This window comes from Notamacropus eugenii, chromosome 6 (genome assembly GCF_028372415.1).
Source record: "Notamacropus eugenii isolate mMacEug1 chromosome 6, mMacEug1.pri_v2, whole genome shotgun sequence".
NCBI lineage: Eukaryota > Metazoa > Chordata > Mammalia > Diprotodontia > Macropodidae > Notamacropus > Notamacropus eugenii.
In genome coordinates, this window is record NC_092877.1 from 37,491,877 (window position 1) to 37,721,666 (window position 229,790).

The 229,790-nt window shown below is 43.6% G+C and overlaps 2 protein-coding genes across 13 annotated transcripts; one reads left to right on the forward strand and one right to left on the reverse strand.

The window, feature by feature from the left end:
• Window positions 1–33,038: 33,038 nt before the first annotated feature.
• RIC3 (RIC3 acetylcholine receptor chaperone) lies at window positions 33,039–125,668 on the forward strand. 9 transcript variants are annotated; one of them, XM_072619528.1, is made up of 6 exons: window positions 33,040–33,267; window positions 47,812–48,032; window positions 50,390–50,468; window positions 52,827–52,920; window positions 66,269–66,414; window positions 67,478–72,448. In XM_072619528.1, the coding sequence occupies exons 1-6, from the start codon at window positions 33,144–33,146 to the stop codon at window positions 67,942–67,944; spliced, it is 1,131 nt and encodes a 376-aa protein (XP_072475629.1). In that variant the 5' UTR covers window positions 33,040–33,143; the 3' UTR covers window positions 67,945–72,448. The 9 variants fall into 9 exon arrangements, with proteins under 9 accessions (XP_072475630.1, XP_072475629.1, XP_072475633.1 ...); XM_072619532.1 differs by lacking the exon at window positions 67,478–72,448 and adding an exon at window positions 87,333–87,415 and having other exon boundaries at window positions 33,041–33,267; XM_072619530.1 differs by lacking the exon at window positions 67,478–72,448 and adding an exon at window positions 66,827–67,022 and having other exon boundaries at window positions 33,041–33,267.
• TUB (TUB bipartite transcription factor) lies at window positions 77,719–215,306 on the reverse strand. Of its 4 annotated transcripts, none has more exons than XM_072619524.1 (13): window positions 146,056–146,504; window positions 128,893–128,944; window positions 128,234–128,396; window positions 117,691–117,837; window positions 101,652–101,807; window positions 98,582–98,712; window positions 95,539–95,730; window positions 94,691–94,803; window positions 92,951–93,068; window positions 87,409–87,507; window positions 85,723–85,894; window positions 82,175–82,300; window positions 77,719–78,766 (listed from the first exon to the last, which is right to left on the reverse strand). In XM_072619524.1, the coding sequence occupies exons 1-13, from the start codon at window positions 146,091–146,093 to the stop codon at window positions 78,756–78,758; spliced, it is 1,518 nt and encodes a 505-aa protein (XP_072475625.1). In that variant the 5' UTR covers window positions 146,094–146,504; the 3' UTR covers window positions 77,719–78,755. The 4 variants fall into 4 exon arrangements, with proteins under 4 accessions (XP_072475625.1, XP_072475627.1, XP_072475628.1 ...); XM_072619526.1 differs by lacking the exon at window positions 146,056–146,504 and adding an exon at window positions 145,278–145,438; XM_072619523.1 differs by lacking the exons at window positions 77,719–78,766; window positions 146,056–146,504 and adding an exon at window positions 215,185–215,306 and having other exon boundaries at window positions 82,167–82,300; window positions 117,691–117,834.
• Window positions 215,307–229,790: the final 14,484 nt, after the last annotated feature.

Below are 229,790 nucleotides of genomic sequence, written 5' to 3' on the forward strand. Positions count from 1 at the left end.
GAGGGGAGAAAGGGATTAATACAAGAGATGTTTGCTGTTGTTCAGTTGTTTTTCAGTCATGTCAGACTCTTTGGACCCTATTTGGGATTTTCTTGGCAAAGATACTGGAGTAGTTTGTCATTTCTTTCTCCAGCTCATTTTACAGATGAGGAAACTAAGGCAAATAGGATTAAGTGCCCAGGGTGACAGCTACTAAGTGTCTGAGACCAGATTTGAACTCAGAAAGATGAGTCTCCCTGACTCCAGGTCCAGCACTCTATCCACTGCACCACTTGTTACAAAGGTAGAAATGACAGAAAATTGACCACTGGTCACGTGTTGGGGAATGAGGAATGAAGGATGGAACCCTAAGCCGGGGTGACTGAAAGGATGGTGGTATCTTCAACAGTAATAGGCAAATTAGGAGGAGGAGAAGATTTAGGGGGAAAGAAAATGAGTCCCACTGTGGGCACTTTGAGTTTAAGACAACTACCTTCAAACATCCAATTCAAGTTGTGTAGTAGAGAGTTGAAGATGGAAGATCAAAGGTAAAGAGAAAGAGGGGGGGGGGGTTAGGACTGAAGAAGTATATTTGAGAGTCACCTGCCTAGAGATAATAATTTAAACCATGGGAGCTGATAAAATCACCAAATAAAATAGTATAGAAGGAAAAGTGGATCCGTCACAGGGATGATGTGGATGAAGATCCAACAAAAGGAATAGGAACAGGGAGATATGCTGAAGGAGAACCAAGATAGAACATGGCCGTGAAAACCTAAGAAAAGAGAGTATCAAGAAGAAGGTGATCAACTGTCAAGGACTATGGAGAGCTGGAGAAGAATGAAGATTGAGAAAAGACCATTTGATATGGCAATTAAGAGATTGCAATTAACTTTGGAGAGAATAATATGGTTAAATGATAAAAGTTGGAAGCCAGACTGCATAAAGTTAAGAAGAGAGCAAAAGGAAAGGAAGCTGCCTATGGTGAATGACTGAGGAATTTAGCACCAAAAGGAAAGGGAGATGTGGGATGAAAGCAAGCAGCAATGGAGAGATCACATGAGAGTTTTTGAAGGATGAGGAAGACATGGGAGTGTTTATAGGCAGTAGGGAAGCAGCCAGTAGGCAAGGAGAGATGGAAGATAAGAGAAAGTAAGTGATGATAGAAGAGGCAATATGTTACAGAATATGGGTTGGAATGTACATGAAGAGTGGTTAGCCTTGGCAAGGAAAAGGAAGAGCCAATTCTTCTTGTGAAACAGAAGTAAAGTAGGAGATAGTGGCAGAAGGCATCTGGGTAATACGAAAGGAGGGGAGAAGGAGCTCTCTGCAAATGACCTCAATTTTTTCAGTGAAATAAGAAGCAAGGTTCTCAACTGAGAAAGTGTAGAGGAGAAGGAGTGGTGGGAGGTTTAAAGATGGATGAAAAGGTTTGGAAAGACTTTTCTGCTGAGTGAGAGAGTGAATCAATTTGGGGTTGTGTAAAGGATTGCCTTGCTGCAGTGAGGGCCCAGTTGAAATTGTGTAATATAAACTTGTAGTGGACCTAGTCGAACTGTTTTGTCATTTTCTTCAGCTTCATTCAGAATCACGCGAGTAGGAATAAAGGCTGTGGCTGGTAAGAGACTAGAGTTTGAAAGGACAAGATCTTCATTAGGATAAAGGGATTTGAGAGAAGAGGACAGGATGGAGTTGAACTGGTTCACCAAGGAGTCAAGATGAGGAAGGGAAGAGAGTAGCCAGTACAAGATTGGGGAGAGGATGATTGTCTGGGAAAGAATTAAGGGGGATCAGAGGTTGCAATGAGGATGAAAAATAGGTTTTGGAGTTGAAAGTGAGAGAGGTGGAATGATAACAAATTATGGTCACATGAAGGCATTTCAGAATTCACAAATGTGGAACATTTCTATGTGACAGCAAGATCAAGACTATTGCCATCTCTGTGTGGGCTGCAGATGGATGGAGGAGCATGTCATGGGAAATATGGAAGTTGAGGAATATGGAGGTTAAGTTTTTTGAAGGAATATCATTATGAATGTCAAAATCCTCTGGCAAGAGGTGGGGAGTTGGGAAGGAGAGAAAGACTGTGAGAACCACTTTGCGTGGCAGGAGGAGTAAAACAAAATTGAAGATATTCTATTCCCTCAAGGAGTTTATAATCTTTGAAGGAGGTGGATATAACATTCAAATAGCTAAATAAATTCAGTTTTATTGAGGAGGGGGAGAGTTATCCAACTAGGGACAAGAAGGATTCCCATCAAACAGTACAGTCCCATACATTTGGTTGAGCCTATGTGAAGGAAAATAGAACATCCAAGTCAGAAGAGAGCAAGGAAACCAGTTTAATTGGACCAGAGAATGAGTGAAGGGGAGAAACAGGAAATCAGTTTAGGAAAGTAGACAAGAGCCAGATTCTAAGGGACTTTCAATGCCAAACTGAGGTGTTTGCATTTTAACCGAGTCAAGAGGGAGCTATTGACTTTTCTTGAATAAAGAAATGACATTATGCATTTGGTAGATTACTTTCGCCACTGTCTAAAGGCTATATTGGAGGGGAAGTGAACCTCGAATGGGGTAGTTCAATTAAGAGGCTGATGCAATGTTTTTGTTTTTTGTTTTTCATTTTCTTAATTTTTCTTGATGCTTCCTCTCACTCTCTTTTGGTCTTTGTTTTCTTTCATGACATGATTATTATGGAAATGTTTTGCATGACCATGTATGTATAGCCTATATAGAACTGTTTGCCTTCTAAATGTGGGTCAGTGGGGAGGGAGAGAATTTGGAATTCAAAATATCAAAAATGAATATTAAAACTGTTTTTACATGTAACTGGGGAAAATAAAATACTAAATGAAGAAAAAAATAATCCAAAAAAAAGAGGTTGATGCAGCAGACTAGGCAAGAGGAAGTGAGAGGCTAAACCAAGAAGGTCATCGTGCACGATGAGAAAGGACTGACTGCAAAGGTCAAAAATTTGAGTTTGAAAATTTAGGTGACTGGAAGTCATCCTAAAAGAAACAAGGAAATTGGGCTGTGGAATAGGTTGAATGAGAAAGATACTGAGTTCCATCTTGGGTATCTTGAATTTGAGACACCTGCAAGATAGTCAAATGAAGATATCCAACCACTAATTGGTGATGTGGGACTAAAGTCCAGAAGATTAGGACTGAATAGATATAGATATAGACATATATACATATACATACGTATATATATGTAATATATATATATGGATGTCATCTGAATTGAGATGATAAATTAACCAACTGACACCAAAGATAACAGATATCAAGAGAAGAGAAGATTCAGAACAGAGTCTTAGGGAAAATCAGAGTTAGGATATTGATGATCACCCAGGAAAAGACTGAGAAAAATAGGAATGAAGGAAGAAAGCCAGGATAGAGCAATATCACATGAGCCAAGGGAGGAGAGAGCATGAAAGAGAAATGGGGTGGGTCAACAGTATCCAAAGCTCTATAGGGGTCAAGAAGGATGACCACTAGGAAAAAGCTGTCAGATTTATCCATTAAGACATCAGTGGTGACTTTGTGGAGAATAATTTGAACTGAATAGTGGAATCAGAAGCCAGATTGATAGGGGTGGAGAAGTGAGTAAGAAGTGAAAGCCACGATCGTAGATAGCTTTGTCTAGTACTTCGTCCATGAAAATGAGCAGTATAGGATGATAGCTTAAGGGGGCAGAGAGGTCAAGTGAGATCTATTTTTTAAGAATGGGGAAAATCTGAGGATGCTTATAGATAGGAAAGAAGGAGTCTGTAGAAAAAGGAGACTGTCAAATGCCATTAAGATAGGAAAACTAAATGGAAGAACAGGTTTAAGGGAGAAGATGATGGGTTCAGTTAAAAAGGAAACCCAGGAGTAAAATCAGGCTACAAATGAACCTACACGTTGTAGGGACACCTAGAACCATGATGACATAGCTAGTACACTCACAGTGGTTTTGGTTGATGTTTTCATGATGGTCGTCATGATGGATGCTAGACCATTGGCTTCAGGTAATTTAGAAAAGTTCAGAGTTCAAACGTGTGAAAATTGCAAAGAGGTAAATTTCAGCTTAACTTAAAGAAAAACTTCCTTATAATCAGAGTTGTCCAGAATTGGGGGGAGGGGAATATATGTGTGTATGTATGTATGTATGTGTGTGTGTATATATATATATATGTATATATATATATATATACACAGAGACACACATATATATGTATATGTATGTATGTACATAGCTGTGCTTCAGTTGTATGGTAACTAGCTGAAATGATGTTATAAAAATATGGAATTTTAGAGGTGGCTCTTTAGCTCCAAAATATGTAACAACTCCCAAGAATCTATAGGACCAAGGTTAAACTCTTTTACTTGGCATTTCATGCCCTCCACTTTGGGGCTGATTCCAGTTTTTCCAGTCATTTCTACACACACACACACACACACACACACACACACACACACACACACACACACTTAATGCCTTTAATCATACTTCTCCCTAAGCCTAGAATTACATGCCTTCTCATTTCTAACAGCAAACCTCCTACCCAGCCTTTGAGGTCTCCTAACCCCAAATGTGATCACAAACAGTCAGACAAGACTGAAATGACTGAACTCTAATCTGCCTGAGGGTAGGGGAGTGGCCCCATATATGAAGGGAGAAACCCTGTCTCTTCGCCCTTTGAATCCTCCTTTATAGTACCAAACACAACACTACATGGAGAAGGTGCCTAGTCCAGTAGATCAAACACCATCTCTTCTAGAATCCCTGCTTGATCCCCTCCCTACCTCACTCTCAGTCAAAAATAATACCAGCCGATCTCATGGCTCTTTGTACCTCTTCCATGGCATTTCTCCACATTCATATTCACAGATTAGTCATGTTTCTCTATCCTGTCTCTCTCATATGACCATGAACTGCTGAGGGTGGGAGCCGTGTTTGCTTTACTTTTGTATATCTCATTACACTAAGACCAAAGCAGGTACTCAGTGTGGTGTGGAGCCCTGGAACCGGGAGTCAGAGTACCTAAAGAGCTCCAGCCTCTGACTCTTATTTGTTTTGCCACCTTGTAGAGGTCACAACCTTTCTAAGCCTTAGTTTCTTTTTCTGTAAGAAGGCAATCATAATGCTTGCATAGGTTACCTCACAGGGTTACAATGGGGGGAAAAACTCTAAAAATCTTAAAGAAATACAAACGTAATCTGTTATTAATAATGAATGAATGGTTATTCATCCATTTCTCCATTCACTCAACAGATGGAAAATGTCTATTGTCCAGTTTATGACATACAGGGAGGTGGCCAGTCCATCGAGAACCAGTATTTGTATCTGGGATGGGCTATGCTGATGGTCTGTGAAGTGGACCCAGAAATGAATAGGAAGAAGAACTTGGGATGCATTGTACTGGGGAAATTTCCTTGAACAAATCATTCCACATTTCTGGACCTCAGTTTCCTGTCCTGCAAAATTAATATGGATATGTTAATATACATATGACCTATTCCAGGGTTGAGATTGCTATTGTCTCTGGAATCATTAGAGGCACTGGGAGCCCCTGCTAAGCAAATTCTCTGAGGCTGGGAATGGGATATGCCCTGCTGGCAGCTCCTGAGTCTCCCTTTTCTACCAATAAGCTATTTCAGAGCTACAAGAGTAGACTGTAATTTATATATTTACCAAATTTTTGTCAAACCTAAGATATTTAGGACCATAAAATTATAGACTGGTGGAAAATAATTACATCAGCCACTTTTAATCACTTCCAGTGACAAAAAATTAATGTCATTACAATAACTGTTGCTCTCAATTTTGCAGTAAGTGGTTTTCCCCCCAAAAGAACCATTAATTAGCCAGTGCTGATGTGGCATATTCTCCAATCTTTTATTAGCCACCCACATATTGCACCCTGGGAATGATTTAAAGGACACTAAGGGCCATGGCCACATTCCTTGGAAAAGTCAGGGCTCCCAAACAACACCTCTTCACAGCACCCTCTTTTCTCTGGGATCCATGAGACTTTTTTCAGAGCAGTAAATCCAGAGGCAGAAGCAGAAAGACTGCGGTGGCCATGGTCAGGGTCAAATCAAATCAACACACATTTATTAAGTGCTATTGTGTGCCAAGCAAGCTCTGGGGATACCAAGAAAGGGGAGGAAGCCAGGGTTAGGGTTACATAGGTGGATTGTGCAGCTACCATCTGTGACAGGATTAAACACTTCAACCTCTTTGCCACATACCTCTCTGCACTCATCATGGCTGAGATGCCCCCCTCCCTTTATTGTGTCTTGTACAAGAAATATGTGCATTTCAACTAAATTGTTTGAGGGATAAGTGTAAAATCCTGTTCTCAGGTTCAACAAATGAGCTTCTTACGTAGAACATTAGTGGGACTGAGGGAGGCAGAAAAGGAAAGTACATGGAGAGACAGTAGTGCATTTTTTTAAAAGAACCAGTATGGTCCAGTTGACCACAAACTCAAGATGAATCATGGATGTAACATAGCAATCAAAAAAGGTATTGTGATACTATCCTTTAAACTTTAAAAGACTTAGGAATTCTGATCATTCAATGACCCACCACAATTTCAGAGGATTCATGATGAAAGATGCTACCCACATCCTCATGGAGAGGTAAAGGACTCAGTGCAGATTGAGACAGCTCTTCATTTTCTTTTTTCTTTTTTTGGACATGGCTAACATGGGAATTTGTTCTGCTTAACTACACATGTTTGTAACGAGTTCTGTTTTTCTTGCCTTCTCAATGAGGGTGGGGGAAGTAGGAGTTAGAGCTGAAAATAAAATAAAGTTCAGAAAACAACAACAGAAGGTATTATGATCTTAGGCTGCATTAAGAGAGAATACCATGTCCATAATGAGAGAGGTGTGAGAGTTTCACTGTTCTTTGACCTCAACAGAGGACATCTGGAATAATATGTTCAGTGCCAGGCCTTAGGAGGGACCCTGAACTGTAGTGTATACAGAGGATGGCAACTAGGTCATTTGAGAGGACTGGAGACCTTGTTATATGACAACAGTTCAAGGATTTGGGGATAGTTGGCCTGGAACCTGAGAAAGAGCAAGGCCTTTAAACACCTGAACAGTTGTCTTCTGGAAAAGAGATTAGACTTTCTCAGCATGGCCCCAGAGAGTCAAACTAGGAGGCACTAGGGTACAGCACTGGTGTGTAGAGACAGTATGCTTTGGGGGAAAGCCAAGTCCAAGACCCATCTCTTGAGACTTTGGACAAGTCATTTCCTCTCTCTTGTCCTAGGTCAGATTTCTTCTCTAAAGTAAAAAGACTGGACTAGAAGGTTTCTTCCAGCTGTAAATGTTATGGTCCTATAAGGTGCAGCAAGGTAGCTGAGAGACAGGGGAAAGCATTAGACTTCCTCTTTGAGCCTCAGTTTTCTCATCTGTAGGATGAGAACAATAATATGGAAACACAAAATACCTTGCAGTGTTGTAGGAGGGAACGTGTTTTATGAACCTTACAGTGTCATGGTTATGTAATGCCAGTTAGAAAGGAGTGAACTCTCTGTCATCTGCATGTACCCAAGAAAGTCCTGGGGTGGATGCAGTGGTTATGTTATGTAATACAGGTTAGAGAGCAGCGAGCTGTCACTGCAGGTATCAAAGCCAGTCCTGGAGTGGGTGCAGCGGGTTCCTGTTTTGGGATGCTGTGAACCTGTGTGGCTAGCAGGGCCAATGCCTCTTTGGCCAGAAGCCCTGAGCTGAGATCTGGGGCTCAGGCTAAATGGCTGAAGGGAGCAAGATACTGCGTCCTCTTTCCATTCCGGTGAATTACTGCGAGGCTGCCAGTAGTTAGGGATGGCTCACTCCCCCTAAGTTGTAATGAGGGCGATGGATATTAATCTCCACAGATATCGAACCATAATTATCTGATCATCGAGCCTCTTTAAAAAAAATTAGAACTGCCCATCCATCCTTTCCTGGGCTGCCACGTTGTAAAACAATGAGCACTAATGGTTGGTGGACCCTGGGGGCTGGCCAAGCATCCCTATCCGAGCACTGCCACCTCATGGAAAGCGGGTAGAATCATCTCTGAGGCCAGGGGCCAGGCTGAGAGTGGGGGTCAAGCTCACGTTCTGTGTAGCTAGGGCTGATGGATATTGTCAAGGGAATTCTCCCTGTGCTGGGGGTTCCGCAGGAACAGTCGGTTAGTCAACCCTTTTAAATAGGTTGAGTTTCTCCTTCCCAATCTCCCTTCTGGTGTCCATATTTCCCTGCTCCCTGGCAACACTAACTCCTCCCCATCATGCCTTTCTCTTGTTTGTCTGCTAACTAATCACTCAGTTAATTCAATGGGTATTTTTAAATACCCATTTATTTTTGAGCAAGGCACAAATCTAGGTCTTAAGGATACAGAAATAAAAAAAAAAAAAGAACACTCCCTACCCTAAAGGTCCGTGCATTTTACTGCAGGATACAACAGATATAGATATAGAGAAAAAATGCAAAATATGTATATAGTAATGTAGGGGAATAATCAGATAAGAGCCCCATTCTTGACGCAGTTACATTTTAATAAGAAACTCTTGGAGACAAAAGCAAAATCCTAAATTAAAAAAAAAAACAGACAAAAGAACTATCCCTAGTAGCCAAGGGCCTGCCTGTCACAAGTCTGTCACTAATTTGCTATGAGACCACGAGAAAGACACATCTACTCTCTAGATCTCAATTTCTCCTCAATAAAATGGAGATGTTGGATTAGATGATCTCTAAAGTCCCTTTCAACTTAAATATTCTTGTCCTGTGTTCTATGAGCTCTTCCACCACTGATATTCCATGTGCCTGAGCAGAAATCATAAGATCTGGAGTTGAAAGAAACATCAGAGACCATGCAGTTTTTACCTAACCAAGGATTTCTTCTATACAGAAGAAACGTACATTTCATTCACAACCGAACTCTACAGCATTCCATATCCTATTGAAATGAGTCAACATTTTATCCAACATCTTCTTGAAAACCTCCAGGGAGGAGGAAACCTTCTTATACCCTGAGGCAACCTAATCTACTTTGGGATATCTATAATTATTAGTTATGAGTTATTAGGGGCAGCTAGGTGGTGGTACAGTGGGTAGAGCACTGGGCCTGGAGTTAGGATAGATCTGAGTTCAAATCTGGCTTCAGACACTTACTAGCTGTGTGACCCTAAGCAAGTCACTTGACCCTGTTTGCCTCAGTTTCCTCATCTGTAACATGAGCAGGAGAAGGAAATGGCAAACCCCTTCAGAATCTTTGCCAAGAAAACCCCAAATGGGGTCATGAAGAATCAGACAGGACTGAAACGACCCATGAAAACAACAAAAGTTATTAGGAAGAGGTTTTTTTCCCATTAAGCCAAAATCTGCCTCTTTGCAACCTTCACCCATTATTCCTAATTCTACCTCCTAAATACAAGCTTGACCAAGCCTGGCCCCTGTTCTACCCAACAGTTCTAATAGTGAGAGTCCACATGGTGGGGAAAGAAATACATTGGATTGGTGATTCAGAAACCCTGGGTTCAAATCTTGGTATGTAACTCTGGAAAAGTCATTTAAACCTCTCTAAGACTCAGTTTCCTGACTGGCAAAATTATGATGATAGTAGCAGATACCTCACAGAATTATTATGAGGTTCAAATGAGATGGTAAATGTACCACACTTGCACATTTTCAAGTGCTACGTAAATGGAAGCTAGTAGTCAACATTACTTCAAGACAGCCATCGTAATCCCTTTATTTTCTTTTTTTCAGGCAAAAATCTCCAGCTACTTTAGCTGATTCTTATAGGACATGGACTTCAGTCCCCTCACCATACTGGTTTCCCTTTTACAAATGTACTATAGCTTGTCAATGTCCCTTTTAAAATACAGTCCCAATAACACAATATTCTAGATTCTAGATCCAAAATCCTGCACACTATGCCTTTCTGAATAGGGAATAAGCATTTGTATGGTGCCTACTTATGTGCAGGTACTAAGCGAAGAGCTTTTTTTGTTTTTATTTTGTTGTGTTGTTTACCAGTGTTATCTCATTTGATCCTTACAACTCTGGAGAGGTAGATGCTATTTTCCCCCCATTTTACAGCTGAGGAAACTGGAACCACCAGAAGTTAAGTGACTTGCCCAGGGTCACACAGCTAGAGAGTATTTGAAGCTAGACTTCCTGACTTCTAAACCAGCATTTTCTCCACTGTGCTACCACATGTCTCTGATAGAGTCTAAGATCCCATTAACATTCTTGGTTGCCATACCACATTGTTGACTCTTATTGATCTTACAGCTCACCTGGGAAATTGATATTTTGAATACAAAGTTTAGGAATTTATATCTATACTTATTAAATTTCATCTTACTGGTTTCAATTTAATAGTCTAGCTTGTCAAAGCCTTTTGGGATCTCAACCGTCATCCATTGTCCTCCTTAGTTTCACATCAACTGCAGATTTGACAAACATGTCATGTAGGCTTTGATTCAAATCACTGATTTTTAAAAAATGTTAAGCAGCCAAAGACCAACCAAGCACAGATCCCTAGGGTAGTCCACTAGAGACCTCCTCCCCAGGGGATAGCTAATCATTAATGACTACTCATTCATTCAACCAGTTCTGAATCTATTTCATTATATTATCATCTGATAGATCTTATCCACAAGGATTCTGTAACTTTGTGAAATGCTTTACTAAAATCTAACTATTTTATGTGATCCTACAGCATTCCCCTGATGGAGCAGTACAGTTACCCCACCAAAAAAGGAAGTAAGCTAAGTCTGGCATGACCTGTTTCCCTTTAAAAATGCTTATACACCATCCCTTTAGTAATGTATTCTAGGATTTTATTGGAACCAAAGTCAGTCTCACTGACATAGAGTTTACAGACTATACCTTTTATTCCTTTTTTTCTAATTGAAATTGTCTTTTTTACAAAGCCTTTCCCATTGTCCATGATCTTTGAAAGATCACTGATGTGACTCAATATTTACCATTCCTTTTAGTACCTTAGCTCATCTAAGTCTGGTGACTTGATCTCATAGTGAGCAGCTGAGTGGTCTCTGGATGTCTCTTTACTTGTCTTGAGCATCAGCTTTAAGTCTGGTCAACGATCAGAAGTTGGAAGGGATCTTAGAGATTATCTAGACTAAACTTTTAATTTTATAGATGAAGAAACTGAGGCAAGCTGGGTTAAGTGACTTGCCCAGGGATGAACAGGGAGGATTAGCACCTCTGGTACAAGGGCTTGCCAAGCCCTTTTCAAGGCTGTTCATCCAACTTTAATGTCTGCCTGCCATCCAACTCTCACCTGTGGCTCCAAGAAGCTGTAGCATGCCCAGTGACCATACCCCAATAATTTAATTTAGCAGATGGGCTAACCCAGTTTGAGGGTAACTGACAAACCTCAAAATCATTGATGAGTTAGAGGGTGTCTACCCCAAGCATATGAAGACTTCCTCTGGTGGAATAGGTGGATGAGAACAATTTGTTCGAACGACTATGAAGGCAGCTGAAGCAGGCACTGTAGAGCCACTAGAAGAGCTTGGTCAGACATCGAGGATGCCAAGGTCATCCGCTGTATCCCGAGCCACACCAATTGTCCTGACTTTTGTACTGACACTGGATTTCAATGACTCTGGAAAAGAAAGTGAGACTGATGACTTTGTGCATCTTTGCCTTACTTAAATCCAATTGACTGGCAAGTCAAGACGTCACTCCGTGAGGTCACCGGTCTTCTTAAATAATGAAGGACAAACAAGGACAGATGAGGAAACTGAGGCCCAGGGACATGAATTGACTTGTCCAAGGCCATACATCTTGAGATGGGATTTGAACACTCATCTTCTTAACTCCTTAATTATTCTTGCTTTATCCTCAGATGATTTATAACTGAAGGTAGAGAAGATGACTAAGCAGTTCAGTCTTTTCAGTGCCAGTCATTATCATCATCCCATTTTAGCTCTGTTTGGGTTTTTCTGGTGCCCCAACATGGCTCAGCTCCTGACTCTGGACCATTTCTCTGCTTGCAGAAGATGCCTCTACAACTTCATTTTCTTTTTCTGATTGGTGAGTCTCATTTGGAACCTCCATTTGAGGAAGTATCCATGCCAGCCCCAGTCACGTCTTAGTCAGCTCTGTTCCTGACTCTCAAGAATACTTTGTCTACAATGCCCCATCCCCTAAGAATGTAAGCTTCCTGAGGGCAGTTAAGAAGCATGGTGGACAGAGTGTTAGACCTGCTAGACCTGAGTGCAAATCTAGTCTCATTCACTTCACCTCTTTCTGCCTCAGTTCCTTCAACTGTAAAATGGATTTCATAAGAGCCCCTACCTCCTAGAATTCTTGTGAGGATCAAACGAGGTAACATTTACAAAGTGCTTGACACATAGTAGGTGTTTAATAAATGACTCCTTATCACACTTCCCTCACTTTTGCTCGAATTTGTATTTCCAGGTTTAACACAGCAACTGGCATATAGTAAACCTTAATGAATACTTTAATATGATTTTAAAATGTTCTTTTGTTAGCCTTAGTACTCATCAATAGCCCAAGCTCATTCCCATAGAAAGGGAAAGTAATCTTACCAAGGTCGCACATCTAATAAGTAGATCAGGGAAGTGAAGTTCAGAGGGGGTGACTGACCTATTCACCATCACAGAGACAGCAAGTAGCCAAGCTGGGATTAAGACTCAGTTCCTTGGACTCCAAATCTGACTTTACCATCCCAGGATGCCTGCCTAGGACAGCTGTCCAGGGCAACGTACTAGGAAAAGGAGATGTCCAGGACTCTGGGATCTTCCCTCTCGCTGTTTCTTGTGCTGATCTTCTTTATTCTTAGACCGTTACAGGATCATATTTTATTCATTTACATCCTGCTGTTATATACTGTCTAGATTATAAATCATACATATTTCCACACTCTGTCCTATTAAAAAATGCCAAAGAAGAGCAATTATGTTAAGAGGCATAGAAGCAGTCGTAGCAGTACTCCATGTATCTCCATCCTGAGCTCTGTAATTACGTTCACTGTATGATTTGGAGGCAAATCATTTCTCTTGGCCTCAGTTTCCCCATCTATAAAATGAGGAGATTGGACTAGATTTCATTCATCTATTCATTAAACTAGATTCAAATCCCACTGTTGAAGATTTCTTGGGGAAAGTCGCTTAACTTTTCTGTGTGACTTTGGACAAGTCACTTAACCCTTTTGGGTCTCAGTTTCCTCATCTGTAAAATGAAGGGGTTGGACCAGATGGTCTCTGAGGTCTCTGCTAGCTCTTGACCTATGATCCTATGACTCTAATATTCAATTAGTATTTAACCAGCTTCTACTATGTGTGAAGCCCTGTGATGGACACTGGCAGGTGACAGAGATAAATAAACAAAGGAGATACAGCTCCTGACCCTTGTAGAGCTTGGGCACATGAAATTCCTATACTTGAAAAAAACAAAAGATAAAGAAATAACAATACAAAGTCATTTGCATAAGTGTCTTATGAATGCTGTTGATAAGAAGGGTCCTGTGACCTCTGACTGCCATACTCTTCCAACTTCTGATTACCAAGATTGCCCAAGAGAATAACCAAGGTCTCAAAAGTTGTCATCAAGAGTGCAGCATCTACTGACCTTACGTCAGCCATAATCTCCTAGTCTATTGGTTTTCTCTGGTCCCAAGACCTCAGGGAGCATTCAGCACAGTTTGAAACTTTACAAGCCTTCTCCAGACACACACAGTGCAGGGGTATGCAAACATTGGCATATGGGGAAAGGCACCCAACAACAGACAGTTGCACTGCTCAAAGACCAAGAGGTCTCATTCTCTTCTTTTCAATACACTCAGTTTTATAACAATAATATAATAAGCCAGCTTGGTCCAGAGGCTGTGGTTCTCCCCTCTTTTCCCTGTTTATAATAGCACACATGAAAAAGCTACAGGAGTTCAGAGAAAGAGGCCATCACTATAGGCTGTGGTAACAAAGGAAAGCTTCATGCTTTGAAGGATGGAGAGAAGAACTGTCCATGGTATATCAGGGCCAGAGGGGTCCTCCTCATGTGTAAGGTACAGGTAAGGCACTTGAGTGGTACGAAGTAGAGTTGGAAAGGTGGGTTGAGGCTATATTGTGGAGGACCTCTACTGAGACTAGAAATGTTATCTGATTCTTCCTTATGTGACATGCACCCTGCCCCCACTGTTACCTGGTCTACATCCAGGCCATCACTAGGTTCTGTTGATTCCTCCTTTCCAACATCTCCTCTCCATGCATACTTCTTGACTTCCATGATCTCCACCCAAATTTAAGCCCATATCCCTCCTTTCCTGAGCTATTGTACCTGGTCTCCCTGCCTCCATTCTCTCCTATCTCCAATCCACCCTGCACAGGCTGCCAAATTAATCTTCCTAATGCACAGGTCTGACCACATCTCATCTCTGCTCTAAGACCTTCTATTTTGGTGCAATTCAATTCGATATAATGAAATTAATTTATTGAATCTTTATTGAGTGCCTACCCTTAGACTAGCCATTTCAAAATATAGTAATAAATTATCCCTGACCATAGGACACTAGAGCTAGAAGTCTTACAGATCATCTAGCCTGCCCTGCCTCTTACAGAGGAGGTCAATGAGTCCCAGAGAGTTCGGTGACTTGCCCAAGGTCACACAGCAAGTTCAATGAAAGAATGGGGGCTCTTGATTCTCCTGATTCCCAGGCCAGGACTCTTCCTGCTACATTACATCCTCTCATTCATATACTGCTTTCTACCTGTAAAAATGCTTTCCCATCTATGATATAAATAGTGTAGAATATCAGCTGGGGGTATAGGAGTGGGGGAATGCTGCCTGAAAATATAAGGCATTTGTAATTCCTTTGCCTCATTTTATATTATCTCTCCCTAACAGGTAGGAGGAACTATAATAGACCAAAGAGGTTCCATTTAAACAAACAGATATTTTTAATTGACAACAGAAGGGCAAATATGACTCTTAGTGATGAATTCTCTAGGAACAGTTACAACTCTAGAGACATTAACTCACCCCTGTTTAGTTGAGCCTTCAGCATCCTTGGGCCTCCAGTGGATCTGGCTCCTCCTCTTCAAGCAGCCATCCAGTTCAGGCCCTCACTGACACTCACCTGTACTAGATAAGCATTTCCTAATGAGTCTCCCTGCCTTCACTCTATCCCTGTGCCATTCCTCCTCTCACAGACGCTTGAGGAAGCTGCCTAACACACAGCTCTGACCTCTGCTTTGGTGACTCAAGAACGTTTGACCCCACCACCCACCTCACATGGAAGTATTGTCTTTCTCCTCAAGCATCTCAGAGTTGACTCCTTTGCACTTAGCTCATTCACCCTTCCTCCTACTCATTCAAGAATGTATTAAGCACCTACTGTGTGCCAGGTATTGGGCTAGGAGAAGGTTGTACAAAGACAAAGAACAGAGGAAACATCATAGCTGTCAATGCCTTATTAGACTAGAGACCCCTTAAGGGCAGGTTCTGTGAGTTATTTCTCTCTACATACCCTTCACCATCAATCACAGGGTAGTGCATAAGATCAATAGGGATCAATGTTTACTGAACTGAATTTAATTCATATGGAGAGAAGAGAACATGTGAGGGGAGAGTTAAAGAAAAGATTTCCAGGAAGAAAAAGACAGGCTGGGAACATTTCCAGATTCAGGGAGGGATAACTTCTCTGGAGAAGAAGGACAATTCCCTAAGATCAGGGACCCTGATCAGAGCATCTCAAGGTTTGAACTACTATGGCTGTTCCCCTTCATCCTAAAAATGTGCATGAAGTGCCGGTGTGCTGCTCAGCCAAGATCCTCATTGTCACCCTGCACCCCTCCTGTGGCAGGCACAAGCCCTTTGAGATGGAGGAGAGGGACTGGGAGGGGCTAAGGATATTCAGATCATAAAAGCAGGTAGGACTCCATAAAGTCAAGACGCCATCTTTGAGGAGTGACTTTTGGTGAGTGCATTATCTAAGCAGCGTGTACCTTCCCTCCACCTACACAAACCAAAACCTCTCCTCCTAAGAATCCTTGTCTTTCCATACATCCTTCAGAATTACTATCTCACGGAGCACACACCTTTCCTCCTTCACACTCACTACATGACTGGCCACATCCTTCTCTGGTCATAAGTAGGAGTCATACGATTTCAGACACAAAGGAGCCCTTAAAGGTCAGCTATGATAGGCCCCTTCATTTTGTACAGGAGGTAACCGAGGCTCAGAAAAGTTGTGACTTCCCCAAGGTCATCCAAGTAAGCAAAGCTCAGACTTGCACCCAGGTCTCCTGACTCCAAATCAACTATGTCTGCTGGCTGAAAGAAAACAGTTATTATCAAAAAGTCAATTGTCATCCTGCCTCTTTAGAAAAATTCCCATTAAAGATAAAGCCCATTTTAATTAGATTAAGTATCCAATTACTGTAATTACATTTTTTTAACATTCACATCATGAAGATGACCCTTTTTAAAAGGGTTACAAGAATAATTAGTGTATTCATATTAACCAAAATGTATTGGATAATATTTATACCCAGAAGACAAAGTACATTACCCATATTTCACCTTTGGGGGAAGCTCAGGATGTTTTGGCAGTGGAATGAATATTTATAGGAGAGAGTGTGCTGTAGCAAGATTATGTGAGAAAGCATTTCTATGCTCAGAAATTTTTCCCCCAGGGGAAAGTATACATAAAATGTAGTGCAGAGATTATGGATATGCAAAGTATGATTTAAGTGAGGAATTTATATCAGTTTGTTTAATTAATTGAACCTGAAGATGGTTTCTCCTATTTTCATGGCAGGAGGGCCTAAGGTATTCAAGTGTGACTCTTTCCTCTCCCTGTCAACCCAACTACAGGAAGGGAGGGAGAAGTAAGTCACTGGACACTGAGGGAGCCCTGAGGAGACCTGACTCCTCTAGGTGCCAACAGGGACATTCCTTTCTCCTTGATCTTAGCCCAGGGGCAGCAAGTGAGGAATTAGAAGAGCTGCAAGTAGGAGGGGGCCAGTGGGGCTTCATCTCAGAGTGTCAAATTTTGATGGTTGACAGCATTTACAGACTTTCAGCGTCATATAAAGGACAGAGTTTAACCACTCTTTATTAGGAATACTTAGTTAAAATAAGGAAATACCAAATGGTATGCTAGAGTGAGATGCTCCCCCGCCCCACTGTGTTCCTTGCTATTTCCCTCAACTAAAGGCCCACTTTGAATCTCTAGCCTTGAGTGCAAAAATTCCTAGTTGTGCCTCTGGAGGTTTCCAGTGAATTGACAGTTCTGTTCAAACACAGTGACAGCACCTCCTTCTCCTTGGCTCTTTGTGCTTCATATAATACTAATTGTTTCTTCCCAGTTCTCCCATGCTCTCAGGCTTACAATAATGCTTCAAGATGGGTAGTGCCAGGATTGCAATTACTCTGTCTTTATTGATAAGGAAACAGACACTCAGAGAGGGGAAGAGATTTATCCGAAGGTCACCCAGGGAGTAAAGGCAGTGCACGGGCTCAGAGTTCTCTTCTGGAACAATGGTATTGCCACTGAGTTCACGGCCACAAATGCCATCTGACTCCTGCTGGGATTGGACCCTTCTGCACCCAGATCTCTTTCTGCCAGGGGGTTGGGATGGGGAAGACGCAGAAAAATAAGGCAAGAGGCCTACCCTCAGGGAGATTACTGCCTTTGTTCAGTTAATATAGCTCAGGGAGCTCTTGGGTCCAGAGGAAGATGGGGAGAAAGGGTCCCTTCTATCAGCATCCTTCCCTTATTGACTTCTGCCTATGGTCAATTCGGACACTAAGGGAAAAGTGATGGAATGAAACCAAGTCCTAAGAATTACAGCAGCTACCAAAGAATTACAGAGAAACAGAGATGGCACGAGCCTTAAAGATGATCCAATTGCAGATCATAGCATCTCAGAGCTTGTGAAGATGAGGGGTTCCTACTTCCACCCAAGCCCAGAGAAGCGTTTGTTCAGTCCCTGCTTGAAGGCCTCCAGTGCCTACATTCTGGAGTGGTCTACGCTACTCTGGCAAATTTTTCCTTATAGGGATAGGGGTTAGACCTGCAATGTCATTAGTAGATAGAACTCTCAGATGAGGAAATTCTACCAGTGCAGGCCAGCACCTTCTACAAAACTTAGAGTCTTAGTTTCCTTGATCACTGAGAAGTTAAATGACCTGCCCAGGGTCACTTAGTCAATATATGTCAGAAGTGGGACTTGAGTTCAGGTCTTCTCAATTCCAAGGCCAAATCTTTGTCCACTCCACCATTCATTGTTCCTCACTTCTCATTATTTATATATTTCATCTTTCTCATTATTTCTCATTATTGTTGACCTTTCCCCACATGACAAGCTTTCAGAAAGAAAGTTATATCTATCAATCAATCAATGATTATTTAAGAACCTGTACTAGAGATAGACAAAAACAGATAGAAGAATCTTACCTTCTCTCAGGGGAGACAGTATATCCATATAAAAATATATGCAAAATACATATAAAATAAATTAATATGGCAGCTATGTAAAGCAGTAGATAGAGCACTGGACCTGGAGTCTGGAAGACTCATCTTCCTGAGTTCAAATCTGGCTTCGGACACTTACTAGCTGTGTAACCCCGGGTAAGTCGCTCAACCCTGTTTGCCTCAGTTTCCTCATCTGTAAAATGAGCTGGAGAAGGAAATGGCCAACTTCTCCAGTATCTCTGCCAAGAAAGTCCCAAATGAGGGTCATGAAGAGTCGAACATGACTAAAAATGACTGAACAACAATTTTGAAAGGGGAGACATAACTAACTAGGGGCATCAGGAAAGACCACATAAGACCACATAGCTCTTGAGCTGAGTTTCGAAGGAAACAAAGAACTTTCCCTATAGAGAGCAGAAATCTGCCTTACTACATCTTCAACCTGTTGGTTCCAATCCAGTCAAGCTGAGTCCCAAAGAGGAGAACGGACTTGTCCAAAAGTCCTCCTCAAGTTGTCGACTGGTCTTCTTGCCTTTTGTTCAGAACTTTCCCATCTAGTTCACTCTGCTCCTTGAGCCTAGAGAAAAGAGTTCCTATCCAACTCTCATATTAAAGAGATACATGACCTTGGATGAGTCCCTTATAAAATGAGGATGAGAATATCTGCCCTCTAAATCACAATAGGGTAAAATGATGCAATGAAACAGTTCAAGGGTTCTGACCAAGTTAACCATGGTTATTATGGTTTTCCCTTCCTTATGATACAACCTATGCTGTATCATAAACCCAAATTTTGTCATCTCATTTTTGATCCCCTTCTCCAAACACTGTGGAACAGACTGTATCTAACAGATGGTGAGAGTCCGGACCCTCTACATCTTGCTGTTTTTTCCCAAAAGAACCAGAGAACATTGGGAGCTGGTAGCTCTAGGACTAAAAAGTTCAACCGCATAAGTATTTGATGAGGAAACTGAGATCCAGGAGAAGCGAGACTAAACAATATTTACCATGAAAAGGATCTGAGGAACCTATTGGACTATACAAGTCAATAGGAAGACATGACCATCAAAAAAGAAAAAAACAAAGAACAAAAACCTAGTAAGATCTTAGACTGCATTCATGGAGGCTTAGAACCCAGATTTCGAGAGATAATGGCCTCACTATATATCTCCTGAATCTGGAATGTGATGCTAAGCCAGGCATCACATCTTTTTTTTTTTTTTTTTTTTGAAGGAAAATGGACTTTATTCTGTAGTTTATTAGACTGGTAACAGATGAAACATAAAATCTTTGGGTGCAAAGGAATTCTGTCCTCCTGTTTTTTTTAAAAAATTATTTTTTAGTTTTTAACATTCACTTCCATAAATTTTCAATTTTCTCCCCCTCCCTTCTTTCTCCCTCCCCAAGATGGCATGCAATATGATATGACTCTATAGTACATTCCTATTAAATACATTTTCATATTAGTCATGTTGTTTAGAAAAATTACAACGGATGGGAGAGAACATGAGAAAGAAAAAGTAAAACAAAACAAAAAAAGAAAAGAAAATAGTCTGCTTCACTCTGCATTCTGACCCCAAATCATCCCTAGATGTATATGGCATTTACCATCATGAGTCCTTTGGAACTGTTTTAGGTCCTTGAATTTCTGAGAAGGGCTAAGTCTATCAAGTCTATCAAAATCAGTTTTCGCAGACTGTGGCTATTACTGTGTATAATATTCTCCTGGTTCTGCTCCCCCCACTCAGCATCAGTTCATATTAGTCTTTCCAGGATTTTCTGAAGTCTGCCTGTTCATCATTTCTTATAGCAAAATAGTATTCCATTACATTCATACACCACAACTTGTTTACCATTCCCCAATTGATGGGCATCCTCTTGATTTCAAGTTCTTGGTCACCACAAAAGAGTTGCTATAAATGTTTTTGTACATGTGGGTCCTTTTCCCATTTTTATGATCTTTTGAGGATACAACCCTAGAAGCGGTATTGCTGGGTCGAAGGGTATGCACATTTTTATAGCCCTTTGAGCAAAGTTCCAAATTGCTCTCCAGAATGGTTGGATCAGCTCACAGCTCCATCAACAATGAATCAGAGTTCCAACTTTACCACATCTTCTCCCGCATTTATCATCTTCCTATTTTGTCATGTTAGCTAGTCTGATAGATGTGATCTGGTGCCTTAGAGTCAGACACCACATCTTAAGAAAGACATTGTGAAGCTGGAGGGCATCCAGAGGAGAGCTATTGGAATGGTGAAGGCACTGTCAAGCTTGCCAAATGAGGATTTGTTGGAAGAATTGGGCATCTTTTCTCTTAGAAGAGATTTTAAGGGTAGCTAGAAACTGCCTTCAAGAGAGCTGTGATGGAAAGGAAGTATTCAGCTTGTTCTGATTAGCCCCTAGAGCGCAGAATCTGGGAGTACTGATGTATGGAAAAGAAAAGTTCTATCACTTCAAACTGTCTGAAAGTTAGAAAGAACTGACTCAGGAGGAAATGGACTCTCTCTCCATCACTGGAGGTCTTTAAGTAGAGGCTGAATGAGTACTCATCAGGGGCAATGTGGAATGGAATCCTATTTGGATACCCTTTAGACTAATCAACTCTGAGACTGATTCTCTGGTCTAAGGCTGTCTGAATATCACCGGGGCTTTTTAACGAAACCAGTGTCTTATTCAATGGATTCTTGCTCTTCGAGAGGGGTTTTTTTGCCCCCCCAGGAGGGCTTTCTGGCATTTCCCTCTGACAGTTCAACAGATGTTTAATCAGAAACTTGGAACCTGCTTAAGTGACAATATTCATATTAACCTTTAAAAGAACTATAATTTTAAATAAACCCCCTGCTAGCAAATTCTTGAGGAATTCTCCAGAAACCCAGCTGGTCTTTGAAAGAACAAAGATATATTTTAGGCTGTGTTATAAAATCACCCCTACAAACTTCACAGGTGCATATGTCCATGTCAGGGAAAAGGCTTGAACAGAAAGCATTTCCAACATGTCCATCCTCAGTTTCTCCCCCTTCTTGCATCTATCAACCAATTGACAAGCTCAACTCTGAACTGGCAGCCTGCTCTAGTCAATCTTCTCATCTTCAAAAGTTCCCTTATTTCCTCCTCCGTTTGGGCAACACACACCTTGTGAAAGATCCCAAACCCTCCATACCTTACTAGATTGCTTCCTGAGTGTCTGAGGCAAAAAGGCAAGCATCCTCCAGGAGGCAACCCTCTCATGACAAGACCCCCTACAACCAGCCAGGGCTGCTCCTTGGCGGTCAAACCAACAGGTTATTACTGAGTCCATTTTCAAGGTTCTGCCCAGAGGACCTTCCACAGCTTGAACTCAGCTGCTGCAGCGTTTGAGGCACAGATCATTTGTCTCCAGGGGCTATGAGTGAAGGCTGAATCTCCAAACTGCCAATGAGTTTGTCTTTGGGAGAGGGGGGCCATGTATGGATGTGAGTGTGGGTGGGTATGTTAATGGGGGGATTTATTTTTGGAATGATACAAAGTCTTTGGGAGCCAAGTACAGTGAATGACTTGCCTAGGGTTACATTGCCAACATGTGTGAGAAACAGGACTTGAACAGAGACCTTCCTGACTATAAGACCAATTCTCTTTCCACTATGATGTGCTGACGCCTTAACACTTAGCTAGAAAAATATAATTAAGTAAAATAGGAACTATCAGATGATGGCCTAGGCTTGAGAGATGATTGTAAAATTTTTAGTGTGAGCATTTACATCTTAGAAATCAGTAAATACTATAAATCAGGGATTAACTTATTGTTTTGTTGATTGTTTAGACTTAAGAAAGTAATGAAGAAAATGTTAATTATACAGATTGAATTTTAAAGTGTATCATGCACACATATTTTCCTCCAAAGAGCCAGATGTTAAATATCTACCAGCACATCCCTGAATGCCCTCTGCTGTTGCCCTCCCTCTCAGACTCTGGTTCTGTTCCCAGAAGCCCCACATTATCTCTAGGACCAAGAGAGCACCCAAGAGCTCTTTCTCCCCCTCAAAGTGCAGTGTCCTGCCCCAGCCTACCTTTTCACCCTCCACCAGAAAAAGCAACGGACAGCGTGTTTCATTCCTCTTGCCCCAGATGAAGTTAATGGTAATTTCTCTGAACATAATAATTCCTAGTTATTCCTCATAAAGAGGCTCTGACTAATGCCACAGAATAAAGGCATCCAAGAATGATTAATAATAAGCATTAATTAAGTGCTTACTATGTGCTAGGCACTGTGCTAAATGATTTATAAATATCTCATTTGATCCTCACAACCACCCTAGGAGGTAGGTGCCGTTATTATCCCCATTTTACTGTTAAGGACACTGACACAGAGAGCATTACTGCTCTATCCGTCTCACCAAGCTGCCTTAGATTGAATGACAGACAGACAGATAGACAGATATAGATAAATAGACAAATAATTTATTAAGTATATATGCCAAGCACTGTGTTAAGCATTGGGGGGTATAATATGAACAAGCAGTCAAGTCCTTGCCTTCAAGAAGCTTATACTCAAAATGGCACCCTAATGGAGCAGTGGAGTGGTTTAAATCCTGCCTCAGATTCTAGCTGGGCGACATTGGACAAGTCCTTTAACTTTTCTGAGACTCAGTTTCCCCATCTGCAAAATAGGGATAATATTAGCACTTAACCTCTCAGGGTTGTTCTAAGGATTCAATGAGTTAACACATATAAATATCTTTGCAAATTGTAATTTATTATATAAATGCTAACTTCTATTAACCTTGGAGGAGAAAATATATAAAAGAGCGCTAGATGGGAGGGGGCTGTTCTATAGCATGGTGAGGGAATAGCTAACTTGGAAATGCCTTGTTCCAGTCCCTGGCAAGATAGGGATACCTAGTGTCATTCCCATTTTACAGATCACGAATATGAGGCTCAAAGGATTTAATTGACTTAGCCTGAGACATATAACTATGTATGTAAATGGGAGACCTGGGATTTGAACCCAGGTCTCCCTGATTGGTATTTCTCTCATTACACCACACTCCCTTTAAGAATACATGCATTTCTTCTGAGCATTTGACTCTCTGAAGCCAGGTGTCTTTAAGCTTGGGCAGACAGCAGGAAACCATACCTCCAGGCAAATGGGTTTTGATACAGTCTCTATGGGGGTAGAGCCTCCCCCACCTCCGCCCTCACCCCAACGTACACTTTATTTAATTTTTGAGCAAGGGAGCAGGCAGCTGAAATGAATCTGGTGGGGAGGGGGTCAGAGATAGACGGGGCCGGAGCACTCAGGCTGCACTCACCATCCAGCAGCAACCATGACACTGGCCAATTTTAGCTGTAGAAAATAAATGAAGCTGCAGATCGGCCTTTAATCCGAAAGATAATCGTTTTATACAGCCTGAGTGGCAGTTCATGCCTTCTGCTGCCCCGGCTTGATAACTCAGCATGCTGTATTGCAGCTAGCACTCCCCTGCAGGGGTCATTAATATTAATCCCACCTTCCAAGGAAGACCTTCCAGCCTTCAAGTCTGGAAGAAATCAAACTGGCCCAGGAAGAAATCAGGCTGAGGGGAGCAGTGAATCTGAAATGTACTTCAAAGGAAAATGCACTAGGAAGAACACTAGACACTCTAGGGGGACATACAGTGAAAGACCCTTAGAGAATCTGGATTCAAATCCTGCTTTTGATGATAACTAGGATGACCTGGGGCAAGCCATTGACCTTCTCTGAGTTTCAGGTTCCTCATCAGTAAAATGAAGGAGCTGGCCAAAGTGTTCAATGAGATTCCTTCCAACACTAGATGTATGAGTCATTCCCCAAAAGACAAATGATCAAAAGGTATAACCAAAGGCTTTCCAAAGAAGAAAGGAGAGCCATCAATAGCAACCTTAAAAGTCAAAATCACTCATGATAAAAAACAAAACAAAACAAACTGAGTGTCAGTGGAAAGAGCACTGAAATTGGAGTCACAGAGGTCTGAGAACCATGTTTCAAATCCTGACTGTGCCTCTTACTACCTGTGTGACCATGAGATATAAGTCACTTAACCTCTCTGTGCTTTGGTTCCTTATCTGTAAAATCAGGGAATTGGACCAGATGACCTCTAAGCTCTCTTCAAGCTCTAAATTCATGATCCCATGAAATTAAAATAACCCCTAGGTATCACCTCACACTCATCAAGGTAGTGAGGATACTAAAAGATGGGAAAATGCATTGTTGGAGGGGTTGGGGAAAGACAGGTATAATAATTCACTGCTGATGAAGCCTATGAATTGGTTCCAAATTCTGGAAAACAATTTGGAATTATTCAAGGAAAGGTATCAAATTGTTCATACCCTGTGACCCAGAAATTCCACTCCTGTCATTATATCCTGAGAATTATTGACAGCAAGAAAAGACAGATGTACAAAAATGTTCATAGCAGCATTATCTCATAACAAAAAAAACTGGAAACTAAATATGTGATCCGTGATTGGGGAATGACAGTGAATTATGGTCGTGGTTGTATTTGTTCAGTCGTTCTCAGTCATGTTCAACTCTTCGTGACCCCATTTGGAGTTTTCTTGGCAAAGATATTGGAGTGGTTTGCATTTCCTTCTTCAGCTCATTTTACAGACAAGAAAGAGAGGCAAACAGGGTTAAGTGACTTGCCCAGGGTCACACAGCTAGTAAAGGTCTGAAGCCAGATTTGAACTCAGGAAGATGAATCTTCCTGGCTTCAGGTTTAACACTGAATTATGGAATGTGAATGCAGAAGAAAATTATTGCTGAAAGCAATGACAACAAAGAATTCAGAAAAAGCTGAGAAGGCACACGTGAAGTGATGTGCAAGAAAAAAAGGAAATATATATATATGTATAATGGCTGAAAAAATATGAATCAAGTCAGTGGCAAAACTCTGGTCCAATTCCACAATGAATAATAGTAACACAACCCTTCTTGTTTATAAATGATACCCAAACTCATTTTGGAAGAAGAGGAGGAGGAAGAGCAGAGAGAAGGAAGAGGAGGGGATGGAGGAGGAGAGGGAAGAAGGCAATCAAATAAACGTTGTAATAAGTTTTCTTCAAGTGTTTGTTGGGAAATATCTGTTGTTTCAAAACAAAATGAGGGGAGGGAGGTGTAGAAAATTTTAAACTTATGAAAGTGAATGTTGAAAATTAAAAATAAATATTAAATGTATACTTTTTTTTTCAAATCGTTGTTCAAGAAAACTCTAGATTCGAAATTAGGAGAAATGGGATTTGAATTCTAACTCTGATGCTTACTTGCAAATGAAAAGGACATGATATATGCTTTTTGATCTATGAATTATAAGTTGTTTTGTGCTGGGCCTGGAGTCAGGAAGACTCATTTTCCTGAGTTCAAATCTGGCCTCAGACACTTTCTAGCTGTGTGATCCTGGGCAAGTTATTTAACCCTGTTTGCCTCAGTCTCAGCTTCTGTAAAATGAGCTGGAGAAGGAAATAGAAAACCACTCCACCAGTATCTCTACCAAGGAAACCCCAAATGGGTCATGAAGATGCAGACATTACTGAAACAAATGAAACAAGCTTTTTGAGGACACTTTATTTTTATCTTTGCATACCCAACTACAGTGGCTCATTGATGGTAGGCTATTAATAATTCACTTAAATCACTTCTTCCCTGGGGTACAATCATTACTATAGTTCTCAGGTCTATGTTTTCCCACTGCCTCTCTGAAACTGGGGGAAATTCCCTCATCCTTCTTTGGGTGCCCCTGTTCATTCTTGTGCACTCAATGAAGCCTCTGATGCTGAGTTGCAACAAAGTATCAATCAGTTCTCTGCTGCTTGTTCTAACTTTGGCCTAACAATTAACATTGAGACAACAGAGGTTCTCCATCAGCCAGCACCACACCCTCCATATGTGGAACTGTCCATTACAGCAAATGGAAAAATACTGAATGCTGTGGATAAGTTCACTTACCTTGAGAGTATATTCTCAAACACATGGATGGTGAGGTTGACACACGCACTACCAGAGCTAGCTCAGTGTTTGGGAAGCTCCAAAGGAAAGAATGGGAGAGAAGAGGTATTAGACTATTAGACTGAAGGTCTACAGCTGACTTCATTGTTGAATGCCCATGAAAACTGGACAGTAGACCAGCACCATGCCAGGAAACCAAATTGGTTCCATTTGAATTGTCCTATGAAGATTCTGAATATCATCTGGCAGGATAAGATACCAGACACTCTGGTCCTTTCTTGAATTTTCTCAGCCAAACAGAATTCTCCCACATCCTGACTGAACATACCCACTTTTATGATCGTGGTTCAGTAGACTTTGGGTAGTAGCAATTGCCTTCTTCTACCTTGGGCTGATTGGTTGCATTCAGTATGGCACTCCTTGGCTAACTGAAGTCTCAGTCATTTTCTTAACAGCAGACTGGCTTTGGGGAGGAAAGCTTGGAGTTATCCAGTGTCAAACATCCTTCTTGTGACCTGAATCACTTCTTTTTAAATTTTTTTTTTACTATTATGAATTTATGAGGCAACATATTGTAATAGACATCCAGCTTCAGAGACAGGAAGACCTTGTTTCAAGTTCCTTCTGATTCATACTGATGGTTTGACCCTAATAAAGCTCATTAACCTCTCAGTACTCTAGGCGAGTGTCCAACACTCCAAGTTACAGGGAAGATGCCGATTCTCTTTTGGAAAAGTCCCATGTGAATGGTCTCAAAACTAATGAAATTACGGTCGCATGTTTTGAACTGAACAGACACCAACAACCACACACATTTCAACATAAACACATACAAAAGAAATGTATATAAAATCATGAATGTCAGTTATATATTGTTTGTTTTTTCTAAATGTATATTAAAATCTCTGTTAAATTTAACACAGTAACAAAATTGCTACCTTTGCCTCCCTTTCTAAATTTCTTTATGTTCTAATTGACCTCTTGTAGAACTAAGCTTTTCTTGGATCTGTTCTTGGCCTCTGTGATGTAAGGACAATCAGAGGAGAGAGGACTGAGATCATGCTACAAATTTTTGCAGCTCCTAATAGAGTATCGTCTGGTGGAAGGCTCTTAGCTGGGCTTTCTTCTATTAGGGACTCAGCTCTGTTGTGTTTTACCCCTTGCTTGAGTATCACTGTGGAATTGGACTCAAGGTGCCTATGGGATCAACTTCCACCTTATCCATCCCTAGCCAGTAATGGACAATGAACTCATACTTGGCTAGCCTGCTACCCATTGTTGGCTGGCAACATCTAACTTAATGCTTGTCAGAATATGTTAGCGGTGTTTGTTGAGGTCTATACACAAAGCCTTAGAATTTGTCAGTAAGGACCTATTTCGAAGCCAAGACCTCTTTCTATGGAGGGTTTAGTGAGTCCTCTTAAATGCAGTAGGTCACTGTTTTTATGATATAAAATTGCACCCAAGCCCACTGTGCTGGTGTGTATGAGTAGTATGAGTCCCCCACCTTGTAGAGAGAACGCTTGTATCTCTCCTGGCACAAAAATTACCTTTTATATAAAACCTTTCCTAATTCCCTCAATTGTTAGTGCCTTCCCTCCCAAGCTACATCGTATTCAGTTATTTGGTCTGTATTTGGATTTATTCACTCACTTTACATTCAAGCTGTAAATATTTTCCCTATTTGAATAGGGATTATTTAATATTTTATACTTTTGTCCTTAGTGCCTAAGATAGTCCCTGGAACATAATAGGCATTTAATAAATACTCATTGATTGATGGACTAATTGATTTGTTAAATGAATCAATGAATGAATATGTAAATGACTAAATGACTAGATGAATGAATAAATGAATGAATGAGAGCTGGAAGTGCAGAGAAGCTTTTAATGAAAAAGACATAGATAGCTCTGTTCCCTTCTGGGTCAGGAAATAGTGAGTGCTTCAAATCCTGGGAACTGCATGGGGCTACAGGATTGGGAAGATGGAAGGTTGAGGTCAAGGACCAACATTATACCTACTAATGCCCCATCATATGGAACTATTGCATTATGGCTTCCATGTCCCTTAACAAGAGCAGAAAAGAACAGCAAATGTTCCAGCTAATATAAAGGAATGAGTTGATCTGGGAGCCAGAAGACCTTGGTTATTGATTCCACTCTACCACATACTAGTTGTGTGATTTCTTTTCACTGAGGCTCCGTTTTGCCATTTATAAAATGGAGGTACTTGCATTGCCTACATCACAGAACTGTTATGAAGAAAACATTTTGTAAATGTGACTACGTTCCAGAAATGGTAATTCTTATTATTGAGAAACATTGTCTGAGTACTGCCACCTTAGAGGATAAAGAGATGAAGTCCAGTCTCAACCTTCCCAGAGCTCAAAATTCAGTTGGAGAGCCAAGTGTGCACACATGGAAAGAGATTAGAATAGGAAGCCAGATGAATGGCACAGACATCAAAGGTTCCAGGAGCCAAGAAAAGAACTGGGTGATCAGGGACAGCTTCCTGGAGGAGGTAGGCTATGAGAATGACTTTGAAAGAAATTGGTCATGAGAGATGACAAAGTGTACTTGATTCCAGAGAGTATCACTGGCAGATACAAAGAGTGTGTCCTGAGCTCAGGCCCTTGAACAATTGGTATTAGTGGAAAAGAAGGGACAGATTAGAGAGTAATCAGAGAGGAAGAAATGTCAGCCATCGTGATTGATTGGATCTTATGAGAAAAGAGCATTCAAAGATGATGCAAAGTGTAACAGCCTAGATGCTATTAACATAAACAGGAGAACCTGGGCCTATTAGTGTTTTTAATGTAGCCCTGATGAAACAGTGCCCCTCCTTTGGGATTGCCTCACAAAATCTCTCCAGCTCATGCCTCTAGTCAGAGAGGCTCTAGATACTTCAGTACACTTGTTCAGTCATGTCTGACTCTCTGTGATCCCATTTGGGGTTTTCTTGGCAAAGATACTGGAGTAGTTTGCCATTTCCTTCTCCAGCTCATTTTACAGATGAGGAAACTGAGGCAAACAGGGTTAAGTAACTTGCCCAGGGTCACACAGCTAGTAAGTGTCAGAGGTTGGATTTGAACTCAGCTTTCTGAGTTGTTTTTGACTCCAAACTGGACACTCTATTCATTGAGCCACCTAGCTGCCAAATACTTCAGAATCTATCTCATTTTGCTATATCCCAAAGGGCTCTCAAGTTGCCTGGACAATCAGTCAGGCTGACTAGACATTAAATATAGAAAAGGTATAATTTACAAAAGAAAAGAAAAAGTAGAGAAAGGATGAATACCTGATTCCACAGACAGTCAAGAAAACTTTCCTCTCCTTTTCTAGAGGGATCAAGTAATCTTTTAGTGGATCCTACCTTCCCCAAGGATGCCAAGGCAGCTAGGAGGCATAGTGGTTAGAACACTGGATCTGGAGCTGGAAAGACCTGAATTCAAATCCTACCTCAGACACTTTCTAGCTATGTGACTGTGTCAAAGGCTTCGAGTTCCCATTTTCCCATCTGGTGACAGCTCTAGTCTTTCTTTCAGTCAGCTGATATCACTCTTTATATGTATTTTTCCTCTCCAGATCACACTTATACAGTGAGCTCTTTGCACATGAGGAATCAACCCCTTTGAGCACATGTGGTACTCCATGAATAACAATTCACATTTCTAAAGTGCTCTAAGGTTTATAGAATATGTTTTGTACTATGCCTCCATTCTATAACAATAAAACAATATGTATATATACATATATGTAATATATTATATATAACGCATATACTATAAAATAGTGCAAAATTAATGTTCTTTAATAGTATAACTATTATCTCCATTTTACAAATGAAGAAACCGAGGCATCAGAGTTACACAACTGATGAGTACCAGAGATAGGACTGAGATCCAGGTCTCTTGACTCCAGGTCCACCATACCATGCTGAATCTTGAACTTCAAGGAAACTTAGAGATCATCTTGTCTTACTCCTTAACTTTACAGCTTGTAAGTCCAGCCTGGCCAATTCATTTGTCTAAGGCTATGAAGGAGTTAATGACCATTCAGAACTAGACCTTCTGCCCAAAGTCCAGGGTATATTTCATTATTACACCACCCTTGGGAAGATGTCCTGAGTGTGATGGGACTGTGGAGTTCAGTGGAGACTGAGTCTTCATAGAGACACAGAGAATGGCAGACTGAGGCAGAGACCTGGAATTCATCACCTGGTCAGATGATCATAGATTTAGAGCACATTTGGGGGTCTTTAGAGATAATGTGATCCAACTTCTATATTTTACAGATCAGAAAACTGAGGCCCAATGAGATTAAAGGATTTGCCCAGGATCAGAAAATAAATAGCAAAGTCAGGGATTGAACCCAGGTTCTCTGACTGCAAAGCCAGAGCTTTCTCCAGCTCTCTTCTTGACTCTGACTGTGTGACCTTGGAAAAACCACTTTCCTTTTTCCAACCCTCAATTTCTTTATCTATAACATTGGGCTGATAATATTACCTGAACTTCATCCCTCACAAGGCAGATGTGAGTATACTGTGTTAGGAAAGTGCTTTAGAAACTGGAAAGCATCACCCAGGGGGCAGCTAGGTGGTGCAGTGGACAGAGCACCAGTGTAGGAGTCAGGAGGACCTGAGTTCAAATCTCAGCTCAGACACTTGACGCTCACTAGCTGTGTGACCTTGGGTAAGTCACTTAACCTCATCCTAGGTCATCTCCAGTCATCCTGATGAATATCTGGTCACTGGATTCAGATGGCTTTGGAGGAGAAGTGAGGCTGGTGATCTCCACAGCCCTCCCTCACTCAAAACAAAGTCAAGTGCAAGTCATGTCATCATTTCTCTTGGTCTTCTTCGGCAACGAAGGACGAACACACACAGATGCAAAGGGATTTCATTTGTATTTGTAAACCAGAATCTGATCTCTAGAAATGTAAACTGATGTTATTAGCATGAACCATTCTTTGTCAGAGAGGGGCAGTGGAGTCAGGAAGAAACCTGACTCCAAGTCGCTCCTTTGACACATAATAAGAAAGACCTGGGTTCAAGTCTTGTTTCTGACACATACTGCTGGTGTAACCCTGGCCAATTGGCTTAACCTCTCCATACTCTGGGCAACTCTCCAAGTCTATACGTTGGTACAATTGGACTATTGGACTGTGCATTGGTAAAGGGAGTTTCTTCTATCCTAAGTCCCTTACTCCAATGAAATCAGAGACCCAACCCCCCCCCCCAAATTGTAATGTGAATTTGCATTTATCCAATGTTTCAAGGTTTGCAAAGCACCTTTCATCCTCAAAGCAACCCTAGGAGGTAGGTGCCATTATTGCCCCCCATTTTACAGATGAGGAAATTGAGGCAGACAGAAGTTAAATGACTGGTCCAGGGTTACACAGTTAATAAGTGTCTGAGGCAGGAAACGAACTCAGATCTTCCTGACTCCGGGGCTAGCACTCCTTTCCCAGGGCTGCATGTATCTGAGATGGGATTTCGGACAGTGGATAGAGCAATAAACTGAGTTCAACTAGTTGTTGGTGGAGTTTCAAACTGACCCAACCATTTTGAAGAGCAATTGGAACTAGGCCCAAAGGGCTATAAAAATGTACTTAACCTTAGACCTTGCAATACCACAATTTCAAAGAGATCATAGAAATGGGAAAAGAATCCACATGCACAAAATATTTATAGCAGCTCTTTTTGGGGTGGTCAGGAACTGGAAGTCGAGATGATGCCCATCGATTGGGGAATGGCTGAACAAGTTGTGGTATGTGATTGTAATGGAATATTATTGTGCTGTAAGAAATGAACAGCAGGCGGACTTCAGAAAATCCTAGGAAGACTTATATGAACTGATGCTGAGTGAAATGAACAAAACCAGGAGAACATTGTAACAGTAACAGCAACATTGTTTCACGATTGACTTAGATAGACTGGGCTCTTCTCAGCAAGGCAAGGTCCTAAGACAATTCCAAAAGACTCGGATGGAAAACGCCGTGGTTGGAAGCAGATTGCTTGTTCTTTTTATTTTTTTCCTTCTTTCTCGTGGTTCCTCCCATCAATTCTAATTCTTCTTTTACATGACTGTTGTGAAAATATTTTTAAAGAGAACGTATAGCTAGAGCCCAAGTCAGATCCCACGCCGCCTTGGGGAGGGGGGAGAGACTTTGGAATTCAAGAGTTTGTGAAACTGAATGTTGTAAACTAAAGTAAAAAAATGATTTTTTAAAAAAAGAACTGAGTTCAAATCCAGCCTCAGGCACTTATTAACTGTGTAACCTTAGACAAGCCGCTTAACCTCTGCCTCAGTTTCCTCCTCTGTAAAATGGAGGTAATATGACACAAGGTTGTTGTGAGCATCGAATGAGATAACGTTTCTGAAGCTCTTCGAAAACCTTAAAGCGCCCCAGAAATGCGCGCTATGATGGTAACGGTGATGACATTATCAGCACGCGCTGACTCCCTGGTTCCAGGCGCCCCCTGGCGGCGGTCCTGAGTTCACGCCCCCCGCCTCCCGCCCTTCCCTCCTGTCCTCCTAGGTCAGCATGCCCTCCCATCCCCCCACCCGCATGGGCCTGCGGGCGCGTCCCGAAGAGTTCTGGCCCTCGCGCCGCTCCGTCGCGGCGCCCTCTTGCGGGCCGAGAGCGAGGCATGCCGTGAGCCCTGAGCGGGCTTCCGGTTCCGGTAGCGGCGCCGGGGCGGGTCGGGGCCGGGGCCGGGGCTGAGCCGGCGCCACTTGGCCGGCCGGGCGCCACCATGGCGTTCTCCGCCTTCCAGAAGGTGGCCATGGTGTCGGGCCTCGTGCTGTGCGTCTCCCTGCTGCTGCCCAAGGCCTTCCTGTCCCGCGGGAGGAGGCCGGAGCCGCCGCCCGCGCCCTTGGGTAAGAGGCCGCTCCGCTCCGCCGCGGGGGCTGGGGGCCCAGGCCGGCTAGAGGGAGGGGGGAGGACCGGGACAGAGCCTCCTGCGCCCTCCTTGGAGAAACTGAGGCTCGGCCGAAGTTAGCATTTATTAAACCCCTTTGGAGTCCGTTAACAAGCCCTTATTAAGCACCTACTGAGTGCGGGGCGCTGGGCCAAGGGGTGGGGGCACATACGAAGCCTGCCTTCAGGGAGCTTCCTGTCTAAGGGGGGAGGCCCCGGGAGAAGCCCAGGACAAAGAGGTCATCCAGGCACCGCCGAGCTCGAGGCCTCTGGTGCCTGAACCCAAGGGGCCTCCGAGGTCACCTCGCCCCGCTCCCTTGGACAGGCGAGGAAGCTGCGGCTCGGGGAGCCTAAGGTCAGCCTGGCCGGGAGCGGCAGGCCTGGGAGGCTCCAGCCAGGGGCTGCCCCAGCTAGGATGCCAATCCAGGTCTTTTTCCTTTTTCCAGGACACCACAGCCGCATGTGCTTACAGAGCCACTGAGGGGACCCCAGCATGGCCTCTGCCTTAATCCTCCCCCTCCCACACCCCTTCCTCAGCCCCTGCAGATGCTGGCTGCTTGCTGCCCTTCCTTCCAGCTCTTGTGTGGAGTGTGTGCACGTGCATATGTGAATATGTAAATATTTTATACATATACATATGTGTGTATGTATGTGTGTATATAAAGTCTATTTTCAGAATCTCTTTCTCCCACTTTGTGTTAAATCATCCAGTTGCATCTACGCTCCCACCCCCAGTCTGAGTGGCTCTTATACCTGAGCATTTCTAGGGCTTTGATGCTTTGTCTCATGTGCTCCACAGTCTCTTTATGTGAAATAAAGTTGACTTGAATCCTTGTTGTTTGCCCTTTTTTTTGTCATATCAGCCTCAACACCACCCTCTCACTGCCTCAGTCATTTTTAAGCTATATATTTTTTTTTGCCTGTGCCACAATTTGAAGATTCCAGTGATCATTTTGAAATGCAGCTGTGCAAAGTAGGCTTTAATTTGCCCTATCTGACAAATGCCTTTCTGTTAATCCTTTATCCTTGGTACATTGTGGGTTACATTTAATAATTCACATTGATGGAGCATACAGGGATTATGTCAAATGAATCATTCTGAAAGCGTGTGTGATGGGGGGAGGGACCTGATTAAAACCTTTTCTTTATCAAGAAGATGGCAGATTTATTCTGCATGGCCCAGAGGGCTGGACTAGGTGTGGATAGTACAATGAAGCAGATTTTGCCCCAAATATAAGGAAAAACTCAACATTTGGAACTGTCTGACAATGGAACAGGTGTTGAGGTGTCACCCTCCCTCAAGTGTTGAATTCTCCATTACTGGAGGTTCTTAGGAAAAAATCAGATGATTACTTGCCAGGGATGTTGAATCTTTGGCTGTTAAAATGATCAGGTCTTTGAACGTGGCCAGACCTGGGAGAATCTTTTAGTTCTTAAAAGTTCTGTAACTTGTTATGATTACAGTGGCTAGTCTTGTACATTTGAGCAAAAAAAATTAGACATGAATAGCTATTTCAGGCTAGAGTAGATATGAAACATCCATGTGTTTCTGTGGTAATATAATAATGTAAATTGTTCAGAAATTTATACTATTAAAAATGTAGTGAAAAGATATTTTTAAAAAATCTTTGGGGTTTTTTTTCTTCTTAGTACAAACCCCAACAGTTTTTTGAAGGCTTAGATGCTTGTTGTTTGCTTTGAAAACCAGTCAATTCAAAGATGGTGAGCCAAAGCTGTGAAGTTTCATCCTGGACCATTTTTTCACCCTCTTTTTTTTTTTTTTCCAAGTCAGTTGTTTGAATTTCCATTGGGTTGAGTTCACTTCACTTGAACAAACACTGTTGAACACCCAGAGAATGTGGGAGCACTGCACTGAGTGCCAGAGGGAATATAAAGTGTAGATTAGACATGGTTCTTGCCTTCACAGAGCTCAGGAGCTATTTTTTAGAATTCTGAAACCATTGGTAGCAGGATGAATTTTCCTTTTGTAATATATTGGCTACCAAAGTGTTGTAATCTAGGCAAAAACCCATCTTGAATGATAGATGGCCAGCAGCTGAAATTGGTTAAATTAAATCCTGCCCCTGATAAACTCACACTGTAAAGAGACATTTCAGGGAAATACAATCAATAGGGAGTGTAATTGCAGAGCTTTGCAGACTTCTCCACAAATACGTCTTGTCAAATGATTTAACAGAGTCTCTGAGCTGGAAGAGACTTTAGAAATCTTGTAGTTCAGCCTCCTACCAAGAGAAGGAATTCTTCACACAACATTTATAATAAAAGGAGAATGATGGAATATAGTGGAGATTATACAAGTTCCTAAGCTGGACACACCTCTTGATTGAAGGCCCAGTCCTTGATAGCACTAGAAAAAGTCTCAAGAAAGTTGATTGATACTATATGGTTTTTACAAAGTCCATCATATTTAGGGTTTTTGAAATTATTCTAAAAGAATGACTTGAATGACTCATTTCCCCATTAGGATTTAGTAGAATAAAGTCAGTTTCTATGAGTTTGATAACCTATTAGTGGGAATAAATTAAGCAGTTCAGGAATCTCAAATTTAAATAGTTGAGATGTTAGAGGATATTTTCCACAGTCCTAAACTTGGGCAGTTTTTTAGGAGTTCATGAATGCCTCTGCTAGGTCTCAAAAGTGGGTTTAGTGATTAGGGTCTATATCTAAGCATCAAGGACTTACAAAACCTCATACAGCACAGTTTCAGAATGTCTTCTGTCCCGTATCTCATTGATTACTGCAGGCTGCCTATCCGTTTTGAGATAGTGCAATTCTATACCCCCTCGAGAGAGGGTGACTTGCCCAAGAGCCTGTAAAATGGTAAATGGCACCAGGAGTTATGACTGAAACCTAGTACTCTTTTCATTCTACTATCCTGCCTTAATAAAGAGTTACCAGCCTGTGACTAGTGAAGGCTACATTTCCACTTAACTGTGACATTTTCCCAGCCTCAAACCTTGGTTCTGTTGTCATGATCTGTATTCTCTCCCACTTCCACTATCCCTTTTTATCACGTTTTCATTGAGAGCTAACTGATCTTCCTGCGTCATGTTTCTCCTCTTACCTTCATGTATTCTCATCCTCTGCAGCAGCCAAAATCACCTTCCTGATATAGGGCACTGGTCATGTTACTTTCCTACCCTAAAACCTTCAGGGGCTTAACCTGCTTCCTAAGGTCTATGGTTTCACCTACCTTTCAAGTCAATAAGTTATTTATTAAGTACTTCCTAAGTGCCAGGCACAGTGTGCACTGGGAAAGTCCCTGCTTTCTAGGAACTCACAGTGAGAAAACGTGCAAACAGCATTGTGTGAACAAGATAGAGCCAATTGGAGATAACCTCAGGGAGAAGTCTCCAGCATTAAGGAAGGTGGGGAAGGCTTCTTGCTGAAGGGATTTTAACTGAGGCTTGAAGGAAACCTGGGAAGCTGGTCCCCTTTGTGCGTTTCACAGCCAGTCCAGAACACCTCTTCATCTCTTTTGTCTGTTGCCTGTCTCTTCTCCAATCCCACCCTTCCCAGTGAATGCACTTCCTCCTTATTTCTACCATTCAGATACCTTTCAAACTCCAGTTAGTTACCACCTCCCGGAAGCGGTCCCTGATTCCTCAGCTGAAATGGTTCTTTCCTGTCTCAGATTTTCTTAAGAGTCCTTTGGGTTACTCCTTTGCCTCTCATGTTCTATTTTATATTATGTTTATCTAGCTTAATACAGTGTCTGGCAAAGAGTAGGGACTTAGTAAATGTTTGTTGACTGACTGGCTTATCTGTCTACATTATACTTTCCTCCCCAACCCTAAGATACTATTATTCTTAGAAATAGAAACCATGCCATTTTTTAAAATCACACAATTTTCAAAACACCTAATACATTGCTGTGCATATTCACTTCAACGAATAGCATAGAATACTATGTGCAGGCAGTTAAGGATTTATTAAACACTAAGGCAGTGCATTTTAAGCCCTCTACTAGACTGCGTCGACAAAGGCAGAACAGTCCTTGCCTTCAGGGATCTCAGTCTAACAGGAAGACAACAGGCACATGTGTAAGCTCAGCATTTATGAAACATACAGAGGAGAACTTGTGTGGGGAAGGTCCTAGCAGCCGGAAGGACCAGGAAAGCTCTCATGCAGAAGTTAGCACTTGAACCAAGTCTGGAAGGACCAGGAGGCAGAGGGGAGAAGATGCATTCCAGGCTCAGGGAACAAGTATGACAAAGGCACAGAGGCAGGACCTGGTGTGTCCAATGAGACCCAGCAGGAAGACCAAGAGGGAAGTATGCCATCTCATTTGATTGAAGATAGGAGAAAATGAGGAATGTAGACAGCCTTTTCAAGGCCCTGTGGTGCTCCGACTGGGAACATACAGAAAAAACAAAACCGCCCCCATCACTCAAGGAGCTCACATCCTGTCCAGCAGTTTCTTCAGTTTGTTGAATTGAATTACAAGAAAGTTGGTCGTTGAAGTCAATGTAGTCACTAAGGTGAAAATGGGAGAGGATCAGAGAAATGACAGGAGGCACGGGTGGGGAGAGCTGTGCAGGAAGAAAGAAGTGGTCAAGTCCAGCACTCCTTCATGACTGTGGCCCAGTTTTGCTTCCAAAATTACCTACCTTTTCCAGAGAGAAGCTTGCTTCAGGAACACACCCATCAAACTTGCTTGAACTATGGCAATTAGAGTTATAAATACATGCAGTTCTTTATGGATTGATTTGTCCTGAGAATGAAGTGTTACAGACTGCTTAATGTTGCTTTCAGAAAGCTCTCTGGTTAACATTGCTGGCCTTTTGTTAGCGGCAGAAACTGTGCTGTTTTTTACCAATGAGAAAGTAGTGCTTTGCTTTCTAAAATCCATTAGGTGAATAGTGAGTCTCCAGTGATACACTAAGTGAAATTTTAATAATTAAATAAACCAAAATGTAGAAAAAGCTTTCAATAAACAATTAGGATTTAGTCAAATTCCACTTTATAGAATGCTTACGTATACACACACGCACAGGCACACACATACACACGTTCTTCACAATTGGTAGAGGACGAGTAGTCTGAAGCATTGATTCTCATTGTTTTATTTTCTTCCCTTTTGGTTATTTTTATTTTAAGCCTATTTGAAAAAAAAAACAAAACAGGTATACATTTCCTGCAGCTTAAAACCAAAGACAAGAAAAGATCGGCATCCTGAATGACCTGGGACGATATATTAAGTACCTAGCACAAAACCTTGCCCATCAAAGATACTCACTAAACATTTGTTGAACATATGTGAAAAAGCTTCTAAGATGTCCTTACAACCATGTGAACTAAGCAGCCTTGCAATGTTACTCTTTGGTTTTCTGATGGTGCTCTGTTTAATTTCCTTATTTCTGTCTCTGGCTCCACCACTCACTGGCTCCCATGTTCATAATACCGGAGAGAGAAGTTAGTATAGAGTTTGAAGAGACCTAGGTTCGAATCCCTCCCAAGACCCTTGCCAGCTGTGTGACCATGGGCAAGTCACCTGGCAGAGCCTCAGTTTTCTCACCTGTAAAATGAAGATAACGTTATTTGTAATATGTATGTCAAGGTGGTTGTGAAGAAAGTGTTTACCAATTTAGAGGTGCTGTATAAATGTTAGCTATTGCCATTATTTTGGACGCTCTCTGACTCTTTCCTCTTCCTTATCATTTGTCCTGTCCAAGCCGTGCCTATGTTAGATGAAACCTGGAAATTCAAGGGTATCTTAGAGAGGGATATTGGGAGAGAAAATTAAGACAAGTGACAATCACCTACCAAAAAAACAAAAACAAAAACCTGGAGGAGAGAGCTGGTGAATGTCCTGGGAAAGGAATGAGTTACCAAGGCTCAAACTCTTCAACATCCTCATCCCTGCTGCCAACCCAATAGATATGAATATGGATCTTCATTATCTCCTGCCTGTACTATTGCAACAGCCTCCAAACAGTGCTTCCCACCACAATTTCTGTCTTCCAGTTCAGTGTTCAGTGCTGGAGTCATAACCAGCAATTTTGGTGAAACATTCCCTCATAACTTTCCTGGAGGGGGTGGGGTGAGGGGAGGTGGTGCTGGGTGAGAAGAAAGTGCCTGAGGCAGTAATGCAGAGACTGGGACACACCAGGCTACTGCCAAGAGGACTCCTGCCAAGGGAGTAGCCCATTTCGTGTGTGTATGTCTTCCATTGTTTGGTTTGCTGAGGCATAAATCCCTGGTCAATTTGCTGAGTTACATTTCTTCATATTATTGCAGAATGGTTTGTCTTACCTATGTCACATCAGTCCTCTACTCAAAGACTCCTCAGTGGCTCTCCTTCCTGGCTCCTCAGTCAAAATCAGACTCCTTTGCCTGTCATCCAGGATCCTCTACAATCTGCTATCAAGCCACTTTTCCACCTTTAACACATATCACTCCCCTCCACACAGTCAGACTGAACTATATTCTGGTACCCGAAGATATATACCCACCTCTTTGCCTTTATCCACATTGTTCCCTAAGTCTCCCTCCCCCTTTCTGCGTCTTATTCATCCTCTAAAGACATTCTCTCAGGACCTCACATAGCAGTTTGTTTTACATTATGTATATAATACTGCATATTATAATTATTTGCATTTATGTTTTATTGCCCTACTAGATTGTAGGGTTGTAAATGCAGTGACAGGGTCAGCCTCTAATTCCCCCATTGCCTGCACCCTTTCACGCAGTTGGTGTTTAATAGATACTTTTTTCCAACAAGTGAATGAGGAATCGATGATTTCAGTATGGTATCTCATATTGTTGCTTCTCGAAGCCTTTCTGTACCTCATTCTGTGTGATTCTTGTAGTGTCATCTAATTAATAATTCTTCATAGTTGGCCTGAATTTACTCTCTAAAAGCTTGGGAATTTTAAGGAGTTAGCTGCCAGTGTCAGACCTTGAAAAGAGATTTAGGATAGATGCAAGTGTTGCAATAAATATAAAGTGCACTCTCGAAGTTCACCAGTGACCTCTTACTTGCCAAAATTAATAGCCCTTTCTGTCAGTGAAGATCTAAATTGGAAAACTCGGCTTATCCCTCTGGTACCTTCTAACACTTTAGTCTCCTACTCTTTAGAGTATCCTAATGAGTGATCCATACCCACTTTCTGTGCTTCCTCTCCACCTACCCCCTCCTCTGAGAATTACATTTTGGCTCATGTACTTACCTTAACCTCCTTTTCATCAAATCTAATAAGGTATTTCCCAAATTATGCTATTTATCCTTTCCACTTCATCCAGTGGTATTCCCCCCATAAGAACAGATGAGATCTTAGCCATGAATATGTGTCCAATATTTCACCGTATTGCTGCTGAACTTTTTTTCTTTAAAAGGTTATGTGTTACCAGTTTTTTCTCCATGACTTTAAACAGCACTACTCTCCTCCTGGTCTCCGAGACATAATTTTGGAGGCATTTTTGTCTCCACTTGCAATCCAACAGCCATGTTGCTGGTTCACTGTATTGGTCCTCAGATCTGTGCCTTAAGGTTTCCAAGCCCCTCATCCCTTCACATCTGAATTCCTATAGTAGCCACCTAACTGATCTCCTTGTCTTCAGTCTTCCTCCCTGAAGTAGATCATATATATTGCTGAGAGTAATATCTCATATTGTATATTGCTAAGAGCAGGCTTCCTCAAATATCACTTTCCTTATGTCACTCCCTTCTCAGAAGCCTTCAGAGATTCATGGAATGATAGGATTTTAGAGCTGAGAGGGATATTGAGATCACCCAGCCCAGATGAGGGAACCGAAATGTACAGAGGGAAATGACTTGTCCAGGATCACACCACTATTTATGGCAAAGCTGGGTGTAGACTGTAGTGTGAGGAAAAAAAGTAGTCCCACTTCCCCCTCTCACTTAGACTAACAGTTGGCCTGATCTGGCTCTTCTCTTCTTCCACAAATGGCCCCTGATCCCCAGTCTAGAACTCTTTCTACTACACCGGGGTCAGTATAAAAGCGCATCAACATAGTCATATGAAATAGCACTTTTACAGCAGGATCAGAAGAAAAAATATAAGCCATGAGCAAAGACTGGTGTCATCAGAGAAATTAAGCGTGATCCAGTACCTTGCACAGTGTCTTCCTAAGTCTTTGTTGAATTGAGTACATACAGAACTTACACATTGCTTTGTACTTTTACATAAAAGTTTTATATATGTATACCTGGTCTACTAGCAGCATTGTGAGCTTCTGGAGAACAAGAATTTTATTCTGTGGGCCCTGATTGTCCAGCATAGTTTGGTGAACATGGAAAATTTATAATAAATATTGAACGAATTGTTCAATGAAGGCTAGAAAAAGAATGAACTCTGTTCATTCACTAGTTGTTAATAAAAGCCTCCTGAGTGTTCTCAGTGAGTAAATAGGTGTCATGCATGTATTCTTCTACACCTGGAAGTGGAAGTGGGTCAGTCATGTAATGAGCAAGGAGTAAATGATGGAGAAGAGCCTGAGTGTGGAACTGGTATTCATGAAATGTAGAAAAAATCCTAGAGAAAGGCCTCCATCTACCCTGGGAGCAGGGAGCCAGACAGAATATAAACATGCACACTCATCCTCTGGTTCCTGAGGCAAGCTTTTTTATTTTACTTGTGTTGCTCATTCCCTCTTCAACCAGTCCTCATTTGTGGTTTCAAGAGCCCTTCACTATCACATCTTAAACTGTGGCACCCAGAGCCTAACACAGTAATCTATAGATGTACTGATGAGGGCAGGCAGTAGAACTACCTTCTCTCTTGGTCTGAAGACTGTACTGGAATTAATGAAGCATTCATTATACCAGTATCTCATAGGAAGCTTTCCGTTAAGATTTCCAAGTTTAAACTGAAACTTCCAGGTCTTTTTCACATCCACGCCTCCCCCATTCTGTATTTGTCTGGTAGAACTGTTTTTAACGTTAAGTGCAGACTCTACCCTTCTATCTCTTATGTTTTCTATTCAGTTCACTTCACCAGCATTTATTAAACCCCTCCTGTTTGTGAGACACTTCTGCAGTACCTCAGTAAGGACAAAATGAAAAACCATCCGTACCCTCAAGTAACTTACACATTCATATAAGATTTGACACATCATTCAACATATCAAGATCTTTTTAATTCAGTCTCATTCATTGTATCAAGCATCTCTCCCAACTTTGTATCATCCCAAGTTTTAATACATATGTCATCTACATCTTGTCTAAATTACTGACAAAAGTGTTGAATAAAATTGGGTCAAGGACAGAACTTTTGAGATTTGTTGCCATTGCAGACCTCCCTCCTTGTTTACATTGTTCCATTAATCAGTACTTTTTGGGACTGGTCATTCAACCAGTGTCATTGGTGTCATATCATTTTGTCCACAGTTGTATCATAAAGGTTTCATAAAATCTGAGCTACCAGTCTAGTAACCATATCATAAAAACAAATAAAGTTTCAAAGTAGTATGTCCTCCAAGAATTCTTTGATTAACCATAGCTAACAGGATTCCTCTGCTTTGCATCATTCAGGACCTAGACATTCGATTAATATAAAATGGAGAGGACTGTAGATATTATTCATCTCCCACATTTTATCGATGAAATTCTGGGTTTCAGAGAAGGGAAGCGACTTGTCTCAAGGGCCATACCTAACTCTAGTAAGTTGAAGACAAGAAGCCAGGTCTCCTGAATTGCAGTCCTTTCCTCTCATCAGGCTATGTTAATGCCTTCCATGAGGCAACAGGATAGTTTGCTTGTTAAAAATGGTAGCCCATGTGGAACTGTGCTTTTATCTTTTTGCCTCTTTCCTGTCTCCCACCCCAGGACCTCATCCAATGCTCTGAACGTAGTAGGTACTCAAAAACATTTTTTACTTTTCAGAGCCTACTGGGAAGATTATCTCGTTAGATTCTCAAGCGTTCATCTGTTCCATAAATGTACAATTTGTCCTTTGACAACACTGTGATTCTTTGATCTTTCTTACTTTTTTATTATTTTTTGCTTTATGTTGAGACTGTGAAGACTGCAGTAAAATGAAGATGTTTCGTTCCAAAAAACGTTAAAAAATAATTTGAACAGTAACAGCCTAATGAGCTTACCAATCAACTGTTGGACTTTCTGGGTATGAGTTGAGCACTTTTGAAGGTCAACATGGTATTGTTTAATGAACCAGTACAACATGCTTCAAAATTCTGTAGAGGCAAACACCAAAGTATAAGGATAGCATTCAGTTCCCCTTGACCCTAGTTCGTATGGCCTTTCTTGCTTTTTCAATGCACATTAAAATTATTTGACAAGCCACAAAATCTTGTAACATGTTTACTATTGTATTAGGCATTGGGAAGATAAAAAGCTTAGATAAGATACGGTCCCTTCCCATCTGAATCTCACCATCTAGGAAGGACATAAGACAACACACTGATCAGAATACACAGTATTACATACTTAGGATGGTGTCCTGCACATAAGTGTTTGTATGTGGGTATTATTTGAAAAGCTGGAGTATGTGGTTCCAGGAATAAAAAGGGGCCATTTTCACCTGAGGTTAGGCTTTCAAGGCTGGTGAGGAATTCAGTGGGTCTTCAGAGAGGGTTATCCAATAAGGACATGGAGTGGTTGAACTGGATGATGTCTGAGGTCCTTTCTAGCTTTAAATCTCTCATCCAGTCTCACACCAGGTATAAGGATCAGTGTGAATGGAAGTTCAAGTCCATTTTCTGGGGACAGAGAGTAGTCTAGTCTTGTCAGCGTAAAGTACATGAGAAATAGTGTGACATAAGAACGGAAAGGTAGGCTGCTGCCAGATTGTGGAGGGTCTTGAATGCCAACCAACAAAGTTTGAACCTTTTTTTAGTAGGTGATAGGGAGCCACTATAGTTTTGGTTTTATTTTATGATATAACTAGGTAGTTGAATAAGAAATATCAGTCTGACAGAAGTATGAAGGATGGCTTGAGATATGGAGTAGGAAAAATAATAGCATGAAAACCCTACTGGAGTCTGTTAAAATAATTCCTGCGGGCAGTAATTAGCGGTATGCATTAGAGTAGTAGGTATCCTATAGTTTGTCATATGAGCAGACATACTTATGGCTGGTAAGCTGCTCCTCAACATAGGGAGCCCCTGAACGATATCTCCAGCTCAAGGGTCTTTGTGAGTCAGACTTGTACCCTAGGCTCCCTGTGCAGGATTGTTCATCAAGCCTTGCCTCATCTCATTCTCACCCATAAGCAGTTCTCTTCAGTAGATCCAGGCTATGAACATTCACTCACACCTCAAATTTATAGTTAGATGTTTTTTAGCGGGGCAGGGAGTCAGGACCTGTGATTTCAGTGTTGTAGCAAACTCCATCTACACATGCACATTGTAAGTTTGCAGCAGGTTAGAGAATTGCCTGTTACACCAAGAAGTTAAGTGACTTGCCTGTACCACACATTAATACATGTCAGAGCCAGGTCTTGTTGACTATGAGGCTGAATCTCCGCCCACTATCCCATGCTACCTCTCTATAATTAAATAGGTAAAAGAGATTTGTAAAAATATAGTGCAACCAATGAGCTTTAGGCTAAGTATCTTTTATCACAATCTTCTAATGCCATTTCAAGTTGAAGGTTTTTTTCCTTTTTCTTCAGTCTACATGAACCAAGGTATATTGGAATCAACCCAGAAGTTCATTATCTTGTCACAAACTTCCTTTTTCCCAGTGAATCAGAAGAGGCATTTTAACTAAGGCAGGTTGTCACATAGGGGTCTGTTGAGCAATGGTGAGGAACCTTTTGGTGTTACTTTTTGTTGTAGTTGTATGGTTGACAAAATATGTTAGCACCAGAGTCCTGGACACTACACTGTGTATCTAACTGTCTATCCCTGAAATCCCCAGGACTGGCTAATTAAATAGACTGAAATCTAATGGCTGCATGAGTCATCAAAAGGCCAATGAGTGACAAGGTGTGACTTTGTTGTGGCTCTAGCCACCCATATGTATCTTGTGCTTAGCGCAGTGACTGGAAAGTAGTAAGCACTTAATAAAAGCTTGTTGACTTGATTTGTGTCTCACTTACACATCATGTGAAGCCAACTGCAAAGTGCCTCAGTACTGCCAGTCCCTTTGGAAATAAGGCTGTAGGACTACAGTCCAGAGGATATATTCCCTACACTCACTGTAAATGACTATTCTTTGGATCTGCCCATTCAGTCACTTCTTAACCCATTGGATTGTACTATCATACTGTCATATCACCATCATATCATCTCTCCATGAGAGTAGTATAACAAATTCCTTGCTAAAATCTAGGCAGTTCTCCTGATCTGGCAGTTTCATAGCCCTATCAGAAAAGGAAATAGGTTTAGTCTGGCACAACCTCTCTTGATGAAGACATGTTGGTTTTCTGTAAGCACTTTTTGAAAATGTTCGCAAACTATCTTTTTTCATGATCTGCTTAAAACTTTCCCTGGGAATCCAAGCAAAGCTGTCTGGCTGATAGTTTGTAGATTCTATTCTTTTACTTTTTTTTCTTCTAGAAAGTCATAATAACCTCTGCCCTTCATTAGTCCTTTGGTGGCTCTGGTTTTCTACATCTTTCAGACATCCCTGATGATGATTCAGCCATCACAATCCACCAGTACTTTCAGTACTCAAGGATGTAGTTCATCTGAGCCAGATGACTTGCATTCATCCAGGGCAGCTAGGTGCTCTCTCACAGTCTTCTTACTTATCTTGAGCATCATCTGCATATTAGCCATTTTTGTTCTTTCCTTTCAGAAGCAGAGAAAATATAAGCTAATCTAGGACTGTATCCCAAAGAGATCATAAAAATGGGAAAGGGTCTCACATGTACAAAAATATTGATAGCAGCTCTCTTTGTGGTGGCCAAGAAATGGAAATTTAAGGGGATGCCCATCAACTGGGAAATGGCTGAACGAGTTGTGGTATATGAATGTAATGGAATAATATTGTGCTATAAGAAATGATGAACAAGAAGACTTCAGAGAGACCTGGAAGGATTTAGATGAACTGATGCTGAGTGAAAGGAGCAGAACCAGGAGAACTTTGTACACAGCAACAACCACAGTGTGCAAGGAATTTTCTAGTAGACCTAGTCCTTCACAGCAATGCAAAGACTTAAAAAATTCCCAATGGACTCAAGGCAAAATGCCTTCCACATCCAGAGAAAGAACTATGGAATTGGATCTCAGAATGAAGCAGACCATTTTCTCTTGTGTTATATTTTGTTTTGTTTTATGGTTTCTACCATTCCTTTTAATTCTTCTGTGCAACATGACTAAGGTGAAAATGTATTTAATAAGAATGTATGTGCAGAACCTACGTAAGACTGCACACGTCTCAGGAAGGAGAAAGGAGGGAGAGGTAGGGGGGAAAATCTAAGATATATGGAAGTGATTGTAGAAAACTGCAAATAATTTTTTTAAAAAAGAAAGAAAATAGAAGCTAACTAGGAATTGGACCACTCTGTCTTTTTGTTGACCATTGTCATCTTCAAGCTGTGGTCCTATCCTTTCTTTAATACTCCTCTTTTCTCCAAAATACAGCAGCAACACATTTTTGTTCCCATCCAATTTCCTTGCCAGCCTTAGCTTATTCTGAAGTTTAGCACTCCAGACTCTGTTCTTATAGTTACCGTGTTATACTTTGGTATTCATCCTTTGTTTCCTCCCTTTGCCTCCATCTTAAAAAAAAAAACTAAGTTGATTAGTTCCCTGTGTATACTGCATCAGTCTTTTTAGACCATTCTGTTTCTCCTTCTTCTTGGAATTGTTTCATTTAGAATTTCATTCTTGAGAATTTCCTCTCTCTTGTGCTGACTTCCCTATTTTAGTACATGGAATTCTATCTATCTTTCCTCTGAGCCCTTTGAAATCTATGTTCCTGAAAACTGGAAAATGTGTCAGGTAGTGCTTAGTTTTCCTTCTCTTCACAGACCTTGGAAAGGAATGTTCATTTTCCCACAAGATTCCCATCCCTTTCACCCCAGCAACAGAATCCTTTCTGCTAGTAAGAATCAGATCCAGAACAGAATTTGACCCTTTTTGTTTCTTTCACCTTTTAAATAATAGTATTATCATCAAACCAAAACCAAATATCGTTAAGCCTTTGTCCCACTACCAATCCAACAGCCAGATCCAAAAGGCAGATCGTCTACTTTTCTGTTTGGAAGGCAGATTGAAATCAGTATTAGTGAGGAATTTGACTTTCAGAGACAAAAAGAAGGCCCCCTTCAGAGCTCACCTACAGTACCTTGGGTCTTCCCTCATAGGGAAGGTTGCCAAAGCTATAGGATGAAGTGGCAGCACATGAAAAAGAGGAAGTGGGGGAAGATCTCAGTTGCCTCTCACCCAATTTCCTGCCAGTCTAGGTGCTACTGTTGTCCTTGTTACCAGGACACAGAGCACTCATAAGAAATAGTTTGAAAGTATTAAATATTTTGGAAAATTAGTTTTTTGCCAAATGCTAGTACTGGTAACAGAAGGAACAATAGATGATTTATTTCTCTTCTCAGGAAAGATGAATCGATTCCCACCAATGATGCACCACCAAATGCCTTCAGACGGCCCAGCTGCCAGCACCCATTTCCCCAGATCTCATCTTACAGAGGCAATTGCAAAAACCAAAGGATCTGGTGGCAGTGTGGGAGGTGGTGGTGGAAGAGGCCTTATGGGCCAGATCATTCCCATCTATGGTTTTGGAATTCTTCTCTACATCTTATACATTCTGTTTAAGGTAAGTGGAACCTATGTCTTTCTTCTTACTATCAGGAAAGCTAATTGAAATCAATTACATTCAGGCTTTGAGGATCATTTTTTGTTCAGCAAGAAAGGCAGTGTTGTGTAGTGGGTAGGGAGATGGCCTCAGGGTTAGAAAGACTTTAGTTCAGTGCCAATCTCTGGATGATGCCACTCTCTAGAGCTCATTCGCAAAACAGATGTTTCTCTCCATTGGTAGAGGACATTTCCTCATTGTGAGTTCCCTACGCCAATAAAATTACAGGTCTAGATAAAAATTAAATTTTGTTTAGCAAGGTCTTTTTTTAAGCCTTTTATTTTCCCCAGAAATCCTTTAGCAGATAAGCCAGACAATGAATGAGAAAATAAAGCACTGGGGTACTTCTTCTGTTATCAGTTTTTAGATAACATAGCATCATTTTCTCCAGTTTCATCATTTCTATTGTGCCATGAGGCTGCCAGGTTTTAAAAATCAACCCCAAACTCTAATATAAAGATTAGGGTTGTTGCTGTTTGTTCTTCGTTCTCGAAGAGCACCATGCTATCAGGAAGGTGATGCCATGACTTGCAAATGAATTGGATTTAAGTGAGGCAGGGCTGTGCAGTCACCAGCCTCACCTTATCTTTCAGAGCCATCTGGGTCCAGTAGACAGAAAAAGACCAGGATAACTAGAGATGGTCCCAGAGGCAATGGGAGACCTTGGCCTTTTTAAGCTAAGGTCTTTCCCAGGTTTCAGTTTTGTCTCTTTTTTTTGTAAAGATTAGAGAAACAAGCACTTCAGAAACCCAAGTTTAGGGAGCCACATACTCTGACTCAACAAAGGACTGAGGTACCTAAGTGAAATGATACATACATACATATATAACATATGTATATATATATATATATATATATATATATATATATATATATATATATATATATGTGTGTGTGTGTGTGTGTATATACATCTGTGTGTATATGTACATACATATGTATTATATATTCACAACAACCCTGTGAGAGGGTAAATACAAGCATTATACCTATTTGACAGATAACCTGAGGGTCAGAAAAAATTACTTCTGTGGGGTCAGAGCCAGATTTCAAACCCAGGTTTTTCTCAAGGCCAGCATACCTTCCACTACATCAAAAAGAAAAGAAAGGGTAGAAATTCCCTCTAACGTTCAGCTGCTTAGGGATCTCAGATCTCTGAGATTTAGCTTTTGATTTTAATTTACTAGACATAAAGAGATGCTTCATATCATGAGACATACCTTGCCTCCCTCCAACCTCACTGGATCTAATAATTTTGGCTGGTTTTCTGCACTTGGTATCTGAAAGTCTAAGATGCATCCACAAAATTCACCTATTGAATCCTAAACATGCTTAGCCACAGCTGAACAACTCAGTTTTTTTTCTCTCTGATCAAAATCTCTTTCTCTTTTGCTTTCCTTATAGTTCAGCAGAAGGCATATAAAAGTGTCTGAACACACAATTTAATCCACAGCTTTTTTCTTCCCAAAGAGGAGGATGCCCAGAAGGGACTTAGGAGAACTTGTTATTGCCACAGCTGACCCTGAGCTTTCCATGTTCCTGTTTCTCAGTAAAGCAGCCACATGGGGACTAGATAATAATTGAAATAACATCACTTTGTAATTATATGGTACCTCTCTTCCCAGGAGCTGACAGGTCTAATTTTATTTCATTGTCCAAGCATCCCCCACAGTTAGCCTGAGACAGAATGCCCCTTACCCAACCTAAAATGTGACATTTGCTAACTCCTTTGAGGGATCATTTGTGTCCTTTAAAATGAACTCTTTCTAAATAACAGCTGGCCTCCAAGCAGGATCTTCACAGGCCAGGAGGCCGGATGGCACTGACTTGTTGGCATCCCCATCCCAGATATTTCAGTTAGCTTTGTCAACTGCAGGGGAGGGTCCAGCTCCTTCCTGTCAGGCTTTCTCATAATGATCCTGCAGGAAGACCAATAAGGAAGTCCTATAAATTTCCTTTATGCACTTTTCTTTTCCCTAACTTGGCTAAAAAGGAGAAACCTTTGAAACCTATATTTTATGATGCTTATCACAGGATTAAGTGCCTGAGGGGACCTTAAAGATGATTTAGTCCAACACACTATTTCTCCTTCCTCTTTCTCTCCATCATTTAGTTGCCCTGATTTTAAGACCCTGTTTTGGAACAGGGAGGGGAGGAACCTTTGGAGTTTCTTCTAAGGATGTTGCTATTTTAATTGGGTTCCTGGCTTAGCATTGGTTTCTCAGCCTTCTGGTTTTTTTCCCCTTTAATAATGCTGTGTCTGGTGCCTTTGGACTTTGGATTGGCCATTTACAGGTTGTAACCCCTTTGATTCTCAGCTCTCTTCCAAGGGGAAAACCAGTGCAGAAGAACGGAAATCTACCACTGCTCTGCATGGAAATCCAAATAGGAAGATCAGTAAGTATCATTTCTAAGTGCACTAAAAAGTGTTAGAAATTTGAACAGTGATATGGCTAGTGAGATAGTGTGCTGCTACCACCTACAGGAAATGGAGACATTTCCCCAAGGATGCTCTGTATTAATCTAAAATTGTCGTTACCTGTAATCTCTCGAAGTTTAGCTCTGAACTCTCCAAGGGAAAGCACAGTGCCTATATTAATATTAGTTTATCACTGTGGACTAGAGGGACACAAAGCAGATTGCTGTCACTTCTCTTCCTAAAAGAGTTACTCCTGAATTTATTAGCAAGTCATGACTTCATGTTTGGAAAGGAACACTAATTGGAAGGTTTCAGATCTGCTGCTAACAGATACCACCCTTTTACAGATGGGCAAAACCAAGGCAGGAAACAGTCACGTCCACACATTGATTAGTGTCAACATTAAAAATAATACCTAACACTTCTCATTCTTGTCACTTAGTGTTGATTGAGCCCTGAAGTGGTCCCAGGCTTCAGAGGACTGAAACAGCACTCGCTCACATTTCGGTAGTGTTTTAAGGTTTATAAAATGTTTTCCTCTCAGCCATCCAGTGAAGCCAGTACTATCCTCATTTTGCAAATGAGGAAGTTGGAGGTCAGAGAGGGGAGATTTGCCCAGGATCACAGAGCTAGCCATGGGCAATGGAACCAAGACTCAAGCCTTAGTCTATCCACAATACCATGCCCAAACAAGAAGCTTGTGGTTGGAGGAGAGAAGACATATACATCTGAAAAAGTAACCAGTGATTAATGAGGCTTAGGGACCTCAAAAGCTGTGGAAGTTTAGAGGGAGAGAAGTCACTTCTAGTTCAGGTGGTTATCGGGGAAATAAATGTGAACTGACTTCTAAGAATTTGCGTGGGGTGGGGAGAGGAGATAGCCATGCCAGGAGGGAGCAGCATGGGCAAAGACACACAGACAGTATACACCCACTTAACTAGAAGATACACGCTGGGCAGAAATAGAAGAAAAAGGGTTGGAAGGTTGGTTGGGGTCAGATTGTGGAGGATATGCCTTCACGGTGCCCAGAGTAAGGCATTTAGACTTTATCCTATAGGCAATGGGGAGCCATTGAAGGTTTTTAAGTGTAGATACTGCACACCAATGAACAGATGCAAATAGCCACCTTTGTCTGTCTTTTCTCTGATAAGCATGACATTTTATTGTTTTTTTCTTATGGATTTTCTTTTAAGAGAGAAGCTTCTGATCACATTCTAACTTCATTCTACCAACCTTCAACATTCATGGAAAAGAAATCTATGACATTTTTCACACCCTCACTGGAAATTTAATTGTTTAACCAGCCTTGATGGAAATGCACTCAAAAAATAATTTTAAAAAGATTTATGGGCTCTGTAAGGGGTAGCAGACCTAGTACCATATCTCATAATGCACTTAAACAGGGAGAGGAAATCAAATTAATACATAAGAGCAGCTGTTTTTATTATAATGGAAATAGCATTTTGTATCTGCTTTTTGTTCCTTTATTTCAGTTGACTGATTTGGTACAGAAAATTTAAAAAAATACAGAGCACTTATGTGGCACTTTCCTGCTTCCCAAGCACTTTACAAACATTAACTCATAACATAAAGGTGTGTTTCAGAAGTGCTAAAGGGTGCCTGAAATAGTCTTTATCTTCATGAAGATCTAAATTCATCTGTCTAGAAAGGCATCCCAGGAATAAATAAAACTATAGCACCCCTATAGAAAATAATCTTTCATTTCTAACTCTACCATTAATTTCATTTATGAGTTATTTAAAAACTTGTGTTGTTATAGTTTTAATTCTCTTGATTCAAGGACCACTGTGTTTTCACCTTCCTTAGAGAAATGCTGCCATTAGAGTTTAATACCACATATCTGCGTGATAAAGATCATTTTTAGACCTCAGGAAAGCGTCGTTCATTTTGGGGCCTTAGCATCCACCCTGAAGAACTTGACAAGGTTATGTCTTTCCTCGGAAACAGTTGGCGCCTGGGGAAGAGAGAAGGCTGTCCCTCTGCCTTTCTCCTCAGACATCTCAGGTCTTTCTTTTTAGTGACACCTTTACCATCCTAGGCATTAGGCTTGCTGCATATAAGACCATAACTCGTTAACCCTTCATGGAAGATGCTCCTTGGAGCATTTCTGTACTCCTCAAATCCCCGTTCCTTCTTTTGGCATGAGAAGTAGTACACAGGAGACCGGTCCTCATTAGCCTGACACACCCCAGCCCTTGCAGCCACGTGCCTGGCATTTCAGACCAAGCCAGATTAGAGAAGAATATCGCAGTCATGGTGCAGAAATGTCTGGCTCACAAACCGTCTGCGCCCATTGGGCTTTTGTTCATTTGTAGCCAATCATGAGCTTGCTCAGCTCCAAGAGAAGCTGAGGGAGACAGAAGAAGCCATGGAAAAGTTAATCAAGCGAGTGGGACCGAACTGTGAGAGGTGAGTGTTCATGAAGTAGACTTTGCCTTTCTCCTCGTGAGAGATTTCACCCAGAATGCCTTGAGAACTCAGCTTCTTTTTACCATTTTCCTTTATATGTATGTCATCTTATCTGTTCAGTTCTACCTCATTCCTCACTTAACATCTCCATATTTGTAGATGCTGCCACAGTTCTCAAAGAGGACAAAATATGCTTATAAAGAGTGCTAGAAATATGATTCCCCAGCCCCACACTAATGTAGAACTGTTCGTGGCACCTACCTCGAAGCAGAATAATTGACAACCTTCTGTTATCAGTCTAGTTAAGAAGCAGTGGTGGGCATAGTGATTTAATTGGACTGGTAGTCTGGCACAATAAGATAGAGACCTACTTGTTCTTTCAGAAAAAGATACTGATTGGCTTCATCTTACTTCAGTTTTCCTGTAAAGTTTCATTCTGGGCTAGGATCCTGTTGTCATCTGATCAAAGTAAGCTAGTTCCTGCCAATTTTACTAGCAAACCCAATTTGCTAATAAAGATGGAAAAAACCGACTTGAGGGGGTTGTATGTGTTTTTCTTTGATAACTGAATAGTCCAGTATTGTTAGGTCTAAACAGTTATGTTCTGCAGAAAGAACGCACTGCTGTAAAATTGCCTACCTTGATGTATTTTTAAAATAAAGTAGTGCATTGTTCTGTAGCAACCTGCTAAGGGTTATTGAAATGATACATCCCTCTGCCAGAAATGTTGCTGAATTATTGAAGAATTCTTCATGAAATATGGTTTGTGTTTCTATTATATGAAAGGGAAATGCTGTTAGGCAGGAAAAGCCAGTGAAATGCACTTGGGTTTGTAATATCAGTCGTCCTCAGTTTGATGGAAAACATAACTTTAAAATGTGAACAGAACAATTATAATATTTAAACCTCCCTGGGAGCCGTTACCGGAATAGAAATTCCCTGATGTGTATAAAAATCAGGAGCAGGACACACGCAAGTAAATCACATCTCTAGGTTATGTATTAAACAATAAACATTTGGAGCAATTAAGACTCAAACTTGGATTGTACCAGCCCATCATTTCAGCCCTCAGCATGGAAAGGAAGCCTATACATCAAAGAAGCAAGTATATCACCACGAACCTTCAGTTATTAGTAAATAAATCCTGATAAGTGAGTTAGATAGTTAAAAGCTAGAGGAGACAATTGCTCCGCTATCTGAAAGGCGTGACATTTAGTATTTCCTATATAATTTAGTATGGTGCTTTCGATTATTCATGCAGGAAACATAGGTGTTCATATATTATGTAGCGATGACTGTCTAATAGGCACATAATAAGTATTCAGTAAATACTTGTTGAATGAAGGGAGCGATCAGGCCAACTAAACCATATGACAAGCAGCTAGCAGGGGCTGAGAGATGCAGTGGAGCAGCTGCTGGGCATGGTGGTTAGCAGCAGAATTGTTGTTGGGATGCCACAAATGACTGTGGTTTTCACCTGAGAACTTCCACAGCCCAAAAGACTTAGGAACCAAGGCTTTTCCAATGATTGGAGGGGATTGTCCTCTGCTTGTCTTCCCTGGGGAGGTTATCACCAAGTGTGTACTTTACAAATACAAACCAGTCTTTTTGCTGGAGGAGAAGGTGAGACGACTTTCCACTCTCTGGCTTATTAAGGAGGTCCCCCGCAAAAAAAAACCCAGCACAGTAACAGAATGAAGGAGATTTGGTTAGAACATCAGTTGATGAAAATAAAACACAAAAGGCAAGGGTTTTAATTGAGCGCTCACATGGCTTCTGCTCCTCTGCTATTCTCAACCCAGCTCAAAACAGGCCTGGTGTACTGCATTTAGTTCTTGCTGCTCCGTTTTTCTTCCTTCCTTCCTTCCTTCCTTCCTTCCTTCCTTCCTTCCTTCCTTCCTTCCTTCCTTCCTTCCTTCCTTCCTTCTCTCTTTTGGAGGCAGTTGGGGTTAAGTGACTTGCCCAGGGTCACACAGCTAATAAGTATCTGAGACCAGATTTGAACTGAGATTCTCCTGACAGCAGGGCCAATGCTGCACGCACTGTGTCACTTAGTTGCCCCTGGCTGCTCCATTTCCGGACTTGTTATTGTTTAGCCCTTTTCAGTCGTGTCCGAGTCAGTGATTGCATTCGGGTTTTCTTGGCAGAGATACTGGAATTTGCCAGTTCCTTCTCCAGCTCATTTTATAGATGAGGAAACTGAGGCAAACAGGGTGAAGTGACTTGCCCAGGGTCACACAGCTAGTCAGTGTCTGAGGCTGAATTTGGCCTGGATCTCTTCACCAGCAGCAATCCCCCAAAGTAATGAGAATGTTGAAGGGACCAGAAGCCGTTTCATAGGAAGACTGGTTAAAGGACATGTATGTTCAGCCTTCAATGAATGAGTGAAGGGTTGTCAGTTAGGAGGAATTAGTGGGGGAGGCCTTGGCCACAGGGGCCAGAACTAGATAACACTACAGGAAGGCAGATTTGAGCTTGGTATAAGGAGGGAAAAGAAGAAAGGAAAAAAAAAACATTTATTAAGCATCTACTGGGTACAGGCACCATGCTAAGTAAGCACATCACAAATATGATCTTATTTGGTACATAAGAAGGAGCTCCTCTCCCCCAAACAGGAATGTCTGCAATGGAATGGGCAGTCCTATGAGATAGTCAGTTCCATGTCACTGAAACTGCTCAAGAAGAGCCTAAATATGTATTTGTGACAGATGTCAGTAGCAGGAATCCATGTAAGGAGCCGAATTCCTTAAGTCTCTTCTAGTGGTCAGACCATAGTCGGCAGTTTAGCGGAGAGAACACTGGATTTGGGGGTCAGATCCCAGCTCCATCACTTAGTGGTTGTGTGCCGTTGGCCTGAGTTTGCTCCCTTTTAAAAGGGGGATGATATTCAATCAACAACCCTTTATCAAATGCCTGCTGTGTGCCAGGCCCTGAGCTGGGTGCCAAGGATGCCAAGAAATGGAACAGTTCCTGCCTTCAAAAGAGCTGAATGGCTAGGCCCAGAGTCAGGAAGAACCACGTTCAAATCCTAGCCTCAGACACTTACTGGCTGTGGGACAGCTGGGCATGTCGCATGACTTCTGTTTGCCTCAGTTTTTCCTTTTTTAATATGGAGATAATAATAGCACTTGTCTCTGAAAGTTGTTGTGAGGAGCAAATGAGATAGTGATTCTGAAGCGCGTAGCATGGTGCCTGGCACAGAGGAAGCACTATATAAATGTTAGCTATTATGATTATAGTGGATAAAATGTGTATTGACATACATAAGTATGTGCTATCTATCTATATAAACGCACATATGTGGATATATGGACAGATAGAAATACAGGATAATATAGAGAAGGAGGGAAGAGAGAAAGACTCATACATTTTTTAAAATGGCCCTCAAACTGTTTCTTGAAGAAGACTAGGGAACCTGAGAGGCCATAGGTAAGAAGGGAGTACATTCTGGGCAGGGAGGATAGCCAAAGGTAGGGAGGTGGGAAATGAAATATACTGTATGAGGAACAAGAAGAACTCTACTTTGATTGGATCATAGACAGCTTGAAGTAGAGTAAAAAGTAATTTCTGGACAGCAAGGTTGGGGACAAGCATGTGAAGGGTTTTAAGTGCCAAACATAGGCGTTTACCTTCGATCCTAGCATTAATAAGGCGCCATTGAAGTTTGTGGTGGAGAGGAGTGACATGGTCAGATCTACGCTTTGGGAAAATGGCTTTGGAAGCTGAGTGGAGAGGAGACTGGAGAAGGGAGAGGCTGGAGTCAGGGAAACCAAAGACCATTTAGGCGACTGTTGCAGCAGTTCAAGCAAAAGGTGATAAAGGCTTGAACAACTGCTATGACTATTTATAGCAGCTCTCTTTGTGGTGACCAAAAACTGGAAATCAAGAGGATGCCCATCAATTGAGGAATGGCCGAATAAATTGTGGTATACGAATGTAATGGAATACTGTTGTCCTATAAGAAATGATGAACAGGAAGATTTCAGAGAGGCCTGGAAAGACTTATACGATCTGATGCTGAGTGAAAGGAGCAGAACCAGGAGAACTTTATACACAGCAAGTACCACAGTGTGCGAGAAATTTTTCTGGTAGACTTAGAACTTCATTGCAATGCAAGGACTTAATTCCCAATGGTCTCTTAAGACAAAACGCCTTCCACATCCAGGGAAAGAACTATGGAATTTGATCACAGAATGAAGCAGATAATTTTTTTTTGTATTATGTTTTGTTTTGTTTTATGATTTCTCTCATTCATTTTAATTCTTCTATGCAACATGAATAAGGTGAAAATGTATTTAATAGGAATGTATGTGTGGAACCTATATAAAACTGTATGCCATCTCAGGGAGGGAGGGGGGAAGGGAAAAATCTAAGATGTATGGAAGTGATTGTAGAACACTGAAAACAAATAAAATAATAAAAAAAAGAACAACTGCAATGACTTTGTAGGTGGAGAGAAGGGAGACATGTAGAAGATGTTGTTGAGATAGCAGTGAGAAGATCTAACAACTAATTAGAGGTAAGGGGTGAAGGAAGTGAGGTGTCAAGGATGGCGCTGAGGTTCCAAGCCTGGGTGACTGGGAGGATGGTACATCACCTTCCTCGGGGAGTTGTTGCAGGTATCAAATGAAGTGGTGCATATATGGTGTCTTGAAAGGCTTATCATGCTCTGGAAATGTCAGCTGTTGTCCTATGATTCTTTGAGTGAATGGTTCTTAAATTTTGAAGCAAGCAACTTTCTTTTTGAAGTCTCACTGTAGCCCACACAAAACATGTTGAATTCTCATTAAAAAGTGTACTAGATATCCATTGGCTTGCCATTCATGTAGTTTTATGAGATTTACGAAGCTCTTTCCTCAAATACACATATATTTTTACATGTAAAAATGCCATAGAATTGCTGATAAACCTAGTGAGCTTGAATTTTAAGGACATTTTTAGGAATTGGTGAAATAAGAGATAATGAGATGACTTGAAATGCTTTGAAAAACTTGAGACAGAGATGCCTGGGGAAAGAATTACGCATAATGCATTTTGTTGGAACACTTTCTGCTATTGCAGACCAGGACTGATAGATACTACACTTTAGAAATTAATTGTGTGTGTGTGTGTGTGTGTGTTTGGGGCAGGACCAGGCTGATCTTCCAACCCATGTAATAATGAACTGTGTTATAGAGGCGAGTTCGACTTTTAGAATAAGTAAGTTTGGAAACAGTACATAAAAGCAGATCCTTTCATTCAGCAGGTATTTCTTAAGTACCTTGTTGGCACGAATGCTGGATGAAAGATAAAGTCTGTAGAAAACTCTTCGTTTGCCCTTTCAGAATTTGTCTGACATGGACATCTTACAGTCTAGCTAAACGGGTCCAGGGAGGCAAATCACTATCAAGCAGAGTCTTCAGCACATGGGCTATTGTGATTAACTGGGCATTCACAGAAACCATCAGATGATGGGGATAAGGAGGTAACAAGGGAAGTTTAGGTCTATAGCAAATCACTGAAATGCAAAATCACAGAAAGTAGGCATAGGCTCCTCTTATTCAGTCATGTCCAACTCAGCTACAGAATATCTGAGGTCAGATTTGAACTGAGGTCCTCCTGACCCTAGACCCGGTGCTTTGTCCACTGCATCACCTAGCTGCATCTGGCTGCTCCATTTTCAGATCTGTTGTTCAATCGTTTCAGCCATGTCTGACTCTTCATGATCCCATTTGGGGTTTTTTTTTTTGGCAAAGATACTAGAGTAGTTGGCCATTTCCTCCTCCAGCTCATTTTACAGATGAAGAAAATAAGGGAAACAGGGTGAAGTGACTTGCCCAGGGTCACATAGCTAGGAAGTGTCCGAGGCTGGATTTGAACTCATTTGTTCCTGAGTCCAGATCCAACACTCTCTGCACTGTGGCTCCATCTTGCTGCCGTAGGGATAGTCTCCAGTGATGCTAATAAAAGCTTACAAAATAGAAATACTTTATGGACAGAAATTCTCCTGAAAGCCTCAGTACAATCGAAAAGGAAGCCAAGTTCTTTTGTTCTCATTTGACACATGAGAACTCTTGAGTGCCAGGCAGGTCCCATAGAGCACTTACTAGCTGGGTCAGCAGGGCTGAGAGCCAAGCCCAGCCCCCTCCCCACAGGCTCCTGGGCCAGGGCTCTGGACCGCCCCGCTCAGTGTGTGATATGGGTGGCATGAAGGGAGGCAGCCACATTTTCTTTCATGTGCTTCATGCCCTGGGCCAAGCTGTTTGATGAAGAGGTTGATTTTCACTCTATAATGTACAGTGTAATGAGGAAACAATCTATATATCATCAAAATAGAAATTAGTACACCTGGGCTCCTATTTCTAAGTCTTTTTTACTTAGTTGTTGTGTCCTAGAGCTGTTCACTTAAGCAGACTCTGCCTTAGCTCAGCTACATGCTGCATAATACCTATCCTTTAAGAATTTGCCAAGGCTTCATTATTTAAAAATTTGTACAGAGCTTTAGAGCTCACAGGCAAAAAGCTGTCTTAAGTCTGAAAAGTATTATTAGATGATATTAAAAAAAACCTTTAATCCATCTCCAGGTTAACATCAGTTTCTGAAACGGAATATTTCTGGAATTTCAAGCACAAACCTTGTTATTATGGCAGGCACATCAGTGTAGGGACTTCAAAGGATTGTGAGTATATCAAGACAAGCTATAAATTAAAGCCCCTTCTCTGCCTACCCTTCAAGCACAGATGTCTAACGAGTGAGATTTGCTCAGGCAGAGTAACCAGTAGGACCAGGGAGGATCTCATGATGCCACATCTTCACAGAAGAATAAATGAACAGGTGGCACACACAGCATTCTGCCACAGCAGATAAATAGAATAAATACAAAAGGCAAAGGCAGCCCCCTCAGTGCAATGGAAATAAAAGCTGAAGAAGAAAAGAAGTTCTCTGGCCCACACGTTTTGGACTCAGACATTCTTATAGAGCAAAACCATGCCACAGTGGACAAGATAAAAAGGGACCACTCATGGTGGACAGATCATAAAATACTCACAGGGAATCTGAATGGGGCTTCCCACTGTCCCCCCATCCATGGCTGGACAGGAGGAGGGCAGCACTCTGATTTCCCAGAGCAGAACAAAATGCTCTAGATTCTATAGATTCTCTAGAGTTCAGCATTATGTCATGGCTGGGATAGTGTGCTTCAGTTTATCATAACTGGTATCAAGAGGCAGAGATAATAGTGGGAAAAAGTGCTGGACTTACGGTTCCAATGTGGGACCATGGTTTAACTGCCTCACTTCCCCAAGCTTCAGTTCCCTCATCTGTCAAATGGGTATGATAATCCCTTCCACGTGGAGCTGTTATGAGGGGCTTAAGTGAAATTTTTGATTCCATAAATGTATCCTTACAAGAAGTCCCCCATTCCCCTTTCACCACTTTCTATATCTCAGGTCTGCTTATGAGAAAACTGATTGAAGGACCTGGACTTTTCTTTCCAGCACCATTACTCCATCTTGGGATGATTTCTGCAAAATCCACATAAAGGCACCAGTCCACACGTTCACTATTGTGCCCAATTATGGAATGGAATATATCTTCAGAATACACGTTGTCTTCAAACCCACTGCTTCTGAAAGCAAAAAACACCCATAAAATGCAGCTTGCTGTACCTGCATCGAGTCCCTCCTTCTCTCTGGCCCTCACTTTCCTCATTAAAATGATAAGGGTTGATCACCGTGGTCCCTTCTAACCTCCATAAGGGATACACAGATAACTGTCATTATGTTCAACAGAAGTGGCTTAAGTACGCATTTATATTTTGTATAATCATTAGTGCAGGTTTTTTTTTAAGTAGGAAGATGTTATAGGAATTTAATGTTCAAGCAAGGTGAAGTCTAAAGAGAAGTCTAAAGGAAGCTTTTGCAGTGATGAAGGAGAGATGATGAGGATGGAAACAGGCGGGTCCAGAGACCAAAATGAGCTGGGCTATTTACTTTTGTATCCAGTCACTGTGGGAATTTGTTTTGCTTGACTATGCATATTTATTACAATAGTTTTTTTTTTCTTCTCAATGGTGAGGGAGGCAAAGAAAGAAGTAGCATTGGGGGGAAGGAAGGAAGGAAAGAAGGAAGGAAGGAAGGAGGGAAGGAAAGAAGGAAGTAATGGAGGAAGGAAGGAAGGAAGGAAGGAAGGAAGGAAGGAAGGAAGGAAGGAAGGAAGGAAGGAAAATTTTGAAATGCTGAGAAGATGAAGAAAAGCCAGAAGAAATTCAGACAAGTAGGACAATTTTGAAAGCATCATGCTGAATTTATTATGTACTCTAAAAGAAAAGCAAGCTTTACATAATAGAGCATTGCAGTTTCATCTCTAATCCCTTCTTTCTGTTTGTGTGTATGAAAGTAATCATCTTAGTTCATATTTATTAAGTTTTGATTTTTTAAAAATGTTTAAAGACAGTAGAAGGTGACTTTGACAGACATTTCAGTAGGGTTTCAGAACAGTGATTTTTTTCCCTGAGATACCCCCAGTCAAGTCACAAAGGCTGGCACAACTGCACACACACGCACACACACACATCACTCTTAGGAAGGATGGGCATGGGTGGAACCCACCGAGACCAGTGAAATATCTACCATGCCCCTGTCCTGTTGCTGACTTTATCCACTGCCCTCTGTTCTTGTTCAGGCTGAGTCTTTCTTCATCCCGCTAGTGTTGATCCCAAGTCCTTTAAAGACATACCATACAGCTTGTACATGGCCATGTAATAATAACTACCTACAGTCCCCATCCATGAGAAGGGAAGAGTCCTTTCTTCACAGGCCCCTCAGGGCCAGGTTTGAAGAAATCACAAGATGGTAATGCTGTGGGCTCTGGGATAAACTACTACTCCCTGCCATTCAGCTCCTCTAAATGAGATTTTATTCCATTGGTAAGATTTGGGGGTTAGCTGAGAGTGCTTCCTTGGATGTCTGGACCACTCAGCTATTCGAAACTGGTATCCAAACAAGGGCAGGGGCTGGGGGCTGGCAAGATTCATCAGAACTATACCCTGTCCCTATGAATCCTTAGGTTTTGCCCTTCACATGAAGTCAGTCATTGAATCTTGGCATTTTAATTCCAAGACAAGCCAAGAGATTATTAGCAACCATGCTTTTGGAGTGGAGAGCCTCAGCAGACATCTGGATAAGTGAGGTTTCTTGTCCTTCCTGGATCATGTTTTCTCCTGAATCACCAATCTATTTCCTTGGACAGTAATGTCCAAGTGGTTGTGCCTTGGTGATACAATTGTTTTTCCCCTTCCCTACCCTGATCTTCACCTAACATTCTCTGCCATGTTTCCCTCTTTGATTCTTGGGCTTGATACTCAATGCCACCCCACTTTATTCCTTTGCCTGTATGATGTTGATCAGATCAGAGGCACATTCTAGTTACAGGTTTCATTTCAGTGATACCTTTGAGGTCAAATTTGCCCCCTTGCATTAAGATTCCTAGTCCTTCTTGCTTGCTGATTAAAAGGACTCACTCTATAAGTGAGTACATGTCTACAGCCTCAGTGTAAATATGGTTTTATACTTCCCTTAGTACCTGCTCAGGAGTCCTTGGGGATTTGGCAATTTGGAGCACAGAAGCCAAGGATGCAGTAATGACTCTCATGCATTCGTAAAGCAAAAGTGAATTAAGGACTTATATATGAAACTGAGAGCTTCCCCTACCCCTGCTAGCCAGGAAACGCCTTGTAACAAGGATCACTTATGCCTTATTTATCTTTGTATACACACCCCCACACACCTTATACCCATCATAGTGCTTTGTTCATAATGAGCACTGTTAAATGAATGGAATCACAAGATTATTTTTAAGTCCTAGTTGAGACCACAGGGACCCCTCCTTTTGTAGATGAGGTGCCTGATTCCTGCCTGGCTGTATGCATTCCAGTGAAGGGGACTGGAGGTGACTATGACCTTTAAAAGGTCAGGAGATACAGTCACCAAGAAATATGGAAGTAGAGTCTATAGGGACCTTAGTGGTCAATCAGTCCAGCATCAGTGCGTCAAAGAACAAAGGGGGTCTTTGGGGACCCAGCCCAGGGTGGCTGAGATCTAAATTCACCACGTTGATGTTGCATCTAGATGTGAACTTGACAGGACCAATGTTATCTAGAATCTCTGCTGGATCTGAGCTCACTCTCCCCAAAGACAGAGGTAAGAGTATAAGGCATGGGTGGAGAACCTGCCGCAAACTAGATTTGTACTGTGAAGTTTAGATTCAGTCAAAGGACCTCACTTGAGGACCTAGAGGGCCACATGTGGCCTCAAGGCCACTCCAGGTGTTAGAAATGTGAAAGTGAGGAGATGTTGGTCCTTCTGTTCTCATTATATCTTCAAAGTAATATTCATTTGTAAATGCAAATTGGTGTTAATAATAGCTAAAATATATATAGTAGTCACTACATACCAGGCGCTGTGCTAAGGACTTTACAGTTATTATCTCATTTGGTCCTTACAACAATCCTGTTAAATGGGTATGTGAAAATAGGCATTAATAGCTGGCAGTTAATAGTGGGAAGACACCACCAGAATGGGAACTCAAGTCAGTAATATCCGACACCCCTAACCCTCCAGGGCTAGCCCCCAGAATCCTGAAGGAAACATGTAAACCTTCCTCAATCTGTCAGAGTGAGTCCAGAATCATTGCTACACTGGAATTTTTCCTTTTCTACACTAGTCTATAAGCAGCTTGAGGTCAAGGAGACCTATGTTTTACTTATCTTTGTATCTTACTCAGTGCCTCACACGTGACAGATATTTAATCAATGGTTTGTATGAATGGAAGGATTGAGTATCTGACCCATTAAACAAAACTGGTTCAGTATGTATGACTAGTCCTTCTGGAAGAAATAAAAATTGTTTTATATTGTTTAATTGCAAAGTTCTTTTGACCTGAGTGCGAACCATGAGGCTCAGAGACGTTTTCATAAGGAAGACTGAGTCCCTGAGTGATGAACCACTTCAGAAGCTATTGGCCACATTTCTAGAGGCTAGAACTGTTATGTTTTCTTTAGGTGAATCATGTTTGATTCTAACTTGATTCAGAAAGAGAATATTTTCTTGCATGAGGTCAGTGGCAGAATACTTTATCATTAATGTCCGTAGCACTGGTCATTCAGAAAAAAAAGTTTTGTTGCAATGTAGTGTTGCTTTTGAAGGTGAATGCCTAGAAAATGTTAGGGTTGATTAACATTACCTCTATGTCCCTTGATGCTTTTGGTGTATAACTCTAGCTTCTTCATCTCTGAGTCCATTTTTTTTAAATTTTTGCCTTTGTGTCCCCATCACCTAGTATAATACCTAGCATTATGCTTGTTGATTGATTAAAAACCAAATGAAAATGATGAAAAAACTGACAAAATTGCAGAAATTCACAATGCTCTTTCCTGTTTTTCAATTGTGGGGCATTTTAGGGAAGATGGCATCTGTTTTGGCAAAGGACTTGATCTGACTACAGATATTAAAGCTGGTACAAGGCTTCTCTACCTACTGCAGTGCTTTGCACATAGCAGATACTTAATAAATATATGTTGTATTGAATTTGAAAGACTAAGGAAGCTTTTGTTCAGGGTAGGGCCCTTTTATGGATTCTCTGGATTATTCACAGCACGAATGAAATGCCATCTGAAGTGATCCAGCAGGCCATGTTCCTGAGAGCCCTAAGCCTGGAGTCAGGATGCTGGCTTTATCATTCCTGGGCTGTGCAACCTTGGGCATAGATGTCAGTTACCCCCACAGTAAAATGGGGGTAACAGTGGTAATAAGAATATGTATATTATGCATCTCCTAGGGCTGTTGGGATGTGCGTAGAAACAGGAGTTACAGTTGGTGTTAGTCGTTTCTACCTGGTGATATGGAAATTGTTTATGCAAAGATCTGTCTCTATAGATGCCCCTTCTCTGAACGGGATCCCCTGCCCCCTTACCATCTTTCTAAGTTCTCGTTTTCTTTTTCCCTAACTATCTGTTTTGAAAGCCTATGTTTGGTCCCTCAGGCAAGGGAAATGAGCTCCATCAAAAGTACTTCATCAGAAGTGTCAGAAGCTAAGACCAAGGCCTAATCCTTTCAGTCCCACTAACCTTTATAAGGCCCTTCAAGGTTTAACTTTTAACAAGTGCTGTTCGTGTCCACATGACCCAAAGGACATCAGGCTAAAATTACCAGAGTGGTTTTGCCATTTCCTTTTCCCATGTATCCCCATTTTACAGAGGAGGAACTGAGGCAAACAGTAGTCAACTGACTTACACAACTAGTAAGTGTCCGAGATCAAGTTTGACCTCAGATCTTCCTGACCCCAAGCCAATTGATCTATCCACTGAGCTACCTGATAAGACTAAGTGATAAAAGTAAGATTTGAATCCAGACCTTCTGCCCTGCCCCACCCCATTTCCATTGGACTTCCCACCACACCCTACTGCCTCCTTTTATTTCCTTATCATTAAAGATCCAGACAGTGCCAGAGTCTGGATGTCATCTCCATTCTTGTGAGCTATGCTGAGCTGGTGAGGTCCAGATGGCTAGTTCTCTGACCCTGGCAGGTTAGAGAGACAGTGACCTGTGTATTGTAGAGAGAGTGCAGGATGTCGAGTCAGGATTCCAAGCTTAAATCATAGATCTGCTGCTTATCAAACAAGGAACTTTGGTTGGGGAAGACACCTGCCCACCGTGGGTATCAGTTTCATCAAGGACAAAATGAACTGTATTTGATCATCTCAAAGGTCCCTTCTAGTTCTGGCTAAGAATAATAGCATGTGTCAGCCTGGATCCAGGAGATATTATAAAATGAAAGGTCTCCCTCCCGTGGCCAGACCAGAGAGCAGCACTTTTTAAATCCATAAATGTTTCCTTGTCTTGGGATGCCCCAGCCTTGAAGACTGACTCCTCAGTATCTTAAATGCTTTTTTATAAGCTATTCATTGGCAGGAGATCTGATATTTGAAGAGGCTAGCCCTAACACAGCCCTGCTCAGACTTTCAAGAAGGGCCAGTTACCCATGGCATCACCTTCTTCTCACTGAAAGAGAGAGTGTCAGTCCTGTGGGGGTTTCTGGAACAGACCAGGAATAGCATCCTGGAAATTTGTTAGCTCGCTTCTACCTTAGGATCCGGTAACTCATGTGGGAATAACTCTTCTCAGTTCTTTTGTGGGGAGAAAGACATCTTGTGCTAATGGAGGTTATTACTATGGCCAGTAACCAAATTCCCTCCTATCTTTGAGGTCCCTTGTTCTAAGGCAGGGGCAGATCACTGTAATGAGCTGTGGGGGGAATCATTGCGCATTGAGATTTAGCCGATAACGGAGTTGTATCTGACCCCTCTGAGCAGGGCACAGAACATGACTTCGGACCAGGAAAAACGGTTATTGCAGCAACTCCGAGAAATCACCAGGGTCATGAAGGAAGGAAAGCTCCTCGACAGCTCCTCTCCTGAGAAAGAAGCTGAGGAAGCCCCTTACATGGAGGACTGGGAAGGTAAACAGCTTCCTCCTAATTCTCTGTTACCTATCAGCAAAGAAAAAGCCTTTCCAGGCCCTGAGTAGAATTCAGAAAGAGACCTCCTATTCAGGATGTGCAGGCTGAAAATGTTTTACATTAAGGTTGAGTTTACCAATTATAATAATGTGCAAATGGATTTTGAATTCTCCAGCTTTTCACATTGTGCAGCAAGCATGAGGCCCACTGCCAGCCCTGGCACACAAGCTATAGCCCAGCCCATCTGCCTCTCAGACTAGGGCTTGGCTGACATAGATTTATTTCATTACTTTCCTTAATTTGGCAACATTTTTGTTTTTTCTCATTATCAGAGCTAGGATTCAGCACCACACCTCCTGCATCCCTTATTTTACTTACCAGGTCTGTTCTGTTCTTTATTCATTTTGTGAAGGCAAAGACATCGACAATGGGAATTGTGTCTTTGGAAAGCACAGCGTTTGTCATCCAAGATCTCAAGCACGTCTTGCTCTGTACCTGATGCTCACCAACTATTTCAATTGTGTTGCTAAGTAGGATTCACAAAGTGTTGTCTTTTTCTCCATGCAGGAAGCTCCTAAAATGGTTCCAAATATAAACTGTAAACATTAGCTGTGCCTCCTTCAGCTGGCATTTGGTTTAATTCTTCAAGTGGAAGATTTTAGCTGTTTGTTTAATCTTCCTCTTCAATCCTGCAAAAGAAAGCACTGTGTGTGTGTGTGTGTGTGTGTGTGTGTGTGTGTGTGTGTGTGTGTGTGTTGGGGGAGGGGGCATTGAAAGAGAAACGCCAAAGCATATTTTCCTGAGTGCAGAGTCATTTATAAACCCATTTTCTAGTTCTCCATACTCAGGAAGGTATTTTTATCTGAACTGGTTTATGTTTCTAAGAGCATTTGGACACTCAACCAAATTGCTGAGCATTTGCCCAAGTGAAACTTCAAAACCATTAGGATCATCTGTAAGCTTCTCGAAAGGATTTTTCAGGATGGCTGCCTTCTCTGAACCTTTTTTTTATGTTTTATTTCTTGAAAGGGTATTGCAAGACTTTTTCTGTTTTTCTGTGTAGGCTACCCAGAAGAGACATACCCAGTGTATAACCTTTCAGACTGCGTCAAGCGAAGGCCAGATACAATCCTAGTGGATTACCCAGACATGAGCCAAGCCTCTGCTGAAGAGATAGCAGAAGGAATGGGGGGGCTAGTAGAGGAAGAGGAGGATCATTTGTGCTGTGAGAGTCTACCAATTGACCTGGATGAGGTCAGCCAGGACTGCCAAGCCCAGAAAGACAAGACTGTCAGTTTTAGTGACCAGGACAGGGTCCTGCCTCCAAGCCAGAAATTAGAGTGCACTTGCTGTCAGCATGAAGAGGATGATCCTGCCATCATAGCAGAGAACATGGTGTTCCCCTTGGACAGCAGCAGAGAGCCAGAGGAAACACATCTGTATTCCAAAGAGGCAGTGCTGGGAAACAGATTGGAGGAGGCAGAGCAGGAGGGCACATTAAGGAAACGTAACCTTCAGGGTTTTGAATGAAACAAGGCTGAGCAGTTAGTTGTCTAAGTCCAGAAGTTAACCTGCTCGATTGAGCCTCATCCTTCACCTTTTGGCCCAGTGATCTGTGTAGCTGCCCATCATCTCCTCCTCTGTGAGCACGTTTCAGTGTAGTGGATACCACATTCCTCCAGGCCATATTTTTGTTGACATGCAGAGTGATGCAGAGATAGATGTGAGGACAAGAGTTATCATAGCTACACTCTTCCTCTTCTAGCTTCTCAGAAGAGTCAGTGCATTCAATAATCACTATCTATGAATAATTCTCAATTTGCCTGCCTCTGCAGAGAACAGGAAGCCAACCTGGAAGTACAGCCCATTCCTTCTCTCCAGGAGGAGTAGCCACAAGCGGCTTTACTTTTCTTTAGGTAGGCAGAAGTTGACAACCATTCATGAAGGGATAATCCCTGAGTTGCCCAGTTATGTGAGTTTTAGTATAGTGAGAAGACTGGCAGTATCCTTCAAAGGACAGATTGGTTTCATTTGTAGGTTAGATGTAGAATGAACCTCTTTCTAAGTGTGGCCCTCACTGAGCAAAGGAATTTCTACAAGCATACACAGACTCTTAGAGTACATCCTAGTCCATCCTACAGCTAAGGAAGAATTCCATCTACAACATCCCTGGCAAGTAGTCATTCAGCCTTTTCTTGAATACCTCCAGTGAAGGACAACATGCTACTTTGTGAAGCACTGAATTCCACTTTTTTGGAGAGAGCTCTAACTGTTTAGAAATTTTTCCTGACATCAGGTCTAAATATTGCTCTCTGTTTATCCCTCAGTTGCTCCCAAATCTGCTCCCAGGGTCTAATCAGAATAAGTCTAATCTTTATTCCAAGTAACAACCCTTCAAATTCTTTAAGGCATCTGCTCCCCCTTTCTCCCCTATGTCTTCTCCAGACTAAACATCTCTACTTCCTTCATCTGCTCCTCATGTGGCATTATTTCAATCAGTCTTTACCATCCAAGTACCCTCTGGTCCCTCTCCAGCTTATCACTGGCCATCCTAAAATGTGACATACAAAACTAGATGAGAGCAGAAACCACAGGATTATCACCTCCTTAGTCCTCGAAGCTACACTTCTCTTAATACAGCCTCAGATATATTACCTTTTTGACCACCAAAACACCCTACTGACTCATATTGAATCACAGTCCACCAAAACCCACAGATATTATTCAGATGAATTTCTTCAAGCCACACCATTGACCTTGCATATGTAAAACTGCTTTTTTTGAACCCAATCACAAGACTTTACATTTATCCATATTAGATCTCATCTAATTAGATTCAGCCCAATGTTCTAGCCTATCAGTTTTGGATTCTGACTCATTAATCCAACATATTAGCTGTCTCTCCTAGATTTTTGTCATTTGCACATTTGGTAATACCTTTATCTAAGTCATTGATAAAAATATAAGTGACTCTCCAGTTAAGACTTGCCTCCAAGTTTGCATCCCACCAATCAGTAATAACTATTTCTGGGGTCCCCCCTCCAGCCAGCTCCACCTCCACCTAATGAGACCCGCATTCTCCCATCTTTTCTGAAAGAATAAGATGAGAGACTTTTGTCAAATGCTTAGCGAGAATCTATGTAAATTATATGTCTGTTATTCCCCTAGTGTCCCAATTTAGTAACCCTGTCAAAAAAAGAAATGAGATTGGTTTGACATAATCTGTTTTCCTTGGAGCACTCTCATTACCATCCCTTTAGTGTTATGCTCCTCAACTTTTCCAGGAAGTCAAATTCACTGGGCTACAGATTGCAGCTCTGCTCATTTCCTTTTTTAAAATCCCTGAACATTTGTCATTTCTCATGCTGCATCACCTTTCCCTTTCTCTTGTTGGTGCTGCTGTGAAGTCATTTTTCATTTGTGTCCAGCTCTTCAACCCCATCTGGGATTTTCTCAGCAAAAACACTGGAGTGATTTGCCATTTCCTTCTCCAGCTCATTTTACAGATGAGAAAACTGAGGCAAATGGTGTTAAGTGACTTGCTCAGGGTCACTTAACTAGTGAGTTACCTGAGGCTGGATTTGAATGTAGGATGATGATTTTCCTAACTCCAGGTCTGGGGCTCTATCTACTGCACCACCTCACAGCTCTTTTCCATTCTCTGCAGTCTTCCAAAGGTCTCTGATGGCATCTCAGCAATCCTTTCTGTCAGTTCTTTTATTTCCCTGGCATGTAGTCTATCTAAGCCGTATGACATACTCTCTTCCCTGCCACTTATTTGGTGTTTCATTTCCTATTACTCATCTTTGTTCTGTCCTCTATGGGCCCAGTGTTATTTCCCCAGAGAAGCCCTCTCTGGGCGAAGGCAAAGATACCTCTGCTAATAGGAAAATGAACTCCGGAAATTTGACATTCATTACCTTGTTGACCACCTGGAGATAAGCCTCCTGAAAACTTAGTCTCATCCTTGGACAACAGTACACCATTAGGTCTGTAATTAAGGTCTTTCCAGCTTAGTATGTGACCACCAGAGCTTGGATTTGGACGTCACTTTCATACCACAGTGAGATATTGGACTTTAGTGGAGTTGGCTGGTCAATGTCCCACCTAAAATGTGGTCACCATCACTGAACTGCCTTCTTCCAGAAGGAGGAAGATAATGTCAGTAAGCAAAAGCTTCTACTGAATGGAGAAATGTTCTGAACTCAGCAGCTGACTGGAACTAATAACGGAACCTAGCTGATGGATTTGGGATTAGAAGAGATTTGAGGCAAGACTCATTGTTTTTGTATTCAGGAAACTGACAAGACCAAGGGGACCCTGTTTTATAGAACTATGGAATTCCAAAACTCATTCCCTTAGGGAGTCTGAAAACACTTGGGAAGTGGATAGAAGGCAGAGCTCTAGTCATTTTGGTTCCCTCCTTTGCTGAGGAACACTAAGGTCATTATCCAGAGGTCCTGAGAACATTTGGAAGGTTGGTGAGAATACAATTTCCACTTTTTTCTTCTTTTGCTATAAACTCAAGGGCCTCAAGAATATCTGGGAGTGGAATCAGTAAGGCCACACTCTATGTCACCAACATTCCATCTCAACATTCTGATGAGAACCTCCGGACCTCTTCATTCATACTGTCAGCTTATTTCTCCTTACCTGCCCCCTTCTTCCTAATGGCTAACTTGCTGCTCAGTCTCCTTTCCCTTCTCTTGGTTTCCCTGTCCCTGTCAGTATCAGGTCACACACCCTTCCTTCTTATGCTATTCTCCTCTGATCCAGAATGGCCCTACCATGCTCCCGTGGCTTACTCTTTGACCAAACTGGTCCCTCTTCCAGTCTACGCCACTGTTCCTAGGTGAACCCCAGTTCTGTTCTAAACAAATCCCTAAATCTCAGAAATTCCTTCTCCTCTTATTAACTGAACCCTGAGCTGTACCCTAGCACACCACATCTCTCAGTCGTCTCTAACAAAGACTTTTCTTGGTCTCACTGTCCCACCACTTAGGAGTGGATAAGAAGGATCTTGCTCCATTTTGCACCTTCTAAACAACACCTCTCTCACTATAATTCAATATTCCCTCAATCAAAGTTCATGCCATTTGATCATACAACCATATTCACTTTTTTGTTATCTGCTGACCTCCAGGACACACTCCCTCCTTCTCCAGTGACATTAACACCAACTTATTGATTCATCCTGCCAGCTACTTATTATTCATGTGCTCTGATTTCACAGTTCTCCAAATGGTTCAACTCCTGGGATGTCTAATTCTACTCCCACCATAGTCAGAATTCCAAGGCCATGCTTCACTATCCTGTGGGACCCACTACCACCATCACCTCTAAATATTGGCTTTCAGATTCCCCTCTCCAACCCTACCCTCTTCCACTGTTACTCCTCATGCTTTCTAATTCCTCATCCCTTCCACCTTGTCGCAGTCTACACCTCACATTACGGCTTCACTTACCTCCCTACTCAGTCCTGACCTATTTCAATGATTCCCTGGACATCAAAGTGGAATTACTTATCACTTTAACTGGTCATTCTTCCTACCCTTCTAATTCTCAACCCTAGGAAATGTTCCCCTACCTGACTTTTCCATGCCCATTCCCAAGCTGTTGAGCACTGCTAGAGAAAAGGAAGCTACTGAATGAATGTATCCATTACTAATTTAGGCTTCCAATCCTTAGCTGCTCAGCAATCCTCTTAGTCAACTTTTAGCTTTATCATTCCCTCCAGTCCCCCCAGTCTCTAAATTCTCATATAGTAGCCCTCACGACATAATAGCCAAGATTCACTGTCACATTCCCCATGATTGTTGTAAACCCTCTCCTCTCTCCTTAAATTCTTAATCCCAATTCCACCCCCTTCACTGATAACAGATACCTTTGTCTTCTTTACTGTATTAGTTATTTGTGTACGTATGATATGTCCTCACTAAATTGTAAGCCCCATGAGGGCAGAGGCTTGTTATATCTCAGATTTGTCTCTCTCCTACACTTAATAAAAGTTCAGTTGACCTGGACTGAATCTTAATGACCTAGTCCAACTCCCATGTTTTATTAATGAAGAAACCCAGGCCTACCGAAGGGAAGGGAGCCTTAGTCACATAGATAATTTATGTTTTTCCAAGTTACAATTAAAGGCCTAATTCTTCCAAAATTACCGCACCCCATTTACATGTCTGACACCATGCCTGTGTAGTTTTCACCTGATCTCAAAAGGCCACAGGTTTGTCTGTATTAGGCCCAAGAATTTTGGAAATACCAACAGAGCTGCAGACACTGCTTGTGAAATGCACGATTCAGAAATCAAAATCATTTAACTTTAGAGTTGGAAATTCACTCAGATTCTAATCCAGCCTGTTTCTGAACACAGGAATCCTCTCTGTGGCATCCCTGACAACTGAACATACAACCTCTCCTTGAACACATTAAAAATGTTTTATAACTCCCATTCATACAGCATTTTAAGGTCTAAAAAAATGACAACTTTTTAAAAAAATTAATTTAATTAAAAACATTCATTTTCTTTCTCATCCACCTCCCCCATCCATCCCTGAAAAAAAAGAAAAACAAAACCCTTGTAATAAATACGCACAGTCAAGCAAAACAAATTCCCATATTGACCATGTAGAGAGTATCTAATTCTCCACATTTAGTCCTTCATTTCTTTGTAAGGAAGCAGATATTCCTCTAGAATCATGGTTAATCGTCGTGTTGACCAGAGTTATCGTTTTCCTGGCCATCCTCACTTGACTGTGTCGTAGTTCATTCAAATCATTAACTCTTCTCAAGTTTTTCTGAAACAGTCCCCTTTGTGTTTCTCACAGCACAATGAATTCACAACTTCTTGAAGAAGACATTCCATTGCTGGACAATGTTAAGTGTTGGGAGGTTTTCCTTTAAAATAATTGAAATTTGACTCCTTGCAACTTTTACTATCCACCAGCAGCTCTCTAGTTCAGCTCTCTAGAACTACAAGGAACAAATCTAACCCTGCTTCACCATGACATCCCATCAAATGCTGGAAGAGGAAGATAGATGGTACAATTGGTGGTGTTGGTCTTAGAGTCAGGGAGACCTGTGTTTGACTCTGGACAAATCAGTTAAGCTTTCTCAACTTCACTCTGTTCATTTGGAAAATTAAAACATTGGACTCAGTGGCCTTTCCGGTTCTAAACCTATGATCCCAAGTCTTCTCAAAAACCATCCAATTTTATAACCCAAATATCATAATTGGCTAAGGATTAACATCCATGAGGTACATATATACACAGTATGGTGCTAGGGCATTGAAAAAGGCATAAAAGTAGGATGCTCAGGCTGTTCTAGGAACAGATTTTGTTGAAAACATGCTCATGCTGGCCATCTTAAAAAAGTGGATGGGAGTAGGTAGTTACTGTAAGAAGAATATGTTGTATGTGAGTGTGATGAACATTTGTTTCATGTATTTTTCTTGGAATGAAATGTACTTTAGTTCCCCTGAGAAACCTGGAAATAATCCAGATACAATCTGAGACATTAAACACAATGTCAGTGTTACTAACTCTGGTTAAAGAAACTATTTCCAAGATGTTTTCCACTCAATCTCCATCTAAAGACATTCAAGAAGAAACTGTTTTGCAAAGACTGGGGTTTTCCACCTGCATAAATGACTACTTTAAGAATCTTTGGATTTCTTTCCAGATATTTAGTGCACAGTGGGAACAGTAAGACAAAAATCTTTTTGGAGAAGAGCTACCTCAAGGATCCTAACAGCATCTACTGAAATATACTATAGTGAAAAAAGTACTGTACTGGAAATTGGAGGACCCATGTTCAAATGCTGGTTCGATTAGTTAGAACCTGTGTGATCTTAATGAAAGTCATTTACCTCTGTGCTTCAGTTTCCTCATTTGTAAAAACAAGGACATTAGATTAGAATCCTAATCTTTTTTAAGTCACAGACTCCTTTGGCAATCTGAAGAACCTACATATCTCGGAATATTTTTAAATGCAGAAAACAAAATGCATAGAATTACAAAGGAAGCCAATTAGATTTAAATAATTTTCCAAGAAAAAAAGGATTTTAAAATACAGACACACACACACACCCCCAGGTGAAGACTCTGGGCTAGATGATCTAAGGTCTCTCCAAAGTTTTAAATGCTGACTGGCTTGATATAATTGAGATTAAAATTTCTTTAGTTTAGCACCCAAACATCAGAGCATCACAAAGTCTCAGAGCTAGACCTCACAAGCCATTCAATCCAACCTTTAGTTGTAGAAATACTCCTTCAAAATTCAGCTTTTGTACCTCCGGTTAGGGGTGGGAAGAGGGCTTCACTGCCCCTTCCTAAGGCAGTCCACTGCACTTTTGCCTAGCGTTGATCATTAAGTAGTCCTTCCTTTTACCCTTTTTTATTTTTATTTTTTGGAGACTCTGTATCTCCCCTAGGTAGGAAATGTAATGATCATTCCTGAACCTGAAGCCAGTATCAAACAGCATGGAACCTGCTTCATTTTTCTGATCTGAGCCAGTCGGCTCTCCTTAGGCAGCCTGGTGGCCATCTTCTCCGGTGCCAGACTTAATGCAGACACCCAATTTCAGTCCTATTGCAGCTCAGAACTCCTGAGCTCAAGTCCCACTCAGCAGCAAGGATTGGTTGGTTGTTGTCCTTCATTATGGAAGAAGACTGAAATGACATCACTATGCTAGAGTCAAGTTACAGTGTGTCCAACTGTGGCTGGTCAGACCAATATGAGCTTGGAATACTCTACCACAGGTAGGGCACAAATATTCCATGTGAACATTTGGGGTGGATTCTCCAAATTTGTGCATCTCACTTTTCTTTTCAGCTCCTTCAGTTCTACTTTGCTCATAGAGCACAGCACCTTCTCTGATGACGGCTGCCATGCTGGGCAGTCCTGTGCCAGTGTCTCCCATGCCACACAATCATTTTCATAGTTCTTACCAGAGAACTTGTGAGTGTCCTTTTTCTATCATGTGAGCAAGGATTACAGCTATGCCGTACCACACTTGACCTACCCTCCCTTCACTTTCTCCTTTTCAAACCCTCAAAACAGAACCAGTCCTTCCCTCCCACCCTCACTCCCCAAGTCCTCTGTTTTTCTTATTTCACTCCTTTGATGCCCTTTGGGTTCCAAAGGAACATTTGTTACTTCTCCCTATTAGAACGTTGACACTACAGCATCATACAGTTCCTTCCAATTGCTAAAATAAGTTGGCAATTCTAGGTTTCTCTTGATTCATGTTTGTACTTCAAATTTCCTAATCAATTATGGTGTTTTCATTAGAAATACTTTAAAGTTCTTCTATTCCATTAGAGGTCCATTTATTACCCCTTTAGAATTATACTCAGCTGTGCAGGGCAAACTATTCTTGGTCTTGTCTTTTGTCTTTTAGAATATTGTTTTACAAGATTTCCTGTTTATAGTAAGGTCATGTGTGATTCTGACTGCCACTTCTTGGCACTTAGACTGCTGCTTCCTGGATGCTTCCAGTATTTTTTTCTTTGACATGGGATCTTTAGATTTGGGCTATGACATTTCTGGGTCTACTCCTTTTGGGGCTTTCAGGAGGTGATCAGTGGATTCATCCTATATTTACTTTGACCTCTGGTTCTAATAGACCCGGGCAGTTTTCTTTTATGATTTCCTGAAATACAGGGTCCAAACTTTTTTTTAAAGAAAAAATATTGGTTTTCAAAGTGTCCAGTGATTCTTAAATTATCTCAACCCTTTTCCCATTTCAGTTATTTAAAATACCAGCTATTTTACATTTTCTTCTATTTATTATTTTTTCCTAATATTTCTTGTTATGTCATGAAGTCAGTGATTTCTGTTTGTTCTATACTAGTATTTCAGGAGTCCATTTCATGCCTGAAGTTAATCACTTTCTGTTCATTCTTCCAATTCTTTCCTGTAGAGTTATTTCATTTTCTATCTATTGTTTCTTCTTGGTATTCAGGTATTCCTTGCAAAAATCAAATTTTTTTCCTTTGATACTCTGCTTGAAACTACCAAGTCAGACGTGTAATCATTGTTCTACTGATTGGTGCCTTTTTTCTTTCCTCATTTTTCGTTCCCGAAGTAGGGCTTGTGCTCTGTATAGGGGTCTCACTTCTAACTGGTTTCATCCTGAGTGTACCTTCAGCTTTCCCTTGCGTTGGATCTTTAAGGCTCAGGATGCTGGATCTTCAGGGACCTTTCTGGTGCCCCCTAGTCCACAATATGGGTTAGCAGGTTATTCCCAGACACGAGGTTCAAACACATCTAGACTGAGGATGATGTGGGAACAATCACTTTGAAGAACACACGTAGCTCTTATGTGGTTTGTGAACAAGATTAATTTAACAATTAGATTGTGTTGATAACATTACAGAGTAATCATTATTTCTGTCACTTCATTTCTGCCTGGTTTGCAGCTGGGTTCCTAAGGGTTGAATCTCCAGATCTGACCCTAATAACAGATGTTTGCTGGCTGACTGACTGAATAAATAACAATAATCATTCCTATAGTGCTTTAAAGTCTAAAAAGCACTTTTTGGTATACAAATGTTATCTTCATTTGATAGCTAGAACTTCAACTTTGCAAGCAAACTTAGCAATTATCTGATCCAGTCCTTTCAATGTCTAGATGAGGAAAAGGAGGCCTCTGCATATGAAATGACTTACCCAAGGATATCACTGCTAGTCAGTCTCAGAGGCTGCAACTGAAATGCGGTTTTCTCACTCCAAGTCTAACACCCCAAGATGGAGAGACTGAGGCTCAGAAAGGCAAAAGACTTACCCCTGAGGGTCACTCAGAATTTCAATTGGAGTCTCTATCTTTGACTCCAAGGTTCTTTCCATTCTATTATTTCAACAGATTCTCCCTTCCCTCCATGTTTATGAGCCAAAGGGCTCTCCCCTACCTAGGAGGGCTTAACCTCTTCAGTCTACCAACTTCTGTGCATGAAAATTTTATTTAAATCTGCCAGCCCCCACTGCACAGTTAGAGGGAAGAAAGTACTTTGCAAACCATAAGTCAATATGGAAATATGAGTTGTCTTTTCTTTAGCTGTTGGAACATGCTTAGATCATTGGTAGCCATCCTATTACCTGTCCAGGAAGTCTACTTTAAAATAACCTGTCTGGTGGCTTTGAGGCCTTACATAATAACTTTGCCTGTAAGGCAAGTGGGCTATGAGGCAAGGGCAGTTGAGAATGTCTGTGAAGGGTTAGTATCAACTTAGAAAACTACCAATAAATGACAACACACAAATGACCTTCCCCCTTCCAGGAAAGACATAAACAGCAGTGTTGAAACAGTTAAGGTTTAATTTGTTAGTATGCTTTCTATATGTAGCCAAACACTAATTCCTACACCAGACATGTCATTATGAAAATACCAAATTAGGCATTGCACATACTGATAAATAAATACATTTGCTCAAATACCAAAGAGTTTATTTAAAAAGTCACTTAATAAAAGCACAGGTTCATCTAAAACTCCAGATAGTTTTGAACAAAAATAAAATGTCTGACCACTTGAAAATAGGAAAAGACACTCTTGTGCAAATAGACATAACACATTCTAGGCATTATGAGAAATAACTGGCTAAATCTGGACTCTCAGCACTGAGGCGATTTTGGGCCTTCTGGCCAGGCCACTTTCTGACTCACTGCAAGTTAGCTGTATCACAGGAAACACCTGAGGCCCAGCCCAGCTCAGATTCTAGCAAGCCTTGGGAAGGAGAAGAGATAAGAAGAGAAAGGGGGTAGGGTGATCCCTTATAGAAAAGAAAAAAAAAGGCACTGTGATGAGCTGGACGATGTAATGGGCACCAAGGGGTAGGGTGAGGGTAGGGGTGATTTGGTTTTCTCTGATTTGGTCTTGTCATAAAAACTCAGTTGGAATGCTCATAAAAAACAGAATGCTCCCCCAATCTCTCCTTTCTGAAAGCAAAAGCACATAGAAATGTCAAGCCAAGCTTTGAGCCGATTAAGCACAAGTAGTCCCCACAGCTCCTTGAAAGAGGAGAAGGCTGGGCCCCTGCCTAGTGTGTGAGTCTGCGGCTGACTGGGAAGCAGTGTCCACTCACAGCTTGAGGGAGCACTGACCACCCACCTCAGGTCAGCCAGGAGCCAGCCAGGATTCACTCCCGGGGATATGAAGGGACAGAGGCAGCCCAGCTCATGCTTCAGAGGTGGACTGAGCTGGAGCAGGGAGAAGCCAAATGCTGTCTTAAATGCTGTCTTCTGGTCACTTTCCACGGGCAGGTAGCCAGGGGCTCACTTACAATTCTGGGTACCAATGGAAATCGGCTGCGTTAGGCCACGTCTTTGGAAGTGGAGCATCAATTGCCACCTGGGAAATACATCAGGGAGAGGTGGTCCCTAATGAGTGTCCTCCAAGATGCCTGGCCCTGGCCTGCACTCAAGGGTCTTCGAAGAGGACTGGTGAGAGGGATGAGGGTACCAGAGAAGGGAAGACGCCAACATTATTGCCAACATAAAACCACACAGGCGTTGATAGAAGTGGCTTGCATAAGAGTGGCTTCAGCACCTTGGAGAGCTCAAGGACAGGAGCCCCAAAGGTATCTCAAGGCTCATTTGTGTGGACCCTCTCTTGGGCATGCTCAGACATCTACTTTACAATCCTAGCAACTCACCTATGTTTTCAGAACTCATGGAGAAGAGATCTTTCGTTTTCTTCTTTTCGCCAATGGGGGAGAACCTACTAGGTCTCTACCCATTCTTTTTACCCTTTACCCCTGTAACTTCTCAGGCCCCTAGATCTCTGTATGGTTTCACTGCCGGGTACCCTCTTCCCCTGGGTGTTCCCTCTGAGGAATGGGACCCGCTCCCACACACTTTCTTCACTAGTGTTGATTGTTAAGGCACTTTCCCCAGAATATGTCCCAATTTGCCCAAGAACACACATGCAAGCTAATTGATTTCTTTAAGTTTAGTAATGCAAAAATTAAAGGAAGAAATATAGAAAATGCTATTTCTTCTTAACATCCTCCTCTTGTCCAGAGCGCCTGACATTACCTGCTCTCCCAATCCAGAGGCACCTTCTGCCCCAAGCAGGTCAGGAAGTGAGGGGACAGAATTCCTGGAAGACATCTGCTCCCCAGCCAATACAGACTATTCTCCAGCATGCTGAACTTGACCCAGCAGTTTCTGCACTTCAGGTAACCCTGAAGTCTGGTTTGGATTCAAGGGGTAGCCAGGCCACCTGCAAACACACTTGTGCTCATGCACACAGATTCCCTCCTTGCACACAACAGGCATTCAGAAGGAAAGGGAAGTTCGTCTGTCTGGCAAGTCCCCTAAAAGTGGGAACAAAGACTGTCAGGAGCACAGAGGGGCCACCAAGATCCAGGAAGGGTGGGAAGACTGCCCTCAAGGGCTGCAGAGCTCCTCTGTCCTCTTGGCCAAGGCTCTGACCTGAAAGACCTGCTTCAGCCCTCAGGTTTCTGAAGTCACACCTCTCCCTGAGTGATCAGTGCAGCACTATCGCTATTACATGGTTCCATGGTGTTTAGTCCTAGACTCCCCACCTTTCTTATTCTTGAACATTTTCCTCTGCCCCACAGTCCACCTCACTGGGATGGAAAATGAAGCTTGTTGCTTTGCGCTTCTGGGCTCCAGGCCACCTGTGTCCTGCCTTGCTCCCACCCCCCAAGTCACTGCATCTCCCAAAAGTCTAATTCTCCATCCACCTGAAGTTCCTGGATTCAACTGGAGGCTAAGCAGGGCCCCTGAGCCATCCCTGAGCCCAGCTCCCTTATCTGGAGAAGGAAATGAGTACCAAGAACAGAAGGGAATGGGCCTGCAGAGCTGGGGACAGAACCCATGTCTCCTGACTCCCAGACAGGTTCTTTCTACTAGATCATGCTGCCTTGTCCTCTCAGGACACATCCACAAGGGTCCCATTTGAGACATTCAGCCTTGATTTCCTCCTTTGTAAAAGGGGAGTAATAACACTTGTACTACCTACCTTCTGGGGTCTCTGGGGAAAAGGAAGTGGTAAACCTTAAAAGCACTGTAGACATGTGAGCTACTCCTGTTCTGTTACTATACAACAGTCCCCTAGGCATACCAAGGGTCTAACGAGCTACACTGGACTTGGATCATAGATGCAGAGTCCAGGATGCATGCCCCCCACCTAATTCAATTAGGGTTATAAGAGGAGCACAGATTTAGACTGGAAGGGACCTCAGAGGTCATCTGGTCCAACCCTGTCCCCCTCATTTTATAGATGAGGAAACTGAGGTACAAGAGGAATTAAGTGATTTGCCTAAGGTCATACAGGTCAGAAAGAGGAAAGCCAGGATTTGAACCCAGGTCCTGACCCCAAATCCAGAACTGTGCCCTGAACACTACTCTGGGAAAAGTCAGCCTGACATTGGCCTAGAGCTCTACAGCTCTCAGATGCACTACCTTCAGGCCAGGCCAAGATAAAGCTGCTTCCTGGCTCTGACACATGATCAGATGGGGATGCCATCTCAGGCTCTGGTTCTCCTGAGACGAGGGATTCTCAGCGCTGAACTCTGGCCTAGCCTGAGCCCCTGCCTGGGGCTGGGGCTGTGACCAAGGCTAGCTGCCATGCCTATATGATGAAAAATAAACTCCCCCAGGCCACTCAGTGCAAGGAAGAAATAACCCACTGCCCCTCTACTCTGTAGTTCCTACAAGACCTTAGGGAATATTTCATGAAATCTGGAGCAAGAAGTCACCCACACAGACACATTCACACAGGCAGCCACACACGCATACAATCAATCATAAAGATGAACATATATGCCCATACCAATCACACAGGTGGTCACCATCCATAACCAGGCACTCTCAGGTGGAATCACACATGCATACAATCATACAGGTGTAGAAAGACACAACATGCTTACAGGAGACGCATGATCTCACATCCACACACCCCTAGTTCACCACTGAGTGTAGAACGTGGCTTTATAACAATATGGTTCCACACGAAACCAAAGTCCTGAGTCGGGGTCATGGGACTACTTGGGTGGCAGCCTCAGACAGGGGCTGCTGTGGCAGGATGTCCTGGGTTCTGCCAGCCTTTACGCCTCTGGGGTTATAACCCCCAAGGCCCGAACAAAGACTGACTGCTATTGATTTTTGACACGGCCACAGGGGGGGCTCCAAGCCCCACCTCTCTGAGAAGGTTTGTATTAGGGAATGAGGACTGATGGGAAAATGGGATACTTGGAGTTTTCCCTGGGTCAATGAGGAATATGCTCTCTCTAGCTCATGGCACCCCTCCTTCACTCCAACTTGGCCTGAACCCAGGCACAGTCAAGCCCTGAGAGAGGGCTGGCAAGGGAGGATGAGGTGGAGGAAGGAGAGAAAGGAACAGGATGAAGACAGATGGGATGGGTCAGGCTGGGAGGGAATGAGAGAGGTAGAGATAAGAGTCAGGGAGAGGGCAGAAATGAGGATGAGGAAATAATGCCTAATGGAGATCTGGAAGATATGGGAAGGGCCTGGGGCAGAAAGGGAGCATGGAGTGAGATGTCTATGTTCAGAGCGAGGACACCTCGCCATCTTCCAGAAAGACAAACGATGAGATGGGAGTGCTGGAGAGAAAGACGCCATTTCTCCCGTCTTGGCTGGAGAGGGTCCAATGTGAGGCAGTGGGGAACCGGCCTTAGCTGGGCCACGTGGCGAGTCCTGGGGCCACGGACTGGCTGGGGGGCTTCCTGCGGGGCGGGGGGGTTGGGGCAGCGCCCGCCCGCTTACTCACAGGCCAGCTTGCTGTCGAAGCTGGAGAGCGCGATGGCAAACGCCTGCAGGACGCACATCGGGTAGTTGTAATCCATGGTGAACACGTCCTCTGCCACCCGGCCAAACTGCATCACGATGTAGTCAGCTAGGGAGGGACCCAGACAACCCCCAAGAGGCAGATACACAGCCAGGCACAGAGACATGGCGAGCGACGGATGCGGAGAGGTAAAAGGAGAGAGAGCCATGCAGAGGGAGATAGCAACAGGGAAGGAGACAGGGAAAGGGAGAGAAAGAGCCGCAAGAAAAGAGAGGCAGAGAGCGGGCCACAGACAGAAGAGGCAGGTGCAGAACCAAGGGGAAAGGCAGAGATAGGAAAATTGTTGGAGTGGGCCACAGGGAGAGGCGGAGAGCCAGAGACCAAGGGGAGGAAAGAGACAGAGTGTGCAAAGTGAGTCCCAGTTCCTGGGGGCGCCATACCCGGCCCACCCATCCCATGCCCACAGTTAGGGCAGAGCCATAGATTGAAAGGGATATGGAGTGACAGACTCCCAGGAACTAGGGTTTCTCCCAGTTAAACCCTGAAACTGTAGTTCTAAGACCTCATAATCAGTCACTGATCACACCCATGCCAAGGCCCAGCTTGCCACAGACCCTGTCTGGTTGCCTCTCTGCCCATTTTTTTCACGCTGAATCTAAATGCCCACAACACCAAAAGAGACAGCTCATCTGTTCCCAAGCTGTGACTTTGCAGGACAGTCTGGCCAGCGTCTCTGTGCCAGAAGTCAGCTGTAACCTTAGCCCCTAGGACAATCTTGGTTGTAAAAGCCTTCCTCGGGGAAAGACCACATTGCTTCCCTGAAGGAAGACCACTTGTGGTGTGGCCCAGGACCCTGTCCTTGGTTCTACACTATTCAACAACTTTATCAGTCACTTGGAGGAAGGCATGTATGGTGTGTGTGATGACCCAACACATGAACGACATGAAGGTGGGAGGGACAGATCTAAATAAGATCTAAAAAAAGGACAGACTGAAACTAATAAGATGAAATCTACTAGAACACGTAGATAGATTAGCATTTAGCACAGTGCCTGGCACATCATAAGAACTTAATAAATGTTTATTGATTGGTGGATGGATGGATGGATTAGTGATGTCTTCAAAAGGGTTCTCCATTCTTGGGTGCAGCCCTTGGCCATGTCTTTCCCAGAAACCCTCCATGAATCATGTGCCTAACATGCTTAAGGCCTCCCTGGGACCTTTTCCCATTTTAAGAGAACATCAAGGCAGCATTCAAGTTGGGCCCATGATAAGCTCCCACTCTGGACCTGTGCCTGGCTGGCCTGCCTCCTTTCCCAGGTTTACATGTGGTCTATGATTACTTGTGCTAATTCTTACATGTGAGTGGCTGGTGACATCCTGCACCCTGCTCATTCCAGCCATGAATCTCTTCTTTGCCCTCTGAGTTACTGGTCCTGTTAATTCTTTCAAGATAATGGTGGTTCCAAATTGTGCCATCATTTGGCACCACCAGGAAAATACTGGTGTTGAGGAGGCAGGTGTATGTGATAGCAAAACGCTTGCAAATTTCTCATTCACAATTTTTCAAAGGGGATCTAGCACAGAATTCAATCCTAGTCCCATCCTACTGCCCATTTGGAGCACTGATAAACGTAGGCAAAAAGAAGTGCACCATCTATAGAATGGCCATGATCATGTCAAGAAAACTACATTGAAAAATCATCAGTGCAGTGACCAGCCTTGACTCCAGAGGACTGGTGAGGAAGTACAGGTCCCCTCGTATCGGCAAAGTTGGGGTGGATGGTGGCTAAGGAATGAGATGTTGTCAGATATGACCACAGTTCTGACTTGTTTTACCCACTGATGCTTCTTTATTACAAAGAAGGTTTTTAATTGGGAGGAAGGGAGAAGTCAGATCATTATTAGGAAGAGACTAAAAAATATAATAAAGAAATAAGCTGTATAAAAAAGTATGAAAATATAAAAATAAATGTACTGATCATCGGCTACTTTGGTAGACCATCCTACTTGCATGCCAATCTGGGTAATAAGCATTCTTCACCCATTTTGTTTTTCCAATAAAGATAGTTAAGTCACTTTTAAATGACTGTTCATTTCACAAAAGTTTTTGTTAGCCTTCTGGAGTTCAATGTCATTAGCACAATTTCTTCTGTAAATAAGAGCATTTGGAGAACCTTACCATCACTAGGGAATTTTTCTTTTTAGACTCGGTATAGGATCTATCCCTCAACTAGGGGAAAAGAAGCTAAGGAGGATACCTGTCTCCCTGTTTGGTCTCACTCAGCAAATCAACAGATACATGTGAAATACTTTGTTTAAGAAGACTTCTCCAGGCTCTATTTTTTTTCTACTGAGTCCAACATGTTTTGTTTTTTCAAAGGACAAACAGATACAGTGCAGTCTCACATTCTTCAGGTCTCTTGTTCAGCTGCGTGCTTGTGAAGATGTCTATGCAAAATCACCTTCAGAATGCAGCCTATTCCACTGTCATCTTTTCATAAAGGATGCCCAGGATGTGTGTATTAGGCATTCTTACAACCACTTTATGAAAGTTGAGAAAGTAAAGACATGGGAAGGTAGCTGAGGATTTCATCCCGGTCCCCATTTCTAGTAAAGAAATTTAATTCAAATAAAAGTAAAATCTCGTATTTGGGTTCAAAAAAGTATGGGATGGAAGCATGACTAAATCATTTCATGTGGAAAACATGGGGCTTTGGTCATCTGCAAGCTGGATTTCTGAGTCAACTTCATGACTGACTTAGAAGCCAGAAAAATCACTGGGGACTAAATTAGCTTTAACAAAGAATGTCCAGAAGGAAGGAGGTGGCAGGCAGATCTACAGTCTACGCAGGCCACCTCTGGGGACCACATTTTAGGAAGACTGACAGACTGATGGGTGGCCAAGACGAGGAGCAATTGGAGCCTTTGCCAGAAGGGATCAATGAAAAGAACCGAGGATGTCTGGTGTGAAGAGCAGATTTAGTGGGAATGTGAATGCTGCCCCGCATTTCAGTGACTCATGGGAAAGAGGAAATGGATTTCTGCTTGGCCACAGAAGGCAGAGCGAGGACCATGGAGGATTTTGGCTTAATGAAAAGAAAAGCTTCCTAACACTTAGAGCTGTCTCAAGCTAGAATGGATGGGCTTCTCTCAAAGCCAGGGAGTGCCTCATTGCTGGGAGTCTCCAAGTGAAGGAGGCTGAACGACCACTTTCCAGCAGTGTCAGAGAGGAGATTCCAGCTCAAAACTGGGAGGGACTGGATGCCCCCTGGGGTCTATGCCATTTTCTTAATGCTATCATGGTTACTTAACTATTATCCCTTCCAGGGGCTCAACCCTATAGCACCTGAGATATCCTTGGTATCTACTAGGTATCTGCTAGGCCTGAGTCTCTTCCAACGAACTCTGCTTCCTCTGGCTTGAGTCAAGCTATGAAAGATGCCCCTTCTCCTCCCACCATATGTTCTCCTCCCCCTCAGGAGATGCCCCTTTATCTCAGAGAGTTCCTCTCCGATAAGAGTACTCACGGTCATTTGCATGGATGATCTGGAAATTCTTGACAGAGGCTTGTGTGACACGACCGTGGAAGTTGAGCACATAGGACTGGGTGTCATCATTCCACACTGGCGTCTTGTTATGCAGCTCAATGACGGTATCTGTACTCTTGCTCAGCCACCGAGCCAGCAATGTCTCCTGTTCCTGAGTGAGCAAGAACAGGACTTGTCTGAAGGAGGGGAGGTATTTTCTAGAAAAGGGGAGACAGGATAGGCCAGGGGAATGAATGGGTATAGGGGAAAGAGAGAAGATGGGTACAAATTAGAGCACGGAAGCTGTGTGGGGGGATAGTAGTAATGAAGATGGGCAGTCCAAATAGAGCGAAGGAGAAGTCTTGGGGACAAGGAAATAGTGAAGACAGCAGAGAAGTGGGAAAAAAGGAGATGAGACAGAAAAGGAAGCCTCTGGCACAGTGGGGAGAGGAGACAGAAAAGTTGATTTAGGTCAAGGGACAGGCTGGACATGATACAACTCTTCCTAGACTCTGCAACCTCCTAAGAAGCAATTGAGGAATCTATTACTGAGTAGGCTGAGAGAAGAGGAAATGGCTCCACAGACTGGTGAGGGTCTGTTAGCATCGACAGAGGGGCACATGAAGGAAATGACAGCAGAGACACTAAGATGACTGGCATCTCAGAACAAGAGGGCAAACAAAAGTGAAGATCTCCAGATTTGGTGCTTAGATTTTTTTACAAGCAAGATGGACAACAGAAAATGAGTATAGAAGCGGGGTGTAGTACTCGAAGAGCAACATCAGGAAATGCTAAAATTCAGGATGAACTGAAGCGATCAGTAAGTGCAGAAGACAAGAAAAAGTCATTTTGATGGCTAGAGGAAGATCAAAGATGGGAAAGAAAGCCCTGCTCAAAGAAGGGACTTGGAGGACAAGAGAGGGAGGGTAAGAAAAGGACAAATGTTAATTTTACAAAGGGGGGCAGACCTCAAGTTCAACATGTCAACAGAAAGTCGTCATAGCATCTAGAAAAGATAATACAATCATAGACTGCATCAAGCATGGCAGAAGTCCAGATCACGACCCATGATAAACATGTTCTGCCCTGGCCAGACTATACCTGTTGCATTGCATTGTCACTGTCACACTTTACAAAAGATATTAACCATGGCAGCATGCCCAGGAGGATACAACTAGGACTAGGGAAGGGAAGGGAAGGCCTATCAGGACTGACTGAAAGAACTAGGAGCATTTAACCTGGAGAGAAGACTAAGAGAGGACATGACAGCTATCTCCATGTATCAGAAGACCTGCATGTGTTAGAGGAAATAGACTTGTCCTGCTCAGCCCTAATGGGCATAACTAGCAACAATGGGTATAAGGTAAAGAGAAGCAGATTTGGACTCGATGTACAGAAAGACAAATTTCCTAGAGAGTCCCAGTGTCCAAATGTAGAATGGGCTGCTTTGGGAAGCAGTGGGTTCTCCTATCACTAGAGGTCTCCCTACAGCAGCTTTGGACAGTTTGGATTAGATAGTTTCTAAGGTTGCTACCTGCTCTGGGATTCAGCATCATTTTTCCCTATTCAGTGCCCTTTTCCTGTCTTCTTCCCTTCCCCTTGTGTTTCAGAACTCAAAGGAACTGCAAGGACCAGACTCTCCTCTCCTGCCCACTGTCCATTGAGGGAAGGGGAGGGCTGACTCACATTCCGAGGCCGGATGGAGACCCTCTCGTGCACCATGCTCATGCCAGGGATGATCACACTCATTTTCCGAGGGCCCTTAAATCCCAAGACATTCGTCTCCTAGAAATTTGAAAAGAGAGAATAGGTCAGTGCAGCCAGACTGAATGGCACACCTCCATCGCTTCCAGCTGGGTGGGGATGCACACACACACACACACACACACACACACACACACACACACACACTGCTGAGCTGGAGAGTTTCTTGTTTCTTGGAGAAAAGTATGGGCATAGTTTCCTATGTATTCAGAAGGGCCTCTGGTCCTTATGGAAAATTCCATCTCTTTCCAATAGGGGTTAGAAATATCTACACAAGTCAGGCAAACCCCTCTATTCATTGGTCAAATGTCCTCTAGAAAACCCACCAGCACCAGATTCCCCAGGTGCCTTCAGCTCTAGGCTCCCTCAAAGCTTTCTTCCCCATACCCTCCCCCAAATCCCAAGCAGAGCAAAACCAAGGAGACCCTCCCATAGGTAAGGACTTTCCTTCCTCTCACAACAGCTTTAATGGGCTCAAGCCCTTGACTTGGTCACTCCCTGAAAAGATCATTCATTCAGTTGTCCAGTTAACAAGTCTTCACAGTGTCTATTGTGTGCTTTGAACCCTGCTGGACTGCATTCAAAAGGCAGCTCCTGGGACTTTACGTAAAGAGACAGACATGAAAAGATTCCAGGCAAATCCAATTCCCTCTATAAACATCTCATGAATAAGAAATTGCATCAAATAAAATGAACAAAAAGATTCAACAAACTAGAGAGACAAATGAAAAGAATCTTCATGGCAGAGAGCAGAAGAAATAGGGGGTGGGGGAGGGGAGGTGGATGATACCTGCCCCCTGCCAGACTCACTCTGATCCAAAGCCCAGGGGGAAGGATTCAGAACTGGGTCCCTCAGCCCCCACAGGTCCATAAGAGGGCAGCCACCATCACCTGACTGAGAGTGTTCATCTTTGTCTATGCCCCTCCGTGGCTCAAACTGCCCAGTTCTGAACTCACCCCATCCAGGACTTTGCCTTCTTAGTGACCATAGCTACCTGGCTTGCTGACTCCCCACGCAAGACTGCTCTTCAGGGGCCATGATCACCTGGAATGGTGCCTGCTTCATTCAGGACTGTGCCTTGTGACTGCCATAATCCTCCCATTCAATGCCCATCCCACTGGAATTGTGTCCCTCAGCAACCTATCAATCACTTGGATCAGCATCTATTCTGGAACCTATCTCTTTTCTACAGCCATGATTCTCTGGGGCCATGTTCACCCAGCCGGAGAATTGCCTCCATTACAGTGAGCATTGTGGAGGGGAGTGGATCCAAAAACTACTATCAGCTGGGTTTGCCAACTGCCTAGTCCATACTGTAGACTGAGAGCTCCATGGGCCTACTAACACCTCTAGTCTCCTACACCAGCCCTATCCTCAAGGATTTCTGTAACATTAAGTCCAGCAATTGTACAGCTGAAAAGAAGCAGCAACAGGATGGCTAATCATCCCTTTTGTGAGAACAAAGAAATGAATACTCTTAAGAAAACTCCAAATATAATGACTTAACTATGGTTAAGAGAACCCCAAGATAAAACTTGAGAAAAACATAGTTCAGTAATAATTACAAGAATGGATCCCAGAAAAGAGAATACATTGAAGACAAGGATGTCAAAAATGGACTGAAGTTTTATGAAAAGGAATAAGGGAAAAGACAAAGTCAGAAGTAAGCCCAAATGAGTTCTTGAGGAAAAACCTGGAAGGATAATAAACAGTAGAAGCTGAAAAACTATATCATAAAAGTGGCCCCCCGGGAAAATAGAATATAGGAAACAGAATTCAAAAAGTCAATTACACAACAGGAAATATCAGACCAAAATCCAGAGACCAAAAAATTGGATATTTTAAAATGACCTGGAAAATTCAATGAGGAAAGAATTTAAGAATCACTAGAGTTCCCAGAAAACAATAAAAGAAGCACAAAACTTGGATACCATATTTTAAAGAAGTCATAGAATAAAAATGCCCAGAACTATAAGGCAAGGTGGATTAGGGGGATGTAGAATTCAATAGTCATTACTTGAAAGAAACCCCAAATTTGGTTCCCCCAGAAATGTTATTGTCAAACTTCAGAGTTTCTAAGACAAATAAACAATACTTCAGGAAGTTTAGGAAGAGACATATCGTACACCAAAGAATCCCAGTCAGAACCACATAGGATCAGTGGGCAGAAATGAGAAACACAAGGTTGGAATATTATATTCAAAAACAAAAGGAAAAGGTTTGTGTATGAAAACAACATCTTTTAAAATCAAGTGTACACCCACAGGGAAAAAGACAGACTTGTAACAGAATTCATTACTTCCAAACATTCTTGCTGAGAAGATCAGAGCTGAGTGGAATCCTTGAAATGTAAATATAGAAGTCAAGAGAACTCTAGAAAGATAAAACAGCTTGAGCAACTTGAAACGATGATCAAATGTTTGCATCCTGAAAGGGAAAGAAAAACTACTGCCTCTTCAGAAGCCCAACATCTCTAAAGATCAATGGGGTTTGGAGGAGGGAGGTAAACTCAGGGCATGAGTATTTTTTTTTCAAAAAAGAGTGAAGGGAAGGACAAAAGAAAAAAGGAATGGTCTAGAAATATAATGGGAGAAAAAGAAAGAAGATTACTGTTTGATGTAGTTTGAGAGCCATATACAAACATATGAAGTTGGAGGGGTGGAGGAGATGAGGATCTCATGGATCTACTTGGCTTTAAGCTCTGGGAGAGAGGTAGAAGCAGTATGGGTGGAAACAGTATTGTGTAAAAATACAATAAGATAAACAGGGAACTGGTTTAGGATACAAATAATGATACTTAAGAAAGCCGAGTTGGTGAGGAAATAGTCACAAATAAAACAAACTTCAACTACGAAGGGCTAATTATGAAAAGGAAAAAAAGGGAAGTGGCAAAAACCCAGCCATCTGAATCTGGGCTGTGTAAACAGAAAAGAAGTGAAATCAGACTATTCTAATTATAGGTGACCAGTCCTGATTCACTCCCTTTTTATACCTTTCTTTTTCCTTCTAAAGAAAGGAGTGGTTGACAAAGAGAGGAAACATGGTAACAGAACATAATACAGGAAAAAGCAAACCTAACAATCATGGTTGTAAAGATGAAAGGACTCAACTTGCCTATAAAGTGGAAGAGAATGGCAAAATGGATTGGAAGAAAGCAAAACCCAACAATCTGTTGTCCATAATAAAGGTCCTTAAGACAAAAATTTGATTGAGGCTAAAAATGAAAGGTTGTCATAGAATATGTTATGCCTCAGTTGAATAAAAAAAAAAAAACCAAACCCCAAGAGCAGTCAGCATAATCTCAGGAAAGACAAGAGATAAAAATAGATATAATTAAGAAAGCCAAACTATATTATGCTTAAAGATACCACAGATAATGAAACTATCACTAATAATTATATTTGCACTAAATGGCATAATATCTAAGAACTTAAAAGGAAAGCTAGGTAAAAATACTTAATGTATCATTTAAGGACCATAACAATTAAAATTATAATCAATAAGGGAAGTCTGACAAAAGTTTCAAACAGAAATAATGCAGTCCTAAAGAATGAGTGGGTCAAAGAATAAATTTTAGAAATAACTAATTATATCAAAGAAAACTATAAAAATGAGACAACAAACTACAAATGACACGATACAGTCAAAACAATCTTTAAGGGAAATTCATAACTCTGAGCACTCACATAAACAAAGAGATAAAGAGCAATGGATTTAACATGCATTAAAAATCTAGAAAATGAACAAATTAATAACCCGCCCAACTAGAAATAAAAATGGAAATTCTGAAAATTCAAGAGATTAAACTGAAAGTACAAATAAATATAAATAAAAGTATGAAGACCATAAAAGAGAAAAAATAGCTAATTCAATAACAAAAGATAGGGGAAAACTAAATTACCAAAGTAAAAACAAATAAAAAGGAACTAAAGGAAACTGGCAAAAACTATTATACTCAAGCATATGCCCTCCTCCCCGAAACTGAAAACTGAAACAAAATGGATGAATATTTACAAATAGATAAAATACTCAGATTAATAGAATATAAAATAGAGAATCTAAAAAACCCAACCTCAGAAACAGAAACTAAACAAGTCATATTGAACAAGCCATAAAGGAATTCCCAAAGAAAAAAACTTCACACACAGATGGATTTATATATGAATTCCATCAAAATAACATCCATTTGAAGAACAATTACCCCCAAATTTCATGAACTGTTTACAAGGACAAAGACAAAAGACACCTTACTAAATTAGTTCTACAAAACAAGTATAGGTCTGACACCTGAACCATGGATAAATAAATCAGAAAAAAAAACAAAATATATACTAATATCATTAATGAATATTGATGCAAAGTATTGTAATTACTATGGATATAAGCATAATGAATAAAAAGAGAAATTACAGCAATATATTAAAAAACTAGTTACTTTGAATAATTTATATTTATATCAGGAGTGCAGAGAGGGTTCAATTATTAGGAAAGCTATAAATTACAATATAATTATAAGCTATACCAACAGATGAAGAAAAAGCCTTAAAATACAGTAGTCAGTTACATTAAAAACCATAGAAACAAATGGACCTTTCCTTAATATAATAAGCAATATCTATATAAAGGTGTGGGCCAATATAATTTATAATAAAGGCACATTAGACACTTTTCCAAAAAAAAAATCTGAAGCAAAACAAGGATGTCCATGTCACTGCTATTATTTGACACCATTCTAAAAGTAGCAATAAGAAAAGAAAAAAATTGAGGGAATAAGCATAGGCAAAGAGGAAGAAAATTATCTCTATATACAGATGTTATGATGTTTTGCTTAGAAAATCTCAGAGACTGGAAGAAAAATTCATTGAAACAGAGGTTTCTCCCCTTTCATAACCACTCCCAGAAAAAGATACTTAAATTCACTGTTTCCTCTCCCTGTTCTCTCACTCACTTTTAAACCCTCTGCAATCTGAATTCCAACCTCATCCTGCAAATGAAACTGCTCGTCCCAAAATTTCCAGTGTGGTCAATTGTCAAATCTAATGCCTTCATCTCCATCTTCATCCTTCTTGACTTCTCTGCAGCACTAGACACTGCTGACCACTTTCTCTTGGATATTCTCTCCTGAGTTTTCATGACAGTTGCTTGCCTGGTTTTCTTTCTGTCTGACTTCTCTGTCTCAGTCTCTTCTGATGGATAATCATCCATACCCTGCCCTCCTAACTACAAGTGCACCCCAAGGTTCTGTCCTGAGCTCTCTTTCCTTTTCTCCCAGTAATCTCATCATCTCTCATCGACTTAATTATCATCTCTATGATGACGACTCCCAGTTGCGGTCAACAGAATGAATGGATGGATGGATGGATGGCCAATAAATTTGAGCCCCAAGCAAACAGCAAACAAGCTTGGTTTGGATAAGGTCTCTGGCCTGGACCCCCTATCTTCCCCCACACCCTCACAACTCACATAGCAAATGGCTGCCAGCTCCTGCCTTATATTTGCACCTTCCAGATTGGATGATGACGTCTTCATTGGGTTGACTCCATTGTTATACACGGTGAACTTTGTTCCCATGAGGTTTGACCTAGAGGCCAGAGAGCAATAGATGTCAGCACTGGGGAAAATGGGAAATTTGAGAACTTTTAAAGCATTAAATGTTAGCCCTTGAAAGTAACTTAGATCAAAGAACAGAATGTTTGCTTTAGAAAGGACCTTAAAACAACACAGACCTAGAAAGTATCTTCAAAGACAGAACACAGGGTATCAGAACCAAGAGAGACCTAAGAACACTGAATGTCAGAGCTGGGAGGGTTCTGAAAAACTAGTACAGTGGTTCCCAACCTTTTCAAGGATGAAGATCAACTTCTGACATTAAACAAAAAAGGTCTTGGATCTCCACATATGATTAAAGGATCCTACATCTGGAATTGGAGGAAACCTCAGAGGCAATCTAGACCAACCCTCCTATTTTACAGATGAGGAAACTGAGGCCCAGGGAAGTTAAATGACTTGTATATGATCCCATAGGTACCCAAACCCCTCATTTCACGGAAAAGGAAACATGCCCTAATAGAAGAGGCAATTTACCCAAGGTCACACAGCAAATTGATGTCAGAGTCAGGAGTAGAAACTGGGTCTCCTGAATCTCCACCACCATCATGGATAAAACAGAAAGAGTGCTGGATTTGGTGCTGGGAGGACCCAGATCCAAATTCTATATCTGTACCTTACTACTCCTGCAATGCTGGACAAGTCATTTAAGCTCACTATTTTACTGATGAAGAAAACAAGAGAGCTGTACTATGTGACTTTAGGAGCCTAACATCTAACTAGGATGAACATGGAGCTCATCCTTCTCTTTGGCCAAAGAGCCAGGCTCAAGATTTCTGCCAGGCAGGACAGACCACATGATATGAGCAGGTTTCTGCTACCTGATAGTTAATTAAAGCCTCCTGGAACAAGGCCTTTGGGCTCCAGCAGACAGGGGATACACCGAGGGCCTAACCTTTGGTAAGAATGACTGTAAGTCAAGCCTCCTAAGATCCCAGAGCAAGCCTTTTTCATAGTAGGTGATATAACTTAGGGGTTAGGTGAGGGAAGAGGAGGATGAAGGATGGAGTCCTAATTTCATCACTAATTCATTATGAGTCCTTCGGCAAGTGCCATTTAGTGGTGTCAGAAGACCTGGATTCAAATCCTGGCTTTGCCACTTACTAAGGGATCTTGAGCAAGTCTTTTAACCATTATTGAAGCTCAGTTTGCTCACTGGGAAAGTAGGGATGATAATAAGAAACAAGGATGAATAAAAAGTTTCTGCCCTTGGGGAGCTCAACACTTAGCAGCACAAACATACACATATAAAAAACTAACGTTTATCATGTGCCACCATTTAGGCTGGCTTGCATTTCTACCATGCTCTAGGGTTCACAAAACACTTTCTTCCTCCAGATCCTAGAAGATGTTTTCTTTTGGACTGGCCCTATAATTTTGTTAGTATACAGAACTCCAAGGTCCCTCCCAATTCTGACATTCTAAGCTGTATGATTTAGAGGAAAGGTTTGTTTGCAGACACAGAGTAGACACAGACATAGAGCGGAGAACCTGTCAAGACAAAGAGGTTTCCCACAGGACAAAGCGGAGGGGCCCAGGCTAGTCCCAGTGTGGCCAGCGGGGTCAGTAGTGTTCCCTTTAGGGCCCTAGCATTACCGGAGCTTCCCCACAAAGCTTTCTCCTCCTCGGGATAAGTCCGTCGGGTCCACAGAGATGAGGTAATTAGATGTTTTGCTCCTCTTCCTCTTCCTTCCAGCCAGGAGGAATACCTAGAGCACAAGATAATGATCCATCCCCTACCCCAACTGTGCCAGTGCCTGGTGCACATATGGACATCCCTGTGTGCGTGAGAGCTGTGGACCACAACACACTCCCCAACCCATGCTCACGCTTGCATATGGGCCTGCACCTAGGCAGAGATGCTGCACTGGCTATTCTGGGTTGGGGGCCCACATCTGAGACAAGGGAAATGGAGATATCCCACTGCTCTCTCCAGAGGCAGAAAACCTCCTGCTTTATGAGAATGAGGGTGAAGAGCTGGACCATCTGGAGATTGGGAATGAAGGAAATGCATGAGGGAAAGAGGTACTCAGCTCAGAAACAGACACCAGTATCGGTGGAGTGATGAGGCAAAGGGACAACGTGGAAGGGATTTCTGAGAAAGTAAACACATAGCTGAAACACCTATATCCTAGTTCCTGGATTCTTTGTATCCTAACCCTCAATAACCTAGGATGGAAAAGATGGGGTGGTGGACCAGGGAAAAGGGAATGAGAATGAGGAAAAGACCACTGATGGTTCCCCAGAACTAGGAAAAGCATAAAGGAGGGACTGATATTTCTGGACCCTAGCAAGAAATCAAATGAAGGGCAGAAAGGGGATAGTGTTCCTTGGCCCCAGGAAGGGACAAATAATGGTCTCCTGGCACCGAGTGAAGGGAGAGGGGGTCTGATGGCGTCTCAGTCCCAGGACACGGCTAGCAAAGCCTGAAGCGGTTGGATGACCTTTTTCCCGTCCTCCCGTTCCATGTGCAGATAGTAGGTGGGGTACATTCCTCGGTCCATCCCCTTCTTATCCCGCGTGATGCGGCACTTGATGGTGATGCCCTGTGGAGCTGGTCGGAGCGCAAACTCCTCCAGGTCCTCCACCTCGATGAGCGGAGCTTGGGCCGAGGGGCTCGGGGCTGAGGCTGTGTCCTGGAAGGCATAGGCAGCACAGTAAATGAGGAAGGGTTGGGGCACAAGCCACCAGCAGCGCCTGGCCCTGGGAGATGCTGCTGAACGAGCCAAGTTTTCAAGTCTCTCCCTGCATCATCTTCCACTCCACCTCCATTTCCACACCCAGGCAGAAGGCCCTATCTCCTGCTCTCCTGAGAATATCAAAGTCATCTAAAGTAAGTTCCCTGGACACCTCTCCTCTCCCCAGACACTTCCCTCCTCCTTTGCTCGTGGCCTTCCTCTTTGCCAAGGCTGACCCCTTCACCTTGCACCTTGGTCCCACCGACCCTGCCCCACTCAAGGGATAAGAATAGTGATGATGACAATAGCTGATCCTATGGCACTTTCCTCTCAGCATCCTATGAGGCAGGGAGTGATGATGCCTACAGTCTGGGCTAGCAAAGGAAGCAAAGGTGGCTGGATTACTTGGATTTGGGGATTCCAAACTGAAGAGGGGCTAAAGCTGATCATGCTGAGTCTGGTTCCAATTAGGGGCCAGGGGCCACCAGGTGGCCTCACAAGGGGCAAACCAGCCCAGGTCAGAAAAACAGCATGTTTAAAGTTAAAAGTTCTGTGCTGATGAGCAGTGGGGTTAAGCCGCTCAGTAACCACTACCCTTCTAGCTTGGGTGAGATAGGCAGACCTAGCCAATATATAGACAGATAGATAGACAGACAGACAGATAGATAGATGGGTGGATGTGTGGGTGGATGGATGGATGGATGAATGGACAGACAGATAGATAAATGGCACTGTTTTCCTTATCTTACAGATGAAGAAACTGAGGTCAGAGAGGGAAAACTGACTTACCTGTGGCCACACAGTCAGTATGTGTTGGGGTTAGAATTTGAATTCAGGTCTCCCAATTCCCAAACCAACACTGTTTACAGTCCCTCACTCCCCAGGAGCTCCATTTCCTCTCTGGTCTCCTCTATTCTAAAATAAACTTCCCTTTAATCTGGTGACCCCTAAAGCTATTCTCATCCTCTCTTCCATTTATTCATCCAATAATGATGAGGATGACATTTACACAGAGCTTTAAAGCATGCGAAGTACATTTGAGCCTTACGTGAAACCCACTGAGGTAAGTACTAAAACACATCCAGATTTTACAATGAGAAAACTGGGGCTCAGAGAAATTAAGGGCCTTGCCCATGGCCACACGGCTACCAAGTCAGGGTCAGAATCATCAGGATTTGAGAATGGCTCTGACTCCAAGCGCAAGGAGACCATAATCAAGAAACATTTATTAAGAATCTAACTGTGTGGACCTTGGGGACCCAGGGAGGGAGGCAAAATTTAGGTGAGACAAGGTCTCTATCCTCAAATGGGGCAATAAGAAAACCAAGATAATTATAATACACAATATTGCATGAAAATGATATTAGAAAATTAAAAGAAACAAGTGCCATGTGAAGACAGAGGATAAAGATCATTAGCCATTAGGAGAGACCACGGAAGGCTTTATGGGGGGAAGAAGGGCTGAAATTTAGTTGGGCTGTAAAGGATGGGTAAGAATTCAATAAGCCACATAGGAGGGAAGATATTCCACGTGTAGGGAATAGTGTGAGCAGATAGAGAAGTAAGAATATATTCAGACTGCAGAGCTAATTCTAGCTTTGCAAAATTCAAGTAATGTGAAATAAGGCTAGAAAGAAGGGGGGAATCCATTCTATGAAGTACCAGATTGTGAAGGGCCAATGACAGAATGAAAGTTCAAACTTTACTAAGCATAGGCACCTGGCTGCCCTGGATAAGGTCAAGTCACCTGGTCCAGATGAACTACGTCCTCAGGAGCTAAGGGTAGCAGATGGAATGGATGAGCCTATCAGTGATTTTTTCAAAAAGGCTGTTAGGGACTGGGAAAGGGACCATGAGACTAGAGAAGGAAAAATGTCCCAGCTTTCAAAAAAAGGGAAGAAATTGGAACCTGCAAACTGCAGATCAGTGTGCTTGAATCTAATCCCTGGCAAAACTCTAGGCTTAAAGGGAGGGTTAATAAAGGTCTCAAAAAGGAAGCAGTGATTACATAATCCAATATGGCCCCATTAAATAAAAATGTTCAAGCCAGAATAAGATCCTTTTCTTGGTAGGGTCACTAGAGTGATCAGGGAAATGTTACAGATGCAGCTTGTCTAAATTTAGCAAAGCATCTGACAAAATCTCCCATTCTATTTTGGCAGGAAATTCGAGGAAATGTGAGTTAAACGACAGCACATTAGATGATTTTAAACTGGTTAAATGTCCAGACCCAAAGAACAGTCATCAACTTATAAAAGAATCTTTAGTGAAAGGCCTCAGGGATTTGTCCTTGACTCTGCGCTCTTTACCATTTTTAATCAATGGATCACAGACTCTTGAATAATGCTTATAAAATGTACGGATGATCAAAAAAACAAAACAAAACAAAACACTGAATGAGAGAAACAGAATCCAAAAAGACTTGGATTTTGCTTAACTATTTTTGTCAAAAGGAAGGGTTCAATATGGAAGTGGTAGTGGAATATGACATCAATAAAAATGATTTTTTTAAAAAGGATCTCCAGGATCGGAAACTCCCCCATCCACTTATCTGGAGGTGAGTCATTTGGTCAGCTATAACCTCAGATGAGTCATTTCCGTGACTCACAGAAACTCAAATTCCTCAGCCTGGCATTTAAGCTTCAGCCTAATTCCCCACATTCACAACCACAATTCACCATACTTGTTGGCTACCCCTGAAGTGTCCTGGCCTCTGATGTCTGAACGTCCTTATGATGGTTAAAGAAACTCTGTCTATGTCTTACCACCATTTTAATGACCTAAATCAGTGTAACTGAAGGCTCCCCACCTTATTTGACTTCTTGCTGGTGGCGGAGCTTGGTCGGGCATTCGTGTTTAACTGAGAAGAGCTAGAGCTATCCTCTTCATCATCTTCATCTTCTTCCTCTTCTTCATCAAAGTTCATGCTGCTGGAGATGCCTGCAAAAGAGGGACAGGGCACAGTGAAAAGGAATGTGGAGTTGGGTGGACTGATTTGATTTGAAGGAAGAAAGGTCCATCTCTAGGCATTCTAGGCTCTTCCCCAATTTGGTCCATTGCCTGCCCAGTACAATGGAAATAGCACTGGCTCTAGATGAAGGACCTGGATTCATATCCTGCCTCTGATTGCCTACTACCAGTGGGACAGTGGGCAATTCACTTAGCTTCCTTAGGCATCCACTTTCTCCATAAAATAAGAGTTGAACTAGGTGGCTTCTGAGTTCCCTTCCAGCCCTCAATTTATGACCCTATGAATCCATTCTATTAAGTACCCATTATAAATCAAATTTTTCAGTCTCTGACTTATTTCCTGCCTCCCAGGTGGGATCATAAGATCATAAATCTACAGGTGAAAGGGGCCTCAGAGGCTATTCAATCCAAATACCACCACTGCCCACCTCCCATTCTTCAGAGGAGGAAACTGACTCCTAGACAAGACTGAGCGACTTGCCAAACAGGTAACTAATAGAAAAGGAACAGGTGGGCTTACCTGTGCATGTTATTGGAGGGGCCTGAGGGGTGGTTTTAAGGGTGAACGGATCTTTCTAGCCTCTGTTCCCTAGGCCAAAGTAGAGGAACTCTCAAGTTGGCTTGGTGATTGCATAGTAATGATGGCGGCCATGTAATGTAGCCAGGAGGCTAGGGGTGATCCTGGGGTTGTGGAAGGATGGCCTGCCTAGGTGGATGGATCCCACCCTCCAAACCAGCAGAACAGATGCTGCCATCCCCTCCTGGAGTCACAAGGGAGCTGGGTACTCCAGGGATGATACTAGGCCAATAGGCCTATAGCATGAGTAAAAGATTCAAAGGAAAGAGCCATCTAGCCCAAGCCTGAGGGATTTTCTTGTATGAACACTTACTTGTTCAGTAATACTTGTATTCTTGGTCTTTTCCCTTTTCAATCAGCCCTTGAACATCTGCCCTTGTGGTATAGAGGACAAAGATGTGGACAGAAGGGAAAGGAAATGGAGGCCAGACTCAAGGGTTCACTTGTGGTAGTGGCAGCAGGAAAAGTGGAAGGAGGAAGGGGGACAAGAGATTGGAAGTGGCCGATCTCTCTGGGACTCTCTGGGCTCAGGGACCCCAGAAAATGGGGAGGCTTATGGCCTTGAGTTTGAGGGGGAGGGGAGCAGAACTCATGGGAGATTAGAAAGTAACAAAAGGCAAAAGTTACAGGTAAGAATACAGTACATTAGAGGGAACACTAGCTTTGGAATCAGAGAAGATCAATCTGCTAATATCTATCACCTTGGTTGTGAGCCATCTGAGGTAGTAACCCTGTGTGACCTTAGATCAATCACTCATCTTTCCTGAGCCTGAGTCTTCATCTGTAAGATGAAAGGTTGGGCCAATTGGCCTCTGAGGTCCTATGATCCCTTGTGCCAGGTCCAAGGAGGAGCTAGTGCCCTGGGAAGGGAACACAGCTCAATGCAGTCTAGGGTCCAGGGATGAATCCAATGGCCTCCACCTGCTCAGGTGGTGTGGGGACTCTGGTAAAGAATGTTAATGTCCAGTTCTGCAACCTTAACCAGTATGGAATCACAATAGCATCAGAGCTAAGAGAGCCCTTAGGGATCACTTAATTCAACTTCCTCATTTCAAAGAGGAGGAAACTAAAGTCCATAGAAAGTTAGGGGCTTAGCCAAGGTTCCCTGGTCAGTGGGCTACAGAGCCTGGAGTGAGCACCAGGTGTCCTGACTCCCAGCCTAGGCCTCCTTCCATTACAGTGGATATAGAGCCTGGGAGCTAGAGAAAGCTATTGAGAAGGGTTCTGAATTTTTCCAGGAATCACCATGGCTAGGTTCTTCCAGGTCTAACTCCAAATGACCACCTCTTCTCCTATCATCTCCTTCCTGGACCACTGACACTGTCCCAAGTGGGCTCTCATCCATCCCTCATGGAATCAAAGCCAAGAGGATAGGAGGAAAGAGGACAAGAGGCTCAATATGGAGGAATGCTACTGACCGAGGATATAGACCCTAAGGGGGCAGGGTCAATGAGCCCCTGCTCATACCCCACATCCTAATGAACAGCCCATCTCTGTCACCCTGTGGCCAGCTGATTAGAGCAGCTTCTCCCCTGTACGCCCTAATTGTGTCATTGCTGAGGCTGATGGGAGTTGAACAGTACTGTTTCCATATCCACAGTATCTCTTCTTGCAGAGCCATCACCCATGACAAGACTAATCACCTCCTAATTGGTCTTCCTACCTCACATCGATTCCCTCTCCTATCTTCTACCCTGCAAGCTAACACAATGATTTTTACTAAGTGCAAGTAAATCCCTTGCTCATTATATAAACTTCAGTGGCTCCCTATTATCCCCAACGATTAAGTACAAAGTGTCCCAAAAGTCTTAGTTCAGTGTTAAGCTTTAATCCCTTAAAGACTTTTGGAATGTCCTCTACAAACAGCTGCCTTCAGCATTTAAAGTCCTTGAAAATTTGGCTCCAACCATCATTTCCTGCCTTGTCACACACATCACAGTCTAAACTAACTGAGTTTCTTCCTGTTCCTCCTATAGGGCACTCCATTCCCTCTTCTCCGTATCTTTGGTAGCCCATGTCTGGAATACACATCGACCTCACTAGTTTCCTTCAAGGCTCAGCTCAAGTATCACCTTTTTTTGTAAAGGCTCTCCTGGTCCCATCCCTACCCCCACCCAACAAAGCTGCTCAATCCCTTTACCTCCAAAATTACCTTACATCTTTATATATCTGTACACAGACACTCATATTCAAGCTAAGCTGAAGCTCTTTGAGGGCAGAGATTATCTCATTTTTTGTCTGTTTCCCCAGAACATGGCACTGTGGCTGGCATATAGTAGGTAATGAATGTTCATCAGTTGACTGAATCCTGGCTGCCAGAGTGGCCACTCACCCTTCGTTTGCATTGTGGTACGGAGGTCCTGCTTGGATGAATGCTGCCCTCCAGCAGCTGCTGCCTCTGACAGGCTCCTACTGGAGCCAGACCGACCCACTGTCAGGATCTGCACGTTCAGGTCTGGCTCATCATCCGAGAAAAACCCATCACTCCCTGCAGGGCAAAAGGAGCCAGGATAGTCTGGGGGCAGTGGACTGCTCCCCAGAGGGCACCGAGTCCAGGCACCATTCAACAAGGCAGGCTGGAGAAAGGACAACTGTACCAGGCTCCCTGATCCACGGTACAGGGAGCCTTGTTTTTGGACAAATCACTTGACTTCTCTGGGACTGTTTTCTTATCTTTAAAAAGACAGGCGAGAATTAAGTGGCCTCTGAGCTCTCTTCAAGCTTCCAGAGTGAGAATCCAGTTCAGGCAGGGCTACTGTAGAAACATCCTCAAATGTGGGGAGGCTTGTGGAAGGTCTAAGGGGACAGAGGCCAGTGGTCATAGCAAGGACATTACTGATGGGCTCTTTGGAAAAGTTTATTCATAAATCTGATGCTTTATTTACTTAACAGATAGCTGTTTGAATATCAAATAGTATATTACAAAATTATCTCAGGTATATAATTCAAGGCCTTCTAGTCTACCTTCAACTAGTGTGTGTGTGTGTGTGTGTGTGTGTGTGTGTGTGTGTGTGTGTGTGTGTAAATGCGTGAGGGCCCAGCCCTTAGAACATGTGTGGATTTTCCTTTCCTAGTACCTTATCTGGACTATGTAAAGTGTTATCAGCCTACTGACAATCCAACATGTGGGACTCTGGACATCCACTTTGGGACCAAGTGTGACTGGCGCCATGAGAGAGGCTGATGACGAAAAGCTTTGTGGTTGGCTGAAGAGCTAGAAGAAAGGTTTCTACATTCCAAACAAATTGAACTCTTCCTCATTCCTCATACTCATCTTGCCCTCTCCCATCTTTGTCTTTGTTCTTACTGTGCATACTTGCAACAGAATGAAGTTCCTCCCTTCCAAATCCAGCTCACCTTGGTCACAAGGTCTCCCGTGCCGCCACTCCAACACAACCCCAAATTTCTCCCAATTTGTCCGGATCTCCCCTTTGCCTCTATTTCTTCTTACTTTGTATCACACCTGTACACGTCCTATCCCTCACTGTACTACAAACTCTTCCAGAGAAGAAATGGCATCATTTTTAATCTACATCTATGAGTATGCACTGTAGGAGCTTAACAAACGTTGGAAAAGTTGCCAGTGGGCCTCCTGTTCTCCCATGCTGCCAAAGTCATGGCTCCTTTGAATAACAAAGAAATGTGTCCATGGCTCATATTTACCTAGTGTTTTCCTTACAACAATACTATGAGCAAAAGAAACTAGAATATTATTATTGTTGTTGTTGCTGGTTAGTGTAAAACTGCTGTTCCCCTGCAAGGTATTTACCCTACAGGTGTGTTGGTTAGGCACATCTGTTCTCTTTAGCAACTGTGTCAAGCTCTCATAACACCATATAAATGTGAGCCAAGGTCTAGGAACGCTGCAAAGATGATTCCTCTTAGAAGACAGGAGCATGAATGGAGACCTTGAAGATCATTCACTCCAATCCCACATTTTACAAATGGGGAAACTGAGCCCTACAGGAGTTAAATGGTTTTCTAAACATCACAGAGATAATAGGTAGAAGAACCAATACTCTAATTTCCATCCTAGGATCTTGAATTTCTGATTGGCCAGCCCCATATCTAGGTGCTGCTCTCCCAATATCTTCATGAAACTATGCTTCTGAGCTCCAGCCTCCATCTCCAATCCTCCACAACCCCCTACCACCACTGCTTTCCAGCTCTATATCTGGGAAAAGTAACCAGATCAACAGCACTATTCTTTGAAAGGACAAAAGACCAATCATACAACCAACTGTTCACTCATCATCCCTAAGACTTGCCAGACAAAAACAAAGGCCCTCCTTTTCACCACTACCCCAGACTTCTTGTCTTTCCCATCAGAACGTAAGCTCCAGGAGGGCAGGGGCTGTATTACTTTTTGTGTTTGCTTCCCAGCACTCAGCACAATGCCTGGCATGTGTTAAGGATGTAGTGGATTTGAACCCAGTTTCTGACTCCAAATCTAGTGGAGTGAAAATGTGTTAAGCTAAACCTAATAAACACAAAACTAATAAAATCCAAATAAATATATAGAGTTTGATCACGATGATTGATTATGCAAAACCAAGCTTTCTCAAGTCTCAGACAAAAGGACTCATCAGAACTTCAGGTTCTAAGATGTACTCAAGCATCTGCTTCTGCCACTGTGGGCAGCATGCTAGCAGTCAGAGAGGGAGTGGGTACAGAACCAGCTTCTTATCAGATGACTAACAGACTAAGAGTCCTTGTGGAAACAGACCGAAGTCACAACTGCCACTTTCTCAGTACCTACCCCTCCCTTTGCAACCTGTAATTGTGGGAGGGGGTAGAGGAAAGGAAGAGGAAGAGAAATAAGGAAAGCAAGAAAAGTGAAGACGTGTGTGCCCACACATGTGCTCTTCAGGGATAGTTATCACAACTGGCTGAAGAAAAATGCCTTTGAGATCATGCTTCCCTTCTGCCATTCCCACTGAATAACCGGGAGAAGAAGGGATTCCATCCCCACAGATGGGAGGGGCTGGTACTTGGAGAAATCTGAGCAGGACAGGGGAATCAGATGGCCTTTGGGTGAGCAAGCAGTGTCCACTGGAGGAGAAGGGAAATAGCGCCCACAATCTACACCCAACAGATGACATCATCAAAAATAAAAACATTGCTGTTGCTGTTTTTTAGTCATTTCAGTTGTCTGACTCTTCACGACCCCATGTGGGGTTTTCTTGGCAAAGATACTGAAGTGATTTGCCATTTCCTTCTCCAGTTCATTTTACAGATGAGGAAACTGAGGCAAGCAAGGTGAAGTGACTTGCTCAAGGTCACACAGCTAGTAAGTATTTGAGGCTGGATTTTAACTCAAGAAAATTAGTCTTCCTAACTTCAGGCCCAATATTTCATCCACTCTATCACTTAGCTACCCAATAATAAAAATAGCATATGGCATATGTTGTTCTGCATGATTCCAGGAAGGGGATGTTCCGGAAAGACATTCTGCTTTCTACAGTTACTCTGCACAATAACTGGTGTTCCTATGATGGTTAAAGTTTTGTAAAATGTAAAGCACTTTACAAACCACAAATATTATCTCACTTGGTCTTCACCAGTCACGTTAGACTTGAAAGCTGAAAAGACCTGAGTTTACATTCTACTTCAGACATTTACTGAATCGCTTCCATTTGATTCTAAGGATCACCTGGCAGGATAAGGGACCAGATACTGAAGGCCTTGCTTGAGCTGAACTGCCAAGTATTCACACTATGCTTCAGAGAGCGCAACTCCGATGGGCTCGCCACGTTGTTCGAATGCAAAATGTATGCTTGCCAAAAAGACTATTTTATGGAGAACTAGCATGGGGCAGGCGATCACATGGTGGCCAGAAGAAAGGATACAAGGACACTCTCAAGGTCTCTCTCAAGAAGTTTGGATTTGACTGTGCAACATGGGAGACACTGGTGTAGGATTGCTCAGCATGGTGTGCCCACATAAGAAAAGGTGCTGTGCTCTTTGAGTAAAGCAGAATTGAGACAGCACAAAGTAATCGCAGGATGTGCAGATTTGGGATATCTACTCCAAATACTCACATGGACTATCTGTGCCCAACCTGTGGTAGAGCATTCTGAGCTCATATTGGTCTGATCAGCCACAGTCGAACACACTGAAATTTCACTCTACAATGGGGACGTCATTTTGGTCCTCTTTGAAGACGAAGGACAACCACCAACCAACTGAGCAAAATACTTAACCTCTCCTAGTCTCAGTTTCCTTATCTGTTAAAAATGGGGATTATATAAGCACCTGCCCCACAGAGTTGGTGTATGTATCAAACGGGTGTTTTACAAATCTGAAAACCTTAGAAAAATGATATTTATTATTATCCACCCCCCATTTCACAGATGAGAAAACTGAGGCTTACCCAAGAGGTTAAGTGACTCACCCAGAGCTGCACATCTAGTAAGTATCAGAGATGGAGTTGAACCCAAGCCTATGGACTTTCTTTCCCATTACATCATATCCACACTCTCAAGAGTCTCATGAACCTTCCCATGCGCTACCATTTGGGGAAATTTGGGGAAAATAAGTAGAAAAAAATACTGTCTTCATTCTAATAACCTCTGAGCAGCCAGAGAACTAGGCTTAATGGATTGATAGATAGGGGTCACCAGCAGCAGCAGAGACTTCATTCTCAAGACTAACAAGGGCTCTTAGGGATACACAGATTTCTTTGGAACTAACAGCTTCTCATTCTAGGATTTTTTTTTAAGTTTCCCTCACTTAAATACAACTTTCCTCTGTAAGACTGTGAATAACATGACTGCAAATGGGAAGTAGGTGTCAGTATTCTAGGAGTGTGTGTGATACATATTCCTGGGTGTCCTAGGGATGAGAAGAGTCCAGAAAACAGAAGAGAGCGAGAAAATCGCCCACGGCATCCCTGGGTATCCCTAGAAAAATAAGGATTACATCTGAGCATATCTGGCTCTTGCCTGTTGCAAGCCCCGGGGTAGGCAGCATGCCCAGTGAGCTTTGTTCTACAGTGCATGATGGAATGAGGGTGAGCAAAGGACATGTCTTCTCAGTCCTTGGGGTCTGGCCGCAGGTAGGATGCTAACGAAGAAAGGGCAGAGATTCTTCGCCTGGTGCTGCTAGAGTTATTTCAACTAAGGAAAGTCTGCTGGGAGAGTCGCTGTTTTCTGAGAAGATGCCTGGGTTGTGCAGTTGCTGCTGCTTCCTATTAAGCTTTACTGATTCCTCTTAGTTTCACATAATCCTTTCTGGATGTACACACCTCCAACACACACACATACACACACACACACACACACACACACACAATTCAGAGGGACCTTTCCCTTGTAAAAAAGAAACAGAACAATGACTGAAAACCAACCCATTAACTCCATCTCACAAAGTACACAATATTCCATACCCACAGTCCGCCACCTCTCAAAAGATACTGTTTCCCAAGAGACAGAAGATAAATTTAAACTAGAGCCGGCATATGTTACTGAGATGGTATCAGTAACAGATGCAGAAAAAAAAAAGACTTCTAGAGAGCTGCAAAGAGCAGGCATTTGATATGATGAAAATGGAAAATCTTAATAGATTTTAACAGTGTATGAAAGCTTGAGGGCAATGGATAATCCCCCTGGGGGTACAGAGATATTAAGAAAGAAGGGAACCAGGTACCATACTAAGCACTTTACAAATATATCTCATTTAATATTCACAACAATCCTCAAGATTGGTGCTTTTATTATTCCCATTTTACAGCTGAGGAAACTGAGGCAGACAGGTTAAATGGCTTGCCCAGAGTCACACAGCTAGTGTCTGCGGCTGGATTTGAACTGCTGACTCCAAACCCAGCACTCTATACGCTGCACCACCCAGCTGTTTCTAGGGACAACTTTTATGTCAGGTTGCCAACTACAACCTAAGTGGAGTGGGGAAAAGGTGGTGGATAAAACTACATAAAGAGGGTGGAAAAGATCACAGGATTATAGCTAGAAGCTACTTAAAGGTCACCTGGCCCAATTTTATTGACAGTGAGGCTGGGCCCAAGATCACACAGCTAGTAATTGGAAAGGTCATGTTTTAAATGCAGGCCCTGTGACTCCAAAGCTCACAGATTTTCCAGTGCAACCAACTGCCTTTTATCATGATGCTGCTGAAGAGAAGGGGTTTAGTCATTTCCATCAGAGATCTGCAGAAAGACTAAGCCATCCCTCAATGATCTCACCCACAAAGAGCTTACCAGAAGAATTGTAAGTGTGAAAGGGACAGAAGGAAGGTTCAGAAATGGCAACTCAGTCTCTATCCCTTTGGAAATCATTTGAATGGAAAATAAAACCAGGCCTTCAAGGGCCTAATTAAGTGCCTCCCACAGACAGCAGGGTTTTCAGGTAAGTCTTTTGTGTTACTTACAGAGGGCAGCCTGGCTGGCCTGGGGGTCTAGTTTTCTCCTAGAAAAGCAATGGGCAGAGATACTAGAGTCTACCATTTCCTTCTCCAGTTTTAAGGATGAGGAACTAAGACAACCAGAATTAAGTGACTTGCCCAGGGTCACACAGATAGTAAGTGTCTGAGGCTGGATTTGAACTCAGGAAGATGAGTCTTGACTTCAGGCCCAGGACTCTATCCACTGCACCACTTAGCTGCCCAGAATATATATTTGCTAAATTTAAATGAAATGATTGCCAGCTAGAAGGGACCTCAGAAGCCATCTAGCACAATCTCCTCATTTTACAGATAAGGAAACAGAACCCCAGAGAGGGTAAGTGATTTTCCCCAGGCCATATATGTAGTAAGAGCTTCAGCTGCCTCCTATTTAAAAGAATGAGGTTAGATTCTAAGATACCTTCTAAATATATAATCTCTAAGATGCTTTCTAAATATATAAATATGTAACCCTCATCTTGCCTGCTGTTTATCCACTGGAAATCTCAGAGGCAGAACCAATACATGGCACCTCCCGATATGAAGAAGCAGACAGCCTTGATATCCTTCAGTCATCCATTGGCCCCGATCTTGGGATGTCTACTAATGTACTTAAAGACAGTAGCAAATCACAGTTGTAGCTCTCAGACTATCTGCCTGGGACCAGTATTACACATTGTCACAGGAGTAATAAATTAAAATGTCATAGTATAATAGCATATATGGATGCCTACTGGCACAGGACAACATGCTATAAATTGGGAACAAGGGTAAGGAAATTATTGGGAACCTGAAGATATGTTGTATGGGAATTCCCTACATATAAACATTACTCTACAATATCTGGTACAATTTTCAGGGGCTGCAAATGTTTTCACTAGGGGAAGAAAGGTTGGAGTATTTCCCCCATTCTCTCTGAGAAGGGAATTATGATTTTTCATATTAACCAACATGTGAAATGAATATACTAATAGATTAGACTTTTCAGAGCTGCCTTTTCTAGCTTGTGAGTCAGAAGCTCACAATTCACTTTAAAATGATCCATCAAATCTTGACAACATAAAAATCTCTGCCTGTATACTTTAAGTGAAGTGAATCAAAGACTGTAGAACCTGTTCCCATCACAGAACTCCAGTTCTGTGACCCACAAAATAAGGACTAGCTAGCACTTGAGTAATAGTGGACTCCAGAATTGTTGAATTGTCTTCCATTTCTGGGTTTGTCATGGGAAACCACGCCGGCTTTGGGAAAAGATTGTTTATAATTTACCTTTTCCCCTCCCTTCCCGCTTGTGATTTATGGATATAATCTCTGTCTTCACTTCAGCAAGGTGGAATTCTGATCAAGAGGATTCCCTATTTGCAAATCTGTTCTTCATAATGAAACTAATTAATTAAGCAGTTACCTGATTACTGGCACTTTGTCTCTGGCCTGCTGTTTCATCACTCTCAGGTTAGAGACTGGCTCAGTAAAATCCTCTTAACATCTCTTTTCTCTTCCTTTGGAATAGCTGTGAAAAGTAAATTACCTAGCTTAAGGAAGGGTAACTGATGGAACCAGGACCCATCAGTATCATCCACTTCAGGTGATACAGAAAGACAAAGTAGGAGAAAAAGAAGAGATGGAAAGAGAGAGGGTAGGAAAAAAGGAAAAGAAAGGGAAGGAAGGGATAAGGAAGGGAGCAAAAGAGAGCACAGGATTCACTGGAATAGAAAGACTGAGGATTTTTCTGCCTTTACTTTTCACGTGAATCTTTGGGATAAATGGCTTCATTCTAGGATTTCCATCTAAATTTCCTTCATCTTTCTAAAAACATTCCTCTGTAATTTTTGGAATAGGATTTTTCTGAATGTCTCTCAGCATGCGTAAGGGTATGTGTATGTGCTCCTAAATTCCCAGGTGGTGAAATATGAACATAAGAAAAAAATTCAAAGTGCTCCTAGACCTTTCGTGTTACAATAGAACTTTACACAAGGCATATGAAGTTCTCTGATCAATCTGAAAACTGGAAATCCATATCTATTTGTAATTTCTCTCTTTCTCTCTCTCTCTCTCTCTCTCTCTCTCTCTCTCTCTGTCTTCCTCTCTCCCTCCTTCCTTCCCTCCCTCTCCCAAATTACCTGCTTCTCAGGCACTAGGATTTAGTAAATAGTGTGGAATACGGACTGCCAGGATAAAGGCAGAGTTTCTAACCTACTCCCTGAAATCTATGCCACACAAGTAGGGCTGGCTATCTGAATAAAGAGACATTATTGTGTATCTAAGACCCTTCACTAATATCTTCCTCTGAGACTCCAATTTGGTGAATCTGAGAGATAACAATGAAAATTCTAAGAGCCTATACCAACATATCACCAGCTTTAACAGGTTCTAAAACAATCTGGAAAACCCTCAAGAGTACCAACCAGGTGAGGAAATGGTCATCTTTTGTTTAAGGGCCAGCCTAGTTAAGTATGGAGAGATTCATCAACAAAAGGTTTTCCACAGCTTTTCACAAAACTGTCCACTAAGAGGCAGAAGGGGTGAGGTCCACTCTGGTAGAAGGAACACCCACACAGATACAAACTCTTGAAGAGTTAAAGACAATATAGGAGGCAACCTGGTGTGGTGATTGGAGCCCACTGCCTCTGGAGTCTAAGGAGGAGCTAGGTTTGGATCCCAGCTCCATCAGTCACTACCCTGGATGACTTTACACAAGTTACCCTTTCCAGACCTCAGTTTACTCATCTGTAAAATGAAAGGGTCAGACCAGATGACCTTAGGATACCTTCCAGTTCTAAATCTATGATCCTAGGAGAATGCCGAAATAATAACAACTATAATGATAAGTAACATTTATATAACGACATATTTATTTTACCTCATTGGATCTTCATAACAACTCTGTGAAGTAAATGATACACACACGCACACGCATATACATATCCCTTTTACAAGTGGTGAAAATGAAGCCAAGAGAAGTTGTCCAGAGCCACACAGCTAATAAGCGCCCAAGACAGAATTTTAACTCTGATCTTCATGACTCCAAGTCCAACACTCTATCCCCTGAGCCACCTAGTTGCCTAAAAGCATGGGACAGAACAAAAGAGAGAAACAGAAAATGGAGAAGGATAGGACTGAAGAGATCCTGATGTTGAAGGATGGAGAAAAGGGGGATTTCCCTGGGAGGTGGAAGGTATTCCAGAAAAGGACCAAGATTAATCTGCAGAGGATGCTTCTGTGCTGGCACCATGGCTGGCAAGGCAGCCCTGTAGATGGGGTTCCCATGGGACCCAATAGCTTTTTGTTCTGAAATCTTCCCCTCCCCCTGCCCAGGAGAACAAATGCAAAGGGGATCCAACAGTTCCAAGATGTACAGTTACACACAGAAGCAACCCGCGCCCACTGAGAATGACACAAACAAATGCCATCCTGATAGTAAAGAATAAGACAGACGTCAAACTTGGCATTACAGCTCCAAGGGGATCAAAAATAGCTCACATTTTGAAAGAACATTCATGGAACATCCATTAATTCATTAAATCCTCACAACAGCCTCATGAGGTAGGCAGAGCAAGCTATCACCATCCCCATTTTTACTGGGGAAGAGATCCAAGTCAGATAAGCTTGATAATGTGCCCAAGGTCATACAGTGACCACATGGCCAGGCTGGAACTTACAGACAGAGCACATTGGACCTGAACAGTGTCTCTGAGATCAAGCCTCCTAACCACCCCCTCCCCTTTTCTGGAAGAGAAAGCTGAAAGTTGAGGACCAGGCACTTAAAGTCAGCTTTGCATGCTTAGCCATGAAGGGAATTGGTGCTCATCAGACACAGAGATCAAGGCACAGAGGGAGAACCAGCTGATCTCTGAGGTCCTTTCCAGTTCTAACATGAAAATTATGACTTATTCAAAGTCGCAGGGCAAGTCAGTGTGTTGGTCAGGACTAGCACCCAGAGTTCCTGACTCCCAGGCCAAGTATCTCACCATCAAACCCAAAATGATCCAGTGGAACCAGTCTCTCAGTTCAATTCCACCCAACAAACATTTATTCAAGTGCACTGTGGGTAAAGCACTGACTATGCTAGAAGCTTTGGACACAGAGACAGAAACAAGAAACTTATATTCTCTTAGGAGGAAATGAATACATGCATGATTAAATTTAGGATAATTTGAGGGAGGAGGTTATAACGTAACTATATATATATCATTATATGTAACTATATAAAACTATATACATAAAACGATATCTAGATAGATAGATAGATAGATAGATAGATAGATAGATAGATAGATAAACTGGAAGGAAATAGGGGAAAGAATAAGGAGAGACTTCAAAGACAAGGTGGTTTCTGAGTGAACCTTGAATTAAAGTAATGATTTTAAGAAATGAAGATGAAAATGAAATATGTTCAGTGGTGTGTGGGAGCCTGCTCGTACCAGCTTGCAAGAGCCAATAGTTAAATTTTCAGCGTGAGCATTTACGCCTTGGAAATCTGCAAACACTACACATTTGAGCTTGACTTACTGTTTGGTTGAATGTCTAGACTTAAGAAAATTATGGAGAAAATGTTAATAGTAGAGATTAACTTAAAAGTGTATCCTAGGTACATTTTTCCCCCAGAGACCTGGTTAAATGTTTACCAGCACAGCCCTGAGTACATTCCAAGCATGGGAGTCAACTTGTACAAGTGTATGGAGGCAAGAGATGGAATGTTCAGTTCAGAAAACAGCAAGCAAGTTCAGTTTACTTCAAACAAGAGTGCGGAAAGGACAATGATCAGCACTTACGTTGTGCTTTAAGCCTGACAAAGGGTTATGTATGCAGTCTCAATTAATTCCCACAGCAACCATATGAGATGGGTGCTAGAATAGCCCCATTTTACAGCTAAGAAAAGTGACTTGCCCAAGGTCACATAACTAGAAAATGTCTGAGGCAGAATTTGAACTCAAATTTTCTTTCATTCTAAGTCTTATCACCATAGTTGTAAAGCATCTTAAATACTAGCTAAGCTGAGGAGTTAATATTTTATCCTAGAGGCAGTAGGGAGCCCTTGATGATTTTTGAGTGGTGCAATAACTTGGTCAGATCTGTGCCTTAGAAAGATCAGAGAATGGATGAGAGAGTAGAAAGACTAGAAGTAAAGACATCAGTAGTCCAAGCAAAAGGTAATGAGGCACATAGTAGGGTTGTGGGTCAGCGAGTGTGGAGAAAAGGCTGGAAGCAAGAAATGTTGTGAAAATGGAGTCGACAAAACATGGCAACCAAATAGATATAAGGAGGAGAAAATAAAGAAAGTTGGGAACCTGGGTGACTCAAGGAATGGTGATGACCAGGACAGAAACAGAAAAGTCTGAGAGAAGGGAATGTTTAGGGAGAAAGATGATGACTTTCATTTTGGACATGCTGAATCTGAGCAATGGGACAGGACATGGAGGGAAGGATTTCCAGGAGCCAGCTGACAGCGTAGACATGGAATTCTACAGAAAAATTAGGGCCAGCTCTATTCATTTGGGAGTGCACTACATGAGACCATAACTGAACCCATTGCAACTGAGTTAGATCACCAAAGGAGGTAATGTACAGAAAAAAGAGTGGAGGACCCAGGACGAAGCCTCAAGAGACATCCGTGGTGGGAGGTAAAAGAAAGGATAATGAACCAGCAAAGGAAACTGAGGAAAACCAGAAAAGGACAGTACTACGTAAGGCAATGGAAAATAAAGCATGAAGGAAATGGTCACCAGTGTCAAAAGCTATACAGAGGTTAAGGAGATAGAGGACAGATAAAAGTCTGTTGACGTGGAGCATGCAATAATTATAATGGCTATTATTATCATAACTAACATTTATAAGAGAGAAAGTGAACATTGGTAACCTGAAGATAGTCATCTCTGCTGAGGGGTGGGATCAGAGACCTGACTGTACATTCAGAAATTAATCTTGGCCCCAAAGCAATAAACAGATTAGGAAGAACACAGGAAGCATCAGAGCACCATTAATCCCCTTCAGGAAAAACAAAACAGGAATCCAGACATTATACGTGCTTGCATTAAAGGGTAAGGATACCCACAGGGCCAGACCTGGGTAATAATGAGGTACATGTGCACTATGACTGAGAGGCAAGCAGCATATATGAGATTAAAGAAGATAGCCTTACGATGACGTCTAGCGTCATCTTAGCACAGTGTAGTGAGAAAAGGACTGGGATGGTAGACAAAGAACCAAGATTCTGGACCCAGTGCCACCACTTAGTACCCGTGTGATTTTGGGCAAGATCCATCCTTTCTCTAAGCCCATTTCCTTATCTGCTAAGTAAGGAAGTTGGATGAGATGCTTCCTAAGGGTCACTACATAGCTAATGTTCTAAGAGTCTGTGACCTTTACAGGCACTGGAAGATGCAAAGAAATTTAGAAAAGTCAGTGAATCTCAGAGTACAGAGTAACCTCAGCAGTCATCCAATCCACCCCATGTGTGAGCAAAAGTGCCTTCTATAGCAGACCAGACAAGTGGTCGGTCATCTTTGTCTGAACACCTCTAGGAAAGGGTGGACCAACTACGCCCCTAAGGCAGCCCAGCCCATTCTACTACTGAATAGCTTTCATTTAATGGTTCTCAAGCACAGTAATTTTTTTTAGTCTTCAACAAACTCCAGGAAATTGGAAGGACTCACACATGCCATCTGAAATATGAAGTTCAAATATTAAGTGGCAGTTCACACCTAGCCAAAGCTCATGGTGACCCTTTCAGAACCACTGCTTTCCACAACATCCTGGTTCTGCCCAGGAAAGCCATGCAAACCAGGTCTCACCTCTCCTCCACAGGAGCATCCTTTAAGTACCTGAAAATTGGAATTATCATACCTCCTCAGGACCCCCTAGCCCCTGGGGTGCCTTCTTTCCCCTAATAGGAAAGGGTGGAAGGTGGAAATCAGAGTTTCACCCAGATCTTCCACTTAAAGAGGTGACCCAGGATAGCCATATCCTAATTTCCCATTAGGTTGCAGGATTTCATCAGCCCTCCATAGCAAGTACCCTCCCCTTCAGCTTCTTTTCATGTGCTGTCTTCCCCTGTTAAGACTGTGAAGGGCAGGGACTGTCTTCTTTGTATCCAAGGTGCTTAGCACAGTGCCTAGCACATAGTCTACTACTTAACAAATCTTTATTGACTATCCTGTCCCTCCTAAGGCTTCTCCTTTCCAGATATACACCAGCTCCTTCAACTGGTCTTCATGGAATCAAGGCTTCTTCACCCTCTTGGTTGCCCTTATCATTGCACAATGTAGCTTACTGATGCCCTTCCTAAAATGTGGTGCCCAGAACTGAATACAACACTGTAGACTTGGTACAATTAAACCAGAGTATAGTGTGGGACCGTCATCTCCTTATTTCTCGATGCTATGGGTTCTTCGTGTCCTGGAGCATGGAGAGAGATGAAACTGCCCTATCTTTGGAGCAGAATTCATATTTTTGAGGCTGAAGAGGTAATAAGGATCAGATGAAGTATCCAGTCCTTTGCTTTGTTGATCACATGACCTGAAAGCCTGCTATGCCTCTCAAGGCAGCCAATGAAAGCATTTCCTTTCTTGGTTGATACAACATACTGTTAATACATATTGAGCTTGGTCCACTAAAAACCCCTAGATCTTTTTCACAAAAACTGCTTTCCATAGCCACGTCTCCCCCATCTTATACTTAAGAAGATGATTTCTCAACCCAAATGTATGACTTTCCATCTATCCTCATTAGTAAATCTGGCCCAATATTCTAGCCTGCCAAGGTCTTTTTAGATCTTGACTCTGCCACCAAATGCTGACGCAGACTACTTCTGGCCCTTTTCCCCAAAGGAAAGAAAAGGAATATGTAGAAAGAAATAACTAGAATGACTATGGGTATGGTCTCTGGCACCAAAGGAATTCTACCAGACCTACTTGTGAGTGGTATATTCAATGGCACCTGAGACCTGTTTAGCCTCAGTTGGTACACTTGTAAAGGGCCCCAAGTTCCTTTGTCTCTTTCAGTATAAAGCCCCACAGACCCTAGGCGTTTGGGCCACATTGAATCTATCTCTAGTCTGTGCTGAGTCAATAGTCTAAGTTGTGGTAGTGTGAGACTTCATTTCCCAGAATCAGACCAGGACTGGGTTCTAGGGGGTGGCAAAAAGCAGGAGAACATCTTGTATCCATGTGCATGCATCTGTGTGTGTGTATGCATGTGTGTGTGCGTGTACACATGCATGCACACATGCATGCTTTCTACTGATATCTGAATGCTATTAATAAACTTGTAATTAGATAAAAGGTTATTGTGTTCCTCTTCCTTGAGATCCAGAACTAGAATAATGCAAATGTGATAGCTATCCCTTCCAGGTTTTGTGGAGAAAAAGAAAGAAAAAACTAAGGCTATCTGTGCAAGGTCAAAGGCACCAGGAAATCAAGGGGACCAATTCAAGGCTCTGTCCCTCAGAGTTAGGAAATTCATTGTGACTTACATGAGGATTTTCTAGAATCAAAAATACAGAACAAAAGAAAGCTTGAGAGATCTGGTCCAACTGCCTCATATAACAGAGAAGAAAACTCGAGCCCAGAGAGAAGTGACTATCCAAAAGTCACACAAAAAAGTCAGAGGTCTCCTGATTCCAGGTTCAAGGCTTTTAACAAATGAGTTTAATAGGTTTTAAAATTTAATAGAGGAGAGAGAAAAGGAGACAGAGAAAGAGACATAGAGATAAAGTTTCCACAGCACAACAATTCATCTTGTTGGGGAAAATTAGCATATTTCTCTTAGAAATGAGCTGGAACATTGAGAGTTAACTTAGACCTAGATTCATGGAAAATTCCAACCCCTCTTTTGGAGGGGGGAGCTGTGCTCAAATTTTTTGAGGCCCAAAAGGGGACTGCAGGAAACCAGAGCCAGGCTGGAGAAGGAGCTGTATATATACAAATTTGAATTTTGATGGATTGTTCCCCTCTGCCTTTATTAACAAGCAGGCAGTTCAGCCAGGTCCCCACAGTCAAGAGGCACAACTAGACAGGGTAAGAATGAGGACGGCTCTAGATCTTTAAATAACCATTTTGTTTGGAATAGAGGACACCCACTTCCCCCCCCCCCCAAATCTGGCTTACATGGAACACACGGATGGGTTGTTTTTCACTACATGTGTTTTTCCTTTGATTAAAGATATTATAGGATCACAGAATGTCAAAGACAAAAGGGACCCCCCTCCCCCCGAGTCCCTTCCTTAAGAATCATCTAGTCCAGCTCCTTCACAAAGTCCATTTTAGACATATGACTCTACTCAGAAATGGTCTCTATTTAGATCAGGAACTCTTAATCTGAGCGCCATAAAATATATTTTAAAAATTTTTTGGTAACTATGTCAATATAAATGTTTTCTTTTGTAATCCTGAGTATTTCATTTTATGCCTTTAAAAACATAATTCTGAGAAGGGTTTCATAGGCTTTAACAGATGGCCCAAAGAATCCAGAACATTAAAAAAAGGGAAATAACTTCTGATTCAGATCATTATGCCAATTAAGGCAAAAGGTTCTAGAAATTTTGATAAATTTGCACATCACTATATAATTACTAGATGAGATAAAAAGAACATTGACCTGGAATTCAGGAGACATGGGTTCTAGTTTTAAGGTATTCCAGTACTGGGACTCTTCCCTTAAGTGGCTCAATGCTCTATCTACTCATCCATACAATGAAGATGATAACCCAGGGGGCTGGACCAGATAACCTCTGGAGGTCCCTTCCAACTTTCAGATCTATAATTTAATAAAAGCTGGTTTTTGGAGGTTTTAGCCACACAACCCTGAGGGTTTCTGACCAAGAGAAGACCCACTCCTTACCTCCAACCACACAAATACATCCTGTCTTCCAGCCTACAGTCATGGGAAGAAGGCATTCGATGATCCCTCTTTCCTCTCTCACTGGCAATCATGCCCACTACCAGCCCTGGAGGACTGGAAAGTAAGCCAGAGGGACTCACCTTTAGGTTTCCCCTTCTTCTCCTTTTTAGAGATACCACCCTGACCGCCTGCGGCCGCTGCCCCTGCTGCAGGGCTCCTCTTGGCTGATCTGGGCATCAAGGGGTCCTCGCCCAACTTCCCGTCCTCTTGTTCAGCCTCCTGTACTGCTTGGAGAAGGATAGGAAGGGCAGAGTTGAGAGAGCCAGAGACGAACAAGAAATAAGAATCACCCAAAGGACTCCGGGCAGAGAAGGGACAGGCTACAGATTAGACTGAGAGACATTTTCAGATGCGGCCAGTGTGCCAATGAGATATGCTTGACTATATTCATTTGTTGTAGGCAGCATGGTGTAGCAGAGAGAGAGTTGGACCCAAAACCTGGAAGACCTAGGTCTGGTCTCTTGACACATATTGGCTGATGACCCTGGGCAAGTCATTTTTCTAGGCAACTCTAAGACTATAAGCTAAAGAGAACTGGTCTACACTGGTCTCTTCCTCACCTGGAAGTCCCCCATACCAAAGACTTCACAAATCCAATCCCCATCCGATTCATTTATTATAAAGGTGGGCTTCTCATGTTACTCATCTCCTGACACAGGGCTGGTGAACTAAAGATATAAAAAGAGGCATTCAGGTTTGGACATGGCCAATGGAGGAATTTATTTTGACTGACTGTGAACACTTGTTACAAGAATGTTATGGCTATTTTTTTCAATTTTGGTTGGAGAGGGGAAGAGATTTAAGGTTGGGGGTGGGGGTCCTACACTTCTCCCAAAAAAACAATAAGAGAGGCAGGGCAGAAAGAATCACAAATTTGTGATGTAACTAAAATTAAAAACAAGCTTTACATAAGAGAGATTAGCAGTTCCATAAACAATCCTCTTCTCTACGCCAGTTATTATGGAAACGCTCATTTTGTTTAGTGTTGGTTAAATTCAGAATTTTAAAAATTAAATGAGTTGGGTTTTTTTTCTTTTTTTTTAAACCAAAGGCTTCCTTCTGTGGAAGGAAGATGAATTAGTGGGTATTAACAGGCATGGGCCTCCTCCATAAAAGGAAAGACCAGTAAAACATCTTAAGAAATAAACCACAAAAAATTCAAAATGGGACATAGAGGGAATCTGCCATCACCTTGTAAAATTTTATGTACTTTTGAAAAATACGCTATAAATAACAAAATTCATCATTTCAAATGTAATCTTCTTTCTTCTTTGTATATTGAAATGTTTGTGTTTATTGGCATTTGCCAAAGTTAAAATTTCAAAAGAGAGAAAGAGAATCAGAGAGGGTTGTGTGTTGGCAGCAAATCCAACCAGGGTAAGGTTGAGTTGGATCACTCAGCCCTCTACTCAGCGAGATCTTCAATGAAGGGACATCCTACGAGCCTATGGGTCCTGAGCACCAGGTAGAGGAAGAAGGGGGAGAAGGAAAAGGAACAGAGGACATAGGGTACTAGGACAGCAGAAAAGAGCTCTTGTCTATGATTCTATCTAGGGCAAGAAGCCCTCCAACAGCCTCCCTGGCAGCTGGTCACTGCATCTCTGCCTGAAGCCACACTGAAGTAGAGGCAGCCCATTCCATTGTGGGATATTGTTAGCAAGTCATTTCCCAAAGCGAGTCGAAATCTGCTCCCCAGTGACTTAGCAGCAAAGATAGACATATAGAAATGTCGGAGCTGGAAAAGGACTCTTTTGAGTATAGAATGGCTGAGTTTGAAGGGACCTGAGATCATCCAGAAAAGACAAATTTCCTGTTGACAGATGAGAAAACTGAGAGGTCAAGAGGGGATGAGCAATACAGAGGCAGGGCCAGGACTAGAACCCAGGTCTCTACCCAAGTTTTTATTTTTAATTCCATAAACTGTATAAACTTCCACAGCACAAAAGAGAGAGAATATGGCTTCTCTATATCCCCAGGATATCCCACATCCATACCTTTGCACAGGCTGTCCCATGTACCTGGTGTGCAATCTCCTTCAACTCTTGGAAACCTTAACCACATCTGAGGCTCAGCTCACCTTCTAAACCAGATCCTTCCTGATTTAATCAATGGCCAATACTCCCATCTTCCTCCCAGATTACCATGTGCTTGTTTCATGTATTTTGTATTTATCTGTAAAATGTTATAGAATATAAGCTTCTTAAGGATAGAATCATTACCTACACATTGCCTGGCATATAGCAAGGGTTGAATAAATACTTATTGCATTGAAATGAATCAATTCTATGGGAGTTTGTCCACTATTTGGAGAATCTCTAGATAGTAAAAATGGTTCAAATCACGAAAAGAGATGAGATCACCAAAAGAAGGAACATGGAGAGAGAACAGAACCTTGGGGGACACCTACAATGGAGAGGGGTGAGGAGGTGGAAAAGTTGTCAAAAAAGCAGGAGGCCTGAATAGATGTCCGCTGTGTGTGTTTCATATGGAGAATACATGTGGGATTTAGGCACTGAAGCTCTCTCTGGTCCATTCTAGGAATCATGGGAATCTTGCTACCTTCTCCCCTTTGCAGGGGGACTCTAGCCTCCTCAGACGCTAGAGGGGAATGGGCAAAGAAGGGAATGGCAAAGAGAAAACAAGAACTCAGAGGAATGGTTAGAGGCAAGTGACCCCTACATCCTCTTTCCAAAGCTCTTTGTGTGTGTTCGTCCTTCATTGCCAAAGAAGACCATGCCATCAGAGAAATAATGACATGACTTGCACTTCACTTTGTTTTGAGTGAGGGAGGGCTGTGTAGGTCACCAGCCTCACTTCTCCTCCAGAGCCATCTGAATCCAGTGACCAGATATTCATCAGGATGACTGGAGATGACCCAGGATGAGGCAATTGGGGTTAAGTGACTTGCCCAAGGTCACACAGCTAGTGAGTGTCAAGTGTCTGAGGTGAGATTTGAACTCAGGTCCTCCTGACTCCTGCACTGGTGCTCTATCCACTATACCACCTAGCTGCCCCTTCCAAAGCTCTATCACTATTAGAAATCCCCATCTCAAAATTGATACATCCAAATCTAATCTCATCTTCTCCCTAAAACATTTAAGCTTCTCTGTTTATGGAGGGTTACCACCACCTTTATCAGTCACAGCTCTGGTCTCACCTGTCCCTTAAAGCACTCTAGAAACATGAGTTATTATTCTACAGGTGACCCTCAAAGCCACAGTTCCAAAACTGGCCAGCAGATGTTGCCAGTGGCTCACACAAATAGGGTTAGAACTGGCTATGAGCTAACTCAATCCCATATCTGGGCTCCTTGGGCCATCACCAGTCATCCTGACCTATGTTTGCCACTGGACTCGGATGACTCGGAGGAGAGAGTGAGGTTGATGACTTTACACAGCCCTGACTCACTTAAATTCAATTCGTGTGCAAGTCAAGACATCACCCTCACGATGTCACTCATCCTCTGAAAGAAAGGACGAACAGTGACAACTTTGGAGTCCCGTTGTCTCTTCTTCTCTCCAAACTATCTGGGTTCAAGTAAGCTGGGGCCATATTACAGGTGGCCTTGAATGCCAAAGCAAAGAAGCCCAGACTTTTTCTGCAGAAGATCACACGTACCTCCCAATTCTAATACATTTTCACAATGGCCCTAGGTGTGCTTGGCTCTGGGAGAGGAAGTCACATAGTATCAGAACCAAGGCATCAGGTCAGGTCTCCTACCTTCAAAGAAGAGGCAAAAGGATGTGGTAGAAAGAAGGCTAGACTTGAAACCAGGAAGACCTAGGTTCAAATCCCAGCTGTGTAACTACAGAAAAGTCACTTAAAACTCTCTGATTCTCAGTTTCCTCACCTCCAAAATAAGGGGACTGGCTTCTGGGGTCCCTTCTGGCTCCTGTCTGTAATCCTAAATCCAGTGATCTCTCTCCACTACACAAAACTGACTCTGTCATTTATTAAGCACCTACTCTATACCAGGCATTGCAAAGTTCCTATGAAAGGGAATGACACGACCATAAGAGTAGGTTAGAAAGATTGCTTAGACAGCTTTAGAATGGGCTAGAGAAAGGGAGAGAACAGAGGTGGAGAGACCAGTCAGTAAACTATTACAATAGTCAAGGAAGTCAGTCATGGAGGCTTCTCAAAGGTAACAGGCCTAAAGGTAAGGGAGAACAGACAGGACTTGGCAATTGAGTGGTGGAGGTGATGAAGAAGGACACAAGGCAGTCCCTTCTCCCAGGCCCCTCTGCTGCACTTCTACCCTCAAGAGAAGGGATCACTGTTCCATGACATGGGAGCAATGGTGTACTATAAGCAGCCACATAGGCCTATCCAGGAATGGACCATAGGATCACAGAGTTGGAGACCTTCAAATCCAACTTCCTCATTTTACAGATGCCCAGGACTTGCCCAGGGTAACAGCGGAACAGTCTGTGTTGAGTATCAGAGGTAAGATTTGAACTCAGATTCTCCCACTCCAGTGTCAGTTTTCTTTCTCCAGAAAAATAACTCGGTCAAGGCAGAAGAGGAGTGAAGGAGTGACAGGTAGAGGGAAGGTATGAAGAGCCATAGTTGAATAGGCCTTCCCTTAAGTCTAGTAAGAATTACATGTAATTTTATATGTACATATATACATATATAATAGCTAGCTGGCACTTATATAGCACTTTAAGATTTCCAAAGCCCTTTACAAATACCCTCATTTATTCTCACAACAACCCTTTAGGGCTATTATTATCCCCATTTTACAGATGAGTAAACTGAGACAGGAAGTGGTTAAGTGACTTGCTCTGGGTCACACAGTGTCACAGAGGTGCATGAGGCCAGATCTAAACGCAAGTCCTCCTGACACCTGATCTATCCACTATGATATCTAGCTGCCTTTATGTTGTTCTGCACATCTGCAGTCTTATTTACCTTTCAGCAAGCGTTGTGATGTGTTTAAGTAGATCTGCTAAAGGTCAGAATGAATAAAGCTTATGCTAGCTTAGATTGCCAAAAAAACCCAACAAAACACAGAGGGGCAGTGTACCGGTTGGTTGTTTTGTGCTTGTAGACATGTGCTGGACAAAAGGGAAAGGAGCAGTGCTTAGAGGAATGGGCTGTGTACGTGATGATGAGACAAGAGGTGAAGGCAGAACTACTGAACCCTTATTTGCCTGTTTCCTCCGTAAAAGAGAAAAATCTCTACACTGGAGATTACAGCAAGTCAATGGCCAATAGGGAACAAACACCTCAAAGAAGTTAAGAGAGAGTAAACAAATACCTTTCCCCAATTGACAAATGAATAAAAAGGATATGAATAAGCAGTTCTCAAAGGAAGAAATCCAAATCATCCACAGCTTTATGAAAGAAATGTTCTATGCTCACATCCATCAGATTGGAGATGTTAACCCAAAAAAGGGATGAATGTTGGTGGGGCTACGGAAACACAAGCACATGAATGTGATCTTGGTAGAATTCATCTGGTCCAAACAAATTATATAGCAAGGACTAAACGAACTGATGGACATGATCACTAATCTTTGAAAGATTTTAGAGAATGGGAGGAGGCAGCTAGGTGACACATGGATACAATGCCAGGTCCAGAGTCTTCATGAATTCAAATCTCATCTCAGACACTTACTAGCTGTGTGACCCTGGACAACTCAACCTGGTTAACCTTAGTTTCCTCATCTGCAAAATGAGCTGGAGAAGGAAATGGCAACTACTCTAGTGTCTTTGCCAATAGGGTCCCAAATGGGGTCACAAAGCGTCAGACACAACTAACAAAAAGAGAATGGGCTAAGTGCCGCAAAATTGGAGAAGGGGAAATGTTCCAATTTTCAAAAAATGGGGAAGCAAGTGTACCCGGTAGACAAAGAACTAGAGAACTTCCTGACAAAATTCTAGGGCATATTATTATAAGAATGTTCAGGAAACATTAATAAAAAAGGAACCAGTAATAACAAAAAGGCAGCCTGACTGTCAAAAGCAGGTCATATCAGATTAACCTCATTTCCTTTTTGTCAGGCTTACTAGATAGGTAGAACAGGGAAAGGCTACAGATATAGTTTACCTAGATTTTAGCAAAGGCTCTGACAAAGTCATATATCACCTTAGGTAACAGATTTGGAGCTGGCCCCAAAGAAGCTTCAATTTTTAACCCGTAGGGGATGACTCCACTGTCAGAGCACTGGCGTTCTCAGACTTTGGGTTGGCACTGAGAAGGACCTTATGGGTCAAATCCATTTACAGAACACAAAAGGCCTGGAGACGTTTAAGAGTCTTGCTCAAGATCACACTGGCAGTGAGAGAAAGGACCAGGATGGGAACGTAGGTTTTCTTCCTGGTCCAAGTCCAGGGTTTTTCCTTTCAAGTTATTCTTGTGGGCAACATGTAGAGATGTGAACTAGAAGATAGTATAATTATATCAATTCAGAGCTGGCTAAATGGATATGCCAAAAGAATAGCCATTTATGGTCCAATTTCAACTTGGAAGGAGGTCTCTAGGTGAGTGCCCTAGGGATTCTGCTCAGCTCTAGTCCTTCACCAGGTATTTGGATTAAAGGTATAGATGAAATACTTATCATTTCTGCAGATGAGTCAAAGCTGTGAAAGGCAGTTAATGTATTGGTTGATAGAATCAAAATCCAAAAAGACACTGACAGGTAGGATGATAGGCTAAGGGTAAGAATAGAGAACAGAAGAGAGATAAATGTAAAAGTTTTGCACTAGGGTCCAAGAAATCAAATTCTGAAGAACAAGATGGGAGAGGCATGGATAGACAGCAGATTGTCTGACAAAGACGTGGGGGTTCTACTGGACTACAAGATCAGTCAGCAGCACGATAGCCAGAAAGGCTGTTGTCTAAGCCTTCATTGACAGGCATGAGGTTCTAGGGCTTAAGACCTTATAGTCCCATTACACTGTGCTCTCATCATACCATTTCTCAACTACTGTATTCGGTTCTAGGAACACAGTTTAGGAAGGACATCAAAAAGATGGAGAGCATCTAAGAGGGCAAAGAGAGTGATGTCAGATGATGATGAGTTGAAGGAATTGGCCTTGAGAAGACTGGGGAAGATATGATGGTATTTTCAAGGATTTGACAAAGAGTTGTGATAGGACAGGGTCACTAAATTTGCTCTTCTTGGTCCCAGGGGGCAAACCAGGAGTAAAAGACAGAAGTTACAGAGAGAGATTTAGCAAAAAAAAAACAAACTCCCTAACAATAGCAAAAACCAGTTGATCACCTATTAGGAATGCTACAGAAGGAATCCTTGGTAAGATGAGGTTGGGTCTAGATGCTCCCAGAAGTCTTTTCCAACAACTCTAAATTCTCTGATTCAGTGACACCTAGAAGGTCAGAGTTACCTTCTTGTGTAAAGAGATCTCGTTCACAGTATCACCCATACTCTATGCACTGCTATACAGACGCTTAAGGCTATACTATTTACATTCCACTTGCTAGTTAGTGTCTCTTGCTGCCTTCCCATTGCCTCCATTTTTCTTTCTTTCTATTACATCTGCTTTTTTCCATGGTATCAGTTTGCTAAAATGACAGGTCTTTTTCTTTCTTCCCACTTCTACATTGGTAAAGAGAGTTTTCTCACTTGGAAATTCCCTATGCAATGAAATCACAGTGCTTCTGTCCCTACCCCTTCCACTATTATTACCAGTCTGAGGACCTTTAGTTCAAATGTGGATGTTTCCAAGAAAATATACTCATCCCAGCCCTCATTAGATACATTCCATCCCTAGCCAAGAACTCATTACTCTGATATCTTCAGGCATGGGCTGAAATCCAACTCCTGTTCTCAGATAGTGTCTTCTTAGCCAGCTGTATGTCTCCCTCTCCCTCTCCCCTTCCCTTTCTTTTCCTCTCCCTCTCCCTCCCCCTCTCCCTCTCCCTCTCCCTCTCTCCCTCTCTCTCTGTGTATCTCCCCTAATGCCCCTAACTTCAACAAAGCAACAGCAATGAAAATATTACTTATACTCTTCAATCTCTCCACTTCCTGATCAAGGTTTCTTCATCCCTACAGATACTTTCCAGGTTCCTCCTAGTGCTATCCTGCATTCCCATATGATCAATACAAGGAGGTAAGCAATCATCAGGACTGATGCATTTGGAAGGTTCTCAACCATGTCCTAAATACAGACCCTGGCTGTACTACAGCACACCTCCTGATGAATCATTTCAAGGCTGAAATATAATAATTTGTGTTCCTCATCCCACAGCCACTACCGTCACAATCCCTCCTCTTCTGGTAGGTAGGAACAGATGTTCTCACTCCTGCTAATACCCAGAGCTGCTTTTCATCACTCTACGGAGCAGCGGAAGCAACTACTTCTTTAATAGATCCAGAATCACCATCTACCCTTTAATGTTAGCTATACTTGTAGTTCCAGGACGCAATAAATCTCTTCCCTCAAAACCTTAGAGCTCTACAATAGCAATAAATACCCTGTAATAATTTTTGTTTTGTCTGTGACTTTACTGGAGTAGGGAAATCCCAGTGAGGAAATTCTCTCTATAAATGCAGATCACCAACTGCTCTGCAACTTGTAGCCTTAAACTGGAGGTCAATGAGAGATTGAGTTGCTTGCCCAGGGTCACCCAACCAGGAGTCGGAGATGAGACTTGAACCTGAGCCTGACTCTAAAGTCACTACACCACACTTTCTACAATAATTATAATGGTTATTTATGTAGCATTTTAAATTGTACAAAGCACCTTACACAAATCATCTCACTGGATCCTCACAACAGCCTTGTAGGTTAAGCATTAGAGAAATTATTATTTTTACTTTAACACAAAGAAATTGAGCCCTGAGGCCAAGGGTCTTATAACCCTGGACACCTGAACAATGTTAGCACAACAAGAAAGGCAATGCAGCTAAATCATGGTAACAGGAAGCAACAAGCCCAAATAAATACCGCTGTACAGTAGACAGTAGACTCACATAGGTGAGTCAAGAGAAATCTAGGATCAAATCTTGGCTCTGGTACTTACAAGTTTGGGGAATGCTGGGCAAATCACTTAAGCTGTCTCTGAATTTCAATTTCCTCCTGGGTAAAACAGGAGCGATTCTCAAAATGCCTACCTCACAGGACTGTTGGAAGGCTGCCATGTGTCACTTTGTAAACACTAAACAAAGTCCTACACAAATATTTATTTTTATTGATTTTTTTGGCTTATAATGTTGCTACTCTGGTCACAGGACTACTGAGAAGACCAAATCTATGCGAAGCATTTGAAAATCTACAGTGTTACATAAATGTGATTTAATATGGTTCTTTAAGATGGTAAGAGGAAAAGCACTGAATTCCATATGGCGTGTGTACACTGGAGTGGGTGAAAATGTATCCCCTAAGCTCAATGGCTTTACTTGTTTCTTCATTGTGCCTGTGGTTTGCTGCACGAGCTATCCCCACCGTGCTAACATCCAGACCCGTAACTCCAAAAGCTCTACAAGCCTGAGAAGAATTAGCCCAAGGTACCTCACTACCGTAACACTGGGTGCAAGTAAAAATGAGTACATGGAAAGCTGAGAAATTCAGAAAAAACTGATTCAGAGAAAAGAAAGTAGAACCAGTAGAATATAACATGTAATGAATATTGATATGAAGGAAGACAACATCTAATGAACCATATTGGCTCCAGATGACTGACGATAAAAGTTATCTCTTTGTTAAGAAATGCAAACTCTAAATATGGAGAATTATGGGTTCTTCCATTTACATCGAGGTGGCTCAGTGCACAGAAGGTGAGATCTGGGAGTCAGGAAGATCTGAGTTCAAATCCAGCTTCTAATACTGACTCTGCTACGCAATCCTGGGGAAGGCATTTAACCTTCAAAGAGGGATAAAAATAGCACCTACCTCACAGGTATTGTGATGAATAAATGAGATAATATATGCAAAGCACTTTGCAAACCCTAAATGTAAATGCTGGCTAACATGATCATCACTATTATTATATAATTGTTAAGATATATTATATTACACATAATACACAAATATATATTTTATGTTATGCTATATAAATATATTATCATACTTATGCTGTATTATAATGTTATTATTAATAACAATGACTATATTAAATGCTTGTCACAGTGATGATGATGAGGATGATGGTGGTGGTGGTGGTGGTGGTGGTGATAAGTATCTAGTAAAATTGGGTTTGTACAACTTAAGGCATTTCTAAACCCAGTTTAGAGGCAGTTAGTGGCACAGTGGGCAGAGTACCGGGCCTGAAGTCAGGAAGACCTGAGTTCCAATCTAACCTCAGACACTTACTACCCATGCAACGTTGGGCAAGACACTTAACTTCTGTCTGCCTCAGTTTCCTCAGCTCTGAAATGGGGATGATAACAGCACCTACTTTCCAGGATTATTGTGAGGATCAAACGAGATAATATTTGTGAAGTGCTCAGCACAGTGCACAGAATACAGCAGGCGCTTAATAAATGCTTATTCCCTTCCCTTTCCCAAGCCCAGCAGGAGGTAATGCTGGGCTCCTCCAACTCCGGTTCCTGTAATCATGTCCCACTATAATCCCACTTCCAGCAATATGGCTCCAAGAACCCCAGGCCCATTGGTGCTGGCCCCTGGGAGCCAGACTAAAGCCTTCCTGAATACCGTTGTAGCCGGTGCTACTGTTGCTGTTCAAGTAGGACTCCACCAGTGGAGCCTGTTCCTCAGATTGCCGCGCACGGCGTGCTCTGGTGCGGCTGTCTGGGTTGGACTGCACCATCAGAGGCTCCTGACGCTTCTTCTTCTGCTTCTGCTCCAGCAAAGCCCTCTAGAGACACAAAGCAAGCACAGGGAGGAGTTGGGGGGATGTCTATCAAAGCTTCCCAAATCATCCCTACCTCAAATAAGGACCTGAGACAGATCTTATCTCCATCTCAGACTTGGAACTCAAGGACCATATCTCCCCCTCAGACATGGGTCTCATTGAGGTCTCTCTCATAAAAAGGCTGAGCTAGGTCTTCCCCACAGCCTTACAGTTCCCCTAAAACCAGGCTACGTTGGTCCCTCTCACCTGGGGTTCCCTAAGGGCTAAGATGTCTCCCTTCCTCTTAAATGGGGGTGGGGTTGGGGGGGAAGTTCTAGAGCCAGGCAAGATCTTCTCCCTCAGGCTGGGTTTTCCCTTCACTTCACATTCCTGTTCACGTCCTGGTCATGAAGTTCAGCCCCTCAGGGACTGCAGAAATCCTTGATGCTCCTCTCAGTGGCCACCTGTGCCACCTTCCCAATTCCCCCAGGGCCAGGTCAGCCCCCCTCCTCCCCCTCACCTGCCTCTCCAGTTTCTGCTGCCGAAGAGTGCTGCCTTCATCGTCCAAAACACTGCAAAGAAACAGGCAGGGGGTTATGTTGGGCCTGGAAGAAGGCTAGTGCTCAGGATCTCCAAAGGGCCAACTTGGAAGGACTGTCCCACAGCCAGGCCTCCCAAGGGACCAAGGCTTGAAGTTCATAAGGCCCCTAACCAACTCCCTCGGGAACATTCCTGGAGAGGGCAAATAGGGCTAGGGGCTCAGTCCCTGAGAAGGACATACATACTCAGTACTTTCATCAAGAAGGAGGATGCATGTGTAGTGGGGTGGGTGGGTATGGATGTCAACCAGGGCACTGAGTAAGACTGGTATCCAAAAGACTGACATGCTAGAAGGATGCACCATATCTAACAAGATGAGGTCTAATAGGTACCAAAGTAAAATCCTATTCCTAGGACCAAAACACAAAACACACAAGAACCAGGTCATGTGAGGGAAAAAAAACCTCAATGTTGTGACATGACAACCAAACAATGGCATCTTCAGCTGCCCTCATATGGTCAGAGCATCCAGAAGGAGCGAGGTGACAGTTCACACAATGCTTTAAGTGACGCTTCTAGCTGTGAGCACCACATTTTTAGGAAATTCATTGACAAACTGGAGTATGTCCTGAGAAGGGTGAGCAAGGTGGTAAGAGGGCTGGAAATCATGCCGTGTGGGGACTGATCAGCTAAAGATGTCCAGCCCGGAACCCAATGGGGCACATGATGGGGGCACACAAGGGCTGTCTTCAAGTAAGACTGCAGTGCCCATAGAACAGAGCAAGAACCAACATGTAGAAAGCACAAGTTTCAGCTTCCTAACAATACAAACTATCAAACTAGGCTGCTTTCAGGGGGTGGAAATGAGCTCTCCATCCCTGACAACATTCGCTCTACACGGTCACTGGTAGAGGGGATTCATGTTTCAGGTCAGCTGACTTCTGAGGTCCCTGGGATTCTATGACACATAGGCTGGGCCTGGAGGTCATTCCCTCTGTCCTTCCCTGGCTCATGACACCCAAGGAGCAGCGATCCTCGTTGGTACATTATGGAAAGGGTCAAGGCTCAGAGTCCTGCACAGAAGATTTAGAAGGCTAGCTCCCTGCCTGAAGGATGATTCCCTGAAAGGCACTTACCCCGCCCGGAGCAGGTTCAAACAATTCTAGACCCAGAGAGCTGACTGTTTCACAAAACCACTCATTCTATTTTCAGGCAACTCTGATTGTGAAGTTCTCCCAAATGTCAAGTGGAAATCTGTTTCCTCGCAACTTGTAGCCATTGCTCCCAAGATGAACTAAGCTAAAGCCTATTATATGAATCAGTCTTCCAAATACTAGAAAATAGCCATCATGTCCACTCTACCCCCAACCTTAAGTCTTTTCCTTTCTGAGGCTACACATCAGCAGCTGCTTCAGACAACTGTCACATGGTGCCCTGGGTGTGCTCCCCTGGGTGTACTCCAGTTTATCAAGGTCCCTCCTGAAATGTGGTACCCAGAACTGAACATAGTATGCCAGGTATGGTCTGATCAAGTGGAAGACAACAGAGCTGGCACCTCCCATTCCCCTACTCATGTAGCCTTGGGATGTAGCAGTTTCGTTGCTTTGTGTTGAGACTTTTTGCTGCTATGTCATACATATGATTTATGTTGATTTTGCAGCCCACTAAAACACCAAGTTAAAAGAAATACTTTTCCAGCCATGTCCTACATCATATCATTTTTTTTTTACTCTAAGCAAGGGGTTTTACATTCATGCCTATTAAATGTCATCTTATTAGATCCATTCCACTGCTCTAGCCTACTGAGATATATTTGGAGGCAGATTCTTTATGTGCATTTCCTATCTCGCCCTGCTCCCCCAGACACCTCATTTCATGTAAGCCTGAAAAGTACAGATAAGCATGCCATCTATACCTTCATCTAACCACGTCAAGAGTTCTTAACCTTCTGTTTGCCATGGACTCCTTAGACAGTCTGGTGAAGCCTATGGACTCTTTCTCAGAATAACCAATTGTTCCCCTACACTCATAATTGAAGGAACTGCAAAATTTCAATTAGAAGTCAATGACAAAAATGGGATTTTTTTCCCCATCAAAGTTCACACACCCCCTGAAATCTATCCATGGACCTCTAAGGGGTTTGTGACTTAGAAATAAGTCATAATAACACCTTAAGATGATGTGGTCAATTTCTTACCATTTTCATTTCATAAACCAGTTACTTTATGAGCTTTGACAATGAACCAGGATAATGAGGCCCCCAGCAAATATACTCCTCCCTCTACCTCCAGGAAAAAGAAAAAGAGGGGCACCCAACCCATGGAAGAGCTCAGGAGCACCAGACTTCCCTGGTAGATCTTGTTGCCCCTTACTACAACCCAGTCCAGCATCTGAAACCAGACAAAGAAACCACAGGCTAGGGAGGTATATAAACATCTGAGTAGCTCCTACCCCAGCTCAAAAGCACGTAGCCTCTCTGTGACAAGGCATCTGCTCAGGTACAGAACAACATCTGGATGCTGCTAGACCAAGAAGATAGCAGTTCTCTGACAATTGTTACAGCCCCATAGCAATGAACACCTTCCCATGCTTCTGCTCACTGGCCACATTCTGGTCTTTCATCTGGTCACCCAGGGCAAGCAACAATTTACCCCAGGAGGCAGGAGCAGGTTTGGCTGAGAAATATAATTTCATTTTCAGCTGGCTGGCAAACTGAATGCTCTTAGTAGAATTGTGGGTTTAAAGTTGGAAGGAACCTTAGAAGTCATTTACTTCCCTTCATTTTACAGATGAGAAAACTGAGGGTCTCAGGGATTGAGTTACACAGGTAAGACACAGAAGAGCTGAAATTTGAACTCGTCTCCAGATTTCCAATTCTTTTCCACTGCGTCCCCCTGCTTCCCATAGGGTGTCCCAAAGCTATGCTAACAAATGACCTCTAAGCCCTACAAAGACAATGGAAAGGGACCTGTTCAGATACCTGGGTTCTATCCCAAGCTCTGCCACTAACTGACTACATGACTTCAGCTGAGGCAAATCACTCTCCTTCTCTGGGCTTCCTCCTCTCTAAAATAGAAATGGGTAGACTAAATGCCCTCTAAGGTACCTCACAGTTGTAACAAAGTCTTTGAGGACTCATCCTATAAGTTACAGGCAGTCAGACTTTGGCCCAAGCTAGGGATAAAGAATGTCCTAGCTAGGGCGGGTGAGTGAACCTGGAATGCTTACCAAGTGACAATTTGGAACCTCCTTCTCTGTACGACTTTAAATCCAGGAGAGAGTATCACTTTCCTGGTCCGGGTCAGAGCAGTCATGGCAGCAAAAGGAAAGAGACGGACCAAATGGCCTCAAGGACAGGCAGATTGCTGAACTAAATTCCCCAAAGAAGTGGCCCCTTACCTCCCAGGATAGGTTAGTACATGACTCAAGTGAGCCTCCAAGTCAAAGGAGCATGGTGCCCTCACCGCCTCCCTGTTCCTCCCCCTTGCCTCAGACTCGAGGGCTAAAAGCTCCCTTTCCAACACCACCATATCAGGCTGTGTGTGGGCACAGCAGCTGCCGCAGGCAGTAAGAGGGCTAATTCACTTTGCCTCTTCATAAGTTTGGCATAATTGAATCGAACACAGGTCCTGGCCTGCTGTACATCCCCAGGGGTAGAGGAGGAGGGAGGCTGTGTGCCCAAGCTTCAGTGCTATCAACCGAGCTCCCTGCCGAGTACACAGTTCCCATTATAAACAAACGGCTGTTCAAGAGAGAGCTATATTTTATTTTAAATGGTGCTCAAATAAAATTTCAAAGGCCAAGGTCAAATGGGCATGCACCAGGATGAAACAATAGACGTGGGGATCTGAGCTCCAGAAATCTCACATCAACTCTGGATGGGATCGTGGTGTCAGAAACTTTTGGGTCTTGGGCACCCAATTAGCACTGAGCCAATGAGCTGCCCCCAGTCAAAGACTCAGAAGACCTAGTTTCTCATCCTGGAGAGATAAGAAAATTGATGCAAACAGAACTGAATTTGAAGAACTAGGTTTAAATCCCAGCTCTGATACTTAATATTTTTACCAGGCCATTCACTCTAACTGTCTGTACCTGTTTCCTCATCTACAAAATGAAGCTAAAGATATCTGAAATCCCTATTTTCATTGAGTTATTGTGAAGAGGGGGCTTTGGAGACTTTCAAGATTAGATAGATAGATAGACAGATAGATAGATAGATAGATAGATAGATAGATAGATAGATAGATAGATAGACAGACAGACAGACAGACAGACAGATATAGATAGATAGATATTAGATAGATGGAGATATAGATTAGATAGACAAATGGATAGATATAAACACATATTTACATGATACATGAATATATATTACATATAATTTTTATGGTTGGCATTCTGTCCTTGACTCACTCTCTCCCCACTGAATCTCAATTTCTTCCCTATGTAAAGTCGGGGTGATAACCGCTGCCCTGATTGCCTTATAGCACTGTTGTGAAGAAAATACCTTATAAATTATAAAGGAACATAAACTTTTACTGTTTGAAATCAGAGAGCACTTTGGAAACCATATGGCACCATGTGTCGGTATAAGGGACAATGGTTTTGCTCTTTCTTTTCCTAGACACCCCTGGGAATGAATTTCTTTTCATACATCTAGGGTCTTGTTCATCCTTCCCTTGGCATCTGGTATGACCATTCTAGATTGACATTTGCCCTCCAGATGACAAGAGACAGCCCCTGTTCAGAGCCAAAATGCATTCAACTATTCCATGTATGAACAACGCAGAGGCAGTCACTCCCAAAAATGGTGACACCACCAGGTGAAGGGAAATCTTAGCCAGTTTTTCCCCTCCCTGCTTGATAAAGGAAGCTAAATCCATCACCCACCAACACAGGGTCAGTTTGCTACCTGGGCCATCAAGCCACATTGTACTGACCCACAGTGACATCTCATCTGGCTTTATCAGCCCTAAGTCACAGCCCCCACTGTCTGGGCTCTTGGCTACGTTGTCAGCTTCCATCAGATCATTTCACATCACTGAGTAGATGAACAGTCTGTGCCACCCCACTCACACCATGGTGGTACCTTCCCTCTGCCCAATCTGTGCTCTAGGGCCTGGGCTAAGTTGCCACAAAGCTACTTTCCACCATCCTGGTATCATCTAAGCCTTCATTCAACAGGCCCAGACAGAAGGCACTGGCCAAAAGACAAATGAGACAGATAGTAAAGTCATCTTAAATAGCTGTAGGTCTGTGAGACAGAGAAGGTTCAGCTTGACTCCAGAGGGCAGAGCTAGGCATGATGTGTGGGTGGTGGTGGTGGTAGTGGTGGTAGTAACTGCGCCAGCATCAGTGAAGGGAAGACTACAACAAGGCAAATAAATGCTGTCCTAGCTACGGCCCTGGGACATGAGTGAGCATTCTGAGCCCTATCTGACAGAGAAGCAAACTGACTCTCAGAGGAAGTAACTCAACCTGAGGTGAAGGCTCCTAAGGAACAGAGCTAGGCCACAAGCCCAGGCCATATAGGACAAGTCCTCTCTGAACTGGGTACTTCATAAACCCCACTGTACTATATCAATGTGAGTTATTACTAATGTTGTTATTAAGTCCCCTTAATAAAGGCTAGAGTGCTAGATTTGACATCAAGAAGCCTCAAGGCTGACCACAGCTCCTGACCCTGACTAGCCGTGGGACCAGGTCATTTAATAATAATAGCTAACATTTATAGAGCACATTAAGGTTTGCAAAGCACTCTGCCTGTATTGTCTCTGTGTTAGGTTCTACAATCTGTAACAAGAGGGTGACACCGGCACTGGCTTCATGGGGTTGTTGTGAGAATCAAATGAGGGAAGAGGATAGCAAAAGGGGCAGAACCAGACAAGAACTGTCCAAAACTGGAAGTGGACTCTGTGGAAGAAATGAGTTCCTCATCCCTAACAATGCCCTAGCAGGAGCTGGGGGAACACCCATCAAGGACGTTTTAGAGATGATCCCTGGCACCCACTGGGTGGGAGAGGGGTGCTGAATTAGAGTAGATGGTCTCTAAGATCCCTTCTAGCTGGTAAGGTTGGAGGATCCTTTGTGTGAAAGCACAAGTCACCTGATTAACCAAGAGACCAAAGCTTCTATTTGGATCCTGCCTTCTAATGAAGAGGGCAGGTACAAATGTGTTAACTTTCATGTGTATCTCTCTCTCTCCCCCACCCTCCTCTATTCCCTCCCTCTCTTTTTATCCCTCCCTCCTTTTTTTTCTCTCTCCCTTTCTCCCTCTCGCCCTCTTCCATCTCCTCCCTCTCTCTTTTTCTCCTTCCCTCCTTTTCTCCCTTTCCCTCCTTCCCCTCCTCCCTCTCTTTCTTCCTCCCTCCTTTTCTCTCTCTACCTACCCACCCCCTAAAAAAGCCTGCTTCCTCGCCCCCCTCCTTCCTCCTTCCCCATGTTCATCAGCTCATTCTACCATTCCTAAGAATTCAATTAAGAATGACTCCTCTGGGGGGTGTGCAAGAGCCTGATGAACAGCACGTCCAAGGCGGAAACACCCTGGCTTGCTCAACAGCAGCCCGTTCCTCACTTCCTGCCCTAATGGGATTTCACTGGCCCAGGAGCTCACAGCTCTCCAGACTGGGAGGGAATCCATCTCTCCATCTCTAGGTGAGAAGGGAAGCCGGGACTTTTATTCAGAGGGAGTGACCTGGCTGGAGACTAGCCAGGAGAGACTCCTAGGCCTCTTTGGACTAGCCTGTGGAAGGCAGGGAGCGAGGGAGGGCAAGGAAGAAAAGGAAAAAAGAAATGGAGCTGTGGGCCCGGCCAGCTTTTTAGCCTAGAGCAGCCTCAGCCTAGAGGCCACATGGAGCTCTCTGTGTCCTCAAGTGCAGCCCTTTGACTGAATTCAAACATCACAGAACAAACCCCTTTCATAAAAGGATTTGTTCTGTAAAACCACCCCTGACCTAGAGCCTCTAGTCCTCACACCCAGGCTCTTCTCAGAAGACCAGCAGCCCCATTATGTTCTGGATAATTGGGAAATTCATGGAATAGAGGGCAGCCAACTGTGGCTAAGAGGAGGGCGTGGTCACCTCACTTACTAGCTGTCCATCAGAATGTAAGTTCCTTGAAGATAGGCCTTTCAGCACTGAGCTCAGTGCCTGGCCTAGAAGAGGGAAACAGAAAAGTTTAGAGACAGTGGGACCTTAACAAGTCTCTGAAACTTCATTTTCTGATCTGGTCTCAGTGACGTCTAAGATCCCTCCGCACTCTAGTTCCATGGTCCAGTGACCAGCTGGGTCAGTGTGAGAGGGGACGGAGCATCAGACCCACCTGCCAAACTACACTGGGTGAGGAACAACCTTGGGTCTCTGGGTAGAGGAGAAGGAAGAGCAAAATGGAAAGAAAAAAGGAAAGCCCATCTCCAATGGAAGATGATTTTTCCTGGGAGAAAACTCAACAGGCTGCAAATAAGATAATATCCATGGTCCCCAGGAGAGGTGGTGATGGAGGAGAAGGAAGGAAGTTGTATCCTGGCTATACTCTTGCCCACCCAGTTCCAATTCACCTCAACAAGCATTTATGGGCCAGGCAACTGGCTGTAAGGCGCTCAGGTCCCCAGGGGGCTACAGTGGCACCAACTGGCAATATATACTAAGTGCTTTCAAAAAGGGAAGAAAAATATTAACAGGGCTGGGGAGAGCACATCACAACAGGTCTTCTGTAGGAGCTGGATTTTAGAAAGCTAAGGATTCTACAAAGCTGAAGGTGCAGGCCTGGGTAGCATATTTCAGACATGAGGGAAGCAACTATGCAAAAGCACAAAGATGGGAGACACAGGTGTTGGGTCCCAGAGCTTTGCTGCCCTGGGCCCCTTCTTCAGGAAGCTACCTGGTACAGAATTGTAGATTATAAACCTCTCCACCTTCACTAACACCACGAGATCCCCTACTTTTCTCCTGTCCTGGATGAAAACCTGAGGACTCCCAGGCATCAGCGTGGTTTGGTTATTAACCCTTATAGGCTGCACCTCGTTCTGTATAAGATTCTGGAAGAGCTGGTCAGCCCAGAAGCCTGGGGAAGCATTCTTGGATCCCACCATCACATCACTAATTTGGTCTACCCCAGTCCCAGGGAAAAGGCTGAGCCTTTGGTTGTCACACAGCCAGCCAGGGATGTCCATGTCCATCTGCCGGTACAACTGCTAGGAAATGAAGACCAACGTGTGCAAAGGAGATGTGTGCTTGCATTTGGAAATGGGAAGGGTCATTGGCTTATACAGCAATTAGGCTAACGATATGAATTGTTTATTGAAGCTGTTTGTGACCCTGTAAAGAAATAATCCTTCTCTTCCTGTGAAAGACAAGTGTATGTGTCATGTACAAGGAGTACACTGAGACTATAAGGGGCTTGGGATAAACACTTAGGGAAGGGGGAATGATTCCTCCTACTGATCATAGAAGGGTGGGTAGAAAGGTCAGCAGGGCAAGACCTATGCTAAATGTTTCAGTGGACCTAGTGGGCACCAGCCAGGCCCACCAATATGTTACAGGTAGAAGGGAGGGCAGCTAGGTAGCACAGTGGATAGAACACTGGGCTGGGAATCAGGAAGATTCATCCTGATGAGTTTAAATCCAGATTAAGACACTAGCTGTGTGACCCTCTGGTCCACCACCCTCTTCTTACAGGTGAGGAAACACGGACCCTGAGAAGAGAACTGACTTCAGCCAATCAGTCACCAACAAAACTGAGATTCTAGTTCAGTCCGTATAAGCCCAAATCCAGTATTCCTTCCTGAGTCCAATCAGTCACCAAGGAACCTACGGTCTTCCCTCAGGGAAGGATTCCCTTAGAATTTCACCGTACCCTAAATACATGGTAGTATATAGTAAGTAACCATGTACCATATCACTCACAGGGATGGAGAAATGGCCCTCCTAGATTGCTTAGGAAGAGGAAAAAGGAGGGAGAGAATTTTTTAACTCAAAATTTTTTAAAAGAATATTAAAATTGTTTTTAAGTGCAATTCAGAAAAATAAAATATTTTTAAAAAAGAAAAAGTCAGACTGAACCCCACAACCAAGAACAGCAACAAACCAGTCAGAAAGGGATTGGGACAGTGGCAGGAGCCTATCACAGGGAGGTCATGGCTGGATCTGACAGAAATCATCACTTTGACATTTCTATCCCTCTTAAGCTTTTGGGAGAGAAGCCCTAAGCCAGGGTAGGAACGCTGGTCTTAGACAAAGAAAGTCACAATTCCAAGTCCCCAGCTCTGATACTTAACTTACATGGCCTTAAGCCAGCTCATTTTAGCTCTCTGATTCCCAGGATCCTCATCTGCAAAATAGGGGTGCTAGTGCTTTCACGACCAGGCTTACAGGGTGGTGGGAGGAAAAGCCCTCTGTGAACACAAAGGCACCAGAGAATTATGATGGGACAGGAGCAAGGTTGGGATATGTGATTTCATTGTGGAGGAAACTCCCTGAAATTTATAGTATTTGAGAGCAGCCTAGATTCCCTGAGAAATTAAGTGACTTAAGGGGCAGCTAGGTGGCACAGTGGATACAGCCCCAGCCCTGGACTCAGGAGGACCTGGATTCAGACATTCTGTGACCCTGAGCAAGTCACTTAATCCTGATTGCGTGCATGCATGTGTGGTGTGTGTGTGTGTGTGTGTGTGTGTGTGTGTGTGTGTGTGTGTGTGTGTGTGAGAGAGAGAGAGAGAGAGAGAGAGAGAGAGAGAGAGAGAGAGAGAGAGAGAGAGAGAGAGACAGAGGAAGGAAGGAAGGAAGGAAATTAAATGATGATGATGGTGGTGATGAGGATGATGATGGTGATGGTGATGAGGCAGCAATGGTGTGACTGGCTGGAGAAATGGACTCAGAAGTGGGAAGCTCTGGGTTTGAGTCCACCCTCTGGCTGAGTGATCCTGGGCTGATGTAACTTCATTTTTCTTCAATGATCTTCATAGGGAAAGGGGGCTTCCTCAGGTGGGAAATTCCCCATACCAATTAAAAGACAGGTCCAGGGCAAAAAAAAATAATGATTGTATAACAGCAGTAATAGAGAGGGCATTGAGATGGCTGAGGTTAAGTTCCCAAGAAAACCGAGTGGGGTTGGCGGGGAAAAGGGATTGCATTTTCTAAGCCTTTGGGGCCAGTTCTAAATTTCCATCTGCCCCTGTAACAGAGGGGCCTTTCTCTCACTGGGGGTGGGAATTGGCTGCTGTTGCTTGAAGCTGAAGACCCAGGGATACTGCAAAGCTGTGAGATGGGATTCTAGGAAGGGGCCACTCCCCCGGTGTGCGCTGCCAACCTGAGGATGACTCATCAACTGGTAAACAGGGGAAGTAGCCGGATCAGGCAGCTGGGCCCGACAGGTGCAAAATGTTCACTGGACCCAGCCTGTGTCTCTAGTGTCTCTGGCTCTGTGAGCCAGGCGTGATGGTTAATGGGGTACGGGATGCTGCCAAGCTGGATCCTGGTGGAGAGTTCAAGAAAGCCAGCCTCCCTTCCCCCTCCCCAACTTTCATCTCCCCACTCAGCTGTGAAACAGTAAAAAAAAAAAAAAAAATAGATGGGGGCATCCTGAGGGGCTAGCTTTAAAGGGTGCAAATTGTGTTTTGAGCTCAAGGTTAGCCTGAAAGACCAGAAATGGAGCCCTCCTAGACTCCGATCATTCAAGAGGCTGCCAGCCCAGACCTGAAGCAGCAGCAGCAGCCGCTGCCACAGAAATCTCTGGGTTCAAATAGAGGTCCCAGTGTCTCTGTATAAACTACAGTCTCAGGCTCCATCAGTATAGGACTTCAGAGTAACTCACAATAACTCAAGGAGGCAGCTATTGAGAATATGATTGTCCCCATTTTAAAGATGAGTGAAGAGGGGTTCAGGGGATTTTTGTGACCTAGGTTAATTAAGGAAGGGGAAGGCAAGTTTGTTATCACTAAGCCTAAAAAGAAAACATTTTCATTCTCTTAGGCTCTGGGGAAGTCTGAGAGTGGTAGAAACCAGCAAAGAAAGAAACCCTTTGGGAAAAGAGAGAAGGGGGTCAGCAGGGTGCTTCACACCCCCAAACAGGGAGTGTCTATAAGGCCCCTCGTAGAGCCCAAGGATAACCCTGCAAGGAAGTAAGGAGATACTCCACAGATCAGCTCACTGTCCACCTAGGAGAGGTGACCCTGGCACTGGAAGACAGACCAGGACTGGTCATTTCCTAGAGCTTGCTCTGGGAACCCCGCCCAGCTGCTTTTACTTGGCCACCTGCCACCCCCACGGACACCCAGACGCTTCACCAGGAAAGGGCCAAAGATTTATTTTTGGCCTCAGATGATTAGATGTCAGCTTTTCGGGGAGATTGCTGTGGAGTGGTGTTCCCAACACTAATTTTATTGAAAACCACCCATTCCACTAAAAACAGCAGAGCTATATGCCGGCACCAGAAAGAGAAGAGCCACTGGGGCAGGAGAACCCTGACCCAGGAGTCCTGGCATGCTATCCTAGGGGTTCTTAACACCAAGGGCTTCATGTTCCAAGATAGAGCAATCCCAGGGAAAACAGGACAGGTGGTCAGCGTCTGGTGCTCTTTCCAAGGGAAAGAAGAATGCATCCGGGGAGTCCCAGTCATGGGAAAGTTGGCTCCAGGGACACATGCCAATGCACCCGCTCCCAGAGCCTGGCAGGCCTGCCCCTGCCATCATAAGCTCATTTTCCAAAACTGACCCCAATCCTGTTCTACCAGAAATCAAGACTCAAATGTGACCATGCCAAGTCCCTTCCCTTCTCTGGCCCTCAGTTTCTCCACCTATAAAATTAGATTGTTAGACTTTACAATACCTAAGGATCCTTTTGGTTCTAATGTTCTAGGATCTACAACCCTCTCGAATGCCAAACCTTTTTATCCATGGAATTGCAATGGAAGTAGTGAGCTCCCCGAGGTCAGGGATTGCATTTTGCTTCTTACTATAGCCTCTATGCTTAGTACAAGTGCCTTAGTACAGGTACATAGTAGGCACTTAATAAATTTTTCTTGAATTGAGTTGAAGTAGGTGGCAAAACTCCATGCCAGGAAAAAAGATGCCAGAAGAGCCCCAGGCTCCTTGGTGCCTTTAAAAATAGATCCCAAAGATCCTACTCCAGGGACCTACCAAAGAAGTAGAGGCTAGAGATGGTCTGAGGGTATAAGCATGCAAAGTTGGGCCAGGGAGGGGGCGTCCCTGGTCTCTGGGGGACCAGCTGCAGAGCCCAATCTTATTAAATCAGAAAATGCTGAAGCTGGAAGAGCAGTCCTTTAGCAGTCTAGCTAATCTAACCCTCTCATCTGGCAGCTACAAAAAAGACAGTGACTTATCCAAGATCACTCTGAGAGTTAGCTGCCAAGACAAAAATCTCAGGTTCCTGATGGCCACGAAGGTACCATCCCTGGACAGGCTACGAGTCCTACTAGGGTCAATTTCGAATTGACAGCAGGAAAGAACAGATTCCTGGAAGAGCTGGAGGCGGTAAAAGGCTGGCTCCTGAGGTCATGGAGACGCCAAGGCTAATGAGAGATGCAGAAGGGAAAAAGGCTGAAACAATTTGGGGAAAAAAACTCACAAAAAGGGGGAGAAACGTGACCAAAATTTGTATTTCCATTAAAAAAAAAAAACAAACCTATTTTCTTCTCTAAGCAGCAGAGGTCGCTTTTCCACATGCTAGAATGGGGCAGGCACAGTGTCAGCCCTCACCCCACAGGGAGAAATGAAAAAGTCTCCCTCAGCCCCAAAAGGCATCCTGAGCCTTCCCTAGCCTTGTAGATCCCTCCTCTCCTTTGTGGGCTGCTGGCACTGGCCTCAGCTATCCCATTCTTGGGGTACTGCTGTGTCCCCTTCCACTGCCAGGTGACATGCTGGTGCGGACATTGCCAAGATGGGAAGAGCTGTGTCTGTCTCGGTGGGAGAGAGCACATTTCTCAAAGGAGGACCAGTGAGAAATAAGTGAAGCCAAGAAGTGGGGGTCCCTTTGAAAAGTTAACTAACCTACACTCTTAGAACCTTCTCTTTGGCAATGGTGACAGTGCCTGTCTCTGCCCCATCCCAAATTAGAGCCATCCACTAAATCGTCAGATTCAGATCTGGAAGGATGTTGTTGATACTGAGTTGTTTTCAGTCAGGTTTTCTTAGCAAAGACACTGGGGTGGTTTGCCATTTCCTGCTCCAGCTCAATTTTACAGATGAGGAAACTGAGGTAAACAGGGTGAAGTGACTTGCCCAGGGTCACACAGCTAGTAAGTGACTGAGGCCAGATTTGAACTCAGGAAGACGAATCTTTCTGACTCCATGCCCAGTGCTCTGTGTGCTGTGCTCTCTAACTTCCCTTAGAGACCATGAAGTCCAACATTTTGCACAAGAGGAAACTGAGGCTGACAGAGATTAAATGACTTGCCCAAGTGTCTGACATGAGATTTGAACTGAGGTCTTCCTGACTGCAAATCCAGTGCCTTCCTCACTTCATTGCCCCATCTCCACCAAAAGGATTCATCAATCCCATCACCATCCCTTAAGTAAGCATTTAAATGCCTACTAGGGACTAGGAATTATACTAGGTACAAAAATTAATATGGTGCCAACCCTCAAGGAGCTGCCATTCTATTGAGGAGTTCATATAGCGTGGGCCAGTCCACCAAAAGGACTTTCCAGGCTGGGTGTCCCCTGCTTGGGTGACCCTCTTGAGCAGTAGCTGGAGAGGTCATCAAGATGTAGGATTGGGGTAGAATGAACAGACTAAGGGTAAGGGGTGGAGGGGTGGGGCAGAGAGAGAAAGAGCTGGGAGGGCCAGTAGAACTCACTCTGGGGACTTCCCTCTAACAGTCAAAGAGGGGCTCACTGGGCACCTTCTCACTGCCCTCCCTTCTCACTGCCCTCCACCCCATGAAACTATGTGTTCTTCCAGTGGCTAAGTTATTGGGCTATTAAGGTAGGAGTCTAAGAAGTGTCGCACTCCCTAATGGGAGGGAGGAGAGGAGGAGGCAGAGACACAAATCTTCAACATGAGAACACAACACATACACAGAAGAGTGTCTGGGGGTGGAAAGTTACAGATGTACATGGTCACTGGACCCGACATCAGTCCCTCCAGCTCTGTGAATGGAGTGAACGTTGGATGGATCCCAGGTGAGGAGACAAGCCTCTGTGGGGGGTTCAGAAGGAGGCCCCTAGTCTTCTACTACAACGCTGAGAGCCAGTGAGGTACAACGAACTTGGGAGAATGAAAGATCATGATTTTAGCCGTGACTGTGTCACTAGCTATGACCCTAGGCCTCATCTGTAACATGAGGACAGGGATACCTGACCATCCTCCCTCCTAGTGGTCAGAGGGTGCTCTATAACAAGGAAGGCACCCAGTCCGGTGATCTTTCCATTTTTACTACATTGATTTCTCAGTGTGTTGCTAAAACTGGGGGTCTCCTTTTGAAATTCCACCACATAAATGCAAGCAGTCATAGTAGTTAAAAGCAGTAAACAGAGACCCACAAAGGTCTCACTGTCTGGAGTCCTGTCGACAAGGTTTGGCTGGGATGCCAGTGGGAGTCCTAACCACCTAAAAGGAGGTCCAGCCTAGAGGCCAGCTCCAGAGTCTGCTCAGAGGACTGGAAGACATCTCTGCCCACCTAGGATCCCTCCTCTTTGTCAACTTGACAACCTAAACCTTCAGAAATGGTTTTATGGTAAAAGCTCTTTCTGCTTTAATTCCCCAGGAAAGTTTTGAAGCCAGGATTATCTCTGCTGAATTAAGGGAAGGAGAGTCAGCTGGTGTCCAGCTCTGGAAGGGAGGGGTGAGGTAGAGTGGGAGAAGAGTGGAGGGTGTGGACTAAACACTCACTTTCTCTCCGAGCCAAGGATCATCCAAGAAAGGAAGGAAACCCCTTGGGAACCTCTTCAATGTAGGCTGAAAATGCCTACATTGGGCTCTCAGCAGGGGATGCTGAGATACAGCACCCTGGAGGCCTTATCCTGCTACAGGACTAAGTAAACCAAGATGTCCCTCTCTCTTACAGAGGGTCACACTGCCAAGGCCACATCCGGACTACTGATTTCTCTTTTTCCATAGGCTTCATTTTGTTCTGAATTTATTCCCCTTCCCCCCCAAAAAAAGATTCCTCCCTTTGTTTCTGCTCCCCTCTTGGTTCCTTTGGCTTCACCAAAAGGGTGCAAGGAGGAGGGAATGAGAAAGTACCCTACTCAGAACTTTCTTTCCCAGGTGTCAGATTTTGCTTCCCAGGAGAGGATGCCCTGAATTCTGGGGGTCAGATGTATAAGGTATCTCAGTCAAAGTAGCTAGGTTTTGCCGGTTTGAATCTTCCTCCCAGACTCAGTTTACCAAGAACCATCACTTAAAATGTGCCTGGTTAGCCCAAAATCAAAAGACTTATCAGGAATTCCTCCGTCTCCCCAAAATGGTTTCACTCAGGACCCTCCAAGCCCACACCTAGAGCCCCAAGAAATGAGACTAAAAGCATTTTTTTTTTTGCAATCACTGACACCTCAGAAAGACCATTCCTCCCCTCGGAAAAACACTGGTCCACAGAACTGACAAAGTCCCAGCTGGCACCCAAGAAGAGTTCATTCATTCATTCATTCCTTCATCCTGACTGCTTCTATGGTTGAAGGGTGAGGGCCAGACAGGCAAGGAATGGGGATAGGAATAAGGAAGCCTCCCCCTTCCCCTCCCCACCCCAGGCCTGGGCCAGCTTCCTCAATGACTGTCTAACCCCCAGCTGTCAGGCCAGGGCTGGTATCCAAGGAGTTCTCAGAAGCAAAATGTTCCCTTGTAGGAACAGCCTCCCTCTCTATTCAGAGGGGCATTACTTGGCGGGGCTCTAGATTCACAGGCCAGAGGAATCAAAAGAGGTAGCAGATGTGGGACCATGCTAAATGAGAGGACATGTGAGTCTGTAAGCCTCTCCATTCCTACATCTGAAGGTGACTGTGTCCTATATAGTTTGAGAGGGCAGGGGTAGGGGGACAGTTTGTAGGGGGAGGTGCCTGCAGTTAGAATCAGCTCTATAAAGGCACAAACCTTCTACCTCAGGAGGAAAAAGGTTCCTGCTACATACCACCCTGGGGAGAGAGAGAGCAGTCACTTAAATTCACCCCAAGGAGGTTTGCAGACAAATCTGTGTTTAATAACCCTCTGGGTGTTTCCAGCTGGTTTCTGTTCATGAATACCTTAGAAAGCTTTGTGTCTGGAAGTGGCAAATACCATCAAAGCCTCTCCCAGGAGCAAGTTTTGTAAAGAAGGAAAGGGATGACATGCCACTAGGTATGGAGGGGCTTGGGTATCCTAATTCTGTCCCAAATCTGGCTCCCTGGTGGTAGACCGTGGATAAAGCCACAGATACCTCCACATGTCCTTGAGCCTGAGGGGAGCCTCACCAACAGAGCCTGGGATCCCCTCTTAAAAGCAGCTCCTCTGTGTCCAGCACCTTTGACGCACATGCTTCTGTAGGAGAGGCCGGGGAGACAGACTCTGTAGCCCATGGCAACAGGGAGCCAATGGGAGGCCAAGGAGAGGGGGCTGCCATGGCGACATGGCGTTCATCCGCTCTTCTCCCCAGCAGCAAGAAGGTGGGGGCTGGACCCAAACCGAGAGGACAGCTGAGGCAGGGGGTGCAAGGCTCGGGGCTCCCCGGCCTGGAAGAAAGCCTAGCTCGGGTGACAGGTCAAGACCTGGCCCCGAATTGGGGTCCGGCGGGGGCGGGGGTGGGGCGGAATAACTCCGCATCAGGAGCCCTGGGAGCGCTGTGAGTTTGTGAATGGGCACCCGCACCTCTCTGGGCACTGTCTGCCCCCGGGGGAGCCCTGGCCTCGGCCTGCCCCAGCCAAGGGGCCAGAGTGGGGCGGGGGGGCCCCGACTTTCTCACTCGTCGGGTCCGTCAGTCTCCATCCCAGAGAGGGGTCTGAGAACCTGGATCTGAGGGGCTCGGGAAGGTCCCCGATCTTGCGGGATCTTGCGGAGAAGCCCAGGGTCACAAAGCGGCAGAGCCAGCGCTGGGGCTTTGCAAAGAGCTCCTCCCCGGTGCCCGGCCCACATCCCCCGGGGTCCCGCGTGGGGGGCAGGGGCTGCGAAGGGGCCGGAGCAGGGCTGGGGCGCGGGAACGGCGGCCGCTGGCCCCCTACCTGTAGCGGATCCAGTCGGAGTGATGCTTGGAGGTCATGCCTCCCAGGGGGGCCGGGCCGCGGGCGGCTTGGGGGGCGGGGGCCCCGGACCAGCGGGGCCTCGGGGGGCTGCTTCGCGCGCCCTGCTCAGCTCCCGGGGGCTCGGCCCGGGCCGCCTCCGCATCGTCCGCCGGCGGACTGCCGGGGGACAGCTCGAGGGAGGGCGCGGGCTCAGTCCCGCTGCGGCCCGTCCGCCTGTTCCCCGGGCCCTGGCCCCGGCCGCGGCTCCGGCTCCGGCTCCCGCCCCGGCTCCGGCCGCATGGGCCGGGGAGGGGCTGCGGGACGCGCCGAGCGGGACGCTGCTGGCCCCGGCCGCTGGGGAGATGGAGGTCCGGGTCCTGGGCGTCCGGGCGGGCTGCGTGTGTGTCTGTGTGTGCGCGTGTGTGCGCGCGTGTGTGTCCGTGTCTGTGTGCGCGCCCCGCCCCGATCGCTCGGTGCGCCCGCCCCCGCCCGCTCGCGCAAGACGCGCCCCCCGCACTCCCTCCCCACCCCCACCCCGGCCGCAGCCCCTCCCCGCCTTTTCCTGCAGGGCGCTGGAGCGGGCGCGGGGGATGGGAGCGTGGGGGATGGGGGGTACGCCAGCGCCTCGAGCCCCCCTTGGCTCCAGCGCGCACTCAGCGCCCTGTCGGACACTGCACGTTTGGGTGTAAGAAACGGATGGTACCGAGACTTTCCTCCCGGGCCAAACCCTCGACCAAAGTAGCTCAGCCCCAAAAGGGTCTTGGATGGGAGCTGGATACGAGATCTGGTTCGGCCCAGGAAGCTGTTGTATAAGTGTGGGACTCCTAGTCAGGAAACCTGGGTCCAAGGCCAGGCTTCCACGGGCGTCGGCTGTGGGACCCTGAGCAAGTCACTTCCCCCTTGAACCCGAACCCTAACGTTTTGTCTTGCCATTTATGTGTGTGCCTTCCCCTGATACTGATGCCTACTCTTGGCAGAGTTCTAGAGGTGGAGACTGGGCCCTGGCAGGTCCCAGAAAACTGAAGGGCCTCTGCCTACAAGTCCAGTGACAGATAGCGGGGTGGCCACCAGCCCAGCTGAGTTTGGGGAGGTTCAGCACCAATTAGACAATCAGTCCATAGGCATTTATAAAGCACCTACTATGAAAGAAAGGCCAAAAAAAACCCAAACAACTCAACTTCCAAGGAGCCCACAGTCCAGCGGGAGAAACAAGGTGAGAACTAGGTACAAACGACATGGACAGGACAAATCCAGAGACAGCAACTGAAGGAAGGCGCTGACAGTAAGGGGAATGAGGCTTCTCAATGAAAACTTGGGTGAACGTCAGGAGGTGGAAATGAGGAGGGAGACTACTGCAGGCATGGAACACGGCCAGTAAAAATATCTGGAGAGGAAGTGTCTTGTTAAAGGAACAGCAGAGGGGCCAATAAAATCCGGAGCCTGTGGGGGGTGGGAGGGTAAGGTTAAGAAAGTAAGGTGTCATAAGACTGAAAAAGTGAGTGATGAACCTTTTTAGCCACAGCAACTCTTAGACCAGATGTTGAATTAGAGAAGGTTGCAATTTACAAGAACAGAAAGGGATACACCTAAAAGACCACAGATCCTTGAAACTGACATGAGTTTGGGGCGTGGGACCATGTTTTAATCAGACTCTAATAGGCAAGAAGGGCCACGAGGTAGAAAAAATGCTAGAAATGATTCCAGAGGACCCATGGTCCCTTTCAGATCGAAATCTATGATCCTCAGATCCCCTGGCACAGAACTCAGTAACTACTTGATAAAGGCTTGCCAAATGGATGGACAGATCAATGACAATGTGATAAAGTAGAAAAGTCATATATTTGAGGATAGAAGGGATATTCAAGGGCATCTAACTACTAAGTGGTGGAGTACCCAGATCCTCTGACTCAGTCCAGCATGTCTCCACTGCACCAGACTGCTAGGACCAGACAGCTAGGACTTGGGTTCACACCTTGGGTCTGCCACTTACTGGTAGATGCCCTCATGCAAGTCACTCTACTTTGATAGGTAAAATGAGGAAACCAGACTAGACCAAAGGTTCTTGACCTTTTTTGTGTCATGGACTCCTGTGGCAGTCTAGTAAAATCTGGAACCCCCTCTCAGAATCATTTTTAAATGCATAGTATTACAAGGAAAACCACAGGTTGGTTAAAATAAAGATGTAATCTTTCCCCCATCCAAGATCATGGACTCCCTGAAATTTGGTTAAAAACCCCCAGTCTCTAAGATTCCTTTCTCCCAGGAATCTTATGACTGTCCCCCAAGCAGATTATCCCCAGCCTGGGGAAGGGATAGGCAGGAGGGAGAGCCTTAGAGAATGTTAGAACTGGCAGGTGTAAGCGTAAGTAAGGTGGGATTTTTGTTTTCTTTTTGGAGTTCAGTTTCCCAGGCTCAGTCTAAATTGTAAATATCTGAAGGATTAATCTCCTTTGAACCCTGATAATTCACAGCTGTGCTGAGTCAAGTAGGTTTCTTGCCTTCTCACTGAGTCAATAAGGGGCAAAGTCTTTGTTATATATTCTAGGAGGTTGGCATTTTACTTTGAGGGCTCATTCACGAAGGATCTTTTGATTCCCTGCAGAGAACTCTAGGTAGCCATTTATTAAGGGCCCCCCTAACTCAAATATTGATGCTCTCTCCATCTGGTGGTGTATATAGGTGGTTGTATTATTCTGTTTAGACAGTTGGAGCCCTATTAAATTCTTTCTTGGACATCACTTCTTTCTACTTATCTGTAATTAAAGTGAGATTGTTGACCCCTTTAAAGTTGTCTTTACTTTAGAAAAACAGATTAAAGAACTTGTGCTAGCAGCCCACCCTGTGTGCTACTGTGGTTGCTACTACAGCAGAGGCCTTAAAGATCATCTAATCACAAAATTTAAAAAAAAAAAAACCGTCAACTTTGAGAATTGGAAAGGACCTCTGAGACCATCTTGCCCACTCCATGCATGAAAGCAATCTCCACTATAAAATACCAAATCACTGTTCCTCCAGCCTCTGCTTCAAGAGCAACTGAGTCATTTTACAAATGAAGAAACAAGCCTGGAGAAAGAAATTATTTGCAGGAGTTCACCCAAGCTAGTTAGCTCAAGGAAATAGGACTTGATCCTCAGTCTTTCTAACTCGTGGAAAGGGCTTCATCTTTCTGGCCAAAGGAAAGATCACATGTTCCAGTCTTATATATCCAGTTGAATCCTTGTTACCTTGGACCAGTCATTATTCCTCTCTAGGACTCAGTTTCTTCATGTAGAAGAGCATAGCCAAGGGATCTGAGGATTCTAGATTTAGACCTGGAAAAGACTATGGGTCTTCTACTTTCTGCCCCCTCTTCCTCCCTGAGGAGGGATTCTATTTCAGATGAGGTTTTTGTTGAAAGGAAGCAGTCTCCATGATGGATCTGGGCTGTACAGGATTCCCTTCTTCCTTCCTTTTCTCTCACCCCACACTACTGAGGCAGCCCCCAGGCCAGGGCAGTGGTTAGGAAGGCAGCTAGCCCAGTCGGTGAAATGGGAGTCAAGACCTGGGTTGAGATCCCACTTAAGATGCTTTGGAGCTGTACGACCAGTCAAAACATGTCTCTAAGCCTCAGTTTCTTAATTTATTAAATGGAGGGGCTGATTTAATGACTTCTAAAATCCCCTCAAGCTCTACATCTATGACCCTATAAACAAACTTTCCTCTTCCCAGCACTAGCCTTAGTTAGCAGCCTTGGCCTGGTTAGTACCCGATGAGAAAATGGAAAACAGATAAGAAAAGCTGAAGGAAGTAGATTTTCAAAACCATTTGCCGGAGAAAACCAGGAGTTCAGAGAAAAGCCCTCTTCCCCTCCCCCTCACTGCATTATGGAATCAGCATCAATCCCCCTACTACCTCTGAATGGGAACCCCCACCACATTGTAGGATATGCACCAGTGACATGAAAAATGTACCAAGGAATCTGTACTGGTCCCCACACCCTTACTGGATCACTATCACTGGCCAGGGTTGGGCTGGCTCTTATTCCTCCCCACCCACATCCAACCCCAGCAACTGCTGCTTGGCCAATTTCCCCTCTCTTTCCACTTAGCCAAACTCTAGAAATCCTTCAAGAAGCCTTCCCTGACTCTCCCTATTCATTTCCCCTCCCCTCCCCCACCAGCCCACAATTATCTTTCTTCTCAAATCATACAGTACTTAGTCTTGCCACTCCCTGGGCACTTAGGGAAAGCAGCCTGCCTGGCAAGGTTAACATTTTGTCTATGAATGTGTGGCCTATCTCCCCAATGACAAGCATGCGATCAGGACCAGGACAATATCTTCTCTGTCTTCCTCAATACCCTGGCAACTCAACAAAGAGCAGCTAAATGAATATTTGTTGATTGACTATCTGTCAGCTGCTTAGATCAGTCCCTAAGGGCATACTATACTGTTAATAGACCTAAAATGAGTCATATGAAGAAGAGGGCCGACAGCCCAGCTTCTCCAGGGGCAAACTAGGACATTTCTTCTTCTTTTTTCTCTTTTCTTCCCTTCCTCCTCTCCATTCCTTACATGAGGGTGACATTTGCATGAAGCCTCGTGTTTGCTTTTCTGACTTGTCTCAGGACAGGCTGGCCTCTAGATTGTAATTCTGCTTAATCCATTCCACTACACTGCCCCTAGCCAGCCAGCCCTAGACAATGATCTTCATCCTACACTCAGGTGCCAAGTAAAGCAAGTTATTCTGTCCTCCACATGACAACCCTCCAGGTATTCAAAGCCAGCATGTACAAGGGGGTAGTAATACCATAGAAGGAAAGACCTGATTTCTCGTGGCCAGCATGTTCTGCTATTTCCAAGCTGTGTGACCTTGGGTAAATCAGACTCTCTGAGTCTCAGTTACCCCATCTAAAAAATGGGAGGTTAGAGTTTAAATAGTGTCCTTGCCAGCTATTAATAAGAAGAAAGTCCCTATATACACCAAAATATTTATAGCAGCACTGTTTTGTGATAGCAAAGACTTGGAAACAAGTAAATGCCTATCAGCTCAGGAACTGAACACATGAATGTAATGGGATTGCATTATGCTGCAAGAAATATTGTGTGTGATGAATGGAGAAGCATGGGAAGATCTATGTGAACTGATGAAGAGTGGGCCAAGAAAACAATATATACAATGATGACAACAATCGAAATGCAAAGAACCGCACATGAAAAAATCAAAAATAAATGTAATAAAATTATAAAAATCAATCAAGACTGAAAGAGATGATGGGACACCTCCAACTCACCCCTTCATGGAGGTAAGAGGTCCACAGGTATTACATGTTACACATGTCTTTGGATTTTTTTCACTATATCATCAATTATACTATTTCCTCCCCCTCTAAAAAAATATTATTTTTATATGGAATGGCTCCATAGGAGAGAGAGGAGGGCAATTATACTTAGTATAATTATGATGAAGAAACAAGACATCAAGAAAAACTTATTTAAAACAAAAGTAATGTGCCTTTTAAGTCTAAAAGCTCACAATTCATTGTCTTCCTTAAACAATTCCATTGCCTTTGCCTGATACTTATGAGTTCACTTCCAGTCCAGTCATTCTCCTCTGAAAACTCTCGCTTATTAATGCCCTCCTTAATGTGTAATGTGTAGGACTAGACACAAAATCCCAGATGTGATGTGACCGGGTGATGTCTTCTGGTCCCAAGACAGCATGGATTACTACCTGGACTTAGAGTCAGAAACCCAACTTTGAATTCTAGTGCTGTGACCTTGGGCAAGTCACTAAATGTCTGGGCCCTGTAAAATAAAGGCTTTGGACTAAGAAGTCTCTGGTCCCTTCTAGTCCTAAATTTCTGAACCTCAAAGACTTCCTTCTGTCTGGACACCATCTGCTTTTACTGCATCCTAAGATCCCACGGGGTTTTTGTCTTCTTGGTTACATAGGACTCAATTTTCTCCTTCCTCTTCCATCCTTAAGATTAAATGAAGTGACACTATCATCTAGCTCCCAAAAATGGATGAGGCAAAACTAGCCTTTCCTGATCACTGGAAAATGTTGGGATGGAGACATCAGAGGGTTGTGAAGTTTCCTTCTTAAAAAGCATTAAGACTTGTGGTATGGTGAAAGGAAGGCTGGATTTGGGGTCAGACTCAGGTTGGACCACAGTATTTACTGAGAGACCCCTAGAAAGTCCCTTCTCTTGGGGGGGGGCATCTCAGTTTCCCTCTCTGTAAAAAAAATGGAGATTATACTTCATGAGTTTTAAGGTCCCTCAAAGTCTATAACTCTGTTCAAAGTCTATAACTCTGTGAATCCTCCTTGGTTTAGGGAGAAGACAGGACACAAAGGCATACAAGCAAGTGTAAGGTGTAAGGTAAGTGTAAATGTAAGGTAACTGTACCAAGTTTGGAAGCAGGGGATTGGACAAGTTGACCTCTGGAAGCCCTTTCCAGAATAGCCAGAAGCTACAGCCTCTAATAATAAAGGACTGAGTGGCCATTATTTCAGGAATGGCTATTACAGAGAACAGACCATTTTCCCTTCAACTTCTAGTAAATGGCGTGGTTCCCTGCCCCGCCCCCCCCCCCAAATTGCCTAATACTTTGAAGAGGCAAGCATTAGGACTGGCAGCAGCCATAGGAACCAGAGGTAATTCAATCAGCCAAAGAGATGCTCAAACTCTCTCCTGAGGGAGCAGGGATGAGAAGAGAGCAAAGGGGAATCTGAGGAGCATTGATATCCTTTGGACTCTACTATCTCTTGTGCCTATCAGAGCTGTTTTGAATGAAGTTTACATTTCCATCCTGTTCAAAGTGCCATAATAATTTCTAAAAGGAAACTATATTGGAGACTTCTGCAGTAGGATTACAAGTTGGAGGGGTCTGGTTTAAAGTCATAAACCAGAAGCAAACCTAGACCCTTTGCTTGCCAATTCTATCCTAGTGACAACTCTAACAGAGAGAAATCCATAAAGCTTGACCAAGTGGGGTTTGGGGCGAGTCCCAAATTGCAAAATTCCAGTAAAAGCGTGCACCTATCCCAGTTATTCATTACCTTTACTACAGTAATGATGGAATTCTAATAAAGCTGGCCCCAGTCCCAATATTCTAACTTCCTTATAGACCCACTGCCCCTACTTAGTCACTCACAACCTCCCCCATTCAATATCCTAATTTCTCCATATATGCCTCACTGTTCCCTAGAATAACAGATATGTCCATGAACTCCTATTTCTCCCAGAACAGCAGGCATGTCCATGTGATGGGATCCCAGTCACTGCCTCTAGCTAGCCACTGCCCCTAGACCCATTCCTCAAATTTCCCACAGAAACAGCAAATGTGTCCATGCACTCCATCTAGTTTCAGACGGGACCACAATATTCAGCCAATCAGAAAGCAGCACTACCAGGATGCCCAAGCAGGATGTGGACCCCAAAACAAGAGAAGGGACTTTCCCTAAGTACACACCTGTGTAGCTATAGTAAAGAACTGACCTAGAGTAAACTTGATGTAGAGAGATTTACAATATCATTATCATACATCCATATCCCCCCAAATGGGTGTTTTCTGTATGCACTGTGGGTAATCACATGCGCAATTCCACTGTGGCTGGGACCCCTCCCTTATTAGCTAATCCCTTAATGAACCCCTCCTACCTTTTAATATTCATAATTTCTGTTACGTAATTGCATCTTTACCCTATAAAAACCCACCTTTCTTTCCCTAAAGTTGCTGGTTCCTCTTGGTGCACAGCCCTCCCTGACTCAAATCAAAGTCAACTACAAGTCATGTCATCATCTTGATGTCATGGTCCTGTTAGAGAATGAAGGTTCCTCTTGGAACTTAGCCTGCTTCATGAGAGGCATCAATCTCAATAAATGCCTGTACTTGGATTAGAGGTGGTCTGACTCTGAATTCTTTGGGATGGTTCCACCACAACACATCATAAAACCGCAACAGTTTTGGTGTCCCTGGGTGGGCAGAATCTAAATCCCAACAGTTTTTGGTGAGCCTAGGTGGGCAGAGTCTAAACCACAACAGTAAGAACAATGGCCAATAGGAAGCTGATACATGTGAATGCAAATGTGTGTCTGGGCAGAATGAGAGGACCACAGGCTTAAAACTGGAGGAGACCTCAGAAATCAGTGAGTCCAACTCATTCGTTTCACAGGGGAGGAGACTAGGGACTTAGAGAACATTCATAATTTGTCCGATGTCACCCTGGTAATAAATAGCAGATCCTTTGACTTCACCGCCAACGTTCTTTCCGTAGTTATCGGCCTCAGTTTCCACCTATCTCCCAGGGCTGTTGTGAGAGAAAATGAGATCCTATTTATATAGCACTTTGCAAGCCATAAAGTGGTATATAAAGCTAGATATATATGTGTGTATGTATGTATGTATATGTGTACATATGTAGGTATATACGTATGTATATGTAAGTGTGTATATACATATATAAATTTTTATGTGAGTGTGTGTATATATATGTATATATGTGTACACACACCCTCCCCACAAACAAGGAATTCCAAAATCTGGCCAAAATGAGCTATTCATCACCCCCCTTCACACACTCTGTGCTTTCCCAAGTCCAATCAACAAAGATTTACAAATACAATCAGAACAAAAGACAATCCCTTCCCTGGAGGACCTTACATTCTAATGGAGGATGACTGCACACACAGGTGGGGAGAAAGTACCCTGAGCAGAGAAGGAAAGATGCCCTTCCTCAAATGGAATTTCCAGGAAGAGCTGGCCAATGGAAGAAGGGGTGGCCAAGGAGGAGGTGAAGTATGGTTGCCAAGTCTGGAGAGTGAAGTCTGACCATTCTCAGCCCTTCCAGGAGGAACTCAATTCCCTTATTCTCACTCCTCTGCCTTTGCTCCTATTTTTCCCTGTGCCTAGGATAACCTCCTCACCTTCATCCGCTGATTTTCTAAAAATCCCTTGGAAATGAGGTACAATGGGGGTTGACCTTGGAGTTGAGGGAACTTGGGTTCGACTCCTGGCTTTGTTACTGGCTACCTAAATGACCTTGGGAAAGTCACTTCCTCCCTCTGGGCCAAATGTTGAACTAGATCATCTCTGAGGTTCCCTGAACTCCAAATCTGTGATCATTAAAGCCTAATCCAGACTGCCTCCTCCAGGAAGGCTTCACTAATCATGAGATCATAGACTTGGAGCTGAAAGAGCCATTGAGACCAATAGTCCCATTTCACAGATAAGCATCCAGGAGATTAAGAGATCTATCCATGTCCCCTGAATCCACGGTTTTTTCTGCTCTACTGGATTGAACCTGGGGCCTCAAACGTACTTTGCTGAGCACCTTTCAAATGCACTTGAGGGTTAGAGTTAGGGTTGTACTACAATTATTTGTGCATATATCCTATTCCCTACCCCACCCTGCCCTGCCCCCATTAGATGAGAACTCCTGGACATTCTCATCGAAATTTTTCATCTCCCTAGCATTGATTACAATATCCTGTCTATATACAGCAAACACTTGCCAAATGTCTGCGGATGGAAAATGGAACTGAAATTAATTGAAAAATTAAGAAATGAGGGGGGAAATGGTTTCAGAAACACATGGAAAGACTTGTATGAACTGACTGCAGAGTGAAGAGAGCAGAACCTTTCTTACTATGACAAACAATTATGATAGACTTGAGAACGCTGATCAATGATCAGCCATGATCCCAGAAGAACGATGGAGAACATTGAACCCCTCGGCACTGGGAGAGGATGGACCAGAGTGCAGAACCAGAAAGACATTCTTGGGCATGACCTATGTAGGAAGGTGTTTTGCTTAACTAGGCTTACATGACACATTTCTTTCACTCTTTCTTCCTTTCTTTGCTCTCTCCCTTCCTTCCCTCCTTCCTTTTCAATGAGTGGGGGTAGGGGAGAAAGAAAAAAAAAGAAAGAAAAAAGAAAACATCCCCTGCATGTTGCTGTTTATGAGAGGGTACAAATGCCAACATAAACCTTTCTCTACATGTGTCAGTGTATACGCAAGAGCACATTGTTCTGAGTGTGTAGAAATGGGTCTGAATATGTGTGTGTAACAGTACCTGTGTTTTAGGACCTCTGTGCACAGGGGCATTGGTGTTCTCATTCTCTGGTCTGAAGTGGAGGAAAATCTGGGGACAGTTAGTGAAACGCTGATCTAGAAGCCAAGAGATGGGAGTTGTTGTTCTGGCTCTCCCATGACGGTGCCAAGTGACTGAGGACAGCTCCCTTCCCTTCTCTGAATTTTAAATTCCTCTTCTCTCCTCTTTCCTCTTGTCTTCTCTTTTCTCTTTCCTTTTTTCTTCTCTCTTCTCTATTCTTCCCTCCTCTATTCTCTTCTCTTTCCCCTTCTTTTCTTGTCTCTTCTTTCCTCTTCTCTTTCCTCTTCTTTTCTGCTCTATTTTCCCTTCTTTTCTCTCCTCTCCTCTTCTCTCTCTATACTCTACCTATTAGTGACTTTATCAGATACTATAACTTCAATTATTTCCTTGACTCAGCTTCCCTCAGAGCTCTATTTCCACCCCTAATCTCTCTTGTGAACTCTAGTCCTGCATCACTAATGACCTATGGAACATTTCAAGCTGGATGTGCTGTAGGCATCTCACACTCAATACATCACAGACAGATTTCAGTATTTTTTTCCCACACAATATAATCCTCTTTCCAACTTTCCTGTTTCCATTGAGGGGCGCCATCATTCTTTCATGGACCAAGTCTGCAACTTTGGAGTCTTCCCCTTTATCCAATGAGCTGTCCCCTTTATCCAATCCAGTCTTGTTGATTCCACTTTCACTTACAGCAGTCCTCTCTCCTCACACAGCCACACCCTAGTTCAGGCTCTAATCATTTCTCATATAGATTTTTGCAAAAGCTTCCTAATTTGTTTCAGTGCATTGAGTCTCTGCCCACTCCAATCCATACATCAAAGTGATCTTCTTACAGCACAATTCAAGCCACATCAGTCCTGCTCAATAAACTTCAGTGGCTCTCTCTATAACTCCAGTGTCATACTGGAAGCTTTTCCCAACCTAGCTCTTATGTACTTTTCCAGATTTATTGTGCTTTATAAGCACTACGATTGAATGCAACTGGCTTTCTTACTGTTCCTCACACACAGTGTTCCCTCTCTGGAGTCCTCGTCTTCTCATGGGCTGTGGGCTCCAACCCCATCATGCCTGAAATGCTCCATTCTCACCTTGGAATTCTTAGCTTTTTAATCCCTAATTTTCTCAAAGCCAACTCATATACCACCCCTTACATTTCACCTCCCCAACATCTAGCACAGTACTAGGCACACAGTTAGTACTTAATAAATGCTCATTAGTTAATTGGCATGAAAAAAGGAGGAGCCTAGATGAAGTGGGTTGTTGCAGCCTTTTCTGACTGACACTCAATAAGATGGATTTACATAGATGAGTCTCTGGTTTTAAGTGGCTCCTTCCAATCTCCTTCTCTTCTCCTCAGCTACATCTGCCATTCCCAATGAACTTCCCCTTGGCCTGGCTTGATGCTTGCTTTTATTTCTTCTCTCTCTCCCTCTTCAGTCTCAGCTTGGACCATCCATCTCCCTTTCCCTCCCATGGAAATCTTCCCTCCCAGTAGCCAGTGGCCAGTAGCTCCTGTCTCCACTTATCCCATAGCAGTATACAGAGGGCTTCTAGCAGAGATGTGAGGACCACTTAGAGGATCATGGGATTTGTGCTGAAAATAGCACTGGAGTCCATCTAGTCCAATGCCCACCAGAACAGTTGGAAGGACACACTCAAAAGAGCAGTAGTAGTAGGTGTTGGCCTGTGTAACAGAGTAAAATGTATGATAGCAAAATGATGGCCTGTATAAGAGAGCAGAGGGCAGCTAGGTGACACTGTGGATAGAATGTCAGGTCTGGAGTCAGGAAGACATCTTCCTCAGTTCAAATCTGTCCTCAGACACTTACTAGTTATGTGATCCTGGGCAAGTCATTTAATCGTGTTTGCCTTAGTTTTCTCATCTGTAAAATTAACTGGAGAAGGAAAAGGCAAACCACTCCAGTATCTTCACCAAGAAAACTCCAAATGGGTCATGAAGAGGCTGATATGACTGAAATAACACAACAAATAATATAATTTCCTTCACCCACAGGGCACGCACATTCTAACAGAGACAGTTAACACATATAGGAAGGGGCGGTTGCGAGTCAGATGGAAAGGCCTGGTGGTGCTTAGGATTCAGTGGCAAAACAGATAATAATGATGGTGATGATGATGATGGTGACGATGATGATGATGGTGATGATGATGATGATGATGATGATAACAGCTAACATTTCTATAAGGCTTATTATGCACTGTGCGTGCTAAGCACTTTACAATCCTTATCTCATTTGATCCCCACAAAAAGCCTGGGAGGTAAATGCTATTATTATCCTCATTTTACAGATGAGGAAACTGAGGCAAACAGAAGAAGTTGTGACTTGCCCAGAGTCACACAGGCATGAAGTGTCTGAGGGTGGGTTTTAACCTAGCTCTTCCAGATCCCAGGTCTGACATGCATGTGATTCAGCATGTGATAGTGCTTCTTCTTAATGTCATTTCCATTGAGAAAGCCAAATCCAGAATATTTTGATGTTGAACCACTTGACAGCACCATGTACTTTGTGGGGAAAGCTTTCTTCCATAGCCATAGCTGCTAAGAAGGCAGGAGATTGTAGCACCTGCAGAGGGAGTTGTCTGGTGTCATCCCCACAAGGGGCTGCTCCCCTAGACTCTAGGGGCTGGGCTAGAAGAAGGGTCAATGATATTCCCATGAGCTTACCTGCTCATTGGTTGCAGTTGGCCAGTGCCGGTGGTAGTGATTGTGGTAGAGATGAGGGACTCATTACTGCATCACACCATAGGGGTCCTCCCCATATTGGCCATCTTTCCAACACAGGAAGCTCAGCCTGAAGAGCAAGACAATGTGGAGGGGTGGGAGGTTGAGGAGGAGGATGGTGCTATCCAATGAAAAGCACAGATATCTGGCTACTTAAAGTGAAACTTCTGAGGACCAAGGGCAGCATGGTGGGAGGCTGCTGGAGATGAAGTCAAGTCTTGGGACTCAAAGTCATCCACTTCTTGCTGTTGGTGTGATCTTGGAGATATTACAACCTCTTGGGGAGCCCCAAGTTCTTCTATAAAATTAGGGAGTTAGACTAGATGATCTCTAAGGTCCTATCTGGCTCTAAAATCCTGTGAACATAAGATTAAAAATTTAGGGCCAGACAATACCCTAGAGGCTACTCAGTCTAACCCTTGTTCATTTTTCAGTTGAGGAAATCAAGGCATGAAGGAGTTCAGTCATTTGTCCAAGGTCCTACAACTAATAAGTGTCTAAGATAGGATTCAAATTCAGGTCTTCCAAAGCCCACATCCTGTGTCTTCTCTGCCATTTGATGCTGCCTCTCTGGTCTTTGACTCATTGGCACATTTTGCCACTTCCTTCTCTGAGGTTGCCAAGAGGACAGATGAGTCTTTGAGGCTGGTTAAGGGAAGCTGTTGGAAGGTTTCCCAATTCTCTTTTAATCTTAGTTCAAGATCCAGTCCCAAGGTAATGTCTGACTCTCCGAAAAGGGAGTCTTAGGGCCTAGACTCCAATTCTGACATTCTCCCTGCCTCTGCTCCCATCCAGAGATGTCTGAAACAAAGGCATTTGAGCTCCAAGGGACCCCTGATGATGAAGGTCCCTCCCACCCTTGTCAGTTGGTCATTTACCAAACGGAACACAGATACAGCCAATCCCAAGCCAGTGGCCTAAGGATTCAGAATGCTTCCTCCTTCCCATTCTCCCCATGGACCAAGCTCCAAGAAAGATGTTTGCGCAAAATGGATTTGGTCTTCTTTTTTTTTTTTCCCAAATAACTTAAGACATTTTATGAGATGTCCAAATAACTGTACATGGCCTCTGCCTGGGTCTGCCCATGCCCAGTGAATCTCTGGGGAACAGATTACATGTGCTAAAGAAATGGGGTTCCTGACAGTGCAACTCTTCAGGAAACCCTTAATTTCTTTTTTCTGAATAGAAACTAAATCATGCAGTGGATAGAACTTTGAACTTGGCATTAGGAGGAAGACCCTTATTTGCCTTATACACTTGCTGTGTGACCCTGGAAAGCTCTTTAACCTCCCTGTGCCTCAGTTTCCTTTGCTTTAAAATAAAGGAATTGGGCCTAATGACCTTTAAAGTCTCTTTTAGCACTAAATTAATGATCCTATGATTCCCTCTTGTCTCAGGGTTTTAAAAGTATAGAATTTTTTAATAATAGCAGTTTGAGGGGTGCAGTGGATAGGGAACTAACCCTGCAGTTTGGAGGATATGAGTTCAAATCTAGCCTCTGACATTTACTAGCTGCATGACCTTGGGTAAGTCACTCAACCCCAACTGCCTACCAAAAAAAGAAAAAAAACAGCCATCTACATAGTTTTAGGTCCTGCCCTCATAAGAGTGGTGAGCAATTATTTTTAAAGGATCCAGGGATCTTCATTACTAGATAGAAGATTCAGTTAGAATCTGTTACCTAATTCTTTGTATACAAATGGTGCCATCCAAAAATTTGTTCTGCTAAGTAGGCCAAACATTCCCCTTTTACGCTATTTATTGATTAATAGTAACAGTTTACATAATTATCCTCCATTTCCATCACTAGGAACCTCAGCCTCTGGCAGGTCTCACCTGCCTAGAAAGGCTGAGCAGGTAAGTCTGATGTTCAAGAAGCAGCCTCGCTAAGTTCACAGAGGCTGATCAGTGACAAAGCTTCAGGGTGATCTATGTTAGACTCCCAGTGACTCACAGGAGTCCCTACTGTGGTGCACAGGGCTTATGGAGGCAATGAGTACCCATGTCCATGCAGTATAGATCACTGGAATATTAAAGGGGGCTTCTATTTGTACAGCTCTAAGAAGGCTAAAAGGGGTTTTCACAATGTAGAGTAGAGAAAGGAAAACAAGAACAGAGGACACACTACCTACAAGCATGTTTTATTAGCAGACTTGTAACTCCTGGGCAGAAAATGCTACGTTCTAAAGCAGATCAGCAAGTGTTCTAGAACCTGGGAGCTTAGAGAGTTGATGGGGGAACTCAGATGTTAAATGACTTCCTTGGGGTCACATAGCCAGGATGTACCAAAAGCTGAATTTGAACCCACGTCTTAATAGGGAACTCAAATGTTAAGTGACTTCCCCAGGGTCACACAGCCAGGATTTACCAAAAGCTAAATTTGAACCCAGGTCTTAACAGGGAACTCAGATGTTAAGTGACTTCCCCAGGGTCACACAGCCAGGATTTACCAAAAGCTAAATTTGAACCCAGGTCTTAACAGGGAACTCAGATGTTAAGTGACTTCCCCAGGGTCACACAGCCAGGATGTACCAAAAGCTGAATTTGAACCCACGTCTTAACAGGGAACTCAGATGTTAAGTGACTTCCCCAGGGTCACACAGCCAGGATTTACCAAAAGCTAGATTTGAAACCCAGTCTCAACCATGGAGACCAGCTCACCATTCACTATGTCACAGGAAATGAATTGCAATGAATGACCAAAGAATGCTAAAAGAGACTTCCAGAGCATGAAATATAAGTTGTCATGACATTCCATGGGCCAAATTAAAATCATTTAAGCATAAAAAGTTGCAAAACAAATGTGTGGATTATACTGATATTCAATATTGTTCATAATAAATGTTTAAAAGGAAACAAAGAGCTTCTTACGCTGTTTTTATCATTTGATCCTAACAGCAATTAGGTATTTTCATGATCAAGTCAAAGGGGAAGGAAAGGGATAAACATTTATGAAGTGCCTACTAATATGTGAGGCATTTAGCCCTGTTAGGTAGGTGGTATTATTATCCTCATTGTTTAAATATATTTCATTTTCCCTCAATTACATATTTTTAAAAAATTTAACTTTCTTTTAATGTTTTGCATTCCAAATTCTATCCCTCCCTTCCCACCCACCCCTCTCAGATGGTAAGCAGTCAGATATAGGTTATACACATGCAATTATGTAAAAATTTCCATATTAGTCATTTGGTCCAAGAAGACTCAATATTATCCTCATTTTACAGTTGAGGAAACTGAAGCAGACAACGATTAAGGGACTTGCCCAGGGTCACACAGCTAGCAATGTTTCTGAGGCCAGGATTGAATGCGAGTCTTCCTGACTCTAGGGCCCACAATATATGTAAAGTTTGCAAAGGCCAACCTTGAATCAATATAAAAATGCTCATTATTACAGAGGAGGAAACCAAGGCCCAGGAAGAGAGGGTCACGCTACTAAGATAGCGTCAAAACCAGAAGTAGGACCTCGGTCTCCGGACATCAAATCCAGGACTTATTAACAAACCCTCTTTCCTAGATGGAACAAACACAAGCTTTGGCCCAGGCTAAGTCCAACTGCCCAAAGAGAGCGGATGAGTGAAGGAGACTGGACCAGATTCCCCCTGAGGCTGCAAACTGTGAAGTACAAGTTACAGAATGGGTAATAAAGGGTGTAAAGAATTCAGCCTCAATTCAGTTAGCTGCTGGGGCTAGGACCAGCTGGGCCCAGGATGGGCTTGTCTGGTGAGAATTACTAGCTTCACAGAAAAATGCCAGAGGAATGGACAAGGACCAGCAGAGAAGGGAGCATTCCCATTCAAAAAGAAGGATTTATCAGGCAACACCTTCCACTCCATCACACGAAGCCTTCTTCCCTTCCATCCTCCAGCAAAGCTCTTTCAATTTATCCCTTTTCCCCAAAAAAACTGTGAGTTTGCATTTTTGAGACCTTCTCCTGGGTTTAATAAACCAAGGTAATTTTAAATGTGAAAGAAACTTGAAACAATACATCCCTGCAGCATCAGACTGATCTCCCGAGGAAAAGCAATTGGTCCCTGGGATAGAGTTTCAACTTATTTGCAGTTCATCATTCCAATAATCTATCTTGTCTCCCTGGAATCCTCCCCTTTGGTCAATCACCAAAAGGGTTGCTCAATCAACCCAGAGGTTAATGACACTAAATTACCCTGGAGCAAAGACCTGGAAAGTCAGAAATTATTACCGTACAGAAATTAATACAGAATATTGTACACCGAGTCTAGTATACTCAATACAGGTGTATTGACCAAGCCTGGCCCTTACTATACCCATCTCTGAAATCAGGATATAAATCATTTCTTGAAAGGCTAGCATCATGAGAGAGTGTTAAAAGCCCAAGAGCAGGCTTAGGAGATCTGAGTTAGAGTTCTGTTACCACCATTGGTCACACCATTGTATGACCTTAGGAAAGCACCTTCTCTGCTCTATATCTAAGTATTCGCATTTGTAAAATGAGAAAAGGGAACAGAAGGTTCTCTTCCAGTGTTGATGTTCCATGATTTTCTTCATCACCCAGGAAAGCAGCATCACAGTCCCTATGGATTTTCTCATGCCAATGACCATGAAGTTTCCATCTCTATATGAAAACCAGTTCCCCCCAAGTGACTGCAGAAATGTCAAGAGTAGCTGGTTATAAGTAAGAGTGATTACAGTCATTTACATGAACCATTTACCATATGCTAATTACCTTGCAGGCCAATAATGAATCTGAGAATCAAAGGACTCTGGTGCTGGAAGAGTCTGTGAAGGTTATCTACCAGTATATGGATGAATATTGATGTATGTCATTAAGTATATACCAGGCACGCTGAGCTGTATATATACATGATCACGCCATTAAACTCTCCCCATGGATGCGCTATCTTCACAGCTTGATGTTGGGTAGCATGGGCATTCTGCTCACAGTTTTAAAAAATTAGAGAGGTGGATGCCCATGACCTTGGCCTTGTTAGCCCCAAGTTCCAACCCTCTGAGCCTACTAAAACCTACTAAAATGTTACCATGTGGCTTTCCTAGGACATTTCAAAGCTGGATTGACTGTGATCTGGCCACAGGGATTCAATAACTCTCCTTGGCTCCCATTCACACACCTCTCTCATGCCAGAGGCTGAGCTGAGGACTACTGCTGACTCTGCCCAACCCTGACAATGGGATACAACTGGAACTAGAATGGGGTGGCTAGGACTTGGTAACTAGTACTCTAATTCAGAAGCACTTGAATAGTAATCACTGATAGCATTTGAATCCCCTCATCAGGTTTAAAAGTAAAAGGAGATGAACTTAGCATCTATTTATCAAGAATAAAGAAGTATAAGGAAGTTACCCAATGGTACTACCTTCCTGCCATCAGAAACCACACTCCTAGAAGCTTTTCCTTGACCAAGTTTCACCCTGCTCCCTGCCCTGGTCTCTTACCGCACTAGGGTATCCACCCATGAGAGTTGGCATCTGTCCTTTCCCCTGGGGGTGGTGACCCTGGTCTAAGATCTCTCCTCAAAGACCATCACCCATTCCTCAATTTGTCATTTAAAGTTGCCCCTGGCATATTTTGACCATTACTGTTAATTACATTACACTTGGACAAATCCTGGCTCTGAGAGACAGAGGGGCAGTAGTACAAGTCATTAGCTTAGGACTCAATTACTCTTTGCCCCCTGGCTCCTAAGAGCTGAAGCCCTTGCCTTGTATTCCAAATGCCACATGAGAGTATTCCCACCAGCCTCCAAGAAGTGGCCCAAATGCATACCCAGATTTCCCTGGTCCTGGATTCTAGGGATCCTGGGAATCATCTCCTCTTCCTGACTCAGATCTCTAAGTCTAAGATCTTCCTTCTGTATTCCTGTCACTGTATGCAGGTATGTAGCCCCTTCCCCTTCACTTGATCTTGAAGGTTTCTGGCTCTGTTCACTCTTGGCTGCTACCTGAGCATCCCAAGTTTAACAAGAATCAAGTAAGCTCTCAAACCAGCTCACTACAGGCCCTCAAGGTCATTCACACTCCCAAAGATAACAGATAATCTCAACAGCTGTACTGCAGAGCTGATGACCCTCAGCAGCTGCCAGGCCCTGTGTGGCATTCCAAGAGTATTCTCGTCACATCTTCGTCAGAAGCCACAGCTGGGGAGGACTGGAGGAGCGACTTGCCAGCATTTCCTGGACCCAAACCACCTTTTTCTTACCATGAGAGGGCCCCAGCTGTTATTTCTCTTATAGGATATGGGTGTTTGCAAATGTGGTCAGAATGTAAGAGGGGATGGTGGAACCTAGTCCCCTCACTTGGAGCCACTATGCGTCATTCAAGGAGAATGAGAGGACAAGTGGGTGAGACCAGTAGCCAGAGCCAGGAAGGTCATGACCATCCACTGATCTCTGCTTTGCAAGTTAGCTGAGAATGAAGGGGTCCCTCAGAATTAAAATTGTGAAGAGTCAATGGGGCTAGGGAAGGGAGTAGGCTTTGGGTGCCTGGTAGACAAGTCAAACTGGGCATTCTCCCTGGGAAGCTAGCTGCAGAGATAGGGTTGAAACAGGAGGGGAAAGTCATTCTGGGTTCAGATTGGGCAGGTAGCAATCAACATGGCAGACCAGGATCATAGCAAGGCCTATACAGGTCCATGGTGAGGTCAAGCCTGAACCCAGTAGAAGTCACTCATCATGGAGGAAAAAGGAAGTCAGAGGGCTTAGGTTTGAGTCCCAAGTCTGCCACTACCAAACCAACGGTAAGATCTTGGGTAAATAATTTCCTGATTTTCTGAGCCACAGTTTCCACCTGTGTAAATGAGAGAATTGGAGTAGATAATCTACAAATATTCTTTGTATTTTAAGTGTAAGTGGCCTAAAAGAGTATTCTGCTTTGGACAGAATTTCCATATGAAACAGGAAAGATGGAGCTAGCTAAACCAGATCTAGATCCTACTGCTCTCCACACAGAGCTGAGAGCTTTCCCAGCTCTGAAAATACCTCTATTCAAAGCTGTGTAACTGGATTAATTTTGTCTTTCTCCTTTTAATAAATTTTGAGCAAGGGTAAGCAAAGAGAGACTAGGTCCATTAGGGGAAGTTACACACTAGGAGGAACCTTAGGAGTCCCCTAGTTCAACCCTGTCATTTTACACAGGCAGAAACTGAAGCCCAGAGAACTGAGATTACTTGCCCAAGGTAGCAAAGGTCATAAGCAGCAGAACTGGAATTAGAACCCTGGTTTTCTGAACCTCAATGCACCATGCAGAAAATGCGCTCCCTCCATGTCTGGGGCAATGTGTTCTGCTCATCTTTTTTCCTATTTATCGGGTCTATAGCTTGCTTTATATGGAGCTGTTTGCATGTTGTCTCCCCCATCAGATTATAAGCTCCTAGAGGGCAGGGACTATCTTTGGCCTCTTTTTGTATCCTGGCACTTAGCACGGTGCCTGGAACAGAGTAGGTGCTTCCTTGATGTTTATTGATAAAGGCCAGCTGGGGAGACTGGAGGATCGGGACTGAAAGGGAGATTAAACAGAAGGTAGCCAAACAATAAAAGCGGAGATGAAGAAACCATGAAATACGCAGGGAATGGAAGTGGGGTGAAGGAAGGGGACAAACATTTATTATACATCTACTGTATGCCAGGCATTGTGCTAAGCACTTTGTAGATATCCTACCACTTCATCTGATGTGTGGTGGATCCAATACTGAACTTGAGACTTAGGAAGATAGACTTCAAATGCTGCCTTTAGTATTTCCTAGCTACATGGCCCTTCATTCATTCAATAAACATTTATTAAGTACTTACTATGGGCCAGGCACTGAGGATAAAAAAGGGGCAAAAGACAGTCCCTGCCACAGGGAACCGATAATCTAACGGGGGAGGTAAGATGCAAACAAATACATACAAAGCAAGGGATTGTTGTTGGGTTTGTGTTTCATTCTCGAAGAGGACCATGACATCCAGGGATGACATGACTTGCACTTGACTTTGGTTTGAGTCAGTGATAGGATAAATAGGAAACAGCACTGGAATTAAGAGGAGTTAGGGAAGGTGGCATTTTAGTGAGTCTCTGCTTCCTCATCTGTAAAACGAAAGCTTAGCAACCTCTAAGGTCCTTTCCAGCTCTCAGTCTATGATCTTGGGGGAGGACAATTGGAAGGAAAGGCAGATAGGAAGGGAGGGAGGCAGCAGCTGGTACCAACAGCCCCATTGAGAATACCAGCCTCTGAACTCACTCTGCAACTCCCTGTAGGCAGCAAATCACAGCAGGAAGATGCCACACCTCTGGGCTGCTGCTGCTAACCTGGCCCTTAGGTGATGGCTACAGATTTAAATGTGTTGACAGGACAGAGATCAGCATCTACAGAAAAAGAGGATATGTTGTAGCATAATGATGTGACTCTGAGGAGGCTGGTTATTTGAGTAGCTCTTCCAACACGGCTGTGTTTGTGTTCCCGTGTCTTTCTCTGGCAAAGTCTTGTACTTTGGACTGTGCTGAAAGTTGCCTGAGGTCTTAGGGATGAAGACTGGCAAAAATAAAATAAAATAAAATAAGAAAAATGGTGGTTTCTATGTCCTTTACAACACTTTGTACAGCCCTTCACTAACTTCCTGGATGTTATCATAATCAAGAGACAAAGTCAAATGAGCTAAGGAAACAAGAGAGATCTAATACCAAGAGCCCTACCAAGATCTAGCCTCTCTCACATTCAAGGGCTTTCTATAGGCACTTAATTATAGAAAGTAGATCTCTCTTGCTGCTTTCATTTAGGGCCAGGTGTATTAACCTGTGATTAATATTAAAAAAATTGATGATCATTTCAATACAATTATTTCCTTTGTGATCCTATGCATTTTATGTATTTAAAATCATCATTTGATGAAGGGATCCCATTAGCTTCCACTAGACCACCCAAGAGCTCCATGACAGAAAAAAAGTTAAGAACCCTTCTGATTTAGAGTCGCTCATTCCTCAGAGAAAACACAGATATACTGTAAAACAGTCAGTCTTATGCTAGGTAGAGAAATTAGTGTGTGTAACGTGTGTGGTGTATATCACAATCTCATAGCTAATTATCTTGGCAAGAGAGGTTGTGTAATGGTACGCCACTGTCAAAGGGGCATAAGACCCAGCTCAAAGTGGCATCATTGTAGTGATATCAAAGACCACAAAAGCTGTAACCCTACAAGTTAGGGAGTGGGGCAAGTAATGGGGGAAGAAGGGTAACCTAAAAGCACTGAGGGTAGCTCCAAAAACAAGACTGCAGTTTCACATGGTCACCAGGCCCAAGGTTTCCAAAATGGCAGACACAGTGAAAAAGGAAGACTCCTCCAAGTCTTCCGGTTCCTCCACAATATCGGCTCCCTTGACTTACTTGCTCTCCCTCCTATCAACACACACACTGAGATCTATAGTCATAATATAAGGGCCAGTTTAGGAAGACCAGCTCAGAGGTCTGGGCTCTTCCTGCTTCTATCTGCTGCCTACAATAAATAGAATAAGAGGGAAGCTGGGTGCTCTCCCAAAAGCTATGGCAACAACTGCTTTCACAGGTGAATTTGGAGTCCAAAGCCCAAGGCTTTGTTCCAACAAGTAGGCAAGTGATTTCGCATGTCTGAGGCTCAGCTATAAAATGGGAACCACAGTGCTCTCACTACTGACTCTACAAGGCTATTGTGGAAAAATGTAAGCTACTAACATGGAAAATTCCATTGTTGTTTGGGTCTTCTGTGGGAACTGAATGGGATTTGGGAAACCTCATCACTCTGTAATTCTCTGAAAGATCGTTAATCTTCCATTTCTGCCTCTGTCTCTTGGAAACTCATTCCTGCCCTTTGTGCACCAAGGGAATAGTGGGCCATTATGGCAACGGCGGATAAGTCAAGAGTTAAGAACAGTGCAGCTCCCCATTGTCAGGGCACTGGAGGAGAGGATGTTCTCAAAGTGACAGGGTCAAAGATGAAAGGGCAGCTCCAGGAGGATAATTAGGACATTGGCTCAAGTCACCTCAAGTCCAGATCTGCCTGCCCAGGTCCTCATAGGCTGCTGTTCAGGGTCCCCAACCCCAGGAAAAGAGAGCTCTGTGGCTTTTCCAGGAGAGACCCCTCTGCCTTGTACCCTAAAGAGGACAGTGCCCAGTGGGTATGGCTTGCTGTCCGGCCCCTCTCTCACCAGATCTTCAGGAGGGACTTCGCAGTGGTTCCCCCCACCCCTGCCGTACTTACTGAATCACTTTATAAAACTGTGTCCGTCTCTCACACACCGTCACTGCCCAGGCCGGGTCTGTAGGCTGGGCCTGCTCAGCCTCTCTCTCCCGGCCCCCAAGCGGCACGACACTCTTCAGCCTCACATTGGGGTTTGAAAAGCCCAGCCTGGAGTCAGGGGGAAATGGGCAAAAGTGGCTCCCATCACCATCCTGCCCCCAGCCCAAACCCATCCCACCCAGGGGATCCCTGCAGCCAACCACACGCTAAGGGAGGCCCACAAGCCCAGAGGGTGAAAGAAAACAGTCTGGGGCAGGAAAAAAGCAGGCTTTGGGCAAAGGCTTGAGAAACCTGTGCCCAGCAGTCTCCAAGGAGACTTTCTGGGTTGGGAAGAAAGAACAGGAAAAGGAGACTTGGTTGTCATGGGAACAAATGGGGCTTAAAGCCAGGAACCCCTCTGCTGCTCAAGCCCTGGTCTGCCCTTTCCTGGAGATGGCCTGAGCCTGAGGAAATTCGGTCCAGTGTCTGTTTCTAGAACACAGGTTTAGTCAAACCCAGAGAGGAAAGGGGAAATCCTCTTTGCCTACAAGAGCTTTCCAAGCAGACTTGGAGTGTCCTCAGACTGTGAAACCCTAGGATTTTATCATAAGGTCTTACATACCATTCCTCCCTCATCCACTTCCATACCTTAACATACCAACCCAAGGATTGGCCTGGCCTAGGTCCCAGTGATGGGGAGGGCATAAACACCTGGAGAGGTCCCCGAGGATGTGGGAGGATGCCCATGATCAGCTGGATTTCCCTGTGGTCTGAGCCTCCTCAATCCCACTGAGCCAAAGCAGGGCCTTTTCTTCTCCCATTTGTTAAAATCTCTATCCCCACTGCTCCCAGTGGCTGAAGGATGTCCCCTCCCCACCTTCAGGTTCCCATCTTTCCTACCAAAAATCAGAGTCATGAAGAGGGGGCGGTGCAGTCCTATCCTAAATTCTTCTGATTTCATAGGGTGATATCTCCATCGTTACCTGGGAAGTCATGAATCTTTTCAAAGTAGCCAATGAGAGAGAGATGAACCAGAAGTGAAGGGACAGCAAGGGGCTTGGGTCCATTACTGGCCTCGCTGCTCAGGCATCACCATCATCATCATCATCATCATTATCACTGCCATTCATATCATTAGAACAAAGCCTTCATTTACCGAGTGCGTAAACCAGCAGGGTTCTGACAGGAGAAATGAAAGCTCAGTCTCTCCCAGAGACAACATAGACCTAGGAAGCTGACTCTGCTGCTCTGGAAGCAAACAGTTTGTTTTGTATGACTTTGCAATGGGTTCTATTTTTCTCGCTTTCTTAATAAGTGGGGGAGGACAAAGAGGAAGGGAGATCATTTGGAACTGAAAATTTAATTTAATTTTAAAAAAAAGAAAGGCAAAAAGCAAACCTCTCATTTAATTTATGACTGGGAGTAAGGATAGGAAAAGACCATGCTATATGATGATGGCCATGGGGTGGGGCAGAGAAGGGGGGCTCCTGCAAGGACAGGGTTCTGTGACAGCATTGGTCACAAAGCCAGGGTTCCCACTGATGTTTCTAAGTGGTGATCAGACTGAGCAATAACTGGGACAACTGAATGCTGGTGTACAGAATTTAAGGGAGTCTTCTTATAAAACTTAAAATGAAGCCAACCTGACCATAGTTCATGGTGAGTGTGCTGCCTGGGAATCTGGTTTTAAGGCTAAGCAGTCCACATTGTAATCACTGCGACTGATATGAATTTGCTGGGGAACTTTTTAGTGGAGAATTTTTTTCAGTTTTTCTCCTCTCACTCTGGTGGTTCTCCAGTATCTATAATCAGTATCAGCGCTGGCAGTTTTCCCTGATGCCATATATTACTTAGTCATCCCTGCCACCATCACAGACACATAATGACACATAATCACAAATGTTAAACAAAAGAGTTTTCCTGCCCCTTGGACTCCTCAGTGTGGTTCTCTGAGCATTCCTGTCTAAGTCAATCCTCTTCCATTCTTTCTGAAGCTTCACAACCTACCTTAAATGTGAACTCCATGAAAATTTACCTGATCTCACCAGACAGAAGCATTGTCTGTCTCCTACGACATCCCTTCTGTTGGACAAATGTACATCATACCACCTATGCAGGAATGCCATCCACCTGTAGCTATTATTGTACTTGTCTTATCTAGCCAATGAAACTATGAGGCTGATGAAGCCAAGAACTATGCTTCATACTCAGCAGTGCTTGGTACAGTCCACTAATAAGGATGATAATAAGACCCCATTGCTATATATCTTTAAAGGTTGCCAAGTACCTTACTCACAACAATCCTGTGTGGTTAAGTGAACTACAAGATCAATATGAGTTAACAGTGTCATATGGCAGCCAAGCAAGCTTACATGAGTTTAGGCTGACTTAAGAGAGATGGCTCCAGGAATAAGGAGATAATTGTCCTGTATTGTTCAACCCTGGTCAGACCATATGTGGAATGCTGGTCTTAGTTATGGGCACCTCATTTTAAGAAGGGCATTGGTAAGCTGGAGAGAACCCAGAGGAGGCTAACTAGGATGATGAGGGCTTTGGAGATGATGCCATCGGAAGAGGAGCTAAAGGAGCAAGGGATGTTTTATCCAGAGGAGAGAAGATTCAGAAGAGACATGTTAGATTTCTTCAAATATTTGGAGGGTTGTCCTATGGAAAAGGGACTGATTTATCCTAATTGGCCAGAGGAGAGAGAGCTAGGAGCAATGGGTAGAGATTACAAAGAGGCAGATTTGGGCTTTAACTTCCTAAAAATTGGAACTCCTCACATATGCAATGGTCTGCTTTGGGAGGGAGTGGGATCCCATTCATCAGAAACCTTCAGCCAAAGACTGGATGGCCTCTTTTGGGTATGTTGTCGAGGGAATGATTTTCAGGTATGTATGTCTTGGACTCAAGAACCCTGAAATCTTGGGCCAAGGAAGGTCAGAAGTGACTTGTTCAAGGTCTCACAGCATCAAAGCTGAAATCTGAAGCCAATCTCCTGACTCAAAGTACAGCTAGGTTCTTTCTATTCCCTCTGAATGACACATAACACGGGTTCAGTAAATGTTTGATGACTGAATGTATGAATGTTCATGTGCTAAGGAAGGGAATCCTAGGATTTGGGGTTCCCAGAAAACTGACCCCAGGACTGGGTTCTGCCTAAGCTCCTAGGCCTAGCAGACCACCAGTCTGGGGCAATCCTCCCCCCACATCCAAAGGCCAACCAGAAGCCTCAGGTCCCCTTCCCACAGGCTGGGTATTTTTTCCTCTTCAAAAGGATACTTTTGGAGCTCCTATTGTCCCAGGTACAAAGCTGGCCTTTAAAAAATCTAGCATCAGCCCCCCAACTGCTTAGCTTTAATTGAAATATGAAAAAGTCTAGGGGACTTAAGGGCTATGAGTAGGGACAATAGGAACCCGTGGGAGCCTCAAATCTCCTACTTCTGAGAGCTCAGCATGGCTGTCATGGCCTGGTGGGTTCTGCCCTACATGCTCAAACATCCTGCTGGTCTCATGGCACTAGTCAGTTTGGAATACTCTTGAAGTTCAGAGGAGAAGCCCAGGTTAGAAAAAAGGACAGTGGAGTCACAGAATCTCCGAGTCTGGAGGAGCCATAGCATCCATTTCATCCAACCTGTACCTGACCAAGAATCCCCTCTTTGACATCAGTGACCCAGGGAGGGGGAACTCACTTCCTTTGGAGGCAGGCTAGTCTCCCTCTGGACAGTTCAAATGATTAGAAAGCTCTCCTTCACCTGCAAGCAGACTAGGGCGAGACAGATGGTAGAGAGGAAAGAATGCTGGATTTGTAGTCCAGGGCACTGAGTTCAAAGCCTGTTGCTGCTAGTTATTACCTGAATGGCTTTGGGGGTGAGTCATATCACTCCTCTGGGACTACATCTCTTCATTTGTAAAGTGTGGGGGTGGAAGAGAGAGCCTCTGAGGTCTCTTGTAACTCTAAAGCTGTTAATAAGGTCAATGCTTCTTTCCTACGACTGCCCTTCAGATATCATATCCCACCCTGGGATAAAAGTCCCTAGTTCCTTCAAATGATCCTCAGAAGACATAGTCTCTAGTCCTTTCCACATCCTGGCCACCCTCTTCTAGAGATGCTCCAACTTCTCTTCCTAATGGCAATGCCTTTAATGGAACAAAGATCAGATGTGGTTGGCAGAAGGCAATGGTCTTACCACTTTTTTCATTCTGTATGCTAGCCCTCTTTTAATGAAGCCTAATAACCCATTAGGTTTTTTGTTGGCTACCATGTTTCAATAAGTCCTACTGAGCTTGTGGTCCACTAAAAACACTGGATCTTTTTCCATAAAGGAGACAACCAAAAGGACATTCACAGTAGGGCTGGAGGTGGAAGGGAAGGACGATTACATCCTCTGAAGAACTAGGTAGTGAAAAGAACCTGGGAGATGAGAAGACCTGGCCTATTGTCTTGACTACTACATCACTGTGAGACTCAGGGCAAATCACTACCCTCTCTGGGACTTAACTTCCACATCTCTTAAACAGGTATAATAATCCTCACCCCAAGGAGGTCAGAGCAGAAAGACACAGAGGAAGTTGGATCACAGTAACAAAACCAGATTTATTAGAGGTTAATATAGAGCTGGAAGGGACTTCAGAAGTCATCTAGTACAACACACCCATTTTCACAGATGAGGAAACTGAGACCCAGGGAGGTAAAGCTACTAACCCAAGATCAAACAAATGGTAAACGACAGAGCCAGGGATCTGAATGTAGTCCCCCTCCCTCCAAATCCATTTCTCTTTCCTCTGCACCATGCCATCTCAGCTCTTCAACTTGAAAGTCTTGAGCTCAGTCTACACATGTCCACTTCTGAAGGGCATCTCTATTAATTAAGTCATTTCTAGCAACTTCTGGACTCATCCACCTAAAGCCATTTCCTAAAATGTCAGAGTAAGAAAACCCTTTTTAAAAGGTTTTGAGGCCTTGTTTCTAGAATATATAGAGAACTGAGTCAAGTTTATAAAGAATACAAGTCATTTCCCAATTGATAAATGGTCAAAGGATATGAACAGGCAATTTTCAGAGGAAGAAATTAAAGATATCTATAATCAGATGAAAAAATGCTCTAAATCACTTTTGCCTAGAGAGAAGTAAATCAAAACAACTCTGAGGTACCACATCACACCTATAAGATTGGCAAACATGACAGAACAGGAGGATGATAAATGTTGGAGAGGATGTGGGAGAGTTGGAACACTAACTCATTGCTGGTGGAGCTGTGAGCTGATCCAATCATTCTGGAGAGCAATTTGGAACTATGCCTCAAGGGCTACAAAAATGTGCATACCCTTTGACCCAGCAATATTGCTTCTAGGACTGTATCCCCAAGAGATAGTAAAAATGGGAAAGGGTCCCACATGTACAAAAATATTTACAACAGCTCTCTTTGTGGTAGCCAAAAACTGGAAGTCAAGGGGATGCCCATCAACTGGGGAATGGCTGAATAAATTACAGTATATGAATGTAATGGAGTACTATTGTGCCATAAGAAATGATGAGCAAGAAGACTTCAGAGAGGCCTGGAAGGACTTATATGATCTGATGCTGAATGAAAGGAGCAGAACCAGGAGAACTTTGTGCACAGCAACGACCACAGTGTGTGAGAGTTTTTTCTGGTAGACTTGGAACTTTGTAATAACGCAAGAATTTAAAAAAAAAAAATTCCCAATGATTTTCTAAGGCAAAATGCCTTCCACACTCAGAGAAGGAACTATAGAATTCATTCGTAGAATGTAGCAGATCATATGTGTGTGTGTGTGTATTGTGTTTTGATTTGTTGTATGATTTCTTCCATTTATTTAAGTTCATTCATCTACACAGCATGACTATAGCGAAAATGTATTCAATAGGAAAATCCTATGTATAGATCCTATATAGAATTGTATGCCGTCTTGGTGAGGGAGGGGGGTGGTGGTGGGTAGATGGGGGGGGTAAAAATCTAAGTTTTATTGTAGTGATTGTAGAACATAAAAAAAAATAAATAAAATTTTTTTAAAAAGAAATAAAATAAAAAAAAGTTTCATCCAAGGCTCTCATTTTACAGATGAGCCACCAATAGCCCAGAGACAGGAAAGGTCTCTCTCCAGGTCACTTACTGGTTAATGCAGGACCTGAGACTCAAGTGTGAGGGCCCCTGGCCAGTGTTTCACTCTGCAGACCCAGGAACAGGAACACTGACTTCCATAGGGACTTTGAAAACAACTGGGTTCTGAACCTCCGACAGCGCGGCAGGCTGAGTAAAAGACTCATCCACCAATCACAAGAGGCTTTCCTAGATTGTCCAGAGACCAGTACAGAACGGCAATTGCTTTGTTACTCAAACTACCTGACATAATTTTCAGAATCCCTTATTCCCTTCCCCATTCTGTGTCCTCAATCTTCTTAAAACATACGCTCGGCCTTGCACATGCAAAGAAAGCCATGGGATACAGGTAGCCACTGCCTACCCTGTGACATCAGGGGATCCATCTTCATCCTAATTCTTCAGTGCAGTCAACAGATGAGTCCTGAGAAGGAAGGCACACACACGGATCCCAGACAAAGGGCATCAATAGCCCCTCTCCATTGTTCCCAAAGAATGAGAGGGATGGATGTGGAAATGGGGCAGATGTTGAACTGTTATTCTAAGGTAGGTAGTGGTCAGCTGTTCTCCACTGAGGCCAGTCAACCTTGCTCCTGAGGGACTTTGAGTAAACCTATGGAACATCTAACGGAGAGGGATGGCAAAGCCTTCAAGTGGATTATAGTGTAACCTCTAAGATTCTCATTCATATTCTCTCTCTCTCTCTCTCTCTCTCTCTCTCTCTCTCTCACTCTCTCTCTCTCTCTCTCTCTCACACACACACACACACACACACACACACACACACACACACACCCCATCTCATCCCTGTGGATAGTTCAGGGTCAAAGCTACCTGAAAGCAGGAAGATGACATGAAGACCCTTCCAATGTAAAACTCAATGAAAAGTATCTCTGAATTTCTCTGGCTTGAAAGAATGGTATAAACAACATGACTAATGTGTAAATATGTTTTACATGATGGCACATATATAACCCATACCAAATGCTTACTATCTTAGGGAACAGGGTGGGGAGAAAGGAAGAAAATTTAGAATTCAAAATTTTATATTTTTATGTTAAAATTATCTTTATATGTAAATTGGAAAAAATAAAATACTTACTTAAAAGAGAAAAAAAGAATTCTGTAGAGCTCAGAATATCTCAGGGTGCGTGTGCATGGGATGGAGGGATCAGAGGAAAAGGGGATACTGGCCATGAGCTTGGTTCTTAGAATGCCCATGTTTCCTATTGCCCCTCCCACCACCACTGCTCTGTAGGGCATAGTATATAATGAGTTAGGCAGAAAGGACCCAGGGAGAACTGACCCAGTTATGCACTGGCTGAGGAGACCACAGGAAGCACAAATCTGGCCCAGTTCATGACATCTGACTGAAGTTGAGTTAGCCTGTCTGTGAGCCCAGGCCCTAGCATACACACTCCTCTGGACCCAGCCTCTCTCCTTAAGCCTCTATACTTCCTACACATCAGAGATGCCTGTCTTCCCCCTTCTGACTCAGTCTGCCTCTGAGCCTCAGTTTCTCCATCTGTTATTTAAAGTGGTTGAACTAAGGTCCATTCCAACTCTAAATCCTATGCTTCTAGTCTCCTTAGGAAACACTGTTTCTTATGAAGTAGAAAGAGCCCAGGACTGGAAACTGGGAGACCCAGGTAGAATCCCGTTGTTAGGTCTCAAAGGGCAGAACTACAAATAATAGGGGAAAGTTACAAAAAGGCAAACTTCATCTTGGGCAGCAAGTGAGTTCTCCATCATCAGATGTCCTCAAGCAGAGGATGGAGACTCACTATACCCTCCTAGGGCTGATATTGAAAAGACTCCTACAGAGGGTGGGAGGTGGGATTGGATGACTTCTCAGATTCCCTTCCTATTTCAAAATTCACTGGTTCTATACCACTCCATTCAGGCTGGACAGTACTGACCAAAGGAAGGGGAAAGGACATGATGTAGACCAAAGGTGGTGCAATCCTAACCTAACAACTGCAGAATAAGGTCTGATGTGGAATACCCAGAAAATGGTTGTTCACTATCCAAAGTTCAGAAACATTTCCTAAGGGACCCTTGGGTAGCCTATAGGACAATTTAGAAGTTGACAGATCTTTCCACACCAAGAGGTGGTGCAGAGTCCTTGGCCAAGAAGGGACTTCCTGAAATAATTTAGGTTATTGACCTGTCCCGAGGGAGCTTACATATCAAATCTATGGTAGAAAGCCAAGTAGGGAAGAACTCTATCACCAGTAATCAAGTCTGAATCTCAGAGATTCACCATCTCACCATGGCCCCCAACAAGCCTATCTCAAATCAAGCAGAATATCCCAAGGAGAGAAGTTCACACTCTTTCTAGGTTGCCCTTTCCAGTGTCTTTGAGTCAGGAATAAACTGGAGGACTCATCTCATGGGACTACACCAGCCTGGTATGGAGCAAGCCCTGAGACCTAGAAGCAGACAATATTACACACAACCAGAGTAGATAGTCACCCATGATATGAGAGGATGGGGGAATCCTCCTCCACACATATCATACACAAAAATACACCCAAATGTCTAAATTCCACTGTTAAAGTACTAAATTCCACTGTTTGCAAGACATTTCTTTGGAATTCAGTACTACCCTCCCCAAATCCATATTTTAAGGAGCAGAAAACTCTGAGAGGGAGAGCAAAGATCCCTAACACTATAGTCTGAATGAATTGATCAGAGTGAGATCAGATCAGTAAATTTGGGCAACATGATGGTCCTGGGATCTGGTATAGGATGAGGCCACTGAGAGTAGAGAGTAGAAGGCACTGAAGACCAACTTTGATGACTTCTCAATGTGGTTGAGTTCTGGTCAGTAGGGTATCCCTATCTCAATGTGTCTAGTTGCCAATTCCTGGCACAAGGAGTATAATATACACATATAATATAATGAAAGAACCACAAACTTATAATGAGGAGGCCTAAATCTGTCAGCCCCAGCTCTGACAGTCCCTTGTTACAGGGCCTTAGGCAAATTCCTACCCAGGTCTGGGCCTCAGTTTCCTCATCTGCCCTATTTTACAATGAAAATTTAAACTACCATCGTCCTGGAAATGTTTGTAAACTGCAAAACACTAGATAAATGGGAGCTGTTGTTAGGGATGCAGCCACATGGAGTAACACACACTCTGCCAGGTCCAGATTCCCAGCTCCCAATTAGGGGTTGCTCTCCTGCTGGTACTAAGCATGTCCCTGCTTGTGCCTGGGTTGCAATGACGTCCTTGTCTCAGGCTGCAGCGAGCTTTGATCTTCATTTGCCTTACCCTCTGATTTCCCTTGAGATACAAGAGGTGAGACTTGAAAATATGCCAGCTGATGTACCCAATTTATCCCACAATCAGAGATGCCAGCTGCAACAGCTGCCAAGAGTCATCCAAGCAGCCCAGGCTATGGGAGAGCTCCCAAAATGGAAGACCTAGAGGTCACCTTGGGTCAGACCATGGCCCACTTCAGCTTGAGCCAGGTCTGGCTGAGAAACCAGTCAGAGCTGGAGAGACAGAGACAGAGAAAAACACAAAGAAAGATGCTAAAAGAGAGAGACAGAGAGAGATAATAGGGAGACAGAGATACACACAGAGAGACAGAGACAGAGAAAGACAGAGAGAAACTGAAAGACTAAGAGAGAAATACTGAAAGAGAAGTAGAAATCAGAGACGGAGACAGACAAAGATGACAACAACCACCACCTATATAACCTTCTCTTCTTACAACTTTTTCTTAGGAGTTTTGAAGGCAAGCTGAGTCTTAAACCTCATATGGACTCATTCATGAAGACCAAGCATGGTAAGATAACAGTCTCCTTGTATGTTCAACAGTCCCTGTATGTCTCCCCATACGAACAAAACATCATTGGTCTTAATGTGTATGACCATATTCAACCACCATCCAGGCAACCAGGCACAAAAATTATTCTCCCAAATCAGTAACAAATGCCACTGGTATGGTTTTTACTACCCTTCCTTTCCCCTTTTGCTTCCCCACCAAAATGCTTTTTTTTTTTTTGAGGGAAACTGGTACAGTGGAAAAAGCCCTAGGATGGGCAAGTCAGGAGAACTGGACTTTGCCCCTGCTTCTGCCACATGACCTTGTATCATACCCCACCCCCAAACTAGACTGTAAGTTCATGGGAGATAAGGAATCTATTGGTTTCCAATTTTGAATTGCCAGCACTAAGCATAGCATGTATTCACTGAACTGAATTGATCTCACTCCCTCTTAGTATCTTCATGTGTGAAATGGGGATAATAACCCTCACTGTGCCTCTATAACATGTCCTCCATGGGATAGAAATTTTTTTGTAAACTATGGCACTCTAAACTGGAAAGTGAATTGTAAAAAGGATAAAACATTATGTAGATAACAAAACAATGTGCAAATATGAAAAATTATTATTGATGCGCCACTTACTTAGTATGAATTGTCCTATATGTTGTAAGTAAAAATCATGGAATTTGAAAGTTGGAAGGGACCCTAAGAACCATCGAGTTTGACCCCAAAGTGAAAAGAATCCCCACCTGACCTCCTGGATGGATGATTGTTCAGTTTGGATGAAAGTACTCAGAGGACGGGGAAGCCATCTCCCAAGAGAGCATGTCCTGCTCTGGGACAGCTCTCATTGTGAGAATTTGTTTCCTGACATCAAACTTAAATCTGCCTCTCAAAGCTTCTGGAGCCAAACATGTTCAATCCCTCTTCTACTTGCCTCCCCTCCAAATACTTGAGGACACCTCCTCCAGAGCCCACCAAGTCTTCTCTTCTCTCAGTTCCATCAGCTAGTCTTCGTAGCTTTCAGTCGTCTCACTAACCTCTTTGCCCTCCTGTAATGTTAAGGGAATTTGGAGATTTTCCCCTGCCCTTTAATAGGCCCATGTGACCTCTTTTGAGTTCTAGCCCAGCCCACAGCTTGAGTCACATGAAGCCCATGGTGGGAGGAGCTTACTGAATGGGTGGAACAGGAAGGGTTCATCAGTAAGACAGAGTGAGGTAGAGCTGAGAAAGAGAGGAGGCAAAGCTGAAGCAGAGCTGAGCAGCTAGCATGAGTGAGATAGGGAGGGATTTTGCCTAACGGAGCTTGTTTGTGAGGAAGCCTGACAGAGGGAAGGCTTGGGGATGGCTGTGCTCCCTACATTTATAATGTGTACATATTTCCTTGTTACTATGATGGATTTGGCTTTCTGGTATCTGAATAAATATTTTGGTTTTGTCTTTGAGGAAGACAGTATATATTTTAAGAATTTACCCTGGAAATACACCTGCATATCCATAGAAGCTGCTGTGGGTATCGCATTGCTGTTAGACCTCCTCAAGATATGCTTCACCTTATTATGGAGTGACCAGAACTGGACACAGCACTCCAGAGAGATGTGATCTGTCCAGGGCAGGGCACTTCCTTATTTCTGGAAGGAAGGCCTCTATTAGTGAAACTGATCCAAGGTCACATCAGCTTTCTAGATGACCACACCATTCTGCTGATTCATGTGGCGAGCTCAAAGTCTACTAAATGGCCCTCCCAGGTCTTTTTTTCAGACAAAATCCTATCTAATCAAGCTTCCCCCATTTTGTACCTGTGAAGTCAGCTTCTTGAACCCAGACTTCATTTTTAATTTTTACATTAATTTTAATCATTAATAATTAAATATAAACATGTACTTAATAGAAAGTAAAAGTATAACTAAGATAATAATTTAATGTAATTACTCATTTAATAAATTGCACCAATTTTAAATTAATTTTGCATTTGTTCCAGTCAAATTTCATCTACTTGGATTTAACCCAAGTTTCCAGCCCATCATCCAATGTGTTGGCTACCCTTTCCTGGCTTTTTTGCAATTGCAAATTTCATACATATGCCTCCTCTATATCTTTATCCAAGTCATGGGTAAACCCACTAAATGGAACAAGGCTAAACACAGACACCCGGGTCACTCAAGACTTCTCCTTCCACAATACAATAATGAAGACTCTGAATTCTAGCCATTCAACTGGCCTAAATTCATCTGTATTTGTGCCCATACCTCTCTATCTTTTCACAAGATTAGCATAAGATACAGCATTGTCTACAGCATTCCTTTGTTACCTAGCATAATAACGGCTAACATTTAGAGTTTGCAAAGTTCTTTACAAATATTATCTCATTGGATCATCACAACAATCCTGGTAGACAGGTGTCATTATTGTCCCCAGTTTACAGATAAAGAAACTGAAGCAGACAGAGGTTAAATGACTTGCTCAGGATCACACAGTTAATAACTATCTGAGGCAAGATTTGAACTCAAAACTTCCTGTCCCCAGGCCCAGAACTCTGTGTACTATGTGCCACCCCCTACCCCCATCTCAGTTACCTTGATCTACCAGTTTAGTAAGCTGGTTAAAAAAGGAAATGAGGTTAGTCTGACATAACCTGTCCTCGAGGAAGCTTGGATGACTCCATGTGCTCACAGCTTCCTTTTCAGATGTTCACTAACTAGCTCAAGGATGTTAGATAATCTAGCTTCTACAGTTGGCTCACAGACCACTAGTTGGCCCTTTATTCTCTTTTATTTTTTCAGAGCCATGATACTTCTTGAGGTCTCTGTGGTTTTCCAACTCACTCCCAGTGGCTGTTCCCCAGGGAGCTGTTCACCGGGTGCCCCCCACACCTGAGGAGCTGGGCCCTCCCTCACCTGCCTGCTTCTCCTGGGCACCACCTCCCTGACACTTTCCAGTTCAAAGGCCATTCTCCTTAGGGAGGAAAATATTGGCAAAGTCAGAATGGGCAGGAAGGAAAGCAAAGGCAACACGGCAAAAATGACAATCCCCGAAGAAATGCTGATTTCTTTCCTAATAATGTCTCTCCCTGTCTCTGTCTCTGTATCTATATCTGACTCTCTCTGTCTCTATATCTCAGACTGTCTCTCAGACTTTCTGTCTAAATATCTGTCTCTGTCTGTCTATATATCTCAGACTATCCTCTCTTTGTCTCTGTCTCTGTCTCTCTGTCTCTCATACCACACACACACACACACACACACACACACACACACACACACACACACGTTCAGACTGTTTCTCATCCAACCCCTGGTTCAGACCATCCCAGATGTCTGATGTCAAAACCAGAACCTTTAGGGACCCAAAACACATCATCTGTCTGTCGATTAATATTCCTCTAGCACCAACAAGGGAAGGGTCTATGAAAGGCACTAAGGTTGAAACAGCTTGAAGTAATTACAATAACAATTAATAATAAGAATATTTTACATGAGTAATGTGAAAATGTTCTTAATAAGAATATGTGTAGAATCCATACAAGATTGCATGCCATCTCAGGAAGGGAAGGGGGAGAGAGAGAGAAAAAATTTAAGACTTATGGAAGTGATTGCTGAAAACTGAAAACAAATAAATTAATTTGAACAAAAAGAATGCTTTGCCCTACTATGATTCTTTACAGTTCACAAAGAGAAGTTGGGGTTTTTTGTTTGTTTTTTTAATGTTTGAGGTTGGTATATTATCAATCTCCATTTTACAGGTAGAGAAACTGAGGTTGTAATGGTTGTGACTTGCTCAAACTTGAACACAGCTAGCAAGTGACCACATGTAGATTAAAACCTAACTTTTAAATCTGTCTCAATACCAACTTTCATGGAAAAAAAATTGCCATGCCATTCTTAGCCATTCTTGGTTAGCTACTGTCCTGGTTTCAGAAGGAGAATGGTATAGAGAAAGAGCCCTGGACTGACTGAGCCAGGAGTTTGAAGCCTGGGTCTGAGAGCTGTGTGTCTCCTCTCCAGGGCTCAGTTTCTGCTCATATAAAGGTTGAGCTGGACTCACTGTTCCCTAACATCCCTTCTGGTACTGACGCCTTGAGACCCCAGGCATGGCCAGCAGGAAACTCTGCTCTAAGGAAGCCAGTGTGTGGCCAGGCTCAGGAGAGTCTACTGGGGCTCCTTAATGTTCTTTCTCCTGGATTCGAGAGGTATGAGATTCATATCTCTACTAATCAAAGGCCCATTCAGCCAATCTTCTGCTCATTAAAGCTGTTACTGAGCCAATTCATGATTCTTAGACTCACACTCTGAACTTAAGCACGCTCAGGCAGAGAGTTTTCAGAGGGCCTCTGAAAAAACATTCCATCCTTATCCACCTCAAATATCACCATCATGGGGGCCTCCATTTCCTCACTTGTTGATTCCTTTCCCAGCCCAGGAGCCATTTGAAGGAGAGAACACTACCCTTCCCCCACCAACCTCGCACCCCATCATGGCCTGGTCAAATGGACAGGGGCACACAGAAAAGTACCAGTGCTCCCTGCAGCATGGTATAGTCTGAGATGCCAGATTTCAATCTTGGCTCCACCACTTAATGCCTGTGTAATGTTAGAGTGAGCCTCTGGGCTTCCTCATCTATAAAATGAGAAGATTGGACTAGATCAAGGACTCATAGCCCAAGGGTTTTATGAATAGATTTTAGGAAATTCATGAAATTTGATTTTAAAAAATAGATTTTTATTTTCACTAAACTTCCTTTTTTAACCTATCAATCAATATGCATTTATTAAACTCCCACTATACTCCAGGCATTTCACAGAATACAAAGAGGAGCACCTCACTAAACTTCTAAATGAAATTTAATATGTCCTTCAAATGATTTAAAAACACAATTCTGAACAACTGTAATATAAGAAGTGATGATCAGGAAAAACCTTAGAAGACTTATATGAACTGATGCAAAATGAAGTGAGCAGCGCCAAGAGAACATTGTACACAGTAACAGCAACACTGTACAATGATCAACTGTGAATGACTCAGGTACTCTGACCAAGACAGTTCCAAAGCACCCGTGTAGAAAAAGCTTATCCATCTCCCGAGAGAGAACTGATGAACTCTGAGTAGAGAAAGAAGAATACTTTTTTCACTTTCTCTATTTTTATTGTTTTTTCCTCCAAAATGGATAATCAGGAAATATGTTTTGCATGGCTTCATATGTATAATTGATATAATATTGCTTGTATTCTCAATGGGCAGGAGGGAGAGAGAGAATTTGGAACTCAGATTTTTTTAAAATGAATGTTAAAAATAAAATAAATTTTAAAAATTTAAAAATTCAATAAATTCATCTGAGAAGGGAATCCATGGGCTTCCTCAGACAGCCCAAGGGGTCCATGACCCTAAATTACATTACCCTTGGATAAGATGATCTTTATGGCCCATTCAGCTCAGGATTTACTATGATCCTGCCTGGTTTTAGCACCTAACACTAAGGAATTGTTTATTCGAACCCCCAAATGGAGGAAGAGAGAAAGCTGAAGAAGGGATGTAAAGGCCCTGACTCACTGGGCCCAGCTGGGCCTCCCTGAAGAGCCTCCAGAATGGAGTTGGAGATGTTCTTGCCTTCCTTTCTCAGGACATAGGTTGGACAGAAACAACAGAGCATCTCTTCCTTTTGTCTCTAGGAATACCCCTGGAAGAAGTGGGGTGAGGGGAGTCTGGTTTTGCTCAATAACTAGCGGTCACAGTCAGCTTCCTCTATGCTGGGGGTGGTGGGAGAAGAGGAGAGGGCCAGGGCTGAACAGCCTATCTGGAAGGTACCAGCTAGGCACCCACGTCAGGGCCGTGGCTGCTGCTGGGATCAACACATGGGGTCAGCAAAATTAAAGCAAAACAGACAAGCCTCTTCTTTGAATAAAAAATGCACACAGTTCTAAAGCAGAGCTGCCCAATTGGCAGGACCCAAATCAGAGACTCAAAGAACCAGATCAGAGTTGGGAAGGACTTCCATGGGTATCAACAGTCCATTGTGGGCAGGACTGCCCTCAACAATATCTCCAACAAATGTTCAATCAAGAGTCAGTTGGAACCAATCAATCTATTAGCAAGCACTTTTGGAGCACCTACTATGTTCCAGGCACAAAGGTAGGAGTTTGAACAGTGCCAGTGCTGGGGGACTCCCTGCCTCTTAAGACACAAATTGTTCAAAAGCTTTTCCTAATATTATCCCTGAAAAATTTGCCCCTTGCTGTCTAGGGCCAGCCAGAACATAATCCCTCTTCCACACACCAACCTTCAAATACCTGAAGTCAGGGATCACATCCTCCCAACTCTTCTTCAGGCTAAATGTCCAAAGTGCCTTCAACCAGTCCTCACGGGCCTCACTCACGATGCCCTCACCATTCCAAGCACCTTCCTTTGAACATACTTCAATTTGTCAATGCCTTTCTTTAAAAGGGGGATGGGACCCAGAACTCTAAATGGCTCTAGCTTCACTGTCTGGCTCTGCATCCCAGGTGAGAGAGTCATAGGCAGGTAAAGGAATCTGTCCCAGGTCACACTGGGTCTCTCCCCTAGAACTCTGGGCCCCTTATTACCATCTCCTGAACACCAACCAAAGCTCCATGCAGGAGGCTTGGGGAGCCTGGATCCCTACAGTGGACAGTGCCTTCAATCACTGCCATTTCTACATGATGCTCTGAGATCTGATCTCCCACCATCACACTCTTCCCCTGACCCACACCCTCAGGGATCTAATTTGCCTTCTTATCATCCTCTGGAATAGCCTAATTCTCCACCTCCAAGACCTCAGGCTGCCTGCCTGGTCCCTCCAGGCTCCTCTTGTTCACTGGGCCAGCATCTCCTTCCCCACATCCCACTCACCCCTTCAACCAGGCCCTCTTTCTCTGCTTGACCACACCCTTCCCCAGCCAGCTCACCAGACCGTCTCCCTTCCTTCATTCCTGTAATTCCTCCTCCTCCTCGTAGCCTTCCTGGAGGGGAAAAGAAGGGGTAAATTCCCCTTGGCACCTTTCTACCCTTGCTGCCCTCCTAATCTGCCACCCCAGACTACCCTTCTCCCTTAGACAATCTAAGAGAGATTAATTCACTTCCCTAATGGCCTCACTCAAGTGTCCATGGGTCTGGAATGCCTGGAAAAAGTGGGAGGAGCATCTCTCTGTGGATTGTGGGCTTCTTAAGGGCAAGGACCCCTGGGGTCTAGGCCTACATGCTTGGAACAGCAGAGAGGACCAAGAAGAAGGCTTCAGGAAATAAAATAGCAATGATGGTGATCAGGATGAGAGGGAGTAGCTCAGGGCAAGGAAAGGTGGCATAATGTGCCCTGCGGGGAGAAGGCCCAGGGACCACAAGGGACAAACAGGGAACAGACCACAGGGAAGCTGGGGGCACTAGAATGTCTAGCAGACCCATAAGGGAAGATTCTCTTTCCCTGCCCTAAGACACAACAGGTCCACTCTCATTACCTCCCCCAGGTTCATGGATAGGAAGGACCAACCTACATCTCAAGATTAGTTGGAAGGGAGGAGAAAAAAAAGGCTGTGAGAGTCAAGGTCTAGGCATGAATTAGAGAGAAAGCTTTAGGGAAGTAGGACAGTCAACTCTGGAAAGCCATGAAGGTTCAGGCCCAGAGGGTCAGGAGAGGGTACTATGACCCTGGAGGTCATGGAACATAATAATATCGGTAGGAGACTCTGGGCCCTGAAGATCCATGGGGATTCAGACCCTGGGAGCTATGGAGCCCTGAGTGGGAAGCCTCTGGGGTCATGGGATATGAAAGAGGAAGGGGGAGGTGTGTGTTCAATGCTTACCCATCTCTCCGGTGGCCCCGTTTTAGGGGCCCCGGTTTCCTGTGCTGCTTTGAACTCTGAGCTCCCATTGGCCCTGGAGACGGATGGCCACCACAGCACAGGAGCGCCTCCTGGGAACAAGACCCTCATTCATGTACCCATGCAAACCAGAGACAGCCAGGGACATGGGGTGGGAGCCTGCTTGGCTTCCCAGGGGTCCCTTCAGGTAGTCCCAAGGAAGGCACAGGGCTCTGTCTCCAGGACAGCCATTATTTGAGGTGAACAGAGCTAAGGTTGACAATGACACTCAAGGTCCCCTGTCACTTATGCTCTATAGATTGACCAGCAGAGGCCAGCATGGGGACAGTTTGCCTCCCCATCATGGTAACAGGCACCATCGCCCTGGTATCCAAAGTCACCATTGCCCTTTCACCTCCCTCCTCTCCACACAGGAAGCTGAAGCCTTCAGCGCCCCTCCTCCCCCCACCCCGGCCCTAGTTTCCAGTCCCCTAGACCACAGCAGCCTTGTCACATGATATCAACTAGGCTTTGGTCTCCATAGGAGCAAGATAGCTATTAATCCCTCTGGCTGAAGGTTCTCATGGCAACCCGGCAGGATAAGGTGTGCCAAGGACAATATTCAGGGCACGTAAATTAGGTCAATCAAGAAAATATTGACTAGGGACCTGCTACGTAAAGGTCCTAGGACTAGGTGCTGGAGGACATGCAAAGACGAACAAGAGATGGCCCCTGCCCTCAGGATCTCACAGTCTAGAAGGCTGGACACTACTGCGTTATGCAGAGTAGGGGCTCAGGGAAGGAAGTCAAGGAATGTTCAGGTTCTGGGAGAAATGAGAAGCAGAAACCCTGAAGGATAAAACTCCTTGCCTTTGGGCAATGGCCGTGGACTCCCTCCCCACTGGGCAAGGGATGGGGTAGTGGACCAGTGGGCAGTAAATAGGGAACAGAGGCAGTCACTGGGCCTTGGGGACCCTCTGGAACTGATCCTTTCTTTTCCCTAATTGCCCAAAGGTATAGAAACAGTCCCAAGCCCTGAGGGACCCGGACAAAACCAGAGACCAATATAAAAGTAAAAGGGGAGGGTTGATCCAAAGTCCCATTTCTTAATTCTAAATTCCTTTTCATGGAACCAAGGAAATGTCTCTTTTCTTTCAAAATTCATTTCAGATCTGATCTATTGAGTTGAGGAGAGGGGGGCTGGGGGAAACGAGATCGGTGCTTTCATCCATATAGAAAGCTATCTCCATCCAAACACAGACAGCTGTCTGGATCTCATAGGCTGCTTTGGTTCCTGCCAGAGCCACATAGCCTACTTTGAACTTAGTTCTCCCCGACTCTGAGGCAGGAGCCCCATCCACCCTGCCACGCTGCTTCTCACTTATTAACTTATTAGTTTTATAAATGTACATTAATATATGGGAAGCCCATGGCTCCTAGGTTTGAGTGGGGCTAAGAGATGACACTTCAGGCAGACCAGAGGATCTGCCCTGCCTTTCTCCTTGCAGCCACAAGGTGACAGCAGTGTGCTGCCGCCCTTCCAGGTGCAGCCCCATCACACAGCCCTGCCTGGATGAGGGGCCAGGAACTGGGGAGACTAGCCCAAGAGGCTCCCTCCTCAAACTCCATGGTTTGGTTGGGGGTGGGGGTGAGGGTGGGGGCGCGTTGAATATGTGGTCAGGATGAAACCTCATCAGACTGGGAGTCCAGGGCCATGTTCAAAATTCTGACACTAATTCTTGCCTTTAGGCAAGCCGCATCTGCTCCTCCATTGCGTTTCCTTACTTAGACTAGCTAACTTCTAAGGTACCTTCTAACTCTACCAGTCTAGGAGTCTCTCACATGGATACGGGTGCATCTCCAGGACATGGTCCCATGGAATCCTACACCAGCTCAGCTCCCAGGCTCCCCCTAAAAGCTCCCAGATTCATTGACTTGTTAAACAAATATTGATGAATTTGGAGTTAAAGGTCCTGGGCTCAGATCACAGCTGGGTGAGTCACTATCTGTGTATGACCCTGGCTAAGTCACTTCTCTCTGGGCATCAGTTTCTTATTCTTTAAAATGAGGCCATCCAACTACATGACCTCTGAAGTCCCTCCTATCTCTAGAATGTGGGTTCACTGAAATCAGAGACTGTCTTAATTTTGTATGTATAGTATAATACCTAGCACATAATAACAATAATATGATTAGAGCTAGGATTTATAGAGGTGCTTTAAGGTTTGCAAAGCACTTTACAGATATCATCTCATTTGATCTTCACAACAACCCTGGAGTGTAGGTGCTATCATCCCCACTTTACAGACAGAGTGAACTGAGGCAGACAGAAGTTAAGTGACTTGCCCAGGGTCACACAGCTAGTATCTGAAGTAGGATTCAAGCTCAGGTCTTCCTGGGCTTCCAAGCCCAGCACTCTATCCACTGTGCCAACCAGCTGCCAATATACCATGTGTTTAATACCTTGGTGATTGATTGAGCAATTGATTTGGCATGATCTCCTGAGGACAGTTAGCGCAGGCCCAATCCCCCAGTGGCCTGGCCCCAGGCTCCTTCTTCATGTGCGAACCAGAAGAGTGTAAGCCAGCTGGTACAGTAGAACCAGGGCTGGGGGTGGAGCCAGGAGACCCAGGCTTCAATCCCTGCTCAGGCATCTATTACCTGGGTAAACTTGAGTCAATCTCTTAAGCATGATGGACCTCAGATTTCACATCTGTAAAATGGGGTAGGGGTTTGGGCTAAATCCCTTGTAAGTTTCCTCCCAGCGTTCAATCTAATCCCACAATTCCATGTTTGAGGATGAGGCCCATGGCGCCATCCCTCACTCCCAGCAGGAGCTGCCTTGCTCCATCCCCAGGATAGACTGACTCCTGCCCAAACAGAATGAAACATTGCTGGAATTAGCGTGTGCCATGTCAGAGTGTGCATGAGGCAAGGGGAGGACAAAAAAGGATCAGAGAAGTATGTGAGATAGTAATGAGATGGCACAGCTGACAGGGAGGGATCTCCAAACTCAGAACACACAACGACTGAGCCCCAAGGAATAGGAGAAACTATCTGTCCTTTAGCACTTTTGGATCTTGGGCAAACGACTCTATTTCTCTGGACCCTCCGTTTTCTCATCTGTAAAATGAAAAGGTTGGACTAGGTGACCTCTAGCTAAGATCTCTCCAGCTCTAACCCTGTGATCTCTACGGTCTGATAGTCTACCTCCCTCCCCTTTTTAAAGATGGGGAAATTGAGGTTCCAAGAGGCAATGGGCCATAAGAGGCATCACCCTTCAAGAAAGTCTCTCCATGCAATCCAGAGTTTATTACTCTCCTAGGGGGACTTCTCCTTCTCCCCCTCCACCACAAACAACAAACTCCAGTGGGTGGATTCACTTACAACACCTGACATCTCTCCACTTCTCAGATAAGATAACCACAATGACAACAACTAAAAAAATACATATAAAGTTTACCAAAAGAAAAAAAATACCTGATTTCTGTTTCAAGTGGCTCTCCTCTCCAAACTAAGTTTCAATTTCTTTTAAAAAGAGTAAAAGTAAAAATGCTAACTGATTCCTTCTAATTGATCTCCCAGACTCAAGTGGCTCCAATTTATCACTGCCAAAGTGATATTTCTAAAGTGTACATCTAACCAGGTCACTCCCTTGCTCAAGAAACTCCAATGACTCCCTATTACCTGCAGAATCAAATAAAAATTCCTCTGGTTGGCATTTAAAACCCTTCACAATCTGGCACAGACTTTCCTTTTCAGCCCTCTTATTCAGTACTCTCCTTCACATCCTTTATACTCCAGCCACGCTGAACTTCTTCTTCTTCCTTACCTAATACTATTCCTCCTACCTCTGCGCCTTTGGGTGTCCTCAAAGCACCCAAACACCATGCCTGGAATATCTCTTAGAATCCTTCAAAGCTCAGCTCAAACAGCACCATCTACATGAAGCCCTCAGCTGCCAGCACCTTCCCGCAATGAAAATACTTAGCTTTCGTTTTGTACCTGTATTGTACAGACATGTATTTAAGTGCTGACTTTCTCATTAGGATGTAAGCCCCTTCAGCGCAGTGATTATTTCATTTCTGTCTTTGTACCCCCAGTGCCTACATGTGCACATCACACAGTAGGTGCTTTACAACTGCTAGATTCCTTTCATCTTCACAGCAGCACCAACAGGGAGGCAAAGTAGGTACTATGATCTCCTTTGACAGAAAAGGAAACTGAAGTCCAGAAGGAAAATTCACTGCCTGAAATAGGGGAGAACCAAGAAATGTTTTTCCGATCAATGAGGAGAGATCTTAGAACACTGAATATCAGAGCAGAAAGGGACCAACACAGACTGTCAGAGGAAGGAGGACCCTCGAACACAGAGTATCAGAGACGGAGGGACCTTGGGACAATGTCAGAGCTGGGGATAAATCCACTGAGATCACCAAGCCCAACTCCCTCACTTTGGACTGGCGACAAGTGGAGGTACAGAGAGTGGAAAGGTCATTAAAAGGGAAATTCTCAATCTGTGGCTGTTTCCACTGCACCCAGGCTGCCTCTAAGCAAGACACACCAAACTGAGCCAGGGATCATTCTGAGAAAGGGGATTTGGGACTCGGTGTACAGGGGCACATCCTTAAAGCTGCCCGTGGTTGGTGAATGCACCCACACAGGCATCTGACATCACAAATCTCATCCAAGGTTTCCTCTCTGGATCCCGCTCAGATCGTATCTGTCCACACGGGTTGTCCCAAGGGTTCGGTTTCACATCCCACATCATGGAATATTCATGGCCCAAGCAACAGCTCCCTGGTCTTGTCTGTATTCACTTTTCCCCAAGCAAGCTGCTCAGCCAACTGCCTCACATTATAGATTGGAATGTCCCTGAGGGCAAGGATTGTTTCATTTTTATCTTCAAGCACCCAGCACTAGGCACCGGGCATAAAAGAGGAGTTTATGAGATGCTTTTTGATGGCTTTTTCCTGCCTAGCCCTTCTCCATGGCCCCAAGGACTTCAGAGCCAAAGCTACAGAGCACCAGAAACACCCCCACAATTCCCCAGGCTCGTGCCCTCCTTGGGAGGCAGTGTAGTATGGTAGAAAGAACACTGGATTTAGAGACAGAATCCCAGCTCTGCCCCCTTAGTACCCATAGTGATCAACAAGCGCTTACTAAGTGCCTACTATGTGCCTACCCTGTGCTAAGCTATAGGCAAGTCTCTTGACTCTTCCGACTGTTTCCTTATCCATCAAATGAAGCTTTGACTAGATGGTAACTCAGATCTCTTCCACATCTAAAGCAATGATCCTGCTTAGGTTGAGAGAGGAAGAGAAACTAAGGAAGTGTTTTTACCAAAGGCAATTGTGTCTACCTATGTGAAAATCAGTTTGACAAACTAGTATACAGTATAAAACCAAAGATCCTGACAATCCTCATAGGGCTGTTTCCACCAAAAAGTCATGCCTGAATCATGCATAAGCAGACAGTCTTTCTCCTCTGGCCTGGGAGACCCCAATCTTGAGCTGTGGTCAGCCATTGAAGGGATCACCCATTTCCTAAAGATCAGGGTTGGTGTCTAGCCTCACCAGGACCATTGGCCTCTTGGTAAGCCAGATCCTCCATCTTTGCACTGAAGAGAGGCTTGTTCTGACTGGCCTCAAAGGGTCAAATGAGGGGGAATGGGGAGACACTGCAGAGAGGCTGATCTCAGCTCCAGCTAAGAAAGAGCTTCCACCAATGAGATCTGCCCAAAGTAGAATCCACTGACTCAGGAGGAGGCAATTTCCCATAACTGGAGGTCTCCAAGTCCAGCCTATGTTAGGGATGTTTTAGAAAGAATACCCACCACTGGCTGGGTGAGGGGGTCCCTCGAGGCTCTTTTTCAGGTATGAAATTCTATGAAATATTATGTCAGAAGCTGAACAAAATGGCCTCTGGCAGCCCCCCAATTCTTGGGTTTTAGCCTGCTAAAATCTTCAACCCCAGCCCTCTCAGCTGGGCACAAACATGTAAGCCTCACCCTTACCGTTTCCCGTTCAGCCCTAAACCCTATATCAGAGCACAGTGGGAGAGGAGGGGCTGCATCTCCCCTCCCCTCATCTTACTTGGGGGAGCCTCTCTTCTAGGGAATCTCCTGGGAGACAAATTCATTCTTTGCCCTTGAATGCACTCTGTCCCAGCCAGCATGGGTTTGTATCAGAGTTCTTAGAAGATACAGAGGACCTTGGGAAAACCAGTTAGCTTCTCCATGCCTCTAACATAGACATAATCATACTTGCAATGCTTAGCTCAAGGGGCTCATGGGAGAAAAGAGAATCGTAAATCTTAAAGCACTGTATGTATGTGTTGTTATTACTAGAGAGTTCTAATTCTGAGTAAAATACACCTCCCTGGACTAGGTGGCACAGTGAATAGAGTACTAGGCCTGGAGCCAGGAACTTCTTGAGCTCAAATCCATCCTCAGACACTTACTAGCTGTGTGACCCTGGGCAAGTCACTTCGCCCTGTTTGCCTCAGTTTCCTCCTCTGTAAAATGAGCTGGAGAAGGAAATGGCAAAACACTCCAGTACCTTTGCCAAGAAAACCCCAAATGGGGCCGCAAAGAGTCAGACAGAGCTGAAATGACTCAACCACAAAACACTTCCTCCCCATTCTCAGTTCTGCCCTATATTACTAAGTAGAAAAAAGTCTATTATCTCTTCCCATTTGCAGGAGATTTTAGATTCCAAAATTTTCACATCCAGAAGCTACAGGGAGTATGAGAGGTTTTGAGGAGATGCATGATATGGGGCAGGGCAAAGCTCATCCTGATAAAGGCATCTGACAGACCCAGACTTTGTGCCAGTGAGTGGCTGGGGTGGATGGGGATGGGAGGAGAGAGCACGGACCAGTTCCCTCTTTGTTCATGTTACCATGGCGACTCTCGGTTGTCAGAGCAGAGACAGGGTTGAGTACAGTTGAAATGGGGCCAGAAGAAGATGCTTCTCCCCATCCTGGGGTCCCTTTGCCCAGGGGATGCACTGGAGATCTGGAAAGGCCCATGGGGGCCACAGGTTGGCACAGAGGGACCACAGAGCATGTGACTCAGAATTTCCTCTCTGCCCTGCCCCGCTATGAGCCTTAATTACTGCGTGAGCTAGGGGAGATGGGGGAAATCTTCCCTTCAGGGGCTCTTTGTCACTGATCTGCAAAGCATGTGGACATGATTCTGTTCACATGGTGATTTACAGGATTTTGGTGGGAAGGAACCTTAAGAAATCCCCAAGCCTCAACACTTTCATTTCATAGAAAGTGAGGCTCTGAGAGTGATTGGCCCAAGGTGTCAACAATAACCCTTAGCATTTATATAGCCCTTTAAGGTGCTCATGCCTCCATGAATTCAGCAAACACTTAGTAAGCACCAGCTGTGTACCCAGTACTGTGCCAGATGCAGGAAATACAGAGACAAAAATGAAACAATCTGTCCTTATTTTAGTAAATTAGATCTGGAAAGGCCTTGGGAACACAGAAGATGGAAGACAGAACGGGAAAGGACCTCAGAAGACTGGAGGCAGAGGGTGAAGGGGAAAGTGGCATTTTGCATGTGTTGTGACATTTGAGGGGGCAGCTAGGAGATACAACTGATAAAGCGCTGAGCCTGGAGTCAGGAAGACTCATCTTCCTAAGTTCAAATATGGCCTCAAACGTTTCCTGGTTGTGTGACCCTGGGTAAGTCACTTCACCCTCAGTTTCCTTAGCTGTAAAATGAATTAGAGAAAGAAATGGCAAACCACTCCAGTGGTCTTTGCCCAGAAAACCCCAAATGGGGTCTCGAAGAATCAGGCACAACTGAAACAAGTGAATCACAAACTACATGACATTTGATGCTCAAAATAAATCTGTGAAGCAGGTAATCCTATCACCATTTTAACAGGTGAAGAAACAGGCTCACAGAGCTACTCAGTGCCTGAAACAAGATTTGAACTCGGGGCTTCCTGACTCCATACTCAGAACTCTACACAGTTCTTGCCTCCAAGGGATGGGAAGGAAGGGGGCGGCAGCCTTGTCAGGTAGCAGGAACAGTGTCTCTGATCTGTCTCCCAGATGCTGCGTGTGCTTGCAGTCTTCCGCCTGCAGATCTGACACCAAGCTCAGGCGCCAATTAGTGTTTTGGATGGAAGTCAAACTCAAACCAATAATTACAGCAGGAGACAAGGTGAATGATGACATCTGGCTTCAACGCCTCTTCTTGACTGGGAAATGACATTGCACATCTGTGGGAACTCATCCACATCCCTGGTAGAAGCAGGTTATGTCCTGCAGAGACCCAGGGCTACTGCCTATACTCCCAGGCCAACGGGTGACCGTGGGCACAAGCCACTTTCCCCTTCACCCTCTGCCTCCAGTTTTCTGAGGTCCTTTCCCGTTCTGTCTTCTATTTTCTGTGTTCCCAAGGCCTTTCCAGATCTAATTTACTAAAATAAGGACAGAGATTGTTTCATTTTTGTCTCTGTATTTCCTGCATCTGGCACAGTACTGGGCACTCAGCTGGTGCTTACTAAGTGTTTGCTGAATTCATGAAGGAATGAGTTTCTTCCTTGCTTTGACATCCTAGGTTCCATATCCCAGAGTCCTTTACAGCTCTGGCATTCTACGGTCAATCTCAGATCACTTCCACCTCTGATATTCTATGTTCTGTGTCTAGCATTGGGCTTGCCACATAGTAGGGACATAACAAATGCTGATGAACGAATGAATAAAACTCAGACATGCTAACGGTTCTAGGGTTAATACAGTATATATACATATGTATGCATACATGTCTATATACATACACAAATAAATGTTTACATATATATGTGTGTGTATATATGCACATGTGCATATATATGTAAATATATTCAAGACAATTTGATATTATGGAAAGACACTGGGACCTGGAGTCAGAAGAGACTTGGATTTACTGGATGTCTCTGATACAAGCTTTATGACCATAGACAGGAAAAGTGCTTAAGCTCTCCAAGCTTGTCTGTAAAAATGGGTACAATGACAACATCAGCCCCTGCTTCTCAGGGCCACTGTGAGGCTCAAAGGGTTTCACAGACCTCAAAACACCATACAAAGGTCAGCTGCTTTTGTCTCCCAGTTGTCCACGCTGCTAACCAGTCCCCTAGCATTCTGCCTAGGTCTCGTATGGACTGGTTAGGGAGACAGTCTTAAGTGAACTTTGGCAGACAAAAAGGGGGATCCAGTCTGGACAGCAGCCAGGGCTTGGCTCCTCTGTAAGCTCTTGGATTCACTGGAGCTGATATCAGTTAAGGGCAGTCCCTATGACTAATTTATGTCACAGTGTCAGAGCTCCTAATGGAGCTGCAAAGGTTGCCCAAAGACGGTGTGCTGGGGCTAAAGGACCAAACTGAACTGAGCCTCACCAGCAGAACTCAGTCTGTCCAACCAAGGTGGCATCCTTTACATCCGCCCCTCTGAACACTCTGTGGCTGCCTGTCTCAAATAAAATAAGGAAAGTCCAGGCTGGGGCAGGGAACACAGATGTCTGCCTTCATCTTCCCCTCTTTCTTGGCCATGAATTTGCTGAGTTTCTAGTTAGTAACGACCTCTGAGGAAGGCAGAGTGGCTGAACTGCAGGTTAGGAAGGTAGCAGCTAGGAGCAACAGACCCCAGCCTTTCTCTTTAAAAGGATCTGCCTATAGTCATGGCCTAAATAGTCAGCTGTCCAAGTGGAGACCAGCCTCCTGGTACTAGGGGAACCTATTAGAGTGTTGGAGGCAAGAGAGAGATGGAGTCTAGTTAATGGGGGCCATGCCACAATTAAGGGCTAAGGACTTCTGCTCTAGATTTAGGCTCCAGGCCCAAATCCTACTGCACCAAATCTTGGGGACAGCTCCAAGGTCAAACTCACCTCATCGCCCTAAGCTCTGGCTCACTTTGTTTATCACCCATACTCTGTACATCTGACTACAGAAATCCGAGGCTGGAGATCTGATTGTGCTGCTAGCTCCTTTCCTTGATTTTTGCTTTGGACTTCTTGCTTCTCCTGGGAATGTCTGTATGTCTATCCTTACTCTGGAGATACTTTCTATCTACTTTGTGGAGAGACAGTGGAAGTTCTCTCCCTCCCTTTTTGGTTTCTTGCCCTTTTGATTAGATTATATAAGACAGAAAGCAAATAGGTTCTTTGCAGTCCTTGTTAGATATCCTACTTCCTTGGCTAAGAGCCCATTATATACATACACATATATTATATAAACACACACGTACGTGTATATATATATATATACATATATATACATACACACACTACACACATGCATGTATATACACACATATATGAATACATGCATGTGTGTATATACACATATACGTGCATATATACATATACTCATATACATACACACACACACACACACACACACACACACACACAAACACCCATATGATGGCAATAGGGTTAAGTAACTTGCCCAGAGTCACATAGCTAGAAAGTGTCTGAGACCACATTTGTACTCAGATTCTCCTGACTCCAGGGCCAGTGTTTTATTCACAGGGCCACTTCATTGACCAATCGTCATTCTTATATTTAAAGTTGTGGTCTATGACAGTGCTATCAAACTCAGAAAGAAACAAGGGCCACTAACCCACCCATAATGATCCCTATGGCTGCATATTAACTTTGTTTTAAAATGCAATGCTATTCTTGTGCTACAAGAAATGATGAACAGGAAGACTTCAGAGAGGCCTGGAAGGACTTATATGATCTGATGCTGAGTGAAAGGAGCAGAACCAGGAGAACTCTGTGCACAGCAACGATCACAACGTGCGAGGAATGTTTCTGGTAGACTTGGATCTTCATAGCAATACAAGGACATAAAAAAAAATTTCCAATGGTCTTCTAAGGCAAAATGCCTTCCACATCCAAAGAACTATGGAATTCAATCGCAGAATGTAGCAGATCATTTGTGTGTGTGTGTGTATTATGTTTTGGTTTGTTATATGATTTCTCCCATTTATTTTAGTTCTTCTACACAACATGACTATAGTGAAAATGTATTCAATAGGAAAGTATGTGTAGATCCTATATAGAATTGTATGCCATCTTGGAGAGAGAGGAGGGTGGTGGGGGGGAGGTAGGGGGAAAAAAAATCTAAGTTTTATGGTAGTGATTGTAGAACATTAAAAATAAATAAAATGAATATATTTTTTAAAAATGCAATGCTATCTATGTTCTATCGTGTTTTTATTTATTTTGCTAAATATTCCCCAAGTACATTTTCATCTCTTCTGGGCAGCATTTGGGAGTGGTGCTGGCCGCGCACCTCGGGGTCTAGAAATCCAAACCCATTTCTCAGATCCCTGTCCCCAAATCTGTCCTTCTCTTCTGAGGGATCCTTGCTGCCTGATGAAAACACCGCCTCTCCCCTCTGAGCTTCTCTGTTTCTTGTCCAAGAGTTCTTCGTCCTTAGCAATGCATCAGAAGTAGGTGGAAGACACCACCGAGTCTGAGTCTGACCAGTCTTGGGGGTTTCCCTGTCAGGTCCAAGACACAAGCCCCAAGAAGACTCAGGGATCTCAGTGGATCTCTCCACTGTTGGCGTCAGTATCGGTATCCCTCAGTACAGAGTCATCACCCACCGTCACCATCCCTTCTTCTAACTCTCCTGGATGAACTGTGACTGTGCACACCAACATTCCTTGGCAGAGAGAGGGTCCAGATCCTGAGTTCTCAGCATGCAATGGTCTTTCTCCTTTCTTTCCTTTCTTAATGTCTATACTGAGTGGTTCAAGTAACATGCTTTCCCGCTTCAACCTCCTAACACAGATCCAAATTCCTGGCTGCTTTTTTCTACTCCTTCTCTTTCTTTTCCTTCTCCTCCTTTTAAAAAAAAAAAACTGGAGTCTTTCTCCATTTACTCTTAAAGGATATTTAATTCTCCCTGAAAACCATTTGTTTTCTGGGATATTCTCTTGTTCACTGTTTACTCTTCAGAACCCCTATTCTCCATACTTTCTAGAAACAAGATTCTCCCCAATCTGGCACCACCCTACCTTTCCAGCCATATCTGGTACCATTCCTTTAGAAGTCATCCAGGCCAAAGGTGTCATACTGGAAGGCCTGGAGGTTAAAAGTTCAAATAACTATGGTCTGAACCAGATTAAAATGTAATTGGGAAATGCTTAGCAAAATAGATAAAAATACAATACATCATAGATAATGCTAATTTGTGGTTTTCTAAGCCGCTGTTCAGGGAGCCATTTTGATTTGTTTGCTACCACTGTCCTAGTCCAACTGACTCACAGATAAATAAACTGGACATCACCCATTCAAGGACACTCAGAGCTGGTATTTGGACCCCACCCTTTGACTACAACTCCAGCATTCTTTGTCACCACTGAACCATGCTGCCTCTCTTTATCCTTCCCTCATATATCCCACACCATCACAATTCCTTCCTCACTGCCTTTGTTTACAATTTCCTTTGCCTGGAATGCCACCTTTTCCTGCAGAAAACTTTCCCTCCTTTAAGGCCTAGATGCAAGGTCATCTCCTCCAGGAAGCCTTCCTTGATACCACTCCCTTCCCCAGTAACTAACAACTTTTCTGCTTTAAGATCTGGTCATTAGGGTTGGAAGGGACCTTTGAGCAATCATATCTAATCCCTTTCTTTTACAGATGAGGAAACTGAGATCTCTTCACCTCATGCCTGCTCCATTTGGCAATAGTCTGCCAGTGAGACTTCCTACCTCAAGTTACTTCCCATGCCAATCCATCCTCCATTCAGTCATCAAAGTGATTTTCTAAAACAGAAGTCTGACCATGTCACCCCCTCCCCCCCATTTCAGTGCCTCATTTTCACCTCCAGGAGCAAATACAAAATGCTGTTTGGTATTCAAAACCCTTCATAACCTGGCTTCCTCTATCTTTCTAGGTATCTTACATTTTCCTCCCTGACTTATACTCTTCCATCCAACAACAATGGCCTCCTGGTTGTTGTACAAACAAGACACTCCACCTCTTGGGTCTAGGCATTTTCACCCACTGTCCTTCATGCCTGGAAACGCTCTCCACCATCATCTCTACCTCTTGGCCTCTCTGACTTCCTTCAAGTCCAAACCAAAGTCCCATATTGTATAGGAACACCTTCCCAACCCCTCTATTCTAGCACCTTCCCTCTTTTAATGATTTCCTGGCACACAGTAGGCACTTAAAATGTTCATCAACTGCCTCTAGAAATGGAAGGGACATCAGAGGCCATATAGTTCAACCTCCACCTTCCACAGATGAGGAAACTGAGATTGCCCATGGAGGTGATCAGAACGACTTGCACAAGGTCACAGTTTATAAGTTTGAGATGTAGAAGGGACCTTTAGAGATGATCTAGTTCAATCACCCTGTTTTACAGATGGACAAACTAAAGTGAAGGAAACTCATCCAAGGTGACACAACAACTAATTGTAAAGCTGATTTCAAGCTCAGGCCTTTAGACTTCAAATCCAGGGCTGCCACTGCACCATACTGAGAATGATCAGAGCACTGTTTAAGGGGATAATTAGTCAAAGAATCATAATATTAAGGCTGTCAGATATGGTAAATATGCCTTCAGAGGATTGTTCGTTGGGGAGGGGGCATTGGAAAGTGATGTCAATACATAAATCAGCACAAAATGCATCAATACAAAGGTTTTGGGTTTTGTTTTGTTTTTTTTAAGAATTTAGAATCATAGATTCCTAGAAATCCAGAGCTCAAAGGGACCTCCAAAGTCATTGTGTCCAATCAGATAAGAAAATTCCTTGGAGGCACTCTGTCCTGGATCATTCCCAATTTAGGCACTAGGGGCTTGGGTATATAGAGCACACTGGGCTGAGTGTAAATCTGGCCTTAGATACTTATTAGCTGTGTGACCCTGGGCAAGTCACTTAACTTCTGTTGGCCTTGGTTTCCTCATCTATAAAATGGGAATAATAATAGCACTTATCTCCCAGGGTCATTTGAGAGGATCAAATGAAATAATCATTGATAAGTACTTAGTATAATGCCTGGCACACAGTAAGTGCTATATAAATACTGGTCATTATCATCATCATCACTAATATTATTAGGATCAAATTAGATATTATTTGTGAATTGATTAGCACACTATTTGGCACACAGTAGGCACTTAATGAATATTTATTCCTGCCCCCCCTTCCATTCCCTAGGCGGTGATTTAGTTGCCACTCATCCCCATAATTTCTAGGGACCATTATCAATTACAGAGGATTTCTCAAGGGGGGGCAGGGTAGTGACCTGACTTAATTCTCCATTTGCCTCTGCCTTTGGAGATGGGGCCAGTGATCTGTGGGAAGTTTTAAAGCCTGGGTCCTTTGGCACTATGCACCTCTTTACAAAGCCCAGTCACCTTAGCGGCTCCTTACATGGTAAAACCAAAGGTTCAAGTCTTAGCCTGGCTCCCTTCTTGGGGAAGTTACTTCCCCTCCCTGGGCCTCCCATATAAAGTGGAAGGAATAATGAAGAAAAGCAGCTCAGAACAGCACGTAGAACACTGGTCTTGGAGTCACAAAGCCCTAGGTTCAAATGCCACCTCAGACGCTTAGTAGCTCTATGACCCTGGGTAAGTCTCTATTTGCCTTGGTTTCCTCATCTGTAAAATGAAGGGATTGGACTTGGTGACCTCAAAGATCCTTTCTGGCTCTAAATTCTATGAGTCTGTGATCTTTCCTTCCTTCCCCAGGCAGGTGGCATGATTAGCTGGTTGGCAGGGGGAGAGGCATGGTCTCCCCATTTCCCAGACAAGTACATTAGGAGGAGGCTGTCACCTGACTCCCATGGCCTAGAAAAGGCCCCAGAGGTGCAGCCCCAGGCTAGATCAGGTCCGATCCTGCCCCACTGGGAGCACAGGAGGGAGTCAGGTTTCCCAGTTAGGGGTCTTTGCACGCTTAGCCCCCTTGTCGCCTTGGTCTAGGGAAGCTGAACACTCAGATTGGCCCCAGTAAGACTTGCAGTCTGCAGATTCCTCTGAGGGTGCTGGCCCTTAGACAGGAGCCCTAGGGCAACCAAGCCACTGTGCTGCCTATCAAAGAGGACAATTTAAAAAAGAGTATCCCTCCTCTGTGCTTCCCTGCACCCTTTCCAATAATAACTCTTATTTATATAGCATTTGTCTCACCACAACACTGTGAGGTGGGTGATGCAACTATCATCGTGCCCATTTGACAGATGAGGAAACTGAGGGAGAGAGGTAAAATGACTTAGGGTGGCATCCTGGGAAGAGTACAGAACTAGACGTCAGAAGTCATGGGGTTAAGACCCGGCTCTGCCTCTTCCTACCTATCTGACTTTAAATGAGCCAGTTCCAGTCTCTGGGTCTCAGCTTTGTGACCTATAAAACAAGGGGGTTGGACTAGCTGGCTTCCATAATCTCTTCCATTTCTAAGTCTATGGTTTGGTGATGATGAGATGGCTTGTAGCTGCCAGAACAATCCAAGTTGTTCCATCTCTGTTTTGCTCAAAGAATAACAATTTAAGTAAGATGATGATGGTGATGACAGCTGCCTTTTCTGTATCACTTTAGGATTCACAAAGAGGCAGTATGGTCCAGTGGAAAGAGTAGATATGAAGTCAGAGGCCCTCGGTTCAAATCCTGGTTCTGCCACTTACTCCGTAAGTAGTCACTTTGGCAAATCACTTAAGCTCTCCAGGTCTCAGTTTCTATATCTATAAAATGAGGGCGTTGGGCCAGATGACCTTTGAAGTTCGTTTCAAATTTAAATTTATAATCCTGTGGTGGGCTTTGCGTATGGTAAGTGCTTAATAACTTCATTCATTCTGGACAAAAGCCCTGTGTAGTAGGCAATACAAAATATTTTTATCAACTTTCTGGACAATAAAGGTATTGAAGTCCAGAGAGGGAAAGAAGTTTACTTAAGGTCTCACAGCTAGTAACTGGCAAAGTCAAGGCCAGTTCTTCTGATTCCCCCTCCTTTACAGGATGATCACCCTCTGCATCGTTCCTTCTGAGGTGGCTGACACTGGACTTGGGAAGTGTGGGAGAGGGTGAGAAAATCAAAAACAGGGGCTGTCTGTTGGTCAAGAAGGGGATTTCAAAGACTTTGCTAAGTGTGTCACTCTGAGGAGTAGGGAAGAAGGGATACATGAGTTAGTGACTGGGAGATTTCTATTTCTAAGGTGAGGAGTGATTGCTAAAGAAAACCTAGCTGTCAATCCCTAGAGGCGAGAGAAGAGGAGAGCGGAGGAATAATGTCTAGGGACCTTGTTGGAAAAGTTGATCTTAAAGAATAAGACAGTGACACAGAATCAAACGCAAGAGTGTGGGAGAACTGAGAGAAGTGGGCTGGCCTTGGGGTCAGGAACACTAAGTTAGATTAGGGGAGCTCTGAAGTCCCTTCCAGCTCCACTCCTTATGGGGAGGGAGTTTTGGAATTTAGTTTTGTCTTTGCATCCCCAGAGCCTAAAGGAATGACTACATGTTAAATAAAATTGAACTCAACTGAAATGAATTGGGAAATGTCCCTTGTCCTGTAGTGAAGCCATGGAGTGTGTGAGTAAGAGCCCTGAACTTGAAGTGATGAGATTTGGGTAACTCCACATCCTACTGCTGTGACCCTGAACAGTTCACTTCTCTGTACCTCAGTTTACTCACCTGTAAAACAGGACCAATACAACACTTGTGCTATCTACCTTACAGGACTGTTGCAAGGAAAGCATTTTGCAAACCTTAAAGTACTAAGGAACTGGGAATTATTAGTAATAAAAAGTTCCCAGGAAGGCTGGGTGACATAATGTAACCATTATATTATGAGCTTGGAGTCAAGAAGACCTGGGTTCAAGTCCTGTGTCTGATGCATATAATGACTCTGTCCAGGCCCAGGAATAACCTGGATAACCTGTGTTCTGTCCTAACAGCAGAGGTCTTCAGTAAGGGCAGTCTAGGGGGCTGGGCACTTTTCTGCCCTGCTATCAGAGCACCCCTGAAGCAGATCCCTTCCAGCCCTCCCAGGTAAAATCCTGGACACTTACCTCAAGCCAAAGATGATGAAAATGGCAACAATGAAGTCTCAGGGCTGACGATGGGACCAAAAGACCACTGTTCAGGCATATGGGGCCTCAGGGTCCCACAGGAGGCAGCAGGGACTTCTTGATGAGCATCCCCTCCACCCCTATCTTGAGATTTACCCCGAGAAGGCCAGACAGGACTAGGTAGGATGGAAAAGGGAGAAGCGGGGACAACTCAAGGCAAATGAGAGAGGCAGGGGACAGGACAGATGCAGAGAGAATCCTTCAGCATTGAAAGATGGACAGCACCCCCATCAACTTTGAGCCAGGTGCTAAGAGCTGGCTAGACAGGTGTGTAACCCAGTACCCAACGCTCACAGAATGGTCCAGGCTGGTGGCTCGGTGGGGTCCACCCCCTGCCCCCGTCTCTGCTACAGTCCCTGGCACTCCATCCTCACAAGACCACAAGCTGAACCTAGGCCCCCAGCTCTGATTGGCCCCGTCTGCCCCCTGGTTCTGTGCTTTCCCTCCCCCCTCACAGACCTCTTCCTGAGGAGATAGGGAGATTGAGGAGTCGAAAGCAGGTCACTGCAGCTCAGGCCTCTCCAGTTACATTAAAAGTGAGACCAAAGAAGATACTAATCGTGGGCAGGATAAGGAGGGAGGAATTTAGCCCATGCAATATAGACATTTTCTTTTTTTTTTTTTACATACACCTTGAATGAATTCTTGGGGTGACCCACCCCTATCCCATAAAGAAGGCTGAAACAGGGAATTCAGCTTCTGTCCTTACAAACCAGCCCCATCAAGCCAATTCTACTGCACCTCTTCTGTGAAGTCTTTCCTGGCTTCCTCCCCCAGGAATCTTTCTAACCTCAGAAGTGCAATAATAAAACAAACAAGTGCTTTATTAGATTGTAACTTCAGGACAGCAGGAATCAAGCCCTAAAATCATAGGATTTTACAGTTGAAAAGGACCTCTCAGGCTATTTAGTTCCCCTAATCCCTGATGAGTGCTCATCCAGCCATCCTGGAAAGCTATCTAAAGAGGGGGGACTCACTATACCTCCTGAAGGGTCTTATACCACTCCAGGATGATCTGCTCCTTAGGAAATGTTCCCTCAACCTAGGAGAAATCTAAGTCTCTACAGTACAAGTGGAAGAGCACAGGACTTAAAGTCAGAAAGACCTAGGCTCAAACCCTGCCTTAGACCATAACAAGCTGTATGGCCCTAGACAAGTCACTGAACTAAACTTTGTGTGTCTGAGGTTTCCTCATTTTTAAAATGAGAGGGTGGGAGGCTCTAACCTCTAAAGTCCCTTCCAGATCCCAATTCTGCCTTTAGGCGCCCACTAGAAAAAGTCTGACCCCTCTTCTACATGAAACCCTTTAGGTATGTGAAAATGGTCCCCCATCCCCCATCTAAAGGCAAACATCTCCACTTATTTCACCCAGCCTTGGTACTGATTTGCTTTCCCGACCCGTCCCCCCTCGGGGGCTGTCCCTAGGCACATTTTGAGTTTCATCACTCTTTACTTCTCTTCCCTAAAATATAGCCTCAGAACTGAACAAGACTCTCCCAAAGAGGTCTGATCATTTCATGTTATCTTCCCCTCACTCTTTCTCACATAACTGGGCTTAAAAAATGTTCATTAAATTGGGCCCTCCCCAATCTCTGAATCCCCACTTTCATCTCCTGGCTCCCTCATTTAATGCCAATGTTGACCCCAAAGATGTGTGGCAACTGAGGGTCAGAGAGAAGCCACATCTGCATCAGGGAGAGAAGAAATGTGTTCTATGAACCAAGTGGGGACAGGCCCCTTCCTTTTAATGACTGATTACTCTCAGTTCTCGGACACCCTCCTCATGGGGCATACAGGGTTTATGTTCCTTCTTCTGTACCACCCACTAGGGTTGCGGCTGCCGACTTCTCTGGCCTCAATATGTCACAGCTCATTACCATCCCCCGCCCCCCCCAATGCCCTGAACACCTGGCCCCTGGGTGGGGCCAGATTAAAGGCCAATTGCCTGGAGAGGGGTGGGAGATGCTTTTCACCCATCCCCGAGTATAAAAGAGAGCAGAGCTTCAGCTCTGGGATGGGAAGTAATTGTTTTCTTCCTCCCCCAACCCTCACTCCTAAAGAACAGGGTTACAAATCAGGGAGAGGTACAGGAGGGCATCACTCAAGAGGCCCTAAGCAGCCCCTCCCCTTAGTTACAGCTCCCTTAAGCCCCAGCAGGATTAGGGAGGCAGTGTCTGAGTATTGAAACTGCATTAACTGGGGAGCCAAGAGACCAGGTTTCCAGTACCATCTCTGCCACGATGACCACCTATGCAGTTTTGGGCAAATCCTTTCAACTCGCTAAGCTTCCATTTTGTCCCCACCTGTAATACTGAATGAAGGAGTACATGGGAGGGACAAAACCGGGATTCCAGGACTGGTCAGATTGAAGAAGCAGGACCCTGAGGTCTCCTCCAAATAGGAGATTCTGGGATTCCTTGCCTAAAACCATCTCTACAATTCTTCTCTGACATTCCATGTTCTATATTCTAAAGCTCCCCCCAGTTCTGAACACTGTGTTGTTATAGGTACTAAATTCTACAGAGATTCCTCCTTTCTCTGACATTGCGTGTTCTAAGTCCCCTTCCAGCCTGAGCCTTCTTTATTCCATGGCCCCTCCCAGCCCCCACACGCTATAGATATGATCCTGCCCAGCGTTCACATTCTCTATATTCTATACTCTAACATTCTTTGCTCTGAGAGTAATTCAAGAAGATTAACATTTTAATTAATTAATTTAATTAATAATTTCCTGGGAAAGGGAAGTTTGGGCCCAAAATGGTTTCACTGCCAATCAGGACAACCTTCCAGGCCCAGAGTTGTTGGGAGGGAAAGGGGAAGGTAACTACAGGAGATGAAAGGGACCCGCTGAAGGGTGGTTCCCAGGGTAGGGCACTGCTAATGAGCCAAGCTGTGGCCCAGTTTCAGCTATAATTAGTTGGCATTCCCTGAGGTTACAGCACCTGATGCTGGGAGAAGCATCTTAGATTGGAAGGGGGAGGGGAATTAATCTTTGGCTGGATGAAGGAGGGGTGGAGGAAAGACCCAGCACAGGACAGGATATAATCCCACAGGAAGGCAGAATGTAGTTTACTTCTTCGAGACCGACACTTACACACACACACACACACACACACACACACACACACACGCACGCACCACACAACACGTATACACACACACACACACAGAGCCACTTCCCACTGCCTCGGCCAAAGACCCACAGAAAGGCAGGTCAAGTGAAAGAGATTCCAACCTGGTTTCACTTGGTTTTCCCTCTCTCCTTACTCATTCATACAACTGCCAGAATTCTTTCCCTGAGAGATAACTCCCAAGCAAGCTTGATGTGATGGAAAGAAGGCTGGGTTGCTCAAATCCCAACTCTGCTACTTCCTATCCATGTGACTTTTATCCCCTTATTGGGCCTCAGTTTCCCCATTTGTAAAATGAGGGGGTTGAAGTCTATCTGAGGTCCTTTCTAGCTCTAAATTCCATCATCCAAAGGTATGGTCATGGCATTCTTCTGCTCAAAATTCTTGAGTGGCTCCCAAGAAGTTTCAAAATCTTGTGCCTAAAGTTCAAGACCTTCCACAACCAGCTACTGCTTTATCTTTCTAGCTTTAATTCATATTATTCTCCTCCAGACCTTTATCAGGTTAATTACTGCCCAGCCACAACTCTACCATTTTGTATGTGGGTTCAAGACATCAGCTTCACAAGAGTAGCCTTACATTTCTCTCTATTAAATTTCAGCATATTCATTTTGGCCTGTAATTCCAACCTGTTAATAAGATCTTTTGGGATCCTGATTCTATCATCCAATGTGTAAGCTATTCCTAGTTAACCTAGGATAAGATTATAAAGCAAATATGTGGGTGGATGTATTTTCATTGCCAGTAAACCCAACATGATATTCTGTAAATCACTCTCTATCAAGAATAAGCTATTGTGATTTGGAATGTCTAATAGAGAAGTGGATGAAGGATGAGTCTAGGTACCTAGACGGAAGAAATGGGTATCAGCAGAATAATGAATTGCCCGAACAAGACCAGTAGCTAGACTTAGAACTTTGGAAAGAGCTTTCCCAGTGACCTCTGTGAAAGTCTACATCTTTGTAGTCAATGAGTCAACACAAATTTAGTAAAGTATCTACTCTGTACCATGGGCAGCTAGGTGGCACAGTGGTTAGGCGCCAGGCAGGGAGTGAGGAAGACTCATCTTCCTGAGTTCAAATTCAGCCTCAGATACTTATAGCTGTGTGACCTTGGACAAGTCTTTTCACTCTGTTGGCTTCAATTACCTCATCTATAAAAATGAACTGGAGAAGGAAATGGCAAACAACTCCAGTATCTTTGCCAAGAAAGCCCCAAATGGAGCCATGAAGAGTCAGACGTGACTGAAACGGTTGAACAACAACACTATGTACCAGGCACAGTGCTAAGTGCTAGAGATACAAAAGAAAAAAAAAAGAGAAGAGAAAGAGGGTGCCTGCCCCAGAAGTTTACATTCTAATGGAAGACGACAAACTAACATGTCCCAACAAGACATATACAAGATAAAATGAAAAGAATTAGCAGAAGGGAAGCAAGAGCATTAAGGGAGCTTGAGAAAGGCTTTTTCAGAAGGTGAGATTTTAGCTGGGATCTGAAGGAATCCAGGAAAGCCAGGAGGCAGAGAGGAGAAGGGAGAGAATTCTAGACAGAGAAGGCAACCAGTGAAAACAGAGTTGGAAGCTGGAGGGCTCCTGCCTTGGGGGAATGACAAAGAGGCCAACATCACTGGGTCGCAGAGAGTGTGGTAGTGAGGAAGGTGTAAGAAAATTGGGTTCTAGAATATACTCACATAGCACAGCATGAGCTATCCTCCAGATTTAAGTGTCTAACACAGGGGTGGGGAACCTGCGACCTCCAGGTCACATGTCTAGGTCCTCTCTAGGCTCTCTAGGTCCTCAAATGCGGCCCTTTGACAGAATCCAAACTTCACAGAACAAATCCCCATAATGAAAGGATTTGTTCTATAGAACTTGGACTCAGTCAAAAAGCCTAACCCAAGGACCTAGAAGGCCAGGTGTGACCTTATGGCCATGGGTCCCCACCCCTGGTCTAGCATATTCCAACACCTTCATATACTTTTCCAGTGGTAGATCATGTTTCCTGTATGAGAAGACTAGCCTCGCTAAGTTTGAGAGGTGCAGTCACCAATAGTCAAGTGAGCAGCAATGAATTATTTGGTCATGGCAACCCTCTACACAAAGAAAAATACAAATGGCGTTTCCTCTTGCAGTGTGGTCCCCTTGAGAATAATAGGGATGGCACAGTTTTTAGATACCTCATAAACAATGATTTAACTGTCGGTCTTCTCACTTTGAGATCTCTGTCCAACAACCAACAAATCTACTTAGGACTGAAGGAGGTGAGACTCTTCATTAGTGATGTTCTTGTTACAAATCAAACCAGAAGACAGCAGCTGCTGAACAAAAAGACAGCTCTCAGGTTCTCCTAGGAGAGGCAAATCAAGGAGTCAACTTAGTGGGCTTTGTTATGCATTCAAATGTAACAAGAAATATTTCAAAGAACACTTGTAGCAGGGGGAAACATGGCAGACTTGGAGCCAAGAAGCCCTGAACCCAAATTCCATCTCAGGCACTTACTAGCTGTGTGACCCTGGGCAAGTCACTTAACCTCTGTCAGTTCAATTTACTCATCTGTAAAATGCGGATAATAATAGCATCTAACTCACAGGATCGCTGTGAGGATCAAATATATATACACACACATATATATGTCACTGCAATCCTTGAAATGCTACATTATTATCTCAACTTGAAGTATTCACAATAAGCATAAGCAAAAAGAAGAAACAGATGTTTCTGAACCCAGATCCACTGGAGAGAATGAGTTCTGGAAGAACTCTATAAGAAACTTCAGATTAAAGTCAACACATACTTCTGATCATAGATTTAGAGTCAGAAGGGATTACTAAAACCATCTAATCCAACCTCATTTAGGAGATGATGAAACTGAGACCCAGAGAGAAAAAGTAATTTAAAATGATAAAAATTTAACAATAGACAGCATTTATATAGCTCTTTAAGCTTTGCAAAATTCTTTACAAATATTTTCTCATTTGATCCTCACAAAACCCTGGGAGGTGAGTGTTATTATTACCTCCCATTTTACAGATGAGGAAACTGAGGTAGACAGCTGCATAAGAGACTTGCCCAGGGTCACACAGCCAGTAAGGGATTTGAAATGGACTTTGAATTCAGGGCTTGCTGAATGTAGGTCCAATGCTCTAGCCACTTACCACCAAGCTGCCTCACCTGTGTCAAGGTCACAAAGGAAATGAGTGGCAAAGTCCAGATTTAAACCTAAGGCCTACGGCTCTTGTCATCTTGACACACTTTAATGTTCAGTGACTTCACTGACAAGGTGGGCATAGAGCAGAATAGCAAAAATATATGCTGGAACAAGACTGTAGCCTTCCATTAAAGCTTTTAATTAGGATATATACATATATATGTATGGAAATGGCTGGAAAATATGGCTCAGGATCAGGAAATTAACAAGGCCAAAGGCTTACAGACAACAGGAAAGTCTGACATATATATTATATGAACATCTTTAAGAAGAGACTTGCAAGGCACTAGATGTGGAAATTACCAAGTAACAATCCAAAATAAATGAAATTGACTATATTTTAATAGCTAGGAGGTGACCAGTTATGGATGTGACAGTTCTTTCTGAATCAGCTGCCTGGGAACAGTCAGCCCATCAACTTGTTGGAACAAAGGTGAAAATCAATATCAAATTAGCAGAAGATATTTGGCATTAGGAAAGTATCTACATTGATTGAGGCTGCAGGGTAGGGCCATAGCCTGGGGAAATATTGCTCACAATCTGTTTTTCTGTTTGCTTGTAATCTGATTTTTATTGCTATCTTTTGCTTTTAAGATACCTTCATTTCTGAGGAGATCCCTCTCTTTCCCCTCCCTCTTGTAAGAAAGGTTTTCAAAGGGAGAAAAAACAAGCCACTCTGAAAAACCAGTCAATTTGTCTACCACGTCAGCCAGTTTATACAATGTTTCCCCCACACGTAGCTTCCCCTTACACTGTGACCTCTGCAAACAAAGAGGATGTTTTCTCAGCCCTTCTCTCCAACCAAGCTTGTCCAAAAGCCTCCAGTGGTTCCCAATGACCACAGAATCAAAAGCAGGCATTTCTCCATGCTCCACCCAATCTCAGACGTTCATAGAGAGATGGAGCTCAAATGGATCTATCTGGGAGATCACTTAGTGCCAACCCCTCATTTTACAATGGGGAAACTGAAGCTCAAAGAGGGAGAAGGAACCTACTCAAGGTTCCAGTCATTGTTAAGTGACACTCATTGTCAAATGATTTTCTGACCACAAGTCCAGTGCTCCAGTCAAATTGGTCTCCTCACCATGACTTAAATGTTCATACCATGCCCATCCATTCCTGCCTCCACACCTTTGCTCAACTAATTCCAAATGTCACCCATCCTTCTAGTTCTCCCAAGAAGCCTCTCATGACTATTCCAAGCTACAGAATCACAGTATATTAGAACAGGAGAAAACCAGTGACAGTCAGACAACAAGACAGTCAGGTGGTATTAAACACTATTTGCCAGGCATATTGCTAAGCAATGAAGATAAAAAGGCAAACAAAAAAAAAAATCCCTACTCTCAAGGAGCTTGTGGCCAAATAGAAATCACCTAGCCTGTTTAAATCCAGACTCTTACTAGCTGTGTGACCCCAGGCAAGTCACTTAACCCTGATTACCTCAAAAGAAAAATAAAAAAAGATAGCACCTAGACCAATCTTAGCATTTTCAAGACTTTTAGACTGAGTACTGGAGAGGGAAAGGCACTTAACTGAAGTTATACAGCTTAGTACTGGAGCCCACATCTCCTGCCACCCAGCCCAAAGTTTTCCCCTACAGGAAACATCCTACCTCCTGCCTCTCAAATAGAACTGAATAGTTCCGTTCAGGGTAAAGGCTTCGTAGTCTACTAAGTATCAGCTTTTCTAAGAGAGACAGAGGCTTTGTTGCTTAGACTAGATAACCAAACTGGAACCCTTGTCCTGGATTCATGGTCTAGAATTCACTTCCTCCTCAACCCAGCCTCTCAGAATGAAAAGTCTAGAACTAGAAGGAACTTTATATTTTTTATTTCCTTTCTTTTTTTAAAAAATATTTTATTTGTTTTCAGTGTTCTATAATCACTTCCATATATCTTAGATTTTTCCCTTCCCTCCCCCTCCTTCTCCCCTCCCTCCCCACTCCCTCCCCGAGACAGCATGCAATCTTATATAGGTTCTACACATACATTCCTATTAAATATATTTTCACCTTAGTCATGCTGAATAGAATTAAAATGAATGGGAGAAACCATAAAACAAAACAAAACATAATATAAAAGAATGTGGTCTGCTTCATTCTGCAATCTAGTTCCATAGTTCTTTCTCTGGATGTGGAAGGCATTTTGCCTCAAAAGTCCATTGGGAATTTTTTAGGTCCTTGCTTTGCTATGAAGGACTAAGTCTATCAGAAAAATTTCTCGCACACTGTGGTTGTTGCTGTGGACAAAGTTCTCCTGGTTCTGCTCCTTTCACTCAGCATCAGATCATATAAATCCTTCCAGGCCTCTCTGAAGTCTTCCTGTTCATCATTTCTTATAGCACCATAGTATGGAAGGAACTTTAGAGGCCATCTCATTCAACCCTTTCATTTTACAGATGGGAAACTGAGACCAGAGAGACGAAGTGAATTGAAATCTCCCATCTCTAACCTCCTTCAAGATAGTTCAAATGCTATTTCCTACACAAACTTTTTGGGTTTTTTGGTAACCCCCACCCCAGTGAAAGCTATCTTCCCACTTTAATGTGTGTCATTTTTGTGTAGACTCTGTATTTACTTATATGTATGTAGCTGAATCACTCTCCTCCCTCCTCCCCCATCCCCCCACCCCAGGAGAGCGACAATAAGTTCCTTGGGAGTACAGGCAGCTTCCTTTTTTTTTTTAATCTCCAGCATTCAGCACAATGCCATGCATACAGTAATAAGAGCTAACATTTACATGGCACTTTAAGGTTTGCGAACACTCGTATGTTACCTGATAACTACCCTGTGAGGTACATGTTATTTATGGCTCAGTGGTGTCTGACTCTTTGTGACCCCATCTGGGGTTTTCTCTGCAGAGATACTGGAGTGGTTTGCCATTTCCTTTTCCAGCTCATTTTACAGATGAGGAAACTAAGACAGGTAGGTTCTGATCACACAGCTAGTGAATGTCTGAAGCTGGATTTGAAGTCAGGTTTTCTTGCCCCTGGCTCAACCCTCTATCCAGTGTACCACCAGCTGCTTCTGGGAGGCACAGCTGAGGATACCTTTGATAACCTGGCCCTTTCCAAACCATTCCACTCCTCTTACACCTTACTCTCCTCTGTATACTCTGATCCAGTGACACTGATCTCCTTGCAGTTCCTTGAACACAGGACACTCCATGTCCTGACTATGAATTTTCATGGGCTGTCTTCTGTGCCTGGAATGTTCTCTCTCCTCATGCCCCTAGCCATAAATCCCACCTTCTACAGCTTTTCCTGATCCCCTTATTGTCAGCACCTTGGCTCTGTTTCTCCCATTTCATCCTATATAGATTTTATCTGCATGTAGTTGTTTGTAATGTTGTTTCTTCCCTTAAACTGTGAGCTCCTTGAGAGCTGGGATACCTTGCCTTTATATCTCCAAAGCTTACGATTGCCCTCAGCACACTACCCAGCACATAGTAGGTGTTTAATAAATGCTTGTGGGCTGTCATGTGACATGTCCAGGGTCAGTTAGTAAGCAGCAGAACAAGACCTGGTGCCCAGATTTTCTGAATCCAAGCTTGGCCTTTTACCCAGTGGAAATTCCCTGACCCCCTACTCAGTGCCGGGGACCTCACTGGAAATGTAGAATGAGGATCTAAGACTCTCTGGGCTGGAGGGGGCCTGAGCAATCTTCTTCTCCCATGCCCCTTGCCTGATTGGTCAGTCTAAGTGCTCAGGCACTTCCTACCAACCTGACTATTTCTCTGAGGGCTGGCTGACCCCAGTAACGTCCCTCCAACAGAGCAAATCAAAACTCATGCGCTCATTCTGTCACTTTTGGGCTCCTCCAGAGGGGCCCACCGCAGGGCCTGGGGGTCTCCCTTTATAGTCTCCACATCAAAGGGCATTTCTTTTGTTTTCTTTGGATGACTCCTATTCTCTCCATAAATATCTTTGATGAAATTCTTCAGTGATTTCTAGTTCTCAGTTCTTTGTGGTCAAGTCTCAGCATTTATGATGCCCTCTTCTCCACTGCCCCTAGAGAGACCCGCCAGTTTCTCCCATCCCTTCCCCTCCTATCCTATTTTAGGGCAGCCTGGCCCTTTAAGCCACCCACAGTAAATGAGGTTCCCAGTCCTGAGGGAGGTGGAAGTTTCCAAATGGAAACCCAGAGTTACATTCTGCACAAAATGAAGAGACTCTTCATCAGCTTCCCTAGAGACTCAAGGCTTCCCAAACCCTTGTGGCCTTGGGGAATTCATCTCAGAAAACAAAAAGCAACACTTCAGACGTGGGCAGGGAGGCCCACCCTGCTGCCACTCCACCCAGGAGCCCCTTCCAAAACTAGCTAAGACTTTGGGGCCGAGCTGGGGAGGGGCTGGGCACCACCCTGCCCAGGGCGTGCCGCCGACCGCCTAACCCACAAGCAGCCTGAGCTCTGCGCACCGCGTGGTGTCAAAGCCCAAGTTTTGCACGGAGGGGCTTCCGTGCGGGTGGGAGTGAAGATGGAGACACAGCGATGTGGTCAAAGCGGGTGCCTGTCTTCAGGGAGCTCACAGCGTGGGCTCCAGAGTAGAAGCTGAGGCAGGGACGTGACCTCTAATACCAGTCAAACTGTAAAGGGCAAAGGAGGGGACCGGAGAAAGTGGGAGGGAGACCCGCAGGCTGCGTGACTAACGCCTCCCAAAGCCCCGAAGCGCGTCCGACGCCGAGCTACAAAGGCCTCCCCAAACAGCTCCAGAGGGGGACCGCCCCGCTGAGCCCTTTAATCCGTCACCCGCCTCCTGGGCCGCCCTGTCCGGGACAGGGACCGAGGCCAGGCTCAGGGGGCGTGGCCGTCCTGGCACAGATTGCCCCAACAGGTGAGCCCCGGGGCCAGCCTCGGGGGCCGCGCCCGAAAGCCCCGGCCCGGCCCCGGGGTAGGTTCGGGGGGCAGCCCGCGCCCCTTGACTACCTGTCATAACTCCAGCGGCTATAGGGCAGGGTCCGATTGCTGCTCCGACCGACGCCTTCGCCGCCGCCAGCGCCCTCCATCCCCAGCCCCGCGTGGGCGCCCGCCATGCGCCCCTTCGGTCCCCGCGCTACCCAGGGCGGCTGGGCTCTGCGGAGCTCAGCGCGGGATAGAGGTGCCCCCTCCCGCTCCCCCTCGGGGCTCTTAGCTGCCCCCCCACCCCCGGGGCCGCGGGCGGTACCATTTACTTCAGCGGGGGAGGATTACCCCTGCTTCTCCGTGCTTAGCCATCCGCAAGGCCCGCGCGGGGTGGGCAGGTAGGTCACCTCGGGGACAGAGCCTCGGGTGGGGGTAGGTCACCTCGGGGACAGAGCCTCGGGTGGGGCGGCTGGAGGAGAGCTGTTCACGGGTTGCCGCCATCGCAGGGGGAAACCTCTGCGGACCCCAGGGGTCTTTGTTTTTATAGAGAAGGCAGCGGGTGCAGTGAAACCTGATTAGGGACTTGGAATTAGGGAAACCTGAATCCGAATCGTGCCCCGGGCACTTACGAGCTGGCTGTGTGACCGCCGACAAATCATCCACCTCTCCGAGGCGCCTTCTTCATTCATGAAAGAGAGACGAAGGGAGAAAAATATCAGGGTAGCATCTACCCCACTGGGTTGCTGGAAGAGTCAGATTCGAGTAAGGAAAACGCTATATAGTTATCGACTATTCATTTGAACCCATTAAAAAAATGTATTGGTGCCACTTGTTTTGACGTTCATTTTGCGATATGAGCCTTCTCCCTTGCCCTCCCCGGGGAGCCATCCCTTGTAACATTAAAGATTAAAACCCATTTCAACACTGCTGAAATTTCTGGGGCTGGGAAGTTGGATGGCGAGATGACTGGAGTAGAGGTGGAATCATCCAGGGATGGTACTGGTGGACCCTGGAACTGCCCGTCCTAGACACAAACCTCCTCCAAAAATACCTATCCCCTCACCTTTCTGTCACCATCTGTAGGTGCACTAAATTCTTGCGCCTGTCCTCTTTCCAGTTCTGCCGAATTTACTCTAGAAATCTGAGCTCAAGGCCCAGCACATTCCCCAAAGCACGGTGACCTTGGGATAGTTAACTTCCATTGTTTGAGTCACTGTAAAATGAGGGGATGGCAGTAGATGTTCCCAGAAGTACCCGAAGGGTGGGGAGGGGGGAATATTTTGTGATTCTCTCCTCTCTTCCAAACAATCACTCTTTCTCAGTCCTTATCCTGGCCTAATTTGGAAGGTACCCTTCCAGACTAGCCCAGATGTGCAATTGGTCCATGCTCACCAGATCATCAATCTGCAGATGAGTTGCACAGAATCATTAATCAGATCTAGTCAAGTATTTGTAAAGTGTCTCCTGCAGTCTTCACCCTATCCTGGGGACAGGGATCAGGCAGAAACTGTTCAGTAAGGGGTTAATTACACTTGAAAAGCTGGTTCACTTTCTATCTCCAGCTCTGAGATTTGAGCACCCTAGTGGCAACTATTTCACAATGATCTCAATTTTTAAACAGTGCATCAGACCTGCAAAAATTCCTGCAACAAGTTACTTGGTTTCAATTTTTGCCTTTAATTTTGTCACATCTCAGGGTAGGGGTCATTACAGGAAACTGCCAGGTTTCATAACATAACATAACCCTTGGTTGGGGTCTGGGTTGTCACCAACCAGTCAGGTGACTGATGGATCAATTACTTCCTCTTTCTGAGGTCTTATTTCCTCACCTGCAAAATGATAAGGTTGGACTAAATGATGGCTAAGGGATAATAATAGCACCTACCTCTCCGGGTTGTTGTAAGGATAAAAAGATGATATTTGTAATGTTCAACAAGATATTTTCAAACCTTAAATACTAGCTATCTGAAGGTCCTTCCAGGTCAAAAAATTCTGATTCACCCCTCTTGAGACTTCAGTTTTTTCTACTCCAAAATGTGGGGTTAAGTCTTTCAAGGTCTCTTTCAACTCTAAAATTCTATATTGTGAGACTTTGGACAAGTTTATCTGAAAAATGAGAGAATCAGACTAGATATCTTCCAGTTCTTCTCTTAAAAAGAGATATTCTTTTTACTAGAAAGGGAAAAAAAGGTTATTGTCCCATTTTCACATCCTTGACACTTGAACTCTGAATATCCACATACTCACCATAAGCAACATTTTCTGGGTCCCCAGGAGGGGGAAGGAAGTGAAAGGAAAGTTGAAAGCACCCTTGGATTGGCTAGGAACACCTGACCATAGCAAACTGTGGCCAGGTCAACTAGTGTGACTATACGCAAATCAACTCTGAGCCTCAGTTTCCACATCTGTAAAACAGGAGTGAGAATAACTACACCTGCCTCTGAGGTGGTAGGGCCAAATGAGATACATATATAAAACTGCTTTGCAAACTTTAAAATGCCATACAAATATTAGCTGTTTTTAGTAATTCAAGAAGCCAAAGTGAGCAGTCATTCAGAGTTAGTCTTCACTGAATGAAAAACAAAGCATTTATCAAGTGTGTACTGTGCCAGGCACTGTGCTAAGCCCTGAGGATACAAATATAATCACAAATTAGACAATGCCTGCCCTCCAAGAGCCTATATTCTACTGGGAAAGACAAACACACAAAGGCAAGATTTTAAAAGGCATGGGCATTATAAATATGGGGAAGGGAAAAGATTAAGCATTTATATAGAATCTGTTATGTGCTAGGCACTGTGTTAAGGGCTTTTTTTAAAAAAACAAAAACAAATATTTGATCCTCACAACAACTTTGGGAGACAGGTGCTATTATCATCCCTATTTTGCAGTTGAGGAAACTGAGGCAGACAGATGTTAAGTGACTTGCCCAGGGTCACCAACTAGAGTCTCACAGTAGATTTAAACTCATCTTTCCTAGTCTAGGACCAATGTTCTACCCATGGTGCCAACCAGATATCTCTGCATGGGTGGCATCATTTGGGAATGTCTGGGAAGTGACTGTGGAGGTCACTTCATGCCTAAGTGACAGAAGAAGTTACCATAAAAGAGTTCCACTTCTGGAGTACTTTAGGATATACAACAGGCTTTCCTCCAAAAAGCCCTTCAAGAACCTTTATTCTTGGTTGAGGCAATAGAAAGAGTTCTGATTTTGAAGTCCAAAGACCTGAGTTCAAATCCTACCCCTATGACACTGGACCTAACCTCTCAGGCCTCAGGTTCCTCATTTGTAAAATGAGGGGGTTGGACTGGATGTCTTCTAAGGACCCTTTCAACTCTAAATTTGTGATTCTGGGATCTGTTGGGTAGTCAGTAAAAGTATTATTATGCTGAGGAAGCTGAGGCAGGTGGACAGCGAGAATTCAGGAGTTTTGAAGACACACCAGGGCTAACTCTAGTACAGGCACCAGTAGGAGGGCCCCCAAGCTGCCTAAGGAGGGTGGTCCAGGCCTGGTCAGAAAAATGGGTTAAGTGGTGCAGGGTTTCCGTGCTGATCTGTCACTTCCAGCCTGAGTGAGATAGAACAACCACCTATGATTATCCTCATTTTACCAAAAAGGGAAACAAGATCAAAGAAGGCTCTTGACTCCAAAATGAATGCACTTCTCAGTACTTTTCCACTGACTCCTGGGAAGGAGATGACAACATTGGGGAAAAGAGAGACAATTGGTGCAGTTATGGGAGCTAGTTCAAATCAGTGATGAGCAGTATGTCTAGGAACTCTCTGAGAGGTTTTCACCCTCTAATTTCCTTAAAGAAAAGGAAAAGGACAATAAGAGAAGAAAAAGAAACCGAAGGAATTAGAATAGGAAAAGAAACTAAGTTATCACTCTTTACAGATGATATGATGAAAATCCTAGAGAATCAAGTAAAAAATTATTTGAAATAGTAAACTTTAGCAAAGTTTAACAAAATTGCAGGACATAAAACAAGCCCACATAAATCATCAACATTTCTACATATTACTAACAAAGCCCAACAGCAAGAGATAGAAAGAGAAATTCCATTTAAAGTTACTGTAGACATTATAAAATATTTGGGATTCTACCTGCCAAAACAAATCCAGGAACTATATGAACACAATTACAAAACACTTTTCACACAAAAGTCAGATCTAAATAATTGGAAAAACATCTTTGCTCACGAGTAGGCCGAGCTAATATAGTAAAAATGACATTTCTACCTAAATTAACTTACTTTTTCAGTGGTATGTCAACCAAACTACCAAAAATTATTTTCTAGAGCTAGAAAAAATAATAACAAAATTTATCTGGAAGAATAAAAGGTCCAGAACATCAATGAAAAGAAATGCTAGGATAGGTGGCCTAGCCATACCAGATCTTAAATTGTATTATAAAGCAGCAATCATCAAAACTATTTGGTAATGGTTAAGAAATAGAGTGGTAGATCAGTGGAATAGATTAGGTACAGAAGATATAGTACTTAATGACTATAGTAATCTACCATTTGATAATCCTAAAGACCCCAACTTCTGGGATAAGAACTCACTATTTGACAAAACTGCTAGGAAAACTGTAAAAAATTATGGCAGAAACAGGGCAAAGACCAACATCTTATACCATATACCAAAATAAAGTCAAACTGGGTATATAATTTAGATATAAAGGCTGATACTATAAGCAAATTAGGAGAGCAAGGAATAGTTTATCGGTCAGATATATGGAGAACAGAGGAATTTATGACCAAACAAGAAATAGAAAACATTATGAAATGCAAAACGGATAATTTTGATTACATTAAATTGAAAAGGTTTTACACAAACAAACCCAATGCAACCAAGATTGGAAGGAAAGCAGAAAACTGGGAAACAATTTTTGCAACTAGTATCTGTGTTAAAGGTCCCATTTCTAAAACATATAGAGAACTGAGTCAAGTTTATAAAGAATACAAATCATTCCCCAATTGATAAACGGTCAAAGGATATGAACAGGCAGTTTTCAGTGGAAGAAATTAAAGCTATCTATAGTCATATGAAAAAATGCTCTAAATCACTACTAATTAGAAATGCAAATCAAAACAACTCTTAGGTACCATATCACATCTATCAGATTGGCTAACGGGACAAAACAGGAAAATGATAAACGTTAGAGAAGATGCCAGAAAATTGGAATGCTATTTATCATTGGTAGAGTCGTGAACTGATTCAAGCATTCTGGAGAACAATTTGGAACTGTGCCCAAGGGCTCTAAAAATGTACATACCCTTTGACCCAGCAAGACCATTTCTAGGACTGTATCCCAAAGAGATCATAAAAATGGGAAAAGGACCCACATGTACAAAAATATTTACAGCAGCTCTCTTTGTGGTGGTCAAGAACTGGAAATCAAGGGGATGCCCATCCATTGGGGACAATTGGCTGAACAAGTTGTGGTATATGAATGTAATGGAATACTATTGTTCATAAGAAACGATGAGCAGGAAGTCATCAGAAAATCCTGGAAAGACTTATCTGAACTGATGCTGAGGGAAGAATCAGAACATTGTAACATTGTAACAGTAACAGCCACACTGCAATGACTGACTTTGACAGACTTAGCTCTTCTCAGCAATGCAGGGGCCTAAAACAATTCCAAAAGACTCATAATGGAAAATGCCATCCACATTCGGAGAAAGAAACATAGTCTGAATGCAGATCAAAGGATACTATGTTCTCCTTCTATTTTTCTTTCTCATGGTTCCTCCCATTCATTTTAATTCTTCTATACAACATGACTAATATGAAAATGTTTAAAATAAAAATGAAAAATATTTTAAAAAAGGAAAGGAAAAGGAGCTACTGCTAAGACATGAGTTGTACCTGAAGAAGACAGACAGGGAGCTTTGGCCTCAAGGGAAAGTCTTAGGAAATCAGCCACCAGCTGTTTCGTTGGAAAAATGCCAAAGTGCTTTCCATTCACAAATATCACAGAATCCAAGAAGTGGAAGGGCCCTCAGAAGCCATCTGTCCCAACTTGTACCAGAAAAACAAGAACCATACCTCAAAGTGGTCTTCCAGCACTTCCTTGAAGACTTGAGAGAAAGAACCACCTCCTGAGGCAGCCAATTCCACCCATGGATAACTCTATTGTTAGGAAGACTACCTCAGTTTACCTCAGTTAACCTTTGGCTCCCTGTTCTACCTGTCAGCCAAACAGAATAAATCTAATCCACCTTCTAAACATCTTTCTTTCAAATACTTGATGATAAATATTACCCCACCCCTCCAACTTCTCTCTCTCACTGGATAAACATTCCCAATTACTTCAACTAGTCTAAATCTTTCCAATTTATCAATGTCAAGGGCAGCTCCCAAGCCTGAACAGCCTACGTTCTGTCTGACAAGGGACAGAGTACAGTGGGAATGTCATATCTCTAATTCTGGACACTCATCCTCCCTTAAGGCTTCTTAACATCCCATTACTATCCTTGGTTGCCAAATCACATTGCTAATTGGAACGTGCAATCCATTGAGACCTCCCAGATCTTTTTCAGTTGAACTACTAGTCAAGTCATATCTCCTTCACTCTTGTACTTCTGAAGTTGATTTTTTGTGCCCTTTGGATAACTCTGACCAACTTACTTAACCCTGTTTGCCTCAGTTTCCTCATGTATAAAATGACCTGGAGAAGAAAATAGCAAACCCTTCCATTATCTTTGCCAAGAAAATCCCAAATGGAGTCACAGAGAGTTGGACGCACCTAAACAATAATAATCCCAAGTGAGAGGCAGCTAAAGATCTGCCTTTGGAGCTAAAATGTGGAATCCTGTCTCTTAACACATACTGGTTCAGTTAACCTCAGAGAGTCACTTCCAGTGCCCCACACAACTCTCAGATTACAAGTGTGTGTTCATCCTTTGTTGCCAAAGAAGATCATGCCATCAGAAAAATAATGACATGACTTGCACTTAACTTTGTTTTTAGTGAGGCAGGGCTGTGCAGGTCACCAGCCTCACTTCTCCTCCAGAGTCATCTGAATCTAGTGACCAGATATTCATCAGGATGACTGGAGATGACCCAGGATGAGGCAACTGGGGTGAAGTGACTTGCCCAAGGTCACACAGCTAGTAAATGTCAAGTGTCTGAGGTGAGATTTGAACTCAGGTCCTCCTGACTCCTGCACTGGTGTTCTATCCACTACACCACCTAGCTGCCCTTACTCTCAGATTACAAGTAGCAGAGAAGGGGATGACCAACATTAGTAGGAGTTTCCTCATCCAGGAATTCCTTATACTAATGAAATCATAAGCCAAGTTCCTATCCCTACCCTAAGTATAAGACTTAGCATTTACCTCTACTAAATTCCATCTCAACAGATTCACCCCAATGTTCTGCCCTGCTGAAATACTTTTGAATCCCAACACTCCTCCCATCTATTAGCTATTCCTCTTGACTTTTTATCCTCTCATTGAAAAAAATCTTAAATAGCACAGGACCAACCACTGATCCCTTGGTCATTCCACTAGAGATCCACTTACCCCCAACCCCCACCTTCACCCCACACCATTCCAAGTTTATGTTCAATCTCCCTGAGCCTAGTCATTCAACCAACTCAAATCCATATAACTTTCATTATCCTCAAGCCTATACCTCTCCATTTTGTCCATAAAAATATGATGAGACACATTGTCAAATGCCTGGCTAAAATCTAGGGAAATGATTGCTCACAGCACTGATCTCTTGTTCTAGTAATGTTATCCCAAAACGAAATGTGCTTACTCTGTCATAACCTATTCTAAATAATAATTATAATAATTAGTATTTACACAGCACTTTAAGATTCACAAAATGCTTTACAAATATTATCACATTTGATCCTCAAAACAACCCTGGAAGGTAGGTGCTATTATTATCCTCATTTTACAGATGAGGAAACTGAGGCAGACAGAGGTTAAAGTGACTTTCCCAGAATTACAGAGCTAGAAAGTATCTGAGGCTGGATTTGAACTCAGGGCTTCCTGACCCTAGCCTCAACACCATTCACTGCACCACCAAGATGCCTCATATTTTATAGCTTACATATAGTTATCCTACTTACTCCACAGGTTTTGTTTTTTGGTTTTGTTTTTTTTTGGGGGGGGGGGTGGAGGGATGAGGATCAAATAATATATGTGAATATGCTCTGCCATGCTATAGCAATGTTAAATATGAGTCCTCTTTTCCTCCAAAAGGGTGTTTTATTCGAGTTTTGAGGGGAATTTTAAACTATTAGCATTCCCTTTATTATTAGTCTCAGAGTGTGAAGAGATCTCAAAATTCACTTAGTTCAACTCCTGCCAAATAATGCACCCCCTCTGTAACATACCTCATAATTATGATTATAATCACAGCCAGCATTTTTATACAGTGCTTTACGGCTTGTAGAGTACTTTAGGTTTACCTCATTTGAACTTCATATCAACTCTTCAAAGTAGGTGCTATTATCCCCATTTTACAGAGGAAGAACTGAGGCAGACGGGGTAAGAGATTCACCTAGTCTCAGATGTGACTACTAGAATTAGTAGTGTGAACTAGAACTCATGTCTTCCAGACTCCAAGCCTAATAAACTATCTACAATGTTACCTATCTGCCCAAAGTCTCTCATCCTGTTTTTGTGGAGAAAATGGAGATGTATGGATGATATGATCGTGAAGATCTGTAGGTTTAGACTAAATAATCACAGGCCATTTCATTTCTTCAAACTGTTGGAGAATACCAGTTGCTCGTAAATTTTTCCTTCTGTCCAGCCTCCTTTTTCTCCTTTTTCTCCTAGTTCTTCCCCTTGGAGCCAAAGAGAATAAGTTCACTCCTCTCAGACAACAGCCCTTTCCAGCTTAGAAAAGGCTCATCATCTCTAAACTACACTTTCCCCTTTCCTTTGACCAATTCTCATGTGGGATCAACTGAAGGCCCTTCCCCAGTCTCACTGTCCTTCTCTTGATACTCTCCAACTTTCTAATATGCTTGTCAGATGCAGCACTCAGAACAGAACAGAATACTGCAGACATATTATGAATAAGCAGAGGGATTAGGCCTTCCCAAATTCTGGACTTCATGCCTCTCTTAATCTACGTTAATATCATACAGATTTCTCAGTTACCATAGCCCTCTGATGACTCCTATTGAATTTGCAGTCCACTAAGACTATGATAAAAGGAAAGAATAGGAGCAAAGAGGAAAGGAGGGGATGAAGGGAAGGAGTAAGGATGAATTTATTAAGCACTGACCATGTGCTAAGTGCTGATAATACCAATGCAAGCAAAAATCAAGACAATTTCTGAAGGGAAGGAGTAAGGATGAATTTATTAAGCACTGACCATGTGCTAAGTGCTGATAATACCAATGCAAGCAAAAATCAAGACAATTTCTGCTCTCAAGGAGATTACATTCAAACAGGCAAAGACAACACACAAATGGGAACTGAAAGGGGCAGGGCAGTAGCGGGATTGAAGATACACAGCTCAGGGCATTGTTTGAAGTCCATAAGTCAGGAACAGGACTAAAGGGCATAAAGGTCAACGTGGGCCCCTCCACTAAATGGAAGCTGTGGGAGAACCTTTCCAGGGAGAGAGAAGGAAAGCTCCTCCACAGGGATATTCCAGGTTGAGAAGGCTGCAGAGATAATTAGCTGCTTCAGGGCAAGGAGGCTACAAGTGCTAAGAGATGGTTCAGGGTGAGACAGCAGGATTTGGGAAGTCTGGAAGATAGGAACAAGGTGAAGCGGGCATTTTCCTCCCCTAAAATAGGATGATATGAATCCAAACCAGTTTGCCCTAAGCAAAAAAGCTCAATATTGTAGCCAGGCCAGGTAGCTTTGAACAGACCCAGAGAAGGGGTATGGACTGCAGCAAAGTTGCACCCTGGACTGTCCAGTGGAAGGAGAAAGGCAGGGTCTAGAAGAGGAGCCACTCTCACTTACCAGTAAGTAAAAGTGAGTTTTTCCTTCCACTCTAACCTCTAACGCTTTGCTAAATAGTTGATACCCCTTGGTTACAATTTCCTCAGGCAATTCAGTAACTATTTATTGACCTCCCAGATGTCTGGCAGTGTGCTGGGCACTGGGGACATGAAGATCAAAAAAACAAAACAAAAACAGTGCCCACCTTCAAGGAGCTTTTATTCTACTCTCCCCACAAGTACATGTAAGCTTATTTATGGGCTATTTGTAGTCCCTACCTAGTGCTTAGTAGGCACTGCCCCATTCTTCTAGGTAAGACTTAAAACCTAAGAGTAATGGGTGGGAATTGCAAGACTTAGGATAATGGTAAAGAAATCCTTCCTAACACTTAGGGCCATTCGCAAAACAAAATGGGCCCCCTCAGGAAACGGTGAGTTCTCCATCTTTGAAATCCTTCAAATGAAGTCTGAGGAAAGTCAAGGGTGCTGTGGGCAGCACTCCTGCTTAGATACGGACTGAAATCCCTTCTAAAACTGAGATTTTATGCTTCTATATCCTTCACTCCAGTTGTATTGAAATCTTATCAATCCAAAATGTCGAATGAACTTGGTTCGGACTCTGATGCCTTTCTCAAACATCACCTGTGCATCTAGTCTGGGAGGAACATCAGTCATTGCCTCTGGTCATTACAATGAAGCTCCCACAAAGCAAACACAATTCCCCTTCCCACAATCTTATGGAGAGACAGACAGCTATGATATAAGGAAAAGAACTTTGAAATAAAGGAGCTGGGTTCAAGCCTTGTTTCTGCCATTCCTCCATACTCCTGGGCAAGTCACAACCTCCTGAGCCTTAGGCATCCATCTATCAAAACTCATCTACTTCCAAGTGAGGACCAAATGAGAGAATAGGTAGGAAAATTTTGTAAAGTATGTAAAATTTAGAGCCCTTAAGAGTGACTGTTAGGGGAGGAATTGGTACTGGAAGCCCTAAATGAGAAAACTCCCAGTACTAACGTAGATTTCCTTCTTTTCTATAATTTAAGTCGTGGAAAGTTGCAGAGCATCAAGGGATTAAGTGACTTAGCCCAGGTCAGAGCAGAATACTACAGAGCAAAGACTTGCACCCAGATCTTCCTAGTGTCAAGGCTAGCATTCTATCCACTACAGGACACTGCAGGTGCCATCCCTTCTAAGGTCACCTTCCATCTACTCTATATTTATCTTGCATAACCTGCTTTATGTTTATTGAGTTCTCCATTAGAATGTATATCCCTTCAGGGCAGAGATTGTTTTTACTTTCTTCTTGTAGCAACCAGTATTCCACACAACCTAGCATATGGTAAGCATTTAATAAAATATCTTGTTCATTAATATGAGTCTTGATGGATTCACACACATATATACGTATATTTTATAGTTCCTTTTTATTTTATAGGCGTATAGTCAAGGGACCTTAGAGGCCACTAGGTCCAATCCCTCTCATTTTGTAGATAAGGAAACTGAGGCAGACATGAATTAGGTAAGTGGCTCAGGGTCACATAGCTACTCTCTAAGACAGGACTAGAACCCAGGTATTCCTGACTCCAAGTCCAGGGTTCTACCGCTCTATACCATCTTGCCTGTGTTTTGAAAATATAACATCAACAATAAAATAGAAAAGTCAATAGTATCTTAGGGAGACAACTTTAGATTCCAGGTAAAATAGTTGATATTTATACAGCACTTCAAAGTTCTCCAAGTACTTTCCATCCATCATCTCAATTCCACCTTTAAAGTACACAAAAGTTCCTTGCTTCTTAATCAACCAAGATCCTAGGGTACAAGGATTCTGAAACTCATGACTCCCCTCCTCACACAAACCTGTTTCCCCATGCTAACTTAGCAAATTCTATTGAGGACACTCCCTACCCTCCCCAGGTGGAATGGAACTATTTCTGTAATTCTTTAATAATCAATTATCATTGGTAGTTCCTTTTTCTGTCTCCTACAGAATTCATCTTGTCCTATCAATTCTTTATTCCTAATATCTCTCACATCTGTCCCCTCCTCATCACCTGATTTATGTCAGATCCTCATCACTTCTAAACTGAATAGATTAACTGGTCTTCCTGCCTCTAGCCTCTTCCTCAAACCCATCCTCTACATATGCTAATTAATTTTGTGTTGCTTTTCTCCAATCTCGTCACTCAAGTGCCACCCATGGCTCCCCAGTCTAATAGAGGGAGTTGTGCCAGATATGGTACTCCCTCAGGACTCACTCTCCCAACCCTTATTCACTTTGGTAGGTTGGGTGCCCAGAAGGTCACTGACTATTGCTCTTCACTCTGGATTCTAGGGTAACCCTGAGAATTTATCATCACTAGTGTTTCATCCGTGAGGTCCCATCAAGTATTATCAGCTAGTTGATGGCAGTTAGCTTTTACAAAGAGATAAGATATACCAACGAGAGAAATTTTAAAGATATCCCATAAGCCATTCTCCCCTCTACATATACTCAGTGCCCAGGGAGAATGAGCTCAAACTTTAAATACAAAGAAAGTAAAACCCATATATAGGGAGAATGTGGGATTAATGGGATACTTTGTGATTTCTGGCCCTCACAGCCTTTTTCTTTTTTTGAGGAGTCTCCATCTTGTTTTATCTGGGCCACAGCATGGCAAAGGACAAGTTGTTCCCTTGCCCAGCTTGGCTATATCCTTCTAGGACTCCCTGTCTAAGGCAGAAGGGTATGACCATTTGAAGTTCACATAGCCATAATCTGATCAATTCTATCTCCTGATATTTATTCACCTAAGATGAAGAAAGAAAAAACCAAACAGGCACTATGTACCGGGGACAGGTGGGAGGGAAAAGTGGCCAGCTGCCTTTTCCCCCAACCTGGAGGCACAGAGCAATCCTCCCTCAAGTCACCAGGGAAGAAAGTTCACTTAGTCCTTTTTGTACACACTTAGTTCCAGCTCTGTCCCTACTACTTCCAGCAACTCACCAATTAGAAAGTAATTATCAAAAATTCTTAAGAACAAATCCACAGCTCCCAGATTGAAGCAGACAGAATAAATATAAAAGAAGAATGATGATGGATGTTCCAAGGGCTGGAAGCCAAAGCCTACATAAGTGTAACTACTTCTATACATTAATACTCAGTAATTATAGCATTGGACAGCAGCTGAGGCTTTTTTCCCCAAGTTTTTGAGTGCCCTCTAGTGTCCTACTGGGACACTGCAGCCCATTCAAAGGTTAGCAGTGCAGAGCACGTGCGGTCAAGCAAGATCACTTGAACAGAGTATCGTCTGGTGGCTGACTTGGAAAACTACTTGAATCACTCTCGTCTCCTTGACTTATTGGACAGTACTGATGAAACAAAACCAATGGCTCCAATCACACGAGAGTTCCAACCCTTTTCCCCTCTGGAGCTCAGCCTCCTCTATAAAAATGAGGTGGGGTGAACCCGATTACCTCCTGTCTTATGAGTGGAAACACTTAATAACTCCCTTCCTGGATCCATCTTAGGCTTTGCTGCCAGATTCATTCAAAAACTATTATTGCCTTGTTATATTTATCAAGTACATGATAAAAATTTGTTTTAGTTAGTTTCATTTATTTAGATTGTCCGCAACCTTAGACCTTAACTGGAAACCAGTCTCCTGAACGTCTCCTAGGCTCAGGTCCTCCTCAAATACAATTCCTTCCTGTCTATCCATCCTCTGTTTCTTTCAGGAAAAACACTCCAGCTCTCAGTTCCAGGCATTTTCCCTGTTCCCAATGCCTAGAATGTTCCCCTTCCTCACCTCCCTCTATTAGATTCCCTGGCTTCCTTCAAGTCTCAACTGAAGTCCCATCTCTTATGGGAAGTCTTTGTGTCTTCCCTAGTTTAATTATTTCCTCTTTACATATGGCTTGTTTTGTGCATGTTTGTCTCCCCCATGAGCTAACTGAGGGAAGGACTGTCTTCTGCTTCCTTTGGTATCCCTCACTCTTAGAGGTTAAGATAACCTGCCTGGCAGGTTGAAGTCACTTAAATGTTTTTTGACTGACAGTTGGACATACTTCTTTAGATAGGAAAAAGAATAAATCTGGATAGACAGATCTGAGAATCATCAGCACAGAGATAACTGAATCTATGGAAAATGATGAGGTCACCATGTAAAACAGTAGAGAGGGAGAAGACTTTGTGGGCACAAAATGTGATTAGTGTCACTCTCCCCCTGACCCCCTCCCCATCAGAGACCAAAGTCTTCTGAGCTAGAAGGGCCCTTTGAGGTCATTTAGTTCAGTGACTCACATTTTATCAATGAGTAAATTAAGACCCACTGAGGTTAAATAGCCTAAGAGCTACTGACTAGCTGTGCTTTAAATAGCAGAGCCTGGATTTGAACACGTCTTCTGACCCCAAATTGTGAGCTCTCTCTATTACACTCCCTCTAATCCCAGAGTCAATTTGGGTTTTTAGATTTTAGAGCTCAAGAGACTTCAGTTTTGAAGAAGTCATAAATCATATACCAGGGAACATGAAGGTGACAGAAAGCACAAAATGAAAGGGCCCTCACATCATCTAGTGCAATTAGAATGACGTTCAGAAGAAAAGTGACTTAGTCAGAGGCACATACCAGGTGTGAGGCTGAGCAAAACCAGAAGTCAGTTTCCCTGAACCATGCTCTCTTAAGCATCAGTCACCAGACTAGAAATATAAGCAATAACTGCCTGCTTTCTGCCAGGTACTGTACCAAGCAATGGGGATACAAATACAAGCCA

Coding starts and splice junctions, on each gene's coding strand:
- RIC3 (XM_072619528.1), top strand. CDS start 33,144: ATGGCGTTCTCCGCCTTCCAGAAGGTGGCCATGGTGTCGGGCCTCGTG. Junction 33,268..47,811: donor GCCGCCGCCCGCGCCCTTGG/GTAAGAGGCCGC, acceptor TTCTCTTCTCAG/GAAAGATGAATCGATTCCCA. Junction 48,033..50,389: donor TCTTATACATTCTGTTTAAG/GTAAGTGGAACC, acceptor TTTGATTCTCAG/CTCTCTTCCAAGGGGAAAAC.
- TUB (XM_072619523.1), bottom strand. CDS start 215,291: ATGGCGGGCGCCCACGCGGGGCTGGGGATGGAGGGCGCTGGCGGCGGC. Junction 128,397..128,892: donor AGCAGAAACTGGAGAGGCAG/GTGAGGGGGAGG, acceptor TTGTGTCTCTAG/AGGGCTTTGCTGGAGCAGAA. Junction 87,508..92,950: donor AGCTGGCAGCCATTTGCTAT/GTGAGTTGTGAG, acceptor TCAAATTTCTAG/GAGACGAATGTCTTGGGATT.